The sequence below is a fragment of the Dipodomys merriami genome, unplaced genomic scaffold (genome assembly GCF_024711535.1).
Source record: "Dipodomys merriami isolate MVZ:Mamm:240054 unplaced genomic scaffold, mDipMer1.0.p SCAF_12, whole genome shotgun sequence".
Classification (NCBI taxonomy): domain Eukaryota; kingdom Metazoa; phylum Chordata; class Mammalia; order Rodentia; family Heteromyidae; genus Dipodomys; species Dipodomys merriami.
The window spans coordinates 12362631-12650988 of NW_027202493.1; the positions used below are offsets into that span (position 1 = coordinate 12362631).

General features: G+C 43.1%; 3 protein-coding genes and 2 non-coding genes across 10 annotated transcripts; 1 reads left to right on the forward strand and 4 right to left on the reverse strand.

Moving 5' to 3' along the window:
* The first annotated feature begins 11914 nt into the window (after positions 1-11914).
* Gtf2e2 (general transcription factor IIE subunit 2) lies at positions 11915-54888 on the forward strand. 2 transcript variants are annotated; one of them, XM_070016248.1, is made up of 8 exons: positions 11915-12005; positions 17216-17379; positions 38464-38555; positions 40640-40747; positions 43685-43867; positions 45950-46043; positions 52357-52472; positions 54376-54888. In XM_070016248.1, exons 2-8 carry the CDS (start codon positions 17220-17222, stop codon positions 54490-54492), a joined length of 870 nt encoding a protein of 289 aa, XP_069872349.1. In that variant the 5' UTR covers positions 11915-12005; positions 17216-17219; the 3' UTR covers positions 54493-54888. The 2 variants fall into 2 exon arrangements, with proteins under 2 accessions (XP_069872349.1, XP_069872348.1); XM_070016247.1 differs by having other exon boundaries at positions 11920-12132.
* Positions 22929-31381, reverse strand: Smim18 (small integral membrane protein 18). Its single transcript, XM_070015956.1, has 2 exons — positions 31184-31381; positions 22929-23436 (listed from the first exon to the last, which is right to left on the reverse strand). The coding sequence occupies exons 1-2, from the start codon at positions 31352-31354 to the stop codon at positions 23113-23115; spliced, it is 495 nt and encodes a 164-aa protein (XP_069872057.1). The 5' UTR covers positions 31355-31381; the 3' UTR covers positions 22929-23112.
* An 8451-nt stretch (positions 54889-63339) lies between the features above and the next one.
* Positions 63340-243045, reverse strand: Rbpms (RNA binding protein, mRNA processing factor). Of its 5 annotated transcripts, none has more exons than XR_011370757.1 (8): positions 242501-243045; positions 158616-158693; positions 154380-154418; positions 152728-152790; positions 125448-125598; positions 75585-75654; positions 70721-70824; positions 63340-64774 (listed from the first exon to the last, which is right to left on the reverse strand). XR_011370757.1 is itself a non-coding variant. In XM_070016252.1 (8 exons), exons 1-7 carry the CDS (start codon positions 242564-242566, stop codon positions 75592-75594), a joined length of 591 nt encoding a protein of 196 aa, XP_069872353.1. In that variant the 5' UTR covers positions 242567-243041; the 3' UTR covers positions 70720-70824; positions 75585-75591. The 5 variants fall into 5 exon arrangements, 4 of the variants coding, with proteins under 4 accessions (XP_069872353.1, XP_069872352.1, XP_069872350.1 ...); XM_070016252.1 differs by lacking the exon at positions 63340-64774 and adding an exon at positions 88347-88477 and having other exon boundaries at positions 70720-70824; positions 242501-243041; XM_070016251.1 differs by lacking the exons at positions 63340-64774; positions 242501-243045 and adding exons at positions 88347-88477; positions 242221-242318 and having other exon boundaries at positions 70720-70824.
* On the reverse strand, positions 178549-178653 carry LOC138823463 (U6 spliceosomal RNA). Its single transcript, XR_011370818.1, has one exon. It is a non-coding gene; the product is annotated as a U6 spliceosomal RNA (small nuclear RNA).
* A 19974-nt stretch (positions 243046-263019) lies between the features above and the next one.
* Positions 263020-263125, reverse strand: LOC138823451 (U6 spliceosomal RNA). Its single transcript, XR_011370811.1, has one exon. It is a non-coding gene; the product is annotated as a U6 spliceosomal RNA (small nuclear RNA).
* Positions 263126-288358: the final 25233 nt, after the last annotated feature.

Sequence of the window (288358 nt, forward strand, 5' to 3'; positions counted from 1 at the left end):
TGATAAAAATCTAAGGAGATGTAAGGAGTATGGTATCCTAAGCTCACACAGGGGTTAGTCTAGTGGGGTTACTGCTCTTTAACACACACCCAGGAGGAAGCAGGTTATACCATACCAGAGCAAACTAGGCTGTGACTATAGAGTGGAGTTACAGTCCCTATGCCCTGAAGTGCCTAAGGCAAACCAGTGATGTCCTTGCCCCCAATATCCACTGTGGGAGTAGAGAAGGTCACTGGATATCACCAAAAGAATGTCCCACAAGATCTTAGTTTTAGCAGACTCAAAGCAGTTCTCCACCAGGAAGCAGTCTCAGGTGATGGGATCAGGCAGGAGTTCAGTCTACTTTTTCCATGGTGGAGGTGGTCTGAGTGATAATGTATAATTTCCTCCAGATGATTGTCAGGCTGTCGTTGAACTTTACCCATTAGAGTGAGCAGCAGCAGCAGCAGGGTCTCTCAATGGCTCCAAGGGACTGTCATACCTTGTGCTAGGCTGCAACTTCCTACACAGACTACTTAAGGATACACTGCATAGGTTTGGCAGGCTGTGGCCCCACTGGTTTTTAAGACCATTTAGACAATAGCCCTGGACAATTTACCAAGACAACAACTTTTTACTAACCAGATATTTTTGTAAACAGACACAGAAGGCTTGGTCTTGTAACCATCTCTGACAGATGCAGTCTCCATACTTGCACACCTGTTAACACTATTCTTTATGCCTTTTAAAAAATTATATTTTATCTATTTTGCCTTGCTTTTCCAAAACTGACTCTGGACTCTTGATCTTAAAAGGGGGTTGATGGGCAGAGATCCATCTTCTGTAACTTCTGCTGTAACGTCAGGGGCATTGGTCCTACCTAGCCAGAAACCTATAACCTGAGCCTATTTTAAAAAGAGGTTACCAGGGTTAGATGTCATTAAGAACAATATATACATACATACATATATATATATATATATATATATATATATATATATTTTTTTTTTTTTTTTTTTGGTCAGCCGTGGGGCTTGAACTCTGGGCCTGGGCGCTGTCCCTCAGCTCTTCAGCTCAAGGCGAGCACTCTACCACTTGAGCTACAGCACCACTTCTGGTTTTCTGGTGGTTTATTGGAGATAGGAGTCTCACGGTCTCTCCTGCCCCGGCTGGCTTTGAACTGCGATCCTCAGATCTCAGCTTCCTGAGTAGCTAGAATTACAGGTGTGAGCCACTAGCGCCCAGCTAAGAACAATATTTTAACTTTTGACAAATGCACAGACCTTTTCTCCTGAACAGATAAATTTTATGTAGCTGGTGTCAGCTCAAAAGTTACTGCCAATTAGGGCTTTTGACACATACAAGGGTTGGGATTTAAATTATCTCCCACATTTCACAACCTGAGCTTTTTACTACTATCACAGAGGACTGGCAAGTTCCTATCCCTTTTAGGCATGCTTACAATCTATCTTCCATGACCTCCTGGCTCTGACCAGTTTTTTTTTTTGGGGGGGGGGTCCGGTCGTGGGGCCTGAACTCTGGGCCTGGGCGCTGTCCCTCAGCTCTTCAGCTCAAGGCTAGCGCTCTACCACTTGAGCCACAGCGCCACTTCTGGCTTTTTTCTTTTTGCATATGTGGTGCTGAGGAATCGAACCCAGGGCCTCAGGCTTGCAAGGCAAGCGCTCTACCACTGAGCCACCTTCCCAGCCCTCTGACCAGTTTTCGAAGGGCTATGCACAAATGACTCTAGGATCTGACATTATTTCTGCCATCCAAGCAGTGGCTTACTGCCTCTGGATGCTCCACCATTGCTTTTGTTCCAGGAGTGTCTTCTCCACACTGGGATAAATGCCTCATTGGCATTTCCCTTGGTAGGTCACTGGACTTGAACTCGGGGCCTGAGTGCTGTCCCTCAGCTCTCTAGCTCAAGGCTAGCACTCTGCCACTTTGAGTCCCAAAGCAACTCTGCTTGCTCTTTCAGCACTCTGCTGGCTGATTAAAGGTGACAGTCTCACAGGGACCTTTTTCTGCCCCGGCTGGCTTCAAACCAGTTTGCAGATCAATGAGTCTTATAAAAGACCACTTTACTACAATTAAAAGCAACAAGGTGGTCAACATAGAAGTAGCTTATAAGCATGCTCTTACCTGAAACTTATTAAGAGCCAAAGTTACATCTGACAAACTTGCAAGAACCTCACTCCTTTTTGTGGGCCTGCTGGGAACTGTTACAGAAAAACCTATGAGAGCAAACTGAAATAGCAATTAAGCAATTATTTTGGTAGTCCTAATTTTTCCTTTTTTTTTTTTTTTTTGCACTTTGAGGCAAATGTTAAGAACAAATTTACTTTTAAACTTTATATCCAGAAATCCATTCCTAATTTTTTAAGCCTCTTATTAATTTGTTTTAATATTTTATTCTTTAGTTTTCAGTTGCATTTTGAAAAATACTTTGAAATCTTGAGGCTAGGTATCACTCATTGCCTCCTGGCTGCATGTTTTAAAACAGATACACATTAAAACTTTTGAACTTAAATGACAATTTTTCCTTAATGCAAGAATTACAATCACCACCACTGTACCAAGACCCTAGACTTAACACCTTTATGCCTTAAAAAAATATCCAATTGCAGAATATCATTAAGAGCAAATCACATTATAGAAATAAACTTTTAAACTCTCTTTTTAAGGCCTTTTTAATTTGAATACATTCAAAGGGCAGTTTTAACAATACCAATCAATCAGATCATCACATCACTCATTTTTACTATTATGTTTCAAGTGTCTATCTGCAAGGAAAAGACAGGACAAAGATGGGCCACTTGGCCCCTCCTATGAAAGGGTACACACCCAATCCAACTCTTTAGGGTTAGATGAACTGCCTTTGTGCCAGCTTGCCCTCTTCCATCAGGTGTGGACTCCCCCAGGCCTGTCCCACCATGCATGACCAGCTGAGCTACACTTCTGCCTGTTCACCCCTCAACCCTAAACATAGGTCTTCTGTTGGCTTCTAAGTTTTTTCCTTTTCTTTTCCCTTGGTCCTTGAATGAAATACACAGTAGTTTTAGAACAGGTAAAGTCTTTGACAGTGTTAAACAAACCTTTACATTTAAGTTTCTAATATTTATCCCCAAATTTTAGCCAAGGGAACTAAATCCCAAACAGCCAATGCCTTTTTGTTAAGCCAGATGACTTGAGTATAGTGTAAACAGCCTTATGCATTCTAAAATACCAGATTTTAAGATACTCAATTTTTTAATTTTCAAGTTAAAGAATCTTTAAAAAGCGATTTAAAACAATGTGAAAATTCTTTAAAATTTTTTGATAATGTCCAACCTTCATAACCTTTTGAATTTTAAACTTACCCAATTGTTACAGCATGCTGACAATTTTTATCTTGAACATGTTCACACACTCACAGATCTTAAAGCGTGCAAAAATGAAAGTCAGTTGTACGTACATTTTCTAAAATTTAGTGGCGAGATTTTTTTTTTTTGCCAATCTTACTCTTGCACATGACAAAAATTTAAGACAAGACTTTAACAAAGCACTTTTTCTAGGCCATCTTTTTTTCCCCAGAGCTTGCTTGTTTAGCCAGGTATTTTACCAATTGGCCTTTTTGAATACCTTCAGTTGGAGGAAGGCTGGGGGGGGGGGGGGAGGGTCCACCTCAAACTAAACTGGCCTGATTTTTACCCAATTTTAGACAAGAGCACTTTACAAAAATGTTACTTTGTCAGGACCAGCTGAAAAGTCTAAACCAGGCACACAGCCTTCTACACCCACCCCTCCGGCAGCTTCCACATCCTGAGGCTTGCAGAGGACCAAACTGGTCCAGCAACCTTCCATGCCCCATGGGGAGGGGGACATAGCAGGTCTGTGACAGGGCCCAGCCGGAGGCTGGAATATACTTCCTCAGAGATGTTCAAATAAATAACAAAAACACAAACACAAAAACCAAGGATCCACATTTAAAACTGGTACCAATTCTAAAACAGAACAACAACTGAAGGCTAAGTTGGGGCCTAATGGGCCCGCAGCTCATCCTTACCACAAGTCTGTGCTGTTCTTACTCAGCAAGCTGAATCCAGAGTCTGCTGAGTGAGCCTGCCACTCTCACCCAGTACTTCCGTACCGCAGAAAACAGAACAGAAAACACACCAAAATAAACAAGACAGACAAGTAGCCACAAAGACAAAGTCAGGTCTCAGTGAATGGGGTGACATCTCACCATCATTTACAGGCGGGATTTAACTCAGATCCATTTTATCAGGGGACTCGAACACTCTCTCCTGCAAACATTGACCTGGGGGCCTTCTAAGGCAGAGAATTCCCAGTCATCTTGGGGCAAGGGAAATAGGTCTCTAGTGGCTGTCCCCTCAGACTGGCAGGTTCTCCCCCATGCTCAGACCCCGTGGGCCAAGGCCTGAGGCTAAGATCTTAAGGCAAGGTCTAGGGGTGTCACAGATTCCTTACTACCTTTCTGCTCCATTTCCTGAAACATGACAAACAACACAGCAGATGCCACAAAGGCAAGACAAAGAGACACAGCGGCTCCTTCTCTTTGGCAGGAAATTAAGCCCAGGAACAACCAAGATATAATCCCAACTGAGAAATGTAACCTGCTGCTGTTGGGGCCTTGGGGGACTCAAACCCCCGTGGTCCCCTGATCGCCTCGGGGGGACTCGAACCCCTTCCTGGCGATCTGCAGATGGAGGGATAGGACATCTCCACATCCTCCACATCCACTCTGGCCCTGGGGAACAATACTGCATCCAGTTTCTCCCCGGTGCCCCCCCCCCAGCTCTGCAAACCCAGAAACAGTACAGGGGATTCGAAACCCCTCTTACCTCCAGAGGTTTTTCTCAGAAATTCTGATGCTGGCTTAGTCCTCATTGTTTGACCCTGACGAACCCACAAGATATCGGGATGCCCCCCCAATATTGGGGTCTGTGATCAAAGGAACGAGACTGAAACAAAATGAAAGTCAGACAAAGCTATATTTCATACCAAGCATCTAGAAACCGCTCAGGGCGCCTCAGCAGAGAGCGAACCCTGCCCAGCTGCACAGGCTAATTTTATAGGAACAGGCCATGCAGTTTAGGCTGGCCACACGCAGGTGGCCAATAGCATTGCAACACCCACACAAAATTGCAGTTATGTTGGGCCACACGCAGGTGACCAGTGAGTTTACAACTCATCCCTAAGCAGTTGTTTAAACTAACCTACCACTTTGGTCAGTTTTGGCATGCCACTTTGGGGGGGCGGGAGGGAAGAAGGTGGGGTTTGCATTCCTTGGTGGGGGGCTGTTACATATGTGTTTGTTACTGATGGGTCCACCTGGCTCTGTTATCGACTTGCAGTCCACATTTTTCCTAAACTTGTAAACAACAAGATGGATGTTTAATCAGGGTGGAGTCACATAGGCTCACTGCGTGCTAACAACAACCAGGTGTGCTGGTTAGCCAAGTTAGGGACATAGCCTTTTTCAAAGGAGTTAAAAGAAACTGCGCTACCAAGGGTGCTGCTTGCTAGAAAGAGTAATCTTTATCAATGGAATTAAAAAGAATAAGATCCCATGTTGAGTGGGAGCTTTCCATTGGCCTAATCAACCTCCTCCAGCTGTTTATCCACCAACTACTCTGTTGCCAGCCCTGCTCCCAGCCAGCTGTGATGGGAATAAAATGTAAACCTATGAAAAAAATTAAATAGTCCCCTTTCTAGCCTTGGTAATCCATTATACTTAGAATGTGAGCCTAACTCCTTGACAAGGAGGAGGGTGGGTTTAAACTGGGATAAAAACCTCACAAAGTGAACAGAAGGGAACCTTACTCCATTGTTGGTGGGAGTGTAAACTTGTTCAACCACTTTGGAAAGTAGTATGGAGGTTCCTCAAAAGACTCCACATAGAGCTCCACTATGACCAGTAATCCCACTTTTGGGCATTTACCCAAATATTTACAAACAAGACCACACTAAAGCTACCAGCACAACTATGTTTATTGCAGCATTATTTACCATAGCTAAGATATGGAACCAACCCAGATGCCCCTCAGTAGATGAATGGATCAAGAAAATGTGGTATATCTACACAATGGAATTCTATGCCTCCATCAGAAAGAATGACATTGCCCCATTTGTTAGGAAATGGAAAAACTTGGAAAAAAATTATATTAAGTGAAGTAAGCCAGGCCCAAAGAAACATAGGTCCTATGGTTTCCCTTATTTGCAATAACTAATATATCTCTGAGAAATGCAGAAAAGGTCAGATAAGTTGATGTTAGGTGAAATGAACCTCAAGATAAGGACTCAAGTGTTTTTATTTTCTTTCTTGCTATTGTTTCTAATGTAGTTATAAGGTGATTTTTGTAAGGTCCGCTCCTGGATGGCGAGCAGACTCCACCCTCCTCGCAGCAAAGTCTCCACCCAGTACCTGCGTTACCTAGGCAACTGGGACACCTGGAAGAGGTCACATCTGAATTTGATGTGGCCACACCTTTCCCCACCCATACCCTACATAAGGGCTAGCCCAGGCCCAGACTCTCCCTTTTTTCTCTCTGTTCGTTTTTAGCTCTTGCTGCTCTTCTCTTGCTCTCTTGCTGCCCCCTTTTTTCTCTCTCTGTTCGTTTCTAGCTCTTGCTGCTCTTTTCTTGCTCTCTTGCTCTCTCTCTTTCCCAGCCACGTGGAGTGCCAACCTTGCCTGGTCCCAGCAGGTCTACCCCTTACCTGAATACCACGTGAGTGCTACTGTTCTTACCCCTCTCTCTGCTCCCCACCAAGGGACAGCTGCTGCTCACTGCCTTCTCTGGGAGGAGACCAAATTCCAGCCTTTTACCCCTATTGTCGACGCCCCTTGTCAGCAGGAAGTAGCCAGAGAGAATCCTCGCCCTATTTCATGATTATTAAAAGGCTGGAATGTAAGGTCCTCTCCTGGATGGCGAGCAGACTCCACCCTCCTCGCAGCAAAGTCTCCACCCAGTACCTGCGTTACCTAGGCAACTGGGACACCTGGAAGAGGTCACGTCTGCATCTGCTGAGGTCACATCTGAATTTGATGTGGCCACACCTTTCCCCACCCATACCCTACATAAGGGCTAGCCCAGGCCCAGACTCTTTCTCCCTTTTTTTCTCTCTCTGTTCGTTTCTAGCTCTTGCTGCTCTTTTCTTGCTCTCTTGCTCTCTCTCTTTCCCAGCCACGTGGAGTGCCAACCTTGCCTGGTCCCAGCAGATCTACCCCTTACCTGAATACCACGTGAGTGCTACTGTTCTTACCCCTCTCTCTGCTCTTTTCTCTCTCTTTCCTCTCTTCCCAGCTCTCTCTCATTCCCAGGCCTTTCCCAGCCACGTGGAGTGCCACCCTTGCCTGGTCCAAGCAGGTCTACTAAATAAACCTACCCCTTATCTGAATACCACGTGCGTGCTGGTGCTGTTCTTACTCGGTTACCTCTTTTTAAAAACCTAACATAAATGGTGCCGTGACTCGATAAAGGCTTAAAGTCAGGATAGCTGGGATTTCTCTGTTTTTTTCCCCTCGTTTTTCTTTCTTTTTTTTTTTTTTTTTTTTTTTTTTTGTTCTTCCCTTTTTGCTCTGAGGAATACCCGCAGTTCTTACGGCCTTTTGCGAACCAGTCTCTGCGGCGGAATCAACGCATCGATACCATTGCTGCCTTCACATCCACGTCCACACCACTTCTCTACTCTGGTGAGTGAAACTACTCTACGGCTCTCTGTCGCTCAGTCTCTGTCCAGACGTGGCGCCACGCCAGAGAGCTCCTACGGCCTTTAGCTGAAAGGCCGGTCACCTCTGAATCCGAGGACGCTTGGCTTTGGGGGCTTGGCCATTTCTCTCTAGAGGGCTCTGGGGGAAGTCGGGACGCCGCTTCTGCCTGGTCAGCTCTCCTTCACTCACCAGACTGACTCTCCTACTCATTTAATGGGGTGCTACGAATCACGCCTGAGCCGTGAAACCCCTTTGAAATGTCTCCCGCGCTCCCTGGAAAGCCAGAGAGCCTCATTTTTATGCCATTCTCAGAAGCACAGTTTTTGCTACTGCAATGGTAAATGGTCAGAAGTTTAATTTCAGGCTCTTTGCTCTCTCTGCCATTCATGGGCAACTTTCTACCCTTTTTTTCTACAACTTTTTGGCTTGTGCCTTGAAGAGTGCGACGCAGGCTGGGTCCCAGGGACCCCCCTCTAGGTTCCCTCTCAAAGGCTAGCCAATGTAGGCTTAATCTATTCAGGCTTTCTTTGCATTCTTTCAGAAATTCGCCATCTTGAATCCGCCATCTTGGCCACGTGGTGGGTTAAGGGATTGGCCCCATCTGACCCTTAACCTTCCACTAAGTTTACTACTCCATCTATTCTAAGGTGCCTTGCTAACAAGTTGCTGTTTTCACAGGCCCTAGTAACTGAGGCCCAACCATCTGATGTGCTTTGTTAGCAAAGATGTCTAAATGTTGTCAAAATTTTAGGTTTTGAGTTTTGCCTTTTTTGTTTTGTGTTGTGTATTCTACTACTGACTACATGGTTCTAAAATACTGGGCATATCTATGCTAAAATTTTCATCACATCTAATGAGTTTTGTCATTTCAGAATATTTGTTGGCAATTCTTGATAAGAACCAGGTAAGCTCTACTTATTCTACTTGATCTCCTTGTTGCTTTAATTGAAAATAATAAAGGGCTTTTGTGGCAAAGATTTCAGTTCAAAGCCAGCTCGGGCTAAAAAATCGCTAAGACTCTGTCTCCCAGCTAAACTCTGCAAGTGGTACTATAACTCAGTGTGGCAGAGTGCTAGCCTTGAGCAGAAGTGCTCAGGGACAGTGCCCAGGCCTTGAGTTCAAACCTCCTTAAATACTAGTGGTACTATAACTCAAAGTGGTTCAGTGCTAGCCTTGAGCGGAAGCGCTCAGGAACAGTGCCCAGGCCTTGAGTTCAAATCTTGAATACCAACTGGGACAAGCCATCCCAGCAACGAGCACCTAGACTCAGCCAGTCTGGGGAACAAGGGAACGTGGAAAGGAGTAAGGGGAGATGATGTCACATCAGCTACTTTGTGCCTGCCCTTTCAAAATTAACCTGAGCCGGGAGGTCAGTAGAAGTAAGAAGCCTGCCCAGCCAATGTCTATACCTGTCTACCTATTAACTGAACAGGGATTTATATTCTTGCCTTTGTCACCTGAATTCTCTACCTAGTCGCCAGATGTCAGAAGTAACTAGGGACATTTCTACCAACATTTTCAGCCCCAAGTCCTTCCTCTTGCCATTTATTTGCTCTCTAGTATTTTTTTTCCAGCCCCTCAATGCTCATGAGACTTCTCCAGATTTCATCTAAGGACTCACGCCACCAAGGGACAGCTGCTGCTCACTGCCTTCTCTGGGAGGAGACCAAATTCCAGCCTTTTACCCCTATTGTCGACGCCCCTTGTCAGCAGGAAGTAGCCAGAGAGAATCCTCGCCCTATTTCATGATTATTAAAAGGCTGGAATGTAAGGTCCGCTCCTGGATGGCGAGCAGACTCCACCCTCCTCGCAGCAAAGTCTCCACCCAGTACCTGCGTTACCTAGGCAACTGGGACACCTGGAAGAGGTCACATCTGAATTTGATGTGGCCACACCTTTCCCCACCCATACCCTACATAAGGGCTAGCCCAGGCCCAGACTCTCCCTTTTTTCTCTCTGTTCGTTTTTAGCTCTTGCTGCTCTTCTCTTGCTCTCTTGCTGCCCCCTTTTTTCTCTCTCTGTTCGTTTCTAGCTCTTGCTGCTCTTTTCTTGCTCTCTTGCTCTCTCTCTTTCCCAGCCACGTGGAGTGCCAACCTTGCCTGGTCCCAGCAGGTCTACCCCTTACCTGAATACCACGTGAGTGCTACTGTTCTTACCCCTCTCTCTGCTCTTTTCTCTCTCTTTCCTCTCTTCCCAGCTCTCTCTCATTCCCAGGCCTTTCCCAGCCACGTGGAGTGCCACCCTTGCCTGGTCCAAGCAGGTCTACTGAATAAACCTACCACTTATCTGAATACCACGTGCGTGCAGTTTCAGTTCTTACTCGGTCACCTCTTTTTAAAAACCTAACAATTTTTTGTTGCTTTGTATGTCCCTCCCCCATGGTATAACCTCTGTGTTTTCACTGTATTTGATGTTGGTATAATTTGTGGAGGGGAAGGGAAAATACAAATTGTTTAAATAGGGATACAGGTGCACCCATTGCAACAATGAGATGTACAAGATGCTATTGTAAAATGAACTTTACAACTTTGGTGGGGGGTAGGGGGGAGTGTAGTCATAGATATGAGAGGGAAGGGATGGTAGGGGAAAAACAAAGTAAGAGGCAACAATGCTTAATAAGAATTGTACTCATTACCTTGCTCATGTAATTGTACCTCTCCGTACGGTATTTTCACAATAAAAAAACTTACTAAAAAAAACAACAACCTCGCAAACTGTTCTGTGCTCTGGGCAGAGTAACTATATTGTACACTCTCCTGCAAAAGTAAATTGCCTTGATGAAATCGCCTTTATTCATTTGACACCAGAGAGTCATTGTGCATTTCTAACATGCTAAAGGCTATTGCTCTATCACTTTGAGTCACAGCCCCACTTTCAGTTTTCTGGTGGCTAATTGGAGATAAGAGTATCATGAACTTTCTTGCGTGTGCTGGCTTTGAACCCCAGTCCTCACATCTGAACCTCCTGAGGAGCTAGGAACAGGCATGAGACACTGGAGCTTGGCCAATTCTCCTTTTTTATTTTTATATTTTGTGTGGGTCCTGGGACTTGAACTCAAGGCCTGGGTGCTGTCCCTGAACTTATTTGTTCAAGGCTAGTGCTCTAACACTTGAGCCATCATTCCACTTCCAGCTTTTTTGGGGGGAGGGGAAGGGGGCAATTGAAAAATAGTTTCACAAACTTTCCTTCCCTGATCTGGCTTTGAACTCTGCAGTCTTCACATCTCAGCCTCCTTAGTGCCTAGTATTACAGGCATGAATGACAAGATTTCCCTCCCTCCGCCTGCCCTTTATTTTTTGTAAGCAGAGGGCCTTGAACTTGCGGCCTGGGCACTGTCCCTGAGCTTTTTTGCTCCAGGCTAGCACTCTACCACTTTGAGCCACAGCTCCACTTCCAGTTTTTGAGTGGTTAATTGGAGATAAGAGTCTCATGGACTTTCCTGCCCAGGTTGGCTTCCAACAGAGGTCCTCAGATCTCAGCCTCTTGAGTAGCTAGGATGTGAGCCACAAGCTCCCTGCAAACTTTTGAATTTCTCTTTAAGCAAACTGTTGGAAGTGGAGCTGTGGCTCAAACTGGTAGAGCACTAGCTTTGAAGGAAAAAGCTCAGGGACAGAGCCCAGGACCTGAGTTCAAGCCCCACAACAGACCAAAACAAAACAAACCCAACAAATACAACAACAACGAAACCACAAAAAAACAAAACAAAACCACAAACAAAACAAAACAAAACAAAAACCCCAAACTCAACAAATACAACAACAACAAAACCACAAACAAAACAAAAAACTGGACTGGGAATGTGGCTCAGTGGTAGAGTGCTTGTCTAGCATGCATGAAGACCTGGGTTCCATTCCTCAGTACCAACATAAACAGAAAAAGCCATAAGTGGTGCTGTGGCTCAAGTGGTAGAGTTGTTAGCACTGAGCAAAAGAAGCTCAGAGACAGTGCCCCAGCCTAGGGTTCAAGCCCCAGGACTGGCAAAAAAAAAAAAAAAAGAGAAAAAGAAAACTGTTTTCAATCTGCGTTAGCATCTCCCACTTGAAGCAGGTTCTTTGCGGGCCCTCCCCCACGCCCTCTTGTTGCCACGGAGACCGAGGACGCCCAGGACGCCTCCTTTTCTCCGTTCAGGATGCTTCTAGGAAGGTGCGCCGTGACGCAAGTACGCTCGGGGCGGTGCTGGCCGCCGCGTTGGCTGCTGGGAGTCAGTGATTAGTAGCTGGACCAGGAAGTGGCGGGCGCAGTCTGGGCGGAGACGTCGTCCGAGCTGAGGTGTCCGCCGCTCGCTCACCCTCCGCTGCCGTCGCGAGTGGTGAGACTCCCGACGGGGGGCAGACGCGCTGGGCGTGAGCAGGGGCGACTGAAGGCCTGAGGAGCCGCAGGGGGCGGCGGCTGGCCGGCACACAGACGACGCGAGTGGCGAGCTGTCTTCTCCCTGGGTACGAGCCGCGCCCGCCCGGGGGCGAGGGGCCCCGGCGAGGGGCCTCGGGCGAGGGGCCGGCCGGGGCCTGGTGCTGCCCGCGTCGCCTCTTCCCAGGGGGACGAGCGTGTCTTCGTCCCGGGAGGCGGCGCCTGCGCGTCCCCGCGTCCCCCACGTACGCTGGCGTGGTCTTTTATAGGCCGGAGGTGAAGGGAGCAAACTTTAGGGTTGGAAAAAAGAGAATTCCCAGCTGGTTGTGCCGCCTCCCGAGCTCCCAAGTTTACGTGAGCCGGAGCCCAGAGAGGGCGTGGGAGGAAGCTGGGGAGCCCCAGGGTGCGCCCCGGCTTCACCCAGCTGCCTGTTGAAGACCTGCTTTCTACTGAGCCCGGACTGTGATTTGCAGTAGGTGTTTGCTGCTGGGATCCTATTTTCTGCCCCTGAAGTGGGAGGCAATTGGTGGCACCCCCAGCTCCAGGTTATGAAAAGCTTGAGTGCTCAAGTGCCTGGCCAGCACCTCTGAGGGTCAGGCCGGAAAGGAGGGAAGGTGGGTGATCTGAGTCGAGTATCCAGCCACGGAGGAACGTGCCAGGCCCTTTTGAGTTTTGGTGGTCCCCCTCCCCCCTCTTTCTGTCTCTCTCTCTCTCTCTCCCCACGTCCCTTGGAGAGACATACAGGTCAGAAATCAGTACAGGTACTGAGTAGTATGTGAAAAAGAGGAAAAGTTAGGTGTAGTATACAACATTGAAGGAGAAAAACCTGCCCTATGTGCCACGGAGTGTTCGTTCTGGGAGGGCAGAGAGAGGTCGCCTTTGTTTTAGAGACATTACATTCCAGCTCCAGCTCTGGTGTCTGGAGGATTAGCTGTGTGGCAGCAAAACACACACCCCTCCCCCATATGCGTAGAAGTTTGTTAGTAAATAGTAAAGCCACACAACTATGATTCCAGTTTATATTAGTTTGGTTGGATCTGATGCAAAATAAAATTATTATAGGCTTGGAGACAAGCTCACAAATGAGAAGAAGCAGATTGTAAAATCCTAAAACATTCCTGTTGCACCTTGTAAAGACAATCTGCCTTTTCAACAGTGCTTTTTAACACATTAAATAAAGCTGTGCAAGTTACAAAAGCCTAAGTGCTGACTAAGCAATGCCAATGACTCTGTTAGAGAAGAGGTGTTAATATTTTTTGTTACTTTTCTCGTAGCTGGGGGTGTGAAGCAGGCTACCCTGACTCCTAAATTGCCCTAGCCATCCACAGCCCTATAAATTGTCACCATTTTGTTTTGGACCAAGTTGATTTTAAAGCAGTGGACAGCCTAGACAGCTACACGGCTGTTAGGAAATGAAACTGAGAGAAAGCAGGTGTTCCTTATTTAAGTTTACACTATTGCAGTGCTTAGATTATTTTTCACACCTTAATGCCCCTTTTGCTGTTTTTAGTTAGCTTACGTTAGTTTTACAGGGGAGATTTCATCCTTTCAGTTCTACACGTTTACAATATATTCCAAACTATCTCATCCCCTCTACCACTCTTACTGTTTTTTTTTTTTAAATTTAATTTAATTTTATTTGTGAACATACTGTACAGAGGGGTTACAATTACATAGGCAGGATAATGGCGTACATTTCTTACCAAGCATTGCAGCCTCCTCCTTTGGTTTACCCTTCACATTCCTTCCCAGCCTCCCCCCTCCCCCCCAATCCCAATCCTTCTCCTTCCCCCCCTTCTCCCCCCCTCCCGCACCGATGTTAGCTCGTTTTGGACGTGACAACTTGTACTTCTCATTGTTGCAACAGGTCCGCCTGTATCCTTAAACAACTGGTTTTTCCCCATCTCCTACACAAGTTATACAGACATCAAATATAGTGAAAGCAGGGGTTATACTGTGGGGGAGGGACATACAAAGCAACAAATATATAAATGCGTTAGAAACACATGCATGAAAGAAAAAAAACATTAAAATACATATCTAAGGGTTCATTTTCCTGACATCACATTATCTGACCTTTTCCGCTTGACTCATACATATACTAGATATTGCAAATAAGGGAAACCATGGGACCTATGTTTCTTTGGGCCTGGCTTACTTCACTTAATATAATTTTTTCCAAGTTTTTCCATTTCCTAACAAATGGGGCAATGTCATTCTTTCTGATGGAGGCATAGAATTCCATTGTGTATATATACCACATTTTCTTGATCCATTCATCTACTGAGGGGCATCTGGGTTGGACTCTTACTGTTTTTTAAGCAAGGTACTCTGCACTGGGAGGACTTTCTACACCTTTCAAAGTGCCTCACAAGCAAGACATTTATCACAGGCTTGTGAAACCAATTAGGGTAGTGCCATTTAGAGGTCATTTTTTTACTTAGAATTATGTAGCTTGTGCTTAAAGTCCAGGTGTTACTATTTAGGATTTTTAAACTAAATGTGTGTATGTATATATATATATATATATATATATATGTATGTTTATATATATATATATAAATATATATAAATTTGGCTTTTTTTCCCCTGGGTAGCCACTTGCTTCACTATACTTGTTTTTCGGTGTGTGTGTTTGTGTGCACACTTGCCGGTCCTGGGGCTTGAACTCAGGGCCTGGGCACTGTCCCTGAGCTGCTTTTTTTTAGTCGGTTGTGGGGCTTGAACTCTGGGCCTAGGCGTTATCTGTGCGCTCTTCAGCTCAAGGCCAGCGCTCTACTGCTTGAGCCACAGCACCACTTTTGGTTTTCTAGTGATTTATTGGAGATAAAAGTCTCACGGAGTTTCTTGCCCAGGCTGGCTTTGAGCCTTGATCCTCAGATCTTAGCCTCCTGAGTAGCCAGGATTACAGGCATGAGCCACCAGCAGCTGGCCCCTTAGCTGCTTTTTGCTCAAAGCTAGCATTCTACCACTTGAGCCACAGTGCCACTTCTGGCCTTTTCTGAATAGTTTATTGGAGATAAGAGTCTCACGGACTTTGTTGCCTGGGCTAGCTTCAAACTTCAGCCCTCAGATCTCAGCCTCCTGAATAGCTAAGATTACAGGTGTGAGCTGCCACCAGCACCCAGCTTTCACTATACTCTTAAGATGCCCAGTGGCAGCTCCCAATTCACCTTAACATGATGAAGGCAGACGTCTGCCCTCAGTGTAAGCCTGTTGCTAAGCTGTGATGCTAGTACTTACATGTATATTCATTCAGTGAATTTCAATTTGTGATCGTTTGAATTTGCTACGGGTTTGTCAGGTGTAATCCATATGTTTAATAATCTTTTCTTCAGGCTGGGTGCCAGTGGCTCATGCCTGTAATCCTAGCTACTCAGGAGGCTGAGATCTGAGGATCACAGTTCAAACCAGCCCAGGCAGGAAAGTCTGTGAGACTCTTTAGTTAACCACCAGAAAACCAGAAGTGGTGATGTGGCTCAAGTGGTAGAGCACTTGCCTTGAGCTGAAGAGCTGAGGGACAGTGCCCAGGCCCAGAGTTCAAGCCGCACAACTGACAAACAACAGCAACCCCAAAATAATCTTTTCTTTTTTTTTTTTTTTTTTTTTGGGTCTGGTCGTGGGGCCTGAACTCTGGGCCTGGACGCTGTCCCTCAGCTCTTCAGTTCAAGGCTAGCGCTCTACCACTTGAGCCACAGCGCCACTTCCGGCTTTTTTTTTTTTTTTTGCTTTATGTGGTGCTGAGGAATCGAACCCAGGGCCTCGAGCATTCAAGGCAAGCGCTCTACCACTGAGCCACCTTCCCAGTCCCCCCAGTTTAATTAACACTCTTAACTGTCATATCCATTCAGCAATCTAGGGCTCTTCCTAGGCTACCCTCTTTTCTTATGGACCTAGGGAGAAGGAAAGAGGAATGTTTTTAGTTTTTTTGTCCGTTGTGGGGCTTGAATTCAGGACCTGGACACTGTCCCTGAGCCTCTTTTGTGCTCAAGGTTAGTGTTCTATCAATTGACCCACAGCACCACTTCCTGTTTTTGAGTGATTAATTGGAGGTAAGGGACTTTAAGGCTTGGATCTGAGTCCTCAGATCTTAGCCTCCTGAGTAGCTAGGATTTTTCTGTATTGTATTGAAATGGCTCAGAATTGTAGTTTTAGACTGGGAGGAAAAGTGAAGAGGTTATTTAGTACTACCTCCTTCAAATCAGAAGTGTTCTAATTTTTGATAGCTATATATACATATCTTTTCTACTTTTTTTTTCTTTCTTGTCCTGTGGTTTGAATTGGACCTCACATTTGAGGTGTGACCTCAGGCTTTTTGTTGTTCTTGTTATTTTTTAGATAAGGTCTTTTTTATTTTTGCACTGGAGTGATTCTCAGATCACAGTTCTCTAACCCTACCTGTTGCTTGCACTGTTTTGTTAAGACAGGGTCTTGTTAATTTTTCTACTGGCTGACCTTGAACTATGATTCTCCTGTGTGCCACCATGCCTAGTTCAGTAGCTATATTTTTTTAAAAAGTGAAAATTGAAGCCGGGTACTGGTGGCTCATGCCTATAATCCTAGCTACTCAGGAGGCTGAGATCTGAGGATCGAGGTTCAAAGCCAGCCCGGGCAGGAAAGTCCATGAGACTCTTATCTCCAAAAAATGACTAGAAAACTGGAAGTGGTACTGTGGCTCAAGTGGTAGAGCACTCACCTTGAGCTGAAGAGCGCAGGGACAGTGCCCAAGCCCAGACAGAGTTCAAGCCCCAAGGCTGACCAAAAAAAAAAAAAAAGTGAAAATTGGTGAAATTTTAGTTCTGAACCTAGTATATTCAAAATGTCACTTGTGTGTAATTAATGTAAAATGTCTTACTAATAACTAAAAGCATCCTTTTTCTTTGTACAAAGAGTGGAATCTGGCATATATTTTATACTTATAGTATATCTCAGTTTTAACTGCATTTCAGATGCCTGTTGGGTACTTGTTGCTAGTGGTTACTATAGCGGACAGCACAGCTTTTGGGAATAATTTTGTCTACTACTGTGTAACCTAATACTTGACAGATAATAAGCAACATGCTACAAAACTAATCATAAGAGGTAGAGTTATTTGGGAAATAGCTATTGAAGTGTTTGAATTTAGCGTCTAGGGTTGAGTGACCTTAAAAATGCTTATTTTTGTCTTTGCAGCATTATGGATCCAAGTTTACTGAGAGAACGGGAACTGTTTAAGAAACGAGCTCTTTCTACTCCTGTGGTAGAAAAACGTACATTACCTTCGGATTCATCATCATCAAAGAAGAAGAAAGCAAAGGTAGAACATGGAGGGTCATCAGGATCAAAACAAAGTTCTGGTTAGTGAAATGCTTTATACTTTAAAACTTTTTTTTCTTTTGTAACAGTTCAGCATTCATGATTTTAGACACTTTGTGAAATGTGAGTTATGGAATGAGAAGGATTTAAGCCATAAAGATGTTAGGCTATTATCTCTTTAACAGTGCTTTCTGGAGTCTTTCTAATTCCTTTTTCCTGCAAGGAGAGCAGGAAATATTTCCCTCTTTATTTCTTTCTGCTTTAACCCTATCATATTAAAATTCCTGCTAAAACTTAAAAAAAAAAAAAGACCCACTGGGTACCACTGGCTCATGCCTGTAATCCTAGTTACTCAGGGGGCTAAGGTCTGAGGATCATGGTTTGGAGTGTGCCTGGGCAGGAAAGTCCATGAGAATCTCCAGTTAAACCAGCAAAAAACCGGCAGTAGTGTTGGCTCAAGTGGAGCACTAACCTTGAGCAAAACTACTGAGGGACAGGGCCCAGGCTCTTGAGTTTGTTACAGGATTGACACATTCACAAAAAAGACTTCATTGAGGTTTAGTTTACATACCATACAGTTCACTTATTTTGAGTATATAATTTACAGTTTTTAAGTGTGGAGCTGTGCAATTATCAGTACAGTCTAGGGGCTTGAACTCTGGGCCTGGGCACTGTCCCTCAGCTCTTCAGCTCAATGCTAGTACTCTACCACTGGAATCACAGCGCCACTTCTGTTTTTCTGGTGTTTTATTGGAGAGTCTCATGGGCTTTCCTGCCTGGGCTGGTTTTGAACCATGATCCTCAGATCTCAGCCTCCTGAGTAGCTAGGATTGTATAGGCGTGAGCCACCAGCGCCCAGCCATTTTCATCCTCATAAAAGTTGTGATGTGTTCCAGCCTTAAGTAACCTTAAGTAACAGTAGTAGACAAAATTATTCCCAAAAGCTATGCTGTCTGCTATAGTAACCACTAGCAACAAAGTAAGTAATTACTTTGTGCCTTTCTGGGCAATTCTTTTTTTTTTTTTTTTTTGCCAGTCATGGTGCCTGAACCCTGGGCCTGGGCGCTGTCCCTCAGTTCTTCAGCTCAAGGCTAGTGCTCTACCACTTGAGCCACAGCACCACTTTCAGCTTTTTCTGCTTATGTGGTGCTGAGGAATCGAACCCAGTGTCTCATGAATGCAAGGCAAGCATTCTACCACTGAGCCACCTTCCCAGCCCCTGGGCAATTCTTATAAATGGAATTGTATAATAACTGGTCCCCCTCCCCCAGTACTGGGATTTGAACTCCTCAGGGCTTATTAGTATATATATATTAGGTTTATCTTTAATCTCAGTAGCCTTTACTCACAGTAAATATTAACATCCCCTCCTCAGGATTGTATCCATGACATTATACAAGCTAGACAAGCATTCTGCTTTTGAGTTATATCTTCTGACCTAAAAACTTAATTTTTTCACTTTGGCAGTATTGAAGTGTGAACTGAAGGCTTTTTGCTTGCTAGGCTGGCACTCTATGCCTACCTGAGCCACACCTCCAGCCATGGTTTGTTTTTTTTTTTTTGTTTTTGGTGGCTGTTATTATTTTTGTGTGCTAGTATTTGGGCTTAACCTCTGGTCTAGGTTTTACATTGTTTTTCTACTCAAAGCTGGGACTTGAGCCGTGCGCCTCTAGTTCTAGCCTTTTACTGAACACTAGTTATGCTACTCCTTGGGCAACAGTTCAACTTCCTTCTTTTTGGTGGTTAATTGGAAATTAATCACCAGGTCATGGACTTTCCTGCTAAGGCTTCTTTGACCTGCAATCCTTAGATCTTAGCTTCCTAAGTAGCTAGGTCTAGAGCCACCAGCACCTAGCTTTTATAACAGATTTTGTTATCCACCATGTACCAAGAGGACCCTGCATGTAAGTTGCATTTTTTTGTGTATGTTCATACTCTTGAAGTCAGGGCCTGGGCATTGTCCCTGAGCTTTTTTTGTTGTTGTTGTTGCTGTTGTGGGGCCTGAACTCTGGCCTGGGCGCTGTCCCCCAGCTCTTCAACTCAAGGCTAGTACTCTACCACTTGAGCCACAGTGCCACTTCTGGCTTTTTCTGCTTATGTGGTGCTGAGGAAGCGAACCCAGGGCTTCATGCATGCAAGGCAAGCGCTCTACCACTAAGCCACCTTCCCAGCCCCTCCCTGAGCTTTTTTTTTTTTGTTCAAAGTTTGTGCTCTGCCACTTGAGCCACAGTTCCACTTCCAGCTTTTGTTGACATTAAAAACATTGTCTTTCAATGTACAAGAAGAGAGGGAAATAAAGGGAGCAACCTCATTCACAATAACCTCCCCAAAAATAAAATATTTAGGAATTAACCTAACCAAAGATGTAAAAGAACTATTTAATGAGAACTATAAAAAGTTAAAGAAAGAAATTGCAGAAGACACTAGGAAATGGAAAGACCTCCCATGCTCCTGGATAGGCCGACTTAATATAGTAAAGATGGTAATACTTCCAAAACTAATATACAAATTCAATGCAATTCCTATTAAAATCCCAATGACGTACATCACTGAAATACAGAAAACAGTCCAAAAATTCATATGGAACAACAAAAGACCTAGAATAGCCAAAACAATTCTAGGGGATAAAGACAATATGGGAGGGCTATCCATGCCGAACTTCAAACTCTACTATAGAGCTATAATAACAAAGCATGGTACTGGCACAAAAACAGACCCGAAGACCAATGGAACAGAATAGAAGATCCAGAAATAAATCCACAGGCCTACAGCCAGCTGATATTCGACAAAGGAGCCAAAGACATACAATGGAAGAAACACAGCCTCTTCAACCGCTGGTGCTGGGAAAACAGGGCGGCCACATGCAGAAAACTAAAAGTGGACCTCAGCCTATCACCATGCACCAACATCAACTCAAAATGGATTAAAGACCTTAACATTAAACCTGAATCTCTGAAACTACTGCAGGACAGAGTAGGAGAGACACTTGAACTAATAGGCACAGGAAGGAACTTCCTGAACAGAGTCCCAGGATCACAACAAGTTGGAGAGAGACTCGACAAATGGGACTACCTTAAAATAAAAAGCTTCTGCACAGCTAAATCTATCGCAATTAAGCTAGAAAGACAACCAACTAATTGGGAAAAAATATTTACCAGCAATATATCAGACAAGGGGTTAACATCCTGTATATACAGGGAACTCAAGAAACTAATCCCTCCCAAACCTAACAAACCAATTACTAAATGGGCAAGGGAACTAAAGAGGGACTTCTCAAATGAAGAAATAAAAATGGCAAAGAAACACATGAGGAAATGTTCATCATCCCTGGTGGTGAAGGAAATGCAAATAAAGACAACCCTGAGATACCACCTTACCCCAGTCAGAATGTCCCACATCCACAAATCAGCCAACGACAAATGCTGGAGGGGATGTGGAGAACGAGGAACGCTATTACACTGCTGGTGGGAATGTACACTTATACAACCACTTTGGAAAGCAGTCTGGAGGGTCCTTAGAAAGCTAAAGATTGACCTCCCTTACGACCCAGTCATACCACTTCTAGGCATCTACCCTGAACAACAGGAACCAATATACAAGGACACGTGCACCTCCATGTTTATTGCAGCACTGTTCGCAATAGCTAGGATATGGAAACAACCTAGATGCCCCACCACAGATGAATGGATCCAAAAATTGTGGTATCTATACACAATGGAATATTATGCAGCCATTAGAAATGACAAAATAATGGCATTTGCAGGGAAATGGATGGAGCTAGAAGGAATCATGTTGAGCGAGGTAAGCCAAGAACGAAGAGACAAACAGTACATGGTCTCCCTGATAAGTGGATGCTAAATCCAAAATGTTAGGTGATATTACAAAACTAACAGGACTTAAGAAACAAAGAACTCCCACTCATCTGGTTGAACCACTACTAAATATCCCCACGCTGCTGATCACATATATGGTGTATAACATGTGAACACCGTTATATGTTACAGACTGTGATAGACAATTTGCTCCAGGAAAGTTAGAATGAACTTGTGACTTTAAATGAGCATCATTATTCCACAATACTGTGAATTTCCGGAAATTATGTAAACACTTAATCACAATAAAAAAATAAAAGAACCTCGGGGAAGAGAGGGAGGGAGGGGATGGTAGGGGGAAAACAATGGAGGGGGTAACAATGTTCAAGAGGAAGTGTACTCATTACCTTACTCACTGTAACCCTCTGTATAGTATCTTTACAAAAAAAAAAAAAACCAAAAGAAAATGGAGGGAAAAAAAAAAAAACATTGTCTTTGAGACTGGCAATGTAGCTTAGTGGTTGCCTAGCATGCATGAAGCCCTGGGTTCAATTCCTCAGTACCACATAAATAGAAAAAACTGGAAGTGGTACTGTGGCTCAAGTGCTACAGTGCTAGCTTTAAGCAAAAGAAGCCCCGGGAAACCGGGCACTGGTGGCTCATGCCTGTAATCCTAGCTACTCAGGAGACTGAGATCTGAGGATTGCGGTTCAAAGCCAGCCCGGGCAGGAAAGTCCATGAGACTCATCTCCAATAAATGACTAGAAAACCGGAAGTGGCGCTGTGGCTCAAGCGGTAGAGCACTGGCCTTGAGCTGAAGAGTGCAGGGACAGCGCCCAAACTCAGAGTTCAAGCCCCACTACCGACCAAAAAAAAAAAGCCCAGGGCAGTGCCCTGGCCCTGAGTTTCAAGCCCCAGGACTGATGAAAAGAATACTGCCTATTAGCTGGGTGCTAGTGGCTCACACCTGTAATCCTAGCTATTTAGGAGGCTGAGATCTGAGGATCATGGTTTGATATCTGCCTAGGCAGGAAAGTCCTTGAGAGACTTATCTCTAGTTAACAACCCAGGACCGGCACAAAAAACCGAATATATGTATATATGTCTTTAATAAACTAGAAAGTATTCCTTTTGAATAAATAGAGACATTTGTAAGTAGAAGTATTTTTCTCTGGATTTGGAAATAGTTTAAGTAGCATTTTTGTTGTTTAGGTATAAATTACTTTAGCATCAGGAGCTGTACTTAAAATTCCTAGTTTATCTTTACCACTCATTACTGAATCCTAAGAATCTTTTTTTCTTTTTTGGGTTGTGGGGCCTGAACTCTGGGCCTTGGGTGCTGTCCCTTAGCTTTTCAGCTCAAGGCTAGCACTCTACCACTTGAGCTATAGCGCCACTTCCATCTTTTTCTGCTTATATGGTGCTGAGGAATGGAACCCAGGGCTTCATGCATGCAAGGTGGCTCCTCCTGAGCCACCTTCCCAGCCCCTGAATCCTAAGAATCTTTTTCTTTTTGGGTCCGGTCGTGGGGCCTGAACTCTGGGCCTGGGCGCTGTCCCTCAGCTCTTCAGCTCAAGGCTAGTGCCCTACCACTTGAGCCACAGTGCCACTTCCGGCTTTTTCTTTTTGCTCACGTGGTGCTGAGGAATCGAACCCAGGGCCTCATGCATGCAAGGCAAGCGCTCTACCACTGAGCCACCTTCCCAGCCCCCGAATCCTAAGAATCTTAATTCAGTTTTTTTTGGCGTCACATTAAATAGGTCGCTACTGTCATATTAATGAAGTTTTACTGTATATTTAATGAAAGGGATATACACAAAGTGAATACATGTCTTTTGCTTTTACTATAAATCTTAACCATTCAAAGTCAGAATCAGTGTTCTAACAGGAACTTTATAATCAGGAACTTTTTTCCTCAGAAGATGTTAAAGGCTGTTGAAGGTTTTATTCATCTTCTGTCGTCTAGACCACTTCAGTTTCACGTTTTCTGATGTTGTCCATCATACTTCGGAGAGGGTTAGGTTCACTCTTCAGATCTTTCACCGTTTTGTTTTTTGCACAGCAGCAGCAGTCAAGCACTTCGTAAAGGAAAGCCAGTATTACTAAGGATACCACAGTGAATATAAACAAAAGCAGGATGACAAAACAGGCAGTATTCCAGTTATCATGAAATGGGTAGATTTTTTGAACTTGAAAACCAAGGTACTGATAAACAGATGTAGTAGTTTCATTCCAGTGATTAGAAGCCATTCTTAGAGACTTCGCTTCTTGTATTCTCCTTTGAAACTGTAAAAAAGTAGAGAATAGGTTTACATAGGTGATGTGAATGTTCTTTTTTGGTCCTCTGGAGTTTGTTGGATTTGTATCTTTGGCTGGTACTCTATCACTGAGCCTATTCCTCCAGCCCAGCTTTTTGCTGGTTATTTTGGAGACCGAGTCTTAAGGACTTTTCTGCTAAGGTCTTTGAACTGTGATCCTTCCTTCAGATTTCAGCCTTTGGTATAACTAGGATTGCAGGCATGAGCCACCAGAGCCCAGCTATGGATATTTTTATTTTATTTATTTATTTATTTTTTTTTTTTTTGGGTCTGGTCGTGGGCCCTGAACTCTGGGCCTGGGCACTGTCCCTCAGCTCTTCAACTCAAGGCTAGCGCTCCACCACTTGAGCCACAGCGCCACTTTGAGCTTTTTTCTTTTTGCTTATGTGGTGCTGGGGAATCGAACCTAGGACCTCAGGCATGCAAGGCAAGCGCTCTACCACTGAGCCACCATCCCAGCCCATGGATATTTTTTATTGTATAATAGAATTAATGACCAAACTGTATTTTTGATTTTTTTTTGGTATATTTAATGCTGATTGTGTGTGTGTGTTTGTCGGTTATGGGGCTTGAATTTTGGGCCTGGGCATTGTCCCTCAGCTCTTCAGCTCAAGGTGAGCACTCTATCACTTGAGCCACAGAACCACTTCTGGTTTTCTGGTTGTTTATTGGAGATGAGTCTCACAGACTTTCCTGCCGGTGCTGGCTTTGAACCTTGATCCTCAGATCTCAGTCATCTTAGTAGCTAGGATTATAGGTAGAGCCACTGGCGCCCAGCAATTTTTTTTTTGGGGGGGGGTGTTTATGAGGTTTGAACTCAGGGCCTGGGCTCTATCCCTGAGTCTTTTTGCTCAAGACTAGTGCTCTACTACTTTGAGCCACATCACCACTTCTGGTTTTTTGGTGATTAATTGGAAATAAGAGTCTTACTGCCTGGGCTGGCTCAGAACTGTGTTCCTCAGATCTTAGCCTCCTGGTAGCTAGGATTACAGGTGTGTGCCACCAGTGCCTGGCTATGCTGAATATTTAAGTGATAAGTGATACTCTAGTATCACTTTTTTTGTGCTGGTCCTGGGGCTTGAACTCAGGATCTGGGTACTGCTTCTCATATCTCAATCTCCCGAATAGCTAGGATTACAGGCATGAGCCATCAGTGTCTGGCTGGTATTCTAGCTTTGTATATATCACTTGTTAACTAAATAGTTGTGTTTAAGATTAATATATAGGGGCTGGGAAGTTGGCTTAGTGGTAGAGTGCTTGCCTAGCATGCATGAAGCCCTGGGTTCTATTCCTCAGTAAACAGAAAAAGCTAGAAGTGGCGCTGTGGCTCAAGTGGTAGAGTGCTACCCTTGAGCAAACATGCTCAGGGACAGTGCCCAGGCCCTGAAATCAAGCCCTAGAACTGCTTCTCCCCTACCTCAACCCCCCAAAAAAGGTTCATCTAAGGAAATCAGTTGTATATGAATGTAAAGTATAGTTTATGTGAGGAAGCAAACATGGCTTGGTTTAAAACTTGATCACAGTACTGGTCATTGAGCTGCTATCTGAAAATCTCTTGGCAGTTGAAGGTTGTGTCCTTTAAATTGCTTCTTGGAAAGCTTTGTCATTACCCTTGTGGCTTTTCAGCTTCTGTGTATTTCTGTCTTATTTTCACTCTTTTTACCTATGGTGACAGGTGATCTGAGCCAGGAAATTGTAGCTAAATGAAAAAATGGAGAAATCGAAGTCAAATGACAATTTTGAGAATAAGGATAAAATAAAATTTAGGCTGGGTGGTGTTTAATGAAGAGAGTTTTCTCTTACTTTGGTGGTACTGGTGGTACTGTGTTTGCAGCTGTGTGTGTGTATGCCAGGCTTGAACTCGGGGGGCAGAGCTCCCTAAGCATTTTCTTTTCTTTTCTTTTTTTTTGGCTCTTCGCTACCATTCTATCACTTGAGGCACAGCTCTACTTCTGTACTTGGAGATGAGTCTAATAGACCTTTCTGCCCAGGCTGGCTTTGAACTGAGATCCTCAGCTCTCAGCTTCCTGACATTATAGGCTTGGGCCACAGGTGCCCAGCCATGCTCTCTTTCATTGGTGAGCCATGTCTCCAATCCTTTTTTGAGGTAGTTATTTTCAAGGCTGCATGCCTAGGGAGTGATTCCTACCATTGAAAAGGGGGACTCTAGAACTTTTCTGCCTAGGCTAGCCTCAAACTGATCATCCTCCTAATCTCATTTTTTAAAATTCAGATTACAGGTATGAGCCATCTGTGCCTGGATAAGAGACTTCAATCTCAAAAGCTTTGCTGCTTAGGCTGGCTTTAAATTGTTACCCTTAAATCCCAGCTAGTATTATAGGTGTGAGTCACCTGTATCCAGCCCTTATAACTAATTTTATTATCTACTATGTGCCAACAACTTTTCAAATGCTAGAGGTACCTGTGTGTGTGTTTTATATAAAGAAAACTTTTATTGGGTGCTGGTGGCTCACCTGTAATCCTAGCTACTCAGGAGGTTGAGATTGTGGTTCAGAGCCAGCCCAGGCAGGAAAGTCTGTGAGACTCTTATCTCCAATTAACCACCAGAAAACCAGAAGGGGTGCTGTGGCTCAAGTGGTAGAATGCTCACCTTGAGCCGAAGAGCTCAGAGGCAGCTCCCAGGCCCAAGTTCAAGCCCCATGACTGACCAAAAAAAACTTTTGAGGGACTACAAAAACAGTCTGTTATAAACTCCAGGTGCCAATGCTACCACTTCATCTATGAACTCCTGGTCCTTCTACTCAACTTGCTCCCCCCACCCCTAGATTGTTTAAGCAAATCCCAGACATTGAAATACTGTAAAATAAGTACAATGTTATTGTCACACCAAAACTTCCAACACCATAACAATATAATTATTTAAATTTACTTTCTTAACAAATAGATAAAACCTTGGGTTTCATAACATATTTTCTAAGTTTTCTATTCTAAATCAAAGCGATTTGCTTAGCAAATCCCTTTCCTTTTCTGGATAGACTTATACTTTCTGCCTTTTGAAGGGTAAACTTAGGAAGTGAGGCCAAAAGTAAAGGCTTAAATGCATGTTTTCTTTTAAAAAAATCCTTCAGCTGATGATGTAATGGGCAGTAATTGAATTTCTTGCTTTCTGTTCAGGGACACACAAAATTACATAGACTGTATCTAAGCATATCACTTCCTTTACAGTAATCTCAAGCTGTCTATAGACAGCTTTTTAAAATTACCCACTTATCCTTTGTACTTTCTCCTCAAAACATTCTGTGCAAAGCAGGGCTTGTACCTTGTACAACTCTGGGAAGTATCACTTTTACATTGTGCTGTGGGGTGTCATTGACATAGAATAATACAATGTAAGTGTTGCTTCTTAGTGTGGATGCCTGATAGGTAATGCATCTGATCTTTTCTGAGTTGCAAACTCTGATTTTAATCATGGTGCTTAGCAAATTTCAAGCACCTCATGACAACAGGTATTTTTCTGATGCAGCTTCTCTAAAAGAGTAAAGGTATATGAGTCACCTCATATATACTTAAAAATATTCAGCTTTTGGAGCTCTTTTAAGAATCTTGGCACTGCTAAAGTTGGGTGTGATATTGTATACGTGTAATCCTAGCTCTGAGGAGTCTCTCAGTTGGTGCTGTTTCTTTGCCAGTTCTGGGACTTGAACTCAGGGCAAGGGCACTGTTCCTGAGATTCTTTTGCTCAATGCTAGCACTCTTCCACTTAATCCATAGCACCACTTCCAGCTTTTTCTGTGTATGTGGTACTAAGGAATCGAGCCCAAGGCTTCATGCATGCTAGCCAAGCACTCTACCACTAAGCCACATTCCCAGCCCTGCAAAAGAAAGACTCCAATCTTTTGTTTTAAATTTAAGGTAAAGACTAAATATTGGAGGATTATGTAAAACAGAGACATACTATTTTTTTATTTTTTGTCAGTCCTGGGCCTGAACTCTGGGCCTGGGTGCTGTGCCTCAACTCTTCAGCTCAAGGCTAGTGCTCTATCACTTGAGCCACAGAGCCACTTCCGGCTTTTTCTGCTTATGTGGTGCTGAGGAATTGAACCCAGAGCTTCATGCATGCAAGACAAGCACTTTACCACTGAGCCACCTTCCCAGCCCCAAGACATACTATTAGAATGTTTACATTTCTCCTATTCTGAGACTTGTGTATATGTGCATGCATGTGTGCACGTGTATACATGTGCATGCTAGGTCCTTGAGCTATTTTGCTCAAGGCTGGCTCTCTACGTTAATTGGAGATAAGTCTGAAGGACTTGACTGGCTTGGCAGGCTTTGAACCTTGATCCTCAGATCTTAGCCTCCTCTCCAAAGCAGCTAGGATTATGGGTGTGAGCCACTGGCAAATGGCTGAGACTATATATCTATATAGATCTAAATATATTTTGTTGGTTATGGGGCTTGAACTTTGGGCCTGGGCACATCCTGAACTCTTTAGCTCATGGTGAGTACTCTACCACTTGAGCCACAGTGCCACTTCCCTGAGACTATATTTTTGACCATAGTATATAAGTTTATATTAATTGAATACTGTGAACATGCCTTCAGAAAGCAAGAGAAAAAGTTTTTTTGTTTTTAAAAGATAGGGGACTGTACTGAACATTGATGAAAATGAGCTAAGCAACTCAAAGACAGTGATGAGAGGGAAGGAATGAGAGGGAAGGAGGGAACAGCTTACACTAAGCAAAAGGAAAGACACGTACATATCACCTCATGTGGAAGAAATAGTTGTATTGTCAAAGCTCATAGAATTCACAAACGTTATAGACCATGATAATGACAATTTGCTTTGTGAAAGTTAAAATGTGTTTGAACTTTTAAGTATCACTATCCCTCAATACTGTGAAATTTATGTAATCACTTAATCTCAATAAAAATTTATTTAAAAAAATGGGGGGCTAGGAATGTATCATGAATTTCTAGCATGCATGAAGCCCTGAATCAATTCCTCAGTGCCACATAAACAGAAAAATCCAGAAGTGGCACGGTGGCTCAGGTGGTAGAGTGCTGGTTTTAAGCAAAAAAACTAAAGGACAGTATCTAGGCCCTGAGTTCAAGCCCCAGGACTGGCAAAAAAAAAAAAAAAAAAAAGTCGGGGGGAAGGGTAGAAATCTATCTATAGTTTTAGTTTTTTTTTTTTTTTTTTTGGTCGGTTGTAGAGATTGAACTCTGGGCCTGGGTGCTCTCCCTCAACTCTTCAGCTCAAAGCTAGCACTCTACCGCTTGAGCCAAAGCACCACTTCTTTTCTGAGTGGTTAATTGGAGATAAGAGTCTCATGGACATTCCTGCCTGGACTGGCTTTGAATTGCAATCCTCAGATCTCAGCCTCCTGAGTAGCTAGGATTACAGGTGTGAGCCACTAGTGCCTGGCTAATTTTATATTTTTGTAGATTTTCTCCTTTAAAATTTCATTATAGGGGCTGGAAAGGTGGCTTAGTGGTAGAGTGCTTGCCTAGTATGCATGAAGCTCTGGATTTGATTCCTCAGTACCACATAAACAGAAAAAGCCAGAAGTGGCTCAAGTGGTAGAGTGCTAGCCTTGAGCAAAAACAAGCTCAGGGATAGTGCCCAGGCTCTTGAGTTCAAGCCCCAGGACTGGCCAAAAAAAAAATCATTCTAGGAACAGGAAGCTTTAAAGCAAAAATATTTTAATTATTTTAATGCATAATTTTTCATTGTTTATAAGTTTATTTGCAGTATCAAGGTATTAAGCTCAGTGCTTTGCGCTTATTAGATAGGCACTCTACCACATAGACAGACCCCTACTCCTTTTGCTTTTTAAGCTTGTTTTTCAGATAGATAGCTACTAACTGTGCTGGGTTGACTCCCTAACTGTGATCCTTCTACTTCTGCCTTTTAAGTAGCTGGATCACAGGAGTATAACATTATACCCAGCTAGCAGTGCATGCTTTTGGTTTTGTACTTTTGGTGTCTTGCCTTCTTATTTTTCGTCCTATTTCAAAAGTACTTATGGTAATAGGACTTGGAATTCTTCTGGAGCACTGACAGATCAGAAAAGAAAATTGTGGTAAAAACACTTGAATTCGTGGTGGGAATGGGGCTCAGTGGTAGAGTGCTTGCCTTGCATGCATGAGGCCCTGGGTTCAATTCCTTAGTACCAGGTAAGCAGAAAAGGCCAGAAGTGGTACTGTGACTCAAGTGGTAGAGCACTAACTAGCCTTGAGCTGAAGAGCTGAGGCACAGCGCCCAGGCCCAGAGTTCAGGCCCAAGACGGACAAAAACCAAGTAAAACCCCCTGAATTCCTTGATGCTGTTAAGCATATCGCTTTGTTTAAATATGATTAATCATTATAGCTTTTAAATATAGAACAACTCAATTCAAGTTTGAATTATTTGGCATGGGCCTTGTCTCTAAGTTGGATTGGTGAAACTGATATCTCTATTTATGCTAATTGTTGTAGATACCTTATATATGAAGTATTGTGAATTGTTTTATTTGATGAATTTATTTCCTTGTTAGGTTTCGGCTCCCATATTTTGTATGGCAAGCAGGATGGTTTCTAGGTAATTAACCCTATTGTGCCAAACCTGGGAGTTGGCGGAGAGATACTCTACTTAATGCTAGCTGAATGAATGCTTACCTAGGAAATAGATATTATGAAAAACCAAAACTGTTGAAAAGATTTCATACTGAGCAAAGTAAAGGGCAGAAGTTGGATCTTTAGGGTGGTATAGACATAGTACCCTGGAGCCTCTAGCATCTACTAACAATCTTTTCATGCTCTAATACTATAAAATTAGAAACTTGGTCAGTGGCTGATACTAATTTTTGATAGACATGAATGATTGCTCTGAGCCATGAAATAATCTTATTAGCTAAAATTACCCTCCTCCCTTAATCAGTTTTTCTTTAGAACATTTTTATTTTAAAATGTATCTTAAAAAACTTACTTTGTATTTGTTCTCAGGATGAATTTAAGAATAACTCAACATTAAATATAAATGCTATGATAAATAACGTTTTGTGTCATCAAAAAATTAAATCTAAAAACATTTTCACTTAACAGCATGATTTCTATTTTATAGTAAGATAATCTGTGAGGAATTTTAATTAAAACTTAAGGAAAATCTAAAGCTCTGTCTTACAGTATAACTCATATAATGTTACATTTTATGGCCTTAATTTCATGTAAAAATAAAAAATTGAATTTCTTGGCATTCTCTGTACCTTCATTCAAAGTCAAATAATATTTGAACTATTTTCCTGTATTTGTTAAAAATAAACTTCCTTATAACTGCTTTTTTACCAGTCAGTAAAATGTACACATTTAATCAGAAAGCTTTAGTCCAGGGATTACTTTCAGTGTAGATTTTTCTTTAAGAAAAATCCTTTGTTTAAGCCAGATCGGACTGCTGAAATGAAATTGCTCGAGAAAATGAAATTAACAGTAACCAGTTAACATCAAATGCGTTTGGTTTACTTAAAGTCTGTATATAGATCAGGTTCATACATAATGTAATGAATTTTCCATTAAGGCACAGATGGTAAGATGGTATTATCAGACAGCACAAGGCAGCCTTCATATTTTCATAATAAAATGCTATCAAGCACATTGTTTTTTTTTTTTTTTAAGTCTTTTAGTAGGAGTAAGGCTTTCTGTTGATTTTCTGGTAAAATATTTTCTCATTGCATCATAGGATATGGACTGCTGAATAAGAGATCATATAAACCTACCTCTTGTCTGGGAGGATGCTGTTGAAGCGATGGTATCGTCTGTTTGTAACGCAGTCTAGTGCACAGCCAAGATGGAGCTGTGCTGCTATTGGTTGGACCACAGTGCAGCCGACAGTTTCCTCGGCTTTCATTTGCGTTAAGTCCTGCTACCCTGAAGAGTAAATCATTCATAAACTTAAATAGAGGTGTCTTGGGATATCAGTTGTCAGCCCTTTTTCTTTGTCTTTTCTTTCTTTGTCCTTTATTTGTGAGTTACTAACAAATTGGTGATTCTTTGTGTTTTAACTATCAAATTTGACATCCTTTTTTCACATCCTTCAATAACTGTTTCTATGCTAATGCTGGAAGACATTATGAGAGGTAGTAACCTAGGAAACTAGTCTAGGTTAATCAGGCAGCTTGACATTTCCCCCAGGGACTCATAAAATCTTGTAAATGAATTTTTTTTTCAATACTTAAAAATCTTGCCCTCTGGAATGATTATTTCCACGTAGTGGTTGAATTTAGAGAAATTCTGAGGAAAAAGATTTTTCATTTGCAAGTTATAAAAGAATGTTTATACTACCTATATTTTATTTTATTTTATTTTTTTGCCGGTCATGGGGCCTGAACTCTGGGCCTGGGTGCTGTCCCTCAGCTCTTCAGCTCAAGGCAAGCGCTCTACCAGTTGAGCCACATTGCTACTTCTGGCTTTTTCTGCTTATGTGGTGCTAAGGAATTGAACCCAGGGCCTCATGCATGCAAGGCAAGCATTCTACCACTGAGCCACTTTCCCAGCCCAGTACCTATGTTTTAAAAAGTGGTCTATGAAATTTTTAAATGGCAAGCTCATCTCTTTTGATTGTTCAGTAATAGAATATTTTTTTGTTAGCCCTAGTGCTTGTATTTGGGGTTTGAGCACTGTCTCTGAGCTTTTTCACTCCAATATAGTGCTCTACCATGTTGAGCCACAGTGCCACTTCTGGTTTTCTGGTGGGTATTTGGAGATGAGTCTCACGGACTTTTCCTGCCCGGGCTGGCTTTGAACTGTGATACTCAGATCTTAGCCTCTTGAATAGCAAGTACTACAGGTATGAACCACTGGCTCTGGGCTAGAATATTTTAAGTTATGATGTATTGTTTCGAGTTTGGTCTAAGTGAAATCTATATTTTTAATTAAGAGAGTAGCTGCTAAAACAACAGCTAGGTAAATTTTTTGCTGTGTAGATTATTTAAGTCATATATAATTTGATAGGATAGTTTCTCTGACCATAAATGGGTACATGGAAATATCTTTATTGACTCTAGGTGACATTGAGTTAGGAACTGGGAATCCTCTGGTAAGCAAAACTGGTTCATAATTAATTTTTTAAATTTATTTTTTATTTTTTGCTGATCCTGAGGTTTGATCTCTGGGCCTGACTGCCGTCCCTAAGCTCCTTTTGCTCAAGGCTAGACTCTTTAGCACTTGAGCCACAGTGCCATTTCCTGCTTTTTTCTAATTGGAGATAAGAGTCTCATGCTTTCCTGCCCTGGCTGGTTTTGAGTTTCAGTCCTCAGAGTGAGGTGTGAGCCACTGGTGCCCATCTTGGTGTTTGTCCTTGTCTTCTTGTCTTCTATACTTGTTTTCTCCTTTTCATAGTATGTTTCCCAGTAAGTTTATACATAGTATAGATAAGCTTAATTTTTTTTTTTTGTTGATCGTGGGGCCTGAACTCTGGGCCTGTGCACTGTCCCTCAGCTCTTAGCTCAAGGCTAGCACTTTACCACTTGAGCCACAGCACCACTTCGGAATCGAACCCAGGGCCTCATGCATGCAAGGCAAGCACTCTACCACTGAGCCACCTTCCAAGCCCTAAGCTTAATATTTTTTTTAAACTAAATTAAAATAAGGAAACAGAATTTAGTAGATTTAACTCCCTTTCCTCTATATAAACAATATTTAGTAGATTTTATGCTAAATCACAATAGCTAGAATACTTTGACCACATTTACTCCTTAGTATCTTCTCCTCCCTCATCTCTCTCAATTCACCCCCGCCCCAACAGCCCTCCTTTGATGCTTATATCCTGTTATTGCTACCATTTAGCCCTGGATTCTGCATATGAATGAAAACATGGACTATATGGCCTTTTGAGATTAGCTTGCTCAATATGATCTCTAGTCCCATTCATTCCCTGTAAATGACATTTTATTCTTCTTTATAGTGTAATAATATCCATGCTGTGTTGGTTCTACAATTTTTTTATTCATTGGTTGCTGTGATAACTATGGATATGCAAGTATCTCTTTTACATATTGAGTTAACATTTCTTTGGATATATGCCCAAAACTATTGTGGGGTCATAAGATAGGCTGTTTTTAGGGTTTTTTGGTTGTGGAGCTTGAACTATGCCCTGGGTGCTGTTCCTTAGCTCTTCAGCTCAAGGCTAGCGCTCTACCACTTGAGCCACAGCACCACTTCCAGTTTTCTGGTCGTTTATTAGAGATAAGTCTCATGGACTTTCCTGCCAAGACTGGCTTTGAACTGTGATCCTCAGATCTCAACCTCCTGAGTAGTTAGGATTACAGGCGTGAGCCACTAGTGTCAGGCAGTGTTTTTAGGTTTTTTTTATGTTTTTGAGGAACTTTTCACACTGATTTTTATAATAGCTGTACTAATTTATATTCTCATTATCAGCACATAAGGGTTCTTTTTTCATTTTTTCCCCTCAAATCAAGACCAGTACTTTTTTTTGTATGCCTGTACTGGGGGTTTGAACTCAGGACCAGTATGTTCTCCTTTAGCTGGTACTCTACCATTTGAACTACAGCTCTACTTCTGCTTCCAGTTTTTGCTGGTTAATTGGAGATAAAATTATTTTTCTGCTCTAGCTGATCCTCAGATCAGCCTCCTATAAAGTTAGTATTCCATGTATGAGCCATTGGTTCCTGCCTTAGTTTCCCGATTGCCATTCTGACTGGAGGGAGATTGGAAAATCATTGTAGTTTGCATTTTTATTTCTTTTATGGCAAAGGGTGTTGAACAGCTTTCCTTGTATTTATTAGCTATTTTTATTTCCAAGAACTATATGTTCAACTCACTTGCTCATTTATTGGCTTATTCTATTGGTTAATTTTATGAACTCTGTATATTCTAAATATTTAATCCATTATCTGATGAATAGCTAACGGTACTTTTTTTTTTTTTTTTGGGTTGGTTGTGGGGCTTGAACTCTGGGCCTGGGTGATGTCCCTCAGCTCTTCAGTTCAAGGCTAGAGCTCTACCAGAGCCACAGTGCCACTTCCGATTTTCTGGTGGTTTCCTGCCCACGCTGGCTTTGAATTGTGATCCTCAGATCTCAGCCTCCTGAGTAGCTAGGATTACAGGCATAAGCCACCAGCGCCCAGCTTAGCTAAAGGTATTTTTGTATTCTGGGTTGTCTCTTCATTCTGGTAGTTGTTTGTTTTGCTGGGCAAAAACTGTAAAATTGGATGTAATCCCATTTGTCATTTCTTGCTCTTATTTCCTGAGCTATTGGAATCCTGTTCAGAAAATGCCTATGCTGTGTCTTCCAGTGTTTTTCCTATATTCTCATGTAGTTTTCCAAGTTTCAGATTTCACATTAAGATCTTTGATCCAGAGCTGGGAGTTGGGCTTAAATGATAAAAGTGCCTACCCGGTACGCTCTGAGTTCAAACACCAGTCTCCCCTCTGCCTTCCACCTCTGAAAAATCTTTGGTTCATTTTGAATTGGTATTTTTACAGGGTAGGAGGTAGGGGTCTAATTTCAGCCTTCTGTTGGAAACTGGATATGGATGTTCAGTTTTCACGGCACCATGTTGAGGAGGCTGTCTTTTCTTCAACTTACGATGTAGACTTTGCAAAAAAAAAAAAAATCAGATGTCTCTAGCATTGTGGGTTTATTTTTAGGTCTTCTATTGGACCACATGTTTTTGTGCCAGTACCATGCTGTTTTGTTACTATGGATCTGTAGTATTTGAAGTCTGGTATTGTGATACCTATAGTGTTGCTCAGGATTACTTATAGTATTCTGGATCTTTAATGTTTCCATTTGAATTTCAGGATTGATTTTTCTATTTCTGTGAAGGATAACTAAGGGGGATTGGTTTAAATCTGTAGATTGCTTTCCACCCCATCTTTCTTTCTCCTTCCTTCCTTCCTTCCTTCCTTCCTTCCTTCCTTCCTTCCTTCCTTCCTTCCTTCCTTCCTTCCTCTCTCCTTCCCTCCCTCCCTCCCTCCCTCCCTCCTTTCTTTCTTTCTTTCTTTCTTTCTTTCTTTCTTTCTTTCTTTCTTTCTTTCTTTCTTTCTTTCTTTCTTTCTTTCTTTCTTTCTTTCTTTCTTTCTTTCTTTCTTTCTTTCTTTCTTTCTTTCTTTCTTTCTTTCTTTCTTTCTTTCTTTCTTCTCTCTCTCCCCTCCCTCCCCCCCCTCCCTCCCTCCCTCTCTTCCTCACTCTCTCTTTCTCTCTCTTGGTCATGGGGCTTGAACTCTGGGCCTGGGTGCTGTCCTTGAACTCTTTAGCTCAAGGTAGGCACTCTACTACTTCAGCCACAGTGCCACTTCTAGTTTTCTGAGTGGTTCATTGGAGATAAAAGTCTCATGGACTTTCCTGCCTGGGCTGGCTTTGAACCGCAATCCTCAGATCTCAGTCACCTGAGTAGTTTCAATTATGGGTGTGATCCACTGGCGCCGGCAAATTTATTTTCTTATAGCAGGATAAAGTAGGGATCAGTAGAAAACAAACATTTCCTGCTTGCCTCATGAAATTGTAAAAACTTTTGGTAAAGCACTGTTAGTATTATTGTTACTTTAAGGAACATTTTAGACTTCCGCACACCAGATAAGCTATTTGTCAAATAACAATAAAGTTTTTTTAAGGCATGATTGTATGTGATGTTTCATTTTTGTATCAAAAAGCATGTTTAATAATTTCACTAATTACAAAGGAGTATATATTTCCATCTAGAAGCTGTATTTCTGGATACTGACAGTTGTTACATTTGACTTGCGGTTGTTGTAATCTCATCTTTTGTTTAAATGATTATTACCAAACTGATGCAGAGATTGGCTCTCCAACCTCATTATTTAACCTCTCTGTGGATCAGTCACATGGGAACTTTATCAAATCTGTTCTCATGTCTTTCTAATAGAATGTGTACTTCTGAGATGTTTTTCTAGAATTTGTGATGGGATTTTGTCTGTAACTAGTGGCATCCAGTTGATGACATGAGGCCTAGGGTTTGTGTCTATAAGGCAGTGAAATGGTCAGATGTTCTGAAATCTTCCATAGAGATTTCTGAAACAGAATCTACTATTTCTGGTGTTTTTTTTTTGGTCAGTTGTGGGGCCTGAACTCTGGGCCCTGGGCACTGTCCCTCAGCTCTTCAGCTCAAGGCTAGGGCTCTACCACTTGAGACACAGCGCCACTTCTGGCTTTTTCTGCTTATGTGGTGCTGAGGAATCAAACTCAGGTCCTCATGCATGCAAGGCAAGCACTCTACCACTGAGCTGCCTTCCTAGCCCTATTTCTGGTGTTTTTAAGGCTGTTAGAAAAGCCTTATTAAATGGGCATCAATGGCTTAACCTGTAAATCCTAGCAACTCAGAAGGCTGAGATCTGATTATTGAGGGAAAGTCCATGACATTATTCATCAGTTGACCACCCAAAAGAGCCATGGTTCAAGTGGTAGAGTGCTAGCTTTGAACTATGTGTGTGTGTATGTGTGTATCTATGTAGATATACACATATATGTATGTATATATTATGCATATAATAAACATATACAAACTACAGACTGTTGCGTTCCCTTTCCTGATTATGGAGGATTCTAATAAAATGTAAAGTAACAGTATATTAGGTACTTATAAAAAGTTTATTTTTAGTAAAGGGATATTTCTCATTGATAGCACACTTGCCAAATGTGTTCAGGGCCCTGGATTTGATCTCCTGCACACACATATGCGAACCACATTGTTGTCATACTTGTGTGTATGGAGGGATGCTAGGGATTGAACTTGGGGCCTTGTGCACCATGTTAGGTAATTTCTCTAACATCAAGCTACATCTGTGGTCTGTTACATGTAGGTATATTTTTGTGGTGGTACTGGGGGTTTATTTCAAGGACTCTTGTGTTTTGCAGACACACTACCATTTGAGTCATACCCTAAGCTCATTTTTGCTTTAGCTGTTTTGAGTATTTTGGGGATCAGATGTCATGCTTTGCCTGGACCACAATTCTCTGTTTCTCATGCAACTTAGATGACAGATGAACATTTTTTTTTGTCCAGGCTGGCCTAGAACCACAGTACTCCTCATCTTCCCTCGAGTAGTGAGAATTACAATATAAACTATCACACAGCCTCCCAGGCTTTATTTATATTTTATTTATTTCTTTTTTTTTTTTTTTTTTGGGTCCGGTCGTGGGGCCTGAACTCTGGGCCTGGGAGCTGTCCCTCAGCTCTTCAGCTCAAGGCTAGCGCTCTACCACTTGAGCCACAGCACCACTTCCGGCTTTTTTTCTTTTTGCTTATGTGGTGCTGAGGAATCGAACCCAGGGCATCATGCGTGCAAGGCAAGCGCTCTACCACTGAGCCACCTCCCCAGCCCCTATATTTTATTTCTACTCTTACAACATTGACAATTTAATATGCATGCAAAGATTTTGTACTTTTTTTTTTTTAGTCGGTCGTGGGGCTTGAACTCTGGGCTTGGGCGCTATCCCTGAGCTCTTCAGCTCAAGGTGAGTGCTCTACTGCTAGAGCCACAGCACCACTTCCAGTTTTCTAGTGGTTTATTGGAGTTAAGAATCTCATGAGGCTGGGCTCTGGTGGCTCATGCCTGTAATCCTAGCTACTCAGGAGGCTGAGATCTGAGGATCACGGTTCAAAGCCAGCCCGGGCAGGAAAGTCCGTGAGACTCTTATCTCCAATAAACCACCAGAAAACCGGAAGCGGTGCTTTAGCTCAAGTGATAGAGCGCTCGCCTTGAGCTGAAGAGCTGAGGGACAATGCTCAGGCCCAGAGTTCAAGTCCCACGATTGACAAAAAAAAAACAGTCTCACGGACTTTCCTGCCCAGGCTGGGTTTGAACCACGATCTTCAGATCTCAGCCTCCTGAGTAGCTAGGATTACAGGCGTGAGCCACCAGCGCCTGGCTAGATTTTGTACTTTTTATCAAGATTTTACAGGTTAGAATTCATTTAAAAATTCAAACAAAATATTTTACCAGCATTAAAATTATTTTTTCATTGCCTAAAAACCATAATATAAAAATGCTCTTATTTTTTGAACTTCATTTCCAGATCATAGCAATGGATCATTTAACTTGAAAGCTCTATCTGGAAGCTCTGGATATAAGTTTGGTGTACTTGCTAAGATTGTGAATTACATGAAAGTAAGTACTTTCCTCAGCTAACAACAATCCTATTTAACTTTTTGGCAAAAGGAGTGGGATTTAAAAAAATTTTATACAAATTTACATTTGTATTATACCTGTTGAAATGCATCAAAATTTGCATTTTCAACATGCATAGTTTAAAAGTATATGTCTTAATAAAACTATGTCTTTAATAAAACTAAAAAGCATTGATAACCTTTGTATTCTTATTAAATAGCATTACAGCAGTTGATGTGCTTAATTTATATTACTTGAAGTATATTATTTAAATCAATCATTTAACTTAAGAATGCACCCAGGTAGTTGATAACAATACCTCTTAATTTACCAGTCACTGTGGCAGCAGTGACTGAATCTCTTCTCTTTCCTTTCTGGCATTACTTGGGTTTGAACTCAGGGTATTATGCTTGCTAAGCAAGATAGGGTCTTACTAACATTTTCCCTGGGTTGTCCTCAACTTCAGATACTTCTGTCTCTATCTCTAGAGGAGTGAATCATGCCCATTCCTGGCTATTTTATGTCTTCTTATGGTTTGATAATAGCTAATAGCTTTTTTTAAAATTTTATTTTATTACAAAGATGCTGTACAGAGGGGTTATAGTTACATGAGTAAGGCAATGAAAACATTTGTTGTCAAACTCCTTTGTTTTTCTCGCACTATCCCTTCCCTCCCTCAGCTAATTTCTTTTGTTCAGAATATCAATGCACTTTTTCTTTTTTTGTCAGTTGTGGGCCTGAACTCTGGGCCTGGGCGTTGTCCTTCAGCTCAAGGCTAGCACTCTACCACTTGATCCATAGCATCATTCCAGCTTTTTCTGCTTATGTGGTGCTAAGGAATCGAATCCAGGGCCTCATGCATGCAAGGCAAGCACTCTACCATTGAGCCACCTTCCCAGCCCCCATCAATGTACTTTTTTTTTTTTCTGGTTGGTTGTGGGGCTTTAACTCTGGGCCTAGGTGCTGTCCCTGAGTCTTCAGCGCAAGGCCAGCGCTCCAACACTTGAGCCAGCGCCACTTCCATCAATGTACTTTTTTTTTCTTTTGCTGGTTGTGAGGCCTGAACTCTTGGCCTGGGTGCTACCCCTGAGCTCTTCAGTGCTCTGCCACATCGCTACTTCTGGCTTTTTCTGCTTATGTGGTACTGAGGAATTGAATCCAGAGTTTCATGTATGCAAGGCAAGCACTCTACCACTGAGCCACCTTCCCAGCCCCCATCAATGTACTTTTGAATGTACTACTTCTGCCTCCTCTAGCCCCTTTTGTTTACTTTTTTTGGGGGGAAGTGGGTGTTGGTCATGGGGCTTGAACTCAGGGCCTGGGTGCTGTCCTAGGGCTATTTTGCTCAAGACTAGCATTCTCCCACTTTGAGCCACAGCTCTACTTCTGGTTATTCTGTTGGTTAACTGGAGATAAGAGTCTCATAGACTTTCTGCCCAGGCTGGCTTTGAACTGCAATCCTCAGATCTCAGTCTTCTGAGTAGTTAGGATTGTAGGTGTGAGCCACTGACACCTGGCTTGTATTTTTGGGATAGATAAGTTCTGCTTTTGCCAGCCTGGACTATATAATTCTCCTCTTTTTGCTTCTCAACCAGCTAGAATGACAGGCATGTACCTCCATACCCAACATTTTTGCTCAGGCTGGCCTCAAATGATGCTTCTCTGGCCTCCATCTCCCATGTGTCTCGAATTACAGTCCCTGTGCCTGGCCTCATTTTGCTTTTTCTGATGCTTATACTATATTGTACTCTGACCAATAGTCTGAGAGGTGAGACATTCCTTGGTATAAGTTTAATCTTTTTGTGTTTGTCTGCATCCTCTGTTCGCATTCTTCTGTTAGGTTAATTCTATGTGATATGAGTTACAAATAACTGCACTCAGTTTACTTTGAATTTCATCTAGCCAGGAGTTTTAAGTCCAATTCTGTATGGTTTCATAGTCCATGTTCCTGTTCACTCTGGTCACACTGCCTCAAAAGCATATTCCACATTCCTAAAAAGATAGATCTTCTGTATAACTTCGATTTAATGCATCTGCCTCTAGCATTTAAAAAAGCTTGTAATTATCACTTCTTCCCTTTATAGACTCGGCACCAGCGAGGAGATACACACCCTCTGACATTAGAAGAGATTTTGGATGAAACCCAGCATTTAGACATTGGACTCAAGCAGAAACAATGGCTAATGACTGAGGTATGAATAGGCTAATATTGTCAAAGGAGCAGTCAATTATGAAGACATAATTGCTGTAGCTAGAGGATTTCTGTTCTTCTTGTGTATGTGTGTGTGTGTTGATACTGATTAAACCCAGGGCCTCTGTGCAAAGCACTCTTCCTCAGAGTCATGCCCTCACCTTCAGCATTCTTGGTATACGGAATTCTGATTAATGCTTGATAATAGTGCTCTTTATTAAAGAAGTGATGTAGATTTTTTCAGTGCTAGAATTTGAACTCACCTTTCCTAGGCAGGTACTCTTTATCAGTGAGCCAAGTCTCCAGCCCTGTTTTTTTCAGGTTATCTTTAAGATAGGGCCTGCTTCCTACCCAGGTATATGTCTGGACCACATTCTGCCTATTTTTAGGCTTCTTATAGTTGCTGAAGATGCCAGGCACATGCCACCTTACCCATTTCTTCATTAAGATAAAACCTGGTAGACTTTTCTTCCCAGGCTGGCCTGGGACCACAGCCCTCCCAATCTCAACATCTCAGAAAGTTTAGGATATCAGGCTTGTGCTATACCCTATGGGTTGAGAAGAGGTCTTGTGAACTTTGTGACCGAGGCTGGACATGAACAAAGCATCCTGAGAAGCTAGAATTGCAGGAATGAGTCACTATATCCAACTTTTTTTTGTTTTAAACATTTCTTTTTTTTTTTTTTTTGGTCAGCCATGGGGCTTGAACTCTGGGCCTGGGTGCTGTCCCTCAGCTCTTCAGCTCAAGGCGAGCGCTCTACCACTTGAGCTACAGCGCCACTTCCGGTTTTTCTGGTAGTTATTGGAGATAGGAGTCTCACGGTCTCTCCTGCCCGGGCTGGCTTTGAACCAGGATCCTCAGATCTCAGCCTCCTGAGTAGCTAGGATTACAGGTGTGAGCCACTAGCGCCCGACATTGTTTTAAACATTTCTATGAGTAGTTTGGGCTTAGTAGTTTCACCATAATTTTAAAGTATGTATTTACTTAAATCTTAAGAGTTTAGACTTCAGCATAAAATTTGTGAAGAAGTCAAGGTACCAATTTCACTTTGATTTTCAGATTAATTGGTGTATTTTGAGTGTATTTATAGTTTACATACTTATAGTTTACATACTTGTAAATTGCATTTTTAAAGACATGCTTTAGGTATAACATACGAGAGGGATAGCAAATTACTTTATTATACTATTACTGTAGTTATATAAATTATTTTCATGAACATTTAAACTCCATTTGAAGGAAGCCCAACACACATACCATGATAATTTGGAAATGAAAAACTTTGTTGTTGTTGTTGTTGTGAGGCTTGGACTCACTCTAAGACCTGGGCACTGTCCCTGAGCTTTCTCACTCAGGACTAGTGCTCTACCACTTGAGCCACAGTGCCACTTCTGGTTTTAATTGGAGATGAGTCTCACAAACTTTCTTGCCTGGGCTGGATTTTTTGAACCACAGTCCTCAGATCTTGGCCTGCTAGGATTACAGGCATGAGCCACCAGCACCCAGCTTATGAATAACATTTTAAACTATTTTCTTGTGGGTCTATATTAAATGATGACAAAGGAGATTATTGTTTGAGACCAGTGTCAAATTCTAAAGATCCAAAGTGAGCCAGTTATGGTGGCACACACAGGAGTAGGGAGGCTGAGGTAGGAGGGTTATGAGTTCAAGGCCAGTTTGGGCTAAATATCAAGTTCCAGGACAGCTTAAGATATATGGTGAGACCCTGTCTCAAGAAACAAAAGTATGCCGGGGCCTAGTGGTTCACACCTATAATCCTAGCTACTCAAGAGGCTAAGATCTGAGGATCAGATTCAAAGATGGCGTGAGAAGGAAAGTCTGTGAGTTGTTGGTTTGTTTTTTTTTTTGGGTCTAGTCAGGGGGCCTGAACTCTGGGCCTGGGCACTGTCCCTCAGCTCTTCAGCTCAAGGCTAGCGCTCTACCACTTGAGCCACAGTGCCACTTCGGGCTTTTTTCTTTTTTGCTTATGTGGTGCTGACGAATCGAACCCAGGGCCTCATGCATGCAAGGCAAGCACTCTACCACTGACTGAGCTACCTTCCCAGCCCCCTGTGAGATTCTTAACTCCAATAAACTATCTCCTGAAAGAGCCAGAAGTAGAGCTTTGACTTAGTGATAGAAAAGTATATGTATGTGTATATATATATGTGTGTGTGTGTGTATATATATATATGTGTGTGTATATATATATATATATACAATATATTATTCTATATCTTATCTAATATCATATATATAAACAAAAAAAACTGAAAAAGAGAAAAGAACACATGTAGCTCGGGCACATGTCTGCAATCTTGGTGCATGGGAGGGTGAGGCAGGAGGGCTGCAAGTTCCAGGCCAGTCTGGGCTACTCCTCTCTCAAACAAAAATATAGTTTTCATAATATAATTCAATTTATTTTATCAAGAGAAATGTAGTGTTTGGTTCTTATAATGTAAAATGATGTAGTTTATCAGTATTATTGAAGCTGATAGTCTTCTGGCACTTATTTGGCCTTTAACTATGCAGCAGGTAGCATGTAGGGAGTCTGGTTATTGGTTCTTTATTCCAGGGCAGTGTCCTCATGGACATGCCAGTATACTGTAATTAAACTTCGGATATGGGATGGGTAATGCCCAGTTTACTTTGTCACTTAATATGAATAGGTATTTTATTCTTACCCAGTTTAAGTTCTGGAAGAATGTAAGTTAAGCTTTCTTCAGAGAAGTTGTGATAATTTAAAAAATTAAAACAGCTCCATGCTGAGGGGGTTAGCTGAGGGGTTAGCTGCTGTTGTGGGATTCTGATGTCTAGTGTTTTGGATGTGATGGTTAAAATGCACTTTTAGCTTGTCTCTGTATTGATTACTGTTCACATTTAAGAACAGATATGAAGTGTCCTTTTTTGACCATCCAAATTGTGTCACTGTTACAGGCTTTAGTAAACAATCCCAAAATTGAAGTAATAGATGGAAAATACGCCTTCAAGCCCAAGCACAACTTAAAAGATAAGAAGGCCCTCCTTCGCCTCTTGGATCAGCATGATCAGCGAGGGTTAGGGGGAATTCTTTTAGAGGACATAGAAGAAGGACTTCCTAATTCCCAGAAAGCTGTCAAGGTAACTTCATGATTGAAATATATTTAAGAAATGAATTACTTTTAAAGTCTCCAACAATATATGTGAGGTTGTAGTAAGTAATGTTTTGCTTGAGTATGATTGACATTTTAACACTATTGAAAAACAGAAGTTTTCCAATTCATGAGTACTACAATCTTAAAATATATTAAAACATTTTAGGAATAGATAAATAGGTTGGTTGTGGAACTTGATCACAAGGCCTGGGTACTGTCTGTGAGCCTTTCTGCTTAAGGCTAGCACTCTACCACTTTGAGCCACAGTGCCACTTCCGGATTTTTGGTGGTTAATTGGAGATAAAAGTCTCATGGACTTTTCCTGCCCCCACTGACTTCAAACCACAATCCTCAGATCTCAGCCTCCCGAATAGCTAGGATTATAGGCATGAGCCACCAGCACCCAGCATTTTAGGAATATTTTACATAAGTATAAAATTATAGTGCAAAGCGCTTTATTAGAAATTTTAATAAGGACTTAGCAGGGACTAGAGAGAAATACAAGATAAATAAGATTTTAATGCAATGAACCTCTGTATCTAGTAAGTTTTGGCAAATGCTTATCCCCTTAACAGAGCCAAGTGTTAGACGCTTACACAAAATTTTGTGTGAAGTTAGGTGCCAGTGGCTCATCCTAGCTACTCAGGAGGCTGAGATCTGAGGATTGTGATTCAAAGCCAGCCTGGGCAGAAAAGTCCATGAGACTCTTATCTCCAGTTAACCACCAGAAAACAGGAAGTGGAACTGTGGCTCAAAAGTGGTAGAGTGTTAGCCTTGAGCAAAAAAGCTCAGACAGTACTAGGCCTAGAGAGTTTAAGCTCCACAATTGACCTACAAAGAAAACAACAACAAAAAAAACCTGTGTGTGATGAACTTCTGGGTAAAGTACAAGCTAGTCGAGAATTCCTTCCTTTTAATTTTTTAAACGTATATATTTATATAATACTTACTGTGTAGAAATTTTTTTTTTTTGTAGTCATGGGACTTGAACTCTGAGCCTGGGTGCTGTCCCTCAGCTCTTCAGCTCAAGGCTAGCACTCTGCCACTTGAGCCACAGTGTCACTTCTGGCTTTTTCTGCTTATGTGGTGCTGAGGAATCAAACCCAGGGCTTCATACATGCAAGACAAGCACTCTACCACTGAGCCACCTTCCCAGCCCTAGAAACATTTTTTTCCTGGTCCTGAGGCTTGAGCTCTTGAGTCTAGGTGCTGTTTCTGAGCTCCTTTTGCTCAAGGCTAGCTACCCCTTAAGCTACAGACTTGAGGCTTTTTCTGTGATTTAGTTGGAGATAAGAGTCTCACAGACTTTCCTGCCCTGGCTGGCTTTGAACTCTTAGCCTCCCGAGTAGCTAGGATTACAGGTGTAAGCCACCAGTGCTCGGCTTTGTTCTCTTTCTTGTTATTGTCATTTCAACTATGTCTGGATTCTCCTCTGTATGAAGATGTTAGGATCATTATACACATCTCGTCTATAAATGTTATAACAAAAAAAATCTGAAAAAGAGAAAAATGTAGCCAGGGTACATGTCTTCGACAATGCCTTATTTCTTTGTGGTCTTTGTTCTGTACTATCAAGTATTTACAGTCAAAACTTCTAGACAGCAAAGCCTTCTGTAGCCTTCTTTAGCTTCTGGAAAGCTAATGAAGTATTTGGGGCAATGCAGTGAGAAAACAAAAGCTGACTATTGCTTTTGCTATTGCCTTACAGTTCTAGATGAGTCAGGCATTCTTCCATTTCATGGTATGTGAGCTTCTGAAAAGCTCTGTTGGAAAGAATGGATAATGATAAAGTAGTAAACTATTTCAAATAGAGGACAGTGATCTTAGCATAGTAAGAGTCCACTAGACCCAAATAGTAATTGAGTTTTATTGTAGCTCTTTGGAGGACTTCTAAGTATAATACAACAAAATGGCCATCCTTAAAAATAGAACTCTCAGATACTGAAACTGGTGCCATAGACCCAAATGGCCTGCTGCAAGTTAAAAGGAGGCTTTTGTTGTGCAACTCAATTGTTTCCCGAGGTAAAAAGTTCTTTTATGTTTACTGAAAAGTTCTTTTATGTTTAAGGCTTTAGGAGACCAGATACTAATGGTTAATCGTCCTGACAAGAAAAAAATACTTTTCTTCAATGATAAGAGCTGTCAGTTTTCTGTGGATGAAGGTGAGTCTTTGTACTTTTAGTTTACAAGTATATTAGTTTTAGGGTGATTAAGATTTATATTTATTTATTTTTTTTTTTTCTTTTTGCTTATGTGGTGCTGAGGAATCGAACCCAGGGCCTCAGGCATGCAAGGCAAGCACTCTACCACTGAGCCACCTTCCCAGCCCATAAGATTTATATTTATAATGCAGCTATAATTTAAATATTAAATGCTTTTTCAATATCATCAATTCCTAGAAACAACAGGTGGTTCCTACATCAAATAAGCGTTTTTTGTTTGATTTTGTTCAGTTTTTTTTTTTTTTTTTAATTTTTTTTCTTTGGGTCCCGTTGTGGGGCCTGAACTCTGGGCCTGGGCGCTGTCCCTCAGCTCTTCAGCTCAAGGCTAGCACTCTACCACTTGAGCCACAGCCCACTTTCGGCTTTTTTTCTTTTTGCTTATGTGGTGCTGAGGAATCGAACCCAGGGCCTCAGGCATGCAAGGCAAATGCTCTACCACTGAGTTACCTTCCCAGCCCTGATTTTGTTCAGTTTTTTTTTTTTTTTTTTTGGGTCCGGTCGTGGGGCCTGAACTTTGGGCCTGGGCGCTGTCCCTCAGCTCTTCATCTCAAGGCTAGCACTCTACCACTTGAGCCACAGTGCCACTTCCGGCTTTTTTATTCTGCTTATGTGGTGCTGAGGAATCAAACCCAGGGCCTCATGCATGCGAGGCAAGCACTCTACCACTGAGCCACCTTCCCAGCCCTTTGTTCAGTTTTTTTGAGATAGGGTCTGACTGCAGAGCTTAGGCTGTTCCTGATTCAGTCTGCTGAGTATGTGCCAGGCCCAACTATAAATGTGAGAATTGAAAGATAATGTTTTGTTGTAGTATACTAAATGTTACTCTACTTCAAATATATAATGCCTATATTTTGTATTTTAGTGGGGTTTTTTGTCAGTTATGGGGCTTGAACTCAGGCCTGCATGCTGCCCCTGAGCTTTTTGCTCAAGGCTAGTTCTCTTACCACTTCGAGCTACAGCATCACTTGTGTTTTTCTGGAGGTTAATTGGAGCTAAGAATCTCATGGACCGTTTTCTGCCTGGGCTGGTCTTGAACTGCAGATCTTAACCTCCTGAGTGGTATTACAGGCATGAACCACTGTTGCCCAGCTATATTTTTATTGGTATTTATAATGTAAAGCAAAGTGTTTAGGGTGAGAAATTTCTTGGCTTCTTTAGATTGAAATTCCTCTTTAAGCAAATAAACTGAAGTTTTACTATAAATTTGTAGTATTTATTTATTTATTTTTGTGCGCCAAACCTGAGGCTTGAACCTCAGGGCCTGAGCACTGTCCCTGAGCTTTTTTTTTTTTGTTGGTCATGGGCCTGAACTTGGCCTGGGCGCTGTCCCTCAGCTCTTCAGCTCAAGACTAGCAATCTACTACTACAGCGCCACTTCTGGCTTTTTCTGCTTATGTGGTGCTGGGAAATTGAACCCAGGGTCTCATGTATGCAAGGCAAGCATTCTACCATTGAGCCACCTTCCCAACCCTCCCTGAGCTTTTTTTGCCAGGCCATTTTGGGCATTTTTGACCTGAGCAGTGCCTGGCTAAGCAAGCATTATGACTCATAGCATTTTCAGTTGACAGTAGGCTTCTGATTTGTGTTCATACAGTGCTGGAGTGACACTTGTGGGGAACTTGTATAGGAACCTCATGGGTAAAACGTAAGTTTTTGGTTGAAAATGCCAATATCACATAAATCACATATTTAAAAAAATTAATAAAATGTTAAAAATGCAAAGAATTTTTGCTTTGTATTTCCACATCAGATTAACTGAAAATTGACATGTCTTGGGATGAGTTATAACTCAGAGCCTTTGCCTAGCAATGTGAAAGTTGGGTTCCAGGTTCCATCGCTAGGGGAGAGGGAGAAAATGACACATTTGACGGATGTCGGTGGCTCACACCTATAATCCTAGTTATTCAGGAGGCTGACATATGAGGATCATGGTTCAAAGCCAGCCTGGACAGGAGTCTGTGAGACTCTTATCTTGAGTAAACCACTCAGAAAACTGGAAGTAGTGGTAGAGTGCTTGCCTTGAGCTGATGAGCTGAGGGACAGTGCCCAGGACCAGAGTTCAAGCCCCACAACCAACCAAAAAAAAAAAAAAAAATGACACATTTGAACAGATACTGTTTTTTATTGTAATGATGACAATACTTACTGTAGCCACTAGGTGGCAGTCTGGGCCCTAGGAGGAAATGTGGAGTAGTTAGCTTTCAGGCTAACTACTGGATTCTCTCCAGAATGATATAGCTCAAATAGGGAGACAGTTTCCTGTACAGTAATTGATCAGACAAGTGAATACAGACTAGTTGGGCCTATGCAAACAACTTATTTCGTTGTTATTTTGTTAGGCTGGGTATTGGTAGCTCGTACTTGGAATCGTAACTACTCAGGAGGTTGAGATCTGAGTATCAAGGTTCAAAACCAGTGGGGCCAGGGAAGTCTCTGAAACTCTTATCTCCAATTAACCACCAGAAAACAGGAAGTGGCGGGTGGGGGTGTTTAGCCCAGCAGAAGGGCGCCCACCCAGCGCGCACAAGGCTTTGGGTTCGATCCTCAGCCCTGGAAAAAAACAAAAACAAAAACAAAAACAAAAAAAACAGGAAGTGGCACTGTGGCTCAAGTGGTAGAGCACTCGCTTTGAGCTGAAGAGCTGAGGGACAGCGCCCAGGCCCAGAGTTCAAGCCCCATGACCAAGAAAAAATTGTTAAATTAGTATCTCATTTAGATGTAGTGTAAATGTAGTGTTGAGAATGGTTTAAAAGGAATAGGTAAGATATCCTCTGAGAGTCTGCATCTGCACAGTCTCACCATTTCATGACGATAATGAATCAATATAAGTAACAGTGCTAGAATTCATGAGTATATTTACAAACTTTTATTTTTGTTGGGGTTTGAACATAACTTCATGCACATTGGACTCTACCAGGTAAGCCCTGTCTCCAGCCCTCATTATTAGCTATTTTTAAGTACTTTTATAGTATTGGAAATACAATACCGAGATACTAGTTGTTTTGATCCTGTTTGCCTCCTTACTTATCCAACCCTTCACTTGGACTTGTGTAGTTTTTATTTGACGAAGCAGGTAGCAAAGAGTCATTTCAAGCTGGGCAACAGTGGTTCATGTCTGTAATCTACTCAGGAGGCTGGGATCTGAGGATCACAGTTTGAAATCAGCCTGGGCAAGAAAGTCCATAAGATTGTCTCTGTCTCTCTCTGTCTCCCTGTCTCCCTCCCTCTCTCTCCCCCCTTCCCCCCCCTCCCCTTCTCTCCTCCTCTCCCTCCCTCTCCCTCTCCCTCCCTCCCCCTCTCACTTTCTCCCTCCCCCTCTCACTCTCTTTCTCCTTCCCTCTCTTCCCCTCTTTCTCCCTCTCTCTCTCCCTCTCTCCTCTCACCAGTCCTGGGGATTGAACTCGGCCTGGGCACTCTCCCTGAGCTTCTTTTGCTCAAGGCTAGTGCTCTACCACTTGAGCCACAGCACCACTTCTGGCTTTTTGTGTTTATGTGGTACTGAGGAATGGAACCCAGGGCTTCATGCATGCTAGGCAAGCATTCTACCATTAAGCCACATTCCCAGCCCCCATACTCGTGTGTGTGTGTGTGTGTGTGTGTGTGTGTGTGTGTGTCTGTGTCTGTGTCTGTGTCTGTGTCTGTCTGTCTGTCTGTCTGTCTGTTTGCCTGCCTGCCTGCCTGCCTGCCTGCCTGCCTGCCTGCCTGCGTGTCTGCCTGCCTGCCTGCCTGCCTGTCTTTCTGTCTCTCTACCCACTGTCTGTCTGTCTGTTTGCCTGCCTGCCTGCGTGTCTGCCTGCGTGTCTGCCTGCCTGCCTGCCTGTCTACTTGCCTGTCTGCCTGCCTGTCTTTCTGTCTCTCTACCCACCAGAAAACCAGAAGTGGAATTGTGGCTCAAAGTTGTAGAGTGTTAGCCTTGAGAGAAAGAGCTCAGGGACAGCGTTGAGTTGAAGCCCTGAGTTGAAGCCCATGACCAACAACAACAAAAAATAGTCATTTAAGCATTTAGACACATCTGCAGTGATGTTTTGCAGTTACATAACTGTCTTGCTGTTTCCCATGAGAATTCAGTGACTTGACTTTTCCCCTATTGCTGCTAACTTGTTTTCAGCTGCAACCTTAAGCATTTCCACTTTTCTCTGTAGAATTCAGGACTTGCCAGGCACCATTGGCTCACGCCTATCCATAATCCTAGCTACTCAGGTGGCCAAGATCTGAGGATTGGGATTCAAAGCCAGCAGCAGGAAATCCCCAGAACTTTTATCTCTACCAAGAAAAGCCAGAAGGAGAGCTGTTGTTCAAGTGGTAGAGTGGTTAGTTTTGTACAAAAAGCTCAAGGACAGTGTCCAGGCCCTGAGTTGAAGCTCCAGGATCAAAACACACACACATTCGCTCTCTCACTCTCTTGTTCTTGCTATTTTTCTGTCTCTAATTTAGGACTCTTCTTAGTAGCTACCATTTAAGTCTTACCCTGAGCTCTTTTTCAGACACACTTTTTCTTCTTTACCTTTTTTGTTATACAAAGAGAAATGCAGAGTAGTACAAATACAATACTCTAAGCATCACACACACATGTTATCATACCTAGTTATGAGTTTGTTGTGTTGGTGGTGGTTGTGGGGCATGAACTCAGGTCCTAGACTCTGTCCTTGAGCTTTTTGCTCAAGGGTAGCACCCTACCACTTAGAGCCACAGCACCACTTCTGGCTCTTCATTGGCTAATTAGAGATAAGTCTCACAGACCTTGCTGCCTGGATCAGCTTTGAACCCCAGTTCAGATCTCAGCTTGCTGTGTAGCTATGATTACAGGTGTCAGCCACGCATGTCCAGTTATAAATACTGCTGATACTACAAATTTTCATCAAGTATTGATAAATTGCAATTTAGCAGATTCATAGTCAAATAGCTGAATTATTCTTTCATATGACACTTCCCACAACAACTCTAGTAAATTTTAAGCAATAATTTTATGTCCTTTACTGTAACTACACTATTCATTCTATCACATTGTCTTTAAACTATGGCTGCAAAGTAAGTGGTAGGTGGGTGTTAGTGGCTTAGTGGCTTGTGTCTAGCTACTTTTTTTTTTTTTTTTTTGGTTTGTCTTGGGGCCTGAGCTCGGGGCTTGGGTGCTCTCCCTCAGCTCTTCAGCTCAAGACTATCACTCTACCACTTGAGCCACAGAGCCACTTGTGGCTTTTTCTGCTTATGTGGTGCTGAGAAATCGAACCCAGGGCCTCATGCATGGAAGGCAAGTATTCTATCACAGAGCCACCTTCTCAGCCCCACCTAGCTACTTTTAGGAGGCTGAGAATGGGAGGATTACGGTTCTAGACCAGCCCAGATAGAAAAGTTTGCCAGGGCATAAAGTGAGATCCTACCTTGAAAAGGGGCTGGTGGCTAAAGTGATAGAGCACCTGCCTGGTAAGCTTGAGGCCCTGAGTTCAGTCCCAGTCTTGCAAAAACAACAGAACAAAGTACCATGCTTTTAAATAATAAACTAAAAATTAGAATTTTGTGATAATTATAATAACTATATATTAAAACTGTATGATAGTTGGGCACTACTGCCCCTAGCAGCTGTTAGTTAAGACAGCATTACAGATGTGAGGCCATGCTTGGCTGATTTCTTTTGCCTGCTACAATAATGATATTGCAGAGGGACCCTGGGACTCTAGAGGATATGATGTAGGCTGGACTCTTTGTCTTAGAGGTCTGTATTCCTCCTCTTCCTCCTCCTCCTCCTCCTCCTCTTCCCCCTATTCCCTCCTCCCTCCTCGCCTGGGCACTATCCTTGAGCCTCTCAGTGCTCAAGGCTAGCGCTCTACCACTTGAGCCACAGTGCCACTTCCAGCTTTTTCTGTTTATGTGGTACTGAGGAATCGAACCCAGAGCTTCACACATGCTAGGCAAGCACTCTACCACTAAGCCACATTCCCAGCCCCTGCATTTACCTCTGAGTGAGAAGGTTTTTATAAACTGGCATGCCACTCTCGATTTTATGTACCAAGTGCAGTGAATGAAGCATCAAGGGGCCCCATTCTTCAGCCACTCGCTGAGACATAGTGCCACTTCTGGGTCTTCTAGTAGTTAACGAAATAAGTGTCTCATGTACTTTCCTGCCTGGGCTGTCTTTGAACCACAGTTCTCAGATCTTGGCCTCCTGAGTAGCTATGATTACAAGTATGGGCCACTGGCACCCAGTGAAGCCTAGATTTGATCACATTGGTGGTAATGTAACTACTGTCTTGTACAGAATTCCAGAAACTGTGGAGGAGTGTCACTGTGGACTCAATGGATGAGGAGAAAATTGAAGAATATCTGAAGCGACAGGGTATTTCCTCAATGCAGGAGTCTGGACCAAAGAAAGTGGTATGTAATCCCTAGAAGCTGGGTTTAACTGTCCTCTGGACTGCTAGCTGCGTGCCCTTCTGTTCTCTGAAGGGCACTTGTGATTCCCTCTTCCCAAGTTTTTTTTCTGGCTAATGGAGTGATTTGGTCCAGTGCAACCCAGATCATGTCTGATGTGTTGGGTGTAGTTTGCTGAGCCTGGGGGAGTGTTCCCACTATTCTGCAGCCTGTCCTGCAGTGCTGGGCCCTGAGCCACAGCCACACCTCCTGCTGCTGCAGCTTGATGCTGCTCACTCACTTCTCACTCTCTGTACACCCTTGCCCCAGTTTCTAAAAGGAGCCTCATCTCTTGCTTGCCCTCTCACACCTAAATTATGCGTCTTTCCCTTCCTTCTGTCATCTCAGACTTGGAGGCTAGCACTGCCTATTTCCTACCTTTAGGAACCAGGTAATTTTTGTCTTATAAGCCCTAAATCCTGACCAAAGGAGGTGTTAGTAATCACACAAGGACTGGTAACACTGATGGGGACCAGGTAACCACAGCATCCACCTGTAGTCCAAAAACAAGATGGACTGGGACTCACTGCCACCCCAGCCTGCCATTTAGTGCCTCCATCTTTTCTTTCACTCTGTGCTTAGTAGCTTGTCATTTTTGTGGCTTTTTTTTCCCCCACATGCCTATGGGCTCAGTGAAAAAAAATTTTTTTTGTTTGGTTGTGGGGCTTGAACTCTGGGCCTGGGCACTGTCCCTCAGCTCTTCAGCTCAAGGCTAGCGCTCTACCACTTGAGCCACAGTGCCACTTCCATTTTCTGGTGCTTTATTGGAGATGAGTCTCACGGACTTTCCTGCCCTGGCTGGCTTTGAACCTTAGATCTCAGCCTCCTGAGTAGCTAGGATTACAGGTGTGAGCTACCAGCACCCAGCTAATCTGTGAATTTTTAAATTCCTAAAAAGGGAAGGTCTATTGTCAATGAACTCTCCATGAGTGATTATAATTGAAGACCTTCCTGATCTCCTACTATTAAACGATGGAATTTTTTAAATTATGGAAAATTAATATTTTAAGTATATAGAATAGAGAATATGACAAACATTTTGTAGTTTTTCTGCATTTTCATGTTTTGGTATATAAGTTCTTACAAAATGATGATGGCTGGTTTATTATTAGTCTTGATAACAGATAAGACACAGAGCTTCACCGTCTCTTGTTTCATCTGCTTAGGGCCTAGAATAGTTCTGGCTCTGTTTAGTGCCAGCCTGTTTCTTCTTTTTCTTTTCTTTCTTCCTTTCTTCTTCTTATTTTTTTGTCATGGGGCTTTAACTCAGGGTCTGGGCACTGTCCCTAAGCTTTTGTGCTCAAGGCTAGCATTCTACTAATTTGAGCTCCACTTCTAGTTTTGTGATGCTTAGTTGGAGATAAAGAGTCTCACATCGGGGGCTGGGAAGGTGGCTCAGTGGTAGAGCGCTTGCCTTGCATGCATGAGGCCCTGGGTTCGATTCCTCAGCACCACATAAGCAAAAGAAAAAAAAAAGCCGGAAGTGGCACTGTGGCTCAAGTGGTAGAGTGCTAGCCTTGAGCTGAAAAGCTGAAGGACAGTGCCCAGACCCAGAGTTCAGGACCCACGACCGGACCCCCCCCCCAAAAAAAAAAAAACAAAAAAAACAAAAGAATCTCACATCCTTTTCCTGCTTGGGCTGGTTTCAAACTTATATCCTCAGATCTCAGTCACCTGAGTAGTTAGGATTACAGGCATGACACCCATTTCTTCTTGTTGGGCATTTGGCTGTTACTTAACAGAAAGCATCAGATCCCCTTGGAGGTTGAGTATTCTGAGTCTGGCCACAAAGTAGGGAAGTCCAGCTCCGTATCTTTTCTGGGATGTTAGTACTGCCCTGTGTCCTAACTGTTGCCCTTTCTTTCAGGCCCCGATTCAGAGAAGGAAAAAACCTGCTTCACAGAAAAAGCGGCGTTTTAAGACTCACAATGAACACTTGGCTGGAGTACTGAAGGATTATTCGGACATTACCCCCAGCAAATAGGGGACACTTGGTCATTGAACAAAGAATTACAGACACAATCACAGTCTCCTTTGTTGATGCTTGGGATCTGAAGACAGAGTCTTCCCAGATGCTTCTCAGGGTTGGAGAGGAGCAATCGTTTACAGAGCCAGTGTGGGTCACCAACCCCAAAGCTTATTTTAACTGAGTAGGCCAGGAACAATGTGATAGCCCAGTGACCTTCTGTTACTTCTTGGGAGAAAGGCACTTAGCATAGCAGGCAGGTGCCTGCTATTTATTTCTTTCTAAATGGTTTCTGGTTCCATTTTCCTCTTTATTACTTAATTTAGAGCAAGTTGGCAAATAGTCTTGAATGCCACATTTGTTTATTCCAAAAGCGTGTATTTATAATAAAAATCATTGAAGAAAAATTCTTAAGCATTGGTGGGTTCTTTTCATTTTTGGAGGTGGTGACAGGCGACTTCAGTCCTTGATGTCCCAGGCTGAGGGTTTGGGATGTTACAAAGATTGGAGTCTGCACATTACCGCCCAGCATGTGGATTTCCTGATTGGAATACAAGATGTGCCTCTTGCTATCAAGTTAAGCAATAAATGTACACTAAATAGAGCTGTAACTAGTAGTGTTTTCTTGTAGCTTCACAGTCTGCTACCATCTTGAATGAGGATGGGAAGAGTTTGAGTCTCCCTTCCCAAGTACTGGGGTTTGAACTTGGCCTGTGCAAGCTCAGCTTGCTTGCTCATGTTTGGCACTCTACTACTTCAGTGACATCTCCAGCTGGATTTTTTTGTTGGCTATTTTGGAGTTTCTTGGGCTTTTCTAATTTTGGACCTTGATCCTAAAGATTTTAGCCTCCAGAGAAGCTAGGATTAGAGGTGTGAGCTACCAGCACCTCACTGAAAGAGTTTACTTGCCAGCCTGAACTTGAGCTTCACTGTGTTTCAGCCCTCGTGTAGCTTGTCCTGAGATTTCTTCTGGTTGGAGGCACCCTCTGTCGCCCAGCAGTGGACCAGCTGGACCATAAACATGTGAGTTTTTTTTTTTTTTCCTTTTCTATTTGGTACTGGGGATTGAACGCAGGGTCTTGTGCTTGATAGTCAGGTGGTCTACTACTTGAGCCATTTGGCCAGGCCCTTTTTACATTTGTTTTTTTGGTGGGGGTCATTGGGCTTGAACTCTAGGCCTGGGCACTCTTCCTCAGCTCTTTAGCTCAAGTCAAGCACTCTACCACTTGAGCCACAGTGCCACTTCTGGTTTTCTGGTGGTTTATTGGAGATGAGTCTCAAGGGCTTTCCTGCCCGGGCTGGCTTTGAACCGTGATCTTCAGATCTCCTCATCCTAGGTAGCTAGGATTACAGGTGTGAGCCACCAGCGCCTGGCACTTAAATTGGGTTCTTTAGAGGTAAGGTCTTTCTCTGTGCTGAGGTGGACCTAGACTATAATCTTCCTATTTGTGTTTCCGTCTGTTCATGGGATAACAGGTACAAAACTATTGTGCTCCTTCTATAATGTGGTATAACAGGTACACACCATTATACCAGCATTGGTTGAGATGAAGTCTTGAAAACTTTTTTTGTTTTTATTTTTGTTTTGTCTAGGCTAGTCTCAAATTGTGATTCTCTGATCCCCTCCCAAGTAGCTAGGATTGACTAACTGCATCCAACTTACGAATTTTTTTTTTTTAAGTTTATTATTTTTTGGTCAATTATGTGTCTTGAACTCTGGGCTTGGGCGCTGTCCCTGGGCCCTTCAGTTCAAGGCGAGTGCTCTACCGCTTGAACCACAGCACCACTTCCGGTTTTCTAGTGGTTTATTGGAGATAGGAGTCTCATGGAGTTACCTGCTGGGGCTGGCTTTGAACTGTGATCCTCATATCTCAGCCTCCTGAGTAGCCAGGATTACAGGCGTGAGCCACTGGTGCCCAGCCTAACTTCCGAATATTTTTGAGAAACATTCTTGCTTTTGGCCTAAACAGTGATTTCTTCTGCTTCTACTTCCTATTGTAACTGGGAGACAAGCATGTAACATCTTGCTTGGCTTTTTCTGCTAGAAAAGGGGTTTTACAAACTGTTGCTCAGGCTGGCCTGGAGCCCTGATCTTCCTGATCTCAGCCTACTAGGATGACAGGTATATGTCACAATGCTTAGTTGTTGTTTGCGATGGAAGATATCACCAACTTTTTACCCAGACTTGCCTTAAATTCATTCCTCCCATCCTGTATAGCTGGGATTATAGACACGACCTATCAGTGTACCAGGATGTGGAGTTTTTTGAGGGCTATGGTGATTTACAGAAAATTTCTTTGTTTTATTATGTCTATTTTCTATCTGTACTATTTATGTGATCTATTGTGGTTCTTTGGGTTGACCCATAGGTCTCATACTACAGATTGAAATTAAATGAGATTCAGTGTTTTATGCATGTGATATGTACCAGTACTAGTACTTAAACTCAGGACCTTGCTGCTCTGTTTTTTTGCTCATGGCAGGTACTTGAACCAGGATTTCAATTCCAGCTTTTTGTTGGTTAATTGCAGAGGAGTATTGAATTTGTCTGCTCAGGCTGCTTGCTAATAACTTCAATCCTCAGATCTTAGATTCCTGAATAGCTAGGATTACAGGTATGAGCCACCAGTATCCAGCTCATCATACATTTAAAAAAAGAAAAGAAGGATCGGGAAGGTGGCTCAGTGGTAGAGTGCTTGCCTTGCATGCATGAAGCCCTGGGTTCGATTCCTCAGCACCACATAAGCAGAAAAAAATAAAAAAGCCGGAAGTGGTGCTGTGGCTCAAGTGGTAGAGTGCTAGCCTTGAGCTGAAGTGCTGAGGGACAGTGCCCAGGCCCAGAGTTCAGGCCCCATGACCGGACCCCCCTCCCCCCCAAAAAAAAGAAAAAGGAAAAGGCTCATTAACTCATGAAGCTGTAACTCTTCTGTACATCACCTTTATAAGAACAATAAAGGGATCAATAATTAACAAAACAGAAAGGCTAGGTGCCAATGGCTTACACTTGTAATCTTAGCTGCTCTGGAGGCAAATACCAGGATTGAGGGTTGCAGCCAGCCCCAGCACGGAAATCTGAGAGACTCCAATTAACTGGCAAAAAAGCTAGAATTGGAGGCGTGGTTCAAGTGGCAAAGTGCTTGCCATGAGCAGAAAAAAAGCACTGCAGAGCCCTAAGTTTAAGCACTATAACACCCCCCGCCTCCCAAAAAAACAACCCAAAAGCTAAAACATGGTATTATGGTAAACTCAAATCAGCAAGTGCTTTGATCAGACAGCTTTTTTACTTTTTAATCTTTTCTGTCTACTGTCATCCATCTTATCTCTGTCTTACCTTCAAGCTCTAGAACATGGCACAGAAGATATCTTCATGTGGCCCCCTTGATTTAGAATTCAGGAAATTTTCCATCTTGTGTAATGTCTTAAGGCAGAAAAAGTTATTTCTGTGAATCTGGAACTAGCTCATCTTGTGGCCTGTACTCTTCCTCCTCCTCCCTAGTACATCTGGAGATTGACTTTACATCTCAAACACATCCTTGCTCTGCAAGGAGACAGTCTTCAAGATCTCTAATACAGGTTCTAATTGTGTGTTCCTAGGAACTATTACTTATGCCAAAGCTCAGCAGTGCTTTTTGAACTGCTCAATTTCAGTTTTCCTGTCTAAAACTCGTTTAAAGTTTTAGACTCATGACTGTAATCCTAGCTACGTAGAAGGCTGAGATCTGAGGATTGTGGTTCAAAGCCAGCCCAGGCAAGAAAGTCCATGAAACTCCTATCTCCAGTTAACCCCTAGAAAACTGGAAATGGCTGTGTGGCTCAGAGTGGTAGAGCACTAACCTTAAGTACAAAGAAGCTCCCAGGTCCTGAGTTCAAGCCCCACAATCGACCAAAAAAGATCTTGAGTTATGAAGGGTCTTGCTTAATTGCCACTCCAAAATTACCTGTCTCATGTATACTTTCCTACTACTGTCCTTCCTCTCTCTGATAGGAGTTAAATTTAGGGCCTTGCCTTGAATTATGTTCTGAATCTCTTTGCTTTTTGCTTAGTTTTCATAAAAGGTCTTGTACTTTTGCCAAGGCCAGCCTCAGACCTTCATCTTTCTACCTCTGCCTCCTGAGTAGACTAGGATTACAGATAGAACCACCAGGCTTGGCCTTGCATTTCTCTCTTCTGTTTTGGTAGTATGGGTTTTAGCCTTTACTTGCTCAGGGGGCTCTCTACCACTTGTGTCATGACTCTAGTCCTCACAGGTGAGTTTATAGACAGAATTCATCTATGACTTGGGATTTAGTATTTTTTACCCCCCCCCCCCTAAATCTGATAGGTAGCTTGTACTTGCTGAAGTTTTAAAGCAAGGTTGCCCACCTATAAAAGGGTTGTACATTTTGGGGGAGGATTACTTGAAACCTCAAAATGACAGTGACTTAGAACAAAAATGGAAATGGTAGAATTTTGCTGACAGGAAAGGGTCAGAGGCCTCAGAAATGTGGAGCATTGGGATGTAAACCTCTATACTCACATAGACAGTGTTTCTCAGGCAACAGAGAACACACTGAAGGGTTGAGCAGGGAGGCACTTCCTCAATTACAGTGACTGTAATGGAATTCTGCAAAGTCAGAGGTCTCAGAACTTAAGTAAATGTGTATCAGGCATGTATTGCTAAGTACAGTTTGTAATTCAAAGGGCTTGTGCCTCTGGCATACTCATGTATAATAAGGTTCACCCTCTTTGCTGTCCAGTCTTTGCAAGTTTTCCTTTGATGGTGGTACAGGGGTTTGAACTTGAGTCCTTCTACTTGCTGGGCCAGTGGACTACCACTGGAACAGTACCCCCAGCTTGCTTTTCAGTTCTGTCATTTCACTTTGTTACCTATTGCTTTGCTTTGGTTTGGATGTGTGTGTGTGCGCGCGCACGCATGCACACGCGCTAGTATTAGGGCTTTAACTCGGGTTGTGTGATTACCACTAGCATTCTACCATTTGAACCGCAGCTCTACGTCTGACTTTTTGATGGAGAATTGGAAGTAAAGAGTCTCTGGGACTTTTCCTGCTCAGGCTGTCTGAGATCAACTTTCTGAGAAGCTGGGATTACAGGTGTGAGTCACTAGTACTTGCCTTGCTAACATCTTTGTGGCATTCTTGGTCCTGGGAAAATATTTCAGTATTTCATAATGTTATTACCTCTGAATTTTAAGCCTTGATACCTAACATATCTCCTATGATGTGTTAGATTGCATACTAGGGAATGTGTGAGGAAGATGGTCTTTGTGGAAAATTGATGAGTCTCATTCTGTCCAATGATAATAATGAAGTCTTTTTAGCAATTCTTCTGGGTGTTTCCCCTAGAAATTCCCAGATAAAGCTGTATTCTCACTTCTGTCAGATCTACTACCATTTAGAAGCAAGTGGGAACAGGCAGAGCTGGGAATTGAGGCAGAGACAGTACTGTGCACTGGATCTATAATTCATCACAACCATGGGAGGCTTTTAGGGGAGAGCTAACAGAAATGCAGTTGAGCATAGATAAAGTATAAAAGAGCATTCGACTGTTCTGTCGCTGCCTGTTACGTATGGCCAGATGATGGCAGGACCCTGGGGATGGAGGAACACTTGATACCTGTTGAGAAGAGTGTTAGCAAAGGCAGTGCAGGAATATCCCATGATTCCTTGTTCTGGGGGTCCTAGGGGAGGAATGCATATGTACAGTCTAGCTTTTGTCAGTCCCACAGTATAGAACATGACTCAGTGTCCATTCTTCCTCTACTGTATATACTCTCAAATGATACATGTGAAGGCTGGGCTTTTTGTTTGTAAACTGAGACCAGCATGGGGGTGGGGAAGGCTCTGCAGCAAGGCTGGGCACTGTGCTTAGAACCGTCGTGGTGTTGCCTGTTGTGGCTGCCTTTGGTACTTCACATGTATGGTTCATTTCTAGTGTTGGAGTCTGAGGGTTGGGAGCCCAGGATCTCTCGGAAATGTCTTAAATGAGTTATGGAACACCCATTCCTGGCCTGTTTTGTTTCCTTAGCATGTGGAAGCACTTTGAGAATGTGGAATTAGAATAGTCCAGCCTGATGTCCTTGGTCTCCCTGACGGTAGGTTAAATGGCACATTTCTCTTTGTAAGAGGCTTTCTGGTTGGCGGGCAAATCACCTTGGACATGGCTTGTCTGAGGTCTCTGAGGTTGAGTGGGAATGGGCCTGGTTTGTACTAGGGTAGAAATGCCGTGGGCCCCTCACGAGCAGATTGACAAGGGTACTCTGTTGCAAGTCCAGAGGACCTGGCTTGTGTGGGCTGGCAGCACACTCCTGTGGTTCTGTGGTTTCAGGATGCTAGTGAAGACCCAGGGACCTTTTAGATGACCAGAATTTTGCAAAGGATGTTCAGTGCAAAATCTTGTAGTTTCCTTCCCTGCCCCCCCCACCCCCCGCCCCTTAAAGAAAACATGGGCCTGCGATGTGGTTTGCTAAGCAAACCACAGCTTGAATTTGGCAAGGTTAGCTTTAGAAATGCCAAGAACTGGTTTATCTTGCACTTGACTCAGATGATACTGGGGATGTTTGCTGAGCAGCTCAGACCCGAGGCCTAATTTTAGGGGAAAAGTGTTTCTTTGACCAGATAAATATTTTAATTCAAGCATCATTTTGTACTGCATTTGGGCCTATTTTTTGCTCAAAAGACAATGTGGGTTGAAGTTAAATGCAAGTTTCTAATTTGGTATCAATGGACATAATCGCCAACTGTGAGTTTTCTAGGTGGACAAGTGAGTTTTCTAGGTGGAACAGAAGGACCCCATTTTCTTTCCTGCTCAGCCTTCCTAGGAGAGGCGTAGGAATGGTAGCAAATGAATGCTTTGTGGCAAGTTATGTTACAGATAGTGACAAGCCAAGGCAAAGTTCATGTTGGCTTCTTTGGAGACCTGGGGATGGAGTTGCAGAGCCTGGGCAGTTCGGAGGCACCATGAGATATGGCAGTACCATCTGGGATGTTTTGCAATTGAGGCAGGCATGTAGAAAGTTCTTTGTGTACCTTGGGGAATGAACTCAGAGCTTGGGCACTGTCCCTGAGCTTTTTCACTGGAGGCACTTCTGGCTTTTTGGAGGCTAATAGAGAAGACTCTCAAGGATTTTACTAACTGGGCTGGCTTTAAATGGCAATCCTCAAATCCCAGCCTCCTGAGTAGCTAGGATTAGAGGCATGAACCATTGGCATCTAGCAAAACTCTTCAAAGTGTCTGAATTTTGGAATCTTTCTCAAACTGGTGACTACATTTAGTTTGGTATCATCATCGAGTTAGAGGCATTTTGAGGACTAGTGTTTCAGAGAGATAAAATTACTGGTCAGAAACTTTGGTTAAGGAGCTGTAAAACTGTCATGAGAGGGTTTTGCAAAATGGTTTAAAAGTTGAGTCTGGAGAAAACCATGTACTAATCCCCAGGGAAGAGTGTTGATTGCAGACAGGAGATGCAGCAGGAAACCTGTTCATGCTCTCCACACTGGGCATGTCCTCTCTGCCCAAGGCCATCTGAAGAAACGTGAGCCCCTATCTTGACCCCGGCACAATCTAGGACATCAGCCATACCTCCATCACTCTATTCAGGATCTGAAGTGGGGATAGGGTTTGGGGCAATAATGAATCCATGGAAGTCAGGTGGCTGTGTAAGCACTGGGTTGAGCAAACTGGAAACCTGAACAGGACAACTCAAAGTGCCTTTAATTTGAAATTTTGTTAGCAGCGGGTAGAAGGCACATTATTATTACTATTATGCCAGTCATGGAGCTTGAACTCTGGGCCTGGGCGCTGTCCCTGAGCTCTTCAGCTCAAGGCTAGTGCTCTACCACTTGAGCCACAGTGCCACTTCTGGTTTTCTGGTGGTTAATTGTTAAAGAGTCCCACAGACTTTCCTGCCCGGGCTGGCTTTGAACTCTAATCCTCAGATCTCAGCCTCCTGAGTAGTGAGGATTACAGGCGTGAGCCACAGGCACCTGGCTAAGGCACATTATTTTAAATGTACGGATTAGTTGTATAAATTAGTTTTATGTTCATAATAGTCCATTTTTTAATGAAACTGAAAGATGGCTGTTAACGTCGTGGAGCCTACAAATTAGAATCTGTTACAAGGGAGTAGGAGTGGACATTTTCCTGATCTCAAATTTCAAATGACACTACTCATTTCTGTTCAGTGAAAGACAGGTGTTGAACACCTACCTCATTACAGTTTCAAGTTATTGGTCAGTAGGTATGTGTGTGGAATTTATTCTAAATTGGTAAATACCTCTGTTTCATCAACCACCCTGAAGCCTCTTGTGCAATGGCAGTGACTTCATAACAACACTACTTTGGAGCCAGCTGTTGCGGTCCTGGTGCCTGGAAGTGAGAGGCTTACAGATGGCCAAAGGGAAAGCCTTCAGCCTGCAGAACCCGGAGATGGTGTGCAAAGCCATCAGTTAGCTCTCCATGTATCCAAGGGCACTGGCTATGACTTGTGTTTGGTGGTCAGTCTCCTCTGGCAGAGTAATGTGCAGTCTAAATCACATGACTCACCAATGATGGTTCTAATTAGCTGAGAATTAGAAGGATGAGAGCATATAATCCTGTCATCCTGGCTAAGTCTGCAGAAAAACTTGTGATACTTCAATAGAATTTGCACAGTCTTGAGCTCAGGCTTTGTAAGCTGATGTGGATGGTAGTCAGCTGAGTTTGTGAAGGAGTCCTGGTGGCCTCTGATGGCTATAGCTGCATTTGTACAGATCGTCCATCCCTGCCTCTCCCAGTTCCTCCTTTCATCTCTGTGTTTTAGCAGCCAGGGAAGGACTGGTCCCAAGTTTGCATTATAGGACACATTTGTAAAACAAGCAATAGTGTGATAGCTGGAGTAAAGAGTTTATTTCTTAAAATGACAATAGAAAAGTACCTTTCAACAGTTTAGGAAAGTCTAACTGAAGTGGCTCTGGTTTCCTCAGGATTCTCACTTAGAGCCTCATGCCAAGGGCAGGTCCATGACCGCAGCAGTGATGCAGCCGGGGTTCCCAGGCTGGTGCTTCCTTTATTTATGGCAAGAAAGATGAGCCTGTCTCTCCTAGCCCAGTTTATTTGCGGTGACCTTTAATATATCGTAACATTTCTAGTGAAAAAATAATGAAACAAAACCTCACATCAAGCATGTATATAATCAGTAAAACTGAAAGTTTAACATGAGCAGATTGTGACTAGCTATATCAGCAGTGGGAAACTGAGGTCAATACAATTTCACACGTGGCTCTTGTATAGGGGGAGGGGGAAGAGCCGAGCTGGCTGACTCTGCGAATGTCCACTGACATTCAGTTTTGAACAAGTCTGGAAGCAAAGCCAACAGTACTCATTGCACGTGGTCGCTCGTTCCTTTCATCCTCATCGGTGCCATGGGGTAGGGAGTCTCGCAGTGAGCACACGATAGATGGTCTGTTTGGCACAGTGCCGCCCAAACTCCAGAACACCAGCTCAGTTGGGCCGATGTCTTGCAAAATCACTTCAGACACATACACTGGCCATTGCAGCCACGTGAGCGAAGTCGGCTCTGCCTCCAAGCCAAGGTCTCCCTTATGGGTGAGGCTGACTCAACAGTTCCACTGGCCCAGAGTGGGAAGGGAGTAGTGATCAGCAGTCAGTCACACACTAGGAAAAAAAGAGAAACTGCAAAACAACCCTTGGCACCCAGGGTCTGCAGCCACAGGAGGGTTTCTAATGGCACATCTGCTCAGCTTCACCAATGTTTTCTATGCCCAGATGTGAATGTGCCATTGAGGCAGAAGCTTCGATTGTCTCACAGGTTATCCACAGAATTCTCCACCTTGTATTTCAGAGAACAGGTCTAACAACACAACACTAAAATATCCTGGACTTGGGCCAGGCACAGATTCTGTACATTCACAATGCAATTCTGGAACTTTTGATACTAGTTAGAAACATGCAGCTTGTTTTTAAGAGGAAAAAAAATAGATATTTTTAATTACAAGCATTCAAAATCAAGCACAAAAGTTGTGATGCAACCCAGTGTAAGAATTCATACGTCATACTTAAAATGTTTGGTATAAAAATACTCACTTTCTTGGATTGTTGACTTTTAGGTTTTGTTTGAAAATCTCAACTGTACAGTACACAAATGTCAGACCATGCATTCACAAATAACACACTATTTCTTATAATTTTACAGTGTAAAAGGGTAAAACATTTTTATTATATCTATTTTAAGAAAAACAGATGTGTGATAGAGGCTGTGGCAAAGTCTTGAAGGGATCAAAACTGGGCAAGGTTTTTCCAAGCCTGAAATAAAGTAGGTCGAGAGAGCAGATTAGAAGATTGAATCCAGTCCTATCACCTAGTGCTGCAGCTCCTTATGAGAGAGTTTATAGGGGACTATCTGACCATATATAAAGACTGCCCAAGTCATTAATGGCCTCCACGATTCATGGGTAGCATATATTCCGTTTCTTATCTCTTGGAGCTTGAGTTCAGGGCCTGCGCAGTGTCCCTGAGCTTCTTTTTCTCAAGGCTATCACTCTGTCACTTAAGCCACAGCACTACTTTTGGGTTTTTCTGTTTATGTGGTACTATGGGTTTTTCTGTTTATGTGGTACTACAGAATTGAACCCAAGGCTTCACGCATACAAGGCAAGCAGTCTTCCACTAACTGCATTCCCAGCCCCTCCATTTCTTTTCTATAGCAAACCTAAAAGATCTCTCCCTCTCTTCCCAGCACAGAGGCAGGAAAATCCCAAGTTGTAAGCCATTTTGGGCTACAAAGCATGACCCCTTCTCAGTTTCTTCCCTCCCACCAAAAACCACCTTTCCCTGAAGTTGCAAGGAAATGCTCATGTAACAAGAGGTTTCACTCTGTGTGTAGGTAGTCAAGCCTTACCCCAGAACCTTCTGCCCCAGACTCCTGAGTGCTTGGTTTACCTATTTAGGTTCAGGATATGTTGTAAAACCTTCTGGCATTCATTTTACTTTTCCAGCTCCTGTATTTTCTTGCCATCTTACCAGAATGTGGTTGTAGAAAAGGTGTACACAGGTTTGATGCTGGTGGCTCATGCCTGTAATTATAGTTACTCAAGAGTCTGGGATCTAAGGATTATGGTTTGAAGCAAGTCCAAGAAACTATCTTTGATTAACCAGCAAAGAAAACTGAAGGGTCGCTTAGGTAGTAGAGTGCCAGCCTTGAACAAAAAGGCCCACTAAAAGCCAGTGGACCCGAGTTCAGGCTCTGGTACTGGCAACACAAAGTATATGCAAATACTTGTATGTAGGAAGACATTATAAAGAAAACATTGAAAACTGTTCCAAGGTAGACTGGGAAAACATATTTAGCAATAAATCGTGAAATCAGAAATAGGGACAACCTTTTTTTTTTTTCTTCCTTTTTTTGGTACTTGGGGGGCTTAAACTCAGGGCCTGGGTGCTTGTCCTTGAGCTCTTTTGCTCCAAGCTAGTGCTCTCAGTTTGAGCCACAGCTCCATTCCTGATTTTGAGTAGTATAATTGGAGATGAGTCTTATGGGGACTTTTTTGCCTGGGTTGGCTTTGAACCGCAATCCTCAGAACTCAGCCTCCTGAGTAGGTAGGATTATAGGCATGAGACACCGGCGCCCAGCTTTAACCTAGCTTTTAGACAACAGTACTAGAAATAAGAGTTCAAACAAGAGAGCGCCTTGATTTGGAAATGCTCTGGAAGGATCCCTCTCTTTGGTGACCCCATTGACTTCCAACTGCTCCCTGTACTTGGATTCTGAGTAAGATGGACAAGTAAGCAACCTCCTGTAGGACATTCATTCCTTTCGTCTGTCTCTGATGCCTGCCCACATGCTCTGTGAGATCAAAGGGCGCACTGTTTTCTCATACCCATCCTTGGTACATGCAGGTCACATGTGAGGAGGCTGATTAAAGAGGATGCTTGTCATCTTGGGGGTCCTCACCAATGCCTGACCTGCTGCCCTTTAACTGCCAAAGGCTCCTCTACTCAAGGACCCTGGTTCACAGAACTGGCACAGCCCCTGTTCCTGGCAGCTTTCTAAAGCCCTGCAGTCAGTGGAGCTTCTACTTTAGAGTGACTCATGGCGGATGGCACAGGGCAGTCCTGGACTCTGGGAGCAGTATGGGTTTGTGTTACCCCCCTGGGCCCTAAGAGGGCCACCTTGGAAAAGCAGCCTAGACAGCGTGATGCTGCATCCCAACAGACCAAAGGAGTCCCAAAAGGGACCAAATGGATATAGAAAGGAGAGACTACTGTGCTTGCATGGGTGGGCTTGCCTGGGGCCAGTTAGATACCTGCCCTGTTTTCCAGAAGCTCAACAGCCTAAGCAAGTGCACACTGCTTGCCTCCCCCTCTTTCTGGTTCACAGCCAAGTGTAGGGCATTGCTTTCCTCATTCCTATCGGCTTCTCCCTGGACACTTCCGCCAAGACCTTAAAGGCAACATACTTAAATCCAAACCCATCACTGAGTGGCACCCCCACTCCCTGACAAAGCCAGCTTTGTCCGGCCATCTGTTCAGCACCAGGTTTGCTACTTTGAGTCTTCTGTGTTTGGCAGCAAGGTACCTGTGCCCTGTTCCCAGATGTGTAAGAAGGTTTGTCCCACAGTGTGTACTTTCTTTGGTCCTAACCAACTATAGTGCATCTACAAAATATACTGTCTCGTGAAGCCCACCTTCCTGATCCCATCAACCTACAGGCCTTCCTGTAGGAAGATATGGCAAAAACGCCAAGTCATTCAGAAACAGACTCTTAAGAGGTCAAATGAAAGGGGAGCAATGAGCCACTAATGGTCTTTTTTAGACCAAGGGCTGCTGAATCCCAAGTGATACCACAAAAACATTTTAACCTTCACAAGGGAAATTGTCATTATTGTGGTCTATGTTTGTGAATTCTATGAGCTTTGACAATGCAATTTCTTCCACATCGGATGATATGTACATGTCTTTCCTTTTGCTTAGTGTAAGCTGTTCCCTCTTTGCCTCTCATTTCGTCCTTCAGCCCTTGGTCTTAATAAGACCCAGGCCTTAGAGCCAGGAGTACAGGGGTCCCATGCTGTGCTCTGCCCACCAGCATTGAGGGGCCTTTGGGAAGCTCCCTGGGGAAAGGGAGGGAGGGGGGAAAGGAGGAAGCAAGGGTCAAGCTTTGTAAAGCTCAGTTCTCTTCTCCCTGCACCTCTGTACAGGAAGAAGAGTGTAAAGGCCTGAGTGATTTTGGCTGGTTAGAAAGGCTGATCTTTTGAAGTACAGGAAGGGAGAAGAGAAGGAATCAAGAGTGTGTCGTAGTTTCCTGAGCTTTCCAGAACTTTGCCATGTCAATATAATTCTCACATGGGAAAAGAATGTATCCACACTGCCATCAGTGTTCCCAGAATGAACACAAGGTCAAAATGTGGCTATTTCAGTCTCTGTAAACAAGGAAGAGGTTTCGCTAGGAATGGAGTTCAAACCTTGGAATGTATTAACAAGGACATTTAAACAGAATCCAAAGACATGCGGGAACATGAAGCACCATGAAGGCCAGTGGGCCAGCCGGGTGAAGAGACACAGATTCTTTTCACCAAGCCTTTCCCAAAAGGACTCACAATACTGCAGGAGAACGGAACACACCACCTAAACCTCCACTATGGGGGGCAGTTTGCAGCTTTTTGCTCCCAGTGCTGAGAAAAAAACCATCCTGGCCTTTTCTATCTCTCTATATCTTTCCAAGTTAAACTCTTCTCATTGATTCATTTTCACCAGAAGTCAAAGAATCTCTCCATCCAACTCTAAATAAGCACAGCACACCTCATCACAAAGGTCTGCAATTAATGAGCTTAGCTTGATTCAACTACTGATAGCTAATTTGTAATAATAAAAGGAAGTTCAAAGTCCTTGGGCTACAAAGTCCATGGCCTATGTAGCCCCTAGGGGAAGTCTTCTGGAGTTTGGAATAACTTTCCCTGCTCCAAAGATACCAATCTCTAGCCTCCCTGGCTGAGTCAGTGCACAGCTCCGCACAGCCAAAGCAAGTCTAGACCTAGGGATGGATGGGAATCTTTCCTCCACAGCCAACATCCATCTCATCCCTTGAAGTGTCATCTGTCCTCAGTTTTGGATGGGCCTCCTCTATACTCATGCCTATAACCCCTGTGGCCCGAAGAACAGAACAGCCACAATCAGAACCTACTCTGTACCAAGATACCTGTCCCCACTTCCACACTATCCCCAAGGCCTGTCATTTGTCTGGCACAAAATCACCACCAGCTCCAGTTGCCTAGATGGGGTTCATGTGCTTAGAATAACAGTTCAGTTGCTTTACTACATGAAAAAAGTGTAAGTAGGGTGCCAGTGGCTAACACCTGTAGTCCTAGCTACTCAGGAGGCTGAGATCTGAGGATCATGGCTCAAAGACATCCTGGACAAGAAAGTCCATGAGACTCATCTCCAACTAATCACCAAAAGGTTGGAAAGTGGAGCTGTGGCTCAAATGGTGGAGTGTCAGCCTTAAGCAAAAAAGCTAAGTGAGAACACAAGGCCCTGAGTTCAAGCCCCAACACTGGCAGGAAACAAAATGTCAAGTATAAATGGGGCTGGTGGCTCATGCCTGTCACACCTGCAGTTGACGGTGGATATTAGTAGCTGGATAGCAGTTCAAGGCTGGCTTGGGAAAAAAAGTGAGATTCCATTTCAACCAATAAAATGTGTGACACAGTGGTTCATGCATGTTATTCCAGCTATGTGAGAAACATATAAATAGGAAGGTTGTGGTCTAGGCTTCCAGGCATAAATGGGAAACCCTATTAGCAAAACAAAGAATTACTACCTGACTTACGGAATTGTAACCCCTCTGTATAACACTTTAATAACAATAAAATTATATTTTTTAAACAAGGAAAGAAAACAAAATGGCTGAGGGTGGCTCAAGTGGTAGATTGCCAGCACAAGGCCTTGAGTTCAATCCCCAGTGTCACAAGCAAAATAAGAGAAAGCAAAGTTAAGTGTAAGGCTGGGTCATAGCTTGAGGCCCTGGTGGGAAAATGGATCAAGATTAACCTGCTTTCAAAAAAATGTGCATGCTGGTTTTAAATAGGCCTTTTAATTTCCCCAGAGGAAGGGAAAGAAAACTGGCTTTTGGAGGAGTCTGATAATACAAACAAGGATATCATGAGTTTCCTACCGAGGACCATGACCAAAGGAAAAGCTATCAGAGTCAAAGGCCACAGAAGCCGTGGGGTGAATGTGGGAAATGCTCATGTCATGGAGGAAAGCTGTCAGAAGGGAGCATGGCCTTACTGCAGAGGCTGCGGCCTGTGCATTCCAGATGCATGCATTCGGAGCAAACACCGAACAGTGCCGAGCCCTATAAATGCCATCACCAACTTGGCCGCCACTGCCTAGCCCAGCAGGCACCTTGCCCACTCGGGTGACACATCTTTTCTTATAGGCCCCTCTTAGGGATGGAATCTGACACCTTATTTGGCATAAACTGAGGCAAAAATTGCTGTGTGCTGGCCTCTGGCAGGATGCCAGGAAAGCTTTGCAGACGGAAGCCCCTGCATGAGGTGCCTGGCAGGCAGGTCCCTCTGGAAATGGATGCTGTTATTACTTTTGAAGACAACTATCAGGGCACCCATGGCTCACGCCTGTAATCCTAGCTACTCAGGATGCTGAGATCAGGGGATCACGGTTTGAAATCAACCTGGGCACGAGACTCTTCCAATAAACTACTCAAAAAAGCCACAAGTGGTGCAGTGGTAGAGTGCCCACCTTGAGCAAAAGAAGTTCAGGGACACTACTGAGGCCCAAAGTTCAAGGCCCACCCTCCCCCGCCCCCAGGACCAGCAAAAAAAAAAAAACAACTACCAACTAGGGTTGAGCATGGTGATAACCACGTGTAATCTCAGCACTTGAGATGGAAGCAGGAGGATCTTGAATTTGAGGGTAACCCGGGACAAAAACCTGTCATTCAGCATCTCTGGATAAGGTCAAGGGGAACATACATCTTAGGTTTCCAACAACATGCTACATTTGTAAACAAAGCGTAGGAGCTGCAATGGAAACACTTCATTTAAAGATGCTAGTGGAAAGCCAAGTATGTAAAGCCAGTTCACCTAAGAACACCACAGTGCACCCTGAAGACTACTTGAACCTTCCCTGCCAAACCACCTAAAGGGGAAGTGCCAGGAATGTGGACCTACCTGGCAGGTTCTGCTGGTGCCATCTTGCTCACACCCATCAGCATCTGCCTTTAGCACTCACCTGAAAGCTCCAGTTTTGCAGAACAGCTGGACAGCAGTCGCCACCAGTGAAGATGTCATTAATATCCCCAAGACAGATTGCAGCCGCCATCACACACCTGGGACCTGGGTGGACAGATTTCCCATTAAGCCTGTGTAGCGGCCTCTCCTAAAGGTGCCTGTGGGGCCAGCCTGGTTTTTCCCCCCTCTTAGGTCTAGGACTGGAACTTGAACTTGGTACCTGGTGCTCTTGCTCATTGGCTAGCACTCTACCAATCTAGCCACACTTCCAACCCCAACCTGCCTATCCGCTGAGGGAGCCAGGACAAAGGGACCAAAGGCTCTGATGCCAACCTGAGGTTAGCTGCCACCGCACAGCCACCTTACAAGTAGTGTGGCAAGTCAGCAGCCAGGAAAGCGACCTCGGGGCTTGGTGGAGCAGTGTAAGGTGCTTGTGGGGCCCAGACAGGAAGTAGTGGACATGTGGTTAGATTCCCTTGGACTGTGTGCTAGCCCTGAGCACTGTCCCAAACACTCTGGGGCTGCACACAGGCTCAGAATGGCAACCAGTCCTGGGGGAGTCAAGGAGCTGTCTCAGGCCCAAACAGCTTTGGACAGCCGCAGGCCATAGGAGAGTTGTGTGCTGTCATACAGCTCTGACTAAGTTCTGCTCCCAGCACCTTCTGGAAAACAAAGCCCAAAGGGAGCACATCTGTGAACGTGTCCTCGATGCCACAGGAGGGCTCAGCGTTTAAAATATGAAGGAGCAGAGACTCAGCAAAAACTCTTCACCTGCAGGCCTGTTTCTGGGCCAGCTGTTGGCCACAGACTTCCTGGTGCCAAGGAAAGGAGCCTAGCTCCAAGCCTGTCAGTACCAATGCTTCTGCCCCCTAGTAGTTCTCAAACTTCCATTCTGGTCAGGCTGATTTTTTTTTTTTAACCCTGTCCGAGAGAGACAGTTTCCAACACGCAGGGCTTCCTGGATCGGGTGATGGAGAGTAACAAAATCTAACTCTGGGTCCTGGACTTGGACTTGGACACTGCTGAGGGTGTGGCTGGCACTGGAGGTCGAAGGAGGGCAAGCTGGGGAGCCCGAAGGAAGGCTGACCTCCTGGACTTGTGTCTTCTTGGAATTAAGGGGAAAAACGCTTTCCCTAGAGTTCCACTGGGAGGACACTTACAGATGAGTATGCATGAATCTAGTTTCCTGGTAAAAGCTGGGTTATTAAAGGACACAAATATTCGCCCTCACAAACAAAAGCAAGCAGCTCCCCATGCTCGCCCAGCCCTGCCTCTCGCCCGTGCAATGCTGCTGGCTGAAGGAGTCACACTGACTCGTGGTCTCTGGGTTTTAAGTTGATCAGGAAGGCTCCCTAACCCCGACCCTCCATTCTCAGGAGCCTAGGGTTCCTAAACCCCCCACTTTGAAACAATGACAACAATGGCTGTGCAGACAGTGGGCTTGCCTTGGTGGGCTCTGAGATGACCCCCAGATGCATTCGTTCTTTTAAGCAGCGCGCACAAGCCACCTGCATGTCTCTGAAAAGCTGATTGAAGAGTGGTGGGAACAGGAGGGTTAGGCAGGTGGGCTGAGCTGAGCTGAGCTGTTGGGCCACCAAGACTCAATGTCCAGGTCTCACACAGGGAGCTACTTTCGCAGAGCACAGCTACAGCCAGCTGATGCACATGGCTGGGAAATCTCATGAGTTCTAAGAATATTCCCGATCTACACTGCCCCCAATCCCACCAGGAAGGCTGTGTGACTCTGATGACCTAGAGCAGGACAAAAAGCTTGCTCCTCTGGCTCTTCATGTGTATGGCAAACTGATCCTTTCCACACAGTGTTGCGCACTCTGCGGTTCTGGGCCACACGGCTGAATCATTACCAAAACTTGAGTGATGGGGAGCTACAGCATGCAGACAAACTGAGCACCATCCATCAGGCCGCACACTTAGCACCCTCAGCACCAGGACAGAGAGGAGATGTGCACCTGGCACGGTGGTCTTGTGTATGACATGCACACCACAATCGTGTTAAACCCTGGACTTTGTAGGGGGCACAGAATGAATGGATCTTGCACACAGCAGACACACACATGTTTACTTAGGAGCTACTTTAGCTGACATCTCTAGTCATTACTTTCTCTTTAGCACTAAGAGGCCAGAACGGATAAATTAAAAATCCCAAGAACCTCTGAGAGAGCAGGCGGTGGACTGTTTAGGATTTGAAAAATGTCACTTGACACTCCATTACACCAGGAGTGAGTGACACGCAGGGTGTGGTGTCTGATACCTGGCAATTTTACTGCCCTCATGTGATTGCAGGGACCACACGTGGGAGAATTCTCCCAGGAATGGAGGAGGCTGCTGGGACAGTGGCACTGGGGGAGGGGGGTGGAAAGGGGGAGAGCACCTGCCTTTTGTTTGTTTGTTTTTGACAAACTTGTTTTGCTATACTGTGTTTATATTAGCTCATCAGTACCACAGTTTCCAATTCTAATTTACATTTCCCTAGGATTACGTAGCTTGGAGTATTAGCGGTCTTGGAAAGAATTTGATGCAAGAGACCAGAGCTGCACAATGGCTCCATAACTGAGTGGACCTCATTCTGAGTACAGCAGTAATGGGTACTATTACCCACACTCCCTCTTCACCTCCCTTCTTGCCTTTCTCTGGACAGTGGTAAAAGTCTGGCCTAGAGTCCATGATAAGCTATCCTCAGGAGACTTGTATGCTTTGATTCAGATCTGTACGTTGAAAGGAGAATAATCGCTAGAACTATTTTGGTAGCCATTGCTGCCTCTGGCTAACAGGCTTTCTTAATGGGTTTGGAGTATAATGAACTGGAAATAATTACAGTGAGTTGAGCCAGGTGTTAGTGGCTCAAATCTATCATTCAAGCTATTGAAGCTCAATCTGAAGAGTGAGGTATGAGGCCAGCTGCGACAGAAAATTCCAGCAAAAAAAGCTGGGCTGGAGGCATAGCTTAAGCAGCACAGTGCCAGACAAACAAGCCCAGTATTTGCAAGACCCTGAGTTGATAGTCTGGTACTGGTACAGATAAAGACCAGATGCTTTTCTTTTACTTTTTTAAGTGTTGGTATGGTACTGTGGCTTAAACTTGGGGCTTAGCATTGTCCCTTTACCTTTTACACTCAAGGCTAGTATTCTATCACAGCTCTGCTTCTGTTTTTTTGGTGGTTAGTTTTAGATAAGATTCTCATGGACATCCTTACCTGGGCTGGCTTTGGACTGCAATCCTCAGATCTCAGGTTCCTGAGTAGCTACGATTACAGGCGTGAGCCACTGATGCCCAGACTAGGACCTTTGAGTGAAATCATGCTTGCCTTCCTTTCAGCCTATATATAAATGCTTAAAAGCCCCATAGCCCTTCCCCAGGCCCTTGTGTCAGCATTTACACACATTCTCCACCAACAGACATCTCCATACTGAAGGCTCTTCGCTCATAGAAATCACCATATTCTTCTTGTTCCTAGAGCACCTGCCCAGCTCTGCTGTGCCTCTGGTCTGGGTTCACTGGCTCCCGCTGGGTGAAGCTCTTCCTTGGAAAACAAAGGCCTCCCTGTGACTCAGGGCAGGAGTTCAGCTGGAAATGCTGAGCTCAGAACTACACTGAGGGAGGCCACGCAGCAGCTCCCAGGCCCACCAACTGACACTTTGGGCCAAAGGGGCAACTTGCCTGTGGAGAACAAATGCCAGCACTCTTTAAAAATCCTATTCAGAGCTCTTCCTTCCCATAAGAGGGCACTGAGCTTCACGAGGCCAGCTCTGGCATCCGTCATTCCTGTTACCTTTCAGCCAAGAGTGCTCGCAAACTCATCTCCACTCGACTAGAACCCAGGTCGCCAGAGGCCAGTTCTTTCCACAGAGGACCTAGCGCCTCAAGTGACCTCTCTCAGCACATGGAACTCAGCTGTAGTGATGGGGGAAGAAATGGAATATCAGTTCTATTTGGAACTATTTTTATCTTAGAAGTTCTCTAAGGCCCATGACTAAAATGTTAGTGTTTGACACATGGGCACACAGCTTGCCAAGAGTCTCCCATGTTTCCAACAGGATGAAGGTCTGTTCCACCCTCCTCTCATTTTTCTGACAATTCACTGAAGTCACACACCGAGCTATGCTACCCTGCCCTTGACAGGGATCTAGTGACCACACTAAACTACAGAAAGCCCTTAGAAGTTTTGGAGAAATGCTATCACTTCCCCATTTATAAGGAAAATTCAACTGGTGGCTTTATGAAGTAACAAGTATTTTCTGGTGCCAGATGGCAGCGGGAAGCCAAAGTGGATAACACTATTCCCATCAAGACAAAAAGAAATCTTGGGCCGGGGACATGGCTCAAGTGGTAGAGAGAATGTACCTAGCAAGCACAAGGCCTTTAGTTCGAACCCCAGAACAACAAAACAACCACCTAACTCAAAACACTTAAGGCAAGCCTACTAGGAACAGCATAAGAGAAACTTAAGCATTTCAGTGCATGACTTACTCCTTTCAGCTTGAGCAAGGCTTTTGTTTAATGCTGAGAGCACCTGTGCCACCATTCTATAAAAAATTTCCTAAATGTGTTCTCTAGAAACTGGCACTGACGGCTTAGTTACAAAGTTGAATGCACAAGAATCCGATTTTAACATTAAAAAACCAACCAACCACCCAAAGCAGTACAGTCTCCATCCCTCACTTTCCTCCAAGATGCAAACCTTCTCTTGAGGGAGATACCTTGCCAGCTGAGAGTTCAAGGTTTTCCAAGATGAACAACCAGGATAGTGCAGAAGGTTTGGGTGTGTAGAAGTGTCAGCTGCTGTCTGCAGACACGCAGCGTGGACCACATGCATACACATGCTCTGCACAGAGCAAGTACTCACACAGCGTTCAGCAGAACTGACGGGACTTCCAGCCCTGAGAAGTAGCCTCGGAGGGAGGGAGCCAGCGCATCTGAAAAGACACAGGAGGTTCCATGAGCCAGGGGTCTCACCTCATGATCTTCATAGCTTCGCTCTGCTCCTCAATGGTACCAGCTTACACCAGCTCTCATGGGACTTCTGGAGGGGCCGGGAGGCACCACAGGACACTGCTGTCTCCTGTGAACACACAGTCCGAGTTCTCAGGGAAGCATCTGCCCCGCCAGTACCAGTTCCTCCTCGCTCCCCCTTCCACGCCAAAAGCCATTTGGAGGCGCAGTCCAGCCTGGTGAAGCACCCACGCCGGGGCAGCTGCCTTCCTTGCGGTTTCTTGAGGAGCATGTGGCTGGCAGGGCATAACCCTTTCCTGACAGTGGCCTGATCACAACTTGAGATTCAGTTTAGGATTCTGACTTGGTGGGACCTGCAGTCTTTGGCAGAGAGCACTCACAGGTGAGACGCAGCTATCCCTTCTTGTAGTTTTTTTTTTTTTTGGTGCAGGTCCTGGGGCTTGAACTCAGGTACCAGGCGCTAGTCCTGATCATCTTTTTGCTCTACCACTTGAGCCACACTTCCACTTGTGGCTTTTTTGGTGATTAAGTGGAGATAAGAATCTTACAGACGCCGGGCGCTGGTGGCTCACGCCTGTAATCCTAGCTACTCAGGAGGCTGAGATCTGAGGATCGCGGTTCAAAGCCAGCCCGGGCAGGAGAAACCGTGAGACTCCTATCTCCAATAAACCACCAGAAAACCGGAAGTGGCGCTGTAGCTCAAGTGGTAGAGCGCTCGCCTTGAGCTGAAGAGCTGAGGGACAGCGCCCAGGCCCAGAGTTCAAGCCCCACGACCGACAAAAAAAAAAAAAAAAAAAAAAAAAGAATCTTACAGACATTCCTGCGTGGGCTGCCTTTGAACTAAGATCCTTAGATCTCAGCCTCCTGAGTAGCTAGGAATCCAGGTATGACCCACCAATGCCCGGCTTCTTTTAGATCTCTATAGGAGGCCAGCATGACACAACTGCCAGTGAAGGATGCTTTGGCTGCTTGGTAGAAGGTTCCAAGAGAAATGTGAAAATCAACCAACAGCCTAAGCAGTCTGTACTGACAAGCATCTGCCTCCTGCCCATTGTGCCCCTAATCTTTTGCATGGGGCAGGATTTGCCTGTGGCTGCTCTTTGTATACTGTAGAAGGCCGGCTTCCCGGCACTGAGCAGCACCAGAAGCCTGCTGCGAGTGGAAGAGAAATGAGATGGAAAGCAGCAGTGGCGCCTTCCCATGGTGCAGGAGAAAGCATTATTCAAACATAGAAGCATGAGGATGAAGCAGGAGCCGTTCTGGCTGCGTGGGGGCTTAGATGCAACCAACACCGTCAACCCCGGGGCTCAGGGCTTGCCGAAAGCCCACTGCCCACCTGTTCATACGTGGGTGCTGCAAGTGCCCACGGCCACACAGCCCCACCAGGTCGGATCCAGGACTAGGCTGAACCAGAGCCGCTAACCTTGCCCTGTTCCACACGCCTCAAGGGCCTGCTCAGAGCGCCTGTGCGCTCTGGATGCGGAGCCCAACTCCGTCTCTGGCCCAACTGAGACAGACACCAGGGCTTGGCAGGCCCAAGGATCCATGTTCAGCTGCTTCTGACAGCAGTAACCCCCTTGAGCCGCCGGGCCATCTGTGTAGGTCTCCTCTGGGGATGTCAGGCACGAGCAGATGGCAGGTAGCAGCTAGAAGAGGCCCCGCCGTGCAGGGGACAAGGCCGTTGGTTGTGTGGGAGCCACCACAGGCCCCGCTCCTTTCGGCTGTGCGACCATGGTGTCCACTCTTGCAGCAGGGAAGATGAAGGAAGAGGGAGAAAGGCTCCCTGCAGTTAGGTAAGCACCACTGCTGAGAGGAGAGAAATACAGGGGGAGAGGACAGGGAGGAAGGGGTGCAAAGAGGGACTCAACAGAGGAGACATGGGGCGCAGTACCTACCGTGCTCACGGCCGTGGGCCTCAGTCCACTTGCTCACTAAGTGGAGAGCAGAGTCGGAGCTGCCTTCCTGATGCAGGTGGGGAGGGGCGGGGACGGGGCGCTGGGGACTGGGCTCCTCAACACAGTGGGGTGGCTCGTGTGCACTGGGGCAGTGTAGAGCGGTGGTGGTAGTGTGGCCTAGGTGTGGGGCAGGGGTGCCAAAAGGGGAGTTTCAGAGGAGACGTAGGTGGGTTGCTGAGGGACAGCTGTGAAGTGGGTGGCGTGGGTCTGGGGTGGGTGAAGGTGACCCAAGAAGGAAGCCCCTGGCCACCAGCCTCCGCCCACTGCCCCCCCCCATGCCTGTCTAGGTCTGGCTTAGGCCTCACACCCACACAGCCTCAAGCTCTCATCACACACGTGCCAGAGCTGGCAGCGCCACCTGGTGGCAGGGCTGCTTCTGAGTGGCAGAGTCCAGCTGAGCTGCAGTGGAGGATGGGGTGAGAACGTGGGCTGGCAATTTTGAGGTGCACGTTGTGGTAGGTGGATGGAAGGTGGGACCCCAAAACTCATCATCTCTCTGTGGTCCAGGCTTGAGTCACTACTGTGTCTCCAGACACCTAAGGCTACCTCTTCTTCCGGCTCCTCCAGCTAGTGCCCCTCTGCCAGCAGAGGGCAGCGCCCACCTGCTGAGCACACTAGAAGATGGCTGGGTGAACTCCTTGTTTGTGTTTGTGCCAATCACTGCAGCGTGAGGGACCAGCTGTTCTGTGGCTTGGGGACCCAGGTTACTTTTGGAGGCTACTTCAGATGTATCTTGAAGACTCTTTAGAGACAGCTCAGCAGGGCATCTGACTACACATTCTGGGCATATAATAAGGAACTGCCTTCCATGGGAAGTATGATCCCGATGCTTCATCCTGTCTGCAGAAATACACCCATGTGAGATCTCTCTCTCACACACACACATACCCACCCACAAGCATGTCCACAACTGAGGTCCCCTAAGACCCTCTAAGATTATATTCAACCAGCACTGATCCTGACTTAGTCTGTGCCAGGCACCTCACCCTCACTGTGAACTCTGAGCAACACGGACACTCTGCACTAGACCAGAAGGGTCCTGCCGCATGGATTCCATCCCACACTTCTTCAGGATGCTCTTCTGAAATGCCTTATCCCTGGCAGGTGCACCACCTCAGCACAGTGACATGGGGACAGGACCAAGAGATACCTAGGAAGTAACTTGAAGCAGACAAAATGGGATGCCAGACAAAAGTGAAATAACCACAAAAACATTTTCCAGCTTCTTCCATTTACAGATTAGGAAATTAAGGTGCACAGAATCTATGTTCCCAGTATCAATGCCAAGGCACTGATTCCTCCCTCCACAAAGCACTATTTCCCTCCTCCACAGCAGCCATAGAAGAAAGGAACCCTTACTTGTGCTGTACAAGCCACTTTGTAGTGACTAAGTCCCATTATCGTTCTTGCTTTTCAAAAGACAAAGGTGCCATACCAAAGAGCCTCAACATATGGATATAAAATAACATACATACTGAAACAAACTTCAAAGATGTGGAAACAAAGGACTTTTTTTTTTTTTTTAATTGGTTGGTGGTCGTGGGGCTTGAACTCTCTAGCGCTCTACCACTTGGAATACAATGCCACTTCCAGTTTTCTGGTGGTTTACTGGAGATAAGTCTCAGACTTTCCTGCCTGGGCTGGCTTTGAACCGCGATCCTCAGATCTCAGCCTCTTGAGTAGCTAGGATTACAGGTGTGAGCCACTGGCGCCCTGTGGCTTGACTCTATTCTTTGCCTTATACTCAGGTGCACATCTGTGAGAGGGTGGGGGAGGCACAGAATCAGAGAAAAAAGGGTGAAAAGGTGCAGCAGCAGAGCACACTGAACACTGAGGAAAGTGAACTATGCACCTCCTAGGTGGAGGTAGGAGGCAATGGAGAATAAGGGAACAGGTGACACTATGCAAAAGGACATGTGCTTATTACCTGCTGTATGTAAAGGTAACCCCGCTGTATATCATCTCTAAAACAATAGATCAGAAAAAAAAATAGAAAAGGTCATGAGAAATTAATAGCAAGTGCTGAATAGATGGGTAAGTCCAGTCCTGTGGTTCTCAAATGCAGTCGCTGGTCTACCAGCCTTGCTTGGCCCTTGTCAGAAATCCAATCTTTTGCAATTTACCAAGTTTCCAGGGAACTACCATGCACACACTCACGTCTCAGAGACGCTGCTCCTGACTGAGGTTTGCAGAAGTGTGGCAGCAAGAAGACAAGTCTAGAAATGCTCTACCAGTGAGTTTGGGAAAAATGTCATCCAGGCCCCTCTGCAGCACATAAAAGGCTCAGAGAAGCTCTTGTTTGACTCAAGCTAGCCATGGGCTAACCAAGTTTATCTGGCCACAGATTCTTTTGATTTTGTACAAGCTATTAATACCTGTAGGGTGGAGGAATGCTGGTCAGGAAGGCCCTGCCAGTGGTAGGCCTACTTGCCCAAGTGGCAAGCTCCTTCCTCTTAATGAAAGTAGTCCTGTGCCCCGAAAAACACACCCAACTGAGGTGGTGTCCAAGATTTCAATCTCTGCCGCGGCTTAGATTCCCTTGGGCTTCCTAATTCTGGTGCAGAGTCCTTGCGTATTACATTCACAACTCACCTGGTTCTCTTCAAAGGTAATAGTTACAATACCATGCTGAGTTTCCCCAACATGAAGCTAACTGTAACAAGCCACTTCCATATTGACTTGACTAGCCATCAACTGTGTCATGTGCTGTGACCATTGGATGTCCTTTTGGGTAGTGTCCTTTACCCGTTAGCAGGCTGCCAGGGGCAGCCAGGCTGGGCGGAAGCTGTATATTCTGCACCAACAGGGTTTTTTTTTTTTAAACAGCAACCCCCACTGTTTCTACAGTGGGTAGAAAGTAGGGGTACCTCTTCTGGCATGTCTGTGCTATATGAACAGAAGCTCACTTGTGAAGGAACCCCACACCCCATTCTCTTACCTCAGTCCAGACTCTCAGCAGAAGCCCACATTCTACTTGCCTGCCCCCCCCCCCCGCCGCCCCCATTCCTTGCTTAGGGCCATGAGACACATTGTTATTACCTAGACAAAACCTGTGTGTGACTCGGTTCAGTGGCTAAGGGCACTCTCTTACCCAGGCCATTGGCTAGGAGATGGCTGAACAGAACACTTGCCTGAGGCTGAGATCTGAGGATCACAGCTTGAAAACAACCCAGGGAAGAAAGTCTGTGAGACTTTCCAGCTAAACACTAAAAAAAGTTGGAAGCAGAGCTGTGGCTCAAGTGGTGGACACCAGCCTTGAGAGGAAAAAAAAAAAAAAAAAACTTTAAGGGATAGAAGCTAGGCCCTGAGTTTAAGCCCCAGGGGGAACCCTACCCCCTACCCCCGACCCCCAGGCTGGAGAAGGCCCAGTTCTCAAGACTATCCAGTAGGGGGATGTAGGGACTTCAGGTGCTGGGGCCTGATTCCAAGGGAGCCCAAGGTCTAGACTTCAAGCTCCCAGGACCATGAACACTGGCTAAAGCTAAACAAGGCTGAGATTAAACACAGGTCCTCAGGATACTCTACTGGGCCTTTGGACTCATTTCTTGCTTGTCCTAAGTACAAGTGGGGCTCCTGCTTCCAAGCAGGCATGTGAAATGTGCTTAGACATCTCTAACTTTGCTCCAGACGCCACTCGGGTTGAGGGCGCCCAAGCATGTAACAGCAGATGTCAGATCAAGTCCACAGCGGTTGCTTGCCATCCATATTTAATTTTGTTGGCCAGTTAATTTTTAACTATGTTTGCTATCAAGGGCCATTAGAGGTCCCTGGGAGCTCAGCTCAGTCAAGCGAGGAAAGCTTCGTGGCGGAATGCATGAGGCTTGAAGCTGGGGCGTCCCACTTTTCCATCCTGTCACTGGGCCCCGGCCTTGCCCACCAGCAGCACAGATCCTGAATAAAACATCATCCCTTTCCGAGTGATTCGCCTTTTCCCCCTCTGTCACAACTGGTTTTCTTCAAAGGAAAAGTTTACTTTCTCCTTTGATGAAGAGTACGTTGGGTAATTCCAAAGTTTCTTGGCAGCCTTGGGTTTGCTTCCACAGTAGTTAGAGAAGAATGAATTCATGCACTTCCTGTTGGGGATGCTCACCCCAGCCTCCTCTCAGACCACTCTGCAAGCTGGGGGTCAGGCCTGCTGCTCCAGCAGCTTCTCTTCCTTACCGAGAACGAAGTCCAACTCTCAGGTTCTTCTTGTTGGGTCTCGGTGAGGATGGAGTCCATGTTCTATGTGCTTCTCACATGCCAGGGGAGAGCTCAGGGACCTCTGGGCCACGGGAGGCCAAGTTCTGACAAAGGGAAAGTACTGCAAGGAAGAGCGAGTTCGCCAATGACTCTTCCAGCATTTGATTCTTTCAGATTAACCCCATGAGGTGTTTATTCTCCCCATTTGAAAATAGACAAACAGGTTTAATGACAATTAAAAAACAAAACGACTAAGATGATAAAGTTAGAAGGGGTAGAGACTCATTAAAACAAGGTCTGTGATTTGAAGAGTCCAGGTTAGTTAAGACCCAAGCCCTCTCTACCACTCGGCGGGATGTGATCCACAGACCAGCATTAATCATTAATCCTGAGCTTACCAACAACTTCCAGGTGTGACTGAGACACCAGCCTGGGTCCTTACTGCCACTGAGGTCAGGGAAGCTGAATAGGATCCAGAGGGTAAAATGGAAGACACTTCAGAACGCTGAAGACCAGAGCACTAACTGAACTCCATGCCACTCACTGGGGCCCATCAAAGAAGACCCCTTTCAGCTACTGGCCCCATCCTGGTGGTCATACTGGTTTCTGAGCTCACATAAGCCTGGCCAGGGTCACATGGGACTGACTGGGTGTGAACAGCATCTCCTGCCTAAAACTACGTAATATGTGAAGGCTGGGTTCTTAGTGTCAGCCAGGATGGCCAGAGGAACAAAGACCACTCCCTCTCAAGGTTGGGGTGAAAGGCCAGACTGCAAGTCCTGAGATGTTTAGGCTGCTCACTGTCTTCTTTAGGGCTTCTCCTTAATTGCACAAATCCCGGAGCAGATAGGGAAAGGATGACAAGGTAACTGGGGAAAGAGCTTTGCTTAGCAGCGCAGCAGCCTAAGATTGGGAGTAATTCTGCCTGGGGAAAGGGTTGGGGGATCCCAAGGGAAGGCAGTGGGGAGTGTGGGAAGAAAGGCTGGAGTCCTGGGGGAAATGAGCTGGGTGACCTGTGGGTCCTGTTCCTCTGCGGGTTTCTCTGATAGGAAAGAAAGATAAGGCACAGCTGGAAAGAAAGGTCAGGGACAGTGGCTCTGTGTGCAGAGAGAGAAAAGCATCTCGGGGTCTCTCTGGGACCTCTCCATTCCCACTCGTGATGTGTTTCCGCGGGTCCAGGTAGCTTCTGTAGATGGGGCGTGTCAGGCTGGGTTGTGGGGGAGACTTCCTGTCAGGACAAATTCTGCAAACGCTGTGACAGCGATGAGGTGACACCGTTCATTTTCTTTTTAGCGCTGGACGCCTGTAAGGGTTTTAACAACCATCGGTCCATGAGCAGCATGGTCTTAGCCCTACTTCATCTCACTGCAAATACAAATGCCCCCTTGGAAGGGCATAAGAAAGGCCCCTTACAAAAATAAGTCTTGGTCGAGCCTGCTGAGTGCCAGGCACTATTGTTTGACAGGAGGAATTATGAGCTTCGTTTTCCTGAGGCCCAGAAAGGTTTAGAAATTTGCTTCATCCAGGGGACAGACCTTGCCAATGACATGGCTGTGTCTGGCTAGGAAGCTCCTTCCAGCGCCCAGGCTTCCTTCTTCCTGGCCCAGCCGGGAAAAGCAGCAGCCTGGAACACCCCTGTGGGCTCAGCTCACACACAGGCCCGGCCCCTCTGTGGGGCCTGGAGAAAGAAAGGGACTCCAGGCTCCTAGTAACTGAGAGAGGACCCAGCTGCGTTCACAGGAGCCAGAGCACAGGGGCATAAAGCACAGGACATGCCCGCCCTGCCCCGTCTACCACCAGCATTAAACATGCTGCCCCTGGAAGGCCTAATGAACCTGAAAAGGGTCGAGCTGGCCCCTCTGGGAGGCGCAGTCCGCAGCTGGCAGTCTGACCTCACAGAGCTGTGGAGTTGGAGGGAAATGGAAATGTCAGTGGATGAACATCTTCCCGCGTGGGCCAAAAAAAACCGACCTATGCCGCCTTGCAAAACACGAGAGTTTTGAACAGCCACAGGCAGAAGCTCTGGAGGACAAGCCAATGTGACCCGGAGTTCAGAGGCAGATGGTAAAACCTTCTGGCTCCTTTTCACCCAGACAGTGACAGAAAAGGCCTCACAGGCCCTGAGCAAAGACCTGCCGCTACCGTGCTGACCGCTACCTGAACAGGAGGCGGAAGGGATGAGGTGAGCTGGCCGAAAGGTACAAGTCCCTGCCAGCCAGCTGCAGAGAGGCACGCTGTGTACAGCCCAGTGTGCACGCCTGCTCATGCTCTGGGCACACAGCCTCAGGTTCCTGGTCTTCCTGGGCTCCATGAGGCAGTGGTCAGCTAAAGGATGCTTGCTGAAATTCCTTCTAAAGCCATCGTCTAAAATGCAATCCTCAGCAGTGGCACCGTGCTGCTGGGTAGCCGCTCAGATCTGGCCAGCAGTGGGGATAGCCCTGCAGTGCAGACTACCCACACCCCAACCCTAAGCTCACCTGTCCCTGTGTTTTCCCTGCTCTGCTGGCCTTGGTTTCCCCCTTCTCCCCCGCGCTCCCATTTCTGTATTTATTTTTTGATTTAACCTTTACAAGTTTTCCATTGTGTCACAAGGGAACTCTCTGGGGACACACCCACAAGCAGTATGGGTTGTGACTCTGAGACCTGTTTCTGTTGCACAGGTGCAGGGGTTGTGAGCGGGCTGGGTGGGGTCTGAAGGGATACGCAGGCGCGGGCGGTCAGCGTGCTGCTGGGGCATTGCTGCTTCCTTGCCAATGCTTCGGGCTTCTGGGACCAGGGCTCGTGGACTTCCAGAACCTGGAGAGTGTTCGTGACTTTCTCTCTGCTCCACCAGCAACAAGAGATGAACCCCGATTCCAAAGACAGGCATAGGAAAAGGGGTGATGGAAAAGCGTGTACACCGTTATTTTCGAGACAGAACTTTCCGAAAAGCAATGGATGAAACCATCCTTTCCTATCTACAGTGACTCACACAACAGTTAATAAATTTCAAACACCAGGGACCTCGAAAGTAAACTGGATGAGCCCTTCTAAAAATGCTGGTAATCTTAGAAATCAGAGGTTGGCTGCACTGGGTCGCTCTTTCATCTTTAAAAACAATAAAAGCAGTACACAGTGTGCTGCCCTGTTACCGTAGCCAACTTTTCCCCCTTAAAATTAGGGTTTGATGGGAAACCAGAATCTTTTAAAACTCAGAGGGAAATGTGAGGGGGGCAGCAGATCACAGCCGAACCTGGGGCAGACTACAAAGGTGACCCAACTCCTTTTTAATGAGCAGTTCCGTCTCCTGGGCTCTCCTTCCTGTAGGTCACAGAGTACAGACTGGAAAATGCGTCCGCTTGCCGTGCACAGGCTTCTGCTAGTAGCACCGGCCATCCTGCTGGTCAGAGCGCCTCTGCTAGTTGATGTTGGGACCCGTGAAGGTGGGGTTGAGTCTTTTGGTTTGTAGCTCAACGTGGTCTGGGAAGCCATGATGGCAGCCGCGGTGGTGAGGCCTTGGCCCTGGGGCCCGTCTCCCCAGCTTGCTCCGTCTGAGTCTTCCTGTGGATCATGCATTCATCTGTCATGGGCCCAACTCTCCCACAACCTCAGGCAGGGATTAATACCTTCGTTCCAAAATTGCATCGCCATGAAAAAAACAAAAAACGCTGTAGTCTACTTGAGATTTTTTTTTTTTTTTTTGCTGTGATTAAAACTTTTATTGAAATCTCAAATGTCACCAAGAAATAAGTTTTTCTTTTTCTCTTTTTCTCAAAAGGGGATGGGGAAGGGAGGGGAGCTAACAAATTCAACATGGGAGCTCCCTCTGCTGGTCTGCAGTAGGTTGATATGTGACAAACACATTCCCAGAGACAAATCTAATTTGCTGAAGAAGTGGACAAAAGACAGGTGTGTTGGGCTTTGCCTCAGGAGAGAAACACTAGAAGAAAAAAAAAATCCATGTCTCAAAATAGAGCACAACATTTGCTAAGAAAAACAAAATTACTTAGACGACTCTTCCAAAGACATTATAAGATTTCCAAAACAAAAAAACTGAGTTTATCCGGGAAGGGGAGATGCTCCATTTGGGGCTTCCCCACTGTGCTAACAATTCATAAAGTTCTGAGGCCCTTTGGATGCAGCTAAATGCTGATTCCCTTGACTTTGCCACCAGGTCTCTTCTTACAGGCTTCCCATCTACTTAGAGAAGAGAGTTCCAAGGAGTCATTGGAGCGAAGCCTCTCCACAAGTCCACTAAAGAGTAAGTCTTTGGTAAGCCGACACCCTGGAGAGTTAGGAGCCCAGCCTGAGAGTCAGGTGACAGACCAGGATCTAGTCAGAGCAGAGCCACTGATTTAGGGTAAGGTAACTCTTCATCTTCAGGCCTGTTTCCTCATCTGGTAGAGGGGCTAGACCAGCTGATCTGTAAAGCCCACGAGTCCCCAGAGGGACAAGTAAATTAAGGAACCATGTTTGTTCATGCATCTTTGGGATACAGAGTTCAAGGGTGCACTGAGAATGACTCCAATCTCACTAATACCCGATGAGAGTTCCACCAAATCTGGGACCGACGGCAGAGTCAAGTGGATTCCGAGCTGGGGAAGTCTCCAGAACAAGGAGGATCTCCCAAGGAGAGTGCCAGGTGGGTGCTGCATCCCACTAAGGCACACAGCCGAGTCCAGCTAATCCCACACTCTCTCCATCCTTCCTCACAATGGTGGAGGGCTTTCTAATCTCTTAGGACTCACTAGATCCTTCTCTCAGAATCACTTCCGGTTTTATCCATCATGTATGGCCCAAAGCCATCATTTTTTTTTTCCTTTGGTTTTGTTTTTTGTTTTGGCCACTGTCTACTCCTGGCTCTTTAGAGCACTGATGAAAGAAAGGCTTTGTTGATGACTAAGCAAAGCCATAGCTATTCAGAAGACTATGCAACCTCACATGGTTTCAAAATTATTTATTAAGAATGGCTTTAATCGCCAATTGGTCTGTATCTGAACCATCTAGTGAGTGGCAAAGAGGCACATGGGGTAGGTGGATCTTTTGTCTGGCCAACAAAAAAGGTTCTTTTGGTTGCTTTGTATTGCCTCCAAAGTTATTTGAGCACAAACATACTAATAACTCAGGCACAGGATTCCATCTTATCTTCTCCTATTACCTACCAGCTGTCAGGGTTACTGAGCACTGACTTGGTTAATGGACAGAAAGTGGAAAAGACCAAGCCAGTCCTGGAGTTTGTCTTCTGCGCCAGGTCCTCCTAACTGACACCATCTATATTTTCCATCATTATCTGGACTGCTTTCTACTTCATTCTCTCAACAGACAGGAATTACTACAGGAGTGCAGGTGCACAGTCCTGCCTTTGCCGTTTGCCTGTGCAGAGTCTGGGTGCTAGGGGACAGCAGATCCTGGATGGCCGTTGCTAGCACAAGCAGAAAGCACTGGGGACTCAGCTGAAAGATAATGGAAGGATGCTTGGCCCCCTGACCCAGGTTCCCAAGACCCTCACTGGGAGACGCTTGCTGGTGGTATCTCAATTAACACAGACCTGGGCAACAGGACAGAATTTTAACTCAAAAGGAAGAGTGTAAGGAGTCTGTTTATCTCATCTAGCCTTGTAAATAAACACTACAAATGAACAGTAAGCAAAACAAAAATCCCACCTGATCAGCATGATACTTTGTTTAAAAACCAGGCTGAGTGATGAATCTGTATTTATTATTCATGCCTATGGTTTATCTGCTTTCCATTTATTTGCTATTGAGCATCACTCTTTGAAGGCCCAAGAATGAGCAGTTATTTCTAAGGTGAATCTTAACACTGATTGCTACCAATCACACTGAAAAGAACACTCAGATTACTGTTTTCTTCAAGGGGGAGAGGACATGTTAGTATGTAGACAGTCACTGTGGGGAGAAACAGGGAGGTTGTTTACAAAACAAGCTATTCTTAAATAAGAAAGAAAGCTGGGCAGAGCACAGTTTCCCACCTGACCTTGTAGTTACCTTCTATTGTACCTTTCCTACCCCATTTCCTATGCATGCATGGGAATAAAGAACCCTCATCTTTCCAGAAGCATCCCCTTGGTCACTTGATTTCTTCCTCCTCATGAGATAAAGAGCAGAAGCCTAATAGTACACAGAAACACAGACACACCTCATTCCTGATCCATGTGCCTCAGCAGCCTTTCTACATGACCAGGCGCACACATCATCTGTGCTCTGGTGATGCCCTCCAGCTTGCTGGGGACCAGGGAGTAACCTTGGCCCAGTTCTTGTGTGTGAGATATGGGTGAGAACATTGAGGAAGACAGAGGTGTTGTTTGGGGCAGACATCAGGCAGTGGGGGGTATTATGGCTGTCAGATGGTCCTTTAAGTCCTGCACGGGGTCAGGTAGATGGAGGGGGGAGGGTCATTCATCTCTTGAAGGTGGCTCTGTTAGCTGGATAGGTGTTAGTTGTATAGTGTGCTCTGGGGAACCAGGTTTGAAAGGACTGGTGGTGGAGTGAGTGAAGTCGTGGCCGATGGGTATAAATTACCTGGGCATGCAGTGAAGCGGGATAGGTGAAAGCAGGAGGAGGTAGAGCAGGCGCTAGCTCCGCTGGGTACAGAGGGTACGGGGCCCACACTTCAGGGCTACTGGGGTAAAGTGCAGGCACTGTGAGCTCATCTGCAAGAAAAGAATAAGGGAAGAGTTAGTGGTTACCAAACAGCTGCTTTTACATCAAGAAAACAAAACACAGTCACCCCGAGCCCCACCAATGGCAGAAGTCAAATTACTCTCATTCTTTTAACAACCTGTTGGCTTTAGCTTCCCCCACTCTATGCAAGGGAACAGTAAAGACCAAACAAACAAGACACCAGCATCTGCTGTGTGTCCGGCCAGCTGAGATTACAGGACTGGCCTCTCTCTGCCTGAAGGACTCTGATGCTGTTCCAACAGTAGTTGAGAACCCAACCACAGTGGGAACATTCTGCGCCACATAGAAAATACCGTCCTCCGAGGAGAGGAAGAGAGAGGGAAGGCCACCAGGAGCTATCCTATGAGAACATCCGCATAGCTACTGGGTTACTGGCAGTACCCCAGCAGACCCAAAGATCTGCAAGACTTGTTTACCAGTATGGCTGTTACCAACAAAAGTCCAGCCTTTTCCAATCTGTCCTGAGATACACAGGACCAACCAACTGAGACCCATTTAAGATGGTAAAATTCAGAGAATGGAAGTGAAACAGTTTAGACAGCCTAATTTGTTAGGTTCCACTAAGATGCAAACATAAGCCCTCACAGCCGCTGCATACTCTTATCTTTTCTAGGGGGAAAAATGTCATGTTACCAACGACTGGTCTAAAAGCTTCACATGTATCCCCAGCTCCATTCAGGTCAGGTTTGCTAGACTGAAGGGCAAATGTCCGGATTGCCTCCAATGGATGTGGAAGCAATCCATTAGAAAGAAGAGCAAGCACACGAGCGGGCTTCTCAGCAAAGGCAGAAATAACATCAGTCAATAGTTACAAATCTGGACCCTGTGAAGCAATATTTCAATATTTGCTTTTATCACCTGTCAAAATCTGAAATCAAGTGTGCCAAGGATGCTACTCGAGACTGCAGAGGGAGTCAGACAAGGGTGACTTGATAAAACCATTAGTAACTCTGAAGGCAAGAGCCCAAGGTCAGCGGTTAACTTCCTTACTCTCTCTTTCCTCCAAAGCTGTAGTCTCAGGCCAGGATGAGGGCAGGTGGAAGGTGGGAAAGTAGCAGCATCTGTGGGTCAGTGAGCACCAGATGGACAGAGGCAGGGGAGGCTCTGAGTGGCCAGAACTTCTCCAAGGAGAGCAGGGAGTCAAGGGCTGACCCATGACTCCATTCAGAACAACTCACACTCATTTCCAGACATAATGGGTCCCCAACATGTGGGTTAATACATTCCACTGCAGCGGACCTCCCAAACCCACTCCTCCTTTCAACAAGTTAAAGTGCAAGTGATGGGAAACTTGATTGCCTGTGAATGAGAGTGAGACTCTAGAAGAGGACTGACAGGTCTACAAGTTTCAAAGCCTTGTGGTCCAAACCACCTACTTGAAGGTCTACAGTGTGTGTATCTGTCGCCGGAGGCTCAGGAAACCCCTTGGAGGGGCTGAGAACACTCTACAGATCCCTATTTCCTGTCAGGATGTGACCATATGCTTTCCATTACAGCAGTTCTTGTGGGAGCCTAGCTAGTGGAAACTAAGGGCTGCCAGGACCAGGGCCTTGGATTTTAAACAAACAGCCCACTCTCAGCAATGGCAAGCTATTATTGTTGTTGTTATTGTTATTTTAGCTACCAGGCTATTTTAAGACATTCTGAGTCTTATAAAAGTCAAGAGCATCTCAGGCCCCAGGACGCTGATCTCCATCTCATGCTCTTGTGGCCCTCTGAGACAGTCTAAGGTGGTAGAGCTCCTGGATCAACTGATACCAAGCAATGGAGGCCGGCAGCAGGGCTGGGGTTCTTCCTCAACCTCTAACAGGAACTGGTTATCTCAGGGGCCTTCACCTGATAAAGGGGTGCCTCCGGAAGAAAGTTTGGAAAATGAAATAAACATGTCCTTGCTAGTATCTGGTCAGAGAGACATAAGGTGGAATCGGGTTTCAGTCTTGGTCTGAGTGGTGGAACGGATCACTTCCAGACCTTTCCGAAATGTTGATCCTGAAGCATGACTGGTTTCTATCAGAGCCAAACAAATACCCAGAGACACTTCAGCAATTGCGTAGACTTAGTTCAACAGAATGAGAATGAACTTGCACTTGATGAACCTTTATCCCCTTCCCCCATCTTCCTAATGGAAAGGAACGGGATTCTATTGCGTGTCCAGGCCCATGAAGTGACTCAGGTCAGGAGCCCTCAGGAGTCCTCAGATACCTACATTCCATCAGAGGTGAGAACTCTCCAGAAACATGTTCACTCTGCCCCCCTACTCCCCCCAAAAAGAGGTCAGTCAGCAGAATGAGCTTTTTGCATATAGACACTCTTTTGGGGTGCCAATGTGGTGTTGAGACTAATGTTTGACAGTAGTTTCCCTTTCCCCTCTTCCTTGCTCAGCGGCTCAACCTCAATAGTAGAGAAGAGAAGAGTGGCCCAAAGTCAGAAGTAACAGCCGTGGAGAGGGTGAGACTCCTAAGACAAAAGGGGCTGCTGACCACTCAGGTGAGCCGAGCACCAGTGGGCTGAAAGGGGGCAGAGGCCAGAGGCCAGGGCCTTTTTATCTGGGCCTAATCCCACCATCCATAGATGGCTACCTCCTCTCCCCAGTCTCAACCTTCCCCCGCGCCCCCCCCCCCCATCCCACGATTATGACTAAAGGGAATATACATCTCAATAGATCTTTTTTCCTTCACAGGAGTATATGCAACCAGAAGAAAAACAAGAATCTCGGACTTTCCGATCCACCCTTCAATCTCTCAGGAAAGACAGCAAGGAGAATTGGTCCTGGAAGATCACCTAGTCACCTTTCCTTTAACACAAGGGAACAAGCAGAAAGGTGTAGAGGAGACAACTCTACTAGTGCTGAAGACACGGAAGAAAGGCAAGCCTCTGCTCAGCTCTCCAATCAAGGTCTCATCACAGACCTTGATCGTGGATATCACTTCAATTATTCATTCTATTTAGGAAAATTCAGAAGTCCATTGTTTTGAGATTTGCTCCAAGGTAAAACATCCTAAATTCATTAGCCCAACTGCAATCACAAACCAGTTCCTCTCCTTACTTCCAATATATTCCTAAATTATCCCTTTCACTCAGGCAGAAGGCCTCCTTCGCCACCTATATCCAAAGAGTTGCCAAGTTCTAGCAGCAATAAAAATGGCAGAAGTAATAATGACAGGAGTGGTGGTAATGAGGACAGGGGCTCATGTTTACCAAGTAAGCCCTGCATGCTAGTGCTCCAGGATTAACATCGGCCTCTACTCAAAATGGAGGCCACAGAAAGGTTACGCATGGAGCCCAGTAACCCACAGCAGGCGAGAGAACAGATGTGAACAGTCTCCTGAATCCCAACTCTTCCCCTCTGCCCTCCACAGAAACCTCCTCAGCATTTCTCATGCTCTTCCTTGCATTGGTGTTTCTGCTACCTGAATGAAGGGGCTCAGCCTGGCCCTCTGTCTCCTGAGTGTAACTTTATTCCTATCACAACACACTCTTGGAGCAGCAATTTAATCCAAACACAGACCCACAAAGTAAGTTTGCCCAGGAAGCTCCTAAAGCATGCTGGTCTTGAGCCTTTTGCTGCAGGGGTTTGCCTGTTATCACTCTCAGGGTCCCCTTCTTTCCTTACAGTCCAACTCTCTTATTGGAAACCACCCTATGCAATCTTGGTTTTAAAAGGATCTGCTTTAACACCCAAAGGGGAGGAAACTCAGAGCAGGAGCAGGAAAATATCCCTCTGGGGACTGCTACAGTTATCTATTCTTGTTCAGCACATTGGGACATTTTCATCATTCCTCTTCCTTCCTGTGACTTGCAGCTGTGGGAAGAGGATTACTCAGTTTCCCTAGGCAAATCCATTCCCAAGCCTGCATGGCTACAACACCCATTATCTGTCAGTCCATCAGCAAGCCTGACCGCTTAACAACTGCAGTCAAGCTTGGATGTGAACAGATGCACTGGTTTTGTCACATGAACATCATGACATCACTGGCTCAGCCAACTCCACTGCCATTTTGGTATACTTGCTTCATGAAAGGGGCACTGATGTACTTGGAATAAAGTAGACCCATCCGCAGGATGTCCTCTTGATGGGGATGGTGGAAGATTCAGAGCAGAACATGAGGTGGGGCTGTACGCCTCCCTGTGGAGCGGTGCTTGTGCAACAAGCTTCACAGAATCCTTTGTAAAGTGTCTTTACCACCCTCCCCTAAGAAATGGAGAATGTTAACCAAGATGCTAGTGATGGACCAGGCAATAGTTCCAGGAAGGACCAGGCCATGAATGTAAGCAATGGCACTCCAGAGTCTATTCTCTTAACCACAACACTACACAGTCAACCTATCAGGAAGGTTATGCCCAACCATCAAGTTAACTTTATCAAGGGAGGAAAGACAGATCAGACCTTCAACAACAAAATAGGGCAAATAAAGCTGGGCACTGGTGCTCATACCTGTAATCCTAGCTACTCAGGAGGTTGAGATCTTATGAGATTCAAAGCTAGGTTGGGCAGGAAAAGTCCATGAAATGATTAGCTCCAATTAACTACCAGAAAACCAGCAGTGGAATTGTGGTTCAGAGTGGTAGAGCTCTAGCCTTGACTGAAAGAACTCACGGACAGTGCACAGGCTCCGAGTTCAAGCTCAAGGACTGGTGTGTGTGCTGGCATGTACGTTGGCATGTGCGTGTATATGTACACGCACACATGTGCACGCGCACACGCGCGCACACACACACACACACACACACACACACGGAGAGGGGAATAGGAGATGAAAAACACAATGGTACTTTGAAAAGCTAAATTCTGAACAGCCTTTCCAGTCCATGGTAATATGCAATTAATGAATTTTGTGTGATGCTGGTGATAGCACCAAGGATCTTGGCCCATGTAGACAAGTGCTCCACCATGGAACTATGTCCCATGACGACCCTGGACTCCACTGTCCAGCTTCTCTGCATTATAGATAACAGCCATGTGCATCACAAGCAGCTTCTGTAACCAGTATTTATTTTTTTACATCTAGAGTAAAAAGCAAAACAAACCTATGACAATTGTGACAGGTCTACAGAACTGAGTTAGGAGATGAGGTAGATGAAGAGTACTGAGGAAAGGAGAAAGAACACATGAAAAGAGTGGTTTAGGGCCAGAGATAACCTGAGAATGTATTACAAAGGATCCTAGATGAAGTAACACATGTTCTAAAGGGGAATTTGCTATGGTTCTGTGCTAAGGGAGCAATGGCAGAGGGAGAGGCACGAATCCTTTTCTAGTGTGCTTGTGTGCATTTAGGAAGCTCTATACAGTTCCTATCTTAGGACTTGGGACTGTCCAGCTTACCTCATCTCCAGTGTGTGGCATGATGCTTGTTTCTTAGTACACATTTAGAAATTTTCCCAAGTGCCACATTAGGCATACATTTCCAAGCATGCATCTCTTTTCCTTGAGATAAAGTCTAAAAGTAGAATTATTATTCAAGTAAGGGATGAGATTATTAAGACTTTGATGTATTTTCTCCCAAACAAACTTGGATTATGACAATCATTCAAGACAAAACTGATCAGGGCTGGGCATGATGGTGGCATGCCTGTAATCCTAGGTACTTGGTAGGCAGAAAGAGGGAGGACTGCAGTCAGTTCAGCCACCTGGGCAAAAGTCAACCAACGACAGGCCTGGGATAAGCCTGTGACCTTGGCAATGCAGAAGCCAGAGTGAAAAGATTAGTCACAGGCTAGCCCCAGGAAAAAGTGCGACTATGCCTGAAAAATAAACTTAGAAAACCAGTCCAGGCCAGCTAGAGCATCCCCACCAACCAGTGGCCACCATCCAGGGGAGGGTTTTGCTTGTTTCAAACAAACCAGTCACTACCACCTGACAAATTGCCAAGAGGGAAGAGAAAAAGATGGTAAGGGACAATACGAAACAGTCCTGACCATGTGGTGGACTTCCAGGTTCTAGGTCCTGCTGCTCTGCTCACTCTCCAGAGTGGCCTTTACTTTCTCTTTCCTAAATAAACGCTTTGCATACAACTGAGTTTAAACCTTAGGCTTGCAAGAAGCAAACGCACAAACACAAACTACATGCAATGCTTATAAGCAAAAAGTAAAATCCAACCTATTTTTTGGCAGTATTGAAGACTCATGGCTGGGAAGGTGGCTCAGTGGTAGAGTGCTTGCCTTGCATGCTTGAGGCCCTGGGTTCAACTCCTCAGCATCACATAAGCAGAAAAACTAGGAAGTGGTGCTGTGGCTCAAGTGGTAGAGTGCTGGCCTAGAGCTGAAGAGCTGAGGGACAGCGCTCAGGCCGAGTTCAGGCCCGACCACTGACAAAACTCAAGGCTTGCTTTGCTAGACTGGCTCTCTACCACGAGACACTCCTCTATACCTATTTTGTGCCAATTATTTTGGAGACAGTATCTTATTTATATGGTGGGGGGGAGAAGGAGGTAGAGGGAGTTACTATAGTTTGAACTTGGGGCCTTGTGCTTGCTAGGCTCTCAAGTGATCCCACACCTCCAGCGCTGGCTGGGTGTTTTAGAAATGGGAGTATTGTGGGCTTTTCTGTCCGATCTGGCTTCAAACCAAACCCAAATCTCAGGCTCTGGTGCCAAAAAGCATCTGGCTCTGTATAGTTCTTCAATAGTTAATATTAATTAAACTAATAAACTTTCAGCTTCTTAGTTTGGGACTGCACTGCCTAGCAGTCTTCATGGATTTCGCTGCTCCCTTTAAAATCCCAGGACACACCACACATCTTTCCTCAGAGCTCCCGAGGCAGCCTGGGTAAGATCCGACTATGGCACCTGTCAGGTATGTTAGAAACATTTTTCTGTGTCTTTTAGGATGTTTATTTATTAAGTGGTTGTATAAAGGTCTGTGTTTTTGTCCTTCACCAAACTGAAATCTCAAAATCCCCAGCATCTATGTCTGCCAAAAACAAACTACAGCACAGACACTGCTACAGTTCACGGGTATTTCTAAACTCTTCCAATATAGGGTGAGCAAGAGCTCGTACACTACAAACCCACATAACCATGCGCAGGATTCAGTTTGGCACATCCTCTTGACTTTTAGGAAAATGTAAGGCTAAATCTGCAAAGGTGCCAAGTCCTTGGGAAGAAGCAGAAACTTTTATAGCCTTCAAAGAGACTGACAGAGGCCTAGGGACCTGATGAATCTGAACTGACAACCTACTTCAGAGCACAGGTGACACTGTAACAATGCACACGTGCACAAAGTGGCCACAGGCCTGGGAGCAGCTCCAGACTGCAGGAGCTCCGCCTTTTCCCTACACTCTTTGCTGAGAGCTGGCTGGCTCATTGTGGTCACCCCTAATTGATCCATAAGGAACGTGAAAGACATACCCAGAAGCTCATGGCATAAAGCCTACAGAAAAAATGTGCAAAGTCATAGAATTCTTCTAACAAGAACATCAAAATAATAGGGGAGCTGGGTGCTGGTGGCTCATGCCTGTAACTCCAGAAGCTGAGATCTGAGGATTGTGGTTTGAAGCCAGCCCAGGCAGGAAAGTCCATGAGATTTATCTCCAATTAGCCCCCAAATAGCTAAGGAACAGTCCCCAAGCTGAGTTCAAGCTCTTGGCCTCGCATCAAAAATCAAGACATAACTACAATGACAGACGTGGATTTCTACAAACTTGAGGTGTTATCCTTATTTGAAAGAATATCTAAAATACTGTTGAGAAAAGACAGGTTGGAAAAGTTTACTTAATAAGTAAAATTATATTTAACAATCACATTAATATGTGCTAGAAATGATGAGTATACATTACCAAACTGTTCCACATTGCATTATGTCTCATGGAAACTCCTAAATCATTTTACTGGCAAAAAATTTAGGATTGGAGACTTGTAGCAACTTGTCCAAGGTCATAAAGTTCACAGATATAAAAAGCAACCAGAAAAGGGGCTGGGGGTGTGACTAAAATGATATAGTGCTTGCCTTGGCAAGTAAAAGGTCCTGAGTTCAAGTGTAGAATCTGTTTCTACAAAATAATTTCCTTTTCATAAAATCAGAATGCAAATCAGTCAGTCAATCTATCAATTGTGGCACTGGGGAATGAACTCAGGGCTTCCGGCTTGCAAGACAATTGTTCCATTGCTTGGGCTACATCCTTAGCTCTTATGCTTCAGTTACTTTTTATATAGTAAAGTGAAAAGTAAATAACCTGCAGTATGATCCTATTTATGTTCCCCATCATAGCTGGAGTAAGATTCTGGCCATCACACCCACCTACTGGTTAAGAGGGTCTTATAGCCAGGCGCTGGTGGCTCACACCTCTAATCCTAGCTGCTCAGGAGGCTGAGATCTGAGGATCATGCTTTAAAGCCAGCCTCAGGCAGGAAAGTCCATGAGATTCATCTCCAATAAACCACTAGAATATTACAAGTGGTGCTGTGGCACAGGTGGTAGAGCACTTGCCTCGAACGAAGAGCTGAGGGACAGAGTCCAAGCCCAGAGTTCAAGCCCCACGACCGACAAAAAAAAAAAAAAAAAGGGTCTTGTAAATTTTTTGCCTCGGTTGGACTCAGCTCAAATTGCAATCCTGTCAATCTCAGCTTCCCAAGGAACTAAGATTATAGCTTTGAGCCACTGTACTAGCTATATTTTAAAACTAAAAACACTTTAACTGCAAGGCACCAGTGGCTCATGCCTATAATTCTAGCTTCAAGAGGCTGAGATCTGAGGATCACGGTTCAAAGCCAGCCCAGGCAGGAAAGTCCGTGAGACTCTTATCTCCAATTAACCACCAGAAAACCAGAAATGGTGCTGTGGCTCAAGCGGTAGAGAGCTTGCCTTGAACTGAAGAAGGGCAGGGATGGTACCTAGGCCCAGAGTTCAAGTCCCATGACTGACCAAAAAAAGCAAACCAAAAAAACAGAACAAAACAACAAAACCCCAAAAACGCACTGTTACTATATTGAAACTTTTTTTGGTTACCAAATCCTTTAACATTTATTCAGTTTTTAGAATATATTGACAGATGACAAGCAATACAACATTTAAAAGTCAATTTATGCAATTGTGTGAATTCTATCTCTTTTAAAAATATAATTAAGCACACCAACAATAACAGTAGCAAAATCAATGGAAATATGAGATTTGTTTTTACTGACATACTAGTATCAATGATTAAAAGCAAAAGTCCTAGAATGAAAACTCTTGGTCTAATCCTGTTCCTTCCACTTACCAATGATGTGATCTTGAATGTTAAACTCTAAGCTTCAGAATATTCATCTATTAAAGCTTAGCAACTTCCTGACTCCTTCAGGCTACGTGAAACAATTTAACGTAGCTCAGTTTTTGACAGAACAAAAAATAGGCAATGGGTTGGGTATGATGTGTAGACCCTGCCTCAAAATAAACAAACAAAGCCAGGTGCAATGGTTCCAGTCTGTAATCCTAGCTACTTGGCAGATGGAGATGGGGGCCACCTACAATTCAAGGCCAGCCCAGGTATAAAAGTTTGAAGGTCTCTGTATCAATCAAGGGCTCTTACACCTCTAGGAGCAGCACAGGCTGGGTGAGGCAGTGTTTGTCATCCTCAGAGAAGCACAGCCCCAGCCGTTATTTCAAAAATAACCAATGAAGCTAGGTGCTGATGGCTTACACCTGTAATCCTAGCTACTCAGCAGGCTGAGATCTGAGAATTATTGTTTAAAGCCAGCTTGGGCAGGAAAGTCTGTGAGACTTTTTATTTTTTTATTTTTGGCAGGGGGAAGAGGTACAAACACTGTATTTCCCCTTCCTGGGATTAATTTCAATAAATATTTTATATGATCACAGGCACAGAAGCTTTACGTTTTTGTCCCTCCCCTATGAGTATACTTCTTTGGTCTCACTATGTGTGAATGCCAAGAGTCTTGTATAATGTATCATGTCCCAGTGTATTTTAAAACTAATTTCTGCACGAGAGAAAACACTCGATGTTGGTCTCTCTGAGCTTGGCTTACCTCATCTGTGATGCCCCAAATTAACCACCAAAAAAAAAAAAAAAGCCAGAAGTAGAGCTATGGCTTCAGTGGGAGAGCACCAGCATTAAGCAAAGCCAGGGACAAAAAGGAGGCCCTGAGGTCAACACCCAGCACAGAAGGGAACAAACCAAACCAACAAAGACAATTTAAAATGGGGTTGGAGAGGACAAGGCCAGAGTTCCTTCCCTAGTATTAACAAAAGGAAGGGGAGCTGTGAGAAAACCCCCATTATACTGCTACTTAGCTTTAAAAAGAAATCAGTCAGGTGTAGTGGTACAAGCCGATAATCTCAGATACCCAGGAGGTATAAATCAGGAGGTTCACAGTTCAGGACAGCTCAGGCAAAAGTTAGTAAGACTCCATGTTAACAAATAAGTCAAATACATGCCCCCTATACTAGGAGGATCACAGTCCAAGATTAGGCACAGAAGGACCTAGACCTTGGAGAATATTTGGAGAACAACTAAAAGCCAAGTAAAAAAGTAAGAAGCCAAGTCCACAGTATTGGTTCTACCCTTCTCCTGTAATGAGTACTGGCTTGTCAGATGCACCACCAAGTACAATACTGATGAATGTGGAGAAGGCTACTAAAGATTCCTCTGTGCTGATGTTAACATCTGCTGGTAGGCTAATAATTATTTACATAGGGCAAGTTTCACACTGCCAATTACTGTGAACTAAGGTGACCCTGCCCCCCCAGAACAAGGCCACTGGTAGATAGATCAGGGACTGTCCCTTCACAGGTAGACATGGACACTGACACCTCAGAAAAGGGCTTTCCTTTTTCTCAGTGATGCATTCCTTTTTATAATCTGGTGACCTGGGATTAAACAATGCCAAGCAAAACTCTCCTTTTCAAACATGAGCTGCTGCCTGTGGGCTGCTTCCCTGTCCAGCCCAGCTCAGTGGACAAGTAGGTGCCAGCTGCCACTGAATGACAGTTCTACCTACTTACCTTACTATGGCACTGAATAAAACATGTGTTCCAAGATGGGCCCTGGCAGCTCACACATGCAATCCCAGATAAACAGGGGGCTGAGATGGGAGGATTATGGCTCAAACACACCAGTTTTAAAGCCAAGGCTAGACATAGCTCAAATGGTCGTGCACCAGTCGAGTAAGCAAGCTGAGCAAGTGTGAGTCTTTGAGTTCAAACTCTGGTACTGGTGTTACCTAGCTCTATGTGCCAAGGTTGAGACAGGAGGATCAAAATTTTGAAGCTCACCTGAGCTACACAGCAAGACTCAGTCTCTCCTCCTCTCCTCCCTCCAAATGTTGAAACATGAGGCCAAGAGATGGGTGAAATCACAGGACAGGCTCCAGGTAAGAGTAACAGAGGCTCAGTCAGAACGTAAGGTGAAATACATTCAGAACCAGCATGGATGAAGGCAAGTCCATTCAGTCAATTTGATTTATTGTGGCCTGTGTCTTCCACTGATTTACTGAGTACCTGCTGCATTTCAAATGCCAGGTGGATGCTATACCTTCCCTAGCCCAAATCTGGGGGCTGAACTGAGTATCCTGGAGGCACAAGGTGGGAAGAATGCATGTGGAAACTCTGTATTGATTTCACCATCTGAATGGTGAAACTGGAAGTGCTGTGAACTCCATTGTCAGCCAGTAATGGCCAGAGGAAAGTATACTCCAAAAAAAGCAGACATGATCTGTATGTACCAGGGCTAGACAGGAGGTGATGCCAGAACCTGTGTGTGCATGCGTCTCTCTTTGGGGACTCAGTATATAGCAAATGGGCATTTCTAACCAAAACCTTGGGTAATTTACCTACTCTCTCAGAGCCTGTTTCCTCAGGTAAGTATAGAAACTATCACATAGATTATACAGATTTAACGAACTGGGCACACTGATGGTGCATACCTGTAATCCCAGCATTTCAGAAGCTGGGATCAAGAGGATCAAGCCTGGGTTTGAGGCTGGCCGGGGCCACACAGTGACATCGTGCTCCAAGCAAAATCAATAAAACTAAACACAGAACTTGAGATACATAGAGTATGAACGTATTCTTAGGGAATTACAATTACAGACATAATATCCAGGAGGCAAGAACCGAAAATCTGGAGGCATAATGATGGTAATCCGAGCTATCGGAAATCTATCCTTTGCACAAAAAAATTCCTCGTGCATTTCAGCTGGCCTGGGGCTGAAACCTGCTTGGGGGGAGGAGGGGCGCAGGGTGTGCCCTGGAATGCACACCCCCAGCCACTGCTCATGTTCTACACTGTTCTTCCTCGTTCTTTTGTGCCTCTCTCTTCTCGTCCAGCTCCTTTTACTAGGTGAAACTTGATGATCACTACAGAGATAGAGCTCGGGGAAAGTATTTACTTTCTTGTGTTGAAAATGCATAATGTTCTTCATTTAAAGGCAGGAGGCTTCCTTTAAAAGGCGGCTGCAGGCCCTCCAGCTGCGTCCAGGGAATGTGACCCGTGCAGAGGTCCTCTCCATTAAACAAGCACTTCAGTGCTTTGGAGCCTCTGATCTCCACGTCCCCAGACAGGCATGAAGCTCACCGCGGCAGCTCCAGGTCTCTCTGTTCCTTTTCCTCTCCATCTCCTCCGCTTGTAAAAATCAGAGCGACTTCACCACAAGCTTAACAACCATAACAAAAGCTGAGATTTTAATTATGCAGGAGGTGAACAGTCACACTGTTGATGGTCCAGCAAGATAAACACTTGCAAGTTGGCAAGTGCTCACACAAACAACTCCCCCTTCCCACCCTCATTCCTGAGGCTGGTGCTCATTCTGCAGAGGTGATGACAGGCAGAGTTCATTTCAGACAACAGGGCATCCTTACTTTACTGGAGGCTACAAATACCAAAAACCTAAGGAGTTCAGACTATGTACCTACTGTCTTGTGAGAATTGCTGTTTCACCCAGAAAATTTTCCAGGAGAGGAAAGCTCAAGACGAACCTGCTCAAAATACTAGCAAGATCCCTATCTGAATCTTTACGCTAGGCATAGTGCTGCAGGATGGTCAACCTAGCATAAACAGGATTGTGGTCCAGGCCAACCTTGGCATAAACATGAGACTGACTCAGAAGATAGATAAAGCAGGGCTGGGTGGTAGAGTGCTTGCCTTGCATGCATGAGGCCCTGGGTTCGATTCCTCAGCACCACATAAGCAAAAAGAAAAAGCTGGAAGTGGCACTGTGGCTCAAGTGGTAGAGTACTCGCCTTGAGCTGAAGAGCTGAGGGACAGTGCCCAGGCCCAGAGTTCAAGCCCCACGACCAATTAAAAAAAAAAGAAAAAAAGATAAATAAAGCAAAAAGGGGTATTGGCAAAGCTTGAACGTAGAACACTGAAAAAGTGGTCCTGAATTCAATTCCCAGTATGAGGGGAGACAAAAGAAAAAAAAATCTGTAGCTGGTTACTTACATATCAAATAGCCTATCATTATAGCTATGATAAATGGTCATGTAAGAGAGCTGCATTTACATGTATGGACAGATGTGCACACAGCAGAAGTGAAAAACAGATTTCAGAACAAAATCCATAGCATGACCCCACTACTATTCTCTCTCTCTCTCTCTCTCTCCACACACACACACACACACACACACACACACACACACACACACACACACACACACATTCCTGCACACATGATTAACAAACTGTCTTGGCACGCAGATGGGGGTTTTGCTCTCCACTTAGCAGCTATATGGCATTGGTAAAGCCAGGCCCAATTCCTCATCAGAAGAGGGACTGGGAGGGCTGGGAATATGGCTTAGTGTAGAGTGCTTGCCTAGCAGGCATGAAGCCCTGGGTTCATTCCTCAGTACCACATAAACAGAAAAAGCCAGAAGTGGCGCGGTGGTAGAGTGCTAGCCTTGGGCAAAAAGAAACTCGAGAACAGTGCCCAGAGCTGAGTTCAAGCACCAGGACAGGAAAAAAAAAAAAAGTGGAGGGTGGGGGTGGGCCCTGAGATGTAGTTCAGAGATAATCACTTGTTTAACATCAAGCATCCAGGCCTGTCTTTGACAGCAATGCAAACAAAAAGGAACACCCTTTAAAAAAAAGAAAAGGAATAATAGCAAAAAATACCTGGTTTTACTGAGATGGATATTTATATATTCAATATTATTATGATCTCTGAATATTAGAGTTCACATTTTCACTTCTTTTGTGTTTAATTTCTAACGTAACAATTTTATGTATTAACATGGGATAGAGGATGGCTTTTATTTGGGGGGAGGTGTGGTCATGGGACTTGAACTCAGGGTCCAGGCTGTCCCTGGGCCGCTCTGTGTTCAAGGCTAGTGCTCTACCACTTTTTCCGAATAGTTTACTGGAGATAAAAGTGTCATGGACTTTCCTGCCCGGACTGGTTTTAAATCCTCAAATTTCAGCCTCCTAAGCAGTTAGGGTTACAGGTGTAAGCTACTGGCACTCAGCTTTTTAAATAAAGTTCACTAATATAACCCAGGCTGGCTTCAAACTCCTGATGTGACTCAGGCCTACCAAGGGCTGAGATTATACAGTAAAAGTGATTTTCCATTGCGAAAGCAAACACACACACACACACACACACACACACACACACACACACACACACACACACACACACACACACACACACACACACACACACACACACACACACACACACACACACACACACACACAGTCTGAGGTCCTTATTTTCAACCATCCAGCCAAAGGCAGGACTTTAGGCATCACTCATTCTAGTAGAATAATAGCTGTGATGAAGGAAGCTGAATGTATGTGAGGTCTGGAGTTCAACCTCAATACCAGCAAAATAAATAAATAAATAATCAGTAAAAGTATACCAAAAAATAGAGAGCAAATGTAGGAACAGTTGAGTATGGGTGAGTCTTGAGGGAAGGAATTGCCCGCCTCCAGCTGAGATGGTTCTGAGACAGGTTGGCAAACTTGACCCATAGTCTATTAATATATCTGTATCTCAAAGTACTCTATCTCAAAGCAATCTTGAAAATAGCCAGAAGTGTGTGAAGACCTCTACAGCATGTATGTATAAAGTCCAGGCTTGAACCGCAAGAGTTTACCCTGGAGGGAGAAAGTTCTCAGCTTATGCTATTCATGATGGAGAACATGTGAGTTCTGTACAGCAGCCAGAAGGAACCAACTCATGTCCATGAACATGAAAACATGAACCACAGGTGGTGCACCCACCCAGTAATTGGATTACTGGGGCAGAGAAAGGAATGAAGTTTTCATACGTGCTACAACAAAGATGAACTTGAAGACACCATTACCAAGGGAAAGAAACCAAATGCAAAGGTAAAATATAAAGAAGAGAACATAGGGAATGGAGAACTCATTGTTTAATGGTTAAGTTTGGGGGGGATGACAAAGTTTGAAAATAGGTAATGGTTGTAAAACATTGTCAAGGTAATTAATGCCATTATTACACTTAAAATGGCAAATCTGATCACCCTTTGCCATAATTGAAAAATTAACCACATGATCATTGCAGGCCCCTAGTAAACTGACTCAACGATAATCAAGCTAAGCCGGCATCAGTGGCTCACACCTGTAATCCTAGCTACTTACCAGGTTGAGATGTGAGATTCATAGTTCAAAGCCAGCCCGGGCAGGAAGCTCCCTGAGACTCTTATCTCTAATAAACCGCTCAGAAAACCGGAAGTGGAACTGTGGCTCAAGTTGTAGAGCACTAGCCTTGAGCCAACAACCAGGGACAACAACCAGGCCCAGAGTTCAAGTTCCAGGACTGGCAAAAACAAAAAACAAGAAACGAAACCAAACCAAAAACCCATACACAACAAAACAAAAAACACCCTAAATGTTGAACTGTAGTCTTTGAAACAGTGAACTGTACAGCAATACGACTTATATCTCAATAGAGCCAAAACCAAAAGCACTTTTCTTTACCAGATATGGCCATGAACACATTTTTTTAACTCACTTGTAAAGAGGAAGATGAAACTGCTTAATTTATATCCTGACTGAGAAACAGCTACCGCTACGCAATCATTTTAAACATCACATTGCTGTAGATGCCACAAGGGCAAACACACGCTACCTACTGACCCGGCCATTGCGAAGCAAGGATCACACCTCTGAAAAGCACATTATGGACAACACTGGAACCATGATGAAAATGAAGCGAGTGGACAGCTGTTGTCTCAAACTCGACCCCTCTTAAACCTTCCTCAAACTAAAATTACTCATCTTCCATCGTGTTCACAAGGCCCTCCTTCCTATCTTTCAAACACTTTCCTCACACTAGATCCCTTCCAAATTTCCCATTTCTTAGGTAGTGCTGAAGCCCACAGCACGCACTGTAAGCTATGAGGCTTAGATGACTGTGTGTGTAGATTGATGGCTGCAGGCCAGCTGGAGCGGGTATAGAAGTAATGAGTGTGTCCTCAGGAACAGAAAGGTGAAGTTGGGTACAGAGGCAAAAAGTGAGTATTCCCAGCACTTGGGAGGCTGAGGTAGGATGAGGCAGGAGGATCATGAGCTGGCCCAGGGAGACTGGGGAAAGGCTAGGTGGAGAGACTCCATGAAAGCTGTCTCTGGGAAGCTGCCCGACAAAGCCTATGCTCTGCACCAATTCCAGGCTGGGCTGTCTGTGACTGTCTCTGACCTGATGCAGATCTAGAGTGAAGAGCAGTTTGGGGCAGGCGTTCAGCAACTGATCTCAAGGATTTGTCAGGAAATGCTATTTTTCTCAGGGTATGCTTGCTTCCCACACTAGAATATCTTTAGATGAGAATCAGGTCCAAAGGGGGCAAATAGTACTGGAAATAAACAGAGGTGGACAGAGTACTGGGAAAATTACTTGAGAATACATGTCAGCAAAACAAGCCAGCATGATGCCCTTTTTAGGATGCAGCTTGGTCTGCACCACAAACCTGCAGTTTGTTTTTTGGTGTTGGTCTTGGTGTTTAACCTTAGGGTTAGGGTGCTGAGATTCTTTTGCTACCACTTCAGCCACAGCTCTGTGTCTGGCTATTTTGGTAGTTTATTGAAGAGTCTCAAATCTCATCCTCCTGAGCAGCTAAGATTACAGGTGTGAGCCATCGGCACCCAGCACAAATCTGTACTTTTTATGATGTCCCCATCCCCTTTGGAGGTACCGGGAACTGAACTCGGGACCTCCAGCTTGCTAGGCAAATGTTTTCCCAACTGACCCATGGCCCCAGTCCTTTGATTTTTAGCTTAATTTTCAGACAGAGTATTATACTTTTGTTCTGGTTAGCCTCAAACCTGGATCCTACAAGTATAAACTGGGATCACAGGAGTGGACCACCATGCTTAGCTGTTAGGAGACAGAGACTTACTATGTATATGTAGTTTAGGCTGGCTTCAAAATCTAGATTTTTCTGCCTCAACCTCCTGAGAGCCGGGTTATAGATACGTGTACCATGTCTGGCTGTCTACACCTAGTGCCTTCTTTAAGTGAAGTCAGTATCTAGGCTATTGCCATTATTACCACCTTTCCCTAAAAACTTAATTCTCCTCCTGACTTGCATATATCAGTCTGTCCAAGGACAACAAATCACATCTCGTTCTTTGTGGGGAACCATCCTCTAGAAAGAAGATTCTTATTCCTTTTTTTGATTGGTTGTGGGGCTTGGGCCTGGGTACTGTCTCTGAGTTTTTGTGCTTAAGACTAGCACTCTACCACGGCTCCACTTCTGGTTTTCTGGTGGTTAATTGCCTGGGCTGGCTTTGAACCACGATCCTATTATGTCAGCTTCCTAAGTAGCTGGCGGGTGTGTGACTGAGAGCAGTTCTAGCTGCTGGGTTCTGATCTCAGCAACATAACACCTGCCCTTAGTTCTGTGCTTTTATCAAATGCAAGACTTACCTATCTACCTACCACTGACCCTCAAAGAATTTCTGTTCACCTAACTTAAAACATTACTCATTCACTCAAGGAGTAACAATTGCTTTTAGAAACTGGCACACACACACAAAAAGGGGATGGTTCTAGTCTATCATTTTCAGGCATTTAATGTGTCTCAAGTATAAAGTACTGTATTTTTATCCATTGGTGATTAGGGTTCTAGAATTTCAGATGACTTCAGAGAGAAAGCCCATGACCTTTGAAAGCCATTATTGACATCTGCTTGCCCCATCAAATAGCACTTATATGACTAGGGAGATGTGAGGAAGCAAACTTCTACACAGTTATTATAGATTCTTTTCATGAGGGAAGGGAAGAAGGGGAAGTCAAGTAAAAAAATAGTTATAGACTTTTTTGGGACCAGTCCTGGGGCTTGAACTCAGGGCCTTGGCACTGTTCCTGGGCTTCTTTCGCTCAAAGTTAGCACTCTATACCACTTGAGCCACAGCATCACTTCCAGCTTTTTCTGTCCAGCCCCTGGTTATAGGATTTTTGAAATTTGAAACAGCCAGGTGCTGGTGGCTTACTCCTATAATCTTAGCTAATCAGGAGGCTGAGATCTGAGGACCACGGTTTGAAGTCAGTCAGGGCAAGAAAGGCTGTGAGACTCTTATTTCCAATGAACTACCAGAAAACCAGAAGTAGAGCTATGACTCAAACTGGTAAAGCACTAGCCTGGAGCCCAAGAGCTCAAACCTATGACTGACAAAACAAACAACAACAACAAAAAACAATCATAAAATTTCTTTGCCTATTTCTTTTGGCATTTATTGACAGGAAAGTTTAGGTTTTTAGAGAGGCCAGCAGATCCCAGATTTTTTTAAGTTCTCTTGGATTTAAACTCAAAGTTAAGATTGTTAATTGCTAAATTTAACAACTATTCAAAATTACTACATTAAAGGTTAGTTATTCAACTTTTTGAGTCTTTGCCAGAAGTAAAATTGCTATTTTAGGAATAGAACTTAAAACAAGTAAAAATGTTTACTGCGTAATAGTTTTTGAAATAACTTTTAATGACAAGGTTTATCAAACACATCTAAATTAAGTTGCTTCACAAATATAACCACTGATGGATTAAGAGAAAAGTGCTAGAAGAAATGGTGTATGTTTGGGTAAGATAATGGACTGACTTAGAACATTCCCATGGGCTCCCAGCTCCAGTACTTTTTATAGATAAAGTTGATAATGGTCTTTAAAGGGCATGCTAGAAGGTGAAATTTGAAAGGTAAAGTTTGAAATTATGATACTAAAGCTATTGATGGAATCCAATGTCTAGTTGAAAAACACACAGGATTAAGCACTGAACCTGTGCACATAAAGTAGTGATTAGCAAAGACTAGATCATTTTATGAGTAACTGTAAGTGTGAGACAAGCGTCTTTTATATGATCTGTTATTCTGCTTTGGCCGGGTGGCTTGGCCCGTGTTGATCACATTTTAGTTACATCATTTTCCTACTTCACCTGTTAGAAGTTCCTTGAAGTTTAGTTACATCCTGTTAATTAAACTACATCCGTGTGCAGATTGTGAACTGGAGCTCAGCCCCTGTGAGCAGAAGAGCAGGGCCGGATGGGATGGGGATAAAGTGGGAGCTGCTGCTTGCTCTATGTCCTGGCTTACCAGATTTTGAGCTGGTGGCACATCCTTCTCTAGAATTAAACTTTGCCTTGCCAGGTTCCTTTCAAGTGGATGTTCTTATCCCTACCTGATGCCCCAATAGCGTGCGCCATTTCTAACAGAGTACTGACAGATTAGGAGAAACAGAAATGCTCTGATTTATGGGTTGGTTCTGTGTTATACTTGACCAGAGACTTGTCAATTCACAGGATTGGGAGGTGGTCAAATTAGAAGATGGGACTCCTTAGAGGAAGTCAGTGGCCAGGAACATGCTTAGAAACAGGGATGCTTGCTCCCTGCATTCTCGTTAGCGCTCTCTCTCCTTGCTTCCTGGTCCCTGTTAGGGAGGCTCCGCAAGGCTCCTGCCACCTCCATGTTCTGCCTCAGGTCTAAAGCAATGGAGCCAGCCAACCATGGAAACATGAGCCAAAATAAACCTATTCTCCTTGAGTTGGTATTCTCAGTATTTGTCACGGTCATGAGAAATTGACTAACATTCTGGAAATTCACTCTTGTGTCTTCAGATCTCCTAGGTCTCTTTAAATATTTCACTTTACCTCCTCTTCTACATATGCATTGTGTTTTTTCTCCAAGTGAAAAAACCTAATTCTCAGAGCATGTGATGAAAGCAGTGTTCTGTGTGAAATCGAGGCAACAAGACTTACATGTGTGCATTCTAGAGACTTATTGAATTGTCATGTTATAAATTAGTGATCTTTTTAAACCTCAGATAAACTCATCTATAAAATAAGAAACATTTTAGTACAAGGTTGTGATAAGTTGGTATAATCTTTATGTAGTACTAATGGGCAAATACTGATAAATTTCAGGAACTACACTAAAAAAAGCAAAGGGCAAGTGAACAAACATAAAAAGAAACAGGTAACCAATTACACCTTAATAACTGTTTGTGATGTTAGAATTACAAAGAATCATTTTGTGTCTCCTGATAGAAGTATATGCGACTAGTCTTACAAACAAAACCAGACAAAAATAGAAAAAAGCCTATCTGAATGTGAACTTTTTATGTCTAAGTATAGAAAATACGAGAGTTAGGAACATACTAAACAATAAAATAAGATACAATTAGCCACACTACAGGAAATAGGACAATATGTATTCTTTGAAGGAAAGCAGATTAAACGATTAAAAGACTAGAAGATCAACCAATAGGTCTTAATTTAAGCAAACCTAAAAATGAAACACCAAGCAATTATTGTATTATGAACAAGATAAAATTCAGGAAACAACTCTTCAGAACTAGTAAAAAGTAGCATGACATATTCAGTGTACACATGTGAAAATGGAACCAGTTGAATTGAGCTAGGTGGGGCTGGGAGTGATGGGAGAGAACGATGAAAGGGGTGACATCGTCTTTTGGTGCACTGAGCTCACTGACGAGTGGAATTCAAACTCATTGTAGAGCTACCTAAAGACCACTTTTAAAAAAGCACAGTAATGATCAAGTTGTAAAAAGTTCTTTCTTAAAATCATAGCTTGTTTAAAAGTAGGATCACAGCTTCCTAATTAATCAGAGTTGGGTCTTTTCTTTTTGGTGACAGTAGTGACACTTGACTTGGGCCTTTGTGCTCTCCTTCAGCTTGGCACTCACAAGAGAGCCATACCTCCATATCCAGATTCCCAGCAAATGTCCGAAACCACTGCCCACTGGGGTATGTTGCCATGGCTAGCTTGCTTTGGAAATAGTGTTTCGCTAACTTCTGCTGCAGCTGGTCTCACTGTGATTCTCCTATCTCATCTTCTAAGTAGCTAGGAATATACATGTGCACCACCATATCCAGCACTCAAAACAGCTTATTTTATGGTCTTTGAGCTTCTTGCGATGATCTGGGATGATAGGATGTGTATGTGCTGAGAAGCAGTGAGAAGACTGATGGCAGCCCCAGGACTTTTCATAAGCGTTACATACCAAGATAGCTACTAGGTAACTATTGAGCATAATGCGCATATCAGGTGCAATATACAAGATTTTACCATCATACTGACAACGTGTTCACTTATAGAATTTTCCAATTAATATTTATTCTCATACCATAATTTATTGCAGGTAACTAAAACCTTAGAAAGTGAAACTATGGATAAAAGGTAACTCTTCTGTAGAACTATGAAGCCAGTGCCACAAACAATATGATAAATGTACCTACTGTCTCTCCAAACTTCCCTCACATCCTATATTTGGGGCAAAGTGGATTAAGACAAAGCGGCACTATATAGTCCAGTGTAAACTACAACACTAAATCTTCCTGGCTTTTTGGGTGTGTAACTGGAGCTAAGAGCCTCAAAGGCTTTCCTGTCCGGGGAGGAGCTACTAGCACCTGCCCTGCTTCTAATCTCAGTACTTTGGAGGACTTTTGAAAGTTTGAAGCAGCCGGGCACCGGTGCCTCACCGGTGGCTCACGCCTGTAATCCTAGCTACTCAAGGAGGTTGAGATCTGAGGATCATGGTTCAAAGCCAGCCCGGGCAGGAAAGTCCATGAGACTCTTATCTCCAATAAACCACTATAAAACTGGAAGTGGCACTGTGGCTCAAGCGGTAGAGCGCTCGCCTTGAGCTGAAGAGCGCAGGGACAGCACCCAGGCCCAGAGTTCAAGCCCCACGACCGACCAAAAAAATAAATAAAGTTTGAAGCAAGTTCACAGCCAGCCTCAAGAAAACAAACAAAATCCTCAAAACAATAAAAAATAAGTCTGGTAAATTCAACTTCAAACTCAAATGTGTCTAATCATTTTGTGGGGGGTGAGGGAGAGGGAAAGCAATGGACCTAAACACATTCTTGGTTTTACAAGGTCACCAAATCTTCAATACCGCCAAGAAACAAGTAAAAGCCTTTCACAAAGGGGGAAAGGGCAAACACATCTTCCGGTATCACTGTTTTCCTGTCTATTCAGGTTATTTCAAGAAGCAAGGTCAGCTGTGGAAAGAGCAAAGAGGACAGGACAAACTCCAGGAATACTCCGCCAACGCCACTCTGGGACGCAGCCCACACCTCACACTCACATTGAACTTTCTTCCCTGAGCCTTAAGCATCTAGTCAACTTTATAGCTCAATGTGTTCTACGCTTATTTGACACTAAAAAATCATTCATTTTAAAAAGCTGGGTGCTGGTGGCTCACGCCTGTAATCCTAGCTACTCAGGAGACTGAGATCTGAGGATCTCAGTTCAAAGCCAGACTGGGCAGGAAAGTCCATGAGACTCTTATCTCCAATTAACCACCAGAAAACCGGGAGTGGCGCTGTGGCTCAAGTGGTAGAGCACTCACCTTGAGCTGAAGGGCAGGGCCCGGGCCCAGAGTTCAAGCCCCACAACCCACCAAAACAAACAAACAAAAATTTGTTTTACAAGTTCAATTTTATTCCTTTCTGATGGACACTAAAGTTGTTAAAGGCCTGCCTTTCTACTTTTAGATCAACTATGCTGAAAAGGAGAAAAATTATATAATACCACTAATAATCCTATTGTTCTGGTACAGTTCTCAATTAAACCACCTTAAGCAACTTTGTCTGGAATTCTGACTTACCACACTACCTGTCACCTGATACATGTACATTTTAAGCAGAACAAAACCCATCCAAAAAACCCAAACGTTTTAAAAACCAACTTCCACCCCCCAAACTCTTGAAGCAGCAGGCTGGTGCAGATAGTTCTATGACAGAGTTAACCTCTCAACTGGCTGCCCCTGAGTTTCCAGCAAAGCCATCGGCCTGGGAGAAGATTTTTTCCAGCTCTAGCAGGATCTCCCTGTCAGGTAAATTAGTTGGGTTCCTTTGCCTTCTGCGTAGCTCTTCAGCTGCACCACATCACCAACTTCTTTGTGACCTGTTTTTCCCTACTTCTGTGTTGATCCTTAAGTGCCAAGTCTTGTGGGCCATTCTCTTCCCACTGAACTCCTTTCTCTTATTCAGTTAAAATGTTCAGAAGACCTCCAGGAGGCCTTTTCCCATTCATTTATATTTACCAGCTTTATTTAAAAACTGTTTTATTTAAAAACTGTATTCCAGCACTTGCCTAAATTCAGGTTCCTCCACCGGCCAGTCTCGCCTACGGTAAACAGGACACCAGAACTTTACCTTATTCAGCTTTTTCATCTCTCACCTCCCCTCAAATGTTTGCTAAACTCAAGTGAGAAAATCAGAACAGGAATTCACCACAGCTTCCTGAACAGAGCTGTTAATGTTTGGCCAGCTTGATCTCCTTGACCTTCGGAGGATATTTCATTAAAGGACATAAAGACACTTCTCCACATTCAGTCACTAATTAAACGTTGTTGTTTAAGCACAGAGGCTTCATTGCCTGTCCTTTCCCAATGGACTTAACACCCTCCCAGACACACAGTGTGCAAAAAGCAGGGGGAAAAGGGGCGAGTTTGCCCAGAAATGACACCTAAGGATTGCCCACTTCTTTCAATGTCCCAAACAGTGACAACTAACAACCTTTGCCATAGCAAAGATACTCTCGTGACAACGGGGAAACAAGGGGACACCATTGTTTCAAGTCAGCTATATATTCTCAGCATAGAGCTGAGGATGAATAAAGCTGTCAGTAGCACAGTAAGGTTGGAACACTGTCTTTTAAAATCATTCTTGAAATGTAATGGCCAAATTTCTTGAAATAAGTCTATATTATGTTTGAAGATGGACCTGATATGGAGGGGGAGAATTAAGCATTTTTCAGATACTTGGCCTGGGTCCATTCCTTGAAGCAGGTTGTGATCTGTTATCTGACAACACCAAAACATTGGCAAGTCATTCTTATGTTTTCATTCTGGTCCTCGTGCTTAAACGTAGAGAATGAGTGTTGTCCCTGAGCTGTCATTCAAGTATTTTACCACTTGAGTCACAGGTGCACGTCTTTTTTTTTTTTTTTTCTTTTGGTCGGTCATGGGGCTTGAACTCTGGGTCTGGGAAGCTCTTCAGCTCAAGGCAAGCACTCTACCACTTGAGCCACAGCACCACTTCCAGTTTTCTGGTGGGTAATTGGAGGTAAGAGGCTCACAGACTTTGCTGCCAGGGCTGGCATTGACTTCGATCCTGAGATTTCAAGCCTCCTGAGTAGTTAGGGTTAAAGGCATGTGCCACCAGCACCTGGCACAGCTGCACTTCTGCCAAGTCATTCTTGAAGGTCTGGTGTAATGTGGGATCTAAATCTCATCAGTGGATTTTCCCATTATGCTATATTAAATTCCGCTGCCCATTTCATGTTGCACTCGCGTAACAGGATGGACCCCATTTGCAAAATACTGGCCCACTGCTAACTGTGGATCTTCCAAACACTGGCTCATTTTGTTATATAATATATAATACTGTCAAATGTGTGAAATTTATGTAATCACCTAATCTCAATTTTAAAAAAAGTGAGAGAAGGCATAGGTTAGGAGCGATGGGTGACACCTTGTATTCATATACTGTTTTGTAGAGTGGGAACTTCTTTGTACAGTTACTTAATGATAGTAATAAAAAAATAAATTAAAAAATCTCAATATCACCACCAATCTGTTGAGAAACATATATTATGTGTATGTGTATTTTATATACATACATCAGTGTACAAATATATTTACATCATCCAGCATTCTGAATTATCAGTATTTTTAATTTTTTTATTGTAAATATACTGTACAGAGGGGTTACAGTTACATGAGTAAGGCAATGAGTACATTTCCTATGGAGCATTGCTACCCACTCCTTCGTTTTCCCATACTATCTCTTCCCTCTCCATCCCTCAACACCTACCTCCCCACCCCAATTATCAGTATCTTATTGGAAGATTTACATAGTGTGCTCATTGAACACACAAAAATTTAGTTAATGAAATATTTTTTGTGGTACTAGGACCCTGCATCTGAGAGAGAGAGGGGGTGTGTGTATGTGTGTGTGTGTGTGTGTGTGTGTGTGTGTGTGTGTGTATGTGTGTGTGTGCGCGCGTGCGTGCGTGTGTGTGCTTTTGGTTGTGAGGCTTGAACTCGGGGGGCTTGGCACTGTCCCTGAGATTCTGTGTCTGAGGCTAGCACTCCACCAATTGACCCCAAATGCCATATCTGGTTTTGAGTGGTTAATTGGAGATAAGAGTCTCATGGGGACTTTTCTGCCTGGGCTGGCTTTGAACCAGGATCCTCAGATCTCAGTCTCCTAAAGAGCTAGGATTGCAGGCATGAGCCACCAATTCCTAGCTTGCATTTGAGTTTTTAAAGCAAATTAACAATAATCTTGTGAGCCAGCACCAGTGGCTCATGACTGCAATCCTAGCTACTCAGGAGACTGCTAGCTGAGGATCCTGGTTCAAAGCCAGCCCAGGCAGGAAAATCTGTGACTCTTATCTGCAATTAGCTACCAGAAAACTGGAAGTGGAGCTGTGGCTCAAAGTGGTAGAGTGCTAGCCTTGAGCAAAAGAGCTTAGGGACAATGCCCAGCCTCACACTGATAAATCATCATCATCATCATCATCATCATCATCATCATCTTGTAGTACTTGGTTTGTACACATGGCAGGATAAGTACTTGACTGTCTTGAAATGTATGTTACAATAGTTGTGCTCACTACTACACAATGAAAGGTGAACTACTTTCATGAAGATAGGTTTAGGGACTGTGAAAAGGAGAGGAAGAAGAAGGAGACCTCACTCTCTGAAAGGGTCTCAGAGTACACGAAAAGTAAGTGGACCATACTTTCAGAATAAGACTCAGTAGTTAATTTGTGGTTAATAAAACGACAAAATGAAGAAACAGGGAACCTTGCAGGGAAGGGTAATGAACAAAAACCTGTCTACCTTATAATGAGCAAGTGAGAATGTGTGGACCTGGCAAGCGCTACGCTGTTTCTTCTGGACAGTCGCAGTCCATTAGTCCCTTTATATTTTTGTTTCCATGAAGAAGCAATGAATGATCTGAGTTTACAAAACACAGGTGGGGAGAGTTATTCACATTACAAAATTTTATGATTTCCAACTAGATTTTGAGTTCTTTTCCTGCACCTGTTTACAACAGGGCTATCATTTGATAAAACAGTCAAAGAGAAATATTCATTTTTACCGCTAGTCCAAGATAAGCTTATTATGTTATACATTAATTTGATCAGCTAAGATGAAAAATTTAAATTACAGAGCTGTAATTGTACCTACCATATACAAAAAAAGATTTATAGTTTTAGTTATTAAAATTTATCCACATTGACCAAAAACTAGAAGTGTATGCATGTTTCAAGAAAGAGGAGACAGATGGAGGCTGGCTATAAACACCTGTAGGTGCTATATACAGTCTGGATGTTGACTGTCCCTGCACAGCCCAGAGGCACTGCTAGAAAGTGATGGAACCTTTAGAAGGCCAGGAATTGGTCATGTGTCCTGTAAGAGGGCTGTGTCCCTCCTATCTCTTTTGTTCCTGAGTGCTACAAGCCCAAAAGCCAACCTGGGGTCAATCACAGACTACAATTCTGATCAAAAATGCTCCTTGTCTTTATAAAGCCAGTTATCTCCAGGGCTTAGTTACAGGAACACAAAGTTGACCAGCATGGCATGGCTTTTTTTTTTTTTTTTTTGGTCAGTCGTGGGACTTGAACTCGGCCTGGGCGCTGCCCCTGCGCTCTTCAGCTCAAGATGAGAGCTCTACCCTTTAAACCCCAGCACCACTGCCGGTTTTCTGGAGGTTAATTGGTGGTAAGAGTCTCATGAGCTTTCCTGCCCTGGCTGGCTTTGAACCGTGATCCTCAGATCTCAGCCTCCTGAGTAGCTAAGATTACAGGCGTGAGCCACCAGCGCCCAGCTGGCCTGGCTCTTAAGTGATGTCCTTCTTAAAGGAAAAACTTTTTTTTTTAATTTAATTTAATTTTATTTGTGAACATAATGTACAGAGGAGTTACAATAACGTGGGCAGGATAATGCGTACATTTCTTACCAATAATTGCAGCCTCCTCCTTTGTTTACCCTTCACATCCCTTCCCGGCCTCCCCCCTGCCCCCCAATCCCAATCCTTCTCCTTCCCCTCCCTTCCCCCCCCCCCCGCACCGACGTTGTAAAGCTCGTTTTGGACATGACAACTTGTACTTCTCATTGTTGCAACAGGTCCACCTGTATCCTTAAACAACTGGTTTTTCCCCATCTCCTCCACAAGTTATACTGACATCAAATATGGTGAAAGCAGGAGTTATACTGTGGGGGAGGGATATACAAAGCAACAAAGAGATAATCTTATAAATGCGTTAGAAACACATGCATGAAAGAAAAAAACATTAAAATACACATCTAAGGGTTCATTTTCCTGACATCACATTATCTGACCTTTTCCGCTTGACTCATACATATACTAGATATTACAAATAAGGGAAACCATGGGACCTATGTTTCTTTGGGCCTGGCTTACTTCACTTAATATAATTTTTTCCAAACCTTTCCATTTCCTAACAAATGGGAAAATGTCATTCTTTCTGATGGAGGCATAGAATTCCATTGTGTATATATACCACATTTTCTTGATCCATTCATCTACTGAGGGGCATCTGGGTTGGTTCCATATCTTAGCTATGGTAAATAATGCTGCAATAAACATAGTTGTGCTGGTAGGTTTAGTGTGGTCTGGTTTGTAAACATTTGGGTAAATGCCCAAAAGTGGGATTGCTGGGTCATAGGGGAGTTCTATGTGAAGTCTTTTGAGGAACCTCCATACTGCTTTCCAAAGTGGTTGAACAAGTTTACATTCCCACCAACAATGAAGTAAGGTTCCTTTCTGTCTGCATCCCCTCCAGCATCTGTTGTCGTTAGAGTTCTTGATTTTTGCCGTTCTATCTGGAGTGAGGTGATATCTCAATGTTGTTTTGATTTGCATTTCTTTTATGGCTAGGGATGTTGAGCATTTCTTCATGTGTCTATTGGCCATCCTTTCTTCTTCAGAGAAGAGGAAAAACTGTTTTATTCTTGTATTTTTCAAAGACAGATATATGTGGAAATAAACTTGAGGTGTATCTAGTTTGAAAGACTGTTTTGCTATCCTAGTTTCTTTAATTTGGGCTCATTTTTATTTCTAATAATGTGCAGACTTGGCCACTGGTGCTCTTCTGTATATCTAGGTCCCAGACATGGGTCTTCTGGGAATGTATCCTCCGGTGTGACATGGCCCAAAGGTGCGTGTGTGCGTCCTTGTGCGTGTGTGTGTGTGCGTGCACGCGTGTATGTGTGTAATGTGGAGAAGGTTCGGGGCTGTTCGCCCTCTGTCACCTGATGGTAGTCACAGCATGTTCCCGTGAGCAATGTGTATGCTAGCGCAGCAGCAACAAAGTGCCTACCTCGTGGCTGCCTCAGAGACAAAGGGCCTATGAGGAGGTGAGCACAGCATCCCTTCATTCTTTGTTGTCCTCACCTCCCTTAAGCTCAGGAGACCTAGGCCTCTTTTTCCTTCCTGGTCTCTGTCCTCGCCTCTCCTCTACCTTCTTTCCGTTTTCTCACCACCTAAAAACTGCTACAGCTACCCTCCAGCCTCGCTCCCATGAAACCCTTACCAGCACTGGTATAATGGAATAGAAAAGGGGGTGAGATAAGAATGAATGCACTCAGCAACCCCTTTCCTAAAACCTGAGGGTGGAGCGGGTGTGTCCCAGGGATCTTAGTATGTATCAGGGCTAAATTTCAGGGCTGGGGCCTTATTATTATGCCGTTCCCTCCTATACACAAAGAAATGTTATGGTGTTCTGCTATTGTGTAACTCCTTCAGCTGTCTCAGCAAGGTGTCCACGGCCCTTCCCAGCCCTCATTCTGTGCACATAATGAGCCATCAGAAGTCTGGGTTAGAGAAGTGTATCTGTAAGGTACTCAACAAGTGATATAACAACAGAAAAATTTTCACAAATCAAAGCAATCTTCCCTGGTCTGTATTTTATATACATTACATATTAACATAAGAAACTGTTAACTGGTCATTTCTGGATGAGTAGAGAATTTTTAACCCTTTAAGTTTAATTTACAAACCCATTAACAGGTCTGGGCGTGTATCTTGCTTAGCATGAACAGGGACCTGGCTCTAATCCTAGAAATACAAGAATAAGACAAAATAAAGTAAGTTGGGCATGATCATTTTTCGGAATGAAATGACAATGTTTTAGAAGTTTGAGTCTTGAGTTCAAGAAAAGAAGGAGATTTAGTCGGTATCTTAAGTGCAGAGGCCCACAAAGTACTTGTAAACATTCTGCCCACCTTTGGTCCTCAGCTCCACCCAGCCCTGAGCTCCTCCCAGCCCTGGAGTTCCCGCCTTACAGCTGGCCCCTCCCTCTCTCCTGAGCACCTATCAACCTCACTGTCTACCCCCAGACTCCTCCTGCGACCCGGATAGTGAAGGGTGCCATGTGCTCCCAGTCCGGGGAAATATGGCTCCTCTAATAAACCTGAGAAGCTTTTTCCTGTGGCTGGCTGCCTGCCTACCTCTGTGTGTCCCCTGGGATGGATGTGATAGATCCTTTCAGCACTCAAGTGAAATTCAAATATCTGATTAGACAATTCTTCATAGCAGTTTGCTAATGTCAATCATTTGGAAAACCAAAGTAAAAATCTTCTCATAAGCATTTTGGAACTTTATAAAGAGAAACCACCAGGCCGGGCGCCGGTGGCTCACACCTGTAATCCTAGCTACTATGGAGGCTGAGATCTGAGGATCAAGATTCAAAGCCAGTCCAGGCAGGAAAGTTTGTCACTCTTATTTCCAATAAACCACTAGAAAACGGGAAGTGGCGCTATAGCTCAAGTGTAGAGTGCTGGCCTTAAGCTGAAGGACAGTGCCTAGGCCCAGAGTTCAAGCTCCTTGACTAAAGAGAAAAAGGGGGAGAAGGGGAGGGAGAGAGAGAAGGAAACCACCATATATTTATAGTAGTTATCTCCAGGAATGAACCCCCAAAAAAGGCATAGATCCTGAACTCTTAATACAAAGCTAGACGACTCCATTTTCCCATTCAATCCTCTTGGTCCATGGAGTGAAGATTCAGGTTTCATATATGGTGAGTGTTGCTCCCACGAAGATGGTTGGTGGGTATTTTACAGCCCTGAACTCTTACAAGATCCTTTCAAATATGAGACACAGAACTCAACTGAAGAAAGCTTTGTCAGTATTGGATAAATGTGAACTCCAGGGCTGTGGTAGGCAAACAAGGAAGTGGTCTGATTATTCACCAAAGGCTTATGTGCTCACCCATTATTTGAGAGTATTTAACGGAGCATGTTTCTGGCTAGAAGGGAGAGTGGAGGTGTACAAGCAGCATAAACGAGTGTGAGCAAGATGGGTGCCAGTTGCTCATGCCTGTAATCCTAGCTACTCAGGAGGCTGAGACCTGAGGAACGCGGAGCCAGCCCAGACAGGAAAAGTCCATGAGACTCATCTCCAAATAACCACCAGAAAACCACAAGTGGCTCTGTAGCTCAAGTGGTAGAGTGCTGGCCTTACACTGAAGGACAGCGCCTAGGCCCAGAGTTCAAGCCCCTGGACCATGAGAGAGAGAGAGAGAGAGAGAGAGAGAGAGAGACAGACAGACAGACAGACAGACAGACAGACAGACAGACAGACAGACAGACAGACAGACAGACAGACAGAGGAGTGAGCAGAGGGAGAGAGAAAGGAGAGGGAGAAGAAAAGGGAGAGGGAAGTATATGCAAAATAAAGTCAAAAACACTTATTTCACTAAATTCCACATGCATTGATAAAAATTAACAAATAATACAATGTAAATAGGTATGTCACCATACACCAATCATAGTATAAGTTTCAAAAGTTCATTGAGGTATATTGCCTTTCTTTTTTTTTGGTTGGTCTTGGGGCCTGAACTCTGGGCCTGGGCGCTGTCCCTCAGCTCTTTAGCTCAAGGCAAGTGCTCTGCCACTTGAGCCACAGCGCCACTCCCAACTTTTTCTGCTCATGTGGTGCTGAGGAATTGAACTCAGGTCCTCATGCATGCAAGGCAAGCATGCTACCACTGAGCCACCTTCCCAGCCCCTTTATTGCCTTTTATATTTACTGGGAATAAGACCATAAGAAGAAATAGAAATCTGGCAGGCAAGAAAGAAAGAAGAAAGAAAGAAAGAAAGAAAGAAAGAAAGAAAGAAAGAAAGAAAGAAAGAAAGAAAGAGAGAGAGAGAGAGAGAGAAAGGAAAGGAAGGAAGGAAGGGAAAAGAAAAAGAAAGAAACAAAGAAAGAAAAGGAAGGAAGAGAGAAAAGAAAGAAAGAAAGAAAAAGAAAGAAAGAAAGAAAGAAAGAAAGAAAGAAAGAAAGAAAGAAAGAAAGAAAGAAGGAAAGAAAGAAAGAAAGGGATCCATGTACATTTTTCTTTTCTTTTTTTGGTGCCAGTACTGGGGCTCGAAATCCTTTAGCATTTTCACTCAAGGTTGGAGCTCTACAACTGAGTCATTCATCTATCCATTTCTAGATTTTTGCTGGTTAATTGGAGATAAGAGTTTCAAGGACTTTTCTGCCTAGGTTGTCTTCAAACTTAGATCCTTAGCTCTCAGACTTCAGAATAGGTAGCATTACAGATACTGAGTCACCAGAGCCCAGCTCCATGTGCATTTCTATAGGGGCTAGATGTTAAGTGCAGAAATATAGACCAACTAAGGTCTCATTTGAAAGGAACAAACAATAGGCACATAAAGACACACATTCTTACATACACAGACATACATGATCATATAAGTGGTCCACGCAGTACTAAGTGACCCTTTTCTAGCTTTTATTACCTTTAATCTCATCCTCAGGACACTATGGGTAGGTGCAATCACATGTTCAATTTTATAGCTGAGAAAATAGACACACAAGAGAAGAGAGGTAACTCCACCCAGTAGGTGACAGGCCAAAACTGAAGTCTGGGCTCCATCACTTGCTCTATTAGTTTGCTAAGGCTGTCATAACAGACCACCCACAGGTTGGTGGCTTAAGCAGAAATTTATTTTCTCACAGTTTTAAGGCCAAAGTCCAAAATCAAAGCATGAGCAGGACTGTTTCTCCTGAAGCCTCTCTCTCCTGGGCTCAGATAGCTGCTTTCTCCCATGCACATGGCCTTTGTTCTGGGGACCAGCAAGCCTGGTGTCTCCAGCATATTATGAGGGCAATAGTCACACAGGATCAGGCCCCGAAGGCCCTTGAGCAACATAATCACCTTTAAAACACATTTCCAAATATGGTTACATTTTGAGGGCTCCTAAGGGTTGGAATTCCAACCATGAATATTGGTAACACAATTTATCCAGTAATAATTGATGACTGGTAAAACTATCAAGATTACTAGACTAGACCTCAGCTTCTTCAACCACAAAACTAAGCCATGTACAGGGCACTGATTGCTCACGCCTGTAATCCTAGCTACTCAGGAAAGTAGGAAAGTCCGTGAGACTTATCTGCAATAAACTACCCAAAAGCTGAAAATGGAGCTGTGGCTCAAGTGGTAGGATGCTAGTCTTGAACAAAAGAATCTCATGGACAATGCCCAGGCCCTGAGTTTAAGTCAAAGGAATATGGGGGCAGGGGATTGGGGGGAGGCGGGGGGAGACACGACGAGATAATTCACCTAAAATGCTCACTGATGTCTCATCTACAGTGTCATTTTGTAGATGAATACAAAAACCCAAAGAGGGCAACTTGAGTTGACTTATATGTCTTTAAAGGAGAGTTTCTCTTTTTTTGTCGGTTGTGGGGCCTGGACTCTGGGTCTGGGCGCTGTTCCCCAGATCTTCAGTTCAAGGCTAGTGCTCTACCACTTGAGCCACAGCGCCACTTCCGACTTTTTCTGCTTATGTGGTGCTGAGGAATTGAGCCCAGGGCCTCATGCATGGAAGGCAAGCACTCTATCACTGAGCTAACTTCTCAGCCCCGAGAGTTCTTTTTTTTTGGTCGATTGTGGGGCTTGAAGAACTCTGGGCTTGGGCGCTGTCCGTGCGCTGTTCAGCTCAAGGTGAGCACTCTACCATTTAAGCCAATGTGCCACTTCTGGTTTTCTAGTGGTTTTCATTGGAAATAAGAGTCTCACAGACTTTCCTGCTCGGGCTGGCTTTGAACGGAGATCCTCAGATCTCAGCCTTCTGGGTAGCTAGGATTACAGGTGTGAGCCACTGGTGCCCGGCTCCCAAGAGTTCTTATACTACAGAAAACTACTTTCTTATACAAACTATGCATAAACTAGGAGAATTATATAATTTACATATTTTTCTACCTCTTTGTTTTGTCTTTGGTTCAAAGAGTCTAACCTAGAACCTTGCATCTGTGGCCACTGACCTAGCCTCCATCTTTAATTGCTTCATTCATTGTATTCAGATTTTATTACATATCTGGAAGTAAGAAGAAGCCCAAGTTAAGGATTCTATTAGTAAAAGCTCAGTATTCTAAATATACTTACTGAATTAGAGCACTACTGTCCTGAAAATGTATAGACAATGTTTCAATCCTCAGGAAAGGCAACCTAAGTTTTATAAAGAGTCTTTAAAAAATAAATTGAGACACTACACCACAGAGAATACATGTATAAACTCCTGAATGGCATCCGAGCATACTGTTTTATCTAGCTGTCTTCATAATCTCGGACACCTCTCAGTCTGAAGCCAAGGTCACCAGTTCCTCTGCCAAGCTGTGAAATGTGGTTTCTGCATTCTTCATGCAGAGCACAGACAGAGTTGGTCTATTCAGCAGATAGGACAGTCGAATGTGGGGGCACAGCTGGACTATGCTGCAGAACCTCTAAAATCCTTCACACCCCAAATTTCCCTGAGCATTGTGACCCTCGCCATATCCTTGGACTGACAGCCCTGTCAGGTGGCAACCACAGCTTTGTTCTCCCGCAGGGTCTAGTACACCTGGTGCTTGCAATTCAACAGGTATTTGTTGAGAATTGAAAGTTCAAACAAATGTATGTTGTATAATCAAATCATAGAACATTCTTCCTTTAGTACTTTCCAGACACTGCCCATGTAAGAACACCGATTTTTTAAAAAGCACGTATAGGGCTGGGAATGTGGCTTACTGGCAGCGTGCTTACCTTCCATGCATGAAACCCTGGGTTCAGTTACCCAGTATCACATAAACAGAAAAAACTGTAAGTGGTGCTATGGCTCAAGTGGTAGAGCGCTAGCCTTGAGCACAGAAAGGCAGCACACACAGGCCCTGAGTTCAAGCCCCAGGACTGGCCAAAAAAAAAAAAAAAGAAGAAGAAGAAGAAAGGACATAAAATTCTCTCTCAGGGTCTACAACACAGACGCCGCCAAGGCTTTTTAACTTCCCAATTTTGACTCCATCCCTGTATACACTGACAGTAGTTAAACTGACCATTTCTAGTACGAATTACAGGTACAATGCAATAATGTATGCTGAGCAGACCACCATAGCCTTCTTAAAATGCAAGGAGCTTCCCGGAAAGCAACGACTGCTTTTTGCCATGACAGGGAAATTCACAATTCCCAGAGGGAAGGGTAATGGGTCACAGTGGAGTTGTTGCTCACTAGGGGAGCTGCTATATTAAGAGGAATCATGCTAACTTTTATTTTCTCAAGAACGTACTGCTGATTGTTTTTTAACTCCAAGTTTGTTTTGCAAGTTTTGACCCTGCCATGGAAAATATCACTTCCGAGCTGCTCTGTATAGGGAAGGGAAGTGAGCCGTCTGCCAGAGCTCTGCGCCTGGTTTCCCGCACTGGAACTTCAGGGAATAGAAGGGTGTTCAGCTTTGTATCTTCTTTGCATCCTGTTGGGAACCAGCTGTCACCTCCCTGCGCTAGCTATTTCACAGCAGGTTCAGAAAAAGGTTGCAGGCTCCAAAAACAAAAGCACTCAACAAACAACTAAAAGGCTAATTGCCAACTGAAAGACTCTTCCTGTCCAAATTAATCTTTTCAAGTCACTCAGATCTGTAGGCAGCAAATGTCACTAAAAAGCAACAAATTATTGTCAAAATACTCATGTCTAAAATTTCAAACTGGGTGCTGGTGGCTCATGCCTGTAGTTCTAGTTACTCAGGAAGCAGAGATCTGAAGATCATGGTTCAAAGCCAACCCATGCAAAAACGTCTATAAAGTCTTGTCTCTAAAAAAGCTGAAGTGGAGCTGTGGTTCAAGTGGTAGAGCACCAGCCTTGAGCTTTTGAGAAGGCTCAGGGAGAGCAGAAGGCCCTGAGTTGAGGCTCCAGAACTGGCACCAACAAAAACTTCAAAAAAGATAGAAATAGGTATACAAATATTTCTATAATTCTTCAAATAGCAAAATTCAAGTTTAATTTTACCCATCCACTGTAAGGTATTTATTAAATATATACAATACAAAGACTGAGCTCAAGCTTTAAGATTAAGAATTATGTAAGGAATGTCCCTACATCCTCCTATAATGCAACTGCACTTCAGTTCAGATTTTCTCCCCTAAATAAACAAACGTTTCCAGATTCCCTCACACATGAAAGAACAAAATATTTTTTCCCCTATTATAACTTCCTGGCTTCATCGACAAATTTGTTTTACAACATGTTTTAGAAACTCTTATCTGTTAGTTTCCACTGGCCAGCACCAGCTTTAACAGTGACTGAACTACAGAATGATTAACTCCTATGATGACCTGATAAAATCTGACATGCACATGACAGGGTGGGGAGGAGCAAGGAATCAATGTGCTCTTCAATTTCAGTAAGAAGACTTGAAACACCTTGTCAGGAAAGCAGGAGAATCACAATCATGTGGTTTGAAAAGAAGATCAAGAACGATGAGACAGAAACATTCCAAACCATTGCAAGTAACATGGGCCTCCAAGAGTGCCTACCATATTAAATCACTCATGGCTCTGCAATGAAAAGGAAAAGCTTAAGTCTGTATTATCATGCCTCACTTCTACCACTGATTGAGCCCGAGAAAGAAAATTAAGAGTGCCTTTGTAAGTTATTCAATCAAAGGCAGAAATTATAGTCTGGATGTTACCCCCCTGATTAATGTGGGGTACAGGACTGGTTTATCCATTAGTCAATGGCCTTACCCAACTAAAACAGGCGCCCCAGATTTCCTTAAAAGCTGACTGGTATGGATCTGCTGGAACTGATTTTTCCAATCTATGAGTTCTTTTGTGTGTGTCAATTATTCCCCCTAGAGTTATGGCTAAGCTACTCTCAAAGGCAGAACAACTGGCTTCTTAAAGTTTGCTTCTTTTACTCTCAGTAGCACTATCTTTGCATTCACTTGAGGAAAAATGAACACTGAGACTCAATTGTTGGGTCCACATACGGCATACTCACAATGGTCCAGCTCACAATAAGGAAATTCATGACCTAACAAATGAAATTTGTTGTTACAGTTCTACCACCTTTTGAGATGGCCAATGACCAAGACTGCCATACTTAGAATTCAGACAGTAAGAACAAACAAGCTGTAGAGAAATCAGCCAGGACCGTGTCCCATGGTATAGTCTCATAAGCAGCACACGGACACTTCTGTTGTAGCTTTGTTTGCAAAATGAAAAGAAGATTAACTTACATGGCTCTCTGGCAATGAACTGAGGTACAGTGTTGGGCACAGGAGTACTGGGGTTTGGAGTCCCTACGAGTTTGTTCTTGGCCATCTTCGTGTTTGCCTTAGCAAACTCTAGTCGTAGTGTCTGCGGAATTTCAGGATCAAAGCGGATGCCCTTTAGAAATAAAGAACAAATGGAAGATGTTTTCATTTCCTTAGAGTCCAACCAGAATGGTGACAAAATAAACACACCAGTAAGCCCTGGCCTATCAGGAAAAAAGGTCAGCAAGAGCTCTCATTCCATTAGCACAGAATATACAAAAGCCCACAATAAGATGTGTCCAGAAAAATCACGACAGTTATATACTAAAAATATTAGTTACATGGATTTACAACTATCTTTTTCTTTCTCTGAACAAAAACTATCCAATTTTAGGTTTAAATTTTTAGTCAAATTTCTAGCACAGTTAAAAACTTGGATTGCTACTTGTGAAGATATGACTGTAACACATTTGACCATGAAATATTCTGCAGCAATCAAGTCTGACACCTGAAATCCTATCAGGCCTGCGCTCTGACCAGTGTTATATATAAACAATGTAATTCTTCAATGTCTTTTAGTTTATTACCTATAAATGGAGGGAACGAATCTGGTCTCATTTTAACTCAAGAGATTTACAAGGTTTTATTTGGCATTACTTGGAAGACAGGAATTAATCAGTTGCAATATTTTAAGAATACCATTTGATTCCACTTTACTCAGACATTTATACAAAATCTGAACAGTTTAAAGAAGGTCCTGATTCTGATTATAGTTGGCTTACAACTACAGGGAAAGCCAAAGGATTACACAGACCTAAGAGATGATAGTAATTTCAATTATCTTTGTCCCTGTTATAGCAGTTGACCTAAAAATAAAAATCATGTTTGATAACACAACTCAAACACTATAAACAAGATTTAAAGCTGGGCATTGGTGGCTCACACCTGTAATCCTAGCTACTCAGGAGGCTGAGATCTGAGGATTGCACATCAAAGCTAGCCCAGGCAGGAAAGTCCATGAGACTCCTATCTCCAATAAGCCACTAGAAAAACAGAAATGCTGCTGTAGCTCAAGTGGTAGAGCACTAGTTTTGAGCTGAAGAGCACAGGGATAGCACCCAAGCCCAGAGTTCAAGACCCATGATGACCAACCAAAAAAAAAAAAAAAAGATTTAGGACACGAATAATGGTATTTGGAACCCTCCCAGTGAAGAAAGTCTTCAAAGTAGTGCTGTGGCTCCTCTGGTAGAGCGCTTGTCCTTGAGCTGAATAACTGAAGGACAGCTCCCAGGTCCAGAGTTCAAGCCCCACCGTGACTGACTGACTAACCAACTAACTCTTCATTACTAAGTCTAACCAAGAACTAATGAAAACTGTGTTTGATGCCATTAATTTTGGATCCTAATAACAATAACAAAAAGAAATCCCAGAACCGTACACTTATGTACCCCCAAAATAGAATTGGGTCCTGTGTTTTCTCTAATCCTGAAAACAAGCAGCCTAGAAACACAAGTTTTCCATTCAGTGCTGTGAATGTAGACATGTGGGCCTGATGATCCCAAGTCACATTTGTTCTTCTTTTAACTTGAAAAGTAAAGAGCAATGGCCAGGAGAAATGAGGAAGAATCATTGTCACTTAGTAAATGGAGAAGAACAACAGGCCATCAAGGGCTGCTCAGTTCCAGAGATGCAGGAAAAAGTCTGGGACTGACTGGATGATGACAGCTGTGAAAGGAAATGGGGGTGGGGTGGGAGGAAAGAGATGTCCTCAGGGTGACACAGCACCAGCTATAGCTCTGACCCAGAGACATCCCGAGTGGTGGGGTGGGATTTCTTCCTGAGCCTGATGTCATTCTCTCAGGAGAAACCAATTCAGAGGCAAACATAAGGAGCCAGAGGAATGGGGGTAGGGAGTGGGGGAGTGCACTTGTGTAGATCTAACCAATCAAAGTGAAAAAGGGTGGGGTATTAGGTTTCTGAAACATAAAAGGAACTTGCTATCTGTAACTGGTCTTGGTCTCCTGGTTGCATGGGGGAGACTTCAGGTCTAGAAGGTTTCTGGAGAACAGTGCTGGGGAATCGATGACAAGTAGCTCCCATGTGTGTATGATGGAGTGTGGTGAGAGTATACTTGTCTGAATACAGCGTACCTTGAAATGACAGCCAATACAAACACTTGTTTCTCAGCAGAGACCATAGATCTTCAGGTCCATATTTGGGAGTATTTATTCTGTTGGGGTAGTATCTCTAATAAGAGTTACATGCTCCTCATCCTAAGCTGGTGAAGTAACTCCTGCTTTAAGAGTGCAACTTGGTTTCAGGACAATACTGAGGTCTCCCCCATACAACCAAAAGACCAAGACCAGCCAATGCACATCAACACAAAGACCTTAGTTGGCCACTGGAGACGAGGGAGTTAACATAATAAGGAAATGGTCTGTGGTCCTGTCTTAGGCAATGAGGCTGAACATCTGAATTATATGCCTAGTACAGTTCACTGGCGTTCCAGAACTCACAAGGCTCCACACGTGCTTGCCCCATCCTAAAACATGCTGAACTGAGTCTCCCTGCCCCCTTCTTCATTCCTGTCTTTTTAGCTAAAATAACATCAACATCATGTTCCAAATCAAAGTTCCAGCATCCTTGTTTGACAAAAAAAAAAAGCTCAGAAGTTAAAATGACCTAATTTGTTTGGCAGCTTTTTTGGAGGCCAGAGGCTTAGAATACAAGCCACATTCCTCCAGCATCTTTAGCAGCAGTACCATATTTGGTAATCAATATCCTGCTCAGCTAAATTTCTATCCATAGGGATTAGCCAAGTTCCAAACATCTTAAATGCTGAAGGATGAAGAGGAAGAGACAGAATGGGCAAGGGAGGGAGAACATTCATATGATGACGAGGGAGAAAAGAAAAAGAGAAAAGATAGATGAAGAAGAGACACAGAGATAAATAAAGTACCTTGTGATTTTAATTAAGCCTAAGACTCTGGTCTGGGCAGAGTAACTTCGTATTAACTGCTGTCAGGATAAGATTATTTCCAAGTGAAAGGAGAGTTGCATCTCCCAAAGTCAACTTTTCCTCTCAACTTATGATTTACAACCATGTCCTATTTACACGGACCCAAAAGGAGTTTTTAGAAATCACTATGAAATCAACTGGAAGATAAACACTTATTTATTTATAAACCAAACCAATCTGACTGACCTCTGGTACAGCCAACAGTTTCCACCAGCCCAGTTTAGCAATATGTAATATGCAGAGACTGAACTCCCTTGTGGGCTGACAAGGCAGTGTTGACAACAGTGTGTTCCTGGTAATCTAGCATATTCAGTACACTAGGATGGTGCCAGGCAGAAGGTGCTGGGGAGGGCAGGGAAGGCATAACGAGGAAATGATGGAAGTTCACCAAGTGGCCATCAGTATCAGTGCAGGAAAGGACTTACCAAATTGCTGCATGACAGGATGCAGAAAGGACTACAGAACACAGACACACACCCACACACACGCGCGCAGAGTGTGTGTGTGTGTGTGTGTGTGTGCGTGTGTGTGTGCGTGTTCATGTACGGAGCCAAGATCTCAAACATCAGCGTGCACTCATGATCATTCGGAGGACTTTCTGAACAGAGTGCTGGGCTCACTGCAATGTTTTTGATTTGCTAGATCTGGGTAGGACTAGAGAATCTGCGTTTCTAACAGGTTCAAATTATACTAATGCTACCTGTGGCAAGAACTAAATTTGAGAATCATGGTAGATGAAGGTAAGTATAGGTAGCAGGAAAAAGAAGTTCATAACAAAGTGGCAATAGACTGGATCTCAAACAGCCCTAAGAGGAGAAACTGGGTACAGGAGCTGCCCTGCTGGTCTTTTTCCTATGGAAGGGTACCTGGGGTCCACTGTCGGTCATATTCTCTTGCTTCTTTGATCAAAGCTGACTGTGTAGGGGATGGATGATACCCAGTTTCTTCTGTGTTAGCATATCACCATTTTCTCTTTAATCATCCTCTCTTTCTCCTCTGAACTGTTTAAGATGCAATTATGAGGTTACTTTTCCCCCTAAAATCAAGGACACCTGTTTTTCTGAACCAGGATCTAACCCAGAATCATAATCAGCATTTACTTGCTATCTTTTCCGTTTTCTTTCATTTAGAACAGGTCTTTAGGTCTTGTCTTTCACGATCTTGACATGCTTGAGTACAGGCTATTGGTTTGGAATACTATCCCTCAATTTGGCATTATCTAATTTTTTTCTTTTTTTTTTTTAAACTCCGGTTGTGGGCTTTTTTTTTTAAATTACAGAATGATATTTTGAGGCTACAGATATAGCTTGTTTCTCATCAAGTCTACTATTAGTATAATAGCAACTATAAGGCTGGGAATGTGGCTCAGTGGTAGAGTGCTCGCCTCACATGCATGAAGCCCTGGGTTCAATTCCTCAGTACCACATACACAGAGAAAGGTAGAAGTAGCACTGTGGTTAAGTGGTAGAGCACTAGCCTTGAGTCAAAGAAGCATGGGTACAGAGCCCAAGCCCTGAGTTCAAAGCCCTAGAACTTGCAAAAAAACAAATCAACTATAATTCTAAACTGGTATTTTAGTAGTCTCATTTTCTACGTATCATTTCCTGCTCCAAGAAAAGCTTTCATTTTATCCTCTTTATTATTCATTTACTTACATTGGTACCGACATATATATTGGTATTTTATCATATGATTTATAATATTTACAATTAATTTCTATCATTATCTACCTACCTGGCTGCCACATACTCACACCATCTATGGTTCCTGAACTCATTGGTTCAATCAACTATGGATTCAAAATAACCGAAAAGTTGAGCATGGTGGCTCACATCTGTATTCCTAGTACTCAGGAGGTGAAGGCATATAAAGATCTTGGCCGGGCACCAGTGGCTCACACCTTTAATCCTAGCTATTCAGGAGGCTGAGATCTGAGGATTGAGGTTCAAAGCCAACCCAGGCAGGAAAGTCCGTGAGACTATCTCCAATAAACCACTAGAAAACTGGAAGTGGCGCTGTGGCTCAAGTGGTAGAGCGCTCGCTTTGAGACAAAGAGAACAAAGCGCCCCCACAACTGACCAAAAAAAAAAAAAAAAAAAGATCTTGAATTCAAGGCCAGTATTGGCAACGTAACAATAAAATCAGTTGTACTGTACATTATATATATTTTTTAAAAAGCAGAGAGAATGAGGGAACAGATGATACTGTACAAAAGGAAATGTATTCATTACCTGACTCATATAATTGCAATCTCTCTGTACACCAGCTCTATAGTAACAATAAAGTTAATTTCTTAAAAAACGCAGAAAAAATGGGTATGTACTAAATGTACCTTTTTCTTGTCACTATTTATGGATTTGTAATTCTGACAGTTTAAGAAACAAACATCTATTATGGAACCCAGATTGTCCCACACAGGTAAACACATGTGTGAACTCATGCAAACACACATGCTCTCATATTTGCATCTATTTCACTGCAGCAGTTAGACATATTAAAGTTCATACTGAAAGCAATAATTTAATCTAACACCACAAGGTTATCTCTAGCCTTCTCTATGGCATACTTGTAACTCCTTGGACAGATTTTTAGCTCTCATTACCCCCTCTATTAACTTATTTGCATCATACAAAGGTGTACATTAAGTGGTTTCAAAATTGCAAATCAATACCACTAGAAAAAAGACACAAAACTAATAGCTACCATTCACTATTAATGAGACTCTAAAGGGAAAAAAATACCCACACATGTTCAAGAAATGTTGATGGCGAATGGGGCAGCTCAGTAATAGAGCACGTGTCAAATATGTCTGAAACCCTTAGTTTGAGCTCTAACACACAGGAAGGAGAAAAACGGGGGGGGGGGGGGCGGCCCACGGGGCAGGGAGCTTTCCTTATCCACCCCATCTGTGGTGTGTTATTTGTTTGAATTATACCATGATTCATTTGTTTTTGTTTGTATTCAACTTGGGGTCGGTAGAGTCCTAGCCTTGAGCAAAACAAGATCAGGGACAGTGCCCAGATTCTGAGTTCAAGCCCCAGTACTGGCACCAAAAAGGTGATTTATCAACCCGTTCATCTGTTATGTTTTATCTGTTTAAGAGCAAGTTTTATAAACTTGAGTCAAAGAGCTGAGCACTCAGGATTTTAACTAGTTCCTGACTTGCTGTGACTTCAAAATGATAAAACTCTTGAATGAAGCTCTAAGTAATTTATAGATATCTATAAATATCATTTAAATGTTTTTCAATTTTTAATTAAAATACATTAAAGTTTTAAAATAAAGACTGTAAAGTGATTGAACTTAGTGGAAGGCACCTATAATCCCGGCTATTCAGGACACTGAATAGGTAACTTTGGCAACCTAAGCTGACCCAGGACAGAGACAAGAGTGGACAGGGAAGGAGAGCGCAGAAAGTTAACTAGAGCTAAAACTGCTGTGACAGACACTGCTGTAGGGCTCTGGCCAGACTCAGGGAAGGGACTATTCTCAGGACCAAGTTATGTTTGATGCTTGACTTCTCCTACCAATCTGAAGTCTCAATATAGGTAGATCCTATTGGTCTTTCCAGTGCTAGAAATTAAACCCAGGGACTTACACAGGGCAGGCAATCTCTGTAGCATTGAGCTACATAGTTAGCCACCATTAAGTAGTCTCTGCTCTCCTAGGGAAGATAGCCACAAGCCACATGCTTCACTACGATGGATGATTTAAGACAGTGTAAAAAGTGCTTAAAACTTTCCTTTTAAAGAACTGCTGAGAAATAAAGACTGCTTAACGGGGCCACAAAATAACTGGGGGTAGGGCAAAGGGTAGACTCCTCCGTTTTGTATCTTTATCTCTTGACCTGAGCCATTCTCGAATGTGGGCAAAGGGTAGACTCCTCCGTTTTGTATCTTTATCTCTTGACCTGAGCCATTCTCGAATGTAGTCACCCTACAATCAACTTGAGCTCCCAAGAAATTCAAGATTTACCTGTAAACCTCTATAAACTTGTATAAAGAAAGTTACAGCAGCATACAAGGCTTTTAGCTAATACCATCTTGTTGACAGGGTTCCCTGGTTGGTTCTAATAAGCATGGTACTGTGCCCACTCCAAACCTGCCCACTGCAGGAAGGAGAGAAGTAAATGCTCTTTGCTTAATACAAGATTTAACAAATTTTCTCTAATACAGAATGTCACTGGAAAATACGTAGAGAATATTAAGATCACAACGTGTATGAAAATGCATTTGCTTTTACAATAACCTGTTTGAATCTCAATACCTGCATCTTGATTTTTTACCCTTTTCCCAACATCATCCTACCTACTCTTACAATTGTAAAACCCACATTTCTCTAAGAGCTGCCTTTTCACATTTTCCTTGGAAGAGACTAACAAATATTCAGAGCTGTTTCCTAACCTGGTCCCATCATGTGGTTGTTAACCCTACTATGCTCCCATTGCAGTCCTAATCAGTGACCACGTCTGACTCTACAGTATTTTTATTCCCTTCTTCCCTCCCTGTACCGGATATCTCATCAGGGTCTCATGCTTACTAGGAAGCGCTTTATTACTTGAGCCATGTCTCCAGCCTATCCTTATTTTGCTCTCATCCTGAAAGGTAACTTGGTAGTACAGTAAGACTGGAAGAAAAGGCAGGAAAATGATTTCCTTCCAAATTATCAGAAATTACCAAGCACTGAACAAAAAAGTTAACTCAACATCATGGATTACTGTAAGCAGTGGCAACATAAACTGGTATCCATGGGGAAGGAAGAACTCATTCAACTCTTGGGTAAGTCAAAAGAATGGTATGCTCTGGGGATGCTCTGCAGGCTTTGTAAGGCCTTGAGATTCAAATTCACTGAGCTCATGGCATGGTTGGGCTTTAAGTAAACAACCATCTGGTTTCTCAGCAACCTCTTGGTTTGTCCCTAAGACAGACAGCACTACTCCAGGATGTGTCTTCTCCCCACAGTTGACCAGGACAAGGTAAAAGAGAATGATTCTTATTATCCATTGTTACACATGCTGAGCAAGTTTCCCTGTTTGTTGTAGAAACAACATACTCAGAGGCTGTAGGTGGATTAATTATACAACACAATGTTCAGAGTTCTTTTGGCTGCACATGGTGGCATACATATGTAATTTAAGCTAATCAAGAATGGTCTAGGCTACAGAGTGAAACTTTAGGTCTCGAAACAACCAAGGGCTGGGAAGGTGGCTCAGTGATAGAGTGCTTGCCTTGCATGCATGAGGCCTTGGATTCTATTCCTCAGCACCACATAAACAGAAAAGGCCAGAAGTGGTGCTGTGGCTCAAGTGGTAGAGCACTAGCCTTGGGCTCAAGAACTGAGGGACAGCACCCAGGCCCAGAGTTCAGGCCCATGACCGACAAAAAAGAAAAGAAAAAGTTAAAAACAACAACAACAACAACCAAGAAGACTTGTTCAAACAAAACTGGATTTGAAGTCTTTCTTGTGCCTTAAAAACAAATTCTGTACCAATAAGCCATTATTTCCCATTTCTCCTTGTTCTCTTCTAGCCTTCAAACAACCAGCAATCTGCATAATCTCTACAAACTTTTGATCACTGCGAAGTTGCTTATATATTCTGGGTACTTCAATTAAATAAAAAATTTTGTTTTTCTCCCCCCATAGAATTCTTTTCATCATGAATAATGTTACAACATGTTTATCCATGTTGTAACCCACAATACTTTGTTGCTTTTTTTAAAAAATTATTTATTTTTATTGTGAAAATACCATACAGAGGGGTTACAATTATATGGGCAAGGTAATGAGTACATTTCTTATCAAGCATTGTTGCCTCCTCCTTTGTTTCCCCTTCCCACCCCCCCCCCCTTGTTGCTTTTTATTGCTGAGGAACAGCCTGTTGTATGGACATACCACATTTATTGGGGTATTTCAACTTTTTGGCTTTTACGAATAATGTTGCTATGAACATGGGTAACAAAAATTTCTTTGTGAACACGTTTTTAGTTCCCTATGAGTGACGTTTCTGGATCAAGGAATAATTCTACATTACTTCATGAGGAATGGTTACTTTCTAAAGCAGCTTGACAATGTGAACTGCACTATTTATGTATGAGTACCTTCATATTTTACATCCTTCCCAGAACCTTGTTATACTCACTCTCTCTTTTCCTTTAACCACCTTAGTAGGTGTGAAGTGCTGCTCCTTTGTCCTTCCATTTGCATTTATCTATGCTGCTACATTTTAAAAGAGAGCTAAGAATGAAAGTCTACTATTTTGGTCATAAACAAAGGAAAAAAAAACCCGGAGACAAGTTTTCCCGACAAAATAAAAGGAAATGAAGTTGAAAGAACCAATTCTTTTTCCATCACAAACTAGCACGACAATGCATACTTTAGAGATATTCCGAGTTCTTGCAGAGACCAAAATGTATTTGGTTTGAGTACTATCAGCTTTCTCTTCTAGAAGCATCCATAAGACAGACAGATCAGAAAATAGACTCTACACAATGTAGACTCCCCGGAAGTCTGTGAAAGCAATTATTTTTTTAGCTGACCCTGATGTGACTGATGCAAACTCCTTCTGGAAACAAATTACAGTGGAATCATCTAACTGAATCGTATTTTTTTGTCTGTCATTGGACTTGAACACAGGAACTGGGTGCTGTCCCTCAGTTCTTTTGCTCAAGGCAAGAGCTTTATCACTTTTGAGCTACAGCTCCACTTCTGGTTTTCTGGTGGTTAGTTGGAGATAAGAGACTCACACTTTCCTGCCCAGCTGATCTCAGCCTCCTGGTAGGTAGGATTATAGGCATGAGCCACCTGCATTGGGCCCTGTCCCTCAGCTTTATCATTCGAGACTGGTGCTTGAGCACAACAATATTTTTGGCATCTTTTTTTTGGGGGGGGGAGGGGAGCAGGGGTTAGCTGGAGATGAGTCTCCAGACTTTCATGCCCAGGCTGGCTTCAAATCTCAATCCTCAGATCTCGATTTTCCGAATAGCTAGGATCATAGGCACCAGCCATCAGTGCCCTGCTTCAATCTCTACTGAGTGAGCAGGTTAAGATAAAGGAAGAACAGGAGTTAGTCACACGTATAGATAAAAAATAAGGACTTGAAAACTGAAGTGGAAAGTCGAGGAGAAGTATCCTAAAAATTTCTTCCAACTCACTAATTCTGAAACTAAAAATTCCAATCATTTATGCGCATATTATTGTGTCATAAGTGACAACTTACAATGTTCAATTTCCTGTTGGTTTTAGTATTGGTATCAGAAGGAAGGTGGTAGGAAATAGGGGCAGTTTGTCCTATGCGAAGTAGTAGAGGGCAATATTACACAAGGACTTGAATGAGACTTCCTAAGCTCCTTGTTCTCAACCCTGAGTAGCTCTGTCTGCTGCCTCCTCACCCAACCTTAGGAACATCTGGAGATATGTGAGGGGGTTGGGGGGTCCACATAACTCAAGATCCCACTGGCATGCTGTGGGAGGAGAGGAGGGCCTTACACAGTCAGAAATGCTTTATCTCAAACAACAGCCTCCCCTACACAGAGGAGAAAATACAGACTCAGCACAGTCAAAACTTGCACTTAAGATTCCCAGGTAGCCTTGGAAGAATCCAAGCCAGAATCCAGAAAGTCTTCTGATTACCCCAATCGCGTACGTGCCTGGGAGGGCACCACAGTTTTGTGAAGTTTTTTGCTTTTCAAAGACCACATTGTTTGCAGCAAATAATTGAGGTTGTTGTTCCATTTCCACTGTGCTGGAACAGGTAGATGTGAGTTCCAACAAAGAATGAGCATGTCAGGGGAAGAATTCGTCAGATATAAACCGTATTTCATACTTTTCCTAAATAAGGACATTGCTTGCAGAAACATCAGGACTGTTAATACAACAGCGTGTGCTGCTGGGTGACTGCCCGTTGAGAAACTTATCAGACCAATTACGCCTTGTTCTTTTTCTTAATCCAACTACTTCTAAGTGTTTGCCCTGGCTTCACCTTAAAATAATCTGATTTAATGTTCACTATCCTCACTTCAAAGTATGCATTCCATCAGGTTGATCAAAGTACATTATATGCACGTATATAAATATTACAAAGAAATTCTTTTGGACAGTTAGTTTGGAACAATAAAAATATTCAAGGAAGTTATGAAAAGAAATGCCACTGGAGCGAGGGGGGAGGGGATGAAGTTATGCATCCCTCTCTTCATTAGTAAGATAGCTACAGTTACAATTCAAGAAAGAGACCCCCTCCCAAGATATTTTTTTGGGGGTATAATTAGTTGGGCTGATGCTAGACAATAAATCCAGGTACAATTCCTTGTAAAGGGAAGCATTATATTGCTAGATACCATATCCCCTGTTTATTGTTTTCAAGAAAAATGTGCATAATCTTGTAGGTGTTCCATATAAAATGAAAGCACCTTGCTTTGACGGTTTTAGTGACAGCTGTGTTGTCCCCTGTCTAGAATATTTCCACAGAGTCATCTATAATTTGCAGCATACAATAATTTTTCTTTCTAATCATATTAATAAACAAGCTACGGTCACTGATTACTATTATAGAAGGAGCCTGGCCATGACAAAGAAGTGCAATTGCATTCCTCAACCATGCTGAGGCTGAAGTAAATAGGTTTTAGTGACTAGGTCACTTTCTTTTTTCTTTTTGCCAGTCCTGGGACTTGAACTCAAGAGCCTCAACACTGTTCTTGAGCTTCTTTTGCTCAAGACTAGCATCTACCACTTGAGCCACAGCGCCACTTCTGGCTTTTTCTGTGTATGTGGTACTGAGGAATCGAACCCAGGGCTTCATGCATGCTAAGCAAGCACTCTACCACTGAGCTACCTTTCCAGCCCGTGACTTAGGTCACTTTCTTTTTTCTTTTTGGTCGGTCATAGGGCTTGGGCTTGAACTCTGGGCCTGAGCGCTGTCCCTCAGCTCTTCAGCTCAAGGCTAGTGCTCTACCACTTGAGTTACAGTACCACTTCTAGGTCACTTTCTTAAATACAGTGACTCATGCATTTTACTTTCATTCCTGTGAATGAACTGTGGCATTCAACTTCACACCCCCTTTACTACTAAGCCAAATGTCCATGGAAAAACCTGTATATCACCTAAGGTAATGATCTACCTGCCAAAATACTGAAATGAGGAAAATTCCTTCCTGTCCCCCGATACTGTAGGTTATTCCCTCCTAATGTTTACAGAGGAAATGAGAAAGTCACTTTTTTAGCAGTACTGTCACCTGTAGTTACAATGACAATTATCAAAGAGGCACCTCAAGTCAAGCTCACAGACAATTCTGTGGAAACTCCCTGCAGGTAAAAGGCTCCCAGTGAGGATTAATCATGGGTATGGGTTTTGGAATGTATGAGGATTCAACTACTGCTTACACTGCTGAGCTTTCTGTCCCCCCAGCTCTTAGGCTGTAAGCTGGGAATTAAAATAATTCAGAACCCATAGGGTTAATTCAGTGAGTTCTAGTGAACAGTTAAGATTAATACACAGCAAATGATATACACTAATCCCTTCAGCCCAGTTGTTATCAGCTATAGAGCTACATCTCCAAATGTGAACAGCTACAGGCCCTTTCTCCTTTTGGAGAGGTGCTTCTATTGCTTGTAGAGGAGAGAGATCACATTCCCACTCAGCACCAATCGAGAAGCAGCAGTAGTAGACTGGGAGCTGCTTCCCAGTTTAGTGCAGTAGAGTTCCGCATGCTTTCATTTCCCTCATAGAAAGCTCAGTGTGTCCTGCTTCACCTGCCCTTTTCTATTGGTCTACAGTTTAACTAGCTCCCAGGGACCTGGCTGTAACTGTAAAGACTGAATCCTTTGGTAGAACAACCAAGATGACATATAATGGAGGTAACAGACGTCTCCAACCTGACCATCTTCTGCAGCTAAATTAATTTCTTGTGCACTAACATACATTTCCTTTTTGTTAAAGCCAGCCAGCCCTGTGTATGTAACCATGCTTTAGAAGGATCTGCTTAGTATATAGGATGACTATAAAGTCATGGCAGGGCCTTTGAAGAAGCTATAAACTCAATCCTTAATATGTCAACAGAATCAGAGTCAAGGAGAGTTTATTTTACAAAGGGCCACGAGGGCAGGGTTGTTTGAACTTCTGCCTCCGCAGTCTCAAACTATACTGAAAAGGATGATTGAAAGAATCAGACCCTGACAAAGGTAGGAAAGGGCTCTAGGAAGAATAATCAGCCAAATGCAGCCAGTAACCCATTAAAACAGTATTTTACGGTGTGGCTTTGAAATAGATATTACACAGAAACGTGGGCCAGAGTGCAGACAGTACTCTTTTACTTGGGAGTCCTGATGTTAACATTTTTACTCCAAGGACTTACAAGGTAAACAGGGGTCAATGTCTTTGGAATGGACAGAGGTGGATCTTGGAAATCTTTAAAACAGAGATATGAAATGTGGCTGTAGCTCTTCATCCTTGCTCCCTGCTGATTTTGCCTTTGGTTGGGACAATGTATACACTCATAAGCATTCGGTCTTCCCCTTCACAGTGATGCCCCTTACCCATGCTACCTGCCCTCCAGCAAATAAGCATGAAATCAATACAGACTGGTGGTATATCTTAGTGAATTACAAAGTGCAGGGAGACCTGGAAAAGGATGAGCCTCAAAATATTAATGTCTAGTTAGCAAAGGGCTGTAACAGTCCTCTAAAAAGAAATATTTGTTTTTAAGATAAAACATTACTGGGGCTGGGAAGGTGGCTCAGTGGTAGAGCGCTTGCCTTGCATGCATGAGGCCCTGGGTTCGATTCCTCAGCACCACATAAGCAAAAAGAAAAAAAAGTCGGAAGTGGCGCTGTGGCTCAAGTGGTAGAGTGCTAGCCTTGAGCTGAAGAGCTGAGGGACAGCGCCCAGGCCCAGAGTTCAGACCCCACAACCGGACCCCCCCCCCAAGATAAAAACATTACTGGTGTCAAAGTTAATGTTTCAACGTGGGTTCTTCATGGAAAAGACTAATTATAAATCTCCTAATTACTAAAAAGATCTGCTTTAGTATCTAACACACATTATGTTCACATCAAACAAAATAAGCCAATTTAGCCAGGTATAAAAGTGCTTTTTAATTTAAAGGTATCTTGGATTAGCAAGGCACCAGATGGCTCATGCTTGTAATCCAAGCTTCTCAGGGGGGACTGAGATCTGAGAATCACTATTTGAGGCAAGTCTGGGCAGGAGAGCTCCTGAGACTTGCTCAAGTGGAAGTGAAGCACTAACCTTGAGCACAAGAGGGGAGGGGAGGGAAGTGGAGAACACATACCAAGTATGTCTGTGTCTGTTGTTGAAAATCCTATTAAAGATAAATCCTAATTGTGAGGTGGGCAGCCTAAGAAAACATAATTAACACATTCTGCTTTTCGCTTTACCTTAGTGCTTACCAGGTTATTTGAGGATCCATCTTAACTTTCTTTATGTATATGCTTTAGGGATCATCCTGAAAAGTTTACTTTACACTTTTATTAGTGGCTAGTGTAGAAAGGAGGGAAAAGCTGCAGGGAAAGGAGAGAAATACAGTGCTGACATAAACTCTACAAGTGAAAAAAGACAGTTGCTGAACTTTCCAAACCATTTGGAAGAGACTTCCATTTAAAGATCATACCCAGACCACGATATTTTTATAGCCCTGTTTCTGCCTGCCAGTTTTTAGTTTTGTTTTGATTTTTTTTTTCCTAGGGATGAACCTGGAAAGGATCTAATGAAATCTTCCACACTGTCCATACTACCAAGCTTGGGTAATGTCAATGAAGTAAAAAACCAAGGAGAAGAACAAAGTGTATGTGCACTCTCATTGCTGATCTTCCAGCTGCGGACCCAGAGGAAAATTCCTTAAAATGAAGGAATTGTATCCAGTGGCTACATGAAGGATAACAAGTGCCAATTAAACTAATATTCAGTTCCTCAAAGTCATTCACTGACACCAATACAGAAAAGTTCTGTCTTGCTTGAGGTGGGAGACAGCCATCTCTGAATACAGTTAAATTATAGAAAAAGAGAAATTGCTCCCTACATTTGCTTTCTTTTTTTAATGCTGAGGATTGAACTCAGATCCTTATACAAGGGGGGCAAGTGCTCTACCACTGAGCAACAGCTCTAGACCTTTAAAACTAATTTAAAAAACCTCTAGCCCAGACTGTGAAATAGCCTACAAATTTCCTTCCAATCCCAAATCTGCACTTAGGTGAAAAGAATGTAAACAGTCAAGTACAAACTGAGGAAGTTCTCTGCAAAGTACTTCCTGTGTTGCACAGGAAGCCAAAACAAAATGGTGCAAACACATCTCACCTCTAAGCAACTCAACTTAGTGTTCTCCCTCCCCTCTATGCAACATTGTGATCCCACTGTTCATCTTCTACAAAAGAAATTCATCCTCCACAAAAAGCCTTGTCTTGCGCATGGGAGTGCACACGTGAGCACACACACAGACAGAGACAGAGACAGACACAGACAGACAGACAGACAGACAGACAGACAGACAGACAGACAGACAGACAGACAGACACACACACACACACACACACACACACACACACACACACACACACACACACACACACGGCAGCTAAATGAATGGAGGTGTAAATAGAGAATCAATTGGAATTTGGAATGGTAAATGAGAGAGAATAATGAGACAGAATAAACACTCACCTTAGTGTCTGGTTTACAATAGCTTATGAGTTTGAGAGTATTAAGGACTAAATTGCAACTCTATCCTGCCCTCCCCCCACCACCAAAAGGCCTACAAGAAGGACAGCTACATCAATTAGCCATTAATTTGAAGTCAATATTCAGAAATATTCTAGAATTTGGGATACCACAAACATTATTCTTAAAGTATTCTGTCAGGAAAAGGTACTTTAGAAATAAAAACCAAAACTTTGTGAAGACTAGCATCATTACTAGGCACCAAGGCTTTCATTATATTGAATGCCAGTGGTTATAAAAATGTGCATCTCATTTAATTTGATCCTTATGCCAGTTGAAGCAGGAATTATCAATTGTAATGAAAGGAAGAAAATTGAGGGTTAAGAGTCCCAAGTGTCAGAACCAAATCAGTCAATTCTGACAACTTCAAAACTGGTTATCAAGAAGACATACTTGGGGGCCAGGCTTGGTACAAGTTTAAACAATTCCAGCACTTAAAAGGCAGAAGCTCTCAACAACAACAAACCCTCACTTTCCTCCATCCACTTAAGCCTTCCTTAGGAGACTTAGCACCTTTTGATAGGTGCAAACTTGGTGTTATATACAAATACACAAACCATTCTAATGGAACATAAAAAATATTTATTTTGATTGGTCAATTTTTAAAAACGACAATCTGAGTGTGTTTCCACTATTTGGGGTAAACATCCTTAGAGATAAATTAAGTTATCAGGACATGTTAGAAAATGAAGCATCTCCCTAACTCTACAAGCTTTTCTTCCATTAGTTATACCCTTTGTTTAGCATTCCACAATACAAATCACCAAATTCTCTTTCATGACCTGGTCTGCTTTTTTTGGTTGGTCATGGGGCTTGAAATCTGGGCCACCGTTCTGTCCCTCAGTTCTTCAGCTCAAAGCAAGTGCCTCTAGCACTTGAGCCACAGCGCCACTTCCTGTTTTCTGGTGGTTTATTGGAGTCTCATTGATTTTTCTGCCCGGGCTGGCTTTAAACTGTGATCCTCAGATCTCAGCCTTCTAGCTCGGATGACAGGCGTGAGCCATGGGCAGCTGGCTTCTATGCTTTTTGTGGAGGAGTTTTTCTTCTCTATAATGTTCCTTTATTTGGACATCATTACATTTGCCTTTTGCATGAATGCCAACGTTCTATGAGAAATTATACATCAATTTTCCGTGTGAGGGGGTTCTGTTTTAAAGTCCTAATTTTAAAATATCTATATAAAATACCAGCTTATGTGAGAAAATTTCTACCTGACTATAATTATGAAGAATTTTTGGCTTTTAATTCTGAAAATTTGGCACACAGTAACTAGGGGGGGGAACCCCCAAAGCTTAAGGTTCTTTATCAGCATTAGTTAAGATTACACCAGTCTTCACCCTGTTGTCTACAGAAAACAATTTTTTTGGTGGTATTCTGATTTGAACTTAGTATCTTGAGGTTGCTTGGTAGCCACTCTATTCCTAAACTAACAGTTTAGAGGTAAAAAATTTTTATATCAATTTTTAGAATTAGACATTAAAGAGTTGTCATATTCATTAGAATTTACTTTTGTCTTATTCCTACTATTCATATTTACTATGTACTAAGTGTAATTAAAAATATTCTAGGCAGAAGCTCTTCTACTTGAGCCACACCTTTAGTCCATTTACTGTTCATATTCTAGGAACACTTACTCTTTTCTTCTCACATATTTATTTTACATGTAAGAAATATTAACTGACCCTATGACCCAGCAATCCCACTTTTGGGCATTTACCCAAATGATCAAAACAAGACCATACTAAAGCTACCAGCACAACTATGTTTATTGCAGCATTATTTACCATAGCTAAGATTTGGAACCAACCCAGATGCCCCTCAGTAGATGAATGGATCAAGAAAAAGTGGTGTATATATACACACTGGAATTCTACACCTCCATCAGAAAGAATGACATTGCCCTATCTGTTAGGAAATGGAAAGACTTGGAAAAAATTATATTAAGTGAAGTAAGCCAGGCCCAAAGAAACATAGGTCCCATGGTTTCCCTTATTTGCAATAACTAGCATATGTCTGAGATAAGCAGAAACAGTCAGATAAGTTGATGTTAGGTGAAATGAACCCCAAGATAGGACTCGAATGTTTTTTTTCTTTCTTGCTATTGTTTCTAACATATTTATAAGGTATTTCTTTGTTGCTTTGTATGTCCCTCCCCCACGGTATGTATAACCCCTTGTTTTCACTGTATTTGATGTTGGTATACGTTGGGGAGGGGAAGGGAAAAAACAAATCGTTTAAATAGGGATACAGGTGCACCCATTGCAACAATGAGATGTAGAAGATGGGAAAAACGAACTTCACAACTTTGGCTGGGAGAGGGGGGAGAAAAGAGGAGTGGGGGGGAGGGAGGAGGGAAGGGATGGGAAGGGGAAACAAAGGAGGAGGCAACAATGCTTGATAAGAAATGTACTCATTACCTTGCTCATCTAATTGTAACCCCTCTGTACGGTATTTTCACAATAAAAAAAGGTTAAAAAAAAAAAAAGAAATATTAACTGAGTGCCAGGGGGATGCTCAATGACACAACACAGATTTGGTTATTTTGAAGAAAATCAATTAATGTAGTCCTGTATAACTATCAGATATTTGTAGAACAATTAGTAAGACAGAAGAAAAAAAAAGTACCACTAGTTATAAAGTAAGAAAACATCTCCTATTGCATATACTATCCAAGTACAGTAATTGACAAGTGTCCTGTGAAAACACATGGTTCTACTTTCAGGGAGTAAAGTCCTACCCTATGTATCAAGATTTAAAAATGTTCCAGTGCATGCAATTTACAGGTTAAAGACTTCAAGTTCAACTCCTTATAGATGATCAGAAACATTAAGCCATTGTGTGAAATGGAGCCGTGGGTCATCTCTTCATTGTGATGGTGTGATTGGTCACTTGCCAACAGGTAATACAGAACAACAAACTAGCATTTAAAGGCACCAAAATGAGCCTGGCACTGGTGGCTCATGCCTGTAAATCTAGCTACTCAGGAGGCTAAGATCTGAGGATTGCAGTTCAAAGCCAGCCTGGGTAGAAAAGTCCCTGAAAGACTCTTATCTCCAATTCACCACTCAAAAACTGGAATTGACATTGTGGCTCAAGTGGCAGAGCAGTAATCTTGAGCAGAAAAAGCTCAGGGATACTGCCCAAGTCCTAAATTCAAGCCCCAGGACTGCCACACATACATAATGTACTACACACAAAACCAACCCAGGGAAATTAAGATTCTCAGCATTTACTGAAATACCTCAAAATAAAACAAAACAAAAACACTCAGAGAAAATGCAAAATCAAACAAGGCTATCATATTTGAAGTGCAGTTTAAACATGTTTAAACAAATAGATCAAATCAAAAAGACCACAATGAAAATTCTGAGAGCTGTTTCACATAGCCAGGTCCTATCAGGCTGTTTCTCTGGAGAAACACTGAATGAACTTGCGATCTCCACACGAGGACATATACCAGTCTATGCATGAGAACCTTGGGTTCTTCCTGCCTATTTCCCTGGGGAAAGAAAGATGATTCTAACATTTCTGGGAACTAGTCCTGCTCCCAACTTCCATAGAGATTCTCACTAGTGCTGCTTTTTCCAGCTTCCTCTAACAAAACGAAAATAGTTCACTTAAAACTTCTTTTGGTAAGGGCTAACCAGCGATTTAAATTCTTCACACTTAAAAAAAAAAAAAAAAAGATGTACCTGAAGGGTGGGATGCATAGCTTAGTTGGTATAGCACTAGCCAAAGGGCCAAAGTATCAGATGCTGAGTTGAATCCTGGTCTTGGACAAAAATAAAAGGTAGGTAGGTAGGTAGGTAGGTAGGTAGGTAGGTAGGTAGGTAGGTAGGTAAAATACACCTTTATTTATTTCAGCATGTTAAAAACAAAACAAAACAAAAACCAAAAAACAGTCTCATTATGTAGCCCTGGCTGGCCTTGAACTTGTGATCCTTCTCTCTCAATCTCCCTCTGGATGCTGGGATAATAGGCCTGCACCTGTACCTTAAATCACTTGCTGTACCATCTATGCTAGGGAGATTTAATAACAATGGTGATGAAGGTTCAGCATACAGAAATGAAAGCAAATGAAAAAAAAAATCAGCTAAATCCCAGAATGGAGCAAATAATATGCTTAGCATGTTACCCTGGACTTTTTGGGGAGGGGGGGACAATTGTGGGGCTTAAACTCAGGGCCTGGATGCTGTCCCTGAGCTCTTTGGCTCAAAGCTAACATTCTAACACATTGAGCTACAGCTCCACGTCTGGGTTTTGGGTGGCTAATTGGAGATAAGAGTCTCATGGGGACTTTTCTGCCTGGGCTGGCTTTGAACCCTGATCCTCAGATCTCAGTCACTTGAATAGCTAGGATTACAGGCATGAGCCACCAGCACCTGGCTACCTAGTACTTTTAAAGAAACTGTCTATGGTTTATTAGTCATGTTAGTTGCACAGTAAGCCTATTTCAAATGTGGGGGAGGGGAAGGAATAGGTTGTTTTTCAGTGCCACAAGCAAACTCACACTGTTAAGAACTAGAGAAGGGCCGGCAAAGCCCCCACATCACAGGGTTCTTTCAGAAGGGCAGGCCTAGTCCACAACCTCATGAGGTCAAATGGCTGCCTTAAAACCCCATGAGTCAAGAGTAAGCAGTCATAAACAGAAACAAGAAATAAACACTAGATCGAGCTCATGATTTCATCTGAGAGTCCTATGACCTTCCCATTCAAACTCCCAGCTGGGTTTTCATTAATTGGGTCTCTTCAAACACTCTGAGCACCAGGCTTAAGAGAAACACGGAGAAAAACTTTAAAAACTGATAAGAAACACATTGACATGGGGTCTAACGCTGAGATAGGCCATCTGGATCCTTGTATTTAGGCAAAGTTTGTTTGATGCAAAGAGTTTACCTAATCACATAAGCTATATAAATATTAAGATCAAAAGTCCTACCTTGGGCTGGGAAGGTGGCTCAGTAGAGTGCTTGCCTTGCATGCATGAGGCCCTCAGCACCACATGAGCAGAAAAGGCCGGAAGTGGAGCTGTGGCTCAAGTGGTAGAGTGATAACCTTGAGCTAAAGAGCTGAGAGACAGTGCCCAGGCCCAGAGTTCAGGCCCCACGACTGACCACCCCCCCCACACACAAAAAAAAATAGTCCTACCTTGCACAGCTGTCACGAAAACGGATGATACAAGAAATGAGAGACTGACAGGCAGATATCTAACAAAAGCCAAAAGGTCTACGTGTGGCTAGTGCCTACTCTGCCCTGGCATTCTGCAGGACTGAAGAGTATATGATGGCTTCACACTTTGGCCATGAAACAATATTCATGGTATTGGTAATGTTTAGAGGACTGGCAAATATTTTGCTTAATGATTTACTTTAGAAGTGAATAAGACTTCCATTTCACATGTGAGAATTTTGGCATAAGATTAACAAATCTTATCTAGGGACTCAGAACACTGTCCCTTAGTGTTTTTGCTCAAGGCTAGTGTTCTACGACTCTGAGCCACAGCTCTACCAGCAGTTTTTGGATAGTTAATTGGGGATAAAGTCTCAGTTTCTGCAGGGGCTGGTTTTGAACTATAATCCTCAGATCCCAGACTCCTGAGTAGCTAAGATTACAGGTGTGAGCCACCAGCATCTTGCTAAGAGTTGAAATTTTTATTTATTTTCCTGGTCCAGTGGCTTGAACTCTGGCCCTCAGAACTGACATAAGCTTCTTTATAGTACTGATGTTTACTGAGACATTATTCACAATAGCCAAAGGAGAGAGACAATCAAAGTGTTCCTCAATAAATGAGTAAACAAAATGTACACAATCCAAGAATGGAATTCTATTCAACTATAAAAGAAAATGACAACATTTGTGAAGTCAGTGATAGAACGTTTACCCAATTTATGAGAGAGACTGAGTTTGATTTCCCAGAACTGACAATATTTTTAAAAAAGAAATAGAAGTTTTAAGCAATATTGCCTTCCAAAATCATTTTGCTATAAAAAAAAAGGCCAAAAATAGAAACACTTCAATATTTAGAAGAGACAATTCACAGAAAAAGGACAGAAAGAGGAGGAGGCAATGCCAACAGTTTGCTTGAGTTAATGAAAGTATTTTGGAGGTAGCTGTACAACAAGGTGAATGTACTAAATTTTATGTAATCACACCATTTTATTTAATTACATAATTAAGAACTGTAACATGACAATTTAGAAAATATAAAATTGATATTGTTAACATACCCAAACTCCCTGAATTTTAACTCTAAATGTATGCATTACATGGTATACAAATGGTATCGTTCAATAAAGTTTTTAGTTTGTTATAGGTTATGAAACCCATGCTGACCTCAAACTTGAGTTGATCTTCCTGCTTTATCCTCCTAAAGGTTGGGAATATTGGCACCATGCTCAGCCAATAAATTTCTTTTCATACTATTTAGGATATAATGTACTGACAATTAGAAATCACATAGATTGCCGGGTGCCGGTGGCTCACGCCTGTAATCCCAGCTACTCAGGAGGTTGAAATCTGAGGATCACGGTTCAAAGCCAGTCAGTGCAGGCAGGAAAAACTGTGAAACTCTTATCTCCAATAAACCACCAGAAAACCAGAAGTGGTTCTGTGGCTCAAGTGGTAGAGCACTAGCCTTGAGCTGAAGAGCTGAGGGACAGTACCCAGGGTCAGAGTTCAAGCCCATGACCGACTTTAAAAAAAAAAAAAAAAAACACAGATCAATGAGAAGAGTTTGAAAGCAAGCACACAACTGCACTACCCTAAGCAATGTTAGGAAAGGTTAACAAAATTACACACACACACAGTATCACACACATGAGTCCACATATTTCAAAGTACATGAGATGAGCAATTTCCAACCCTAGGGCAAGTGCATGTGTTATGTATGGAGCTGTAGTAAGCAGGGATGTCTGTTCCTTGTTAATTGCACATCATTCTAGCTTAGGAAAACAAGCTTTCTACCAGGAATTCCTCACAGTTGTTAGGAATATCCAGAAATGATATATCCACATCTGTTCAGGTTTGCCTTTAAACCTGCTCAGCTTCCCGGGTTTCATTTTAGAATTTACTTCTAAGAAAGAATTTTGACAAAACAAAGTGAACATCAGGTATCACTGTATTTAATATACCATACAAAATTACAAACAAGTCTTAAAAGTAATCTGAGGCAAGCGCTGATAGCTCACACCTGTAATTCTAGCTACTCAGGAGGCTGACAGCTGAGGATTGTGGTTTGAAGCCAGCCAGAGCAGGAAAGCCTAGGACTCTCTAATTAACTACCCAAAAAGCCAGAAGTGGAGGAGATGTGGCTCAAATATAGAGCACTAATCTTGAGCACAAAAGCTAAGGGACAGTACTTAGGCACTATGTTCAAGCCTTAGGACCCTACGTTCAAGCGCGGGAACTCTCTCTCTCTCTCTCTCTCTCTCTCTCTCTCTCTCTCTCTCTCTCTCTCTCTCTCTCTCTCTCTCTCTCTCTCAGGCCAGATATTCTGCAGTTTAAAGAATGAATGTGGTTTCTAATTGTGTAGATTATTGAAGTCTAGGTTTGGGTTAATCTTAGTCTTATTTGGGAGATACTGCTAAAAAAAAAATAAGATACTCTATTTACTTTAGAAGGTTTGAACCCAAGAAAAGTTCAGTGTTAACGCTTCATTCAACCTGAGCATTTCTTTTCAAAAGAATATCAAATTGACTAAAGCAGAGTCTGAAGCTAGTAGAAAATAAAAGGATTTAAAAATCAGTCACTTGGGGAAAAGACCAATTAACACTACAACTGAGCCAGACAGTAACCAAGACAGAATGGCAACAAGAAGACAATCTCCAAACATGGAGAAGCCGGTCCCAGCTCTGAGAACTATTCTATATAAAGAGATTTCCTGGATCGAGGCTTAAGTTTCTTAACAGTGGAATAAAACAAAACATTACAACACTAAGCTCTCCCTAAGGGAATTTAAGGGAAAGCTTTGAAGAAAAGCTGGATACGTGACACTACAGGAGAAAATTTTGTGATCACTGCATCAAGAGGTTTTTAACTCATCAATTAGAAAACATGACCCTGAAAAAGAGCCGGAATACGTTAGGTAGTCACAGGGAAAATAAATATCAAGTGGGCCTGTTTTCTCTCCAGAGGGAAGACCTTCTCCCACCATCAGATACCAAACTTTATGGTGGCCATTTGTCCTGACAATGTGTAGTCTATTATTGCCACTAGGAAAAATGTAGCAACATTCCATAACAAAAGCAGCAGCAAGATGCTGTGCAAAACAAGACAGGACTGAGTCCTGGCTGCATCACCCTACCTTCCCCTAGCCGGCTCATTCACTCATCCTCTCTAGGTTGGTTTCCCTAGCTAAGACATCAGTTTCTAACGTATACAAGGCTTCCAATTGCTTTACATATGAAAGATTTAAAAATGTGAAGACCAGCCAGTAGCTCAGCTCTGAGAAGCTGAAAGCCTAGACTCATTACTGCACAGTTAAGTAAGTAGAATTCTCCTTCAATTCATAGCAGAATTAGAGTGCTTTTATTTGGAGGTGCTTCCAAAGTAGCCGCCATAATTAAGGAGAGGAGGACAGTGGGTCTGCTGCAGAGAGAAGGAAGAGCCGAGAGCAAGGTGATTAACAACTTATGTAGCCAGGCTTTAAGACCACAGAACAGTGGTCTGGGGTCAGTTGTGATGGAGGCCTCCGTGAGTAAAACCCTCGAAGATGAAAATTCATAACTGTGTTGTTGAGCTCTAAGTATGCAAGGAAGGAGACAGCTTGTCACTATTAGCCTTTATTAACACAAACTAGGAGCCGGGAATGGGGTGTAGTGGTAGAGCGCTTGCCTAGCATGCATGAAGCCCTGGGTTTGATTCCTCTGCACCACATAAATAGAAAAAGCTGGAAGTGGTACTGTGGCCCAGGTGCCTTGAGCACAGAGAAGCTCAAGGACAGTGTCCAGGCCCTGAGTTCAAGCCCCAGGGCCAGTAAAAACAAAACAAGTAGGGAGGGAGGGAAGGAGAGTGGGTATGGGTGGGCAAGCAGATGAGCAAGAAAGCTCCAAGCAAGCTAGCTAGAAACCAATGAGTGCAAGTACATGGGTAATCCTAGCTATATAGGAGGCTGAGATCTAGAGGATTTGAGGCCAGCCCAGGCAGACAAGTTAGCTAGATTTCATAACCAAACTAACCAGAAAAAAGCCAGGATAAAGGCATGGCCCTATTGTTAGAATATCAGAGTAATAAAGGCAATGCCCCCAAAGTTCAAAACTCAGTACTTCCCCCACCCCTACACAAAACAATCCATTTACTCCTAAGGAAATGTTGCCTTGCTAGACAACAGATCATTGTAAAGGCTTACTGTTCTTCAGACAGTGAGTCAGTAGCATCTTTATAAACACACCAGAAATAAAAGCAAGGCAAGCAGAGCACATTTTGTGAACAAAGTTCAACTGTTTCTTCCTTGTAGGAACAATGCCCCAGACATGTCTGCATTTCTATAGCTGCCTAGTTGTAATGAAAAACAAAAGCAAACACAAACAAACAAAAAAGCTGCCTAAATAGAACTTGTGGTTTTAAAATTCAGGAAATTCTGGTTGTATGCATGTAACACAAAAATCATTAACGATTTCTCTTCAGAGCTGATGATGAACACTCTACCAGCAGGCTACATTCCTAGCCCCTCAGGCATTAAAACATTTTTTAATTGTTATATAAAGTTGATGTACAAAAGGGTTATAGTTTGTGAGGCTCTTGTTTCCAATTAAGCAGCCCCCAAAACGATGCAAGTGGCTAAGCACTGTAATCCTAGCAACTCAGGAGACAGAGATCTAAAGATCGAGGTTCAAAGCCAGCCCAGGTAGCAAAGTCCAAGAGACTCATCACCAATAAATCACCAGAAACCGGAAGTGGCACTGGAGCACTGGCCTTGAGCTGAAGAGCTGAGGGCCAGAGTTCAAGCCCCACAACCGACCAAAAAAAAAAAAAAAAAAAAAAAAAGATGCAAGTGGAGCTATAGCTCCAGTGATAGCCTTGTGCAGAAAGAAAGAAAGAAAGAAAGAAAGAAAGAAAGAAAGAAAGAAAGAAAGAAAGAAAGAAAGAGAGAAAGAAAGAAAGAAAGAACGAAAGAGAGAAAGAAAGAACGAAAGAGAGAAAGAAAGAGAGAAAGAAAGAAAGAAAGAAAGAAAGAAAGAAAGAAAGAAAGAAAGAAAGAAAGAAAGAAAGGAAAGAAAGAAAGAAAGGAAAGAAAGAAAGAAAGGAAAGAAAGAAAGAAAGGAAAGAAAGAAAGAAAGAAAGCAAGCTCAGGGACAGCACCCAGGCCCAAGGTTCAAGCCCCTGGACTTGTAAAAAGGGAAAAAAAAAAAAAAAAAAAAAAAAAAGCCATGCTCTTCACTGTGTACTAGTGGTACTCAGTAACTGGCTCACATTTCATTGAATGCAAGCTGCAGTAGTTATGACCAGATGTCATGTTTTGGGAGGTCCTGCAATCCTGGTATGTTACCAAGGGGGATACATTTACATTTTTTTGAGGGTATTCATATTTTTTGGTTTTGTAGCCTAAACCCTTTCAAGATTAGGTCACAATGACAGCATTATGTCAAGCAAACACTCATATAAAGGCTCGCCCCTGTCACTCCAAGTTCTAAAATTATTAGCTCCAATAATGCTCCTCTTCTGGTCTGCTTGGAACAGCTAGAAGCTACTTACAGTTACCGAGCAACACAAAGACCAGAAGTTCCCAGAAACCATCACAATGACGCTATATTCAAGTGGCCACTTGCCTAGTAGGAAGCTCCTAAACATTGCGCTGTGCTAGTCAACACTTAATCATAGCTGCTTAGGCCAAAAGACTGAAACATCCTAAAGCCAGGCCGGACTCAGGCCTCTAACTCAAAGACCAGTTGCCAGCAACAAGAAATAAATTTCATTTCCTTCTACTTTCCGTTGGTTATCATCGTTAGGTTGTTTTGTGTTTTAACATTCCAAAGGGGCAGAATATCTACTTAAAAGAACTCTGGCAAAAGTTGAAAAATATATGGCAGAAAGAAATGCCTACAAGCCAAATGTCATACAAGTTATTCTGCTACTCAATTACTTTTAATCGTATTAAAATGTAAGATAAAAAGCATGATATGGAACTTCTTAATCAGCCAAATAAAAACTATGATTGGGTTTAAAAAAACAACTAAAAAACAACATGAAGAAAACATCAAGATTATCCATGTAGAGGACAAAGATAACCTGGCTACTTGCTCTCTCTGGAGACAACAAGCAGAATTACACACCACCATAGGTGAGATGGGACCAGATTAAATAAGACCTAAATTATTAGATATTTTGGGGTAAAAGCTGCAGAAAAGCCAAGAGTTTAAGTAAATTGTACATCTGCTCCCAATCCCCAGAGAAAGTTCCTGAGAGCACTACTTAGGTCTGAGTGGTCATATTCTTTCCATCTAATCTCCGATGTAAAAAGGTTCCATTTCTTACCACACCCAAAAAAGCCCCTTATGATGACCCCATCAGAGACTACTTACGTTCAAAGCATTCTTTGCAGCTTCTGCTTCTGAGCGACTGTCAAAACTGACAAAACCTACGGGCTGTGGAAAGAAAGGCAACTATGGAGTGACCAAGATCAGGCAATGTCTGCTTTTCCAGATCAAGAATGATCTCAAACTGAACAGCTAACATAAAGAAATGAACCCCCCCAACCAATGAGCAGAAATAAGAAAAGCAGTCCCAAAAAATCATGACTCAAAGGCTTAACCAAATTTCTAACACCAATCATAGGGACGGTGAGGGTAGTTCTTAAAGGGTACAGCCGGGGATTTAGAGAAGAAGCAAATCTACAAGTGATTGGAAGGTAAGCAGCAGTGAGTAAGAGGACTGAGGAAAATCTGAGTCAGAGAGGCTCTACATTCCTAAATCAAATTCCCTGTCCCTCAGTTTCTTCATCTTTTAAAATGTAAAGGAAAGCAAATCACCTTTAGGCATACTTTAAGTGCAAGGAATACAACGACATAATGGTAAAAGCGCTATTCACTGAGTACATGAATCCCAAAGGATGCCTTTTAAAAAAAATTCTGTGTTCAGTTAGGCATGAAAGCATATTGTCCCAAGTACGGGCATAATCCCACTGGATGCCAGGTTTTAGGGACTAGCAGGATGTCTGTGATTTAGCTTATTTCTGATGAATCAAGTGGGATGAAAGTATGCCAAGTGCTCAATTTAAAGAAAAAAAAAATTTTTAAGCACGTAGCTAGTCTTCAAGAGACTTGAAGGAACTATTAGAGGCAATAATTACCAGCTTTATTCTGTACTTTCCATGTTCCATGTTAGACTTGGGACTCTGCCTGATCAGAGTCAGAATAAATCTTCACCATCTGATAATCCTAACGATTGTAAAAGTTTGCCTATTGAATCTCATAAAAGGAAATAGGAAAAAGTGAGGAGTACAAATGATTTGGCCAGTAATTTATTATCCTTTCCTTTGAATTCACAAACCGGTCTGGAGGAATGTGTGGGTAGCCTTTTAGATAGTCCCAAACATCCTAGCCAAAGACTATAGAATTACCTATCACTTCCCTGTGTGAATTCCTAATCTATCTCATCTTTAATTTTAAAGCAACAACAGAAAAATCAAATCTAAATTAAAATTTAAGAAAATGAATGTATTAGGAGGATACTGCTGGCTCACACCTGTAATCCTAGCTACTCAGGAGGCTGAGATCTGAGGATCATGGTTCAAAGCCAGCCCGTGCAGGAAATTCAGTGAGATTCTTATTTCCAATAAGCCACTGAGAAAACTGGACGTGGCACTATGCCTCAAGTGGTAGAACACTAGCCTTGAGCTAAAGAGCTCAGGGACAGCACCCAGGTCCAGAATTTAAGCCCCATGACCAAAGGGGGAAAAAAAAGAAAAGAATGTAGGAAAAGTTTCTTGTAGACATTATCTAAATTCTGTAGCTGTGAAGGTGGCTCAGTGGTAGAGTGCATTCCTTGCATGCATAAGGCCCTGGGTTCAATTCCTCAGCACCACATAAGCAGAAAAAGCCAGAAGTGGTGCTGTGGCTCAAGTGGTAGAGCACTAGCCTTGAGCTGAAGAGCTGAGAGACAGCACCCACGCCCAGAGTACAGGCCCCACAATCGACCAAAAAAAAAAAAAAAAAAAAAAGATCTAAAATCTTACCTGCTTAGACGTAAGCTTTATAAGAGAGCCTTCATAGCCCTAAACATAAAGGAAAAACAAGTTTAGCAAAGAGTACTATGGGAAGAATCTAATTGTAATAGCATTTTGCTCCAATAAAGTAAGTATTTTGTGATTCTAAACTATCTAGCTCTTTTTCATAAATGCCTCCAAATTGCCTGGGAAAGCAACACACACACACACACACACACACACACACACACACGCATGTACACACAGGCACGCATGTATACACGTGCATGCATGTACGCACGCGCACACACACACGTATGCTTAGGGTATAAAGTTTATGCATTTCTATTTCTTTTTGGGGTTCAATTTCTGTGGGGGTTGAACTCAGGGTTTGAGTTCTTTTGATTTAAGGCTAGTGTTCTACCACTTGAGGTCACAGTGCCACTTGGTTTTTGGTGGTTAACTAGAGATCAGAGTCTCAAGGACTTTCCTGCTTGGGCTGGCTTTGAACAGGGATCCTCAATGTCAGCCTCCTGAGTAGATCAGATTACAGTGAGCCATCAGCACCTGACTAGTTATCTATATTTCTGTTATGTTTTTTCCACGAAGTATGCAATGGTAAGGATACATGTGTATTTGTCAACAGACCTTTTTTGTTGCTGTTTAGAAAAGAATAGGACTTCTACAAAACTGGGAGAGGAAATGGTTAAATTTAATAAGCAGAGGTGGTCAGGGCATGCTTAATTATAAATCTGCACTAGAACAACAGTTCTATATACAGTTAAATATACACTATATAACAGTTAAATATACACTATATACCTTCATCAAGTTTTTAAAACTCATGGGGAAGTAGATCAGTGACAAAGTACTTATCTAGTATGCATAGGTCTGGGTGGCATCCTTGGCAATGTAAGTGAACAAATGAAAGACTTTCACTTTAAAGACAACACTTTAAAACTACCAGAAAATCTGGGCACCGTTGGCTCATGCCTGTAATCCTAGATTCTCAGGAGAATCTCAATTTGAAGCCAGCCTGGCAGAAAAGTCCCTGTGAAACTTATCTCCAATTAACCACCAGAAATCCAGAAGTAGTGCTGTGACTCAAAGTGGTAGAGTGCTAGCCTTAAGCAAAAGAAGCAGTAATACTGCATTTAGGTGAGTTCTTCTGCTAATTTAATGGGGCAGCCAGTTTTTAGGGTGGTATGTATTCTGGACACATATAAGCCTCCCATTAAGTTTCTATGGCACCTCATGGATGGAAAAATCTCTTTCTCTTCTCTCTCTCTCTCCCCCCCCCTCCCAGCTTGTAGGGGTTAGAGTAAAAATAGTATGTTTATTTCTTTTTTTTTTTTTTTTGTCAGTCGTGGGGCTTGAACTCTGGGCCTGGGCGCTGTCCCTCAGCTCTTCAGCTCAAGGCGAGTGCTCTACCACTTGAGCTACAGCGCCACTTCCGGTTTTCTGGTGTTTTTTTGGAGATAGGAGTCTCACGGTCTCTCCTGCCCGGGCTGGCTTTGAACCACGATCCTCAGATCTCAGCCTCCTGAGTAGCTAGGATTACAGGCATGAGCCACCAGCGCCCGGCAGTATGTTTATTTCTGAAAACAACCAATGGCTATTGGCTCCCACTGATGGATGACATAAGGGAAACCCCCCTTGACATGATTAACCATATACCCATCAGTATGGAGACAGATTTGCACACTAGGGTCAGCCAGCAGGGACTTTAATTATAGAGGGTTATTGGGATCGAATGTAACCATGTCCTCACTTCAGCACTGGCATTTGATTCATTCTCATGTTTTCTCATCAGTACACTAGCTACTATAAACATTTCACCTGGAAGGCCTTGATCTCTTCTGAGAAGACGTCAGGATGCACAGTACCATCTCCTTTCTTTTTTCCAAGGGACTCCCACTTAAAAAGACTGGAGGCATGGTGAAGGCCTTAGAGATAAAGGCCAAATAGGTATTCCACTCTCTAAAATACCACTGGAAAGAATAGACCGTGTTCTCAAGTCACAAATAAGGGTGAAATGTTTGACTCCTGGCGCTGCCATATATTACATGAGTCAACTTGTACATTATTTCTCCAATGGCTTGCAGCTTTGTTTTCATTATTATTTTTATTTTTTATCAGTCATGGAGCTTAAATCCAAGCCTGAGCACTGTCCCTCAGCTCTTCAGTTCAAGGCGAGCACTCTGCCACTTGAACCACAGTGCCACTTCTGGGTTTCTGGTGGTTAGTTGGAGATAAAGAGTCTCACGGACTTTACTGCCCAGGCTGGCTTTGAACTGTGATCCTCAGATCTCAGCCTCCTGAGTAGGTAGGATTACAGGCGTGAGCCACTGGCACCCGTCTTATTTTCATTATTTGAAACTATTGGGCTAACATGCTATAAAGAACTGTAATGCTACTTAAGTGAGAAAATTTATGGAGGAGTCTGGTTTGCTAAATCTTTTACTGTACATACATGGAACGGTATTTCTGTCTTAGGATGAATGCTACTCTACAAGGGAAAAACTGATCCATTCACACAAGTGCAATTCAAAAGCAATTCAGGAAATTAAATGAAGCTGGCACTCTCTCCATACACCACCTCTTAACTTTCGACTTCCTATGTTCCAGCCTTCTACCTCACTTTTCTATTCCTCTCTGTCCAGTTGTTATTGCTCTCCCACAGGGATGGTTATCATCTTAAGAGTTCTGTTCACGGGGCTGGGAAGGTGGCTCAGTGGTAGAGCGCTTGCCTTGCATGCATGAGGCCCTGGGTTCAATTCCTCAGCACCACATAAGCAAAAAGAAAAAAGCCAGAAGTGGCACTGTAGCTCAAGTGGTAGAGCACTAGCCTTGAGCTGAAGAGCTGAGGGTCAGCGCCCAGGCCCAGAGTTCAGGCCCCGCGACCGGACCAAAAAAAAAAAAAAAAAAAGAGTTCTGTTCACTACTAAACTTTACTGGGCATAACTGACTCCTCCCTCAACCTTTTCTACCCTCCTTTCCAACCCAGGCATTTTCAGATGCACATCCTATTCACTTTCTTTCCCTATTAAGCTGAATCCTGTCCCTCAATATGTCCCTATTTCAATCATGATGGATGTTTGGTCAGGAACATGATTTTCCTTTACTTAATCATGAGTGTGGCCCCAGCAAGGAACTGCTGCAAACCTATCCAACTGACTAATACACATCCTGGACCCAGGCCCTCAGTTCATGATGCCTTCCAGTTTTACTCTAAGATTTCAGTCCCAGTAATGCTAAGTACCTCTCAAATGATTTTATTTCCACACCCAGGAAGAACCGGCAGCTGTATTGAATATTTCACTAAACACTAGGAAATATTCTTCTCAATTCATACAATCTTATATTATATATAAATATTCTTCTCAATTCATACAATCTTTATCTTATAAAATTGTGTTTTACTTTGCTTAAAACTTAGGACTTCGGCTGTACAAAAAGTGTTTGTTAGTTTCTTAACCTAGTTCATAAAAGCCTACTTACTATTCAAACTAATATGGAAACTAAGGATGGGGCTTGACTTGCATTACAGCATTTATAATTCCCTTTGGGGACTGCCCTTACTGGAGCATTAACTCAGGGCCTGGGGGCTGTACCTTAGGTTTTTTTACTCATTTCAGCCATTGCTCCAGTTCTGCCCTTTTGGTGGTTAGAAATAATACTCTCGAGTATTATTACAGCTCGGAGAGCCTGAGCTGGCTTTGAACTGTGACCCTCAGATCTCAGTCTCCTGAGTAGCTAGGATTTATAGGTGTATGCCACTAGCTCACGGTGATAGTTTATATACATAATAAATTATGGTAACTTTCTGCAATGCTGGAGATTGAACCCAGGGCCTTGTGTATGCATTAAGCAAGGATACCACCTCTGAGCTACATCCCCAAACCAATTTATGAACTGTACATAGGAGTGAACCCCCAACTGGAAGAGAATGAACAGGGATATTCTAAGGCTGGTCTCCATGGAATAGAGACCTGTGGGGCTAGGTGCATATCTGCATTAAGAGAAAAGACTTTCCCCTTGGGAGCCCCAAAGATAATTTTGGTCTGTCATCCTGAGAGGTGATAACAGAGCTCACTTGTTAACTTTCCTTTATTTCAGTTAACTTTCATTAACTTTTTAACAAACATCTGTTTACAAGGTGCTTTCTCAAACTCTTTCATTCCTCAAAGGGAGGGAGGGAGCCCCAAATCATGTACATATACAATCTTTTTGTCTTCAGTGACTTCTGAAAGAGAGAAAAGGTACCTTAAATGGTCTGAAAAGTAGGTAGAGTTCTCGAGGTTTGATGTCCAGAGGGAGACCACTGACAAACAGAGTCCGAACCTGGAAAATTAAACGTAACAAGTAAGCAAGGCTCAAAAAAGCCACACTTCTCTAAATATTCATAGCTTCTACCATAGCTTTCCTGACTCTTGCCGTATGGATTATTCTAAGTAAATTATAACTGATTTAAAAATATGGACAATGTCCCCTTCCCCAACCAGCCACAGCTCAGTGGTAAAATTTGGGAAGAGGGAGGTTCCAGATAATTTTAAAATACTAGCTTACAAAATCTACCTCTTCCTCTGCTCCAACTGACTGGATTATATAATATCCTTTAAAATCATCAACAACAACAACAACAATTTTTTTTTGCTTGTTTTTGCCACTGCTTCCTTAGTAGACTATACAGGAGAGAGGGGAAGGCAAGGTCTGATAAGTAAGAATCACAGGCAAAGACAAGTATTAACCATGTCAGATCAGTTGGGAACCACATAGCACATTCTGGAGGGAGAATGGGACAAAACCGAATAGGGACCTGAGGAGACCTGGTCAAAAGACTCAGATCAAGACAGTATATCCAAATACCTGCACACAGACATACAATTACTTTTTAGTTGTTTTCTTTTTTTCGGGGGGAGGGGGGGAGAGACAGGGGTTTGAGCTTAGGGCCATCATTCCTTGCTACTACCTGACTTATTATGGTTATTTTCTTAGGATTTCACTGTCTGATCCATGATTACATTAGGCTTCTCAATGCTCGGATTACAAATGTGAACTTTTCTGCTTGTGTTGGCCTGGAACCACAATCCTCCCCAATTACAACTTCACACATAGCGTGTTTTCACAGATATGAACCACTGTACTCAGCTATGGGTTGAGAAGAGGTTTGTGAACTGTTCTGCCAGGGCTGACCTCAACCTGCGATCTTCTAACACTGTCTCACAAGTAGGATTACAAGCATGAGCCACCAGCACCTTTGTTTTTTGGCTTTTATAAATAAAACTGCATTACACATGAATATACTATTTATTGTAAAGTGTATGCTTTATTTCTGAATGAATAGGAAATAGTATTTTTTTTTTCTTTTTGTCAGTCATGGGGCCTGAACTCTGGGCCTGGGCTCTGCCTCAGCTCTTCAGCTCAAGGCTAGTGCTCTACCACTTGAGCCATAGCGCCACTTCCACCTTTTTCTGTTTATGTGGTGCTGAAGAATCGAACCCAGGGCCTCATGCATACAAAGCGCAAGCACTCTACCACTGAGCTACCTTCCCATCCCAGAAATAGTATTTTCACTTGCCCTGTTCTCGGTTCTTTTTCTGAATTCTTGCTTTGCTAAATTTCTCTTCTCTTTGTGAAATTTGACTGTCAAAACGTATAAAGTTTGGGTTGGGAAGGTGGCTCAGTGGTAGAGTGCTTGTCTTGCATGCTGAGGCCATGGGTTCAATTCCTCAGCACCACATAAGCAGAAAAAGGTGGAAGTAGCATCATGGCTCAAGTGGTAGAGTGCTAATCTTGAGCTGAAGAGCTGAGGGACAGTGCCCAGGCCCAGAGTTCAAGTTCCACAACCGACTTAAAAAAAAAAAAAAAAAAAAAGGTTTGTAAGACTTTTCCAGACTTGGCCCACAGACTCTTTATTAAAAGCCCACTAAGCTGCCCAGCCCTTTCAATTTAAATATTGAGTGTTAGCCAATATCCCAAGATAGCTCTAACATACTGATGTGTGGACACATACGGTGAGTGTTTTGTGCTTTAGAACATGGTAAATAGTCAGTGTGTACTTAAAGCAAATGAGTATTCTACTGGGCTGGGTGAAATCATTTGTAACAATTAGGTCATTTGTTGTCCAAATTTCTTCTACTTCGAAGATTCCAGAGGAAAAATGTTCTTAACAGGCTAAAGCTACTTTACTGACAACTGCAAAAGAACTCCACTACGATGAGTCCTTGCTAACCCTTGAGTCTCCTCCTACTGTGCCAAACTGTTAACCTTGACTATCCCAGCCTAGACAACCTGGGCAGGACACAAAAGCTGCCTCTTACTGGGATTCTGCCAAGTGCTCATAGTGTCCCAGACACTGCAGGCTTTCCCTAGATTGCAGACATTTGCATGGAAATAACATGATAAGCAGATACTAGGTTTTAAAGTCAGGATACCGGTTAACTATGTGACAGAAATTTACTAGGATATAAGGAATTCTCCCAGGAATGATTACCATTTATCACACTGTTTTACACACTTGTAAGTCAAGCAACTGACCAACAAAATTGGGAATTACCCAGGAAGCTTTATCTAGCCCAGCTCCAACGGCTCTAATCCTAGCTAGTAAGAAGGATCAAGGTATGAAGCCAACCCTGGCAGACTAATATGGACTCTTATCTCCAATTTTAATCAGCAAAAAAGCCAGAAGTAGAAGAGTGTTTAATGTTTGGATTAAGTTATTTGTTGTATTCTATCTTCTAATGATAAACACATTAGGGTGAGAATTGTCTGTTATCCTATTTTCCTTGGGAAGCCAGAAAAAAAAAAAAGGTCAAGATATGTTTTAAAGCAAATTGTAGGGTATGTAGGAAACTTTCCTTTCAAAATATTCTGGAATGAAGTGTAACAGATTCTTGTAATGTTTGAAAAAGCTGCTGTTACCTGTGAGAGGCAAAAATAGGGGAACCCAGTTCCTGGTTGCGCCTAAATTTACATTGACATAAAGAAAACCAAGAAGCTCAAAGCCACATTGCTTTGTGTCTCAAAACAAAGGCCAACTAAAATACTTGGCATTTCGTCTAAGATTGTACAAAACTTACATTTCCTGTAATCTAATGAAATCTGCCAGAACAGCTCCCCTCTGGGTGAATCACTCCTGAATATTCAGGAGTATTTGTAACCAACTACAGGTTGTTTCTATTCAAGGACTTGTGTATGGAATCCTTTCTACATTGCCTTAGACTGGGTAACTAACATAGCCCAATTGAAACAACCAAACAAAACCAAACCACAAATATTGGGGGGGGGGGGGGTTCACTTATCTAATACAATACATTCCTCCCTAGGGAGAATATAGACTTGAAAACCGTCTCCTTACTCTTCCCACCACACTATTCATCTAGGACAAGCCCTTCAAGGTTTTGGCTTTGGAAGTCAGACGTTCAGCAGGATTCTTGCCTATAGGGAACTTCCTAGTTCTCTGTCATTCAAGCAAGTGTATCTCAGTCACCAAATAAGTGACTGGCAGCCGAAGAATGTGATAAAAGTACAATACCAGAAAAGAAGTATTATCCCCACACACACAAATAGCAAAGGATGACAAATGAACTTGAGAGCAGCCCTCAGTTTGCCAGTACTGCTATGACACAGATGTGCCCGGCACTATGTCTTCAGCACACAAAGCACTAGCAAAAACTCAGACAAGGCTCACCACACCTCGTAGATGAAGCTGCTGACAACTATACCCCCAAGGCATTCTTAATAGATTCTAAGGAACCTTGATGACTTCATTTTGCCTCAACTAGCCTGAAAGAATAAGCGCTAGTCCTGTGCTAGACCAAAAAATACTTTTGGTTTAGCCATTACCTCATATTATCCTGTCACAGTTAAAGATTTTAGATGAAACCAGCCATGTGTTGAAATGGTACTGCCAGTTTCCACAAGGAAAGACAAGTCACAAAGTCCCTGGTTGATTCTGATTAAGTCTGATTGTCTGATTCAAGGTGTAAGCCACAGCATCCATCTTGTGCTCCCCTGAATGGAAAGGCCAAAACAGCCTTGAAATGTCTTGTACAAAAACAACAATACATTGTAGCAAGGAATCACTCATACTTCTCAACTAGTCACAGCTCATGAGCACAATGACTACAAGCATTTTTTTGTGTATGTCTTAGTTGCTTAGGACAAGATTTTAAGTAGGTTTATGTCATGGACTGCTGGGAAATGCCTAAGTCAGTATCCTAATGACAACTGTATTGTCATCTCCACCCAGCCCCCTCCCCACCCTCAGCAGCCCTGGAAGTTTATTGGTCTCCACCCAACCAGCCCTCTTTTATTCTTATTGTTAATTTACTTTATTGTTATTATAGAGGTGATATACAGAGGGATTACAATCACATGAGTCAGGTAATGAGTACATTTCCTTTTGTACAGTGTCTTCTGTTCCCCCCTTCCCATCTCCACCCACAAGTTGTATAGTTCACTTTCATCAGTGTCCAGTGAGCTCCACTGCTACACTTTTTCACCCTTTTTGAGTTCTGTGCCCTCCCCTCAGCCCACTTGAATACACCATACATAAAAAAGACAAGATTGTCAAAAAATAAAAATGAGAGAGATTCTTGTTAGTTGGGTTTCAATATTTATATTATTTTATATAATTACGAAGAGGCAGTTAGGCATTGCACTTTTGTGTTACTCTCCAAAGAGTATCTCCTTTCGGTCTCACTGTGTGTCAGTATCTAGAGTACTACTTATCATATGCCAGTGCATTTTAGATCTAAATTCCACATATCAGAGAGAATACACACCCTTTGTGTCTCTCATCTTGGCTTACCTCACTTAACATGATTTGTTCTAGTTTCATCCATTTCCCTACAAATGATATTATTTTATTCTTTCTAATGGTTGTGTAAAATTCCATTGTGTACAGAAATCATCTTTTTTGGATCCACTCATCTATTGTGGGGCATCTGGGCCATTGCCATATCTTGGCAATGAACACAGAACCAACTAGCCTTCTTGGAAGCATGCTGGGAAGATCCTAATGGCATTTCTAGAAACTGACCTTTTCCCCCCAGGTACCCAGTTCCTAGAAAATTATTCAAACCACTTTTGCCTCGTTTAGCCTTTGTCTCTGTTTCAGAAAAACAAACATAACTTTTGCCTGTGATTCTGCCTAAAGATCCCTGTCCCTAACTGAAAGACATCAGTAGGTCCTGGGAGTGGGCTCTAACTCAGGGAAAACAAGATAAAAGGAGATTTCCAGGTCTCAGTGACTCTTCTGGGTGGCCTTTCTCCTTCACTTTGCAATAAACTCTCCCTTCTGCTCAAGTATTTCACTATTCCTGGCTGTATTTCTATTGTTCCAGACAACAGGGAAATGATCATAGGTTGGGACCATCTCTAGTTGCCCTGACGTGGCAATGGAGAAAGGCAATTTCTCACTTTTTTGTGATTTATGAGGAAGTGTGTATCGGAAACATTTGAAACCTTCTAATGAGTAAAACCATGGTGGTGCATCTATCTGTTCATCTATCCATCTCCTCTACAAGTTTTCTCTCAGTAAAGATGGATCACATTCATATACCTAGGAATTTAGACAGTTTTCAAAAGTACTATGTATTTGAATCATTTCTTTGTAGTAACTAACAGCTCTTTTCAAAACACAAGTGACTCCATAGTTAAATTCTTAGAGTTTTAGGATTCAAGAGCTTTTGTTGTACAGTATGGAATATAATCCTCGACACAGAGCAACCACTCCATAAATATCTCTTGACTGTTTGATGACTCTACATAGTGCATCCATGAAGATAATACATGTGCTTGTTAAGAGTTCAAGATGACATGGCAAACACAGTTTCCAACCCCCATTATAGTCATTAGAATAGTTACCATAACATCAACTAACAAAACCTCTTTTGTGACAAACTGGATATTATTGCCACAGTACTTTAGAAAACGAAAAAGGTCTGAGGCAGCAAAAGAAAAATCAAGAGTCATGGGAGAAATTTCAGCTCATGATTATTTAAATATAGTTCTTGAACTATGCAACTTTTGGGTAGGGACAGGAGGGGGAAAGTAGGGAAGTAAAAGAAGCGGTGACATTGTTCAAGAAGAATTGTACTCATTACAGCCTTTTTGTACTACTCCCTAATAACAATAAAATATATTTCTGAGCAAGTAAGCTCAATTTAAACAAATATTAATTAATAAAAAAGTTCAAAGGAAAGTCTAACTTGCACATTTAAAATACTTAAATATTCCATGTATCTGAATTTACTGATTTGGAAAAAGGCTCATAATTATTCAGTGAAAATGGTCAACATCAAGAGCTTACTCACAATCTCAGTTTCCTCTTTTCCTGTTTTTAAAACAGGAAGTTAACATATGCTCAACAGGGACAAATATGCACAGACTATTTTTATATGTTTTTTCTAATAGTGAATTAAATTTTATATATTTGGCATTTAAGATATTTACAAGCTAGTTTAGAAATTCAAGAATGAGGCCAAATCTCTCTCTTTTGAAATTCCATGTCATTTAATTCACATTTCAACTCCAACCAATATTGGTATTTCTCAATACTTACCTCTAGGTGAAGGAGGGTGAATATGATTTAAAAAAAAAAAAAAAAAAAAAAACCACACATGAAGCCAGGCACAGGTGGCTCACATCCATAATCTTAGCTACTCAGGAGGCTGAGATCTGAGGATCGTGGTTCAAAGCCAGCCCAAGAGTGAGACCCTTAATTAAGCACCAGAAAACAGAAGTCGCGCTGTGACTCAAGTGGTAGAGCACTTGCCCTGTGCTGAAGAGCTCAGGGACGGTGCCCAGGCCCAGAGTTCAAGCCCCACGACCGACCAAAAACAAAAACAAAACAAAAAACACATGAAAATGTTTGTTACATTAACAATAATTTAGGAAAGGGGATAAATCTGATCAAGGTACCTTGTATTTATATATGGATATATCAAAATGAAACCCTTTGTATAACTAAACTGATACTAACAAAAATATAATGTACAAAACAAAACACCCTACTTTACCTGTGATAAGAAAAAAAGTCTTTAAACCAAATGGGCATCAGTGACTCTACAGTAAGGGCCTAGGAGCAGAACCACCCTAACCTTAGTCCAAAAGGCTACTCTTTATGATCTATCTACTTCCCACCAAGACAAGAACAGAGGATCACTCTGTAACACCAATAAACTGCCTTTTCTTTTCTGAAGACCATGTAAAATCGACTTGGTTTGAGGACTAAAACGAACTCTAGTTATCTGTGAAGCATAAATCGAGTTGGTTGTATTACTAACCTAAGGAGGGAGAGGGAAGACCAGAGACAACCTGCTTATATGTTTTACACAGTAGTTAAATATATACACAAGTGGATATAGTTCTCTGCTTAATTTGTAAGCACTAGCTGAAATGCCAAATTGGAAGACTAAGCGTTGCCCAGGATGACTAGTCATCTCATTTCCAAAGAAGGCTTTGTTTTGGCTTAGTTTTCCATTCATGCTTAGCATGATGCAAATGGACTGCACAAAAGAAAAAGAAACAGAAAAAGAAAAAGAAAAAAAGAAAAAAGAAAAGTCTGCTAGGCACTTATTTCTAGTTGCAGTCCAGGAGTAACAGTGTTTGGTCAAGCTCTAGTTTATCACTGACACTAGCTTCAAGAAAGAACAAGGTGGTCAAGTTTCTTATTACTCACAATGGCTCTGTAGTAGATGTGAAGACTTGCTTCTTTCCCTGAGGAAAGGAGGCTGTGATTCAGACTAGTTAATTACAGGCACCAAGAAATGACTAGCAATAGAATAAAAGAGGGACTACACTACTCTTATGATGGGCTCTTGAGTTTTAGTTTTCAGTTGATAAAGCAAACAATCACATAAATATCCACAGTGAGAGCATCCCTACTCCCAAGGGCTCTACTAGGGTTTGCCTTAAGTGGGATGGAGCTGGATGACCCAGACTGTAGAATACCCACAGTTACATACTAGATGACCCAGACTTAGAATACCCACAGTTACATACTGGCTTTAGGCGCAGATGATCAGAAAGGTTGAGTAGGATCAGAAAAGGAGAATAGAAGCACAGGTGGAAGAAAGACAAACTGTGTTCCATAAGCTCATGTATATAAGGCAAAACATTGCTCACGACATGCCAAAAGAATAGAAGATTAACCATGCAACTATGTTCAGTGTTTGAGGAGCTGATCCCAGCCCAATCCAGAGTTCCTTTATGGTTTCAAATTCTTCCACTTTTGAAAGACTTCTTAAGATTAAAGTCCAACTCAAGCCATTTTTCATCTAAAAAAGGGTTGAAAAATTAGGAATTCCTAGAATCTGAAAGAGCAGAGATACAGGCAGGAAATACATCTATATAATCTCACTATTAATCTATTTCCTTAGTGATGCCAGAAACAAAGGGAAGTGGGTATAGCAAAGGCAAACAAGTGAGTTCCAGTACTGCATTGGTTCACCCTTTGTTCATTCCTATGCCCCTAAAAAGACAAAACAACAACATGTTTCCATTTCCTGGAATTATTTTGTTAAGTAGTATTTTAGGTGTTCAAAGGAGTTGCACCTTTGGGTTCCTGGAGGGGTGGGGGATAGGTTTTATTGGAAATAAGTCTCACAGACTTTCCTGCCTTCAAATCACCACCTTCAAATCTCAGCCTCCTGAGTAGGTAGGATTGTAAGCATGAGCCACTGGTCCCTGCCCTTACAGTTCACATCCTATGAAGTACTTTGTTATTAAAAAGGTATCAAGAGAGCAACATAAAAAGACTTCCTGATGGGCTGACAAAAATGAAAGATAAACAGAGTATGAAGGAGAGGCTATCAAAATTCACAGACATGCCTGTCTTCTACTTAAGGGTAATTTATTGCCCTAAAAAACAGATTTCTTCAAAGAAAAAAAGCCATTTCACCTTTCCCCAACTATACAAAAAAAAAAACTAATCTAGACAGCACACCATCACAATCATTTAATAATTAAAGGCCTTAGGGGAGATTATCAGACATAGATTAGAGTCTCAGTACTGCAGAGGACTAGTCAAAAGCATGTTTTGCAGGGCTGGGAAAGTGGCTCAGTGGTAGAGTGCTTGCCTTGCATGCATGAGGCCCTGGGTTTGATTCCTCAGCATCACATAAGCAGAAAATGCCAGAAGTAGCGCTGTGGCCCAAATGGTAGAGTGCTAGCCTTGAGCAGAAGAGCTGAGGAACAGCGCCCAGGCCCAGAGTGCCCAGGCTCAAGTCCCACAAGTTGCTTTTGACTAGTAGACAGCAAACTCCACTTGGGGAACATGGCTCTACTGCCAACTTCAGCTATGCAATGCCTTCTTACTAACCACCCACAATGCTTGACAGTTTGAACTACAGAAAATCTAAGAGTCACAGAACTTGGAAGCTTATCTCTAAAGTATCCAATAGATATTTAGGATTTTTATTCTTTCCTATAAGACTGTGATAAGCACTCTGGGACATGGCAACAGGCACTATCAGTTAAATGAACTACCTGACAGAAGGTAGACTTGGATCAACAAACTACAAAGGACACACGTAAAAGGCCTGATAACCCAAGGATATTTTCACACAAATGGGTGCATGTAAGAAGAAATAAGGTGTGCACAGTGGCTGAGACCATAGTTGAAGGCCAGTCCTGGAAGAAACTTTGAGAGATTTCCCCTCTTAACCAATGAAAAGCTGCCCATGGCTAGGCATGGTAGCTGAAACCTGTAATCCTAGCTACTAGGAGGTAGAGACTGAAGGAATCAGGGTGGCATAAAAGTTCATCATCCTCGATGCTATTCAATGGCCAGGTGCCTGACATACCCAGCAACCTCGGGAAGCGCAAACAGGGTGGCAGCCCAGGCTGACTCAGTTAAAAAGGGAGACCATGTCTCTAAAATAAGCAAGACAGAAAGGGCCTGGAAGCCTGCATCAAATGGCTACATGTCTGCTTTACAAGCATGAGGTCCTGAGATTAACATTCAGCAGTGCCAAAAGTAACAAAAATAACTGGGCATGCTTGTCAACCTAACCATGGTAGAAAGTGTACATGGATGGATTGAGGTCTGGGCTGACCTGGACATAAATATGAGATCCTAGTCAAAAACTGAGGAAAGCAAAAAGGGATAGGAGCATGGCTTGCGTGGAATAGGGCCTGCCTACCAAGTATGAGGCTGGGAGTTCAAGACCCAGCACATCTACCATGACTTCACCACCACACCACCATCACAACCACCACCAAGTACATTAACAAATTCTTTGAGAGGTAGCTGGTAATTCCCTCCCTTCAGTGTAGGCTGCCCATGGTAGCTCAAGTCTGATAAGCAGAATATAGCAACAGTAACAGTTCATAATTTCTGTAATGAGACCAGAAAGGACAGGTGGCTTTCAGAGAAGCCACTCTGAATTGTTTGCTGTGCAGAAAGCAAGTTGCCACTAATACTTAAGATGCCCGATTGCAAAAGGTCCACACATAAGGAACCAATGTCTCTCACCAATAGGTAGATGAGCATGTCATCTTGGAAGCAGATCTCCTAGCACAGTCAAATCTCTGCCAAAATTGTCTTATGAAGCTTTGAGCTAAATCCACCTGCATAAAGCTGTTCTTAAATTCCTGATCCTCACAAACTGTGAAGAAATAAATGTTGTTGTATGATGCTAACTTTTAAGATTTGTTATAGTTGTTTCAAGAAGTAGCTGGGTATGGTGCTTCAGGCTTGTTATATCCACTGTTCAGCAGGAGGGTGGGGCAGGAGGATCACAAATTCAAGGCCAGCCTGGACTACCTGGTGAGACACTGTCTCAAACTTACAAACAAAACAACCTCCCTACCACCAATAAAAGAATTAAGTAAGTTAACATATTAAGTTCATGAAATGCAGTGCTTAGATTATCGTAAGAGCTCAAAAACTGCTTATCTACATTTTCAGTGGCTTACAGCTCACCAGGAACACACAACGATCCTAAAACTGGCTGCACAGAACAGCATTACAGAGCTGTTACCCAGAGAAAGGGGAAGTACAGTAAACTGCAATAGTATTCTCACAATCTGCTCGCCTCACCCCTGCTCACCTGTACCCGTATTTCCATTTTCCCTCCACTTTTGTCAAAGGTGGAATGGATTTACTTCACCTCTCTCATTTCATGCCACTTCTCAGATTTAAAGAAATGAAAACAAAGACTCATAGGTTTAGGTTTATGTATTCTTGCCAAGGAAATAGAAAAGGGATGGGGGGGGGGGGGATTGGGGGCGGGTAAATAAACTGTGAAGTAATGTCAGACAGATCAATCTCCAAAGCATACTTGGACAGAACCACATTTATCCTTTCCTTCTTTATTTTGTGTGTATGCTCATACTGGGACTTGAACTCAGGACCTGGGTATTTTCACAGTACCACTTGAGCAACAGCTCCACTTCCAGATTTTTGGTAGTTACCAGAGTTAAGACTCTCTCACACACTTTGAGCTGGGTTTGAACTGCAATCCTTGTGTCTCAACCTCCCCTTTCCCACCTACTTTAAGGGTAAAATTCAAAGAGAATTAACTTCCTGAATAAATAGCAGCCTTTAAGATATCTGAAAAGTGTAACTTTATAACCTTTCTAATGTATTAATTACTGCTTGTTAATAAATATTCTGGCCACATTATACCTTGATTAAAATCTGTATCTGATTAGATCATCTCATATAATAAAAAAATGACATACTAATGCTGGCAAAAATGAAAAGAAACAATTTCTCATACATACTGCTGGTGGGTACAATTACCCTAGAAAACACTAGCAGTTTCTTATCAAACTAAATATGCTAATTACCACACAACCAGTCTAAACTCTAGTTACTAGTATGTATCCCAGAGAAATGGTCACACAAAAACCCTGTCACCAATGTTTACAATAATGTCCAGACAGGCAGCAACCTCTTTCCAAAGCAGGTGGGATCACAGATGTACGCCACTGTGCCCAAAGGAAGTTTTAATTCTAATCGACAAGAACTCCAAAAAAAAAAAAAAAAAAAAAAACTTACATATACTCATACCTCTAAATATAAAAGCAAAAACAATAATTTGAAAATGTGCTCACTTATGCCCAGAAAAAGATAGAGTCAAGCCCACTAAAAGCCACAGAACAAACATGCAGGCAGGTTACATTTTGTAGCAGTGGCTTTGATGAGTTCACTAAGAACTCACACTTTTCGAACAATGCTTTCATAGGGAAAATTCTCTCAGTATTTGTTTGCCTTTAAAATTAACACATAAGGGGAGGGAGGGGAAGATGGGAAGGGGAAACAGAGGAGGAGTCAACAATGCATGACAAGAAATGTACTCATTATCTTGCCCATGTAATTTTAACCCTTCTGTACAGTATTTTCACAATAAAAAAAAATACATAAAATTAGCCCATAAGCAGATATACAAAACTGTTATAACAGCCCATTTTAAGTTATCTACTACTTCTAGTTCACAAATGTGTTGAAGTATACAAAGCCCAGGGCTTTAAGAGTACTGCCAATGTATCTTGCTATCTATGACAGTCTGGTACTGGGATCTTTGGCTTTTCAATATCCTACTGCAGAAAAGCTTGTAATGAGTGAACAAACAAATGAACAAAAAGAAAGGAAGGCAGGAGGGATGGTGGGAGGTAGGACAAGACAGAATAAAGAAGAGGAGGGAGGAGAGGGAGAGAAAAAGATTATCTCCAAAAAAAGCAAACCACTTTTTTTTTGTCAGTCCTGAGGTTTAAACTCTGGGCTTGGGCGCTGTCCCTGCGCTTTTCAGCTCAAGGAGAGCGCTCTACCGCTTGAGCCACAGCGCCACTTCCAGTTTTCTAGTGGTTTATTGGAGATAAGGGAGTCCCACAGACTTTCCTGTCCGGGCTGGCTTTGAACCTTAATTCTCAGATCTCAGCCTCCTGAGTAGCTAGGATTACAGGCATGAGCCACTGGCACCCAGCTAGCAAACTGACTTTAAAACTGATTTACTCTCTTAGCTTTTCCAACAGTAGGCATTTCCAGAATCAGAGTGTAATCAAAAACCAATATCTACTACCCTATTAGAGAAATTACCCTCCACTACAGATACACCTGTCTGACCTAATAACCACCTCTAATTATGTCAATTAACCATTTATATAATGATTGGATCAAGTCAATAAATTTAGGGGAGGAGGGAATACTGAGGTTTAAATTCAGGGCCTCATGGTCACTCGGCAGGTGTCTACTACCAAGTCACATCCCCCAGCCCTTTCCTATACCGGTCATTTGTGACACAGGGTCATACTTCTGGCCTGAGTGTGGAACCTGACAGTGATTTTAAGCTTATCATATCATGGCTGGGATGACAGGCACACACCACAATACCTAGATCTTTTTCTGTTGAAAAACTCTGGAACTCTGCCTTGGCTGGCCTGAATGCCTGGTCTTCCCAATTTCACCTTCCCATGTAGCAAGGTCCACTGTGCCCAGCTACTAGCTACTGACTGAAAGTGGTGAGAGTTCCTGAGCTCTTCTGCCCAGGTTTGGAATCAAACCACAATATTCCTCATCTTGGCCTCACAACTAGCTAGGATTAGAGTCGTAAGTCACTGCTGCCCAAAAGGCTTATATATTAGATGTGCATGTGACTATGGAGATTAAGACTTCACATGACTCACTTGTGTTCAGAGCAATAAGATGGATCACAAATGTCAGGAATTTAAAAAAAAACAAACCAATGTTGAGGTTGAAATTGAGAAGTAACCTAGGTTAATGAGTATAAGTGCTTTCGAATAAATCTAAAACAGTTTTTTCAAGTTTAAGATATTTAATCTGCGTTCTCCCAGCACTGTGGAATTGGTCAGTGACTACAATGGAAAGAGATCATTAAATTAAGCCCGTGGTTTAGATTATGTTTCGTTAAGGCCTAAGTAAGCAATGAGCTTTCTCTGGGTCTGTTTCCTGATTTTTAAAATCAAAGTATAAGAGCTGACCTGCAGGTTCCATTGTGAACCTACAAGTATACTGAAAAGAAAGGCTTTTGTTAAAAACATGCCAGTCACTCAGTCAAGAAAACTTGTTCTTGCCACCAAAAGCCTTTCATTCAAGCAACATTTCATTATATATTCATTTAAATTTAAATTTGATTTTATTTTTATTTGCAGCTCATGCAATAATTCACAGAATGGTATCGTAGGCCAGCCACAATTTAAAGAGTTGCCTGAATTAAACAAGGTCAATAGGCGGCAGAAGTACTGATGAGTATGCAGCCATTTTATCACTCTGACCACTGAAAAAAATGTACCTCAATTGTTTTATTTTTATCTTCTCCTTGTGAACAAATTGTATAGTGCTTAAGTATGGGAATTCTGAAGGCAATACCCGGACCTATTAGCTAAAACCAGCTATTAATTATTGAGGCCTCAAATTCCTCTTCTGCAAAATGGGAAAATACTAACAACCTGACTCTCTAGGTTAAAAATACTCAACAATAATATCTGGAAAACATTTAGGAGCACCGGGCACAGATAAAACATGAAATAATGTTTGTTAAGTAACAACTTCTACCTTTGCCAGCTTTTGCTGGCAAAATCATAAAGAACAAAATGAAATACACACTTGGTTTCATTCAGGCAGTAGAATATACTTTGAAAAGTTATCTGAAATAGTGCTTTAATAACTACTTAGGGAAAAAGACCACATTAAAAAAAAATCACATCAAAAAGACAAATACTTCATTGTTAATACTGGACTTCCAATGTGAAATGTTTTTATGGGGGTGCATTATGGGTTGGGGGCCTTGCATGTTAGTCATACCTCTGGCCCTTTATGCTTCTTTTTCAGTCAAGAGTCTCATATTTTGCTCAAGGATGGACTTGGACCACCATCCTCTGATTTCTGCCTGCCCCATGAACCATGGCACCCAGCTTGGTGAAATGTGTCTTCAGGTCATCAACTGTCAGGAACTTGGCATTCCTTTTCAACGTTTAACACAGTAATGAGAATATGGATTTGTAATCTAATATATTTGTGAAGAGCACAGACAAACCTGTGCATTTTACCAGGTCAGTATTTTCCATTGTGTGAATTTCAAGCAGCTTAGGTGGTTTCCAGGACTGTTCTCTCCAATGGAGAAAGAACTCACAAAACTGTCAGAACCTGGGGGCCTGTGAAGGATCGTTGAGAGTGGACATGACTTGGCCTGTCAGTGATCTATCTAGTACCTGGTGTGCCAGCTCAGCTGTGGCCAGAACACAGACCAAGATATGTGTGGGCAAAACAGCTCTCCAAGTGCCAGACAGTCTGAGTTCTAATATGACCAAATAAAGTCACAAGCAGCATCCCAGAGACACAGTTCTATTGTGCCAAAGCTCTCAATCACTACTCCAAGTGCCACGTCTAAGCTATTGTAATTTATTTGGTTCTTAGTGGAGGAAATTTCCAAATCTAAATATAATAGAAAACAACATCAGAAATCTGAATTAGTATATGTAGACAAAAAAGTACAATATAACTATGATTAAAAAGAAATCTTTCTAGGGTGGTTAATAGTACACTGTGCAATACTTGTCTGGGCTGGCTGAAAAAGGGTTAAAGGTACTATAAGCAGAAGAGATGAAAATGTATCTTTAACCTTATACTTCTCACCAGATGCAGGTGGTTAATGCCTATAATTCTAGGTACTCAGGAGGCTGAGATCTAAGGATCAGGGTTCCACTAAAACCCAGGCAGAAAAGTCTGTCCACAAGACCCATCTTCAATTAACCACCAAAGTCAAAAGTAGTGCTGTGATTTGAGAAGTATAACACAGTAGCCTTGAGCTACAAAGATCAGAAACAGTACCAAGGCCTTAAGTTCAAACTCCATGACTGGTATGCATGCAGACAGCATGCAAGCATGCACACACACATGCACACCCCCCCCCAAAAAAGAAAACTTACACTTCTCAAGTCCACATGCAAGGAATGTAGGACAAATGACCCATAAACCTCAGGTGGCCCTTTAAGGCTAGTCATAAAGTCCAGTAGGGTTTGAACTTAAGGCTTTACAACATTTGTTCAGTGGTAGGCAGGTGCTTTACCACCTGAGTCATGCCCTAAACATTTTCATCCCAGTAACTTTACCTGTGCTAGAAAGTATACCATTCATTGGAAAATTTCAATTTTATTTACAATGTTATTTTAGATGGCAACACACACACACACACACACACACACACACACACACACACACACACACACACACACACACACACACACACACACACACACACACACACACACACACACACACACACACACACACACACACACAAAAATGTTAAAAAACAGAATGAAGACGAGCTGGTGGTTCACGCTGGAGCTCCTAGCTACTCAGGAGGCTGAGATCTGAGAATCACACTTGGAAGCCAGTCAGGGCAGAAAAGACCATGAGATTCTCTAGTAAACTACTCAGAAAAGGCCACAAATGGCACTGTGGCTCAAGTGGTAAAGCACTAGCTTTGAGAAAAAGAATCTCAGGGACAGAGTCCAGGCCCCCAAGGTCAAGCCCTAGGACTGGCACAAGAAAATAAGAACAACAAAAACAGAATGAAAATCAGATAAAGCTGGGTACAGTGGCACATACCTGTAATCCTGGATAGTCAATTAGAGGAAGAGGATGGCAAGTGTGAGGTCAACCCTAGCTCCTTAACAAGTGTGTCTTGAAGCTCATACACCATTTGGGGTGAGAACACACACACACACAAACGCACACGTACGCACACACGCCTGCGCGTGCACACTTTTCTAACATTCCAATCAACACCACTAGCAGGCATCAGTGCTTAACCAGATCAAGACAAAATTCCTGAGTGTCTAATTTTCGTAGGCTATACTGGGTTAATCTTTTTTTTTTGGGGGGGGGGGGCGCGGGTCAGGTTGTGGGGCCTGAACTCTGGGCCTGGGCGCTGTTCCTCAGCTCTTCAGCTCAAGGCTAACACTCTACCACTTGAGCCACAGTGCCACTTCTGGCTTTTCTTTTTGTTTATGTGGTGCTGAGGAATTGAACCCAGAGCCTCATGCATGCAAGGCAAGAGCTCTATCACTAAGCCACCTTCCCAGCCCCTATACTGGGTTAATCTTAACACCTCACCTGGCTCATTTCAGAATAAAGTCTTTCCTTTTCTCATTTTGACTTGGAGGAGGCTCTTCGACTTCTGTAAGCCCCATTTAAACTCTCTTTCTCCAAGAAAGCAGCTCCCTGGCTGCTCCAACTCTTTCTTGTCTTCTGGCTCTTCTGACATTGTGTTGTCTTTCTGTACCACTCACCACTTCCTCTGTCCGTTCACAGGATTTAGTTAAGTCCTTTACAATCATAAAATGCATTTTACACATCTGTCATTATAACTTTAAACTAGGGATCTAGTTTTATGGAATTAAGTTTCCTTGTGCATCTGACATTTATGAATGACACACAACTTGGGCAAAGCTGTAGTTGGATGGTATTCTACCTAATTTAGTCATGTATGTAGACACACACACACACACACACAGAGAGAGAATGGTCTGTGATATGTGAGAGTCTGATATATATGTTTCTCTCTCCAAGAAACAAACATGCAAGCTTACTTGCCAAGCTAAAAGAAACTAGAGTTATTGTTGGATATTCAATAGCCCCCAAAACATATATTAAAGAAATATTCAGAGATGTGAACTGGTGAAGCAGATCATGAGAGCTGTAACCTAATCATGGCTCATCTCACTGATGCTACATAATTCGATGGCATTACTGGGAGACAGCAGAAGGTTGTTGGTATGACCTGAAAGTGACGGATTCTTTGAAGGGTGTGTCATGTAGCAGGCCCCTCCCAGCATGATTTTCTTAGCTGCCACCAAGTGTGCAGTTCTACCCTACCACCAGCCTCCCACCACAATGTTTTCTATCCTGCATTGGGATCAAAGCCAATGGAGTCACCTAACAATGGACTGTAAGCTTTACAATCCAGCATTGCCTCTTTACTACTGCTGGGGTAACATATGTGAAAGAAAACAAAGGTGACAACATAGTGAACGTGTATCAGAAAGTTAGTTTGTGGCAAAAAAAAAAAAGAGTTCTTATGATGGCCAATTTCCTAAACATCTGAATGGCAAGAATACAGTGTCTGATGTAAAGTCAATTGCTAGCCAGGCACTGGTGGTTTATGCCTATAATCCTAGATACTCAGGAGGCTGAAATATGATGATCACCATTCAAAACCAGGCCAGGCAGAAAAGAGCCATGAGATTCTTACCTCCAATTCACCACCCAAAAGCTGGAAGTAGGGTATGGCCCAAATGGTAGAGCACCAAGCTTGAACAATAAAGGGATGAGACAATGACCCAGCCTTGAGTTTAAGCCCCAGTACAGACAAAATGAATGAACAAATGAATAAATGAAAAATAGGAATTTTTTCTTGGGGGTGGGGAGGAGTATTGGATTTTTAACACAGGGCCTCTTACTTGCTAGGAGGCCCTTGACCTGAACCTCAAGCTCATCCCTATCACACTATTCTGATACAGTGGAAATGACTGATCTAATCAGTCATATTTGGGAAAAACGATGGATATAGATACACACTGCCATCTCCTCAGGCAACATTTCTAGGTCTCAACACACAAGCAGAATTCATTTGTACCTACTCCGCTGCCCTATGGTGTAGCTTGTGAGAGCTCCTCTTGCCAAGTGCCACAGGACCTGGGGGAGATTTGGCTGATCCTGCAGCAGAGGCCAATGAGCCAGGCCGAGAGTGAATCTCACATAGACAGAGAATAATTAGCTCCTTTCATGAGAGACATTTGCAAGTTTTATGAGGCATATCTGAATTTGTTTTGAAGGAAATCATTAAATGTGTGGTTAAAGCTGCCGATACCATGAACTTTCACCATTGTTTCTTGACTGAAAATAAGAATAATTTTCCTGTGAAAATGTAATTATTTTCTGGGAAAAATAAATACAAATTGCTGGGACACTTCCTTGGAAATTGTTCACTCTTTACTACTTATGAAGTCATATAAAACTGTTTGTTCAAACTTGAGTGTGCATATTATCACACCATTTTAGTAACTAGAATTCAATTCTGGTTGAGTAGATCTAGTGGGGCTTGACGTTCTCCACTTCCATCTGCCAGGTCCACAGACCGTGCTACTCAGATTGTACAAAGAGTAGGCCAAATTCCATGTGCAGAAGGATCCCAAGGAAGACCAAGAGGTTTATTAAAAATGAAGATTCTTGGTCTCCACTCTGAGATATTCTTAGTAAGTATGGTTGGGCCCTAGAATCAGCAATTTTAAATGAGGACCCTAAATGACACTGATACAGACAGCCCACAGAATGAGAAAGACTCCTAGAAACCTCAAACAATTACTCATCAAGGTGGGTTTTTTTTTTTTTTTGGGGGGGGGGTTGGTTGTGGGGCTTGAACACAAGACCTGGGTGCTGTCTCTGAGAATCTTTTGCTCAGATAGCATCCACCACTTTGAGCCACAGCTTCACTTCAGTTTTCTGGTGATTAGTTGGAAATGAAAGTCTCACTGACTTTCCTGCCTGGACTGGATCTGAACTGTGATCCTGAGGATTACAGGCATATTGATCAAGTTTAATGTCTCTCTTAGGAACTTGCTGGGAAAGACACGGCAACATTTATGCCAAGTAACCGTATGGTGAGAGAATAAAAGATTAAGAACTAACTGGTTAATTCATGATTTGCTCTCTAAGATTACAATGCAAACAGGCACTGGCAGCTCATACCTGTAATCCTAGTTGCTCAGGAGGCTGAGGATCATGATCTGAGGATCCTGATTCAAAGCCAGCTCAGGCAAGGAAGTCCTTGAGACTCTTATCTCAATTAACATCCAGAAACCAGACGTGGAACTGTGGCTCAAAGTGCAAGAGTACTATCCTTGAGCAAAAAGAGCTCAGGGATGGTGCCCAGGCATAGAGTTAAGGCTCTAAGAACATGAACACCAACACAAAAGATTAGAGATATTGACATTTTAGGGAGGAAAAGAGGGGATGTTTTGACTAGTAAACAATAGCTAGTAAGTATAACAAGGTTACTTTTAGACAAAAAGCACAAGCATACCTCCTATGACATAAGCAGTATAATCTCACATCCCACATTCCAGTTGATCCAATCTACGTAGGGAAACTTTATTTAGGCCCTGGGCATGGGACTGGCAGAGGCTGAGCTGGCCCTCAGGGGCAATCATTGTTACTGGAAAAAATATGAAACACTTCACGAATTTGTGTGTCATCCTTTGTACAGGGACCATGCTAATTTTCTCTTGTATCGTTCAAAGTGAGCAAACATTCCACATTTTTGAGCTTGATAGCCATTTAAGTCCTGTCTCCCCCACCACCATCCTTCATTTTTTTAGATAAGAGATCCCATAAAAAATAGGAGATCCTACTTTTTGCTTGGGCTGACTTCACACTTCAATCTTACCTCTGTGTCCTGTATAGGTAGGACATCTACATGCCCAGCTTGTTTTCTGGGATGCTCTTGCAAATAAATGAATTTTTAAAAATGTTATCTTTCTATCTACAGCCTCATAAGTTGGCAAGGATTACATAGGTGTACTATGTGCCCGCCTTGTTTGTTGAGATGTGTGTCCTGCTAACTTCCACTGGGCTGCTTGGGCTGGCCTCAGACTGTGATCCTCTCAGTCTCTTGTGTGCCCATCAAGGATCTGACATTAAAGGTATGCAATACAATGCTTGGCCCTTGACAGTTCTCAGTAACACCATACTTTTTCATGATTAAGTACTATGAGGTAAAATTTGCTTTTAATTCGATTTAACTGAACTTAGTGAAATATATCCAGTTGTGATCTCTTAGAAGTTTGGTCATGTTAAGTCTCCTTGTAAAGGAAGAAGGCAATGAGAGGAAGGAAAGCACTTGGATAGGAGATCTAGTCTAAGCCGTGTTCTGTGGACTGAAAATAACACCTTGTTATACGGAATAGACAACTACCTACCATCAAACAGGAGTTTCTAGGTTCATGGCTTTTCCTGAAAATATACTGCTGTTGTCTGTAGTCCATGTCTTAGAGGATAGAAATTCTGCATTAACAATTTGATCTTTCTTTGTGTGTCTGTACTGGAGCTTAAACTCAGGGCTTTAGCTTTTTCCCTTAGATTTTTCACCCAAAGCTGGCACTTTGCCACCTGGGCCAGTTTGTTTGTTTGTTTTTTTGGTCACTCGAAGGGCTTGAACTCTGGGCCTGGGCGCTGTCCCTCAGCTCTTCAGCTCAAGGCGAGCGCTCTACCACTTGAACTACAGCACCACTTCCAGTTTTCTGGTGGTTTATTGGAGATAGAGTTGCACTGACTTTCCTGCCCGGGCTGGCTTTGAACCCTGTGTCAACAGCTTAAGTAACTCCTGATACACGTCAAGTTTATTATACAGGAGCAAGCACTGACAGGACATGATGTGAGCTTGAGGAAGTAGGGGAAAAAAAACCTGTTTCAATCTAAGGGCACAGGAATGGCAGGTTTGACCCTAAAGACCAACAAAGCCCGGACTTTTTCTTTTTGGAGGGGGGGAGGGGGTCAGTCATGTGCTTGAACTCTGGGCCTGGCTGCTATCCCTGAGCTCTTCAGCTCCAGGCAAACACTTTGCCATTTGAGCCACAACTTCTGGTTTTCTGGTGGTTTATTGGAGATAAAAAGTCTCACAGACTTTCCTTCCCAGGCTGGCTTTGAACCATGATCCTCATATCTGAGCCTCCCGAGTACAGGATTACAGGCGTGAGCCACTGGCACCAGACTTTTGAAGTGTGAAAAGCCCATGCCTGCTAGAGCCATTTAGGAATGGCTGAGGAATCCAGGGCCTGTTCAAGACTCCAAGATGGAAACATTCCTTTTGGCTTTAAAGTAATTAAATCTCTATCTCCACGGCATTTAAAGCAGTCACTCGCACACATAAGACCTATACATTTAAATAAGTGTGTGTATGTACATATATATATGCCACACACATACATACATACACACACTAATGCTTTTAAATAAATACATATATTGAAGTATAAAGATTTTTTTGATGAAACAGAAAACTCCATAATACTAAAGTGACAATAATGTAATCATTACATTTATCTGCGTTATAAAAGCTTATAAACTTTTAGAACTTAGTTATTTTTTCGTTGTAATGTAGCTCTGGAGATATTATGGAGCATTTTATGTTTTTTTTTTTTTTTTTTTGGTTCCGGTCCTGGGGCCTGAACTCTGGGCCTGGGCACTGTCTCTCAGCTCTTCAGCTCAAGGCTAGCACTCTACCACTTGAGCCACAGCGCCACTTCCGGCTTTTTTCTTTTTGCTTATGTGGTGCTGAGGAATCGAACCCAGGGCCTCATGCATGCAAGGCAAGCGCTCTACCACTGAGCCACCTTCCCAGCCCTTATGTGTCAATTTCTAACCACTCAAGTGTCATCACTTGAGAGCTCCAGGACAACAAACAGCACAGGTGCAGGCACACATGATGTTCCAGCCTCCAGCCCCATCAGAAGTGACTTCCTCTAAGAAGGATCACACCCTCCCTTTCCAAGTCCATTTCTGGTGTAAAGAATAAAAGAATACATGGACTATGTTAAAAGCCATCCTGTATTTCTTCCTACCACACACTAAAAGTCCACCTGGTAGAGAGCAGCAAACCCAGCAACCACCTACACATCTCCATTTCAGGCTGATTTGTTTAATAATTAATTCTTAATAACCAGCAAGGAAGTGATTTCACACTCTGCCTCTAAGGCTTTTAAAAGCAGTCCACTTTTAAACAAATAGTAAAATGCTGGCTAGTTCACCATGCCCCTAGACTAAAAAGTTATCTAAATGTGACAATGTAAAGTTTAAAGCTTGAATACATTCATCCATCTTCTCATTTTAAGAGAGAAGTTATTTGGGAAAAGGAAACCATGTTATTAGTTTATTCTGATGTGGCAACCTGACTTCCATCTGTGTCCCTAGAAGTACCTCAACTTGTTTAAAAGAAAGATAAACTGTTCTTTAAAAAGGATTGGAGCACTGTTTCTAAACAGGACATCCTGGTTGACTTGAAGTGTAACTCAAAGTAAATTGTAATTTTTCATCATTTTCAGTTGAAACCAAATCCTACCCATAAAACCAGACTCTGGCCCTGAAGAAGTTCTTTCTAAAACAATGGAAAAGTACTCTGAAAGTTAAAATGCCTAAGAGATGCAGAAAAGCAGGAAGCCTTGGGATCTGGCCTCAAGTCTTCCTGAGCTCCTCCAATGAGTCACCCACTACTCATTCCAAGATGAAGAACAGGTGACAAGGCTTGCTTGCTTCCATTACCTCTCCATGTGAGGAGAGGTAATGGAAGACCAACTTTGAGAAGCAACAGCTAAGAGAAGAAGGAAACATTACTGAAGTTGCTACAGGAGATCAGAAAATGGGACTAAAGCAGAAAAGGAAGATCTCCTCTGTTTCCTTATGTTTAAAAAAGCCCAAATTTGAATGTGTTATAAAGTTTGATGGCTTTTGTGGTCTGAGTTTGTTTGGATTTTTGTTTTGGTGGGTTTCCCCCCCCACACCCCCACCTCCTAGTATCTTCTTTTCTGTTCTTTCATTCCCAATTAGTCTCAACAAAATGCTCTGAAGTTACACATGCCACATGAGAAACTGTTCGAAAGGGATTTATATTGTAGATCCTGGCCTGTAGGCCAGAAGAAATGTTCCATTTGCTACCCATACAATGCAGTGCACCAAACCCCCAAATTTGGGGACTTGAGTTTACAGGGGCTGGCAGGTAAGCCAGGATGACCTACAAAAGGGAAAGTTCAGAGGATTCCCACCATGAATACTGTCTTTGGTGGTTTTGATAAAACAGGACATGGAGAAGAAATGGACATTATATAGAGTTGTGTAATACTTGACAAACATACCACCAAGCATTTTATTACCTCCATTATTTATTTAATCCTAACTCCAACTAGGTAAACTAGGTAGGCCCAATCTCCATCTCCATTTGCTAGACATAGAAATGGAGGCTCAGAAAGCATTTTGTTCACCAAAAGTGTAGAACTCAGAACAAGCTTGATTCCTGAGTCCAGGAGCCCAACACCCTCCATCAGCACTCAACCTGTGGTGACATACACCTTTCCAAGTTCTTAGAAATTTCTACACACCCCTGCTGTTACCATCTGAAAAGTCTTGATAGAAACTTGATAGGAGTGCTTGAGAGTGCTTGAGAGCAACCACACCTAGCTTATTTTGTCTGATCTACTATGATTTTAACAGTGGGCAATATAATTGTCAACAAGCTCAGTAACTTTTCTTTGTTTTCTGTGTTAGAGCCCTACTACTTCCAACAGCATGTGGAATTTCACACAGCAAACAGACACCCTGAAAGGCTCATCTGGTTGTTGAGGCAAGAGATCAAAATACACTTAGAAGCTTTAGAAATCTCCTTTTTATGTCAGATCTATAAGCTATGATCTAGGGGGGAAAAAAAGATGCAATCACAAATGAGTCATGCTAATAGCATTGTGCTAAAATCTTGCCAAATAAATATCACTTATTTAAAAAAAAAAAAAAAAGGATTAAGACTGAGCACTGGTGGCTTATGCCTATAATCCTAACCCCTCAGGAGGCTGAGATCTTAAGGATCTAGGTTCAAAGCCAGCCCGGGGAATAAAGTCCATGAGACTCAAATCTCTGATTAACCACCTGAAAACTGAAGTGAAGCTGTGACTCAGAGTGGTAGACTGCTGGCTTGAGCGGAAGAGCTTAGGGACAGCATCTAGAACCTGAGTTCAAGCCCTACAACTGCCACCACCACCAACGAAGAGTAAATTGAATACTGGTAATGTAAGAAAGTCTAAGATTCCATACTGGGTGGGGAGAGAACAACATTAATTTCATATATTTACTTATATAATTCTAAAAGGGTGTATCATAATCAAAGCTTTCTGAAGGCCTTTCTCCCTCGTTTCCTCGGTTTATTTTTATTTAGTTTTTGAGGCAGGGTTTCATTTTGGGGGCCAGGCTGGACTACAACTTGCTTCATAGTCCAAGCGAACTCTAATACTCCCAGTTCAGCCCCCTCAGGTGGTGGGATTACAGGCATGTACTAAAATGCCTAGCTGGAATGCTTTAAAACCATTTATAGAGTCCAATGGCTATATGATGGTGAGTTGGCTTCATCTGTTGCTGAGTATTCATAGTTACCTAATTCACTACAAGTAATAGTGTACACTTCAGAACCAACCGTCCATTTCCCCCACTATTATTTTATATAGTAATCATGTCAGGTAGGCACACAATTTTTTATTATTATTTTTTTTTTGTCGGAGGTTTAGCCTGAACTCTGGGCCTAGGGCGCTGTCCCTCGGCTCTTCAGCTCAATGCTTGCACCCTACCACATGAGCCACAGCACCACTTCCAGCTTTTCTGCTTATGTGGTGCTGAGGTATCGAACCCAGGGCCTTATGTATGCAAGGCAAGCGCTCTACCACTGAGCCACCTTCCCAAACCTAGGCACACAATTTTTTTAAAGTCATATGCTAGTAAGGATTCTATAACTATTTCTGGCAAGTCCTTTGACGTCTACTTTATGACTTTTTTTTCTGCACTAGAGTTTTAACTCTTAATTGCAAGCTTCATTTCAGTCTCCAAAATGGCTAGGATTAAAGGAGCACAGGGCTCACTGGGGTCTTTCTATGTTGGTATGTCAACATCTTCCAACAATTAGTTGTCATCTTATATTCCAAGATTGCTGTTTACATCTCAGGTTATCTTGTAGGTAACAAGAAGAGAGGACAGAGACTTCCACTATATTAGGACATGTGTTATGCTGTAATCCTAGCTACTTGACAGGTGAAGATCTAGAGGATCACAGTTGGAGGACAGCCATAGCAGAAAATTAGCAAGACCCACATCTCACTCAGTAAGCTGAGTATGGTAATGAGTGTGACCCCAGCTATGTAGTAGTTACAAGGAGGACTGCTGTGTAAGTAATCATACAGGAAAAGTAAAATATAACAAGAGAGACTACCCTTTAAAAACAACCAAAGCAAAAAAAAAAGATCTAGGAGTATATATAAATTAAGCAATAGCATACCTGTCTAACAAGTATGAGGGAGTGCATTCAAACCCCAGTACTTCACCAACCACCCCAACCACCCAAGAATAAAAAGGGAGAAAGAAAAAAGAACCTAATGAGCATGAACTCACCATGCCTATATATCATGGATCACTTTTAAGGTTTTTAGTATGAGACAAATAGATGTCTATTATGTTTAGGACAATTTCATACTGCATTATTCTAAACGTCATTTAATTCAGAGAGGACTTCATTGAGGGTTAAACTTACAGCCCTGCACTTAACTAGGTAGGAGTTGCACCACTTCAGCCATGCTCCCAAGCCCACTTTGCTTTAGTTATTTTGGAGACAATATCTCAGTCATGGCCAGTCCTGCCTGAACTTCATTTTTCCTGTATGTGATATGGAACTTTTAAATAGTTTATTATGATTAGTGGTTCCTCCTAGATAATTTCTATTTATAATTCCTTGAAGGTGGGATGACAGGTCTTCCACAATGCCAAGTTCTTTATTGATATGGAGGTCTCACAACGTGTTTTCCCAGGAAGATCTTTAACCCATCTTTAACCACCTTCCAAGTAGCTCAGATTACAGGTATGATCTACTACACCTCACATTGTCATCCATTTTAAAGCTAGGCTTTAACCAACTTATTTGTTAAGCCTAAATAAAAATAGAAAACAGTGTAGAAATATTTTAAGTCCTTAAGTTTTTGAGTAACAAGTATGAAACAGAGCAGCCTTACTTTTATTGTTTGCTGATCTTAATTCATATTTATTGAAGGTAAAAACTATAAAAATTTTAATATTGTGAGACTTATACAATGTACTGAATGGTCAAATCTACTTCACTGATTAAATACAAAAAAGAAGAGGCTGATCCTAGGAGCTTGGCTCAGGTCTAAAAACACTTGCCAAACAAGCATGAGGCCTTCAAATCCCTATACTGTACCTCCTTTCCCCCTCAAAAAAAAAAGTTGTTGGATGTGGTGGCTCAAGCCTATAATCCTACCTACTTGGGAAGTGGAGAACAGGGATGCAAACTGAGGTAAAGATTGTTAGACTCAATCTCATTTTTGAGCAAGGTAGCTCAAGTGTGTTATCTAAGCTGGGGGAGCGCAATGAGTGCACTAGTAAATACCTGTCATTCCCAGCAACATAGGGAAGCACAGTAGGAAATCAAGGCCCAGGTTAACCTGAGTATAAAGCAATAGCCTATCTCAAAAATAATGGAAAAAGGGCCGGGCTCCAGTGGCTCATGCCTTTAATCCTAGCTACTCAGGAGGCTGAGGTCTGAGGATCATGGTTCAAAGCCAGCCTGGGCAAGAAAAGTTGTGAACTCTTATGTCCAATTAACCACCAGAAAACTGGAAGGAGCACTGTGGCTCAGGTGGTAGAGCACTAGCTTCGAGCTAAAGAGCTGAGGGAGAGCACCCAGGACCAGAGTTTAAGGCCAATGACCAAAATCAACAAAAAATAATAATGCATCCCTCCCAAACCTAACAAACCAATTACTAAATGGGCAAGGAAACTAAAGAGGGACTTCTCAGATGAAGAAATAAAAATGGCAAAGAAACACATGAGGAAATGTTCATCATCCCTGGTGGTGAAGGAAATGCAAATAAAGACAACCCTGAGATACCACCTTACCCCAGTCAGAATGTCCCACATCCACAAATCAGCCAACGACAAATGCTGGAGGGGATGTGGAGAAAGAGGAACCCTATTACACTGCTGGTGGGAATGTAAACTTATACAACCACTTTGGAAAGCAGTCTGGAGTGTCCTCAGAAAGCTAAATATTGACCTCCCTTATGACCCAGTCATACCACTTCTAGGCATCTATCCTGAACAACAGGAACCAATATACAAGGACACGTGCACCTCCATGTTTATTGCAGCACTGTTCACAATAGCTAGGATATAGAAACAACCCAGACGCCCCACCACAGATGAATGGATCCAAAAATTGTGGTATCTATACACAATGGAATATTATGCAGCCATTAGAAATGACAAAATAATGGCATTTGCAGGGAAATGGATGGAGCTAGAAGGAATCATGTTGAGCGAGGTAAGCCAAGAGCAAAGAGACAAACAGTACATGATCTCCCTGATAAGTCCTGCTAAATCCAAAATGTTAGGTGATACAACAAAATTAACAGGACTTAAGAAACAAAGAACTCCCACTCATCTGGTCGAACCACCACTAAATATCCCCATGCTGCTGATCACATGTATGGTGTATATGTGTACACCGTTATATGTTATAGACTGTGATAGACAATTTGCTCCAGGAAAGTTAGAATGAACTTGTGACTTTAAATGAGCATCATTATTCTACAATACTGTGAAATTTGGGAAATTATGTAATCACTTAATCACAATGAAAAAAAAAAATGAACCTCGGGGAAGGTAGGGAGGGAAAGGATGGTAGGGGAAAAACAATGGAGTGGGTAACAATGCTCAATAGGAAGTGTACTCATTACCTTACTCATGTAACTGTAACCCTCTGTATAGTATCTTTACAATAAAAATTTAAAAAAAAATGTAAAAAGAGACTAGAGGTATGGCTCAAGTAGTAGAGCCCTCTTTTAGCAAGTAGAAGATCCTCAGTTCAATCTCAACATCATCAAAAAAACTAAGAAGAAAATTATCTAGAAGGAACCACTAATCATAATAAACTATTTAAAAGTTCCATATCACATACAGGAAAAATGAAGTAAGTAACAAGACTTACTTCAAGGAGATAATCTTTAGAAATTTTGATCTAACAGTCAAAAGTGTAAAATATTGTATGAAAATCACATCTTCAAGAAACAAAAAATTGGCTGGGAGAGTGGCTCAGTGGTGGAGTGCTTGCCTTGTATATATGAGGCACTGGGTTCGATTCCTCAGTACCACACAAGCAGAAAAGGCCAGAAGTGGCACTGTGGCTCCAAGTAGTAGAGCACGAGCCTTGAGCTGAGGGACAGTGCCCAGGCCCAGAGTTCAGGCAGAGAGAGGAGAGGAGAGAGAGGAGAGAGAGGAGAGAGAGGAGAGAGAGAGAGAGGAGAGAGAGAGGAGAGAGAGAGAGAGGCGAGAGAGAGGCGAGAGAGAGGCGAGAGAGAGAGGAGAGAGAGAGAGGAGAGAGAGAGAGGAGAGAGAGGAGAGAGAGAGAGAGAGAGAAGAGAAAGAGAGAGAGAGAGAGAGAGAGAGGAGAGAGAGAGAGAGAGGAGAGAGAGGAGAGAGAGAGGAGAGAGGAGAGAGAGAGGAGAGAGTGTTCAGGCATGGAGAAAGAGAGTGAGTTTGGGGGGGGAGAAAGAAAGAGTTCAGGCGGAGGGGGAGAGAGAGAGAGAGTGTGTGTGTTCAGGCGGGGGGGGGGCAGACAGACAGACAAAAAATTAAATGGCAGAGGAAAAGACAAATATTAAAACTAGCCTGGTGCTGGTGGCTACTCAGGTGGCTGAGATTTGAGGATCATGATTCAAAGCCAGCCCAGGTAGCAAAGTCCCTGAGACTCTTACCTCCAATTCACCACCAAAAAACCAAAGTGGCGCTGTAGGTTAAGTGGTAGAGCCCTTGCCTTGAGCTGAAGAGCTCAGGGACAGCACCCAGGCCCAGAGTTCAAGCCCACAACCAACCAAAACAACACTAACTGTGGCATCAAGCTTCAACAGAGAATTATTTTTAGGAACAATCAGACTATTGACAATGTATAGAAATGGAATTTATAGTTCTTCAAAAAATAGATAAACCAACAAAATAATCTGATGTTATTCTTATGAGTGATCTAAATTTCTGTGTATCTGGCTATTTTTGTCATTTTGTCATGTATTTCTTTAATACATAAGGGAAGTAAGATTTACCCCCACAAAAACTGTTGATTTGCCCTTTGCTGTTACTGCTTCCTATAGTTAATTCATCTTTTTAAAAACTATACCTTATTCTTTCAGACACTCCTTTTGGTCAGGTTTTGACCAGGTAAGTAAATGTATTAGGTAGAAAGTGAGAATGAAAAATCAAGGTCTATTTTCAACTACAAAAGCTACAATATGCCGGGCGCCAGTGGCTCACACCTATAATCCTAGCTACTCAGGAGGATGAGATCTGAGGATCATGGTTCAAAGCCAGCCCGGGCAGGAAACTCCGTGAAACTCTTATCTCCAATAAACTTTCAGAAAACTGGAAGTAGTGCTGTACTCAAGTGGTAGAGCGCTAGCCTTGAGCTGAAGAGCTGAGGGGCAGCGACTAAGCCCAGAGTTCAAGCCCCACGACTGACACACAAAAAAAGCTACAATATTATTTTCTATGGGTCATAGGCTAAACTATACCAGATGGCTAGACTTTCAGGCCAATCATAATACAACTATGAGTTCACACAAAACATCTAAACTCAGAAGGATCCTTCCTCTTGTTAAGGAAACAAAATCTTAGAAGCACTTTTGTTGTTTAGACCTTAAGAATTTCCTCACAGCATAGAAAGGATCCATTGGCAATAAAGCTGATCAAAAGATTAAGATCCACAAGGGCCTTTGTATTCTTAATGTGTTCATAAAATAGAAGCAAGTCAAGGCAGAATTTGTAAGTCACAACAAAAAAAAACCCTTTTAAAAACCATTTTGAATCATTCAATAGATCTTATGCTTTAAAAAATTTGTTCTTGCCAAGTTCGGTCAGCTTATGTCTGTAACCCTAGCTACTCAGGAGGCTGAGATCTGAGGATCACAGCTCTAAGTCAGCTCAGGCAGGAAAAGTCCACCAGACTCTTATCTCCAATTAACCACCAGAAAATCGGAAGTGGCACTGAGGTTCAAGTGATAAGAGTGTTCACCTGGAGCTGAAGAGCTCAGGAACAGTGCCCAGGCCCAGAGTTCAAGCCCCACGACCAACAAACAAAAACTGTTCTTTGGGCTGGGGGAATGGCTCAAATGGTAGAGCATGTGCCTAGCATGTTCAGAGCCCTGGATTCAATGCTCAGTTACACACCCCACCCCACCCCATCCCACTCTCCCCCTCCCCCAACCCCCCCCAAAAACCCTGCAAATCTAAAAAAAGAACAAAATTTTGTTCTTTGAGGAGCCATCAGGTTGGCTACATAAGGAGTTAATAAACCTAAATTTTCTGTCTCAGCTTGTTTTTTACTTATTTTTATTATTGTACAATTGAAAGCAGCAGAAGTAAAACCACAATGAATAGCAAAATGTGAAAATTGTGTACATGTGGGCGCCTTCAGATCTTCATTATGTCCACTTTAAGCAATGATTTGTTGTTTTAAATAACAAGACAGAAGTCATCAAATACACAAAGAATTTAGTTTAGCATATAACATTTATGTTGAGTTTACTATATGCCAGGCCACTGCTCAAATGTTTTATAGATAACCCAATAGCTCAAATTCACAATTCTAACGTCTAAAAGATCTGAAAAGCCTTAAGTTGGTATTTTGGGGAGGGGAAAGAAATCTACAAACTCACTGGATCACAAATGTTATTAAGTGATATGAAACTATAAAGCTATCCTACATAGTGTAAAGATTCATGTTTCATTGCAGAAATATTCATGTGCTTAACTACTGACCTTGTATTTCTGAAATTTATCTTTTAAATCTGAGTATGAAAAACTTATCTCCAGATAAACTCAAATCAGTTAAATTGTCTATTCACAAAGCCAATGACACAGAAACTCTTGTAAATGAGGAAAATTTGGGATTAAGGACACTTTCCGACCATGGAAGCTTTGTAATGCTAGGATTTGAACTCAAGCAGCTCAGAGCCTGAGCTTCTTACTCATTAGTACTATTCAATTTTTCACATCATGCAAGTCAGATGTTCTACTTTCTAGACACAAGCACTAAAACTAGTAAAGCAGGATACTATTACATAAACTTAAAAGCCATACTTAAAGCCAGAGCTGGAGGTGTGGTTCAAATGGGAGAACATCAGCTGTAAGACCGGTGTGGAGTCTGAGTTCAAGGCCCAATACCAGCACCTAACAGGGGTTGGAGGCGTGGCTTCGGTGGAGTAAGGAAGGAAGGAAGGAGGGAGGGAGGGATCTTCAGAGAAAAAAACAATCCAGAAGGAAACAGGCATTGGGCAAAACCATCCTAATATTTGCAAACAAGTACTCAGGCAGATAATTACTTCAGACTGGGGTTATAGAGAAGGCCAGGCCTTGAGAAAAGAGGAGTCGGTGCCAGCCTTGTGGTCAATAATGCTTGAGCACAGGCTTTTTTCATTACTTCCATTGCCACAAGTGGCTATTGGAGGGAAGTCATTAATATCAAGCCTTTTCTTGGTAATTATGTTGACAAAAGCAAGCATGAGGCTGGCACCAGCTGGGAGCCCTAATTACCACGCGGTTGGCTGACATCCTCTCACAGAAGCCACTCAGTCATCAGGTTCACCCCTGACCTTTTCTCCATCCCCAGGGGACAAATCTCTTACAGGTGTTTTGGCTTTGCGGGGGGCGGCCTGGTCAGGCACGGGACAGATCCTCAGTCACCATGGCTGCCTTCATGGCGTCGGAACCGGAAGTGGAACTGTGTCTCCAAGCCCCAGCCCGGGTTTCCAGCCCCACGCCCCAGACTTCCTGTTTCCGGCCTTATGCCCTACACCCATCTCCCAGAGAAAAGGGACAGCGTAGGAAACCCTCCCAGCAGGCCCCATTGTGAACAAACAGGAAGCATTTCAAAACGTCGGGTGAAGGATGAAATGGGAAAGTTTACAGAAACAGACAAGCACACATTCTGCAGCTACCACAGCAAGAGAACACTGGGAGAGGGAGGAGAATTTAGTGGGGGACGATAGGACTACTACAAAACCAGGGCAAAAGTAAAAAGCCACTAACATCTGGTGAGAGGAGAATGATTTAAAAAAAAAAAAAAAGGGGGTGTGTGTACTGTTAAAAATGTGATATGTTTTATTTCATATGCTGGTTTAATACTGCCCTAAATCACAGGCGGTAACGTTTGACACACTAAAGGTCCAAAAAAGCTCTGTTTAAAATTGTTACTCAACCACTAAGCGCTCTTAGGTCAAAAATTTCCCATGTTCTATCCAAGTTTGCCAGATTCTGTCAAGTATGTTCTCTTAGAGGAAGTTATGAAGTTATTTCTCATATAGTGAAAGAAAATTACATGAGCAAGAAATACCACTGATGACACAGATAAATCACACTTCCAAACCATTACATTGTTTTTCTTAATTTTTTTTTTTGGAGGGTTCGTTTTTAAAGTTTAGCAGGAAGGAGACATTGTAGCAGAAAGGAAGTTGGGTAGTATGGAAAAAGTGAATCACTGAAGAGATCTACCACTGTATCCATCTTCCTTGACTGTACAGCCTCTGGAGCATTTCCATTAATGGGCAAGAAAGATCCCAGTGCATTGTACACCTGTTATTTGTAAACTCCTGTGACAAGAATAATGATGCTTTCTCCACAGTGTTTTTCTGAACTTTACTTTTTTGTAGTGTTTCTGCCAAGTTTGGGATATGCAATTGGAGCTACCATAATTCATCACTTTCTACTTAAACTAAAAATCTCCTTACCAAACTTTGAATGAAGAATACTGATTATTTGTACCTGGCCTATTATAAATAAAGTCCAAAAAGAGTAATAAAACCAAATGAAAGACAACTCCATCTTTGTTGGAATGGAACTGCACCTCACAAATTATTTGATTAGTACAATTAGTGTTAAAAACTAACAATAGCCAGGCACCAGTGGCTCACACCTGCAATCCTAGCTATTCAAGAGGCTGAGATCTGAGGATCACAGTTCATAGCCAGCCTGCACAAGAAAGTCCGCGAAACTCATCTTCAATAAACAACCAGAAAACCAGAAGTGGCACTGTGGCTCAAGTGGTAGAGTACTACCCTTGAGCTGTAGAGCTCAGGGACAGCACCCAGGCCCAGAGTTCAAGCACCACAATGGACAAAAACAAAACAAAATGAAAAAACAAAAAAGCTTAACAATATGCCAGGCACTGGTGGCTCACGCCTGTAATCCTAGCTATTCAGGAGGCTGAGAGCTCAGCAACAAGATTCAAAGCCAACCAGGGCAGGAAAATCCATGGACTCTTATCTCCAATTAACCACTAGAGAACCAGAAGTGAAGCTGTGGCTCTAAGTGGTAGAGCACTAGCTTTGTTTGAGCAAAAGAGTTCAAGGCATGTCCCAGGACCAACATACCCACACCCACAGATCTGGGAGGCTTGGCTCAAGCAGTACATCAACTGACTAGTAGGTAGAAAGCCCACAGTGCAAACTTACAATACTGTCGAAATAAATAAATGAATAAGTAAATAAATGTGAGAATGGGATCTCTCAGAACAATTTGCACATCCATGATCATGGGGCACTATTTGCAATAACCAGGAGAAAGCAACCCAAATATATCAACAGATGAAATGACAAATACAATGGACTACTATTCAACCTTTAAAAAGAAGGAAATACTGGCACAAATTACAAGGTAGATGGACTTTGAGAAAGTTAAGCTAACTGGAACCACAGCCAAAGGAAAAATACCGTATGAGCCACTTATAAGAGGTAAACACAGAAACAAGAGATAGAATGCTGAGCAGCCAACTACTCATTGTTCTTTAAATATTGAGTTCATTTTGCAAAGTGCAGATATACTTATCACTACTGAATTCTTCACTTAAAATTGTTAATATACCTTTTTTGTGGTACTAAGGGTTGAACTCAGGGCCTTGTGCTTGTCATGCATGTGTTCTACCATTTGAACTAAGTCCTCAGCCTTTTTTCTTGTTGCTATTTATAAAGGTCATGTACATAGGAGTTATATAAGTCAGGTAATGAATACATTCTTTTTGGACAATGTCAGCCCTTCCCTCCCTCTCCCAGTTTTTTTCCCTCCAATCCCATCCACAAGTTATATATAGTTCATCTTCAGCCTTGTCTAATGAGTACCACTACTGCATTTTTTCACCGTCAGCCTTTTGACATGGTTTTCCAAGTGATAACTGCACTTAGAAGTGAATAGGAAGAACTTTAAGGAAGAACATTTTCTCCTCTTAGAAAAATTAACTATTTATTGGGTGTGTAAGTTTGCTGTGAATCATGAATCAGTGTCTGTACATCATTACACTACCCTGAGAAAGGAAAACATCTTGTTTTAATTAATTAATTAATTATTTAATCAGTCGTGGGGCCTGAACTCAGGGCCTGGGCACTATCCCTCAGCTCTTCAGCTCAAGGCTAGCACTCTACCACTTGAGCCACAGCGCCACTTCTGGCTTTTTCTTCTTACCTGATGCTAAGGAATCGAACCCAGGGCTTCATGCATGCGAGGCAAGCATCTACTGAACCACCTTCCCAGCCCCAAAGATCTTGTTTTATAAACATATTTTGGGGGGGGAGTACTGGGCTTTGAACTCAGGGCCTCACACCTGCTAGGCAAGCACTTTACACTTTAGCCATTGACCCCAAACTAACTACATTTTTATGTCTCAAATATTACCTGTTCATGACGCCTATCTCACCTGAAGGATCTGCCAAGAAAACATGAAAAAAAAAAAAAAGAGAACACATCCTTTCCTTTGGGCTTTTATTTTTTATTTATTTATTTTTTTGGTCCAGTTGTGGGCCTGAACTCTGGGCCTGGGCACTGTCCCTCAGCTCTTCAGCTCAAGGCTAGCACTCTACCACTTGAGCCACAGCACCACTTCCGGCTTCTTTTTCTGCTTATGTGGTGCTGAGGAATTGAACCCAGGGCCTCATGCATGCAAAGCAAGCACTCTACCACTGAGCCACCTTCTTTGGGCTTTTATTAGATTTACTTTTAAGAAAGAATAAAAGGCAGGCACTAGTGGGTCACGACTGTAATCCTAGCTAATCAGGAGGCTGAGATCTGAGGATCGTGAAGCCAACAGGTGCAGGAAAGCCTGCAGTTATCTCCAATTAACTACAAACAAACAAACAAAAAGTCACAAGTGCAGCTGTGGGTCAATACAACACTGACCTTGAGCAGAAAAACTCAGGAACAGCCTTAAATGTAAGCCCCAGGACAGGCGCGCGCGCGCACGCGCTCTCTCTCTCTCTCTCTCTCTCTCTCTCTCTCTCTCTCTCTCTCTCTCTCTCTCTTCAATGGAACTTAATTCCATTGAAGGGAAGTAGAACTCACTGTAATATTCCTTAATGTAAAAGGCATCAGTTAAGTTTTTGCTTAATCAAGTGTTTCTTCACACAAGTCACTTAAAAACTGCAGGTGAATAGCATTTTGGCTGCTATTGGTTTGTCTCCTCCCTCCTCCCTCCCCCCCCCCTTCCTAGTTCCACTCACTGTAGTTTCCTTTATTGCGTAGATAGGCAGAAGGAAAAAATCCACTTTGTTTTACTTTATATCTGATAAAGGTTATAATGACCATCCTAAAATTTGGAAAGAAAACAAAGAACAAGACAAGCAGTTGGCTCAGTACCTTTACTGACTGTTATTTATAGAAACATGTTGATTAACTGGTATTCTACTAGAAAAAAAAATACAGAGATGATTTATCAGGGAAAAGGAAGAGGGGAATGAGTAATAATAAATAGCTACACTCATTCTCCAAGACAAACTTGCAAAACAGATAAATCAATTCTGAATAAAAACAACATTCAAACAAAAGTTCAATACAAAACTCATCTGAAATCAACTTATTTTTCCAAATGTCAAGCTCTGATAAGATCAATTTCAATGGTGTGACCTATAATCATGGCAGCCTGAGGTCAAATTGCTACACATATCATGACAGGAAGTATAAACATTTAAAGGTTCATTATTCAGTAACATTTAGGAAATATTTAGTAAGTACTCATGGGCAAGGATCTCCATTAGTACAAAATTTAACACAATGAATTCTTCCTAAAAACACAAGCAAATCATAATTGCATGGAAAAATACCACAGCATCAGCAAGCTGTGGCAGACCACAGACCCTAGCATTGAAGAAACAGGGTGACTTGGTTGGGAACACGATCATAGCTCTGAAAAGCATTTGTGTTAAAGAGCCATAACACTGACAACCTATCTAGCTAGCATGTAAGAGCTACAATTCCATAGGAAGACTAGAAGGTTCAAGCAGGAGACTTAGGAAAGAAACAGGAAGAACAATCGCGTCAACAAAGGAACTAAAAACTGACTTAGAAACTGTAGAAGTCATGTTTCTGTAATCCCCACATTCAGGAGGCTGATACAGAGGAGGATCAGAAGACTGAGGCCAGTCTAAGCAACCTTGTGAGAACTTGTCTCAAAGCAAAGTTCTTTAAAAGGCTAGCAGGAATGTGGCTCAGTGACAGAATCCTTCAATACCAGCCCAGCAGTGGAGTGGCTGAAGAAAGTAGAAATGGGTGGCCTGAACTGGTTGGAGGAGGGCAAGAGCAAAGCTCAGCAGAAATTTGACAGTGTGACCTTTCTCAAGTATTTTTAGAGTTACATTATAGAAGGAGTAAACTATCCATTTGTCCACAAGGCAGGCGTACCAAGTACAGAAGTTATAGGATGGCTATAGGACTGTATGACCCTTGGAAATGTGCTGAGTAAACTGGACTAAGTGCCTGGTGCCAGTTAGTGTTTAGAAGTTAGGGAAAGTTAAATTATTTCATAGAGAGCTGAAGTAGTTTATTTTTTTAACCTTCAAAGAAAAGGGGACTGTTTATTAGAAATGAATTCTAAATAAGCATCAAACAAAATGTCCGAAAACATGTTAGTTCATTACCCCTATTCCATTTTAAGTATCTCAGATCAATGTATTATTACTTAAATACACTAACTACATTTCTGTTTCCTTCGATCCTTCAAGATTTATTCCTGAGGTGCAATCCTCATTTCCCACCCTCCACTTACACTGTACATGCATTTCCAGTGGCTTCTGTCTCTAAGTCTCCCAGGTTATCAGGGTATTAATACGGCACCAATTTCAAAAATCTATGGGTGCATAAGGGCTACCAGAGGGGATCTGCTCCAGCAAAACATGTCTACAAGGAGTTACCACCACCCATGACTAGATAGCCTTCTTTGAAAAGTCATCCCTCAGAGGCATGTTTTAGAACCTTGTCCATTTTATGTCCTTGATCCCATAGTAGATTATAAGTTCCCCTAAAGAGGATAATGGTGTCTTTCTTTCTCTGTACCGAGAGCCTTTAGTGGCTATGAATCAAACTGCAAAAACACGCAGGAAAAAAAAATGCATGTTTAGGTCAGGGCCTGGTGGCTCACACCTGTAATCCTAGCTACTCAGGAGGCTGAGACCTGAGGATCTTGGTTCAGAGCCAGCCTGGGCAGAAAAGTCTGTGAGATTCTTATCTCCAGAAAACTGGAAGTGGCACTGTGGCTCAAGTGGTAGAGCATTCTCCTTGAGCTGAAGAGCTCAGAGACAGTGGCTAGGCCCAGAGTTAAAGCCCTACAACTGACCAAAAAAAAAAAAAGAGAGAGAGAGAGAGAGAGAGAGAAAATATGTGTACAAATGTAAAAGGAATCAAGAATGTGGACTCTGAAGATCCTAGTCAAATCATTAATTATAACTAACAGCTACAGTATACCACAGATCTCATCAGATCCTATGCATGTAACAGGTCCTGCCAACATCCCAGGGATCCTGTCACTATAATTGTCCTCACACCCTAAGCCCAAAGTCAGGTTCTCAAAGCAGAATTGAGATTTAAAGTCTGTATCTATCCAGGATTCAGGCCTGTATCTAGATGTTCTGTCTCAGGTGTCTAAAGCCACACTTCAGAATGCTTGGAAAGGCATACAGTAGGGGGCTGGCTAACTGAAATGAGTCCAGGACCTCAGGCATCAAGACACCCAGAAGAGTGGGATTATGGGAGGCCTAACACAGCAAAGCTTACAATAGGAAGTCTTAAACTGGGTCCTGATGATTCATGCCTGTAATCCTAGCTACTCAGGAGGTTGAGATACAAGGATTGTGGTTTGATGTCAATTAGGCAGGTGATCCAATGGTAGAGTATCAAAGCTAAACAAGAGTATGAGGTCCTGCATTCTATCACTAAGAAAAAAGAAGCCTAAGGGAATTTGATTTTTCAGATGTCATTGCTTTTAAAATTCACTGGCCAATTTTCACTTGGAACCTGATGAATTATTCCAAATGTGGGGACAACACTAGAACAAGAAAAGGAGCCTCAGGAAAAGGATATTTTAAAATGCAAACAGAGAGAAATCTTTAGCTCCCTTGGGGCTGTTTTGTTTCACAATTAAGTGGCCATTGGAAGAATACATTTTTTTTTTCAACATTCTGGAAAGTCATCTTAAATCAGGCCCCGGAAAGAAATGGAATCTCTTTTAGTAATGACTTGTTTTCTTTAAAAGTTCATGTTTGGGTCAGCCAAGTTTTAAACAGTCAAATTATATTGCTGTGTTGTTCCTCAAGTTTGGGGGTGAGGTGGGGGTGAGGCTCAGGCTTATCTGCTTTCTATACTAAAGACTTTGGGTCTATTCTTGAGCAAAAGAGGTCATTTTAGAGAAGCTGCTCTGGATTTCTATTGGATGTACAGTTGGGAAGACTCAAGCTTGGTTTCCCAAATAAAGGATGTTTCCAGAGCAGGGAAGGAGGGGGTGTTAAACTGTTGTGTTTTTTTGGTTATCATCTTACATAATAACAATAATTAATAATGCACTTAAACTATGAACTAACCTGAACCTTCCTTTCATTTGAATAACTATTCTTCTGATTTTAAATTATCAGTCATGTAAACCACCTACTCATTGCGATCTCTTGTTATGGTTGTGCCAGTACCAATGGTTGAACTGACGGCCTTAAGTTTTCACTGGGCTTGTTTGCTAACTATTGGTGCTCTACCACTTGAGCCATGCCTTCAGTCCAGCTTCTGCTAATTAACTGAGACAGTTGGCCTCAGCTAGCTTCAAACTGAGATCCTTTAGGTCTCAGTCTCGAGTAATTTAAGAGGCATGAATTACCAGTGGCTCACTCCTAGCACACTCACACTCTATTCAAAAGAATCCATGATTTTAAGGTATCTTCTTTAATGAAACTACCTTCATGAAAATAATCACTGTGATAGGGAGGCAAAATAATGGTAAGAGTTAGGACAGGAAATCAGAAAGGACAAAATGACCTTAGGTAGGTAGCTCCTGACACAGTATCCTCAAAAGTCAAGGGGTAACTGAGGTCAGTACAACAGAGAACCTAGCAAAATTTTCTTTGCATCTTTTTTTTTTTTTTTTTTTTTTTGTCCGGTCGTGGGGCCTGAACTCTGGGCCTGGCGCTGTCCCTCAGCTCTTCAGCTCAAGGCTAGCGCTCTACCACTTGAGCCACAGCGCCACTTCCGGCTTTCTTCTTTTTGCTTATGTGGTGCTGAGGAATTGAACCCAGGGCCTCATGCATGCAAGGCAAGCACTCTACCACTGAGCTACCTTCCCAGCCCCTTCTTTGCATCTTTTTGACAAAACTGGGGTTTGAACTCATGGCCTAGCAAGTCCTCTGCTACTTAAGCCATGCCTCTAACCTATTTTGCAAATTATTTTTTTAAGAGTTTCATGGGAGGTTCTTAGTACAAGAATGGCCTAGTCTATGGTTCTCTTCTTTATACTTCTCCCATTCCAAGTATGATAACTGTGAGTCACCATGCCGAGCTTTTTGGCTGCTCACTTTTTGCCTAGAGGAGACCTTGCTCTTCCCATCTCTTCTTGTCACTGTGCCTGGCCCTAGTGAATTTTTCATCAAGAATAAATGGTTAAGCTGGATGCTGGTGGCTCACGCCTATAATCTTACTCAGGAGGCTGAGATTGGAGGATCATGGTTCAAATCCAGCCTGGGCAGAAAAATCCCTGTGACACTCACATCTCCAATTGACGACACAAAAACCAGAAGTGGAGCTGTGGCTCAAAGTAGTAAAGCGGTAGCCTTGAGCAAAAGAGCTCAGGGATAGCCCCTACCTCCCCCCAGGTACTGAGTTCAAACCTTACAACCACAGACAATAAAACATATAAATGGTAAAATACAAAAAAGTTACAGAGCTCCCTTGTTTGCAGTTACCCATGTAAACAAAGACTCAAAAATATCTCATCAAGTCAGTGGGGTGAAAAAACATTTTTTTTTCATTGCTGGTCTTGGGGCTTGAACTCAGGGCCTGGGTGCTATCCCTGAGTTTGTACTCAAAGCCAGTGCTCTACCACTTGAGCCACAGTGCCACTCTGGCTTTTTCTGAGTAGTTTATTGGAGGTAAACCAGCCTCGGCTCACTTCAAACCCCGATCCTCAGTTCTCAACTTCCTGAGTAGCTTGGTTTACTGGCTTAAGCCACAGGCGCCCATTATAAAAAACATTGTTGTCTACAGAGTCAGTTTATTCAAACAACTGCATGATTGCTTAAAACTATGTTAACAAGGTCATGGCTCAAAAGAAAAAAGTATCTACAGGAAATAAAATCTAAAAATTTTAAGTTAGACACAGCAGAAATGGCCCAATCAGTAATAAGTATGCTGACAAATGCTGTCATTAGAGAAGAGACCAGAGTGAGTGGGAGTGAGTCTTGGCTTCAGACTCGAACTCAAGCAATCAATCCTTCTTATGAAATCCCCGTTTTCCCCTTGCCAGGACAACTCTATGCCAAACGAGGACAAGACCAAGGATGGACATGCTTCCTCTTCTCCACCTAGATACACTGCACTCATATAACATGTACTTCCAGCTAGACAGAAGAAAGCACAACTCTCGGTGAACCTCCTGTAACTCCACACCTTTCGCTAGCATTCAATTTAAGGAAATGTAACTAATTGAGATTATCAAAGGAAATACTGGAAAGCCACTTTAATTCCACCCCCCACCCCCCCGTCAGTCATGGGGCTTGAACTCTGGCCTGGGCACTGTCCCTCAGCTCTTCAGCTCAAGGCTAGTGCTTTACCACTTGAGCCACTGCTCCACTTCTGGTTTTCTGAGTCATTTATTGGAATAAGAGTCTCATGGACTTTCCTGCCCAGGCTAGCTTTGAACCACAATCCTCCGATCTCAGCCTCCTGAGTAAACAGGATCACAGGCCTGAGCCACTCACTGGTTCCTTTTGCCTTAAGTTTCACCAGTGCTCTAACACACTTAGTATATTTCTGAACTAAATTGAACACTGAGAAATTTTACAAATGTGTAGCCCTTTTATCCACATCTAAGCAAACAAATGAGACAAAGACTGCCATCCTGGTCTTTAGGAAGAACTACAATGGTGTTAGCACATGTTAATCAAACCTATCTATACCCACACATGTATTAAAGGATTGCTGATTATCCTATCACATCCAATTAATACTTGAGAACTGCTACTAGGAACATTACTCTCTTCATCTAGCATTAAATATTAGTAATTTTCACAATGATGTCATTAAGGCATTTTTCTTCTTTGATATGATATACTTTGTAGAGTATTTTGGGGTATGGATCAAAACCTACTAAATAATCACACACACATACACATGAAAAGACCGGTTTCTCCTTAAGATCTGAAAAATTTGCCAGCACACATACACAATTAAGTCTCTTTGCTTTCAGCTTGAAATAGTCTTTCTCCACATGAGAGAATGAAGACATATAACTTGCTTCTCCTCCAGAAACAGTAAAGCACACAGTACCTAGTCTTCTCCTATACCATCAACAGGAGCAAGGAGACTTACATCAGTTCAGACTTTTAAACTTTGCAGAAGTTTGCATGCCAGTTCTATACCTTGCACATTCTAGGCAAGTACTCTCCCACTGAGCCACATCTTCAGCCTTTTTCTAGATGGAGTCTTTACTATTTCTGCCCTAGGCTGATCTTGAACTCCTGGACTAAAGCCTTAGCTTCCTGAATGACTGGGATTACATGCATTCACTGACAAAGTATTTTTTCTCTAAGAGTCATCGTAACTTCAGCATGGGATTGTTAAATTACTATTTTTTAATTTCATTCAAAGCACTCTCCCTTTCACATTCAACACAATTTACAAATTATCCTGTCTTGGGGCTGGGAAGGTGGCTCCGTGGTAGAGTGCTTGCCTTGCATGCATGAGGTCCCTGGGCTGAAATCCTCAGCACTACATAAACAGAAAAGGCTGGAAGTGGTGCTGTGGCTCAAGTGGTAGAGCGCCTAGCCTTGAGGTAAAGAGCTTAGGGACAGCACCCAGGCCCAGAATTCAAGCAAGCCCCACAACTGACAAAAAAACAAAAAAGTATCCTGTATTATTAAAAAAGAGACAACAAAATAACCAACTCTTGCTGGGTACTGATGGTTCATACCTACAATACTCCTAACTACTCAGAAAACGGATCTGAGGATCATGTTTCAAAGCCAGCACAGACAGGAAAGTGCATTCGATATGTCCAAGTAAGCACCAAACACTAGCCAGAAGTGAAGCTATGGTACACGTGCTAGAGCACTAACCTTGAGCAAAAAAAAAGCTCAGGATACAGTGCCCAGGTGAGTTCAATCCCAGGAACTAGCATTTTTTAAAATAAAGAGAGGGGGAGTGAGAGAGAGAGACACACAGACACAGACAGAGGGAGGGAGGGAGAGATGGATGGATGGATGGATGGAGGGAGAGTGGGAGAGACAACAGTAAGTGCCAGTGGCAATGCTGGTAACCCTAGCTACTCAGAAGCCTGATTTCTGGGGATCACAGTTGGAAGCCAGTCCAGACATGGAGGCTCTTATTTCCAATTAACCAGCAAAAAGCTGGAAGCGGAAGGGAGGCACCAGCCTTGAGTAAAACCATAGTTCAAGTCCCAGTACCCATATCAAAAGAAAAAGAAAAAAAAAGGCAAGAGCAAATATTTTCTTTTAATTTTCAAATTTAAAGAATGTTAAAGCACAGAAATCTGGAGGCAATCATTCAATTTGTTGAGTCACCTACTAAATAACTCAGTAGGTACCAAAAAGACAAAATATGAGAAAGGGGAAGGCTGTATGGCGGTGGTCTTGCTAGAGAACAATAGGACAGAGACCTTTTCAGATTTACTATAACTGGTTAAACTCTGACTAAGAAATAGTTTGTAGTTGAGTGCCAGTGGCTCATGCCTGTAATCCGACCTACTCAGGAGGCTGAGATCTAAGGATCATGGTTCAAAGCCAGCCGGTGCAGTAAAGTCCATGAGACTCTTATCTCCAATAAACCATTCAGAAAACCGGAAGTGGTGCAGTGGCTCAAGTGGTAGAGCCCTAGCCTTGAGCTGAAGAGCTCAGGGACAGCACCCAGGCCAGAGTTCAAGCCCCATGACCAACAAAAAAAAAAAAAAAAAAAAAAATGAAAGAGAGAGGGGAGGGGAGGAAAGGGAGGGGAAGGGAGGGAGGGGAGGAGAGGGTTTGTAGCCCAGTGTCAGTGGCTCACACTTGTAATCCTAGCTACTCAGGAGGCTGAGAGCTGAAGATCTCGGTTCAAAGCCAGCCGGGGCAGGAAAGTCCATGACAGTCTTATCTCCAATAACCCACCAGAAAACTGAAGTGGTACTATGGCTCAAGTGGTACTTGAGCTGAAGTGCTGAGGGACTGTGCTCAAGCTTGGAATTCAAGCCCCACAACAGACAAAAAGAAGAAAAAAGAAATAATTTATAGTTCATTACAAAAACTCTGCAACATGTCTATCAATCACTGCATGGTGTGGTTAAGGCTTCCAACACGGTCATTATGTTCATTGTGCTGTTTTGTTCTCAGTACGCTTTAAGGAGGTCTGGCTTTCATGGCTTTTAATTTAGGCAGAATTTAGGTAAGCACACACACACACACACACACACACACACACACACACACACACACACACACGCACACGCACACGCACACGCACACACCACTGCCTGGGGACTCCAGAAAAGTTGCCCATAAAGCAAGCTGGGTCTCCAAAGACAAACAGGAGCTTCTTGTGCAGAGCAGGGACCCAAGCCCCTCACACCCTGGAAGGCAGAGCCCCGCCAGCCCCTCTGCAGGGTATATGGGTTCCCTCTATAAATAAAATGCACTAAAAGAAGGAGTAAGTGCTGTCTGGATTGGTTTCTTAAGGATTCCCACAGAGATAATTGCTGTTAGTGAAACTATGGACACTGAGGACCTGCCAAGCTTCCTGGACCACTGGGATGAATATTCTACAAAACAAGAGGCTTTCCATCACTGGACTGGAGAATACTGCACAGGTATTTTCAACGCTGAAGAGGGGCCTCAGTCTCATAGCTCATACTTCTACATGCATTAAGGGTTTCCTAGAGATGATAGCTTACTTTTTTATTTTGGGGGAGTGTTACGGATCAATCTAGGGCTTCACATACTCAAGCCAAGTGTTCTACCACTGGGAAATATTCTCAGTCCAATCCTTTCGTGTTTTGGTGCCAGTCCAGGGTCTTGAACTCAGGGCCTAGGCATTGTTGTCCCTTAGCTTTTGTACTCACAATTGGCACTCTACCACTTGAGCCACAGCTCCACTTCTGGCTTATTATCTACAGGTTACTTGGAGATAAGAGTCTCAGAGTTTTCTACATGAGCTGGCTTTGAACCCTGAGTCTCAGATCTCAGCCTCCTAAATAGCTAGGATTATAGGTATAAGCCAGTGTCTGGCCATTAACTTTAATATAAAAAAAATAGGAAATTGTGCAAATATTCCCTACTAAACCCTATAAAAAGATATGCATTTCTGGGCTGGGAAGATGGCTCAGTGGTAGAGCGCTTGCCTTGTATGCATGAGGCCCTGGGTTCGATTCCTCAGCACCACATAAGCAGGGGGGGAAAAGCCGGAAGTGGCGCTGTGGCTCAAGTGGTAGAGCGCTAGCCTTGAGCTGAAGAGCTGAGGGACAGTGCCCAGGCCCAGAGTTCAGGCCCCACAACCAGACCAAAAAAAAAAGAAGAAAGAAAGAAAGAAAGAAAAAGAGAGAGAGAGAAAGAAAGATGCATTTCTCAGCTGAACATGGCAGAACAAACCTGTAATTCCAGCTCCCTGGAGTATGAGACAGAACAAAGTAGGGGCTAGCCTGGGCGACTTAATAAGATCCTGTCTCAAAACTAAGCTTTTAAAAAGAGAGCTAGGCGTGATGGCTCACACCTGTAATCCTAGCTACTCAAGAAGCTGAGATCTGAGGGTCACAGTTCAAAGCCAGCTAGGGAAGGAAAAGTCCATGGGATTCTTATCTCCAATAAACCACTCAGAAAACTGGAAGTGGTACTATGGCTCAAGTGGTAGAGCACTAGCCTTGAGCTGAAGAGCTAAGGAACAGCACCCAGGCCCAGAGTTCAAGCCCCACAATCAGGAGGAGGAAGAAGAAGAAAGAAGAAGAAAGAAGAAGAAGAAGAAAAGAAGAGGGGGCTAGGGGTATAGTTTGCATATTCTAGCCTGTGCAAGGCCCTGGCTTCAATCCCTAGCACCGAAGGAAAAAAAAAAGAAAAGAAATATGCATTGTTTTATTTTATCTATGCTGTGATTTAAACATGAAAAATGCAGAATGGACTCAAGTGCTCAAGTTTGAATATTTTCTCTCCAGCCATGCCAGATTTGTCATTCACACTAACAGCCCTGCTTACTGTTATGATTATCAGGATGATTAGCACGTGAGGAGTATTATGTCATGTGCTGGGCAGTGTTCTAAGTGTCTGACACGCATTGACTCATCCACACATACACTCCAAGTCTCCAAATGAGGAAACAGAGGCACGAAGAGATGAAATTCATCTCCCCAAAGCCACAGGGGCAGAATCCTGACATTTTAACCCCACAAGCCATTTGTTTAAGCTTTGGACGGAAAGCTTACCTTGCACCTAACTCCATTCTGGGTGAGTGATGACACCCGACGCAACCAATTTATAGGCAATGGAGTCTGCCAAACATATAAAAAATAAGTACAACATGGCATGTGCGCTGTAACAAAGGCCTTTAAACCTCACTATGGAAAGAAAGAGGAGAGGGAGGTTGTCAGGGTTCAAGCACGAGCTGACTGGGCTTGGTACTGAAAGATGAGCAGGAATTCCTGGGGTGAAGAAAGGGAAAGGCATTACAAATGGAGAACAGGAAGTGCCAAGGTACATAAAGGTGAATGAGCTTGTGGAATGCATTAGCGATGAGGAAAAGGGAGCCCAGCCAGCCTGGGAGACCAACAGGCTGTATAGAGTTTAGCTAGATCCTTTCCCATTGATTCCTAGTTGGCCAGGCCTGGGAGCCTAGCAATGCAGGGTCTATCTACCTCTTAAAGAGAACTGTGAGAGGGGGATGTTTATTTCATCCCTTTAAGACTATAAAAGACAAAGAATCCTGGGGTTCCAGTAATGTACATACATATGGTCCCAGAGCTTAGAATCCTAGCTACTCAGGAGGCTGAGATCTGAGGATCACAGTTCAAAGCCAGCCAGGGCAGGAAAGTCTGTGAGACTCTTATCTCCAATAAACCACTAGAAAACCGGAAGTGGCACTGTGGCTCAAGCGGTAGAGTGCTCACCTTGAGCTGAAGAGCTGAGGGACAGCGCCCAGGCCCAGAGTTCAAGCCCCATGACCCACAAAAAAAAAAAAAAAAAAAAAAAAAAAAAAGTATTTCTTGACCATAGCCACATTGGTGTGAAAACAAAACTATACTTCTGATTTTAAAATTTTTCCCAGGCTCAGGTCAATGAATGGAAGCTCCAAGGGGCCACAAGGGTACCAACCAAGATTCTACTGCTGTGGTGAGCTGTTAAGTCCCAACACTTGGCGATAGAACTCCACTGGGCCTTACATAGAGGAGCCTAAATTCCGATCTCTGAACCTTACTTTTCTAACAGTGGCAATGAGGCTTTAAATCAGGCCCAACGTACTCCCTTACTTAGCTTTTTCACTCATGGTTGGCACTCTACCACTTTGGCTCCCTGCATTTTCAGGCAGAGAATGGGCTCATAGAAGGAGAGGAAGGGGAAAAGACACCTCTATAAGAAATTGCTAAAGCCTAGGTTTGTAGCCTCTCAGGGGGCTGTGGGTTTTCTAGGGGTGGTGCCCAGTTTCATTAGAGTACCAAAGGGATCAAATAACCCCTCCCCTAAAAAACAGTATTTGAGCCTAGGCAATGCCTGACATCCAGCAGTTATTAACACCTAGAGAAAACATTAAAACAGATTTTTAAAAATGCCTCTTGTGACTCATACATGCTATTCAGGAGGATGAGATGTAAGGATCACAGTTTAAAACCAGCCTAGGCAGGTTTTATATATTTCAAACTACCTCCCCACCCCCACCCCCAAAAAAAGCTGGAAGTGAAGGTGTGGCCAAGTGTAAGAACACTAGCCGTGAGCTTCAAAAGAAGCTTAGGGACAGTGCCCAGTCTCTGGACAGGAACATTAAGGGGGGTAAAAAAAAAAAAAAAATCACAACAAGCAAAGGGTCATATCCTCCATTTCTGGCTTTCAGGCCTTGGTTGAAAGCATGACAAAGTCCTTTAAACCCAGACTCTTCATAAGGCCTTTTAGATCTGAGATGATCATGCTTATTGACCTTTATTGATCATGTTTATTGAACTTTATTCAGGCCCTCTATTATGAAAGCCTGCCACCTGTTCTGGAATCTGAATTCTTGAGGGAGTCTAACTATTGTTTTAAGAAAGTTCTCCTTCTTAACTCTGTGTGTGTGTGTGTGTGTGTGTGTGTGTGTGTGAGAGAGAGAGAGAGAGAGAGAGAGAGAGAGAGAGAGAGAGAGAGAGAGAGAGAGAGAGAGAGAGACTGCACAAGCATGTATGTGCTGGGGGGGGCGATGGGGGAGGGGGAGAGGGAAAGTACAGGCTGCTGGGAGCTGGCTCTATAGGCCAGGTAGTTAACTTCTTTCAACTAATGTTTAAAAGAAAACTTAAAAATAAGCCACACTTCAGCCAAACTCATTTTAATTTTCTACCCCAAGATTAAATAGGTAACTGCTCCCCAGGGAAAAACTACCACTGAGGAGTATGAACAGAAGCAACCTACAAACTGGCGATTTTGGCCCCTGGTAGACCATGAGCATCCTCCACCCAAATACTCATCTTACATTCCCAGCATGTCCACTAACCTGAGCTTTCTATCAGCAGACAATTCCACCCCTGCCCCCCAACTCCATGCTGCTATCATGAAAGCAGTGCACAAGTCAAAGCAATGGAGGAGGGGCTGGGAAGGTGGCTCAGTGGTAGAGCACTTGCCTTGCATGACTGAGGCCCTGGGTTCCATTCCTCAGCACCACATAAGCAAAAGGAAAAAAGCCGGAAGTGGTGCTGTGGCTCAAATGGTAGAGTGCTGGCCTTGAGCTGAAGAGCTGAGGGACAGCACCCAGGCCCAGAGTTCAGGCCCCATGACCGGACCCAAAACAAACAAACAAACAAACAAAACAAAGCAATGCAGGAGAAGGGGGCTCAGGCCAGTCTTCAGGCACCTGGCATGCTAGGCACTAAGAGGCAGAGGATGGGTAAGAATTCCACTGGTGGCAGTGGCTACCAGGGCCAAGCTGGGGTTGGGGCTCAGTATTATACACAGTTCAACTGATGTGTTGGGGAAAAGGGGGGGTACACTTTGAACCCTGACACTCAGGCATGAGCCACTGATACCTGACCTCAGTATATTTTTTAAAAAAGAAAAGAGAAAGGGAGGGAGGGAGGGAGGGAAAGAGGCAGGGGGGCGGGGTTAAGATCACTTGCTTAGCAAGTCCAAGACCAGAGTTCAATTCCCAGTACCAGCCATTCTTTAACCAAGCACCTTGATTCATTCTAATTTTAGCTACCCAAGAGGCTTAAACTTGGAGGGATGCTGTCTGAAGCCAGCCTAACAGAAAAGTACAGGAGACTTTCTCCAACTAGCCAGCAAGAAAGTAGACTGGAGCCATGAACAAGCCAGCCCAGAAAGGCTTCCAGTGGATTCAAATTCTTACACAGGAAAAACCAAAATAAATCAAGCTAAGCAAAAGGGCCATTTAGTAACTCCTATGTTAATCATTTCTAGACATTAAGGAAATTACTTATGATCTCTGTATAAATTAGGATTACTATATTAAGTCAATTAATTACATATAAATACATTTAAATCACAGACATAGAAAAGGGTGAGCGCTATATTACTGTATTGAATAATCTTGCCTTCAATTTTGTAAATAAAAATGTCTACAAAAGTATCTGTTTTCAGTAGGTAAATAAAATGTAAGCGTTTTGAAACAAGATATCCATGCTTCAAAGAACAGAGAACAACATACCATTGAGCACTGCTTTTTACTAGGCCTTAAAAGTTACTATACTGGGGCTGGGAAGGTGTCTTAGTGGTAGAGCGCTTGCCTTGCACGCCTGAGGCCCTGGGTTCGATTCCTCAGCACCACATAAGCAATAAGAAAAAAAGCCGGAAGTGGCACTGTTGCTCAAGTGGTAGAACTCAAGCCTTGAGCTGAAGAGCTGAGGGACAGCGCCCAGGCCCAGAGTTCAGGCCCCACGACCGGACCCCCCCCCCCCAAAAAAAAGTTACTATACTGACTGGGGGTATAGCTAGCTCAGTGATAGAGACTTGAATAGCAAGCTCAAGGCCCTGGGTTTACTTCCCAACAAGCCCCCTGCCCCCACCCCCACACACTATGAAGTAAAAATAAGAGTTGCCTTCCTAGATCTAATTCTGTGGTAGACAAGTACAATGTAATTATACAGGATTCTTTCCCTGAATCATCACCCCCATTGAGCCTCATCCTTTTCTCCTCCACCTCACCTCAGTTCGAAAACAACAAATGCTGGCAAGGATGCAGCCAAAAGTGAACCCTAATACATTGTTAGTGGGAATGTAAGTTTGTTCAACCACTCTGGAAAGCAGTCTGGAAAGCAGTATGGAGATTCCTCAAAAACCTGGACATAGAACTACCCTATGAGCCAGCAATTCCACTCCCTGGCATTTATCTAATAGGACATAAACAAGGTTACAGTAAAGCCACCAGCATAACCATGTTCACTGCAGCACTATTTCAAGGTGCTATCACTGAGCTAGGTGCACCCCCAGTCCGTATAATAACTTTTCATCAACGCTAAGAGTCATTCGCCTGCAATTCACATTAATTCTCCCAGCTAGTTACATTCTTCACCATACAATAACTTTTAAGGCCCAGTAAAAGCAGTGCTCAGTGTTGTGTTCTTCTGTCCTTTACCTATTGAAAAGATATGTAATCAGCCCAGATGCTAGATCAAGAAATGTGGTGTATTATACACAATGGAATTTTACTCAGAGAGAATGATACTGTACCATTCATAAGGAAATGGAAAGACTTAGAAAAAATTATATTGTATTAAGTGAAGTAACCCAGAGTATGTTTCTCTCATTTGGGTAGCTAGAATGTACCTACAACTCTAAGTAAAACAGGCTGGTGGTACGCAAGTGGTTACAAATGAATTGACTCTATGGACAGCTCAAATAGGATACATTTTTAGAAAGACTGGGTCAAAAAGGCCAACAAGATCAGCACCAGAAAATGGGTATGTGTAAGAGGAGAAGTCGGGCCAAGAGGTAGACAATGAAGAGGGAAGGAGGAGGGAGAATATAGTTAAAAACTCATTGTAAGCTGGGCACAGGCAGCTCACATCTGTAATCCTAGCTACGCAGGTGGCTGAGATCTAAGGATCATGGTTAAAAGCTAGTGTGGGCAGAAAAGTGCTCAGGAGACTTTTATCTCCAATTAACCACTCAAGACCTGGAGTGGAGCAGTGGCTCAAAACACTGAGTGTGCCACCCTACAGCCAAAGAGCCAGGGACAGCACCCAGGCCCTGAGTTCAAGTTCAAATAACCAAAGTACCAATTTCACTCACTGGGTTGAAAAAAGAAGAAAAAATAAAGTTCACACAGCCAGTAAGCAGAACACAAGAGAGACCTAGTTACCAATCCAAGCTTACCAGGCATCTGGAGTAACCAAACTAAAATGAAGTTTCCCACTTCACAAAAGCTATGCCTTTTAACTGATTTCTTTGAGCCACAGTTTCTGTCTCAGTCCTCTCCCAAGTAACCCTAACAGCAGCTTTCTACTCAGTTGAGTACACTGTTCAAATTCAGTTGAGATATGAGTGCAACAAACTGAATCCAGCCCTACAATGTCGACTGTTACTTCCAATATATACAACAAGAACTGCAAGAACTGCAGCCCCTTCTTATCCATGGTTTCATTCTCCAAGGTTTCCGTTACCCATAGTGAACTGTGGTCTAAAAATACTAAATGGAAAATTCCAGAAATAAACAAGTCCTAAGCTGTCAACTGCATACTGCTATGCATAGCGTGATGAAATCTCACCCGGGACCATGACTCACCATCCCTTTGTCCAGCATGGTCTTGCTACATGCACCACTCCACTGTTGGTCATGGAAGCCATGGGGAGTCGTGTACCACAATGCCTGTGGCTCAATGACATTTTACTCAACAGCCCCAAAGGGCAAGCAGTGATTGCTGGCTATTCAGCTTTGCAAAAAAAGAAAAAGAAGAAGAAACCCTACAGTGAAAAGATGAAAGCCAAATAAAGTATTTGTAGCATTCTACCTTTCATTAAACTATATGGTTATAATTGATCTGGTACATGGAAGAGTGTCTTTAAGTGTGTCCAGAAGTGGAGTTAGCCAACAAAATCAGCACTGGGAAATGGGTCCATGTGAGAGGACAGGTGAACCAAAGGGAGAAGGGTAGAAAATGAATGGAGGAAAGGGGGAAGAGGCAAGAGTTCATTGCATATACCACAAAATTAAGAAAAGCAAGGGAGGGAATAGGTTGAAGAGAGATGAGAGTGTTGAGGGGTGGCACTAATCACCTGTGTGGGAAGTCCTTAGTTCATTGGGGGTCCATGGCTTAGTCCATATGGGACTCTAATTAGTTCTTTACGGAGGACTGTCCTAACAGCCTAAGTCCAGCCCTCTCCTCTCTGGCTTCCTGTATTACTACGTGCTTCTTCCCTATTATACATTCTCCAGTTCTGAAGCCTTCTAGAACATGACCCTGCCAGAGACCCTCCCCAAATCCAAGTAGACGTCCCCATCAAGCTACACTAGGCAGCTTCAGGTATTTTGTTATAGAGACAGAAAACTGACTAATAGAGGCCTCAGGGATTGACTGGGGTTTTACAATGATTTCCCTGTGGATAAAGTGCAACTACGTCGTAACACAACCAAGATAACAACAGGAAGTGGCAGATCTACTACAGGAAACTAGGATGCCAAACCAGTAACTGGCTGATTCCCACTCTCATGCACTATGAGGACCTTTTCTTTTAAGTCCAAATTTCCTGGATTCAGATCACGGCTAAAGCTCTTCCTTACACTTTTCAAGAAGCACTGAACTGCCAGGCAATGGTGGTTCTCGCCAGTAATCCTAGCTTCTCAAGAGGCTGAGATCCCAGGATCACAGTTCAAAGCCAGCCCAGACAGGAAAGGCCAGACAGGAAAGGCCCTAAGACTCTTATTTCCAATAAACCACTCAGAAAATCGGAAGTGGTGCTGTGGCTCAAGTGGTAGGGCGCTAGCCTTGAGCTGAAGAGCTGAGGGACAGCGCCCAGGCCCAGAGTTCAAGCCCCATGACTGACCAAAACAAACAAACAAACACTGAACTGAGATGACTACTTGGTTCTAAAGTATGATTTTTCTTTTCCAGGAAGTCCTCTGCCACCAGTTTATCTCATAGATTCTCTGGACTTCACGTCCACCACCCATGGGTCTTGAGATATAAGCAGAAATAAACAAAGGATAGGAAAAAAAAACAGAAATGGAAATGGTATTTCTGCTACCATCCACGGATTGGCTCTAGGATCATTAAGCCCCACCCACACTGGAGAATGACAGGCCAAACTCCACTTCTCTCTGCCTTCCCCATTCCACACCAACCCTCCCTTTCCCCTCAGGTAGCCAGGCAACCAGGCCTGCACACACAAAGAGGAAAGAGGTTCCAAGCCCTGCCAGACAAGTCTTCAAACAAAAGCAGAACTGTAACCTATAAATACCCACAAGGTGATGGAAACAAGAACAAAGAGATAAGGGACAAATATTACAGATGTTTGAGTCTGGATCGCCAGGTGGAGTAAGAATCAAAAGAGCCCTGGAGAGACACTGGTGGACAGAAGACCGGCAGAGTTGGCTGGGCAACCAGATAAAAAGGCCATGACTCAGTGCCCAGAGTAAATGGCAGGAAAGGAGGCTGGGGTTCTCCTAGCCACAAAGCACAGGAGGTGTGACATACACTTCAAATGCTGAGACGCCTGTGTGTGAGCCTGTCCCGCTTCACACTGGTTGAAATTAACAGAAGATCCACAAGAACATAAAATTACCAAGAGTCTTACTGTACTAACATAGTTCCTGGCTTTACTGAGTTCCTTAAAGACAAACTGTATATATAACAAATATTTATTGAAAATTCAACTTTGCCTTCATTAGACACACATTCATCTTATACCATTTATTATGAACTTGTTTAGCAGAGCTGGGGATGAAAACTAGGGCTTTGGCATGCTATGCAAACACTCCCACTGTGCTGTCTGCCCTCCAGTGTTCTATTAAAGAAGATACATTTGCCCTGATACAGCCAATAAAAACAAAAACCAATTTGTAACTGGTGACTCAAACCTGAAATCCTAGCTACTCAGAATGCCAAGATGGAGGTTTGAAGCCAGCCTGAGCAGAAAACACCTTAAGACCCTTATCTCCAATTAACCAGTTTAAAAAACAACAACAACAACAAAAAAAAAAAATGGACTGGAGCATAGCTCAACTGGTAGAGCATCAGCCAAAAAGCAAAATACCTAAGCAAGAAGCCAGGCACTAGTGGCTCACACCTGTAATCCTACCAACTCAGGAGGCTGAGATCTGAGGAAGCAAAGTCTGTGAGACTCTTATCTCCAATTAACCACCAGAAAAACTAGAAGTGGGGCTGTGGCCTAAAGTGGTAAAGTTCTAAAAACTGAGCAAAGGAGTTCAAAGACAGTGCTCAGAACTCAAATTCAAGCCCCACAACAAACAACAACAAAAAAGCAAAACAAGAAGAGTATAAAGCCCTGAGTTCAAGCCCTGGTACTCTTAAAAAAAAAAGAGAAAAAGAAAGAAAAAAAAAAGAAAAGCTGGTTTTTGTACATTGTGCCTGTTCTTCTTGTTTACACAAGGAAAAAAAAGAATGAAAGTAAGCCCAAATAAATGTTTTTTTTAATCTAACCTTAGACTATCTGTTTAAATTTGTTGAGACACATCTAGTTGGGTTTCTCTTGTACCTTGTTTAGTTCCTGCAAAGGAAGTGCAGAATAGCTCTCCTACCTAAACAAAGCCCAGATTTGTATATAAAATAGAAGCAGATAATCCTACACATCCCAGCCCAAAGAACCCTCCTCCATCAACCTCTCATCAGACTCACAACTTTAGCTTACAGTGACAACAGCTACCCTTCCTAGCCCTGTAGGAAATGCCATCCTCCCAACCCCAAAAGGCACTTAATTCAGCGTTTTGTCTCCCAGCAGGCACCCAGAAAATGGGACTAATGCTTTCAAAGTTCATATTTATCCATTAAATACTTAGATATAAAATCTGTCCTTTAAGAGATGCACACACCTGACAAAAACATCATAGATGATTTGTGAAAACATTCCCAGAAAGACTATGTCAAGTAATTCCTGCATCTTCCCTCTCCTCTCAACCCCCCAAATTTGTTTTTATAAAGGATTGCTGCAGATTTGCTTGTCCTAGCCTGGGCACTGCTGCCTGCTGATAATTTTCTGAGTGCCAGGAAGCTGAGGAGTATGTGATTAAACAAGCCTCCCCTCTACTCCCTTAGCTCCACCCTAGATGCTATCAAGTTTGCTAAACAGAAGGCTCTACAGCTTGATCAGCTCACACTGGTTGTTTACACACACACACACACACACACACACACACACACACACACACACACACACACACGTGAACAAAAGAACTCTGCCAAATTCTCAACAAGTCATTATACACAAATTCTGAAACTCCTCTGGTGGCTCACTTTTTACTCTTATCTTCACAATTCAATAAATGGGAGGAAAACTAGTGCATGCATGCGTGTGCGTGTGTGTGTGTGTGTGTGTGTGTGTGTGTGTGTGTGTGTGTGTGTGTGTTGAGCTTGAACTCAAGGCCCCTTTAGCTCTTCTTTTAGCTTTTTCCAGTCCAGACTGATGCTCTACCCCCTGAGCTACAACTCCAGTTCTAGCTTCTTACTGGTTACTTGGAGATAATAAGCACTGATTTGTCTGCCCCAACTGGCTTAGAACAGATATCCTCAGATCTCAGCTTCCTGAGTAGCTAGGATTACAGGCATGAGCCACAGGTGCCCAGCACAAAAATATTTTAAAAACAAATTTTCTGAGTGGACAAATGGTTGTCTAAGATTTTTAAGTGCAGAGTACAATAATTGCAACAAAACAGATGATGTTTGGATGATGTTCTGTGTGCAGAATGAAGAAATGAATGTAAAAGATAAGCAGTCTGAGGTTTTCTTGAAATTTAAATAATCCTACTTGAACCTCTGCCAAAAAATATTTTAAGAACAATCCAATGTCAGTCAACAGGAAATGGTTAATACAACTTGATACAATGAACCCATACAGTGGAGGAGTCACCATGTGGAATTAAAAAGAACAGCCACAGAGATACACACATATTGATTATCAAGCTAAAATTAGAACACAGCATGGTGGTACACAGTTGTAATCCCAGCTCTTAGGAGGCTGAGGTAGGAGGATCTCATGTTTGGGGCCAACCTGGGTTACACAGAAAACACTGAAGGAAGTAGAAAAAGGTTCAGAAGACCCAACGGGAAGTTACATTATTTGCTGGACTGTATGTGCTTATGTTTTCACATTAAAAAAAAAAATCACATGTATTTTACACTTTGTAAACTTGTATAAGGAAGTGTCTCAGTACTTATGGGGGGATTTTTTTTGCAGCTCCCTAAAAGTTTTATGACAAACAAATCTTTCTTGAGGGACCTAAGTGTTTTCAGCCACTGATAATACATATTATAGTATTAAGTAAGGAAGAGTCACTGCGCGTCAGTACTGTGAAGATAGTCAAAAAGAAAATAAATGATGTCCAATAATTCCAAACATCTGTCAAAGCCTAAACACCCAGTCGCCATAATGTTTTGTTTTGTTTTTTATGAAAGCAAACTAAACATTTTAATAAACTTCTCAGTGGTTATAAACACCATCAAAAGATGTTACTGTATTTCTTAATCAGGTAAAAAAAAAATGTATGTGTCCCTTTGAAGAGCAAGCTTCCTGCACAAAAAGAAAAATAATGAGAAACATCAGAGGGGAGAAGTAGTATCTGTTAGAGGAAAGTAAAGACCATTCTATTTCTTGTGGATTAACATTTACACAAACATTAGCTTCACTAATGGAGGGCTTTTTCTAGCCTTTATCATTTTGTTTAGTTTATCTGGCATGGGGGATACAAAACAAACTCAAAAAGAAGAGGGCAAGTCTAGTTATATATGCAAGTCTTCCAACGAGTAAATCCGGAAAAAACAAGCAATATCCTGGCTCACAGGGATTTCCCAATCCTGAAAATCCCACATTGCAATATTAACATCACTTGGAATGCTACAAAAGGATCCATTGTGTTTCATTAGAATTTAACCCGGTACCTAGTATAAAGCTAACAAGAAGTCAAGCTGTCAAACTTCAGAGTACATAATTTAGATGAAGAAATGAGGATGTCCAGAAGCTGGGGTTATGAAGCTTAGTGATAGAGTACTTGCCTAGTGTGCAGGAGGCCCTGGGTTTCATCCCCAGCATCACCAAAACAAAACAAAGAAACCAGGATGTCCTTCCTTCTATGCAATGTGTTTTGCACATTAATTATCCCAAGGAGTCATCCTTCAAAGCTCCCAAGTATTGTGCAAGGCACAGCACCTTCTAACACAGCAAGCAATGACGTGCATATGTATAGCCCCTGGCTATCCCAAAGAAAGGGTCAGTCACTACCAACTTCCAGGCTGCCCATTCCTGCGTGTGTCTTGGGTTGAAACACCCATTCCAAGCCGGGCGCTGGTGGCTCACGCCTGTAATCCTAGCTACTCAGGAGGATGAGATCTGAGGATCGCGGTTCAAAGCCAGCCCGGGCAAGAAAGACCGTGAGACTCCTATCTCCAATAAAACCACCAGAAAACCGGAAGTGGCGCTGTAGCTCAAGTGGCAGAGCGCTCGCCTTGAGCTGAAGAGCTGAGGGACAACGCCCAGGCCCAGAGTTCAAGCCCCACGACCGACAAAAAAAAAAAAAAAAGAAAGACCCATTCCAACCTCAAGTTTCCTGAAGCATGTTTTCAGAACCTGGTGTCTGCCTCAGCAAACAATCAAAACAGTACTTCTGAATAAATGAAAGATGATCAGGGGAAAGAAACAGCCTGTAGGACAAAGTAAGTGATGAGGCTACATGGCCAGAAGGGAATGAAGTCAAGGGTTCAAATCAAAGAGCAGATTTGCGTTTTCTAGAAGGTTACCCAGTTTCCTATGAGGAGCAAAGACTGAAGAGAGGACTGGCTGTGCACAGAATGTGGAGAGGCCCTGCTGTGGCCTGAGCCACACACAGTGGAGACCCAGGAACATGGAGATTAAGCCATCAGACTTGAAAGAAATGGAGGAGACAGAACTGTTGAGTCTAGGGATGTATCAGCAGGGATGAGTTTGGCAGTAGGTTGGAAGACACAGGGAAGCAGGTTTGGGACATTAAGTCAAAGGCGGGTGAAAGTGGTATGGACACTTGGGCATTTGAATCTGGAGGACAGTCTGGAGCTTGAGAGCTTGTTTGGAGGTTCTAGCAGGGGAACGCAGCTACTTGTACACCCTTGTCTGAAGACCAGTCTTCCTCTATCGGGGATGGTCGTCCTCTTTGACCGAGCGCGCAGCTTCAGGAGGGACACACATGGACCAGTGGTGGGGGAGGGAGGGGACATCCGCCTAGCCAGCCAGATCAGCCGAATCAACCCTGGTGATCAATGGGGTGACAGATGTTGCAGCCAGATGACCCTCACATCCTAAGAGAGTCTGGGATACCATGGCTAGGACAGAGCTAAGGAAGGGGTGAGGTTAGGTGGGGGAGGAAGGAGAGGGGCAGCTGGGTATATTATCATGGAAGCCCAAAGCAAAGAAAAGGAAAAATCCAAAATGTAATCATCTCTGTCAGCAGTAAGATAAAAAGTGATTCTTGGTTTCCTTCCTCATATTTTTGTTTTCCCAAGATTCTCAGTAATATCCATTTTGTTATTAACCAGAAAAAAAATTTCATCAACTGTCCACATCCTTTGTTATCCATAAAAGCCCCAAATAATAATCTACTCTCCTCAAAGCATGTATTTTGAGATCTTTATGGGTCTAATAGGTTTGCCCTCATCGATCTGCTGCTCCAGCCCCATGACCAATGACACACACTGTCCACTGTGGGCCAAGGCCTGGAATTCCCAGTATAACAAGAGTTGGCTGGCCCATACACAGATGGCCCAGTAACCTTGAGCTCATTAGCATAGGGTTCTAAGCAAATGAGCTAACCCAGCAACAGACCCTGCCTACTTTGTCCCATTGCCCACCATTATGAAGGCCAAAGTTCGTCAACTCTGCACCATTTCCTATAAACAAGAGAATGCCTGCAAACATTCACAGATACAGAAGGTCCAAGGCTCACCAAAAATATTTATTCATTGCTTCTAAATAGAATTTGTGTTTACTTACAAGCTACTTGCCCTGGTAAACACAAGTGTATCATTAACAAAAACCATGACAGCCAGTGAGCTAACCTGCATAGTAACCAATGACCCAGTGACACTAAAAGAAAAGGGGGGGGGGGGAGTGACAACCAATATACTTCTAAAGTCAATAAAAATATATAAGGAAATATTCTAATCATCTTTCTACCACACTCTCAATTGAGAATCCTCCCCTCAATTTTGGTGGGATTTTTACAGTATTCACCTGTAGTAGCAACCTTGGAATGGACTGAGATTAGTTCTCATTCTTTCTATATTAAGAGTTATTCAGATAGTTGGGATTATTCTATTGACCTCAAGGGATCCAGAAAGAGATTATCAGCTGTCTTTCCAGAAGGAAATTAGAGAATCATCAGCCACACAGCTCCTGCAAGGGTATGGGACAAAAGCATTTTGTAGGTCCCTTTCAGCTCACAGGCCTATGACAACACAAACCTGTGTCATCATCCCAACAAAGTGGAGAGAAAAATTCTTCAGACTCACTTTCTATTATGTAAATTTCCACGTTCAGACTATTGTGGAAAAAAAAATATCTGTCCCATGACAATTGAGCATTTTTACAGAAATCCACATTTTGATTCATCAATTAAAAAATAAATGGAGCCAGGCACTAGTGGCTCATGCTTGTCATCCTACCAAGAAGCTAAGATCTGAAGACATGAAGTTCAAAGTCAGTGTGGGTAGCAAAAGTCCATGAGACTCTTATCTCCAATTAACTACTAAAAGGCCTGAAATGGAGCTGTGCTCAAATGGTAGAGACTACCCTTGAGCAGAAAAGCTCAGAGACAGCGCCAGGGTGCTGAATTTAAGCCCCAAAATGGGCACAAAAAATTTAAAAACAAAACCCACTACTGAAAATGGGAATATTTCATCTGCTCTTTTCTCAATACAGCATTTTAAAAAGAACCAAATCATGCCAGGTGCCAGTGACTTACACCTGTAATCTTAGCTACTCAGGAGGTTGAGATCTGAGGGTGGCAGTTCAAAGCCAGCAGGAAAAGTCCATGACACTCTTATCTCTAACAAACCATTCAGAAAACTGGAAATGCTGCTGTACCTTAAGTGGTAGAGGTCTCGCCTACAGCCGAAGATATCAGGGACAGTGCCCAGGCCCAGAGTTCAAGCCCCATGACAAACAACAACAAAAATCAACTGGTTACTAGTAGCTGACTCCTATAATCTAACTACTTGGGAGGCTGGGCTGACCAAAAATTAAAATAAAAAGAACAAAATCTACTTAAATATTCTTAGGGATAAGCAGTTATCTTTCCGGGAAATGAAAATTTAAAATTTTTGGCTATGATAGACTTCACTATAATTGGCTTTGAGAGGGCAAGAATCGTGGAGATGGGGTGCTAAAAATAGTTGCTATAAAACTTGGGGGAGCATACTTGTGAGACCAACACTAACAATTAGTAAAAACATGGTATCAACAGTATTAAAATAGGAAATCGAGCCCATTCCGGGAACGAAGGGCCATAGTCATCTGGGCTGGGGGCCGGCCCAGCTCTCCAGAGTCCCTGGGCCCAGTGGACAGCCTTATAAGGTAACTGCTCTTGCTTGTGAGGAGATAAGAATACCACTTAACATTTCCAGGGCCTCTACAAATATTAACTCCTTCATTCTCACAGTATTCTGGGAAAGTCAGGCTGCTATCATTTCCAAGTGACTGGAGAAGAAAAAGATGTCCAGCTAATTATAATTAATGATAGCAAGTTGAGTAGAATGCTGGCTGCCTTCCTCAGGCACGGAGTTCAGGGCCAGGCAAGCCTAATGGGGAAGGAAATTTTCTCAACTCTTGACAGAACAATCTCCCCATCCCGCCCCCACCTCTTCTCTTCTACACAAGATCCCAGTCCTCAGAATAACTGAGATTCTTACTGAAACAGCCTTGGAGAGATGCCAAATGCAGCAACAGTCCTGACACTATCTAAAGGGGACACTTAATAACCTTTTTTTTTTTTTCTGGTGAGTTATGGGGCTTGAACTCAGGGCCTGGGCACTATCCCTGAACTCTTTTGCTCAAGGTTAGTGCTCTACCACTTTGAGCCACAGCTCCTCTCCCAGTTTTTGATTGGTTAATTGGATATAAGAATCTCACAGAAGCCGGATGCCGGTGGCTAACGCATGTAATCCTAGCTACTCAGGAGGCTGAGATCTAAAGATCGCAGTTCAAAGCCAGCTTGGGCAGGAAAGTCCAGGAGACTCTTATCTCTAAGAAACCACTCAGAAAGCCAGAAGTGGCGCAGTAGCTGAAGTGGTAGAACACTAGCCTTGAGCTGAAGAGCTGAGGGACAGTGTTTAGGCCCAGCGTTCAAGCCCCATTACCAACAACAACAAAAAAAAGTCTCACAGGGGGCTGGGAAGGTGGCTCAGTGGTAGAGTGCTTGCCTAGCATACATGAAGCCCTGGGTTCAATTCCTCAGTACCATATAAACAGAAAAGGCAGGGCTGGCAAGTTGGCTCAGTGGTAGAGCGCTCGCCTTGCATGCTTAAGGCCCTGGGTTCGATTCCTCAGCACCACATAAACAGGAAAAAAAAGCCGGAAGTGGCACTGTGACTCAAGTGGTAGAGTGCTAGCCTTGAGCCGAAGAGCTGAGGGACAGCACCCAGGCCAAGAGTTCAGGCCCCACGACCGGTCCACCCCCCCCCAAAAAAAAAAACCAGAAAAGGCCAGATGTGGCACTGTGGCTCAAGTGGTAGAGTACTAGCTTTGAGCAAAAGAAGCTCAAGGGACATTGCCCAAGCCCTGAGCCCAAGCCCCATGACTGGGGAAAAAAAGTCTCACAGGGACTTTTCTGCCTGGGAAGGCTTCAAACCACAATCTTTAGATCTCAGCCTCCTGTGTAGCTAGGATTACAGGTGTGACCCACGTTGCTCCGGGGTCCTTTTACCTTCCAGTAAGTCACCAACTGTGACTTCCACTGGGAGAAGATTAAATGGTTTCATTAAATTTTTTAGAAAGTGCTAAATTCTAAATAAAGACATTTTGTGGTCAGGTGATGAAATACTGAAAAGTAGAAGCTACCAATATGTATTTTGTTTACTTTTTCATTGCTTATGTCATTTTAACTCCACACAGCTGGGAATAGAGGGGATTCATTGTTCTGTTTCTCCATACATGCTTACCCTGTTATCCCAATCAAGTTTCCCTGCACTCTTCCTAATTTTTTTTAAAAGGTCACCCAAGAATGTAAGCGTTCCTAGAACTGGCAGAGACGTGGCAACTGCTCAGTATGTATGTGTTAAATTGTCACTGGAAAAAGCTCAAAGTTTAAATAAATACATGAACACAGACTGCCACGAGAGGCTGGTAGCTTCTAAAGTAAAGAAAGGAAGGAAGGTTTATCTGGCTCACGGTTTGAGTAGCTGAGAGTGACCAAACATGGCCTTGGCATCCCGGCCAAAGTGCCACGGCGCCGCACCACGTGGCAGGCAGAAGCAGAATAGGAGGCACACAGAAAGGACTGGGGCCTTTTTCTACCAAATAGAAGTCATGGAAAATGACAGTAACCCCTTCCCAGGTGAGACCCCCAGCACAAATCACCTTCCACTAAGCCCTCCATCTCAAAGATCCACCACCCTTCCATACCATTCCATGGAAGCCTGAGCTTCTATTATGCAACTTTGGGGTCCACATCCAAACCACAGCATAGACCCTTTAAAGGATGTAAGTAACTTCACTAGGTAGCACACTCAATAAGCTATATCAAGGACTTGACAGCAGCCCCATAAAGATACAAAGCACCAAAGGCTAAGAAAAAAAGGTCAAGTGCCAGGCCTGGTGCTTATAATTCAGAGCCTTGCAGTCTGCTCAGCTGGTTCTGCTCACATCTGGCACTCTACCAGTTGAGCCATATCTCCAGTTCTGGCTTTTTGCTGATTTGGAGGTAAGAGTCTCTTAGATTTGACCAGCCAGCCAGCTTAGAACGAAGATCCTTAGATCTCAGCCTTCTATGTAGCTAGGATTACAGGAGGGAGCCACTAGCGCCTAGCTAAAAGGGTATATTTTCAGTAACAGAATTATATGTCAATAAAGTTGGATCTTACCCTCTAACCACAAGAATAAAACTAGTATTGTTATCTGTACAAGGCTCTAGTCTTCAGAGCACTTGAATACACACCAAACCTCAGATCAAGGAGCCTCCAGATGTTTTCAAGTGCTTGATTCGTGGCAGTAACACCCAGGGAGGGGCTCCACCAGGTGTGCTGAATGGCCTGAGTGGAAGAGTCAGATGTGGATAAGAGGGACTAAGAGTCCACACAGGTGCAATGGAAGGGGAAAAATTAGACCACCCAGAGTTTCCAACACTAGAGATGCTGTAATTGGGTGTCTTCCTCTGAGAGCAGGAGTTGCCACATGATTCCGTTCAGGGGGCTTAGGCAAATCTCATGTCTCAAATTCCTCACTAGGAAGGCAAGATCCTGAAAGGTATTATTAGGCTTAAGAGACTTCCAGATTCCACAGAATAAGCTTCTCTGAGCGAAGAATCCTCTAACCTCCAACCTAGCAGGGACCAAGTTTACCTACAAGATAGTTGGGGGGCACAAATCCAGGTTTTGCGATTTAGTTAAACACGTATTGCAACTTACTGCGCACCTCAGTTTCTCCCCCTCTAAATGAGGAATGATGATGCTCTGGAGTGGCTTCAAAGTGGAATAAAAATTAAGTGACTCAACACACCTGAAGGTCTCCTTGTCATCCATCAAGCCTATTTCTCACAGCACAAAATTGTGTATTTACTTATGCTTTAAGTTGCTTAGGGAAAAGTGGCACTGGGGTTTGAACTCAAGGCTGTGCATTTGAGAGGTAGAGGGCTCTATCATTTAGCCCTTTTGCTGTTAGTCATTTTTCAGATAGGGTCTTATTTTTGCTCCAGGCTTGTCTTCAATGTTGATTCTTCTGATCTCTGCCACCTTTGAGTGGCGGGGATTAACAGGTATCAGCCACCTCATTAGGGTCCTCGTTCAGGACCCTCAAGGAATACCATAGGTTTGCTATTCACTGTATCACCAAGGCCTCAGATAGGAATGATTCTATTACCAAGGAATTATTAATTCATTGTCCAGGACTAAGAACCACCATGGCTGATAAACAGTCATGCTATTCAGAAGAGACTAATACAGCAAGCCAAAGCCACAGAGACAGAGCCAAAGAGGGGAAAAAAAAAGCCTCCTAATGGGCACCAGTGCTCATACCTATAATCCTAGTTACTCAGGAGAGTAAGATCTGAAGATTGTAGTTCAAAGCCAGCCCAGGCAGGAAAGTCCATGGCACTCTTACCTCCAATTAAGCACCAAAAAAGCCTCACATGGAGCTATGGATCAACCTGCTGAGTGCTAGCTTTGAGCAAAAACAAAAAACAAAAAAGCCCAGAGACAGTGCCCAGTCTCTGAGTTCAAGCCCCCACCCCCATTTCCACCTTCCACTTCCATGGAGGGAGGGAATGCCTTTTTTCCAGTGTGCTAATTTGTGGGGGGGGGGGGGCTCACAAGCTTAAGACCACTTTCTCCCTGCCAACCAAAAAAAGACTGAAAAACAAAAGGGCTTAGTATATTTTGCATTGGGTTGGTGTGTCTAATTTTCTGTCAGGTTGAATACCACCTTTGAAACAGTCCTAAGAAGCCAATGGCAAATCAAAATACCTTCAAACATGTATCACTCATTTATTTATCATTCACTCAAAACTAGCAGCCAGACATGGCTTCTCCATGTCTTGAAATATGCTGTTTATAACTACTATGAATGAATGTCCCCTAACCCAGAGCCCAAGTCTCGACACACAACATCTGTGTTATGTTGGTCCACTTGGGTGTGTCTCCCGCCTCGCAAGTTCTAAACCCTCTCCATCTATGACATAATGATGTCCCTATATGTAGGAGTTCACATCATTCACCCAACATTTCCTGTATTCAACGGGGTCTTTCCAAGTGAGCAGGAAACCACTTTCACATCCCACCCCAACCCTACCAAAAGGCCAAGACAATGCTGGGCTCGTAAGTCTGTCTTTAGCAAATCCTAGTGACAGTATCCCAGGGGAGACCGACCTCCTCCTTACTAATTGATGTTCTCTTGGCCATCTGTCAACTTGAATCAAGGACTCCGCAAAAAGGCAGCGTGCATCTAATTTGCCCGAGAGCTTCCAGGTCCTTTGAGGAAGGTGGCAGGAAGTATAAAGATGTCAGTACCTCACACACTCCATGGGAATTTTCCCAGAAATACAGGGAGAGTGAATACTCAAAAGATGCAAATTCCACTCATACACAACAAACAGGGTGAGTCAAGACCGAGCTTTCCATTACATCTGTTCATTTCCTAGAGCCACACTCAAAACAACACAATATGTGTCCCGGCTTTCTGGAGGGTGCACGCGCCACAGAAAGTTCTGGTAACAATTAAAGAAGCCAGTGGGCTGGAGTTAATTGTAATTGCCCTGCCCACACGGGGAGACCTGAGCAGCACTTCTTAAGCAGTTGTTGGTGCTTGGTATGTTGTGGGGATCCTCAGGGCAGACAACCCCTTTGTGGAGGTCAAGAACACCCTGAGTGGCGGAGGATCACACAGGGTGGGGTGGGGGAGACGGGGGACTTTCTTTCTTGATGGGGTGGGAAAGATGGGGCTCATTTCCATAAGTGGATGCACATCATGATCAATGCCTAATAAAAGGCACTGCTGATTTAACTATTATAAAGTTCCTTCCAGGAACCTGAGTAGCTGCCCACTAAAATTTACTACAACTGACCAATGTCTAAGATTGCCTCTCTATTCTTACCTCAAGGGCAAACCAACCACGTGATCAGAAAAGTTCTACTTTTACAAAGACACACCCTCTGACCTCAGACACATTTCCATATTTTGACGTCTGTAAATGCAGCTTACAATCAAGTTCACTGGTTTGTCTGGCAGATGTTGGAGCTAACTGAATGAAATTCTTGTGCATACGCACAGAACACTAGAAGACTGGTCCTCAACATCTAACATGAACAGCCAGCAAAACATATCAACCACCTCACCAGGTGCCAGTGACTCATGCCTATATTCCTAGCTGAGATCTGCAGGCCAAGGCAGAAAAGCCGTAAGTAGGAGATGTGGCTCAAGTAGTAAAACACTAGGCCTTAATCAAAAAAAGCTAAGGGCTCAAATTCAAATCCCAGTATCAGCATACATACACATATACACACAGAAGTAGGGGAGAGGGAGAGGGAGAAGGGAAGAGATAAAAAGGGAAGGGAAAAATACTGGGAAGGAGAAAAGGAAGGGAAGGGAAAGGGGAAGGAGAAAAGAGAAGGGGAAAAGGAAAGGGAAGAGCACCTAATACATACAATCACAAAATAAACACACTTTAAATATTCTGTCTCCAGGAAATAATCTGCTAACTATCTTGGTGTCCATCAAATTATCAGAAACAATCGGGCAAAGTCTGGAGATAAGAGTTAAAAACACTCAGTCTGTATCATCCAGGTGTTGTACAGACCTGGCTAGAGTATCACTTAGGAACCACAGACAGAACACAATGTGAAAAACTCCCCAGTGAAGCAGCATTCTTTGAAACATTCTAAAACCACAGGGGCAGAGGATGTAGGAAAGTGAGCCTGCTGATACTCTTGGTGGGAGTACCAGTACAGTTAGAGAAGAGTTGGCAATAAACATCAAATGTCTTTGAAAGAATGTACACTCTTTGACCCAGAAATTCCACTTGGAAAACCTTAAGCTACGGAAATCATTAAGACTGTACACACAGACTAGGAGGATGTTCAGGAGTGTCCACACCCCAAAACTGCAAACAAGTTCCATGCCTGATAAGGAATGGGTTCAACACATGAAATACATTCACACCATGACACTGTGCAGAATTTAAAAGGTGATGGCAGAAATCTACTTACACATAAACACAATGTTCAGTGGGGAGAAAAGCACAAGTACAAAACGAATGATTTCATTTGTTATTAAAACAAGTCTGTGTGTACACCTGTTGTTTCTGATGGGAACTGATGCTATCAATAAATTCAGGATCAACCCGGTCCCAGCAGATCACACCTTTAATCCTAGCTACTCCGGAAGCTGAGATCTGAGCATCGGTGACTCACGCCTGTAATCCTAGCTACTCGGGAGGCTGAGATCTGAGGATCTTGGCTCAAAGCCAGCCCTGGCAGGAAAGTCTGTGAGACTCTTATCTCCAATAAACCACTCAGAAAACCTGAAGTGACACTGTGGCTCAAGTGGTAGAGTGCTTGCCTTAAGCTGAAAAGCTGAGACAATGCCAAGGCCCAAAGTTCAAGCCCCACGACAAACAAAAGAAAACCCTTCTCTTTTACCTCTAGTTAATGACAAAAAAGAAAAAAAAAAGTCTCAAGCAGAGTTGTGGCTAAACTGGCAAAGCACAAGCCTTGAGTGCAAAAAGCTCAGGGACTGCACCAGGCCTTGAATCCAAGCCCCATGACCAAAAAAAAAAAAAAAAACCTTCAGAGTGAATGGAGACCCTAGGTTGAACTGCTGGATTCCTAGGCATAAGTCTTCTGCAGAGTTGAGTAACCAAGCTTCCTATCGATCAAGAAGAACAAGAACTCTTGTTCATTGACACTTGTTCACTGACTTAAGGGTAAGAGCACACAAATAAGATCCAGTGTGTCTAATTGTAGCCTAGGATATTATAGCAAGAGAAACAAGCAATTTTCATGCCCTTTAGAGATGTCTTGGGGTTTTCTCAAGCCAGAAGGGATAGTTAATGGTTACAACATAGGGGTGGAGTCCGAGGTAGAACACATCTTAGCAGCAGTCCAAGCAAGGCCTTGGGTTCAATCCACAGCAAAAAAAAAAAAAAAACCAAAAAACAAAAAAACTCCACCAAAATTCTTTTCCTAGCTATTCAGGAGACTGAGATCTAAGGATGGTGGTTTGAAGCCAGCCTGGCAGGAATGTCCTTGAGACTCTTAATCTCCAGTTAAACAGAAAAAAAGCTGGAAGTGGAGCTGTAGCTCAAGTTGGTAGAGCACTAGCCAGCCTTGAATGAAAAAGCTGAAGGACAGCACCCATACCCTGAATTCAAGCCTCAGTCCCCCCCCCACACACACCCCACGTTTTCGCACTGTATTTGTCAAAAGCAGGAACTCAAGAGTCTAATACACAGCACTCACACTTTTTTCTCTTCAATCAACAGGCTGGGTGAATAAGACCCAATGGACCAGATGCTGGTCCTCAAGGGCAAGATGCCTCCCTTCAATCATCTAGGAACATGAAGAGAATGGACAGACAGACATTCCTGATCATGAATGTGAAGTACCACACCAAATCAGCCAGCAGCCAATAATCAGACACTATACATTCTTGAATACATCTAAAGGAATACATACATACACAAAGGAACCCACAAGAAGTGTCCTGGCTGTGCCTTTCATCTGACCATGCTTGGAAGACTGAGGCATGCTCCATGCACGAACCACTAGAGTACCATACTTCTGCCTCTGGATATCACAATGGAAGGTAGCTTAAAGAGTAGATCCCATGGTATTTTTCTTTTCCAAATACAAGTGATGCTACCATAGTTAACAAGAAAGTAACTGAGCTGAAGAAAAAAACATGTATACACCAAGCAGTATATTGTACCTGAACTCTTCCTAATGAATACAAGTCTATCTATCCATATAGATATGGATAGAATAGATATTTAGAAACCAATAACTACAACATTAACCATTCTCAAACTAGTAACTTTAAAAAAATGTATTATGGGCTGGGCTTGTAGTTTAGTGGTTTATAACAAAACAGGTACATATCCAAGCTGTAGATTCAATCCCCAGCACCACAAAACATAAAACCATAAAATTTCAAATATACTAAGAAAATGAAGGCTCAAACTGATGGCTTACGATTTGGATTGTAGCTACTCAGGAGGCTGAGATCTGAGAATGATGGTTCAAAGCCAGCCTGAGGCAGAAGAGTCTGTGAAATGCTTATCTCCAATTCACCAGCAAAACAAAACAAAAAACAAAACAGAAATGGAGGTGTGGCTCAAATGGTAGAGCACGAACCTTGAGCAGAAAAGGCCAAGAGAGGGGCTGGGAAGGTGGCTCAGTGGTAGAGTGCTTGCCTCGCATGCATGAGGCCCTGGGTTCGATTCCTCAGTACCACATACAAAGAAAAAGCCAGAAGTGGCACTGTGGCTCAAGTGGTAGAGTGCTAGCCTTGAGCTGAAGAGCTGAGGGACAGCGCCCAGGCCCACAACCAGATCCCCCCACAAAAAAAAAAAAAGAAAAAGAAAAGGCCAAGAGAGAGCTTTTGTTTTTTTGTTTGTTTTTTTTTGGGGTCCGGTCGTGGGGCCTGAACTCTGGGCCTGGGCGCTGTCCCTCAGCTCTTCAGCTCAAGGCTAACGCTCTACCACTTGAGCCATAGCGCCACTTTCTGGCTTTTTTCTTTTTGCTTATGTGGTGCTGAGGAATCGAACCCAGGGCCTCGAGCATGCAAGGCAAGCGCTCTACCACTGAGCCACCTTCCCAGCCCCCAAGAGAGAGCTTTAAGGCTGAGTTCAGGCCCCAGTACCAGCACACACAAAAAAAGAAAAGAAGCAAGAGAGAGACAGAAAAGGAGAAAAAAAAAAAGAAGAAGGAAGGGAAGAGAGGAGAGAAAGAAAAAGAAAAAATGAGAAAACCTACAAATACTACAGGCACAGGAATTTTTAACAAGAACAATTTTCCTTAAAAAATTCTATATTGGAATTTCCAATGGCCAGGGCTCCTTTATACAATACAGGTGTCCCTGTTTCATATTTACAATATGAAGTCTTCCAGTACCCTTGAAGCATAAACAAAACTGGTTCATAATGGGATGTGAGTGGCAGTTTTAATCTTATCTCTTTAATTTAAATACCTGGTACCATGGAGAAAATATTCCCCCACTCGGCCCAGCAAATGCAGCCTGCCTTTTTTAAACTACCCTTGTGATAAAATGCCTAAGAACAGTGCTGTAGTCATGTTTCAGCTGTGAAAAGATGTTTGTTGTTTCCAAACGAAAACTAAGCAAACCACAAAGACATTTTCAACAAAATGTGTGTTTCTAATTATTAGTGAGAAGATTTATAGTCCTGGAAAAAAAAAAAACAAGCAGAATGATGTGCTGGAAGAGTTCACTGCCTCAAGTCAGCAAGAATTTGTAAAAGCAAAAATAATTCTGATAAGAATAACAACTTAAAAAAAACCAACAACAACTTAGCTAGCAATAGCAATGTAAATTAGAATCCTCGGTAAAAATACACATATAAGCAATAATCACTTTGGAAGCAGAGAAAGGTGCAATGCTTGTGCAAGACAATGCCAATTCTTCATTCCTGTTCCACTCCCGAACACCACTATGATTTTCAACCCTTTCCTTGGTTAAAGACTGTTATAGAGCTGGGAATGTGGCTTAGTGGTAGAGTGCTTGCCTAGAATGCAAGAAGCCCTGGGTTCCATTCCTCAGTATCACATACACAGAAAAAGCCGGAAGTAGCACTGTGGCTCAAGTGGCAGAGTGCTAGCCTTGAGCACAAAGAGGCTCAGAGACAGAGCCTAGCCCCAGGACCAGCCCCTTCCCCCCCAAAAAAAAGACTATCACAGGCAATAAGAGTAGGCAGTTTAGATTTATATCAATAAACCTTATTTACAAATAAGGTTGAACACGACTCTCTCTCTCTCCCTTGTTTGCAATGTACATTTTAATGGTCTTTGTAAACTAAAAGCTAAACTTTGTCCTTCGGAGCAGCCAGGCGCTTTCTACAGGGGAAGCTACAACCTCCAGGCCCAGCCATTACATTTCTTTGGCTTTCCCAGTGGGTGCCATCAGGTACTGTAGACTCCTGGAGAGTCTCCAGGGAGCAGATCTTCTCCTTTCTCCCCTCCTCCCAGAGCAGGGGAGGCTCATTTCCGAGCTCTGTTTTTTCCCCCATCACCCTCCCCAAAACACAAAGACTCAGGATGGGCCTAATAGAGTCCTTTTGTTTAGAGAGGGTCATTTCCGGCAGCTAGCCCACACCCAGACTCCCACCCTTTTCTCCAGGAGAGGCACTGATTTGTTCCGTCCAAAACAAACCAGAACAATTGCAGGTATGAAAAAAAAAAAGGCGAGCGCAAGATTTCTAATCTTTTCTAATTTAGAAAAGAGCTCCCAACCTTTTCCTCAATTTTGTTAACAATCAATATTTTAACAAATGAATCTAAGATCTACAGGGTTGGGTTGCAAAGGATTAAAGCCCCCACATCCACCTCCTCAACAGCTCACTACGGATGTATCCTGCCTGCCTTTCAGCAGCACAATAGGGAGATAGAAAGTGGGAAAATAGAAATTATGATCCTTTTAATGCACAGCAGGCATTGTCCAATCTCTCTACCTTTTAGTTAGGAAAAAGGAGACTGATGCTTTTCAGTGATAAACAATTTAAGTTGCTAGTCCAAAGAGGATAAAACTGAAGAGAATTTGGTGAGCCGGTCAACAACAGATTTCTCCAAGGCTTTACAAACAAGGGCTCTAAGCTTATCAGCCAATGCATCAGGGAAGAGTTAAAAGGAAATCTCGCTCCAGGTCAGATATCGCTATCAATGGCCTGCTCTCCTTTAGGATACAGATCTGTTCGTTCTTTGGTGGTGCGCCTGTCCTCAGTTCCGCTTTTCCAATTAAAAACAAACACAAAGTTCTGTGAGGCTGTCAAGTTGTGGCAAAACACAGACACCCTAACAGAGCTATGTGAGGTCCCTAAACGTTGAATTAACCAGGCTAAAGGTGCTTAAAGGCTAGTTACCTCTTACTTTATAGGTAAAAGACTCTGCATACGCATAAGGACCCAAAGGACCACAATTAGCATGCCTGTATCCCAATCGACTCCACTGGGTTATTAATATCAGCCCTGGCAACACAAAAGTCACATCTGCAAAACAATGATCGGTTTACCTTGCACTCCTCTGAATAAAGCTCACTCCACCAGGGCAGGCCTGCACTTTACTACAACTTCCCTGAGACTGTGCACTAGAGTTGTACCCAATTTCCATTCTAACTAGACAAAGAGAGGGATTCCTTTATGTGTGGCAAAACAGCTGCCTCCCTGACAAATGATCAATCAATCACCTACATCCAGACAAAAATTCTGACTCAAAAGACTTGGATATTATTTATAGTAAGTAGAGATTGTTCATTAATGATTTTCTTTTGATTGGGGCTTCAACTCAGGGCCTGGGCACTGTCCTTTAGCTCTTTTGCTCAAGGCTGATACTCTATCACTTAGCCACAACTCCACTTCTGGCATTTATTTGTGTGTCTGGGGAAGGGGGGGGGGGGAGAGGGTATTGTTTAACGGATAAGTCTCAAGGACATTCCCGACCAGGCTGCCTTTGTTGAACTGTGATCCTCAGATCTCAGCCTCTTTAGTAGCTACAATTATAACCAGCTCCCGGCTAGAAATGGTTATCTTGATCGATTTTTTTTTTTTGGCCGCCTGGTACTTGAACTCAGGGCCTGCGCACTGACCCTGAGCTGCTTTTGCTCAAGGCTAGCACTCTACCACTTGAGCCACACAGTCACTTCCAGCTTTTTCTGTGTATATGTGGTACTGAGGAACTGAAACCAGGGCTTCACGTATGCTAGGCAAGCACTCTATCACTAAGCCACAATGCTCAGCCTAGAAATGGTCATCTTGAAGGGAGTAAACTTTTATCTAAAAACTGTTGGGAAATCTTTGATAATGTATAGCATATATGCTTCAACTTTTGGTGAGCTGGTTTCTATTCACAAAGTGTATTGGACAGTTTTAGGCACTAGGGTTTCGAAGGTAGTAAATAAAACCAAGTTACATTCCAGAGTACTAGGCAGGTGAGGACAGTTAATCACACAAGGCAAGGTCCAGGGGTTCTACCTAGAAAATAAACAGATGTCAAGTCACAGTGTATGGGAACCTGGGGTTGTTTTAAACTGGGGGGATAACAGGTCTCTGGGAGGACTGCTGATCTGAGATCAAGATGAATGACAAGGATGGGGCTGGCCAGCATGAGATATCAGGAGATAAAGCTTTCCAGTCTTATGGGGTAGCAGGCACAAAGGCCCTGAGGCAGGAACAAGTTTAGCAAGTTACAGATCCCTAAATAACCCCCACCCCCACCCCACCGCTGAAGCATAATGAATAAGGCTATGATTCCTAACAGATGAGGTCAGAGGGCCAGTAAGGCCCAGACCACGGGAACCTCGAGTGCCACTGGAAATTTTTAAACTTCTCTCCACCAGCTGCAAAACCTCAGACAAATTACTTAATCTCTCAGAACCTCAGTTTGCTCTGTCCCCCACACATGGGATGATAACCATTTATTAGGTTTGTTAAGGAATAACGTTCAGGGGCTGGGAATGTGGCCTAATGGTACAGTGCTGGCGTAGCATGCTTGAAGCCCTGGGTTCCTCAGTACCACAAGCACAGGAAAAGCCAGAAGTGGTAGAGTGCTAACCTTGAGCTGAAGAGCTCAGGGACAGTGAGTTCAGGGACAGGCCAAGTTCAAGCCCCATAACCGACCAAAAAAAAAAAAAAGAAGAAGAAGAAGAAGAAAGTTCAGGAAGCACAATTGAGGGGGCTGAGAGGGTAGAACATTTCCCTAGCACGTGCAAGTGCAAAGAAAGGGATTTGATTCTCAGCACCACACAAAAAGCACAAAAAAAGGAAGAGTCACTTGGTCCATAAACAGTTAATTAAATAGCACTAATTAAGTTTGATTAGATTTTGGTTTGTGTCTTATTCTCCGATTTTCCTTATACATATTAAAAAAAAAAAAAAGCTGGGCGCTTGGGGCTCACAATTATAATCTTAGCTACAGCAGAAGGCTGAGATCTGAGGGTTGAGATTTGAAACCAGCCTGGGCAGGAAAGTCCATGAGACTCTAATTAACCACCTAAAAATCAGGAGTGGTTCAATCTGGTAGAGCACTAGCCTAGAGCAAAAAAAAAAACAAAACTCAGGGACAGTAAGCAGAGCCTAAGTTCAAGCCTTATGACCAACAACTAAATAGAGGCTAATGAAATCTTTGCATTTTTTTCCCATGTGCTCTTGCTTAGCTATTTCCCCCCCCCCCTTACTGTATTTACCACTTGAACCACAGCTCCACTTTTAACTGTTTGCTGGTTAACTGGAGATAAGAGTCAAGGGCCTTTCTGCTTGGGCAGTCTTCAAATCCCGATCCTTAGATCTCAGTCTCCTAAGTAGTTAGAATTACAGGCATGAGCTACCAGTGCTCGGCTTTAAAATACTCTTTCATCCACTTCATCTATGTTCTTTCGCTCATCATTACCGGAGAAATACTTGGAGATGGGGGGAAAGAAATTGAGCTTTGAAGAATAAACAATGGATCCTATGGCCCAATAATGGCTGACAAACAAGGCTCTGAAAAGCACAGTCAAGTTCTAACTGTTTGTATCCCCAGTTACTCAGCACGCAAGGGAAGGAGCAGGACAGAAGTGCCTGTCTCTCCCTCCTCCTCTCCCCAAACACATCCTGTGGTCTGAGGAATACTGTATTTAAGATCAGACGTATCTTGGAATCTCACACATTCTAAGTCCTGTAAATCACACATGCTGGGGAAAGCAATTATACTTTGGTAGCACTTCTCCTCTGAGAGCAGAAGAAATTGTGCTACTTCAGTAATAAGCTAGCACTTTCTGTATCCACTTTCTCCCAAAAGGCCTCAACTACCCAGCCTATAGATGGGCAAAAGGGAATTTTCACAAAATAAGATCCTGTGTTTTCAAGAATAACAACAACGAAATGTAATCCTTAGAATTTCTCTCAGGATAATGTTGACCAACTGCCAGAATTATCTACTTGGTGACAAAAAACGGGAAAAAAATATTTTGGAAAACCCAGAGGACCTGATCCTCAAAATGGAACTCATTGAGAAATGAAGATGAGCCGGAAGCAGAGATGACCTCTAACTTCGTGTCACACAGGTTGAAGAGATGGACCTCAACTGGGAAGACTCAAAATTCTCATACCTCAGGAAGATCCCAGAAAGGGACCAATCCGTTCCCCCCCCCCCCCCGGGGATTTTACATTTGTATAATAATACTGTATTAAAGCTTGGAATTGGGGTCTATCTTCCTGGTGTGACGGGCATTTATTTTGCTTTTGTACCCTAATACATAATAAGCATCACAATAGTTACAGCAGAGTGAAAACCTACAAGAAATTCAAGATGGGAGTTGTTATTTGCAAGTTCCAGGGACTGCCTTTGAGGAGGAACTGGGCTTCAAAACAAAAAACAAGGCAGCCAGCTTTTAGAAAAGCCCAAACTGATACACTGAAAACATGGTCCATGGAAGAGATGGTTGTGGATTGCTGCTGGTCCAAAACACATCAATCCTATGATTCTTCCACACCCCACAAAGAAAGAAGGGGGAAAGCAACCTGGAGCAAATTTTCCGGCTTCTGTTTGATACCTTGGTTTTCCCTTCTAGGTAAAGGGTTGGGAAAAGAACATTTGGAGAAGCGAAGGCCTGGGAATTAATGATAAATGTGGAGGAAAACGGATGCCTGAGAACTTAATGACAGCAGAGGGCAGATAAAAAAAAAATACTGTATATACCTAGATACTAAGTTCTCCCCCCTCTGGCTTCCTAATAGATAAGTATGCCAAATACTATGGCAATCAGCCAGTTTCTCTGTAACGTAGCCTAAAATTAAAGAGCCTAAAAACTAAATTTTTTGTTGCACTCAAAGCTAGTGCTCTACCACTTGAGCCACAGCTCCACTTCCAGTTTTTTGGTGATCAGTTGGAATTAAGAGTTTCAGACTCTCCTGCCCAACCTGGCTCTGAATTGAGATCCTCAAATCTCAGTCTCCTGAGTACCTAGGATTACAGATGTGAGCCACCAGTGCCTGGCAAGTAATTTTCTTTAACTGTTTCAATTTTTCCTGAGAATCGCCAATACTTATTTACATGGTTTTAAAATTTAGGTAAATTTTCTCTTTCCCAGGCATCTAATTTTCTAAACATCCATTTCCCGGGGGGCCACGTTTTCAGTTACCAGCAATATGTAAATTGTTTGAAAATTCTATTTTAAGATTAGACCTTTCCTGTGTAACCAAACAACATCCTCACCTCCTAGCTGCATTTTCTTCTTTAAACCACCATTAAGCTAGTCACCTGGAGAACACAGATACACCTTAGATACCTCCCAGCTTTCTTTCTACCCCTCCTTACCCTGACTTCCTCTGCCTCATACTTTAAGACCAGGACTATTCAACAACAGCTTCATAACTGCTCAATTCCCCCAAAGCACGGCTTTCCCAATGGGAAATCCCAGGATGTCACTCTGCCATTCATCCACCTCAGCTCTCCATCAGGAGACAGAGCCCCACTTCCTAGCCTAGACTACAAACTGCCCCATTACTTGTGAGCCAAGCCTTATCCCTACTTCCTTCCCTCCTCCCCCTTCCCTAAAGAGGCTTCCCCCCCCCCCTTCCTTCCTTCCTTCCCTTCCTTTCTTCGCCAGTCCTGGGGCTTAAACTCAGCTCTCCCTAAGTCACTAATCCCACTCCTGACCTGGTCCATCTTTCTCTCACCCACTCTATCTCAGCCTACCCCTATCCATCAAACTCATTCAGATTCAACTCCAGGGTGGTCCCTTGTTTACATTCTTTGTTACAGCTCCATCACCCTCTCCTCCAGGATCCTGGCAGTGTTTGCCTGTTCACTTCACGTAAATGATTATGCTTTATTACACCTGAACAAGAACCAACCTAACATATCCTAGCACCCCAGGAGTCAATAACGGACCTTACAATGCCTCCCATAAATGAAAATCAAAAACCTGCTCTCTGGTATGGTGGTGCAGGTCTGGATGACTTCTAGACCAGGCTAGACCACATAGAACACTGTCTTAGGAAAAAAAAAAAATAGAAGTGGGGCTGTGGATGAAATGGTAGAACGCCAGCCTTGAACAAAGAAAAGCTAATGGGTATGCCCAGTACTGGCACCAAACCAAAAACAAGTCAAAAATTAAAGCAAATCAGAGAATCAGAGAGACAGAGAGCGCTTGAGAGAGCTTAACCTGAGGGTGAAGTTAATAGATGTCCAATGACTGGCCAACTCATGACCCATGGAAAATAGTGTGTGATTATTATTTTAGTGATTGGACAGATTTCTGAAAGTCAGGGGCTAAAAGAGCTCAGTATTTCACTTTTCTGCTATGGGCAACACAGACAAGCAAAGTGGACACATTTACATCAACTGTATTTTGATAACTTTGAACCCTTTAATAATCACCTTCAAGTTCCAGGTCATGTTAAGCACCTCTTACTGCCTCATTTCCCCCTCCACCCCCACCCCAATACATACACGAGTTTGAAATAGTCTACTGGTGCACACCGAAGATGGGAATGTGAGTATGAAGCTATCCCCACAAGTAGCAGACACCTTCCTATCATGTAGCACCAAGTTAAATACCCAGTCCTCAGGGCTTCCTGCCCACAAAGCTAAGCAAGCCCACTTGTACTCCAGCCATTAGGGTTCATTTTCCTCATTCTTCCCTAAGGTTTTTTGGTGATTTTTTTTTCTTTCTTTCCCTTGACCAAAGCAAGCACAGCTCAAGAGGAACATTTGCATTCCCTTTCCCCTACCCCCAGGCAGACACTAAGGTGCCAAATGAAACTGAACACAAACATTCCAAAGTGGCTGTCACACAGAGCAGGCTTGTTTGGGAACACAGGGCGCTCCCTGCCCTTCCACCTAACCAAGGCTTCCGGAAATCCACGAGCAGAAGGTCAAACTGAGTTCCACAGCAGAAACCAAATTCTAATGGTGAGACCCCCAGCAGTCCCACCAGAAGAGTGGCTATTTGACCAGGTACATTCACCTGTGCCATCAAGCTACTGATGACAGATGCAAGAGATTATTTCCCAAGTGGCCCCATTCATGCCATTCTGTAAATCCTTAGTGGATAAGGGACCCCCATATAGACACATGTGGCTGCTTAAGAGCTTACCCGCACAGACTCATAATTGGAAACCACAATCTTATATAAGGATAAGCCATACGGTTATCAAAGGTAGAGAGAACTAAAGTTACACTGGAGGCTAGGGGCTCACACCTATAATCCTAGCTACTGAAGCAGTAGAGATGTGAGGATCGTAGTTTGAAGCCAGCCTGGGCAGGAAAGTCCATGAGACTGTTATCTCCAACAAATGACTACAAAAGCTAGAAATGGAGATGTGGCTCAAGCTGTAGAGCACTAGCCTTGCACTAAAAGAAGCTCAAGGACAGTACCAAGGCCCTGAGTTCAAGCAGTAGCTCTAGTTGTAGAGCGTTAGCCTAGCAAAAGAAGCTCAAGAAGCCCCAGGACTGGCATTTTAAAAAAAAGTTATAGCGTGCAGACACACATGGGGTAGCACTATCTGGTACTGGGGCACTGTCACTGAATAGGTACTGAGCGTTGGCAATAAGATGCCACGCGTCTTCTTAAAGTAGATGAAAGAAGATGATCCAGCATTTAAATGAAATTAACAAAGCACCTACTGGCATTCTAAGGAAAAGTCATCTCCATGGGATGAAATATCATAAAGGGAATATTACAACAGGGTGGCCAGAAAAAAATGTGGCCAAAGCAAATGGGTTACAGTACAGAAGTAAATTCGGGCACCCTGAATATCAGGTTTGGACTGTTTTGTAGAGATCAGAGCAGTGCTAATGTATTCAAGATATCACAAGAATCTAGCTATTTAGTATAAGGAAGGATTGAAAGATATTAAAACAGGGAGAGCAGATGAACATCACTACAATCATCTTGGTCAGGGACTGAGTGAGATAACTATGAAGAAAGACTGAGGAAAATAATAGATTCCTGCTGCCAGGCTCATGAGCAACCTGACACTTCACACAGATCACAAAAGAATAGAATACAAACCTTCAAAGCAAAAAGGCATTTCATTATTTGTTCTCATGATCCTTTCAGAAAATGTAAGGAAAGAAAAGCATCAGAATGCAATTACCTGTAATCCACTACTTATCAGATTTCAAAAAGAAATTATTTACATTTAGTTTTTTTTAAAAAACTAGCATCACATAAAACTTTTCTTTTCCTCTTCTTTTTTTTTTTGAATGACAGCCCTGTTCAGCTCCAAATCCAGCATTTTGATGGTTAACTGGAGATAAACAGTCTCAGTTACTTTCCTGTCCAAATGGCTTCAAACTGTGATCTTGAGATCTCAGCCTCCTGAGTAGTTAGGATTTCAGGTGTGAGCCACCAGCACTCAGCTAAAACGTTCAAATCTTCTCTTTTCAATTAGTGTTATGACATGAGAATTAATTATCCCCCTCCCTCCCAACCCCGACCCCATAATAAAAGTATTGCTTTTAGAGCATCTAGGACCACCAGAAATTAGAGGCCAAGGATAATGCTTCCCAAGGACAGATGAGTTCAGGCTCTGGCCTGCAGAACTGTGAATCCATCCATTTCTATTGTTTTAAGCAGGAATGCATACATACAGGTTTACACATGTAGGCATATATATAGATTTAGGGAAATGGTAATCACCTCTGGAAAAGTACCTCCAAACACATGCCATGCTGGTAATGGTCTTCCAAAATCAATCTACTACGTTTTTACCCAAATCACTGTTACCAAATTCTATTCTATGACTGAAATAAAGTCACTGTAACAGAGTTCACTTGCAATAGTAGACTCTAAACGTAGTTTGGTTCAATTGAATAAAGCCATCTGTAACTTCTCAAAGTCACTTTGTAGTCTTAAGGCTCAATGATAACCTGAGGTTTTCACACCACTGACACAACCCACTCCCAGTGCCAATGATAAAAAGCTATTTTCTTTACAACCCTAATACTTTGGCAAAATTACTAAGCACTTCTAAACAAAGAATGTGAAGTACAAAATCTCTAAAGATTTGACTTCATATATTTTCAAGTTTTTTGCTTCTTCAGTTTCATTTCTCCCTATATTGCTTTTTCAGAATGGACTTGTTCTTTAAACAACTTCAACATAACAAAATGCCTGGTGCAAGTCATTTGTAAACCGCCTCAAAAGCAACCAATGATACAAATAAAACTAAAACCAAACTATATAATTACCACATTTTTCAAAATACAAATTTCTATATTGAAAACTCAGTGACTACCAAAAAAACCCAAACATTATTTCTATCTACAAAACAGAAAGTCAATATATTTGAATTATATTAAAATTCACAAATGAGAACTAAATATTTGTTAACTTTAATAAAGTCTAATCATATAATTAAAGACAAATTCTAGAAAATTTTTTTGGAGATAAGGTCTCCCCTACATTGTCCAGGATGGCCTCTAATTTTTGATCCTCCTCTCCAGATTATTTTATTAACTTTAAAAATGAGTGAAGAGATGATCAGACATCCTATGCCCATATACACATAAATCTAGCAGTGTCACATTCAAAGATCTTGACAACTGGTTTTCTTTACAGAAACAACTTGAACAAGAACACACATGTACAATACTAGACATCAGAAGGCCAGATGTGTTGTCTCTTGTCCGTGGTTGCCTAGCCAAAATCTTAAAATTAACTCTTGTCCAAGTTTTAAGCAGAAATACATAAGACTTTATAAATTTTCAGACACTTTCAATTTTCAAAAGCTGCCAAAATTCTCCTAACCCCTAGATTATTCATCGTACACCCCACTGCCAAATAAGCATTTCAAAATCACTGTTGCTGCAAGAGCCATTAGAAAATCTCGGACAGGGTTAAAACCTACTGGATGGTAAGAAGACCTCGATTCAAAAATAGAATAAAAACCTCGGATCCTAAACCCCTAGTGATGTATGAAATAAACTATTTTCCATGTTAACTCACTGGCTATCACAAATTACAAGTAAACACAATTATCCTCTTTGCCATTGTGTCTATATACATGTTATATGTATGTTCTGTTTAGTGGACTCTACTGCTGAAGTTTTTAAATGCTTTTGAGAACAAATTGCTGATCCTCTGGGTGGGCAGGGAAAGGGTCCAATGCAGTATGTTTGTATAATGCCCAGCACATTAATAGGATTCACCAAACACCATATTTAGTTTTTTAATTGTGGCATTCAATGTCACAAAAAAAGAACCTATGAGTATTTCAAAAACTAAACACTAAACATAAACCAGGAACAGAGAACTAGGGCAAAAAAAATCACCTAGATTATATGGGCCAATTTTTTTTCCCCAGATTTCTAACAATATAAATCTCATGAGCAGGGCTTGGTACTGCACTCCTGTAATAACCAGTACTAGAAAGGCTGAGGCAGAAGGATTACAGAAGGATCACAAATTTAGCCTGGACTAAACCTTAGCAAGACCTTGTCTCAAAATAAAAATTTTCTAAGGGCTATGAGTGTAACTCCAAAGGGCTCACTTGCCTAGATTGTGTGATATCTTAGGTTTAATCGTGTGATATCCTAGGTTTAATCGCCAGTACTGAAAAAAATGAACAATCTTCACGGTGTATCTAACTTTGCACACATGGTGTATCTAACTTTGTGTACAATTTGGGTCCATAATCTTCCTGTCTTATTTTTAATACCTCCCTCCTACAGCTATAGTGTCAAGAACACTATTGGGCCAAGAGACAGAAACCATACTTGAATTGATGGCTCATCGCTGCATTTGTTATATTATACACAAGACCACATAAATGGAAAAGCTATTCGGAGGGGGGGGGGTCAAAAGAAAAGCCTGACTTTATGTCATCATAAGTGGTATGAGATGAAGACACAAAACTATTTCACCGCCTAACCAAAAAGCACAAAAACAAATAAGTAAACCAAGTTTTCTTAATGAGGAAAAGAGAAAGTTGGCCTCCCTCAATGGAGATATTATTTTGCCCTCTGAAGTAAAGTTTCGGCCAGTCTAACTGGTACAGCTTTCTAAAGCAATGACTATTTTGCCGTACTAAGTGAATTGCCTAAATAGAATAATTTCCAAAAACACAAACTGTCCTAACTTTTAAGACTTTTATGGGGTCAGGAAAATACATTGAAAAGCAGTTGTTCAGGTACAAGAAGACAGTGGAACTCCCAAGTCTCCATTTCTTTGAAATGTCAGCCTAATCCTTACATTTGTGCTCTAAAAACAAGCATGTCAACACTTTGCAAAATGTTTGCCACTGGTAAAAAGGCAATTTTCAGCTTCCTGTGTTTTTCAGCTTCCTGTGTACAATTCACCGAGGTGCACTGTACAACTGTATTCAGAATAAAATCTTACATTTACAACAACTGTATTCAGAGTAACATATAATATTTACTTTGCATAATCCTAAGTATGTCTTCTGTTTTCATCACTTAATTCCCATTTTACAAGTAAACAATGTGTCTTAAAGATACTAAGAAATTCCTTCTCCATGTCTGATTGCACGCTCAGAATTTCACCTTGCAGACGGCGGTGACCCTACAACCCTCTTTCCGAAGGCACAGTCCACCTGTAAAAACGCTTTGTTATTTAAACCGAGATGTGTATCCTTCAGGCGTCAGCGTGTCTCCAAGAATGCTTAAGAACTATGCGGGGTCTTCAAAAGTCAGGGGGGCGAAAAAAACTGTCTTGGGCGTCTAGATTAATATACTTTCACGAGCAAGCATTTGATAGGAATCCATAGACATCCTAACTATACAACATTCTGAACCCTTCGCTCAGAAGTTTCCCGTCCACACAGGGACTAACTACCACCGCCAAAGGACCGCCCCGCAGCTGCAGGCTTTATTCTGATGATGAAAGTTCTAGCAGAGCATCCTCGAAGAGCATTCGGTGGGTGGTGGAGTTTTTAACCCTTTGATTCAGTTCACCTGAGTCCCCTTGGTCCCTAAATTCACAAAAGGTGTTTAGCCCAGGTTGGGGGGGGGGGGAAGGTTGACTCATCAGAGAAGAATGCGGCTGATGAGTTATCTATTAATCCAAAAATGTCTCAGCGAGCAAGCTATTTCACCCAGAATTTAGCCCCGAAAGGTAAGGGGGGTTTGGGGGGGGGAGCCGAAGTAACTTTTCAACGAGCACTTCTCCCTCAATCTCTCCCAGAAGCTAAACTCCCGTCTTCTTCCCAATTCCCAGTACCGGGGCCAGAACTAAGAAGTCCTGACCAACGTTCCGGGTCCCAATCATCTAAGGTCACCCAGGAGTCAGTGCTCGATTCCGCTTTTAAAAGTCCTGGGCAAACAAAGCTGAACATTATACTTACAAAAGTCTCCCGAAAAGTCCTCAAAGTTACGCAATCGGAGACACTCATACACGAGGACACACACACGCACGCACGCATGCACACACGATCGTCCCGGGGCCACACTTTTTTTTTGGGGGGGGCCGCGCCTCCCGCTTAGGACAGGCAATCCCCAAACTTTCCACCTCGCGCCCCTCCCCGCGCGCAGCCGGGCGCCCCGGGACGCGCCGGCGCCCGCACTTCCGATCCAGGGGCGCAGCCGCCACCGCACCGGCGTGGGGGTGGAGGGGGGGCTCCGTACCTCTTCCTCCTGCAGATTGGCCTCGTTCGGGGTGTTCTCCTTCTCGACTTTGCCACCGTTGTTCATCTTCCCGGTCCTGGCTGGCCGCGCGGGGCTGGGGCGCGGGGCTGGCGAGGGCGCGCTCGCCCGCTTCTGCCTTCCCCCGGCGGGCGCGGCGGGCTGCGGGGAGCGGAGCCGGGCGGCGGCGCTGGGCGCTGAGGCTCCCGCGGAGCGGCGCGGCGACACGGCGGCGACCGGCGACTCAGGAAGTGCGAGGGAGACGGGGCAGGGCGCGGGCGCCGGCCGAGCGAGCGGCGGACGGAGACAATCGGGACCGGCCGGGAGAGCTGGGCGGGCACGAGGGGGATGGGGGGGGGGGAAAGGAAGGAAGAAAGGATGGGGCGAGGACGCGCGTCCCAGGAGGGCGCCCCGAGGAGTTGGGGAGGCGGCCGAGGTGGGGGTGTCCACGCGGGAGGAGGAGGCGGAGGGCGCGGGACAGCGGGCCGCGGCGGGGACGCGGGCACCCGGAGAGCCGCTGAGTGCGCGCTCCTGGCCGCCTGTGGGAAGGACAGGATCGGAGCAGCTCCCTTTCTCTCGCCCTCCTCCCTCCCCTCCGCCGTCCCCTCCCCTCCCTCCGCCCTCCCTGGAGTTGGGCTGCCGGCTCGTGCGGGGAGGGACGGGACGGGAGCGCCGTAGCCCCCCTCCGGAGGAGGGGCCGCTGCCCGGGCCGGATGGCGCGCGCCGGGTGGGAGAGGGGGGCGGCAGGCGGAAGCGGCCGACCTCAGCACCACTCCGGGGTGGGGGCCAGGGGGGGGATCGCAGATCCCCGGACCGCCCTGGGGACCCCGGCGTCCGAGCCCACCCTGCCCCTGCCAGGGCCCGCCTGAGCTCCACACCCGCGAGCCTCAGCGACCCGGGACGCCGAGCAAACACGTGCTACTTTTGTTGGCCTGCTCTTTTGCGGGATTTGCACCCTCAGTCCTAAGTCTACCCTATTTGTCCGTGCCAGGTGAGCCCCTGTTCTACCCCTCCCAGGCCTCAGCTGGAACCCGAGAGAACTCAGGTGACACTGGGCACACAGCCCCTTCCCGGCTGACTTCGAATTCATTCACGAAGCCTGCAAAACCTCTTAGCCCACTCACACGGGCTGTGACCCCTGATCAGACTAGCACAGCCATCACCAGTATGTTCTGGAAATTATTTGTTTACCTGGCCAGCTCTTCCTGCAGAGAGCCCCTTCCCGCCATACAAGACGCAGCCCTGTTTATCTTTTCAATACCATGGCTACTTCAATGGGCTGTCTGTCTATAGTAGGCGCTCAATAAATATTTGTTGATTGGGTGAATGAGTCACTGCAGAACAAACGTAGGTCAGGACCGACAATCACCGCAGGGTCAAAGCACCAAGTACTCCACATCTGGTCACGTAGGAGCCTAAGAAAAAAAGAATCTAGATTCAGTTTCCCCATCTGTGAAAGGAGGGTTATTCTATTTATCGCCCCGGGGTTTTTTAAGATGATAGGCCAATAGAGCTGTAGCAAGTAGAGCTCATTGTTGCTCAGTTGATTTTTACAATGCAAGGAAGCTAACATTTTTAAAGAAAGTTTGCGCTGGCCACTTGTGGCGCATACCTGTATTCCTAACTACTTTAGGAGACTGAGCTATGAGGATTGGTGTTAGAAGCGTGCCTAGGCAGACAAGTCGGATACTCATCTTCAATTAACCAGCAAAAAGCCGGAAGTGGAAGTGTGGCTCAAGTGATAGAGTGCTTTAGCTTTGAACGACAAAGCCGAGAGAGAGCACTCAGGCCCTGAGTTCAAGCAAAAAAGGAGGGGGATGGAGAAGAAAGATAAAGGGAAGGAAGAGGAAAAGAAGGAAAGAAAGAGGCTTTCATTTATTCTTAGGCCTTGGAGAGTGTTACCAACATAAGCTTTTTAATTTGATTGCTTACAAACACAGCACCAATCACAAACTTTTAATTATTTACTTATCTCCCCCTCCCCCACTAGACATTCTTTACCCTACAAAGATTTAAGTGCTGCTGGGTGGGGGTGGCGGGTAGGAGCTGGAGATAAGGGCTCTCTCTTTAGGGAGTTGGAAGTGGTGTTGAGGAGACAAGATACCCAAAACAACCCCACAGCTACATAATCACCGAATCCTGGTTCAAATTATAGGAAGCAAAACACACACTTTTTTCTTTAAAGGCATTATAAAGAGAAAAACAATAGCTATACTTGGATTTCTATGTTGAGTTTTTTTCTCTTGGGGGAAGGGAAGCAGGGAAGTGGGGGGGGGAAGGGCTGGAGATTTGAGAAAGAGTTTCTATAGGGGAGAAAAATGGTTTTCTTTCATTGTTGCCATTGTTCTCCAATGGAACAAATGTGTATCCGGGAGGGAAATAAACTAAGATACTATTGAAACTGATGAAGTTCAGAATAAGGAAGGCCACAATTTAATCTAGAAACTCTGTCCGTGTTTTGCTATGTTGGTTGTGTTTGTTGGCAGCTGAAGGCTTGTCCTTGCCAACTATTCCCTCAGTTACATGAGAAACCACGAGGGGGCAATGTCTTCCTGAGCAATCACTGAGTGGTGGTCTTGACCCCTATTGCTGGCCAGTAATGCCAGCACTTTGCCTTCCTGTTCCTGAATGCATTACACAGAAAGGCTTTGTTTCTCTGGGGCCTGGCAATGGTGCAAGACAAATGACAATTAACCAGTCCCTGATGGTTCCAGTCAGAGCCCACTCAGAAGATGGAATCTGTTGTATGATTTCAGGATGCTTGCATGAACCTCCCCAGCCCCACCCAGAGAAAGGTGGCTTAATTCCAAATGTTGAACCTGATTCTTTTGTCTTTCAGCCAAACCCGGACTTTGTCCATTGTTAAAAGCCAGAAACCTCCAGGATAAAAAACAAAAATAAATTCCATGACAGAAGCCATGTCTGGCTTCAGTGTGTTCAGGACGTGTACCTAACATATAGTAAGGGCTCAGTTGTTTTTGAATGAATAAGCACATCAAGTTCCATCAGTTACTGAGTCTCAGGCTTCAACAACATCTTTGGATCCTCTCAAGCCCTTTGTGGAGGAACTGAATCGGTAGAAGCTCTCAAAGGCAGAAGAGTCACCAGGGCTACCCTTAGTCAGGTCTTTTATATTCATTACTTGGAAAGGGGTGGGGCCTAGATAGAGACCTTGCACAGCTGGGGGCCATTGATCAGATTTCTAGAAATAAAAGTCAAAACCAGACTTGGGTCAATCCTGTAATCCTAGCTACTCAAGAAGCAGAGATCCAATAAGTAATAGCACAAGACAAGAAACCCTCTCTGGAAAGAAAAACAAAACTGAAAAAAAAAGCATAAGAAGCGGGGTCAGGCTCAGTGTTATAATGTTTGCTCGCAAGCATACCACCCTGTACCACAAAAAATAAAATCACAAGCAAAATTCCATCCCCATATTGACTCATCAGGCATTAAAGTCAAGACAGCAGACATACTTGGAGTACAGAATGAAATGCAGGCTTCTCCACTGTGTATGAGGACAGGAGAATGTGCCAGAGATAGCGATTTCTGCCCTTCCCAGGAAAAACAGACTTATTTGGAAGAAAAACCAAGTGACGTATTATCAACAAAACCCCAGGAAAATCTGTAAACAGACTTTGACTATTTATACAACTTTGTGACTGATGGCAAAAAATTAGAGTGAGAAAGAGAGAGTAGTGGGAAGGGAAGACGTACATTCGGTCAGGCTATAAATGATCTTTATGATTTGTTTACTACTTCAAAGAAAGTAAGTTTCAAGAGTGAGCACTCCTTGGTAGCGATAGTTTCCAGGCATACTAAAAATTATAAGACAACAAAGGGGTTTTATATCCTAGAAAAATTGGGCTAATGACCAAGAAACATCTGCCCTCTCCCCTGCCCACTGCCCTGCCATATTCCTGCTTGGCCTCTGAGGTTACATACCAGATGGGAAGGGAAATATTGTTTGCACCTGTAGATTTTATTACTCATTGTTGTTTCTTTGGCACTGTTCCTTTTAAGGCTGGCTTTAAGAAATCCAAACCCATAATCATGTCTTAAATGTTTGTCTCTGGGAATTGTAGACATTGAAGATCTATTTTAAGGCTGTTTGCATGGCCCAGGGTCTACCTAAGCCAACTTCTATAGCCTAAAGCTAAAGCATCTACCACGTGTGTTGTGACTGTTAACTCGGCCTGTCTATTAACTCTGCCTACCAAAGAAGATCTTGAAGCCAGAGGTTGCATTTTATTGCTTTTATTTTTGTCATGTTTATGTTTAAACAACTATCCCTCTCACCACACTTCCACTTTCTCTCTTGGCTATCACCATCTTTTCCCTTCTCATTTATTTATGTATTTTTTGTCTAATAGTGACAAAAGACACATAAAATTTACCATCTTAAGGGCTGGAACGTAGCTCAACTGGTAGCCTAGCAATTGTGAGACCTTGAGTTCAACCCCAAGTACCATTATAAAATTTAAAATACAGCAAGACATTGATGGCTTACTTCTGTAAACCTTGAGAGACTGAGATACTGATACTTGAGAGACTGAAATTAAGAGAATTGTGGTTTGAAGTCATCTGGTTTCATCCTGGACAGAAGGTTTCCTGAGACCCCTTCTCAACCAAACACTGGACAGAGTAATACATGCGTGTCTGTGTTCCCAAGCTACATGGGACACTGAAATTGGGAGGATCATCATATTTCCAAGCCAGCATGGGCAGAAAATTCCATCTCAATGGAGGGAAGAGGGAAGCTTGATGTGGTGGTCCACACCTGTCATCCTAGCTACAATGGGAAGCCTGAGTAAGTAGATCCCAGTCCAGGTATATGCCCAGGAGATAGTGAGGCCTTATCTGAAAAATAACTAGTAAACCATATGGTATACACATGTGCACATCTGAGGAAATCGAAGAGGAGGGCACAGAATCAGAGGGAAACAGGTAAAAAAATATAACAGAGGCGGGGCGCCGGTGGCTCACACCTGTAATCCTAGCTACTCAGGAGGCTGAGATCTGAGGATCACGGTTCAAAGTCAGCCTGGGCAGGAAGGTCTGGGAGACTCTTATCTCCAACAAACCACTAGAAAACAGGAAATGGTGCTGTGACTTAAGCGGTAGAGTGCTTGCCTTGAGCTGAAGAGTTGAGGGATCTCGCGCAAGCCCAGAGTTCAAGCCCCACAACTGACAAAAAAAAATACAACAGAGTTGTCCATTCGCACTGCATATTGATGAAAGTGAACTAAGCAACTCAAGGGCAGCGATGGGAGGTAAGGGAATGAGAGATAAATTAGGAACAGCTTACACTAAGCAAAAAGAAAGAAATGTACATATCACCTTATTTGGAAGAAATAGTTGTCTTGCCAAAGTTTGTAGAACTCACCATGGTAATGACAGTTCATCTCGTGAGGGTTAAAATGTGTTTTTGACTTTAGCTAAGTATCACTATCCCACAATAGTGTGAAGTTCATGTAATCACTTAATTGCAATAAAGAAATTAAAAAAAAAACCAAAAACAGGTAAAGCTGGGCATTGGTGGCTCATGCCTGTAATCCTACCTACTTAGGAGGCTGAGATCTGAGGATCATGCTTCAAAGCCAGTCTAGGCAGGAAAGTCCGTGAGACTCCTATCCCCAATTAATCACCAGAAAACCAGAAGTGGAGCTGTGGTTCAAAGTGGCAAAGCTCTAGACTTGAGTGAAAAAGTATAGGCACCCAGGCCCTGAGTTCAAGCCCCATGACCAAAAAAAAAAAGGTAAAAAATCAAGACTGGAGGTATGGTTCAGCAGTAGGGCATCAGCCTAGCACATGAGAGGCCCAGAGTTCAAACTCCAATAATACCCTCCCAAAAGTTACCATGTTGACTATTTTTTCTTTTTTTAATGTATATATTTTATTATTATTATTTATTATTATTATTATTATTTTGAGCATCCCTTGCTCAATTTATTTCTCATTTCTTGCGTTTTTCTTTCTAAGCAGCCACGACGCATGAAGCCTTTCTTCCAACACTCTGCTTAGAAATCTCTGCAGCTGGGCAGGGAAGATGGCTCAGTGGTAGAGCCCTTGCCTTGCATGCCTGAGACCCTGGGTTCGATTCCTCAGCACCATATAAGCAAAAAGAAAAAAAGCTGGAAGTGGTGCTGTGGCTCAAGTGGTAGAGCGCTAACCTTGAGCTGAAGAGCTGAGGGACAGCACCCAGGCCCAGAGTTCAGGCCCCACGACCGGACCCCCCCCCCCAAAAAAAAAAAGAAATATCTGCAGCTAAATTTCTAATTTCTTTTTTCTATGTGTTTTGGTGACACTGAGGGGTTTTTGTTTTGTTTTCTTTTGTTTTGATTTTTTTTTTTTTTTTTTGTCAGTCGTGGGGCTTGAACTCTGGGCCTGGGCGCTGTCCCTCAGCTCTTCAGCTCAAGGCGAGCGCTCTACCACTTGAGCTACAGCGCCACTTCCGGTTTTCTGGTGGTTTATTGGAGATAGGAGTCTCACGGTCTCTCCTGCCCGGGCTGGCTTTGAACCGCGATCCTCAGATCTCAGCCTGCTGAGTAGCTAGGATTACAGGCGTGAGCCACCAGCGCCGGGCTTTGTTTTGATTTTTATAGGCTGTGGGGCTTAAACTCAAGGCCTGAGTGCTGTCCCTGAGCTTTTTCACTCAAGGCTAGTGCTCTACCACTTAGAGCTACAGTTCCACTTCCAGCTTTCTAGTGGTTAATTGGAGATAAGAAAAAGACAGGTTGGAGGAGGACTACAATTACCCATTAGCTTTCAGTAACAGAGGAGAAGGATCCCAAGGCCATTCAAACATCATCATGGCAGCCACTCCCTCCATAGGCCCCAGGAGCATGGGCTGAGGGACAAAGTTGTGTCGGCCTCTTGTGAGAGCACCATCCAGTGAAGCTGCTTGATGAAGGCTTGCAAAGAGAGCCACTTGGGTGGTCTACAAAGCTGCAGCGACAGAGCTCACTATAAAGATGAACCCTATTAGGTCCAGAAAGCAGAACCTCATTGGTCAGTAAGGCAGAACATTGAAATAATAGGATTTCTTTTTTAAAGTTTTCAAAGGAAAAGTTATTCAAGATTTTATTAGAGGAAATGAATACTACTATTAAATGAACTTGGAAATTAATAAATGGAAACCTAAAATATAACTTAGAGAACAAAGGCAGATTGTATTCTTTTTTCACTTTAGCACTACTGGGGTTTAAAATCAGAGCCTTACCACTGCTTAGCAGGCAATTTTTGCTGTTGTTGTTGGTTTTTTAACCACTGTCCTGGGGCTTGAACTCAGTCTGAATGCTGTCTCTGAGCTTTTTTCTCAAGACTAGGACTCTACCACTGGAACCACAGCTCCACTTCCAGCTTTTTTGGTAGTTTATTGGAGATAAGTATCTCACAAACTTTCCTGCCCAGACTGGCTTTGAACAGCGGTCCTCAGATCTCAGCCTCCTGAGTGGCTAAGATTACAGGTGTGAACCATCAGTGCTTGGCCATTTTCTCATTTTTAGCCGACAAATAAATGTCCCTTTCACTACACATATTTTTCCTTCTTTTCTTTTTTGCCCTTCAGTGCTTGGGATAGAACCCAGTCCTCATGAATGCTAAGCAAATGTTTCACACCAAGTCACACAGCAAGCCTCTTTCTTCCAACATTTTACATAACACTTATGTGTTATACAGATATGACTACCAAACACCTTATCAGGTTGTATGTGTGTGTGTGAGTGTGTATATCAGTACCAAGTCTTGAACTCAGTGTCTAGCATGGCTTGAACCGAGGGCCTTACGCTCTTTTGGCTTTCTTGCTCACAACTGGTGCTCTACTAACTTGAGCCATGCCTCCAGTCCAGCATTTTGTTGGATAATTGAAGATGAAGTCTGGCACACTTTTCAGTCATTACTGACTTTGATCCACAATTCTCCATATCTCAGCCTCCCAAGTAGCCTCCCAAGGATTACAAATGTTATAGCCAGTGCTACAGGGCCTTAGAATCTGATAATGAGCAAAAATGTACAGACTCTACTTACAAAAACTAGATAAATTATTAAGCTGTTACAACCAAGTAGAATATGTGTAAGAGCTGCGGAGGCTCAAAGTTCTAAGGAGTCAAAAAATGTGCCACTGTGAGGAAAAGTCAGTAGAGGCTGCCAGTGGGAAGGGACAGCTTGCTGAGTCTGGAAGGACAAGCAGTGGCCGCCAGTTGAAGTGGGTGTGAAGCCTGGTGCCAAGCCTCACCCAGGAGGCTGAAACCTGAGGATCAAGTTTCAAAACAACCCAGGTAGGGAAAGTCCATGAGTCTCTCTCTGTCTCTCTGTCTCTCTGTCTCTCTGTCTCTCTGTCTCTCTGTCTCTCTCTCTCTCTCTCTCTCTCTCTCTCTCTCTCCCCCCCTTCTCCTTCTCTCTCTTTTTCTTTCTCTTTCTTTTAAAATAAAAGGAGGCCTGGGAATGTGGCTTAGTGGTAGAGTGCTTTCCTAGCATGTATGAAGCCCTGGGTTTGATTCCTCAGTACTACATACACAGAAAAAGCCAGAAGTGGTGCTGTGGTTTAAGTGGTGAAGTGCTAGCCTTGGGCAAAAAAAGCTCAGAGACAGTGCCCAGGCCCTAAGTTCAAGCCCCAGGACTGACAAAGCAAGGAAGGAAGGAGGGAAGGAAGGAAGGAAGGAAGGAAGGAAGGAAGGAAGGAAGGAAGGAAGGAAGGAAGGAAGGAAGGGAGGGAGGGAGGGAGGGAGGGACAGAAAGAAAGGAAGAAAGGAAGGAAGAAAGAAAGGAAGGAAGGAAGGAAGAAAGACAGTTTCTGTTAGAGAGGGCCATTGTCTAGTAAACCAAAAACTATAAAAAGAGTACAAAATGGAAAAGTGGTGAAAGATGAGCTTAGAGACATAGAGAGGCTAGATTATTAGGATTTTAAGGACTTGGTACATAGTTATACAAGATAGCTTGTACTTGTTCTAAGGCAGTAATGTTATGTATTTACTAAGACTATCAGCTGCAAGGAGTAGTCAAATAAAATTTGGCTAATAAGGGGCTGGGAAGGTGGCTCAGTGGTAGAGGGCTTGCCTTGCATGCATGAGGCCCTGGGTTTGATTCTTCAGCACCACATAAGCAAAAAGAAAAAAGCCAGAAATGGCGCTATGGCTCAAGTGATAGAGCGCTATCCTTGAGCTGAAGAGCTGAGGGACAGCATCCAGGCCCAGAGTTCAGGCCCCACGTCCAGACTCCCCCTCCCCCCCCCAAAAAAAAAAACTTGGCTAATAAGAGCCAGGCACTAATGGCTCAAACTTGTAATCCTAGCTACATCAGGAGGCTAAGATCTGAGGATCACAGTTTGAAGTTAGCCCCAATAGAAAAGTCTCCCTAAGACTCTTATCTCCAATTAATCACTCAGAAAAGAGAAGTGATGCTGTGGTAGCGCTGGATAGTCTTGAGCACAAAGAAACTCAAGGACAGCACCTAAGCCCTGAGTTCAATCCCCACAACCAACCAAAAAAAAAAAAAAAAAAAAGAAAACTTGGCTAATAGTGATTTAAACAAGAAGTGTTGTACCTGGCTAGCTCATCTGTTTCCTGTCATTCTTAGTGGGGTGTGATTCCTTTTCGTAGGATCTCGTAATCTCTCCCTGGCTAGTCTTAAATTCAGTCTTCACACAATTATGTTCAATGTCTGGACAAAGGAAGACAGAGTCTGTGAACAGGGAGGAAATTCTTTTCCAAAAGTCTCCAGCAGAATTCCTCATCTCTCATTAACTAGAACCAGATCACCTTGAACAAAAAAGCTAAGGGACAGTGTCCAGGCCCTGAGTTCAAGCCCCAATTTGGGGGGAGGAGGGGTGGAACTTAAGTTATTTAATTTCTATTCTGAATAGAGAAAATGATGCATTCACTTACAGTGTATCTGGCATATCATCAGTAAATATTTGTGGAATGAGTAACTTTGACATAATAGTCTCCAACTCACGCCTTTCCTTTACCACCTTTTCTTAGGAAAAAGCTCACACAAATTTTGCTAGAATGTTCACTGGCTTTTAAAGACCAAATAGTGACCCAGCCTCGTTTGCCACTCCATTATGTCTACTTAAGCTATATTTAAAACATGTGAAAATCATTATAGGCAGGCTTGGCTCAATGATTCTTTTTATAACCATGATGCAAATCCACAGAATTGACTTTCAAGTTTGATGGCACATCATTTCAGCATTTTAGATTTTTTTTTTTGAAAAAGTATTTTCTAAAGCTGCCTGGAACTGATTTTATGAGTGTTGCTCTGGATTTCTGGCTGGCCAGAGATAACCATACTTGCTATCATGAATTCTGGCCTTTACCCAAATTTCCCTGAATCCTAAATGTCAGTCTGAAGTGAATGGCAGCCAGTCAATGCACATTTCGGGTGTATAAGTGAACATTATGGAGGGAGCTTATGCTCCTGACACGTAGTCAATAACAAATATTTTAAGTACTTCTAATTATCTCCAATAAAAATAAATTAATTACCTCCAATAAAAAAATTAGCCGGTTGCCAGAGACTCACATCTGAGAATTGCAATTCAAAGCCAGCTCAGGCAGGAAAGTCCATGAGACTCTTACTTCCAATAAACTATCAAAAAGTTGAACTGTGGCTCAAGTGGTAGAACACTAGTCTTCAGCATAAAAACTCAGAGACAGTGCCCAGGCACTGACCCCAGCACTGGCGTGTGTGCGCGTGCGCGCACACACACACACACACACACACACACACACACACACACACACACACACACACACACACAAGTTAAATGTTTTAGAAATGCATTATAATATATGAGTATATTTTGCTAGCTGTTATCAAACGTTTTTGGGGTTTTTTTTGGGGGGGGCAGTTGTGGAGCCTGAACTCTGGGCCTGAACGCTGTCCCTCAGCTCTTCAGCTCAAGACTAGTGCTCTACCACTTGAGCCACAGCGCCACTTCTGGCTTTTTTCTTTTTGCTTATGTGGTGCTGAGGAATTGAACCCAGGGCCTCATGCATGCAAGGCAAGCACTCTACCACTGAGCCACCTTCCCAGCCCTTATTGAACGTTTTTTGACCTTTACATATAGTGTGAAAAATATTTTGGGATCAGAGTTGCTGCTTCCTGTTTATTTGTTCTTTGGTGTGAACCTGGTGCCATAAATTTGGCAGTAAATTTAGAGAAAGCAAATCTGTGTTGAATTCAAACTCTGATTTGTGTGTGTGTATGTGTATGTGTGTGTGCATAAGCACTGATACTGAGGCTTGAACTCAGGGCCTAGTATTCTTTATCCTTTCTTGCTCAAGGCCAGCATTCTGTTCCATGAACCACACTTCCACTTACAGCTTTGGGGTAATTAATTGGAGACAAGAGTTTCACAGACATTCTTACACAGTCTGGCTTTGAGCCATGATTCTCAGATCTCAGCCTCCTAAATAGCTGGATTACAGGTATGATTCACCAGCATTCAGCTAAGCTCTGCTATTTTTTGTTATCAACTTTACATAAGCACTTTATTGAGATGTGGTTTTCTTCTTTGTAAAATTGGACTAGTAGTCAGGTGCTGGTGGCTCACACCTATAATCATAGTTACTCAGGAGGCTGAGATCTGAGAATCAAGATACAAAGCCAGCCTGTGCAGCAAAGTCCATAAGACTCTTATCTCCAAGTATTCACCAAAAACTTGAAAGTAGAGCTGTGGTTCAAATGTAGTAGTAGCAATAGTAATATTTTTGAGATAATGTCATTGTTTCCTGGGCTCACCTCAACCTTCTAGGTTCCAGTGATTCTCCTGCCTTCCAAGTAGCTGGGATTATATAGGAGTATGCCAGGCATACACTATATGACATATATTTATTTAAATAAAAATAAAAAGTACATAAATTGCCAGTTCATGACTAGCCACTTGAAATATATTTTACCACAGGCCATATTCCTATACTATGCCATGCACTCAAAAATAGAGCCTGTGGACATGGCACTGTGGCTCAAGTGGTAGAGCACTAGCCTTAAGCTGAAGAGCTCAGGGACAGCACCCAGGCCTAGAGTTCAAGCCCCACAACCAACAAAACAAAACAAAAAGCCAGGCACTGGTGGCTCACACCTATAATCCTAGCTACTCAGGAGGCTGAGATCTGAGGATTGCGGTTCAAAGCCAGCACAGGCAGGAAAGTCCATGAAACTCTTGTCTCCAATAAACCCCCAGAAAACCAAAAGTGACGCTGTGACTGAAGTGGTAGAGCGCTAGCCTTGGGCTGAAGAGCTGAGGCACAGCGCCCAGGCCCAGAGTTCAAGCCACATGACCGACAAAAGAAAAGAAAAGAAAAGAAAAGAGAAGAAAAGAAAAGAAAAGAAAATAGAGCCTGCTTCTCTGGAGATCAGTGCAGCTAAAGACAGACAGTGTGACCAACTTCTAGTTTTATGATGGAATGCAAGCTTCCTGTATATCTAGATCTATAAATATATAGATCTAGATATACATATACACACTTTATTTGAAAAGGTTCAGTAAAATAGTTCTTAAAGCAAAAATAAAGTCCCAGATAGTAAAATGTAGGTACTAAAAGCTATTCTGGGACTCTTCCCTGGCTCCTGGCCTTTAGTATTCTTATTTTATGCTGGATTTCGAACTGCGTGTGACTCTATTTACTTTAAACTCTTGGTATTGAAAATTGGTTGTGTGCAACATAGTGACAGTAATCGTGTGGACCTTGGTAGGTTGGTCTCCCTTTGGGATCCATCTATTGGTATTTATATTTTTTGTAACATTTTGAAACATTTTCACTGTAGGCTTGTGCAAGAAATAGTGACAGCAGCCAGGCACTCATGACTCAGGAGGCTAAGATCTGAAGATCAGGGTTCAAAGCCAGTCCCAAAGGACAGATCCAAGAGACTCTTATTTCCAGTTAATCAACAAAGAGCTGAAAGAGGGGGTGTGACTCAAGTGGTAAGAGTTCCATCCTTAAGCCAAAAAAGCTAAGGGAGAACATAAGGTTCTGTATTCGAGTCTTCATTCTGGTACCAAAAAAAAAATGCAGAAAAGAAAAAGAGAGAAAAAGGAAATAGTGAAACTCTATAGTAGTATTTGTCTTTTTTATTCCTTAAGAGAAGGGCTCCTCTTCCATTCTTTTGTTACAAAGAAAAGATTACATGAGGGTTTTGTCCTATTCCTGCATCTGACTATAATACTCTTCTGACTTTCTTTCTGATGAATTCTAGCTTGTGTACTCTCCCTTCCTTCCTTTTTGATACTTTGTATTTTGAAATAGTTGCAAGAATAGAGCAGGGAACTCCCACTCACTCCAGTCAGAGATACCAACAAATTTGCCAATGCTCTCAAAAATGTTTTTGAAAGACAAGGATGGGATCCAGGACCAATCATGGCCCTTGGTTGTTATGTCTCTTTAGGTTTCTTCAATCCAGAACAATCTCGTGATATTTTTCAGTCTATCCCTCACAATTAGGGTAAGGCTATGATTTCAGGAGATATATATATTACACAAGCAGCACTGAGATCTTCTAACTCAGGTTCCCTTCTTACAGGCAGGGTTGGCAAAAACAACTCTTTCTTTTGAAGATTAATAGCTACTTTGTAAGGAGGATTTTTGTTTTTTTTATTACTGAGATTTGGACTCAGAACCTAGCACTTGCAAGGTAGGTGCTCTACCACTGAGCCACACCTTCAGCCCTACTAGGAAAAGAACTCAGAGGCAGTATAAATATCCAATTTCTCACTCAACTGTTGCCTCTAGGTTTTAGCATCCATTGGTGGTTCCTGCCTTAATTAATCCTTACTAGAATGATGGGTATGTGGCAGTCACTGCTTTTACTCTGATTAATTGTTGTCCTACTCTAAAGAAGAATTTGTCTTCTCATGATGTATTTGTCAGTGTGGAGGTGTGGTTCAAGTGGAAGAGTGTTTGCCTAGCAAGTTTAATGGCCTAAGTTCAAATTCCAGGACTTAAAAAGAAAGTTAACTAAATAACTTCCTGTATCAGTGTGGGTTCATGGATTCTTTTGTTTAATTCAATATAAACTATTACTTAAATTCTGAAATGGTTGCAGATTTGGCCAGTGAACACCCAGTCAAGCTCCTGTATGCTCACATTTTGTTTTTGCTACAAGGTCTAGCTAAAAAGTTAGCTAGACTAACATTGAACTATCAGTCTTCTTGCCTCCTGTGCATCTGGGATTACAGGAGTATATGACTATGCCCGACTTACTGTGTCTTTTTCTTTTTTAGTTTACAGAGTTATTTATTTATTTATTGTCTTTAAGTAGTTGTACAAGGGGTTTATGAGTACAGTGCATCTCGATCTTGTATCTTTTTGACAAATTCCATCAGTTTATGATCGCTTCCTTATTTTCCAGTGTAACAAATGATACAGACTCATCTCTTGCTATATATTCCCAAACCTGGCACTGCCATTTCTCCAAATATCACAGAGAATGCTATTTAGATACCAAGATTTGGGTATTAGGTATGTTCAGTGTCATTGACTATTTCCGAGCAAACAGAGGTAGGAAATGCTCTCTCTCTCTCTCTCTCTCTCTCTCTCTCTCTCTCTCTCTCTCACACACACACACACACACACACACACACACACACACACACAGTACATAACAACATATGATATTTGTATTTTTTGAGGGTGTACCAGTCCTGGGGCTTGAACTTCAGGCCTAGGTACTTTATTTACCTGAGCTCTTTTGCTCAAGGCTAGTGCTCTAACACTTGAGCCACAGGTCTAGTTCCAGGTTTGGAGTAGTTAGTTGGAGATAAGAGACTCACAGGGACTTCCTGCCCCTGCTAGTTTTGAACCATGAGCCTCAGATCTCAGCTTCCTAATTCAGTAGGATTACATGCATGAGCCCCAGCACCCAGCCTGGTGGGCGCTGTATCTCAGGCCCAGCCTGCATGTCCTTTTTGTTTGTTCTATGCCAGTCCTAGGGCTTGAACCCAGGGCCTAGGCGCTGTCCCTGAGTTTGTTTGCTCAAGACTAGCACTTATCACTTGAGCCACAGCTCCACTTCTGGCTTTTTGTTGGTTAACTGGAGACAAGGGTCTCACGGACCTTTCTGCTTGGGCTAGCTTTAAACCTTGATCCTCAGATCTCAGACTCTTGAGTAGCTAGGATTATAGGATGAGTCACAGGCACCTGAGTTGTCTCCTTTTGACATATGGTAAAAGATGTATAACAGGAACATAGCTGGCTATGGATCAGGGCATCCTGTATCTTTGGGGAAGCTTACCACACTGGGGGAAACCTTAGGGGCAAGGATGCCTCCAAGTTCTTGTTGTGCTGGTTTGATGACAATTCTACAGGAAAAGACTAGGTAGATGTTATCTGGACTTGGAAGCTGGTAGGCGATGGCTCTAGGAAACAGGCAGTATGGTATTTTGTGCCTGTAATCTCAGCTAGTTAGAAGTGGAGGTAGATGGATCACAGCCCAAGCTTTGCCTGGGAAAAGCACGAGACCTACCTTGTCTAGCAAACAAAAGGACTGTGGACATGGCTCAAATGACAAAATGCTTGCTTCAATCTCCAGTATTGCCTCCCACAAAAAATAATGGAGAAGAGTTTATGGGCCCAGGTTGAATGAGGTACCCTAGTCATTTGTTAAGTCTAGAATAGAGGGTATTTTTCAGAGGATAAGATGGATGGAGATTAGTCAGGCAAAACTAATGTATACAAGAAAATAATACTAAGGATCAAGTAATAATATACTTTTTTTTTTAACTGTCCCAAATGCAGTGAAGCCTGCATTCAATAGGATAAGTTAGTCAATGCTGCAAAAACAGATCGGCTCTTCTTGTTATGTGGTTCATTTCTCATTCGTATAATGTTCAGGTTGAGCAGAATGCTTTTCTTCCATACAGTCCCAACACTACCCAGTATACAAGCTCACCAGTGGTAGAGAGAAGGCAGGGAGAAAGAGTGTCAACGCTAAACTGACTTAAAGAAGTTACTTCTTCCCAGTTACTTCTTCCCAGTCCTCAGGTAGACCAGTCTCAGGCCAACCCAACTGCAAAGGAGGTTGAGAAGTGTGAGGAGCATGCGGGTATTTGTGGAGGGCTAATTCCACCAAAAAGCTGGAAGCTTAAGAGGTGGAGCACCAGCCTTGAGAGAAAAAAAAAGCCAAGGAACAGAGCCCGGGCCTGAGTTCAAGCCCCAGGAATGACACAAAATAAAAATAAAATAATATTCACCATTCAGCGATCATTCCACTTAGGATCTGAGTGTGTTGCTGTGAATTTGCTTCTGTTTTAATTTAATTTTGCATGGTACTGGTGTTTGAAATCAAGGTCTTGCATTGACTCCAACTTCAACCATTCTGCCAGCCCAGCCTGAGTTTGTAAAAAGGCAGAGTCTGTATTTTTTAAGAATCTATTCTGAATATGTCTAGTATAATCTTTGCAGATGAGCAGAATAGCTCAAGAGCTATGTACATATGACCATGTAAGATGACGCTAAGCAAAATGAACTCCGATATGGACACAAGAGGTTTTTCTTTGTTGTTGTTTTTAATGTACTGTGTGATTTTTTTGTTTCTTTTGTATGTTCTTCCCCCACGGTATATCCCCTGTTGTCACTGTATTTGATTTTGTACTCTGGTAATGTATATATGTTTATTTGAATTAGGGAAAGGAAGGGGAACAACAGAATGATGAGACAAGGAACCAATGCAACAGCGATATACACAAGACAATATATTGGAAATGATCTATACAACTGGGGGGTTGGGAGGGTGCGGGTGAGAAAAAATAGGAGAAAAATGAGGGAAGGGGTAACACGTTTGACAAGAAATGTACTTATTACCTTACTTGTGTAACTGTAACCCCTCTGTACATCACCTTGACAATAAAAAAATATGAAAAGCAATAGATGTTAAAAAAGAATATATTCTGAATGTATTCAGTTGAAATCATCTAATGTTTTGGATTTGCTTTAAAATACTCTGAGAAAGCCATAGAAGATTGGCCAGGTCAAAGCTGAGGTATAGATTATAATATAATTCACATACATGTTTGAACTTTTCCATAATAAAGCAATCTTAAAAGAAATGTCTGGCAAGATAGTGGCAAGGGTGTGGAATAGGAAACTGTCCTATGCTGCTGGTGGAAGTGTAAGTCACACACCAGTGTCATGTTCTCTGGTAAAAGTGAAGATGGAGATGTGCCACAACTCAACATTTCTCTCTGCAGTTAGAATCCAGAAGAATGGAGGCTGGGAAGGTAGCTCAGTGGTAGAGTGCTTGCCTCACATGCATGAGGCCCTGGGTTCGATTCCTCAGCACCACATAAGCAGAAAAAGGAAGTGGTGCTGTGGCACAAGTGGTAGAGTTCTAGCCTTGAGCTGAAGAGCTGAGGGACAGTGCCCAGGCCCAGAGTTCAGGCCTCACGACTGACGAAAAGAATCCAGAAGAATGGTTACAGATGTGCTTCTATGTATATATATATATGAATCAACTCACACAACATGCTTATAATAAGGGGGGGAGGGAAGTTTATTTTATGAATGTATTTCCCAAAATCCAAGGGTTAGAAATTAATCAACAATAATCAAGACAAGCCGGGTGCTGGTGGCTCACACCTGTAATCCTAGTTACTCAGAAGGCTGAGATCTGAGATCACAGTTCAAAGCCAGCCTGGGCAGGAAAGTTCATGAGACTCTTTTTGTTTTTTTTTTTTTTGGTCCGGTCATGGGGCCTGAACTCTGGGCCTGGGCACTGTCCCTCAGCTCTTCAGCTCAAGGCTAGTGCTCTACCACTTGAGCCACAGCACCACTTCTGGCTTTTTTTCTTTTTGCTTATGTGACGCTGAGGAATCGAACCCAGGGCCTCATGCATGCAAGGTAAGCGCTCTACCACTGAGCCACCTTCCCAGCCCCACATGAGACTGTTATTTCCAATAAACCACCAGAAGACTGGAAGTGGTGCTGTGGCTCAAGTGGTAGAGAGTTAGCCTTGAGCTGAAGAGCTGAGGGACAATGCTCAGGTCCAGAGTTCAAGCCCAATGACCATAATAATAATAATAACAACAACAACAACAATAATCAAGACAATGTGCTTTGCAAAAGAATAGGCAAATTAGAGTTGTGAGTGATGGCATGCATCTGTAATCCCAGCAATCAAGAGGCTGAGGTAGGAAGATCATGAGTTTGAGGACAGACTCATCAATTTGTTTTTTTTTAAGTGAGTAAGAGCCAGGTGCCAGTGGTTCATGCTTACAATCCTAGCTACTTGGGATGCTGAGATCTGAAAACTGCCATTCAAAACCAGCTTGTGCAGCAAAGTCCATGAGACTCTCATCTCCAATTAACTATCAAAAATCTGCAAGTGGAACTGTGGTTCAAGTGTTAGAGCACTATTCTTGAGCATTGGCCCTGAGTTCAAGCCATAGGAATAGCACAAAAAAAGAAGACAAAAGAAAGGAGGAGGAGGAGGAGGAGGAGGAGGAGGAGGAGGAGGAGGAGGAGGAGGAGGAGGAGGAGGAGGAGGAGGAGGAGGAGACTGAGAGCCAGACCAAGAGAGAGCTAGAGGGAGAAAGAGAGAAAGAGGGAGGAAGAGAGAGAGAGAGAAAAGAAAGAAAAAAAGAAAGAGAAAAAGAAAGAAAGAAAGAAGGAAGGAAAGAAAGACGGAAAGAAAGAAGGAAAGAAAGAAAGGCAGGAAATTAAAGGAGCAAAACACTCCAGAAAGAGAACAACATAACTGTAGCATGCTGTAGTATGCAACAAAGGCAACAGTATGAAACAAAGGCCATCTTTCCAGCAAATAGTGTTGAACAACTGGAAATGCACTTGCAAAAAGTAGATAAACACAAAGTTTACATCCTGCACGAAAGTTAGCTCCAGATCAGTCACAGACCTAGATGTAAAATACAAAACTATAAAACTCCTAGAAGACCAACTGGAAGAAAATATAAATGATCTTGGGCTTGATTATGACTCTTTACATATAATACAAAGGCCTGGGCAATAGATGAAAGGATTGCTTAGCTGGACCGCCCTAAATTTTAAAATTCTAGCTTACAAAAGATATTGCAGCCAGGCGCCAGTAGTTTATACCTGGAATCCTAGCTGAGTAATCCTAGCCTGTAATCCAGACTGAGACCTGAGGATGGTGAGTCAAAGCCAGCTTACGCAGAAAAGTCCCTGTGAGGTTCTTATCTCTAATTACTCAAAAATCAGAAGTAGAGCTGTGGCTCAAAGTGGTAGAGCACTAGCTTTGAGTAAAAGAGCCCAGGAACAGTGCCCAGGCCCTGAGTTCAAGCCCCATGACCAATGACAACAACAACAACAACAACAACAACAACAACAGAAGAGATAGCAAGAAAAAGAAAATCTGCAAATTGGGACAAAATATTTGTAAAAAAAATCTGATAAGAGACTGTTATCCAAAATATACAATAGAAGTTATTTAAATTAAACAGTAAGAAAATAACTCATTTATGGGGCTGGGAAGATGGCTCAATGGTAGAGTGCTTGCCTAGCATGCATGAAGTCCTGGGTTCGATTCCTCAGCACTACATAAACAGAAGTGGTACTGTGGCTCAAGTTGTAGAGCGCTAGCCTTGAACACAGAGAGGCTCAGGGACAAAGCCCAGGCCCTGAGTTCAAACCCCATGAGTGGCAAAAAATGAAAAGAACAAAAAACAGAAAATAACTCATTTATGAAATGTGCGGGGGGGAGGGAGGGAGTTGGGGAGGGGATTGGGTGGGGGGGGCAGGGAGAGGCTGGGAAGGGATGTGAAGGGTAAACAAAGGAGGAGGCTGCAATGCTTGATAAGAAATGTACTCATTATCTTGCCCATGTAATTGTAACCCCTCTGTACAGTATGTTCACAAAAAATAAAAATTAAAATTAAAAAAAAAAGAAATGTGTAAATAATCTTAACAGATACCTCATTAAGAAGAGATTCAAGGTAGATGGCTGGTGGTTCACATCTATAATCCTAGCTACCTGGATGGTGAAGATCTGAGAATCATGATTCAGAAGCAGCCTAGTCAGGGAAGGATGTGAGATTCTTTTTTTTTTTTAAGTTATAAGAATTTATTCTTTTTTTGGGGGGGGGGCGAAGGGGGTCCGGTCGTGGGGCCTGAACTCTGGGCCTGGGCGCTGTCCCTCAGCTTTTCAGCTCAAGGCTAGCACTCTACCACTTGAGCCACAGCGCCATTTCCGGCTTTTTTTTTTTTTTTTGCTTATGTGGTGCTGAGGAGTCGAACCCAGGGCCTCATGCATGCAAGGCAAGCACTCTACCACTAAGCCACCTTCCCAGCCCCAAGAACTTATTCTTTATTAATGGTTTTAGTCTCCGAGAGAAAAATATTTTTGAAAAGCAGATGCTGATTGGTCACAATTAATCTCTTATAGTCCTAAACACATTTTTTAAATATTAAATTTTATTTAATTTTAATTGATTTAAATTGAAAGAGCAATAGGTTGCTAGTGTCTATTACTTTGGACAATAAATGCATGGACCATAATTGTGACTAAATATCCCCAAATAAATTTTTTCCACACAAATTTATTAGCATCTCCAAAAAAATATGGAATGCTTCACGAATTTGCATGTCACCTTGCGCAGGGGCCATGCTAATCTCCTCTGTATCGTTCCAATTTTAGTATATGTGCTGCCGAAGCGAACACAGGCTGTGAGATTCTTATTGCCAATAAACTACCAAAAAGCTGAAAGTAGAGCTGTAGCACAAGTAGGAGAGCTCCATCCACGAGCTAAGAGCCCCAGCAAGAGATCACACCCCAGATTCAGCACGCATACCCCACACACAAAAGATACACTGAAAGAAGTGTGTAAAAAGATCCCCTACTTCATGTGCCAGGAAAAAGACAACAATGAGATGCTAGTATAGACCTATTAAAATGGCAGAACTTCAAAATTGGCAGCACTAACTGTGGATGTGTGACAATGCTGACGCTTGCTCACTGATGGAAGCAAAGTGGTAGAGCTATGACAGTTCTTCCGAAACTAAACACACTTGCATCCTACCACCTACAATTCTACTTCTGGATATCTAGCTATCCCAGAGAAATACAAGCTTGTATTTCCACAAAAATGTATGCTTGAGTGTTCATAGAAGCCTTACTTGGAAAAGGCAAACATGTTTGTCAGCAAAAATACTGTGAATCACCTCTACCATGAGGAACTGCCCAGCAATAAAAAGAAAAGAATTAAGTGGAGCATGCATGGTTGTGCACGACTGTAATCACACATGTAATCCCAGCACTCAAGAAGTGGAGGCAGATAGGTAGGTCATGAGTTCAAGACCAGCTGGCTCTACGTAGTGAGATCATGTCTTTAAAAATAAATAAATAGGGGCTGGGAAGGTGGCTCAGTGGTGGTAGGGTGTTTGCCTACCATGCATGAGGCCCTGGGTTTGACTCCTCAGCACCACATAAGCAGAGAAAGCCGGAAGTGGGGCTGAGGCTCAAGTGGTAGAGCGCTAGTCTACAGCTGAACTGCTGAGGGACAGCGCTCAGGCCCAGAGTTCAGGCCCCACGACCGGCAAAACAACAACAACAACAAAAAAAAAAAAAAAAAAAAAAACCACAGAGATAATTACACTTAAATTAAAAAAAAAGCAAATAATTCTAGGAAATATCAATACCAAAAAAAAAACAATCAACACTGAGGCACTTTGGTTTGACAAAAAAAAGACTGCATAAAAGCAAAGGGACAGTGCCCAGGTTCAAGCCTCAGGACCAGCACACATGCACACACAAACAAAAAGAGAATTGGGGGCAAGAACTTGGGAACGTGCTGTGGTTCAAGTGGTAAAGTGCTAGCCTTGAGCAAAAAAACTAAGCTCAAAGACAGTGCCCATGCCCTGAGTTCAAGCCCCAGCAGTAGCAAAAAAGAAAAAAGAAAAAAAAAAGCCAGTCACAAAAGATTGCATACTTTATGATTAAAGTTATAGTTAAGTTAAAGTTATAATTTTTTTGGTCAGTCATAGGGCTTGAATTCAGGACCTGGGTGTTGCCCCTGAGCTGTTTTTGCTCAAGGCTAGTGCTCTACACTTTAAGCCACAGTGCCATTTCCAGTTTTCTGATGGTTAACAGACTTTCCTGCCCAGGCTGACTTTGAACCTCGATCCTCAGATCTCAGCCTCTTGAGTAGCTAGAATTACAGGCCTGAGCCACTGGTGCCTGGCTTTTTTTTTCTTCTGGTTGTGGGGCTTGCACTCTGGGCCTGGGTGCTGTCCCTTAGCTCTTCAGCTCAAGGCTAACTGTCTACTACTTGAGCCACAGCACCACTTCCAGTTTTCTGGTGGTTTATTGGAGATAAAAGTCTCACAGATTTTCCTGCCTGGGCTGGCTTTGAACTGTGAACCTCAGATCTCAGTCTTCTGAGTAGCTAGGATTTCAGGCGCCTGGCTTAAAATAGTTTTTACATGTCTTTGTGTGTGTGTGTGTGTGTGTGTATGTGTGTGTGTGTGTGTGTGTGTGTGTGTGTGTGTGTGTGTGTGTGTGTGTGTGTGTCAGTGCTGAGTCTGGCACAAAAAGAAAGACAGACAGCCAGGTACTGGTGGCTCACACCTTTATTCCTAGATACTCAGGAGGCTGAGATCTGAGAATCACAGTTTGAAGCCAGACTGGGCAGGAAAGTCTGCCCAGGAAATATCTGGGACAGTGTCCAGGCCCTCAGTTCAAGCCCTAGGACTGGCAAAAAAAAAAAAAAAAAGTACTCTTTTTCTGACTTATGTAACTATAACCTCTCTGTACATCACCTTTATAACATTTTTAAAAAATATTAAAAATATTTTTCATGTTTTCCCATAAAAATATTATTCTTCTGGTTAAGCTGGTTGGGATGGTACTTAATTTATTGTTTCTCTTTTGTATAAATCTATTTTTTGACAAATATTCTGAGTAGTTCTCATGAATACTTTTGTAAAAATTACAACAAAGGTGGGCATGGTGACACACACCTGTACTCCCAGCATTCAAGAGACTGAGGTAGGAAGATCAAGAGTTCCAGGTCAGCCTGGGCTACAGAGTAACTCTTGTTTCCAAGAATGGAAAAATAGAAATAAAAAAGTTATGAGAAAAATGATCGGTATAATCTCACTCAGAATTCTATGAAGAAAGTGTTCCCCAAATAAAGATGAGCTTCTTCCTAACATGAAACAATTGGAAGAACATAGATACTAACTCCCAGAGATTCAAAATGATAAAATAATGAGGAGCTGGTGGCTCATGCCTGTAATCCTAGCTATTCAGGCGGCTAAGATCTGTGGATCATAGTTCAAAGCCAGCTGGAGCTGTGGCTCAAGTGGTAGAGTGCTACTATCCTTGAGCAAAAAAGCTCAGGGACAGTGCCCGCGTCCTGAGTTCAAGCCAGTCCTGGACTGGCACAAAATAAAATAATTAAATTAATTAATGAGGAATTTAGAAATTGACCAGAATGAATCAGCCCTTAGGTCATTAGCTATCAGGCTTAGTATAAAATAAATAAGTACAAATATTGGAATAAAATATTTCAGTAACCATTATATTTCAACAATTACAATGCATTTTAAAGGATAATTTATGTGTGTACTCAAGTTCGTGAGCTCTCTCTCATGGCTGCTGCACTATTATTTGAAACATGCCTCAGTTTGGTATTTTTGCTGGTTAATCAGAGATGAAATCTTGCAGACTTTTCCTTTCAGGTTAGTTTTGACTCATGATCCTCCAGATTTCAGCCTCCCTAGAGTAGCTAAGATAATAGCTGAGATAATGAGCCACTAGCACTTGGCTAAAAAGGATCTTTGTTGTGGTGGTTGTTATTGTTGTTGTTTTTCTTTTTTTCTGGTTCTGGTGTTTGAACTCTAGGACTGGGCACTGTCATTGAACTTCTTTTTGCTCAAGGCCAGCACTCTTCTACTTGAGCCACAGCGCCACTTCTGGCTGGTTCTGAGTAGTTTATTGGAGATAAGAGTCTCAGAGTAGTGTGCCGGTGGCTCACACCTGTAATCCCAGCTCCTCAGGTTGCTGAGATGTGAGGATCACGGTTCAAAGCCAGCCCAGGCAGGAAAGTCCCTAAGACTCTCATCTCCAATTAATTCCCAGAAAACTGGAAGTGAGACTGTGGGTCAAAGTGGTAGAGTGCTAGCCTCAAACGATAAAGCTCAGGGACAGCGCCCAGGTCCTGAGTTCAAGCCCCATGACCAACCAAAAAAAGAAAAAAGAGTCTCACAGACTTTCCTGTCTGGACTAGCTTTGAACTGTGATCCTCAGATTTCATCCTCCTAAGAAGCTAAGATTACAGGTATGGGCCACCAATGCCTGGCTAAGGATTCATTTTAGTATAACAGAATAGAGAAATGGGGAAGGGGGACATCTCCTGCTTCCCACAGAGATGGGAGTTAAAGACTCCCTGTTGGTTTATTTGAAGCCTGTAGGTATGGTGTACTAGATGTACCAGGATAGAATTTGATAGAATCACATTTTTACCGTTTATCTGATTCCTTGACTTTTAGTGTATAACAACGATCTAGTGATAGTTAATTTAATTGTGATTTGTCATGTGAAATTCTGTTGTTTGGATTTTCCTTCTATGCTTTTTGACTTCTTGCCTTCAATAGTTTACCTTGAAAGTTGTCCAGTGTTTCATAAATGTATCCATCGAAGGAGTGATCAAAGCGTTACCTCCTAATTTTTATCTTTCTCATCGGTGATCCAGCACTTGCCAAAAGTTTGCTCTTTGATGTCTGGGTATCTCCCAGTTCAACTTCTGAAATTACATGAAAGTCTAGTGATTGGAAAGTAACTAGAAGTAGTCTGTAGCAAAGTGATTGATTCCCCACCTGGCCTGTGTCCCAGGATCTACAGGTTCTTTAAAAATATCAAATGCTGAACTCCACGCATGCTTAATAACAATAACTCATTTCATCCTATCAACAACCCTACGAGACAGGTGGCTGTTATTATTTTAAGTTTATAGATGAAGGAATTGAAAACAGAGGAAGACAAGGGGTGACTTGCTCACACCCACACTGAGGTGTGGAGGCTGGGAAGTGTGGGAGGCAGGGAGGTGAAGCCAGATCATCTGTCTTGAGTCTCTGACCTCTAAACCGATCCTATTTCCTGAATCAGAATCTGTTAGTTGTCTGAGTACCTCTTATTCTATAAAACCAACACACCTGCACAGATCATAGAGTGCTAGGCTTAGGATTAAGAGCCATTCTGAAGATATAGTGTTAATTCGTTAGAGGCAAGAAAAGAGGCTGAAGGGCTAAATGTGGCTTAGTGGTAGAGTGCTCGCCTAGCATGCATGAAGCCCTGGATTTGATTCCTCACTACCACATAAACAGAAAAGGCCAGAGGTGGCGCTATGGCTAAAATGCTAGCTTAGAGCAAAAGAAGCTCAGGGACAGTACTGAGGCCCTGAATTCAAGTCCCAGGACGGAGGGAGTGGTGAAAGAATCTGAAGTGGCTGAGGGGGACATTTACATGTCTATAAAAGTGTTCTTTCTTAGCCCACCCCTGGTGGTTCACATCTGTAATCTTAGCTACTCAGGAGCCTGCGATCTGAGGATCACAGTTAGAAGCCAGCTCTGGCAGGAAAGTCTGTGGGACCCTTATTTCCAACTAACCAGCAAAAAGCTGAAAGTAGAATTGCAGCTCAAGTGGTAGTGTGTCACTCTTGATTGGAAAAAGCTAAGGGACAGTGCCTAAGTCCTGAGTTCAAACCCCAGTACCAGCACAAACACAGAAAAGTCACATTCCTAACTTGTATCATCCCTCTGTGAAGTCTCCAGGCACAACAGGCCTTCTTGGCCTGTCTCCTGGCCCTGCAGCCCTGCAGCCCCTGCACATTTCCCATTTGCTGTGGGAAAATTTCACACCCAGGCTGCAAAGAAGAAACTGGCCAAGACCCTGATCACTCATGGGCACCATACCTTCCTGGAAGCTAGCAAATGCGCAGCCTTCTCAAATTGGCAATGTTTCTTCTGGGAACCCTCCCAAGCCTCTTATTTGCAGGACCTGCATGTTCTAAGCCCAGGCTGAAACCAAGGGTGCCAAATTTCAAGGGTCTTGATTGCATGGCGTGGAGTTGGATGTTAGGGGGTTGCTAGGACCTGGCCTTAGTAGCTCTCTGAACCTCACTATTAGCAGGAAAATGGGAGTTCAGAAACAAACATTTTTTTAGCCTCCTATTGGAGAGGGAAAGGGATGCTGAGGCGTGTGTGTGCGTGTGCATGTGCACACACACTTACTGAGGACCTGAGGGCTGCTTCCCACTGACCTCGGCTGCCTTTGATACCATCTGTGGTAGTTAAGCCTTTTACTTGTAGTTCCAGTCTTAACAATCACCCTTCAATAAATATGAGCAGAGAAATTGAAGCTTTGAGCGGGTAACTGGCCCCAGGTCACTCTCAACTAGTAAGTGGCAAAGGCAGGACTTTATCACAGACCCAAGTTCTTCACATTCCTCCTGCCTCTCCATTACAAATCTGCCAGTCAATCTTGACCAACTGGTTTAGAGCCCTGCCCGGAGGGATTAGTTAAGAAGTGTTCCCCAGAAGTGCTTTGTAATCTTCAAGGGGTAGCCATAAACATGCTCAGCCTTCAGGACTGCAGGGGATATTTGAAATAGCAGGACCTGCCATTTACTGTGATTATCTATAGGAAGATAAATGGAGTCCAGAGGCCTGCTCAGCACCTCCTCATATTACAGCTGTCTGTGGGTACCTCCTTGCCCCCCCATTCCACAAATCTGTCCTTTAGGGAAATGATGATAACAATGTGTCTTTCTCCTCCCCCCTTTTTTTTAATATATCACTAAATTTTTGCCGCATGCCATAAATACAGTGGAGAGGATTGAAAGCAAACAAGTCCTATCTTTATATTGTTAATATTTGCCCAATTTAAATAAACCACTGTTGGCTGTATTATACAAAACAATGAAACTCATTAACTGCAAAATGGCTTTCCTGCTCCTTGGCCTAAAATATAGAATGTGTTCGAGATTAAAAATTAAAATCAATCCATCAAAATCTAATGGCTAAATAGGGAATATTAAAAAGGAAGAGGCATTATTTGGACTCCTATAAAAATTGTCAGGGGATTCATGAAAGTAATTGGTAACTTTTGACATACGACAGGGCCAGAGGTAAAAATAAAATCACAGATCTCTAATGTCCATTTAGTGTAAGGGTTCTGTTAATAATCCCCAAGTCACCTAACCTGCCCTTCGCCTCTCCCCATCTTTCAGCCAGCTTTGTCCCAGGGTAGCCTGAACCACAGATAGTAACTAAGGGAATGACTGAGACTGGGAAATGGACTTCCTGCACAGATCTGGTCTTCAGCTTTTTATATTTTAGTCATGTTAACATCTTCCTGGCAGGTCTCTGGCGGATTTAGTCAACTGTTCCTGAAACTATTTCTAGTTTTACAGCACTGACTGTGTTTATACAAATAAATAGCAACCGAAGCAGTGAATATTCAGTTTTGGAAATTCTACAGGAGTACTTTTGTTGTTGTTGTTGGTCATGGGGCTTGAACTCTGGGCCTGGGTGCTACCCCTCAGCTCTTCAGCTCAAGGCTAGAGCTCTACTATTTGAGCCACAGCGCCACTTCCGGTTTTCTGGTGGTTAATTGGAGATAAGAGTGTCATGGACTTTCCTGCCTGGGCTGGCTTTGAACTATGATCCTCAGATCTCAGCCTCCTGAGTAGCTAGGATTACAGGTGTGAGCCACCGGCGCCTGGCTAGGAGTATTTCTTATATAAATTTGTCATATGTCAGTCTTTGCTATCACACCAAAGAATTGCAATAATAATACAATAATTGCAATATTAATAAAAAAAAAAAAACCAGGTGCTGGTGGCTCATGAGGGTAATCCTAGCTACTGAGGAGGCTGAGATCTGAGGATCACAGTTCAAACCAGCTCAGGCAGGAAAGGCTATGAGACTCTTATCTCCAATTACCTACCAAATAAAGCTGGAATTATCAGGATGCCAGTGGCTCATGCCTATAATCCTAGCTACTCAGGAGGCTGAGATCTGAGGATCATGGTGTGAAGCCAGCCTTGGCAAGGAAGTCAGTAAGATTCTTTTTTTTTTTTTTTTTTTTTTTTGTCGGTCGTGGGGCTTGAACTCTGGGCCTGGGAGCTGTCCCTCAGCTCTTCAGCTCAAGGCGAGCGCTCTACCACTTGAGCTACAGCGCCACTTCCGGTTTTCTGGTGGTTTATTGGAGATAGGAGTCTCACGGTCTCTCCTGCCCGGGCTGGCTTTGAACCGCGATCCTCAGATCTCAGCCTCCTGAGTAGCTAGGATTACAGGCGTGAGCCACCAGCGCCCGGCTGTCAGTGAGATTCTTATTTCTAGTTAACCACCAGAAAACTGGAAGTGGCGGTATGGCTCAAAGTGGTAGAGTGCTAGACTTGAGCCCAAGAGCTCAGGGATAGCACGCAGGCCCTGAGTTCAAGCCTCACAACTGACAAAAAATAAATTTAACTTAATTTTTAAAAAGCTGAAAGTGGAGGGCTGGGAAGGTGGCTCAGTGGTAGAGTGCTTGCCTTGCATGCATGAAGCCCTGGGTTTGATTCCTCAGCACCACAGAAGCAAAAAAACTGGAAGTGGTGCTATGGCTCAAATGGTAGAGCTCTAGCCTTGAGCATAGAAGCTCAGGGACAGTGCTCAGGCTCTGAGATCAAGTCCCGGTATTGGCACAATAAATAAATAATAAATAAATACAGGGTTTTTTTTTTTCTGTTAAAAGTTTAGTGCTGATGGTTCTACAAGGAAGATGTCTTTATTTTACTATTAACTGTCCAAATTTTCCTGGCTTCAGGATTTTCTCACTCTGTAAACACACAGGAAATTTTTCTACCCTCTGTCTTTCACTGGAAGATTTCACACTGAGATGTATGTGAATTACACCTCTGAGAATGGTCCTGGTACTTGATCTTTCTTCCCCAAGACCCTAGACTATGAAGCAGGTTGGACATCAAAAGCAGATTTACAGATCTCATTTCTTTCTATCTGAAGTATGTCCTAAGTGAGTTCTCTTCCGGCTTCCTTGTCATCTAAGTGCATATAAAAAGCAAGTGAGACAACACAGCAAAGGGTCAGTGTTTTGGATTCCAGACTTCTGAGGGTTAAGTGAGTTCGCAGACAAACTCAGCCCCTTGGCCTGCCTGGTACAGAGTTGCCAGCTTCCCTACCAGCCCATCTGGCTTCAGTTAGAGCACCATCCACACTTACTGTCCCCCCTCCCTCCCGCAGAGCTCTTCAGCACTTAGCTGACCTAAAGAGCAGGATGAGAGTCTGGAAGACAGGGCATCATAAATCCAAACCTCCTACCGTACATTGGCGTCTGTGCTGGCCATGGCGCCTACAGAGCGCTCCTCCCACAAATATCCCACTTTGAGATTAAACACGTGTCCCTGGAAGGACTTGGAACAAGTTTTGAGCCAATACACAGTTTTCTTTGATTTGTCCAGGTGATGGTTGTGGTATCCTTGCTCTCCCGGGAGCATTCACCAAGGGGGAGGGACACCCATGGCAGCTGTCTGTCACAATGAGGTATTCCTGTCTTCTTAGGATCTCTAACAGTTGGCGGAAAGTCTGAAGTGTGTGTGTGTGTGTGGGAAATGGGTATACAATGAATGAAGTTATCAATTATCCCCCGCAAAGTACGAGAGCTCTTCTTAGAACCAGATGTGTGTTCACTCAGTGCACGGAGCTCCCAAATGCTGCTCTAGGCTCTGGGGAGAAACTGTAAAGACAGACAGGATGTGCTCCAAAGGCATCTGAGAGGTGAATGTTAGGTCTTCAATTTAAGGGACTTTTTCCCCCTCTGGTACTGCAGTTTGAACTTGAGAACTCTCTAACACTTGCTTGGCTTGCTTGTTCATCTGGTACTCTACCATTTGAGCCATGTCTCCAGTCCTGTGCTTTGATGGTTATTTTAAAGATGGGGTCTTGAGGACTTTTCGGCCCTAGCTGGTTTTGAACTAGGATCATCAGGATCTTAGCCTCCTGAGTAGGTGGGATTATCGGTGTGAGCCACTAGTGCCTGGCAATTTACAGGATTTTGGGTGTCAGTTTCTGTGCCTGGCAATGTCCTGTTTGTGTCTTTCCTCCTCTGGGCAGAAATCTCCAGCTTCAGCTCTTCTGATAGATACAGGTTTCCTGAAGCGCCTGTTTCAAGCAGAGAGTCTGAAGCAGCCAGCCCCAATTCCAGTCCCTCTGGAGCTTCACCTTGTCCCTAACTCCCTCTCTCCCTCCCTCCCTTTCCTCCCTCCCTCCCTCCCTCCCTCCCTCCCTCCCTCTCTCCCTTCCTCCCTCCCTCCCTTCCTTCCTTCCTTCCTTCCTTTCTTCTTCCCTCTCTCCCTCCCTCCCCACCTTCCACCCTCCCTCCCTCCCTTCCTTCCTTCCTTCCTTCCTTCCTTCCTTCCTTCCTTCCTTCCTTCCTTCCTTCCTTCTTCCCTCTCTCCCTCCCTTCCTCTCTCCCTCTCTCCCTCCCTCTCTCCTCTCTCTAGGCCTAGGCACTGCCCTGAGCTTCTTTTGCTCAAGGTTAGAGCTCTACCACTTGAACCACAGCTCCACTCCTGGCTTTTTAAATTGTTTTTTGTAGATAAGAGTCTCACAGACTTTCCTACCCAAGCTGACTTCAAACTGCTATCCTCAGAAATCAGCCTCCTAAGTAGCTAGGATTACAATGTAAGCCACTGGGGACTACTACGAGTGTAATTTCTGCCTGTACACTCATTTCTACAAGCTCAGGAACATTCTACCTTCTCCCCCTTCTCTTTCTCCTCTTCTTCCTTCCTTCTCCTTCCCTTTCCTCTCCTCTGCCTTCTCTTCTTATCCTTCCTCCTACTATACCCTATATTATAGTAAAGTTTTTAATAAGTAATTACATTAAATTAGTAAGTTTTTAATAATTATTGAATTAATAAGTGACTGAATCTTTCTTTAAGTGCTACCACTATCAGAATTCAATGATGAGAGCTTTTATCATGTTGAAGCTATTTATTCTTTATAAAATTGAGTGCACCTTATTGTAAAATTTTCTTGGCCACACTTTTAAAGTGGAAGAGGTGGTATTTACATATCTCATAAAGAAGTGATATATTGCATACCCCATGAAGAGGTGGCATATTATATATCCCATGAAGAAGTAGTGCATTACATATCCCATGAAGAGGTGGTGAATTATTACATAGCCTATGAAGAGGTGAATTATCAAATATCCCTTGAAGAGGTGATATATTACATATCCCATGAAGAGATGAAGTCCTAATTCATTTGCTGCTCCTAGGGAAGCTTGGCCAATAGCATTGAACAAATATCTTAGCAAAAGCTGTGACTTGTAGACTGAAGATTCACATCCAGAAATGTGGTATAACACTAGCTCTGAGCAAGAAAAGGTCAGAGATAGCACCTAGGCCCTGAGTTCAAGTCCCATGGTTGGCAAAAAAAATAAAATTAAAAAAGATAGGGGGGAAAAATGACAGCATCTCTTCACACCATTTTAGTTGCCAATAAAAATAAAGTAAGTTTAAGGAATACTTAATATCTCTTGACAATATAGGTAATACAGATAATGTAACACACACATATATGTAATTTAGTGGAGATTCTGAAGTCATTCATATATAATTATACATTAATACACATGCATCAAAAGACATATGATCACCTTTTATTTGCTGGTACAGTTTCTCAATATAAAAAGAATCATGTTAATGGTTTTCTTGAAAGTGGGGATCATGCTTTTTACTTCTTTGCACATTCCAAAGGCCTAGCACAATAGTTGGAAGATACAAATAGGTAGGTGAGAGACACATACTTGAGGTCAAAGGTTACAGACCATGCTGACTTTTGGACAATAAAAATTACATGGAATGCCCCCAGTAGATGAATGGATCAAGAAAATGTGGTATATATAATGGAACTCTATGCCTCCATCGGAAAGAATGACATTGCCCCATTTGTTATGATATAGAAAGACTTGGAAAAACTTATATCAAGTGAAGTAAGCCAGGCCCAAAGAAACATAAGTTCCACGATTTCCTTTATTTGCAATAACTAGTATAAGTCTAGGACAAGAAGAAAAGGTCAAAAGCTATGTACATGTGACCATTTAAGATGATGGTAAGTGAAATGAACCCCAAGACAGGGATACAAGTGGTTTTTTTCTTTCTTGCTATTGTTTTTAATGTATGTATAATGTACTATGTGATTTTTTTGTTATTTGTATGTTCTTCCCCCATGGTATGGAATCCCTGTTTTCACTGTATTTGATATCAGTGCCCTGCATCTTGTATATACATTTTTCTAATTTGGGGAGGGGAAAGGAAATAACAAAATGCTGAAATAAAGATACAGGTTGACTCATTGTAACAATGAGATGTGCAAAACACTATGTTGAAAACGAACTTTACAACTTGGGGCAGGGGGAGGAGTTGGAGAGGTGGGGAAGGAAGGGATAGTAGGGGAAAAACAAAGGAAGAGGTAACAATGCGTGATAGGAAATGTACTTATTCATGTAACTGTTACCCCTGTGTACAGTATTTTTACAATAAAAACATACATAAAAATTACATGGAAGCTGTACACCAATATCTCATGCCTATAATCCTAGCTACTCAGGAATCTAAGATCTGAGGATCATGGTTCGAAGACAGCCTGGGCAAGAAGGTCCATGAGACTCTTTTCTTTCATTTATTTGATTTATTTTTGTAGCCAGAGAGGACTTTTTTTTTTTTTTTCAAGTTTCTCTTTTCTCTTAACATTATCACCCATGAACACTTCTATGTTTCAGCCTGATCTGAAAATTCAGTTCCTTTCCCCCCCCCCCCCCCCCCAGTGCTAGGGCTTGTACTCGGGGCCTGGATACTATCCCTGAACTTTTATTCCCCTCTCAACGGTAGTTCTCTATTTCTTGACCCACATCTCTACATCTGGCTTTTTGCTGGTTAATTACAGATTAGAGTCTCATGCATTTTCCTGCCCTACCTGGCTTTGAACAAGATCCTTAGAGCTCCTCCCATGAAATAGCTAGAATTATAAGCATGAGCCGCCAGCACCTGGCTTTGCAGTTCCTTTCAATGGCAACATAACATTTTACTATCTCTAGTACCACAGTGTGTATAACCTTTTCCCAACTTTGGGCATTGAGTCACACGGATCTTCCCACTGTCCTGAATGATGTTCCTGTAAACATTTTTGTGTTATTTGCTTTCTTTCTTTCTTTCTTTTGCATATTTCCTTGGGGGTAAATTTCAAAATCAGGAAGATTGGGTCAAAGGAGACAAATAGTTTTATAGCTCTTTTTCATATATTTGCCAGACTGGCATCCCCAGAGAATAGGTCCTTTGCAAAAGTGCTAAGTAAGACACGGGGGCCTGGCATGCTGAAGGTCAGCTGGGGCCTTTGTATGGTGACCAGCTTCCGTCCCAAAGCTTCCTTTCCCAGACTCCTACTCTTAACTCTAACCTTATCTAAATGGGAGGCATAAAGAAAGGGCTTCTTGGGGCTGGGAAGGTGGCTCAGTGGTAGAGCGCTTGCCTTGCATGCATGAGGCCCTGAGTTCGATTCCTCAGCACCACATAAGCAGAAAAGAAAAAAGCCGGAAGTGGCGCTGTGGCTCAAGTGGTAGAGCACTAGCCTTGAGCTGAAGAGCTGAGGGACAGTGCCCAGGCCCAGAGTTCAGGCCCCATGACTGGACCCCAAAAAAAAAAAAAAAAAGAGAAAGGGCTTCTGGAAAAACCACACCTTCAAGAAACCTCTCTGGATATATCCAGAAGTGTGTCTTGCTTCTTTTCTTCTCAGGGAGAGGATTTTTTTTTTTTTTGGTCAGTCATGAGGCTTGAACTCTGGACCTGGGCACTGTCTCTCAGCTCTTCAACTCAAGGCTAGTGCTCTACCACTTGAACCACAGTACCACTTCCAGCCTTTTCTGTTTCTGTTATGCTGAGTAATCAAACCTAGGGCCTCATGCATACAAGATAAGCACTCTACCACTGAGCCACCTTTCCAACCCAGAAGAGGATTTTTAAATAAAAAAAAAATCTTTGCGAGGTGGTTGAATGTCACTGTGTGCCATTGGATAAATCATTTAACTTCTCAGGCCTGACTTTCTCCTCATCTATAAATAAAGCTAAATGATTAGCTTCCACTCTTTTTTTTTTTGTCATGGGGCTTAAACTCAGGGCATGGACACTGTCCCTGAGCTCTTTTACTCAAGGCTAATGCTCTACCACTTGGAGCCACAACTCCACTTTTGGTTTTTAGGTGATTAATCAGAGCTAAGAGTCTCACGGCCTTTCCTTCCCCAGGCTGGTTTTGAGCTTTGAGCCTCAGATCTCAGCCTCCAAAGTAGCTAAGATTATAAAATGTGAGCCATTGGCACTTGGAATAGGTTTTATTTCTAAAAGATACTTGGTTTGGCACTGGTGGCTCATGCCTGTAATCCTAGATACTTAGGAGGCTGAGATCTGAGGATCACAGTTCAAAGCCAGCCTGGGCAGGAAAGTCTAGGAGACTCTTCTCTCCAATTAACCACCAGAAAACGGGAAGTGCCACTGTGGCTCAAGCAGTAGAGCGCTTGCCTTGAGCTGAAGTGCTGAGGGACAGCATTCCAGGCCCAGAGTTCCAGCCCCATGACTGAAAAAAAAATTGTACATAAGGTGGTACAGGTGATTCACACCTGCAACCCTAGCAACTCAGGAGGATTACAATTCAAAACCAGCTCAGGTAGAAAAGTCCTTGAGACTCCATCTTCATAACTAGCAAAAGAAAACCCCAACAACAACAACAAAAACGCAAAAAACTGGATTGAGGTATGACTCAATGAGTAGAGCCCCATCAGTGAATAAAAAAAGCTTAGCGAGAATGCAAATCACCCAGAGTCCACGCCCTGTTACTCACACAAAAATAAAAGGCATTTGTCATGTGCTTGGTTGTTTTTATTGTCTGGTTGGTTTTGTTTGTGGTGTCCACATTTTTCTACCTTCTCCTTTATACCCCAGGGTCTAGCTCACCCTAGGACTGAGGGTAATAAGCATCTCTTGTGCAATGGTTGGATTGCCTTCATTCTTGCTTCGTGGGAACCAGAACACATACTAGCTACGTTTCTGAGCTGGCTGCTGGTGGAACCCCCCTGTCACTTCAGCTACGTCAGCCTAAAATAGGTAGATCCCAGTCCATTGGTGTGCCCTGGCAGAAAACTAATCAGTGCAAAAAAAGAGCTAGAGTTATGTCTCAGTGACAAAAAGCTTTCCTTCCGAACTCAACACCCTGAGTCCAAATCTTAGTACCATCAATAAGAAAAATTAATAATAATTTGCAGATGAGGTCTGGTGTAGTGATTTCATGCCTATAATCTCAGCTATAGAGTAGGTAGAGACTGAGAGTATTTCAGTTTGAGACCAGCCTGGGGGAAAATGTCAGCAAGACCCTCTCACCAAACCCCATCTATGTAGAAGGCATAGGTAGGAAGAGCATGGTCTGGAGCTGGCCCAAGTGGAAAAACACAATATCCTATCTGAAAAATAAAGCAAAAAGGGCTGAGGATGTAGTTCAAGTGGCAGAGACACCGCCTAGCAAGTGTGAATCTAAATCTCAATACCACACACACACACACACACACACACAAGAATTTGTAGATGAGAACAAACAAAAGCTTAGGGCAAGAGGCCTGAGAAAGAGTTTCAATATGGAGAAAGTAGCTCACAAGGAGGCCCCAGGGGTTTAAATATCCTTCCCTCTCTAAGAGAGGTTAGAAGGATGTATTCAGGACCTGCTGGCATCTCTCTAGACTCCTCTTTGCTGCTGAAAGAACCAAAGGAATGGAAGAACCCATGAGCAGGTGCTCTGCTTCTGTTGGGGAAAAACAACAACAACAACAACAAAAATCCCTTTGATTCTTCACCATTCTAGAGAGCCACAAAATCTTGCTTCTTCTCCCCTTTGGAAGTGGTGGCAGATAGATCTCATTTGGCCTCAGTGACAGGCTTGACATCAGAGTGGCACAGAGCAGTCATCAGCAACCACTGGGTAAGGACACAAGAAGCTTTGACCTTCTGGAATATTTCTCCTGAGAGCCAGAGCCAGCTTCAAGCCTGACTCTGGTGGGGCTTCCATGGAGGCGTGCTGTGTTGACAGTACCATGAGCCCACTGAAGCTGCAGGTGCACTACACAGCCCACTGGAGGCATACCCCAGCTGACCACGGTTACCTGAAATAAATGGTTTCACAGCAGAAAACTCTGAAGTTCTCGGCCTACCAAGCTATGAGAGCATGTAGCTTGTTTTGACGTGTGAAGTTCTGGGAGTGATCTGTTCTGCAGCAATCAAGAGCTGAAACCAGGCTCTGGTGGCTGCATAGCTAGGTAATCCTAGCTATTCAGAAGGCTGATACTTGAGGATTATGGTTTGAAGCCATCCCAGGAAAGAAAGTCTTTGACACTCTTATCCCCAACTAAGCAGGACAAAAATCCAGAAGTGGAACTGTGGCTCAAGGGGTAAATCTCTAGCTAAAGGACAGGCCCAAGCCCCAGGACCAACAGCAGCTTCTTCTCCTCCCTTCTACCTTCTCCCTCATCCTTCTTCCTCTTCCTCTTCTCCTTCCTCTTCCTCCTCCTCCTCCTCCTTTTCTTCCTCCACTTTCTCTTCCTCCTGTTCCTCCTTCTCCTCCTGCTTCATGCCAGTATTGGGGCTTGAAATCAAGGCCTGCTCATTGTCTCTTAGCGTTTTTGCTCAAGACTGGCACTCTACTATTTCAGCCATACCTCCACTCTGGCTTTTTGCTGGTTAATTGGACATAAGAGTCTCAGGCTTTCCTGACCAGGCTGGTACTGAACAATGATCCTCAGAGCTCAGCCTCCTAAGTTGCTGGGATTACAGGCATGAAGTACCACTCGGTAGGGCTCAGCTGGGATCCTTTTCATTGTTCAGACTAAACAGCAGAGACTATGCTGAAGCCATTGGCCTGAGCAGTTCTATTTAACGGGATTTTTCCATATGTAACTTGGACTTGTTTCTTAGTTACAATCACTTTAATTTCACAGTGAGATGTAGCAAGAGGAGCTTCAGTGTAGCAGAATACACACTAATTAGTTTTTTTTTTAAATTGCATTTAAAGAAGAAATGACAACTCAAAAATCCCTAGAATTCCTTCCACTAAGCGAAGCTCTCTAGCTATGTATGGGGTGACTTTGTTCTTCCTGTCAAGAGTCTGAACATAAGCAAGGCCCTGCCTGGACTGCTGTTTTACCTTTGACTTGAGATATCCCACTTTGGCTCACCCTTGAGTGCTCAGTGCCCAGCTGCTGGAGCTCTTTTGGGAGGCTCTAGAGACCTCAGAGGTGGGACCTCCTGGAGGAAGGAGGTGACTGGAGGAGTGTTACTGAAGGATAGATTGGGTCCAGTCCCCTTTTCTCTCCATGCCTCCTGTCCACTACCAGGGAACAGTGTCTTCCTCCACATCTGCCCATTCCATGATAGTCTGCCCAAGCTCAGGGGGAGCCAAGCAACCATGGATCGACCTGTTAAAACTGTGAGCCAAATCAATCTCTCCTCCTCTAAGTGGTTCTTTCTGGTGTTTCGGACACAGTGATAAAAGTGCATCAAATCCTTGCGGTGTGTTGAGCAGTCAGCACACACTCTTGACTTCCCTCACAGGTAACTAAGGAGACGTGATCTCCACTAATTTTCCTTAAGTTCGTATAAATACTTTGGGGGTTAAAAAGTGCCTTGCATTGCTGATGACCCCAGTAATCCCTGCTGACCACTGTGAGGATTCAGATACCTGGGAGAATCCAGAAGGAGGACTGGCATCTCCATTTTCGGAGTCTGTGATGGCCTGTTGGTTATTAACTAGGAAATGGATCCTTAACGGCATTATCATCCCTCTCTGGTTAACTTATGGCCTTCCATCATTCCCTAGCAATCTCACCTGGCTCCTAAGTTTGTGAGTGTGTGTGTGTGTGTGTGTGTGTGTATGTGTGTGTGTGTGTGTGTGTGTGTGTGTGTGTGTGTGTGTGTGTGTGTGCCTGTTCAGAGGCTTGAACTCCAGGGCCTGGTTCTCTTGCTTGGCTTCCTTGCTCAAAGCTGGTGCTCTCTCACTTGAGCCACACCTCCAGTCTGACCTTTTGATGGTTAACTGGAGATGGAGACCTGCCAACTTTCCTGCCCAGGCTGGCTTGGAACTATGATCCTCAGATCTCAGCCTCCTAAGTAGCTGATTATAGGCATGAGCCACAAGTGCTTAGCCTGTGCGGTGTTTTTAAAGAAAAGGAATCAGTTCACATTTAATTAACATCTGTGAATTTGCTTGTGACTACAAGACTTATCAAAACAAAGATGCCATCTGGCATCTTCAACTCTTCCAAGCAGCTCCTGTAAGTTCAATCTTTCTATATTGATTCATTTCTTTTTCATTCATTCCTTCACCTCCCCCTCCCTTACACATTAATGACACTCATTTGATACGTTCCAAAATTCTGGGAGTCATTTGCCCATATCCAGATAAACACAACGGGGCAGAAATGGAAGCAATTTTTTCCACAGCCAGTTCTGAAGAGAGTTTATCACATTTATCACATTCAAACTTGCGTCAGCAGCTCAAAGCAAGGAATTTTACCTAACTCCAGAGCAAGAGATGAGAAAATTAAAATACAGAGACTTCTCTGAGTTTCCCTGAATTTCCCAATGAGACATCCCATCTGGTCGACCTGCTGGGCACACAGCCTGGCTGAGTGGAGTTGATGCCAATGTCATCCAAATGATCTCTGACTGTTGGATTCTTCTTTGCCCACGTCCTTAATTCCATTCCCAAGAAACACTCCACTTCTCATCTGCCTTGTATCCTTGCTCCTAATGCTATGTATTTCTGATGCTCTTTGAGGTGGACAGAGCCTGCTGATGTCCCATTCCTTCTGGCTCTGCTACTGTAGAGAACACTAAGGTTGCAGCCTTGTGCAGGCAATGGCTGCTAGTATCATGGCTCAGCAGCTAGCGACCCCTTCTACTGTTGAGGCTTCACACTGCTGCTATGAACCCTTTTGGGTTCTTGCCTCAGGAATTCTACCAATAAAGTGCACAGAGAAAGATGAGGGCAAACAACATTCCCAAGCAAAGTACCTTGGGCCAAAGGCAGGCCTGTGCTCTGTCGTGGTAGCTAAGTGTATGTGAGCTATGTTCTGATTGGCTGCCCCTATTATAATTAGGCATTTGGAAGTTGATGTTTGTGTTGGTCACATGCTGTAACATCCTGGTTAGTTAATTTCCAATCAGGACGCTTCTGCACCCTACCCCCATCTTATAGAATGGAACTTGAGGAGCTAAAAATGACTAGGGAAGACAGAGTGTCCTAGTGGAAACTCATTTGCAATAATGTTGTCTCTTGAATCTGGTTCTCACTTACCAAGCCAAAATGCTATCCAGGGGACCTTGGTCCTAACTAATCTATCCTTTTGATAGTCCTATACCAACAGCCGTGTGTTCAGATAGGCGGGAGTCATACTGGTCCAGTTTGCACAGATGCTGCTCTAATCTCTCCCCCAAATTCAACTTCCCGCATGTCCTCTGCCATCTTTTTAAGGTAATGGTGGCTGCCATTTTTCATGAGCTCTTCCTCCACCTGCTTTCCTTCGGATATCTTTTCCCCACCTGTTGCTGCACTGCTATTACTGGAAAGTCATACGGTAACACTCAATTCTTTTGTCTTGGCAAGAGAAAAATTCAAGCCAGACAGAAAGCACAATGAAATGACAGATATCTTTGTTGACGGGAAAGCAAGATCCACTGTAAGGGAGCAACCGGCTCTAGCAAGCCTCCAGAGCCCCATGCTTGCTTTGGTTGGCATTTGATTCAAGACAGGGTTAGGTGTGGGCTATCTTCCATTTGGCTTGAATTCTGACACACAGGGATTGACAGATGTCACAGATGTGTATCTGCACATGCCCAAGTTTGCTAGGCATGCTATATGAATTGCTCCTTGTAGAGATTGGAGAGTCTCAAACTGATCATAGGACCAAGAGGTCATCATCTCTGTCCCTCATGCCTGGGCACTGGATGAGGTGCTCTGCTTGCTGGATTAACCTCCCAGTTATTGGGATAGACATCAGCTTGTTTGGCCCCAGGAATTTTATGGATATCTTCACCCCTTTTAGTGAGACTTTGACCAGCCATTTGGTGATTTTTCTGTAAATGGGCAGATCCAGTCTTACCAGAAACCTAGTACATTTGGAGATAACTCCACTGTCCTTATGACTAGGAACCCTAAGCTGTCTGCATGCTTCATTGGACTTGAACTCAGGGTCTAGCACTTCTGCTGGGCTTTTTCTTGTACCTGGTTGGTGTTCTACTACTTGAGCTACATCTACAGTTTGGTTTCTTTCTGGTTAATTGGAGATAGAGTCGTGTAGATTTTTCTTTCCAAGGTGGCTTTGAACCATGATCCTCAGATCACAGCCTCCTGAGTAGCTAGGATTATAGAGATGAACTGCTAGTGTCCATCAATAGCTTGATTTTTGATCACTTACAGATATTTAGAAACAGTGTGTTGCTGGGTGTGGGTGGCTCACGCCTGTAATCCTAGCTACTAAGGACATTGAAATCTGAGGATCAAGGTTCAAACCAGCCTTGGCAGGAAAGTCTGTGAGACTCTTCTCTGCAATAAACCAGAAAACTGGAAGTGGCTCTGTGGCTCAAGTGGTAGAGTGATTGCCTTGAACTGAAGAGCTCAGGGATAGCACCCAGGCCCAGAGTTCAAGCCCTACGACTGACAAAAAAGAAAAGAAAAAGAAAAGAGTTGGTCTCATGTCTGTAATCCTAGATGCAAAGGCACAAAGATAGTGAGTTTGCAGACAGCCTAGGCTATAAATGAGATCCTGTCTTAAAAACAAAGTAAGAGGGACTGAGAAGGTGGCTTAGTGGTAGAGTGCTTGCCTAGCACACATGAAGCCCTGGGTTCGATTCCTCTGTACCACATAAACAGAAAAAGCTGGAAGTAGTGCTGTGGTTCAAGTGATAGAGTGCTAGCCTTGAGCAAAAGAAGCTCAGGGACAGTGCCCAGGCCCTGAGTTCAAGCCCCAGGACTGGTAAAAACAACAACAACAACAAAATTAAGAAAACAACAGTGCATAAAAACAAAACAAAACAAAAATCTGTATTTATGTGCTTATAGGTTCTAAGGAGACGGCTGTGGGCACATAGGCTTTCTGTCTGCCCTGCTTCCTTTTCCTTCCTGGGATTCCTGTGGAAACCAATGTCTAAGCCTAGGGCAGGGCAGCCCAGCCCAGACACCCGCTAAGCTCCGCCCTTTGGATGGCAGCTCAGAGTCCTAGCAAGGAAACTACAGTGAATACTCATGCTCTGAAAATCCTAGGAAGGTCAGGACTCTGGAGCTGGATACTTCTTTTTTTTTTTTTTTGGCCTGAATGTTTTCTATTATTTTTTGGATTGTGTGTGTGTGTGTGTGTGTGTGTGTGTGTGTGTGAGAGAGAGAGAGAGAGAGAGAGAGAGAGAGAGAGAGAGAGAGAGAGAGAGAGAGAGAGAGAGAGAGAGAGAGAGAGAGAGAGAGAGAGAGAGAGAGAGAGAGAGAGAGAGAGAGAGAGAGAGAGAGAGACTGAGTTTGGGGGCTTTAACCCAGGGTCTGGGTGCTGTCCCTGAGCTTCTTTGTGCTCAAGGCTAGCGCTCTACCACTTGAGCCACAGCACCACTTCTGGTTTGGGAGTGGTTAATTGGAGAAGAGTTTCACTGGGACTTTTCTGCCCAGACTGGCTTCCAGCTGCAATCCTCAGATCTCCGCCTCCTGAGTAGTAAGGATTACAGGCCTGAGACACTGGTGCCAGCGTTTTTGGATGTTTTCAAATTCTGGATTTTATTCTGGATGGGCTTCTCCACCCCACCCCACCCCTGCCCTTTGGATATTTTGTTCTTTTTCTGGATATTATAGTCTTTTCTCCTAGCCACTCCTCCAGCATATAGCTGTCTCTTCCCAGCCTCCAGCAGAAATCGCAGGTGCTCAGCTACAGGGACTGAGTCTTCCATGAAGATCCGGACACCAGACTGACTTTGACAGATAAGAGGGATACGGTGGCAAGCCAGGGGCGGCAAGGCCAGACAGCCCGAGCCACAAGGACAAGAACAAAGCACTTAGTCTCACAAGGAGTTGGGCTAGAGCATGCAGCATTACCCAGCAGCTGAGAGCAGAATGTGAAGGGAGGGGAAGGGGCTGCAAGGCAGGGCCTGGATTTTCTCTGGTGAGTGTTTACTGGGAAGGCCTGTGTATAGGGCAGGTTATCTGAGCTGCCAGGGAGCGGTGATGGCTGATGGCTGGAGACAGCATTCCAGCTAGGAGATAAGTGAAGGCAGAAAGGTCAGGGATGATTCAATGGAAGGCTAAAGCAGGACTGATGCCACTCCTGATGCTAGTCAAGACGAGATAAATCACAGGAACACCCCCCCCACACACACACACATCTCACTCCCCCACCCACACTCTCTGGTCTCTTTGTGCTGTGCTGGGAAGGACTCTGGGCTAGGCATGCTTGCACTCTACCATGGAGCTCTGCCCCCCGCCCCAACAGCAAGGAACTTTGTATGCTGTTGGGGGTCCTTTTACTATGGGGGGGCTGCATCACTGCCTGCCAGCTTTCCATTCAAGGCAGCTACTCTTAACCTACAATTGAAATTTAGTCTTGCATCTCCCCCTTCCTAGCCCCCTCTCTCTTGCCAATCCTGGGGCTTAAACCACTTGAACCACAGCTCCACTTCTAGATTGCTTTTGTGGTTAATTGGAGATAAGGGTCTCATGGACTTTCCTGTCCGGGCTGGCTTTGAACAGCAGTCCTTAGATCTCAGCCTCTCGAGTAGCTAGGATTACAGGCCACTGCTCATTGCTGTGACTGCTGCTGCCTGTCTTCCTAACTCCCCCTTCCCCTCCCTTCTCTCCCTCCTCCTTTTAAGAAAAAACAGGTGTTTCATTTTGTTTTTCTCCTGGGGCTTGAACTCTGGACCAGGGCACTGTCCCTGAGCTCTTCAGCTCAAGGCCAGCGCTCTACCACTTGAGCCACAGCACCACCTCTGGTTTTTCTGCTGGTTAATTGAAAGTAAGAGTCTCCGACTTTCCTGCCTGGGCTGACTTTGAACCGAGATCCTCAGATCTCAGCCTCCTGAGTAGCTGGGATTACAGGCATGAGCCACCGGTGCCTAGCCTGTTTTTTTTTTTTTTTTTTTTTAAACAAAGAAAAACCTCTCTTGTTTCCATTTCCTGGAGTTCTTTTCAATAAGCATTATTTTATATGACCAGATGCACATAGGTATTGGCCTTTCTTTCCTTTTGTTATTGTTTTCATTTTTAGCTAAGAAAATTAATATTAAAAATACTGATAACCAGCCAGGTGCTGATGGCTCATACATGTAATCCTAAACTCAGGAGGTTCTGAGGCTCACAGTTGGAAGCCAGCATGGGCACGAAAATCTGAGATACTCTTGTTTTGTTTTGTTTTGTTTTGGGTCCAGTCGTGGGGCCTGAACTCTGGGCCTGGGCACTGTCCCTCAGCCCCTCAGCTCAAGGCTAGCGCTCTACCACTTGAGCCACAGCGCCACTTCTGGCTTTTTTCTTTTTGCTTATGTGGTGCTGAAGAATCGAACCAAGGGCCTCATGCATGCAAGGCAAGCGTTCTACCACTGAGCCACCTTCCCAGCCCCTGAGATACTCTTTTCTTTAACCAGAAGTAGAGCTGTGACTCAAATGGTAGAACATCAACCTTGGATGAAAAAGAATCAAGAGCACCAGGCTCTGGATTCAAGCCCAATATTGGCACAAAAACCAAAAACCTGATTGTTTCTTTCATTTATCAGGCCACTGCATGGGAACTGGCCTGGAATGGAGTATAGCTGCAGATGACAAGCCCCTTAATGACAAACCAAACTTCCTTGTCTTTGTCACTTTATCTGCCTCCAGATAACTTCCCTCTTGTCCTAGGAGCTCTTTCCTTGCCTTGGGATGGGAGCTTCCGCCGAATGGAGGAAGGTTTTGGCCCATGCACCTTCAGCATCAGCAGCATACTGACTGCTCACTGTGAGGATACAAGGGTGTAGGGCCTGTTCTTGCTTTTTCTTTAACTGTGCTGTCATGTTTTATGTGGACAGATCATGAGGTTATAGAGGATCTCCAGAATGAGCTCACGTTGAAGTGTCTGGGAGGCAGGGATTTGTTTCAAAGCTAATGCACCACTGTCTCAGACTCTCTACCTTTCCAAGACAATGTCTCATTGTGTAGCCACAGGCAAACTCATGATTCTCTGCCTCCCAAGTGCTAGTATAAAAGGTATGAACCATCATACTTTCTCTCCTTCCTTCCTTCCTTCCTTCCTTCCTTCCTTCCTTCCTTCCTTCCTTCCTTCCTTCCTTCCTTCATTCCTTCACCACTGGAACTGAGAATCTGGTTTGTTTTTGAGATAGGGTATCACTAACCTTTTGTCCAGACTAGCCTCTTCCTATCTCCCCCATTCTTTTTTTTTGTCGGTCATGGGTCTTGAACTCTAGGCTTGGACGCTGTCCCTGAGCTCTTCAGCTCAAGGCAAGTGCTCTATCACTTGAGTCACAGCACCACTTCTGGTTTTCTAGTAGCTAATTTGAGATGAGTCTCATGGACGTTCTCGCCCGGGCTGGCTTTGAACTGTGATCCTCAGATCTCAGCCTCCTGAGTAGCTAGGATGACAGGCATAAGCCACCGTTGCCTGTCTCTCCCCCCATTCTTGACTTGTGGGATTACAGATTTATACTGGCATGCTTGGCTTTTTTATTTTTCTATTGGTGGATAATAATTGTGTGTATTTAGCCCAGCATTGGTGGTTCATACCTGTAATCCTAGCTACTTGGAAGGCTGAGACCTGAGGATCGTTACTTGAAGCCAGCCCAGGCAGGAAAATCTGTGAGACTCTGATCTCCAATAAACCACTCAGAAAAAGCCAGAAGTGGTGCTATGACTTAAGTGGTAGAACATTAGACTTGAGAAAAAAAGAATCTCAGGGACAGTGCCCATGCCCTGAGTTCAAGCCTAGGACCAGCACACACATACACACACACACACATGCATGTACGCACAGACATGTGTGCATGCACACACACACCTATTTATGAGTACCTATTTATGAGGTATCATCTCTTATTTCAATACACATATACAATATGTAATGGTCAGATTGACATTTCTCATTTCTATCACCTAAAACATTTTGTATTCACTCAAAGGATACCCTTGAGGAGTTGGCCCGGCAGACAAGCTGTGGCTCCTGTCACACTGGAAGGAAGCAGTGTGGCAGCCTTATCTGTCCCCAAGTGTGCAGAGCTAAATATAACCTGAGCCTCACAGATCCAGAGATCCTGAGCAGCTGCCACAGCAAGCTCTGCTGGTCTATGGTATCTTCACAGTGATGAGCAGGTTTCTGGCTTTCAATGTGGGAAGCACGAATGTCCTGGTGGTGGAGTAAGAGTGTGAAGAATGGCTTTGAACAGGTCTAACATATTTTTTCCTTCTTTTAGAAGTAAAGAATAAAACTGGATTAATAATTTCTGAGGTTTTCACAATTAAACTGTTGGAATAAAAGAATATTGTAATAAGCCAGGCGCTGGTGGCTCACACCTGTAATCCTAACTACTCAGGAGGCTGCGATCTAAGGATTGCCGATTCAAAGCCAGCCCGGACAGGAAAGTCCATGAGACTCCGCGACTGAGCCACCTTCCCATCCCCCCTCATCCTCCCTCACAAGAATCTTATCTCAAATAAACCACTAGAAAACTGGAAGTGGCACTGTGGCTCAAGTGAAAGACTGCTTGCCTTGAGCTGAAGAGCTGAGGGACAGCGCCTAGGTCCAGAGTTCAAGCCCCATGATCAGCTCCCCCACCAAAAA

What these genes read in the sequence shown, in the direction of transcription:
- Smim18 (XM_070015956.1), bottom strand. Translation starts at nt 31,354, where the DNA reads ATGAATGATTTACTCTTCAGGGTAGCAGGACTTAACGCAAATGAAAGC. An exon ending in AGCATCCTCCCAGACAAGAG is followed by an intron (nt 23,437 to 31,183) that starts GTAGGTTTATAT and finishes ACTTTTTTACAG; the next exon opens with TTTCAAAGGAGAATACAAGA.
- Rbpms (XM_070016249.1), bottom strand. Translation starts at nt 242,298, where the DNA reads ATGCGTGCGTGCGTGTGTGTGTCCTCGTGTATGAGTGTCTCCGATTGC. An exon ending in TACTTTTCAGACCATTTAAG is followed by an intron (nt 154,419 to 158,615) that starts GTACCTTTTCTC and finishes CTTTATGTTTAG; the next exon opens with GGCTATGAAGGCTCTCTTAT. An exon ending in CTGCAAAGAATGCTTTGAAC is followed by an intron (nt 125,599 to 152,727) that starts GTAAGTAGTCTC and finishes TTATTTCTAAAG; the next exon opens with GGCATCCGCTTTGATCCTGA.
- Gtf2e2 (XM_070016248.1), top strand. Translation starts at nt 17,220, where the DNA reads ATGGATCCAAGTTTACTGAGAGAACGGGAACTGTTTAAGAAACGAGCT. An exon ending in ATTCCCAGAAAGCTGTCAAG is followed by an intron (nt 43,868 to 45,949) that starts GTAACTTCATGA and finishes TTTATGTTTAAG; the next exon opens with GCTTTAGGAGACCAGATACT. An exon ending in TCAGTTTTCTGTGGATGAAG is followed by an intron (nt 46,044 to 52,356) that starts GTGAGTCTTTGT and finishes TGTCTTGTACAG; the next exon opens with AATTCCAGAAACTGTGGAGG.